Raw genomic sequence first — 288,358 nt, forward strand, 5'->3', positions numbered from 1 at the left:
AGGTAAGCATGTCACAGGTACTTCCACCTCTTGTCTGTTGCATGGCCTGGGAGCTTCTATATGCAGAAAAGACTGTGTAAATGTGGAGCAGGTTGTGGCTCTGACACCAACAACCTGTGGGACATTCAAAAACATTAGTTCTCCATTCTGGGACTCAGTTTCTTCATCTGTAAAAGAGAAAAAGAGAAGGTGGGAAGACAGCTAAAATCCCTCCAGGAAATAAATACATATTTATATAGAGAGAGAGAAGATGGAGATTTTATATGTAGTTAGACGCTTTATGAACATATGCAGTGTAATATTGGAAAGTGAGTAAAATTTCTGCCAAAGTCTCCCATCTCTGCCTGTTTACTGACCCAGCTGCCCAGCTCCGTTTTGCTGCCTTCCTGTTGTGGTCCTATCAAAACTAGAGCTCAGAATCTGAGCTATGTTCTCCCTCAGGTGTGACTGACTAACGAGGCATAAGGTGATGTTTCCCAAAGTATGTTCTGGGCCCATATGTGTCACGCTCTCCTGGGGAGCTTATTGAAAACTGCAGATGCACTTCTAGAACTAAATACATACACACACATATATATGTACACATACACACGTATATATGTATATATATGGGGGGGGTGTTCTAGACACACTGAATGATAAGTCCTGGGGATGGGACCCAGTAATCAGCATGTTAAATGATCACCTTGCTTACCATAGAAATTCTCTCTCTGGTGTATCTGTTGTTTACTTTAATAAGTAAGAAAGCACTGAGTCAAGGAAATTTATCTCTACTGAAAATTTTACAGGATCTGCTAAAGGCAGGGTTTTCCATCCTCAGCACCCAACCTCAGTGAGGATTTCCAACTTCACATTTTGGGCCAGATAATTACTTGTTGTGGGGGCTGCTCTGCGCATTGCAGGATGTTTAACAGTATCCTTGCCATCTACTCATTAGATGCCAGTAGCATCCTCCCCCAGTTATGACAACGAAAAATGTCTCCAGACACTGCCACATGTCCCCTGGGAAGACACCCTCCCCCACCCCAAGTTGAGAACCATGTGAGCTACTGGCCTAATGTGACGGAAACTTTCTGTGAGGAGGAATGACGAAAACGTAGGGAAGGGACTAGGACAAAAGGGATTTCTTCTGGAAATTTTGCCTCAGTCCAACATAAGGTGTGTGCTCCACCTCCTGGAAGGATGACCTCCAGCCCAGGCCCACCCACCCTGGACCCCAGTCTGCCCCACCACTTTTCAGTTATAAATAAGGCTGAAGCCAGTTCACATGTGGTCTCTTGGTTGCTGTGTAGAGACAAACCCTCTAATAACCAGGGAAGGACAGCTCATGCCTTAGAAATGAAGCTGATGAGAATCCAAGAAGATAGCACATGCAAAAGGATTCTCCTTTGTAAAAACAGGAAGTTTATTTTTTGCCCTTATTATAAAATAATCATGGTCACAATAGAAAATTTGGAAAATACAGAAAATTGTGAAAAAATACAGGCCACTCATAATTCCAGCACCCAGACAGCCAATGCTGACATTTGGGAGGCTTTCCCGTTTGTTATTCCCACCACCCTGGCTGGCATGGGGGTGGGTGTTCCCAGGGAGATGGAAGACTTGACCAAGGACAATAAAAAATATTCACTGTTCCAGGTTATTCACCTGTTTTATTCAGATCCCCAGAGAAGAATTAGCACCTGGGTGTGCCCTGCCCTACCCTTCCACCTGATCCTGAGCTGGAACATTAGAACTCGTCCTTCAGGTCAAAATGGGGCTGGTCTTCAGGCTTGAAGTCCAGGTTGGGGCTGCCGTCCTCGTTAAGGATTCTTCGGGCTGTGTAGCCGACAATGGGATACTTGGCTTTGTACACTTTGGTGAAGACATCATCCAGGGACTGCAGCTCCTCCGCCGTGAGGCCCGTCTTGGGGAGAAAAGTCCATGAAAACGGGGAATGGGGAAAGAGTTACTTGCGTTGACACTGTCCTCTCTCCACCCCAGCCTCGCCCTCCCCACTTCCCTGAAGCAAGAGAAAGAAAATATCTCAACAAAACAAATTGACGTTTGACTTTTTAAGAGAAAATCCTGCAGGGGCAGGGAAGCAATGGCTTCTTCATGTTTCTGTTGTTCAACTGCCGTAGGTGTTACAGACTCTCAGAGGATGGTGACCCACCCTGGGGGTGGGGGTGGGGGGTGGGCTGCACTGCGCCGGCCTCCACCTCCTCCTTCCTGATGGATCCCACCCACTCTCTACACAATGCCCGCTACAAACTTATACACCTCTCCCTTTCCTCATTTGTTTCTGTAACACTGCAGCTTAAGAGTCTCCCTCATCTCTGCCCAGTAGTGTGGAGCACAATTGGTGTGAATGGCAGCCTTTCTTTTGGGATCACCAGGACCCTGAAGTGGTTGCATTCAATGTTATTTTCTCCTCCAGAGAAACATGAATCACCAAGAGTGGACTGGGGGGTGGAGGGGTGTGTGTGTCTCAGACACCACAGCAAACCTGTTTAAGAGGCTGGGGGTTGGGGTGGGTAGGAGTGGACTGTAAGGGGGATCAGGCTGCCAAGGCAGATTGGAGCCAAACTGTGAGGATCACTGAGGTGGATCACGAGTTCCCAAGAATTTGGACTTGATGCTGTAGGCAATAGGGAACCATGGAAGGTTTCTGCATAGGAGTGGCATAATAAGAAAACTATTTCAAGGAAATGGCTGGCTACCACACTGAGCAGACCAGAGTGGAAAAAGGCTAGTCAGGAAGCTTTGTTTTTTTTTTTTTTTGCCAGAGGTAAAGAAGGCTGAGGCATTTTGGCAAAGGCTCGTCATCTGGCTCACAGTGTCATGAGTGAGGTCTGCAGGATGCAGGGACATCTTGGCCACCCCTCTGGTGGAGTCCTTCCCAGTCAGGGCATTGTAGGGGGCTCCTCTTCCATAAAACTCTAAGGGGGAGAAATGAGGACATGAGTGAGGCTATGAACGCAGAGCAGCCAGAAGCCTGCAACACCAGGGCTTCCAAGGCCCAGGTGAATCCTAAAAAAGACTCTAGGCTGGAGGAGGGAAAGCAATGAAGATGTAAATTTCAGTAACCTACCCCAATCCACCAGTATGGATTCCACCAGTTCATATTACAAAATAATTTACACATGCTGGTTGAGAGTTGATTTTTAGAAAATACAGGATGAAAACAGTCTCTTAAAAATATTGAGGGCAAACAAGAAAATGCTTCCTCCTCTAAAATTTTGGTGGAAGCAAGTCCATTTCCATTCAGCCGTATTTGATGAACCATTATAACCACCTTCATAAAATCATTTGTAGTTTCAATTAGGGAAATCATTAAATGGCATTAAAATGTTCTGTAATGTTGTATGATTCTGACCCTTTGCTAAGTAATATGTCCCTCACTGATTCAACTTCAGTAAATTATCAAGTTTGAATTTAGTTCTACAGGCAATGGGGAGCCATGGAAGGCTTTAGAGTAGAAGTGTAGCCTTATCAGGGGAAGAAAAACTGTTGAAGTAAAACACTGAAAGGTTGTTAAGTTGATCTGGTCATTTAAGATGGAAGGGAAGGGACTTGCCCAATGTTCCCTCCCTTTCCTTGCCTTTTCAGTCTCCATTCTGGCTCCTGAACTTCCCAAACTCAAAATAAAAAAAGCCAAGCCACTTACCCTTTCCAGAAGTGACATCGAACACCACTCCCTTCACTGCCATGTAGATGGGCTGATCCTCCTAGAAAGCAGGGGAAGAAGCTGTGAAGAGAAGGCCCACAGCCCAGCTCTTCCAATACAGTTGGTAAACTCCTTTGTTATCATGAGCTGTGCAAAGAGCAGTGGTTCAAGTCAGAAAATAGCTTTCCATGCTGCCTGGTCCCCAGAGAACTCACCACCTACCTGGACAATGTCATGCTGGCTCACAAAAACTTGGAAAAGTTATAAAGTAACATGATAAGCACAAGGCCATCCCCTCCTTTAATAAAACAAAAACCAAAACAACAAGAACAACAAAACAGGAACTGAAGCAACTTTACAAAGATAAGAATTCAGAAGAATATTAAATAAATGATAAATTATTTAAATCAGTCCAATTTCCTTTCATCTTCATCATCACCATTACATACATGAATGTAATAAGTGTAAATAATCTATGGTCAATTCTTGTTATTCCAGGAGTTACTTATGTGCTCCATGAACACTGAATTAGCCAGTACTGAATTGCCCCTAGGGGGTAAATAGGGTTAAGTTCTTGCCAGCTGGTGGTCACAACACTTTGTCAATCATACACTGGATTAATACATAACCTTGTTTTAGGTGTGTTTCTGTTTAAAGACACTTTATATCTTTTGCTACCTCCTTAAATCTATATACAATGATTCCTGGGAAGTTCTTTGTTTCCCCAGCCTTTTGGAGACTGTCCCTACTTAGAAACAGTATCATTGCCTTCAGAATATTTTAGAACAATATTTAAACATTGTTTACAGTGTGAGAGCTGAAACAAGGCAGAGTTTCTCTGCTGGGAACTCCCTCAGCAAAGAGGGAGAGACCTGGTGCGGGAGGCAGGTGGGAAAGCTGAGTATGGCCATCAGTTCCAGAACCTCCGATACTCTCAGACCCTGTGCCAGAGGCTGGGGACAGAACAGAACGTTCCTCGCTGGCAACTCTTGTCTTTGGAAAAGAAGGAAATTACTGCATCTCCCAGGATATTCTCTCTAGGCATCTGGGGGGTATTCTCTCAGTTTCTCCCAGGCAAACTCCGGAGTAACAAAAGTCTACTTTCAGTGGCTGTCTTCAAAATACCTCTCTTGGCTGCAGCAGCAAGCTCCTTCAGTCTGAGCACTTATAGGGCTCCAGCGATTTAATTAAGACCCTCGCTGAATGGGTGGGACCACACCTCCATGGAAATAATCTAATCAAAGTTATTATCCAAGGTTGGGTAGGTCACATCTCCATGGAAACAACTTAATCCAAAGATTCCAAACTAATCAACACTAACACATTTGCCCCCACAAGACTGTATTAAAGAACATGGCATTTTGGGGGACAAAATACATCCAAACCGGCACACTGCAGATGACTTTTTCCTGCAGAAATAATCTGCCTTCCTACGGTCTAGGGCTGAGTTTTTCTAACTGCAATTGGCTGGTAACCTATTAGGGATATGAAGTCAATTTAGTGATTTATGAACAGATTTTTCAAAAAATGAAATGGGAAAAAGAATAAAATGATAGAAAATAGCAAGCATCACAGTACATCACACATACTAAGAATAAGCAGTTTTTGAAACTTGTGTTTTAGTGCTCTGAGTGTGCGTACTGAGTTAGGATGCAAAACGTATTTCTTACCATAAGTCACAGCAAAAACGTTTGCAAGGCATCATTCCACCAAGCAATTAGAGAGGGTGGTTTGAACTGCCTCTGTGCAAGAGCCTTTTTCTGTCACTATATTCTTTATGTCTATCCATGATAACCCTCTTGGAGGATGTGGAGTCCCACTCTTCATTAATGTTAAGTTTTAGGAGGGCAGAAAACAAATGTGCTGTCGACGACACAGTCTTCCTAATTGAAAACTTGAATGCTACTCTTTGACCTGAAATTTGCAAACAGATGGAAACTCTGCTATAATAACAGGTGATGTGACAAGGGTAACACCACCGATTAAAGTGTGCGTTCAATATCTTTATGTATAAGGACAATTTTAACCAGAGTTGAAGAAAATGAGGGCCACAGCAAAGCCCTCTGGAACACGTTTTACCATTCCCACTCAATTTTTATTTTTTTAAACGTGTCTGCTTTGTGATTTACGTGTTACCTGCATGAGAAGTACTCAAAATGACTTCCTCTATACAAACCTTACTAGAATTCTTGGGGGAGAATGGACTTTGAAGAGGCACCACTGAAGTGCTGTATGGATTTTTAACAAGGACTCCAAAAGCATAAATTTATGCCAGAAGAATAAATACTTACACATATAGGTATTTTCACACTCCTGAGTATGAATGCTTCAGGAGGCTACACCATGGATTACCCAAAAGGAAGAAACTGGCACAGGGCCTCAGACAGTAGATTCAGAACACAGTGTGGTTCTGTGTGGGAAGCCAGAAGCTGGGACCCCCGTTCTTCATGTATTTACAGTATGAAGCTCCTGTGGAGACTCTACGCAGACCCCAGCTCACCACAAACCACACAGCACAATGTGGGACCTGGAACCAGTAAGTAGGCCTTAGCTATCATCTAAGAAGGTTCCAGTAGAAATAAGACATTATTCATTGTCATTGCTAGATGTCTCAGAAAGATGTGTTATCCAGGGTCCACAATTCCGTAGAAGGTCTTGAAGGCAGATGTGTTTTGGAATTCAGAATTTGTCTGATTTTAGAAAGATGTTTTGGGGCACACAACATATATTGTGTAATACATCTAGGGGCTCTGAGGCAGTGCCCCATAATCAAATAAGTTAGTATTTCTGCAGTAAAACATGAACATGAATACTCATACTAAGTTAGATAAATAGAAATAAATAGAAACTATAAATAGACTCATGTGGGCTCTAAAAGTTCCCATCACCAAGTGAGTTCAGATCAGGTTGCATTTTACTGTCAAATAACTTAAAATCTTTTGGTATTCCGAGCTTATTGGATTTCTGAATTATATAAAATGATTGTGGGCCTGTTAAACTGCCTCTTTGTTATATCTTTAATAATGAACTAATATTAATAATAAAAATAATAGCAACTAACATTTATTAAGACATACTCTGCTAAGCATACTGCCAGGTCTATGCTAAGCACTTTGTATATCACCATCTCATTTAACCTTCACAAAATCCCAATAGAGCAGAAACTCTTACAACCATTGTGGTGGTCGGTTTTATGTGTCAACTTTGATAGGCTATAGTACCCGTTATTCAATCAAACACTAACCTAAGTATTGCTGTGAAGGTATCTTGTAGATGTGGTTAACACCTACAATTAGTTGATTTTATGTAAAGGAGATTATCCTGGATAATCTGGGTGGGCCTCATCCAACCAGTTGAAAGGTCTTAAGAACAGAATTGAGGTTTGCCTGAGGAAGAAGAAATTCTGCCTGTGGACTACAGCACTGGCTCCTGCCTGAGAGTTTCTAGCCTGCCTTTCCTGACAACCTGCCCTACGGATTGCAGACTGCCTAGCCAGCTCCCACAATCATATAAGCCACTTCTTGCAGTAAACATATATATATACACATATATGTGTGTGTGTATATACACATCTATATGTATATATGTGTATATATACACATATATGTGTGTGTGTATACGTATACATATACACACACATATAGATGCATACATACATATGTGTGTGTATATATATCTACTACTGGTTCTGTTTCTCTGGTGGCGCGTGACTGATACAGATGAAAAAAAACAATAAAGACTCTGAGAGGTTTAGTAATTTGCCCAAAGTCAAGTGGCAGAACAGGGACTCAAACCCAGGTATGATCCAAAGGTATAATGCTCTAATTAGGGTAGACCACATACTGTATTATACAAACCATGACACTTCTGAGAGTGAACGGGAGTACTATTAATAATTACCCCCAGGACAATACACCAGAGTCATCTGGGGCAACTACAGCACAGCACAGTTCTAAGCCACTGCACCCAACTGCATCTCTCCTCCCTTACTCTATTCATGTTCCTCTCTGGCTCCTTTCCTCTGCCTACTGACATCTCCAGAGTTCCACCCTATGACAATTCTGTCCTTAACCTGTTTCCGCTAAGCTTACCTGGCTCCTTCCCTAAGTGACCAACCTTCTTAAAAAGAGCAGCCTGTACCCACTTCCTTTGCCTCCCCTCAACCTCTTACAGTGCAGTCCCTGTTATTTAAGGAAACGCCTCCCTCAAAGTATGAAGTGTTACGCAAATTTAGTTAAGTATCAGTAACATTGCCCTCAAAAAACCAAGGGTCTGTTCTTGGTCCTCACCCCACAGCCCCTGACACTGCCGCTGTACCCTCCATTTTGGATTCCCTCTTCCCTTGGATTCTGTGCCCGGGGTCCCCAACACCACCTCCACATTTGGAGAGTCACTAGGAGTCTGGAGGGATCCGTGTGAGGCTTCCTTATGCTCCCTCCGCATGAGGAGTCACACAGAGCACACTCTTCCCCCAGCAATGAAAATGCAGTGACGAAAATGCAGCAACGTGCGTTTGCTGCTTCTGTCCAGGGAAGCCCACTAGAGACTAAGGGCTGGTCAGGTAGTCACCCTCTGCTTAGCATGTCGTGTTCACCAAAAACCACATTATTTGTACAAATGGTCTAGGCAGAGTGAGCCACGCTTATCATCTAGGGAAGGGTGGGAACACTCCAGAAATCCAGATGCTACCCAAGGGCTAACCTTGCAAGCAGGGCTTTCTAAGGAGAGTAGTCTCAGGCCGGCTATGTTAACTCTTTTCTGCATAGATTCCCTTAGAAGGTATCCCTTAACATCCAGTCACATCCCTGTCATGTCTCTCTTCCTCTGTGTTCTCATCCACTCATGTTCTAGGCAACCTGTCTTTGCAAATGATGCCCAAACTGCCACCACTGCCTATGGACTAGGTTTCGGAGTCTCCTTGCCATCTCGATCCATCTAAGTCCTGTTAACTCCGAGGTTAGGGAGACCAGGTTAGACAGTTTTAACAAAAAGAGCACAGAATTCCTTCCTTGCTCTACCATTACATGGTGGTATGCCTTGGTTTCCTCATCTGTAAAGCAGACTGGTTCCTGCCAACTCCAGAATGTTACAGTACTGTGATCTCCCCACCAAACCTGTTCCCTCCACTTCTCCAATCTATTATCAGCCCCCACACTACCCTGCCATCAGACCCGGCTCCAACAACCCAATGGACAATGGCTGCAGGAGGTTTTCTGGATGCTTCCAGACTACTGACTGAGGTGCGGTGTGAAGAGGTCTTTGTCTCTAACCTTGGATCACCCCCTCTCGCCCTGCCGCCGCTCCAGGCTGACTCAGCTGGGCTCAGCCCCAAGGGCAGGGGCACTAAAACCGGGTTTGAGGAGTCAGCTGCGTAGGAGGCCTGAGATACACGGACAGAAAAACGACCTACAGGGAAAGACTGGAGCATCCCTGGATCTGCCACAACTCCCACCTAACCCAGAGAGCAGGCATTTTATTAAGGACACCAGATCCAGATTTGCTTCCTTCCCTTCTAACATCCCCACACCGTGTAAGGAGAAATGATGACCCCAACAGACGCTAACATTAAAAACAAAAAAGTTCTGAGGTTCATACACAGACCACCAGATAAAAGGCGTTTAGAGGGGGGTGGGAGCAGCTCCAGTAAAGACGGGGGCGGTGGGAAGCGCGTCTTTCTCGGCGGTGAGGTTAAAGGAAGGCGCTCTGATTCCTGAGGGCTCGCCCTTATCCTTCGGCCGCCTGGGCCTGCAGGGAGAAAGCGCAGAAGGCCTCGCCTCGGCCCCCGCGCGGAGCCTGGGTTCCGGGAGGGGGCGCCCGCCCCGGGCCGCGCCTCCCGCGAGGCGTCCCCTGGCCGCGGGAGAGCTCCAGACGGGGTCCCTCCGCCCGCGCCACCCCCGCGCGCACCCACAGCCGGGCCGCCCCGCCCGGCGCCGCCCCCGCGTACCTCCTCCCCGCAGTAGCGGGCCAACTCCTCCTCCGTGAAGAGCCGCACCGGGGGCCCCCGCTCGGCGGGGCGCGGAGCCTGCCCGGCCCGGACTGCGGGCGGCCCCGGGGCCAGCGCCACAACCAGGGCTAGCGCAACTAGCGACCGCAGCCGCCGCCAGGCCGCGGGGCCCTCCATGGTGAGCAGGCTGGGCAAGGCCAGGGGCGGGCAGGACTGCGGAGCCCACGCGCTGCAGCTCCGCGGCCCTGGAGCCCCGCCCCGCGCGCGCCCTGACCCGCCGGCAGCCGCGAAGCGCAGGGAGCAAGATCGGGAACCCGCGGCGCCCGCGCTTCTCCTGCCCCCGAGGCTCTGTGATGGTGGCTGTGGGGACAGCCCGGGCCGCGCAACCGGAAACTTCGGAACTAGGATCATAACCCCAGACTGTGGACTGAAAAAGTTGATCAACAGAGCAACATATGTTACGGTATTTCCTGGATTAGGTACATAGATGACACACCCGAACATTCCAGTACCTACTAGGGTGTATGTATTGAATAGGACCCCAACTTTCCTAATTCAGTTTTATTTTTCTCTGATTTTGTTTTTCTTTCTAGTTGTGTTTAAACTTTGGGTCCCCAAGGGGGTTTTTGCAAAGTTAGGGCACGACTTCCATATATACCCCTAAATAATAATAGCTAACATTTATGTAAACCTTTCTTCATTAATTTACTCAATAAATTAGTGCCTCCATGTAACAGGTCACTGAGGACACATGGCTAAACAAGGCAGAGACAAAGATCCACGCCCGTATGGTGCTTACATTCCAGTGGTCCAGATAGACAACAAATAAGATAGATGAATGGTATGTTAAATGCTAGGGAGAAAAATAAAACAGGGAAAAGGATAGGGAGTGTCAGGGGTTGCAATTTTAAATGGGCTGACCAAGTAAGGCCACAGTGAGAAGATAGTATTTGTATGAAAATCCACAGGAGGTAAGGGAGGGAACCTTGAGGGAAGAGTGACCAGGCAGAAGGGACAAGTGCATAAATGCTGAGCAAGGAGAGTGCCAGGCGTTTTGGAGGAGGCTGGACTGAGTAAGACAGAAGAGGGTTTGAGGGGTAGGAGATAAGGTCAGGGTGAGAAGAGGGGAGGGTGGGTAGATAAGTGAGACCTCATCATGCATTTTAAGGCTTTGGCTTTTATTCTGAGTGAAATGGGAAGCTATTTTAGGGGATGGAATAAAGGACTTAAAATGTCAACAGAGTCACTCTGGCAGTCTATACTGAAGCAAAGTCCAGTACTTCAATAATCCAAGTAAGAGATGCTGGTGATTAGGACCAGGGTGGTAGCAGTGGAGGTGGTGAGAAGTGGGTGGACTGTAGACGTATTTTGATGGCACAGCTGACAGGATGTGCTGGCAGGTGAGATGTGGGGTATGAGAGAAAGAGGCATCAAGGATGACTCCAGAGTTTTTGTCCTGGACAAATGAAGGATGGAATTGCCATTAACTGAGATGTGAGACACCTTCGGAAGATCAAGAAGTCAGTTTAAACCTGTTCAGTTTGAGAGGCTTATTAGACATCCAGGTGGAAGTGCCAAATAGGTGGTTGAATACGGAAGTCTGGAATGGTATTTATAGCTGTGTGACTGGGTGAGATGGTCAAGGAAGTGCATGGAGAGAGAGGAGGGGAGGACCCAGAAATAAGCTTTCAGGACCCTCCGATGTTTGGTGGTTTGAGGAGGCTGGGAAAGGAGACTGAAGAAGGGCTTACTGTGTGCCAGGCACTGGTTCAGTACTTTACATGTATTCTCTTATTTAATCCTCACTTATAACTCTGAGGTATGTACTATTATTGTCCTCCATTTTACAGATCATGAGACTGAGGTACAGAGCTCTTAAGTTCATTGCCCAAGGTCACACAGTAGGTGGTAGAGCCAGGATTCAACACAGGCCTTCTGGCCGCCAATCTTCTCTTAATTGCCAGGCTACCCTTCCCCTTCGTGGCTGTACCAAGTGCTCATACATTTATTTATCCAACAAAGTAGACTTCTAGTGCAGAGTGATTATACAGGATCTGTCCACTAATCCTCTGAATCTCAGTTTCCTCAACAGTAACATACTGGCCTGCGGTCCTGAAATTAAAAAGAAATAATGGACCTGAAAGGCTGTGTAAACTGAAGAATACAGTAACTGTGTACACTGTTTGGAAAAGGCCCTTCTAGACCCTCGAATAGAAGCTCACCCCGTTCCTGATCCTCCAAGTACCTTGATAACATTCCTGGCATATAATGTGCTGTTTCTGTGCTTGAACCTTTTCTATTTCTAGAGTTCTGTTTGTTAAGAACTTTTCTGAGCCAAAAGATACTCCCTATAATTTCTCCTGATCAGATCTCGCTTCCCCCTATCCAAGATCTTGAAAATAAATCTATAATTGAATAACACACTCATATGTCCTCAGATTTTTCCAGGCATCCTTGGATCACTTTTCTTTAGTTGAACCCAGATTTGTTTGTTTTTCCGAAGCATTTGGAATCAGTCAGTCACCGGCAAGGAAAATGGAAACTACTCTGATTATTTAAAATAGAGTGGCTGTATTGCAGGGTGTGGGTTGCACAGGTAATGGAAGAGGAGAACTATGCCTGAGGCAGTTTAGAGATTAGCGACAGCGGGAAGCCAACATCTCTCCAGATGTAGGTAGGAAGTGGTGTTATTAGAATCCAGGGCCCTGGATCACCTGGCTGAAGCTAGAACAATGAGAACCATGAAAAGCCTTTGCATCAAGGCCTGGAGCCATAGGAAAGAAGCTGCCATGGGCAGAGAATGAGGGAAAGAAAAACCTTGGTTTCTCCCTTGCCCTGAGGCTCTCCGCTCTCCTGGCAGTACTTCCTCTTGACTGAACCTAGCAGAAACCCAGTCCCCCACAACCTAGAGCTGAGGAAGGACCGGATCTGAAAGCAATCAGGCCCAGGATCAGTAGATCCTGATTTGGCCTCTGCCTACTTCTCTAACTCCCTCTCCTCTGTGCTTTTCCATTGCTCCTTTCCAGCCACACTGCCTCCTGCTTGTGTTCCAGCCTTTGTTCTACCTTTGTCTGGGGTGCAGGTCACCATGTGTTAGCTCTCTCTTGTCATTCAGGCCTCAACTCAAAAGTAACTATCATTGTGAGGCCTCTCTTGCTCCCCTGAGATTAATTAGCACCCAGTGCTATCAGCTGCCCTGTCACTATCACGTATTCTGTTTTATTTTCTTCAGAGTTCTTATCTCTCAGTGAAATTATTTTGTTCATTTATTTATTCAACAACTATTTGATTACCTAGTAAATGCCAGGCACTGTTGAAAGTACTGGCATACAGCAGTGAACAAAACACGTAAGAACTTTCCCTCCAAATGTACATGAAGTATTTCGGGTTCAAGGACCATGATGTATATAACCTACTCTCAAATGTTTAGAAACTAGATAAACAAATAGATTGACAAAATGTTACAGCAATTGTGGCAAAATATTAAAAGTGGTGGATCTGGGTATCTAAGTGTGTGGGGGGGTGGTATATATTGGAGTTCTCTATATGGGTTTTGTATTATGTTTGCAGCTATCCTGTGAGTTTGAAATTATTTCAAAATAGAAAGTTAAAACAAAAAGAACCCTCCCTTCATTCAAGTGGTGAATGCTAGAGAGAAAAATTAGGAAGGGTAGGGAGATATGCTGGCAATGGGGTTTTCTGTTTTAATAGGGTGCTCAGAGAAGGCATCACTGATTTGGTGACATTTGGAAAAAGGCTTGAAAGAGGTGAGAAAGTAAGTCACATGAATATCCAGGAAAGGAGTGTTCCAGGTACAGGAACACTGCCCTTAGGTGGGATCAGAGTTTCCCTACAAAATGTTATTATACAGTCTACCGCACTGCCAGAGAGAACTTCTCCTGATTGCACCTTAGGCTCATACCCTTCCCTTTAGGATCTATTTCTTAACTCAGTACAAAGGTTCATAGGAGGGCATGTGCTCAGCTGTTGGAGCTGAGATAGTGAGGGGAAAGGAGTAAGAGAAAGGGTGGGGGGTGGGGGCACATGCTGTGGGGCCTCATAGGCCACTGTAAGGACTTTGGCTTTTGGAGGGGTTGCAGCAGATGAGTGACATGGTCTGACTTTTTATTAGGCTCTTCCTGATTTCTGTCTTGGGAGGGCCTCAAGGGTCGAAGAAGGGAGACCAGCCAGGAGGCGATTGAAAATAATCCACCAGAAATGCTGGTGGTTTTGACTAATGTGGTAATGGTGGAGATGGTAAGAAATGGTCAGATTCTGAGTAACTTTTAAAATTAGAGCCAACCAGATTTGCTAATATAAATATGGGGTGTAACAGAAAGGGAGGAATTGAGAATGACTCCAAGAGTTTTGACCTGAGTCAATGGAAGGATGGAGTTTATTACAAAGAGTAAGACTGTGAGAGAAGCCAATTTGGGATAGGAAGATCAGTGGTTTGGTTTTTAATCTTATAATAATCTCTAGCATTATATACTACTTAGAAGGTGTGAGGTGATGTTCTGAGTACTTTGTATCTGATAACTCATTTAATTTTCTCAAAACTCTGTGAATAGGTACTAATATACCTGTTCTAGTTTGCTAATGCTGCAGAATGCAAAACACCAGAGATGGATTGGCTTTTATAAAAAGGGGGTTTATTTGGCTACACAATTACAGTCTTAAGGCCATAAAGTGTCCAAGGTAACACATCAGTAATTGGGTACCTTCACTGGAGGATGGCCAAGGGCGTCCGGAAAACCTCTGTTAGCTGGAAAGGCACGTGGCTGGTGTCTGCTCCAAAGTTCTGGTTTCAAAATGGCTTTCTCCCAGGATGTTCCTCTCTAGCAAGCTTGCTCCTCTTCAGAACGTCACTCACAGCTACACTGATTTCCTTCTCTTTGAGTCAGCTCATTTATATGGCTCCACTGATCAAGGCCCACCCTGAATGGGGGGAGGGCCATGCCTCTATGGTAATATCTCATCAGAGTCATCACCCACAGCTGGGTGGGGCACATTCCAAGCAAATCTAATCAGCACCAAAACGTCTGCCCCTCAAGACTACATCAAAGATAATGGTGTTTGGGGGACACAATACATTCAAACTGGCACAATACCCATTTTACAAATGAGGTAACCAAGGCACAGAAAGATTAAATACATTTCCTAAGATCAGAGAGTCTGTAAGTGACAGAGCCAAGATTTTCAAGAATGCAGTCTGGCTGCAGAGTCAGCGCTTTTACTGGCTACACTCTGCTGCTGCTATGTGGATACTGAGTGGAGAAGTTGTGTAGGCAGAAGAGCATGTGAGCCCTTGCCTCAGAGGAGAGCTGGAGGCTGGGGATCTACATTTGTATACATTTGGGAATCTTCAGGGTATAGATGGTAATTCAAGCCATGAGACTAGAGATCAGTTCACCTAGCCCCTCCAGAGTGGGTAGATTGGAGCTCTGAAGACCTAGCTTTGGGGACTCCCACCCTGCAGAGATGAGATGAGAAGAAACCCGCAGAGACTGAGAAGGAGCAGCCAGTGAGGTAGGAGGGAAAGGAGTGTGTGGTTTCCTGAAAGCCAATGGGGGATGTTGTATCCAGGAGGTTGGAAGATCAGCTCAGTCAAATGCTGACGGAACAAGAGTGGATGGGGAAATGACTGGCTGATTTGACAACACAGAGTCGTGTATGACCTTGACAAGCACCATTTCAGTAGAGTGGAGGGTTGAAAGCTTGAGTGCTCACTAGGGAGGAGAGGCCTTGTAGACAGCAAGTACAGAAAACTCGTTCACATTTTTTATGGTCTGTTTCTCCACACTAGTATGTAAGAGCCACTAAGGAAGGCCTTGAGCCTTGAGATAGTTTCTAACTTTCTTTATCTTCATTTATCGCTTTATCTCAGCCTGGCACGTTGCATTTGTTGAATCATTGTTGACTGTTCTAGTCAGTATCTCCTTCAAATGTGGAAGCCCATAATTTTCCAGTTGGGTTACAACAAGAAGAGTAGAGAGTGTCGAAAGACAAATCAGAGTCAAGTTTGCAGACTGTAGCATTTTATTCAGGACACCAGAGTTTTGCTGCAGCAAGGGAAGCCAGACCACTCGCAGAAAGGGAAGTAATTTCGGGATTCTAGGTATGGTAAAGGATTTTTATAGATATAAAGAGGAAGTTAGCTTGATTCCTATTGATTGGGTGAGGGTTTGTCTGTCTTTTGGGGGCCGGTTTAAAAGTAGGTGGGCTTTATTTTGTATTACACCAAACATAAAACTAGGGGCTTGATTGGCTACCTGGCCGCTGTGGTGGGATTTTCAAATTTCAAAAGATACCAAGAAGAAACTCAAGAGGGAGTTCAAAGAGAAAGTAGGGCACCATTTTTGTTGTTGTTTTTGTTTTTGTTTTGTTTTGTTTTTTGTTTTTTGCTCTGAGGGGTCCCTAGGGCTTCCTCTACATAATTTTATGAAGAGGAATGAGAAGGCTGAAATAGATTTCTCAGGTTTCTTCCAGTTCTTAGATTCTATGATTGTGTAACTTGTTCTGTCAACCACTCATATTAATAGAGAAAGAAACTTCATTAGTTGGTTGCAGTTTGTTTGTTTTGGCAAGCAACTGTTACATGAAATTCCTGGAATAAGCGTTTGATTCATTCATTTAACAAACATTTGTTGAGTGCATACATATATTGTTCCATTTAATAAATGTAAGAAGAGAAAGGTGGAAGGAGGGTGGTCAGGAGAGGGGATGGGGCCTTCACTGCTGCACCAGGAGGTCCAGGGTGCTACTGTGCTTGCCTCTGAGGGAAGAGGCCCCAAGGGGCCTGAGTGGAGGGCGTTGCAGTGTTGCAGCACACAAAGCAGCTTTCACCTAGGCATAAGCAGCCTCCGTCTGCTTCATGACTGAGCAGCCAAGGCTGCCATGAAGATCAGCTGCTTATGCAGTGGGAGAAGAGGAAGATGCCAAGTCCTTGCTGCCACAGGGCTAACACCCAATTAGCATTCTAAGGTGAAGAGAGGAGGACTTAGAGAATCACAAGACGTTTGAGTGAGGGGCAGAGCTAGGACAAGACTTTAGAGGTTCTGATTCCAGGTGTCTGCCCCAGGAATCCTGAAAAGAACATATAATCTGAGGCCATTCCTGTATTAAACAGTATTCACTTGATCCCTCCCTGCCGTCCACCCCACCCCCATTGCCCTTTCTGCATCAAGGCACCTTAGTGTCCCCCCTGTGTTAAATAGGGAGAAAAATGTCCCCGTTTCAGTGTTCCTTGAAAGGTCAAGGGCACAATATGTGTGAAAGTGCTTTGAAACATACAAAGTGCACTCCAGACATTTGTTACCATTATAAACCACCAAGGCAGGCTTCCTCTTGCAATAGATTAAGCCTCCTACCCGTCTGACATGACCCCTTGTTCCACCTTCCACTCATTTTCTCCTTCCCTCCCCCTCTAACAAAAAGAGGAAGTGAGAAATGAGGAGGCCCAGTAACGCGCAGGCTTCGCCTCCCCAGTGGTGCCGCGAGTCGCCTCCCAAACAGAACTACATTTCCCAGCAACCCTTTCGCGGCTCCTGGGGCGGCAGGGATGAGGCGCATGTGCCGAGCGCCGCCCCGCCTCGTCTCGGGGACGTCCCTCCGAGCCGGTTTCGCCCGCAAGTCGCCGGGCACTGGCCGCAGCCTTTCTCCTGTCTCCGGGCCGCGGCGGGCTCAGGTGTGTCTTAGCTCCGGTTAGTGCCATGATCCGGCAGGAACTCTCCACAGCCTACCAGGAGGTAAGACGGAGTGGAGGAGCAGAGACAAAGTTTCTTGTGAGGAGGAGGACCGCGGGCTCCCGGGCGTCTTGGCGGGTGGGGTGAAGGGGGCGTCCGGACCGCGTGCGGTTCCGAGGAGCGGGGTGAGTGCGGCGGGGGAGGGGTCTCCGGGTGCAGAGGAGCTGGCGCACAGGAAGGAAGCTGGGTGGTGAGCGGGCGCCGAGCCTGCTCCGGATGCTGCGGGTTGGTCGTTTGGCGGAGGGATGGAGGCGGACACTCCGAGCCGCGACCCTTAAGCAGCAGGTGAATGATTAAAGCCGCTCCGGGCCCAGCTGGCAGTGCTGCCGTCTTGGTGCGGGACCCTGGGTGGCCCCGAGGAACCTGTGTTCTTGGCAACAAGTGGAGGCGCCCGCGCCCTCTTCCTAGCGAGCGGAGATGTACGGTCGGCGTCCACCGTGCTCCAAGCCCAAGGCCTTCCGTCCCCAGCGGCTGGTTAATGACAGAGATAATTGCATCTTGTTTTGCTGACCTATTAACTTTGAAAAAGTGCATTCACTGACCTTGCTGTTTTTGAACCCTCTCTCCTTCTCCAGTCTCACCTCTTCCCACAACTTTAACTATCACCTTCCACTTCTTTGTCTCGAGCTACAAGCTGCGGTTCCAGCTTTCCCCTCAAACCAGCTCTTCCTCCTGACTCCTCCAACTCTGTTGGTTACCCCTCTCTTCCTCCCTTTAGACTCCAAATCTTGGTCGTCTTTGGTAAACTTCCTCCCCTGTTCCTCTCCACCGTATCCCCTTCACTTACCAAGTCCAGGCAGTTCTGCATCCTCAGTCCTTTTCCAGTTTGTGTCCCTGTTTCTGCTGTACCACCTGAGTGTGCTACTGTTACCCCTACCTCCTGTCTCTCCCGTTACTGTCCAGATTCGTTTTGATGCCCTGCCTGGATCCGAGAGCATTCATTTTTTCATAGACCTTATGCTGCCCTTGATCTGCCCAGAACAGTATAGATTTCTCCAGCAAGCTTTCAAAGCCCTGTACAGCTCTGCAGCTATATTGCTCATGACCTTCACCATCTCGTCACCCACCTAGGCTCTGGTCATGCTGGAAACTCACTGTTTAATAAAAATGTGCATGTACTTGCATCATTTCTAATCTTTAACCCCCTCCCAAGCTCTGTTGGTTAAAATTCCCCCATTATTAAAGGGCCAGCTTAAGTTCCACATTTTCCATGGGCACTGACTTTCCAGTGTAGCATTTTGCCTGTTCTCATATAAATTTGCTGCTTTCTATCCTGACCAGTTGCTACTGATATATATTTCTCCCTTCTGTAAACAATTGTGATTCACGTAAGAACATTGTGGACTATATAAATCAGGTTATTTAGTCCTCCAGTAGAAGGGAAAGCTGAGTTGAAGACAAATGAAACTTGTCTAAGGCTTACCATTTTATGGTGTAGAACCTGGGCTGGAATCCGGCCTTGGGACAGATTTCTGTATTTCTCCTCCCTTCCTCTCTACTTTCTTCATCCAAAAGGAGCCTTATAGATTTTAATCAGTGCTGTGGGTTCCATGTTCCCTAGATGCAGAGCTCTAGATAGTGAGGGAATCCTGGGGAATGAGACATGTCTTTCTCTGACTCTGAATTTTTCGGATGCATAGAGTAGAGCAGAGCAGGTAGATACTAGAGCTTTGAAATTAAAAAGCCCAGTATTGTTCTGGTTCTGCCTCTTGCCATTTCTGTGACTTATGTCTAGTCATTTAACTTCTCTGAGCCTTGTAATGAATATAATGATAGAGTCTACCTCATAAGGTTGTTCTGAGGGTTAGATGAGTTGGTATGTGGAAGGTGCGTAATTCTGTGCCTGGCAGGTGGAGACCTCTTAGTGAATGATGGCTCTTGTTAACAAGGTGCAAGGAGTTCCTGTTTCAGGGAGGCTTAAGGGCCCTGACTTAACAGGACCATGTCCCTTACCCATACACACTAGCCTGTAGTATCTCCTCACCTAGTAGGGCTCCTAAAATGTTTGTTAAAATATCTGCAGTTGTCCTGCTTACAGGGGTAAGGTCAGGGGTGGAGTCAGTGTTCTTTGGGGTCACCTCCATTGTGAAAAGCACTGGAAGGGCCCCTCCCCTTGGCTTCTTCAGAAGCCTGTTCTGAAGTCCTTGTATCTGGACGACTTCAGAGGAATAAGGCTGCCCAGAGAATGGCCTGCATTGTTCTTGCCTGGATCATCTTGAGAATGAGCATAGCTCCGAGTTAGGTTTTATGACTGTGGTGGTGGGACAGGTAAGAAAGTGGGTTCACTGTGGCTACAAGTAGCCAGGTAGGGAACTGGGAAATGAAGGTGTTGCCACCTGGGTCAGGTTGATCAACTGGGAGTGGCTTGGATCAACGAACCTTGGGCCTTCCCAGCACTAACAACGTGAGGCACTAGTGTGGGCTGCCTGTAATCTCCATTCCCTTTGACCAGCAAGAGTGATGGGGACTTCTTTATCTGTATTCCATTAGAGGCCTTCTCCAGCCTCCCAGCCCTCTCCCCATGTTTTTTTATTTTCTTTTGGGTTTGGAGGACTTTAATCTGGTGATTTTGCCTGATTATAAGGGACAAGAGTAGAAGGGTAGAGGAAGACAGGAGAATAAGAGGTGCATAAGAGTGTTATTTTAACTCAAGTCACTTGGAGGGGAATTTTTAATGAAAACGTCTTGAGACTTCATCGAAACTGTGAGCCATGGAAATGCCCCTAGGAAGTTAGTTGGGAAAGTTAGCTCCTCTCCCTGATCCCAATTCTTTGATAGCTCCTCCTCTAAACTTTGGTCTTGGACTTTTGCCCTCCGCCCCAATCCTTTGGAGATTTGTTGGCTATCAATATATCCCTCCTGCCCTTCTACCCTTCTCAGTGGCAAATTTTTCTCTGTTTGACAGGTGAGAACACTGATGAAGTGAGGTTGAGGTTGCCTGCTACCAGGCTGCTAATTAGCATCTGTTCTTGGAATGCATTGCGCTCCTCATTTTGTCTTGCTGTTTGCAGCTTGGAGAGCTCTGATGCCAACTTCATTGTTCCCTTTGTTCTATTGGGAGACCCTCAGCCACATTCCTCCTCCTTTAGGAAGTGGGTAGGACCAACTTGGACTTGACTCCTGGTTCCATCTTTTACTGGGCTCTATGGCTGTGGGAAGTTGCTACTTGACTTTTCTGAGCTTCAGTGTCCTCATGGAATTGGTATAACAGACCTTAAATCATGTGATTATTGTGACAATTAAGTGAGAGGCAGCTTCTGCTTTCTTATTCTATTCTAGAAAAAGAAGGCTGATATAGCTGACCTGTTTGCCCTCTTTGTTTCTTCCTTCAGCTGAGTGAGGAGTTGGACCAGGTGGTTGAGAATTCAGAGCAGGCAGATGAGCAGGAAAAGGACACGGTCAGAGTCCAAGGTCCTGGTGTCTTACCAGGTAAGTGGGTTCAGTGCTGGGGCTAGAAGTGCTGGAAAATGGTGTTACCGCAGTAAATTGCTGTTACCGCAGCTGCAGGCCCCAGTCCAGACATTTTGCCAGCTGGGTACCTGTGGGAAGAAGGAGCCCCCCTGCCTTGAGCCTTGGTGTCAGATCTCAACTATTGCCTTAGCTTTAAAGCTATACATATTTAACCAGCCTTGGGACAGAAGATACCTTCAGGCCAGTTCTGCTACTGTTTTGTATCCCAGTTTGGTTCTCAGAGATGCAGAACTTACCTCCCGAGGCCAGGCCATTGGATACAACAGCAAGGACTTTGGGCGTCTGCTCTTCCCTTCTTACTTCCCTAGGGAGCTACTAACAGTTGAATCTCTAATGTCCAGGTCACTGCCCAGAGATCTCTGGGAGGCTGTCTGCTAAGCCCCACTTCCCAGACTTCAGGCCTCCAGCTTCATTGCCCCGATGTGTGGTCAGAATCCCATCAGTCGTTTGTCCTCTTATGGAGCCTCTCAGCAACATTCACTTTTTCCTCCTGGACATATTCTGCTCTCAATTTCTTTTACCGCTTAGGCCTCTCCTTCCAGACTCCTTTGCAGAGTCATTCTCCAGCTCTTGGGTGTTAAATCTTTGCCTTTGAACGTCTTCTCTCACTCTCTACTCTCCTCCTGGGTGAATTTACCCAGGCCTCCTGGTGAGTCACTACTTCCTCACACATGAATCACGTGTTTACATCTTTAATCTGTAAACTCCAGACCTATATATCCTATATATCCAACTGTCCAGTGACACCTCTGCTTAAATGTGTCATGGGTACCTCTTTTGATTTGCTAAAGCTGCTGAGATGCAGTATACCAGAAATGGACTGGTGTTTAACAATGGGGATTTATTAGGTTATGAGGTACAATTCTAAGGCTGTGAAAATGTCCAAGTTAAGGCATCAAAAAAAGGATACCTTCTCTGAAGACAGGCTGCCAACATCAGGCTGCCAACATCTGGGACACCTCTGTCAGATAGCAGGGCATGTGGCTGGCATCTGCTGGTCCTTCGCTCCTGAGTTTTGTTGCTTTCCACTCTGATTCCAGCGGCTTCCTCTGTTGGCCCACTGTTAGCTCCTCCACGGCTTTTCTCTCTTAGCTTTCTCCAGTCTTCTCTGGGTGTTGCTCTTTCTGAGCTCTCAGGGCTTTTTCTGTCTTTTATCCTCATAAAGGACTCCAGTAAAGGTTAAGACCCACCTTGAATTGGGTGGATTACATCTCAGTTGGAATAAACTAATCAAAAGGTCCCACCCGCAATAGGTCTGCACCCACAGGAATGGATTAAAAGAACGTGGCATTTTCTGGGGTACATAACAGCTTCAAACCAGCACAGTATCCTGAACTCCACAGTCCAAAATTGACTTCATGATCTCTCCACTCTCACCTTAGTCCTCTTCCACTCTTCCCTGTTTCAGGAATGGTACCACCATACTTCCTGTTGAACCTCAGAGTCGTCATTCTTTGTTTTTAATTTAAATTAATTTATCTGTAAACTTTCTTGTCTTAAAAAAAATTCGCAAACCATACAGTCATCCACAATGTACAATCAGTTGTTCATAGTACCATTATATAGTGTGCATTCATCACCACAATCCATTTTTGAACATTTTCATTACCACACAAAAAAATAAGAATAAAAATTCAAGTAAAAAAAGAGCACACAAAACATCCCATACCCCCCATCCCTCCCTATAATTCATTTACTTTTTATCCTCATTTTCCTGCTCGTCTGTCCATATACTGGATAAAAGGAGGGGGAGCCACAAGGTTTTCACGGTCACTCGGTCACACCATATAAGCTATATAGTTACACAATCATCTTCAAGAATCAAGGCTACTGGGTTGCAGTTCATCAGTTTCAGGTATTTCCTTTTAGCTGTACCAATACACTAAAAACGGATATCTATATAACGCATAAAAATAACCTCCAGAATGACCTCTTGACTCCATTTGAAATCTCTCAACCACTGAAACTTTATTTTGTTTCATTTCTCTTCCCCCTTTTGGTCCAAGAAGGCTTTCTCCATCTCATGATGCCAGGGCCACGCTCATCACTGCGAGTCATGTCCCACGTTGCCAAGATTTACACCCCTGGGAGTCATATCCCACATGGGGTGGGGGGGGGGCAGTGAGTTTACCTGCTGAGTGGGCTTAGAGAGAGGCCACATTTGAGCAACAAAGAGGATCTCTGGGGGGAGATTCTTAGGCACAATTTCAAGTAGGCTTAGTCTCTCCTTTGCAGTAGCAAACTTCGTGAGGGCAAGCCCCAAGATCTAGGGCTTGGCTTTCTAAATTTTCCATTTGTGTTCCTCTTTTCAGTTCTATCAAGTATATACCCAGTAATGGAGTTGCAGGACCATATGGCAATCCGTCCTTAGCTTCCTATGGAACTACCACCCTGCCCTCCACATGGGCTGCACCTTTCTGCTTCCCCACCAACAGTGATTAGGTACATCCCTTTCTCCACATTTTCTCCAGCACTTGTATCCCTCTATTTTTAACAGATTTATTCACACACCATACATTCCATCCTAAGTGAACAATCAAAGGTTCTCAGTCTAATCACATAGTTAAGCATTCACCACCACTATCTATATGAGGACATTAAAAACTTTCTTTTGATACAATTTGAAACTTAACAGGGTAACTGCAAAAATAATAACAAAATCCATACAGAGAATGCCAGCAAACCCCCTCCCCGAGATACCAGTATCCACCAATTTTAACACATATACCACATTTGCCATATCATTCTACCTGTGTGTCTGTGTCCTGTCTTTTCTAAACATTTTGAGAGTAGGTGGTTCATATCATGTTCCTTGAACACGTAATACTTTTCCAAAAAACAAGGACATGTACTTCTAAGTATAGTTATCAAGTTTAAGACATTTAATATTTATATAAAGCTTATATTCTAAAATTATATTCGTTTTGAGCTTTTTCCCTCCATTGTTAGATCCTATCCAAGATCATGTTTTGCTTTTAATTCTCAGTGACCCTTTGTTGGCTTTTTTTTTTTTTTCATTTTAGTATACAACATAAACTTTCCCATCTCAAGCACTACCAAGCACACCAGTGGGATTAATCACAATTTACAGTGTAGTGCTACCCTTACTGCTGTCCGTTACCAGAACTTTCCCATTATCCCAAATTGAAACTTGACAGCCATTGTGCATTAGCTCTCCCTTCACCCTTCCCACCACCACTAGTAACTTGTGCTCTCTGGCTTTATGTGTTGCATATCCTAGCTATTTCATATAAGTAGACTCATACAATTATCTGTCCCTTTGTGTCTGATTTATTTGACTTAACATGATGTCTTCAGGGTTCACCCATGTAGTGGTATAACAGAACTTCATTCCTTTTTAAAGCTGAGTAATATTCCATTGTTTGTATACGCTACATTTTGTTTATCTCTTCATGTGCTGATGGACATTTGGGTTGCTTCTACCTTTTGGCTATTGTGGATAATGCTGCTATGCTGTGGACACTGGTGTACAAATATCTGTTTGAGTCCTTGCTTTCAGTTCTTTTGGGTATTTACCTAGAAGTGGGATTGCCACTTTACTTAGGAACTGCCAAACTGTTTTCTATAGTAGTTTCACCATTTTTTCATTCTCGCCAACAATGTACGAGTGGGTTCCTGTTTCTCCACATCCTTACCAGCATTTCTTTTTTTTTGGTTTTTAAAATAATGGCCATTCTGATGTGTGTAAAGTGGCATCTCATTGTGATTTTGATTTCTGTTTCCCTAATGGCTAATGATGTTGAGCATCTTTTCATTTGCTTATTGGGCATTTGTATGACTTTGGAGAAATACCTATTCAAGTCCTTTATATGTTTTTTTGCTTAGTTTTTTTTTCTCACCATTTTTTTTTTATTGGCGCACTTGTAGGTTTACAAAAAAATCATGCAGAAAATGCACAGTTCACGTATAACCCACTCGTTTTCCCTAATACTAATGTTTTGCATTAGTGTGATGCTTTTGTTACAATTGATGAAGTATTGTTATAACTATATTATTAACAATAGTCCATAGTTACGTAAGGGTTCATTTTTTTTCTTTTTAATGCAATTTTATTGAGATATATTCAGACATCATACAATCCATCCAAATTATACAATCAGTGGCTCACAGCATCATCACATAGTTGTGTGTTCACACAACAGTCTATTTTAGAACATTTTCATTACTCCAGGAAAAAAATAAAAAAAGAGAAAACCCCAAACATCCCATACCACTTATCTTACCCTATCATTGACCCCTAGCATTGGTGTGGTACATTTGTTACTGTTGATAAAAGAATATTAAGATATTACTGTTAACTATAGTCTGTAGTCTGCAGTGGATGTGTTTTTCCCACATACCACTCTATTATTAACTCTGTAATAGTTTCTTACATTTGTTCTAGTTCATAGAGGAAATTTTTAATATTTGTGCTGTTAATCACAGTCATTGTCCACAAGATTTACTGAGTTTATAGTCCCATGTTTTAACCTCTCGCTTTCCTTCTGGAGACGTAAACTTTCCCTATCAACCTCATTCACACACAGTCCAGCACTTATGATCAAAATGATGTGCTGTCATCACCTTTATCCATTTCCACTCATTTAAATCCAATCTAATTAAAAATTTTATGCTTCTTAAACAACTTCTCCCCATTCTCTAGCCTCATTCTATCTCCTGGTCACCTATATTTTAGAGTATGTCTGTAAGTGTACAAAGTATAATTAGTTCATATTAGTGAGATCATACAGTAATTGTCCTTTTGTGTCTGACTTATTTGACTCAACATATGTCCTCAAGGCTCATCCATGTTGTATGTGTCAGGACTTCATTCCTTCTTACTGCTGAATAATATTCCGTTGTATGTATATATCCTATTTTGTTTATCCATTCATCAGTTGATGGACACTTGGATTGTTTCCATCTTTTGGCAATTGTGAATAATGCTGCTGTGAACATTGGTGTCTAAATATCTGTTTGCATCCCTGCTTTCCATACTTCTGGGTATATACCTAATAGTGGATTGCTGGATCATATAGCAGTTCTATACTTAGCTTCCTGAGGAACCGCCAGACCATCTTCTACAGTGTCTGTACCATTTTACATTCCCATCAGCAGTGAATTAAGTGTTCCTGTTTCTCCACATCCTCTTCAACACTTGTGGTTTCCTGTTTGTTTAATAGGTGTGAAATGATATCTCATGGTGGTTTAGATTTGCATTTCTCTAATAGCTAGTGAAGATGACAATCTTTTCATGTGTTTTGTAACCATTTGTATTTCTTCTTTGGAAAATGTCTGTTCATATCTTTTGGCTATTTTTTAAATGTATCAGTTGTCTTTTATAATTGAGTTGTAGGGTTTCCTTATATATTCTGGGTGTCAAACCCTTATGAGATAAGTGGTTTCCAAATATTTTCTCCCTTTGAGTCAGCTGCCTTTTCACCCTTCTGACAAAGTCCTTTGAAGCACAAAAGTATTCAGTTTTGAGGAGGCCCCATTTATCTGTTTCATTGCTTGTGCTTTGGGTGTAAGGTCTAAGAAACCACCACATACCACTAGGTCTTAAAGATGCTTCCCTACATTTTCTTCTAGAAGTTTTATGGTATTGGCTCTTGTATTTAGGTCATGATCCACTTTGAGTTAATTTTTATATAGGATGTGAGATAGGGCTCCCCATTCATTCTTTTGGATATGGATATCCATTTCTCTTAATACCATTTATTGAAGAGACTGTTCTGTCCCAGTTGAGTGGACTTGGCAGCCTTGTCAGATATCACTTGGCCATAGATGTGAGGGTCTGTTTCTGAACTGTCAATTCCATTACATTGATCAATATGTCTGTCTTTATGCCAGTACCACTGCTGTTTTGACCACTGTAGATTTGTAAGATGCTTTAAAGTCTGGAAGCTTGAGTTGTCCCACTTCATTCTTCTTTTTCAAGATGTTTCTGGCTATTTGAGGCCCCTTATCTCCCAAATAAATTTGATAATTGGCCTTTTGATTTCTGCAAAGTAAGCCGTTGAAATTTTGATTGGTATTGCTTTGAATCTTTAAATCAATTAGGGGAGAATTGATATCTTAATGAGTTAGCCTTCCAATCCATGAATGTGGAATGTCTTTCCATTTATTTAGGTCTTTGATTTCATTAGCAAAGTTCTGTAGTTTTCTGACTATAAGTGTTTTACATTCTTGGTTGAGTTGTTTCTTTGATTCTTTGAGCTGCTATTGTGAATGGAATTTTTTTCTTGATTACCTCTTTGGATAGCTCACTACTGGTATATAGAAACACTACTGATTTTTTTTTTATTTAAACTTTTTTTATTGTGAAATATATAAACAGAAAGGAGATAACTGTCAAAGTATAGTTTAACAAGTAGTTAGAGAGCAAATTTCAAAGTATGGGTTAAAGTTCTACAATTTCAGTTACTTCCTTCTAGTTATTCTAATACACTTGAGACTAAAAAAAAATCTATACAGTGTTTCAGTAATCATAATCCTTTGTTAAATCCTATCTTGTTTGTTGCTTCTCCTCCCTCTCATTTGATCACTGTCTCAATCTTCAGGGTTATCTAGGCAATCACCACTCTAACTTGTTCATATTGAAAAGGGTGTTGACATTATGGGGAAGGGGGATGCAGCTGGTTGATGTTCTTAAAGAGACTGGTGCCTCTAGGTTTTGGGACTTATTTGGCATAGGAACAAACTGGAGGTTTTCAGTTTCTGAAAAACGAGCTTAGTGAGTGAAACTTTAATGGAGTTTCAGATAGAGACCTGAGTATTCTTTAGGATTTTCGGGAGTACTGTTTGTTGGAGCTTGGCATACTGTGGTAATCTGAAATACCTAGCTGAAGCTTGCATAAGAATAACCTCCAGAATAGCCTCTCCACTCTATTTGAAATCTCCTAGCCACTGAAACCTTATTTTGTTCCATTTCTTTTCCCCACTTTGGTCAAGAAGGCATTCTCAATCCCATGATGCCAGGGCCAGGCACATTCTTGGGAGTCATGTCCCATGTCGCCAGGGAGATTCACACCCCTGGAAGTCATCTCCCATATAGGGAGGAGGGTAATTAATTTATTTGCAGAGTTGGGCTTAGAGAGAGGCCACATCTGAGGAACGAAAGAGGTTCTCTGGACATGACTCTTAGGCATAATTATAGGTAGGCTTAACTTTCCTTTTACAGAAGTAAGTTTCATAAGAGCAAACCTCAAGATCAAGGACTTATTATGATATCACATAGCATATATTCTGTCCAAAATAAACACTCAGTGTCTCACATTATCCTCATTGAGTTGTACAGTCATCATCACTTTCAATTTTGGACTATTATATAACCCCAAACACCCCATAACTCTTTATCACCCCCAAATTATTTATACCACTCTGTGGTTAACCCTTTGTACAAGTGTCATACATTTGAAGTAGATCGTGCAAGAACTTATTTATATTTGTAGTCTGTGAGATACATGACTTTAAACAACCCCTTTCAGTCGTGTTCACTTTCAGTGCAGCACTGGTACTTAAAATCCCATTAATGACCTGTCATCACCACTATCCCATACCTTTAAGTTCAACCTCATTAACAAATTTTCATATTAGGTAATCACTCCCTCTTCTCTAGCTTTTGTCTATCCCTATGTCCCCGATATTCTACATTTTAAAACTGATTTTACATTATTTAGGGTGTTAATATTAGTGATGTACAATATCTCTTCTTTTGTGTCTGGCTTATTTCACTCAGCATTATGTCTTCAAAGTTCATCCATAATTGCCATATGTTTCAGGACCTTGTTCTTTCTTACTACTGCATAGTATTGCATCATTTGTATATACCACATTTTGTTTATCTACTCGTCTGTTGAAGGACCCTTGGATTGTTTCCATCTCTTGGCAGTTGTGAACAGTGCTGCTGTGAACATAGGTGTGCAAATATCTGTTCATGTCACTGCTTTCACATCTTTTGGGTTTATATTGAGTAGTGGAATTACCGAGTCGTAGGGCCGCTTGATATTTAGTTTTCTGAAGAACCACCAAATTGTCTTCCACAGCAGCCATACCATTATACATTCCCACCAGCAATGAATAAGAGTTCCAATTTCTCCACACCCTCTCCCACATTTGTAGTTTCCTGTTAGTTTAATGGCAGCCATTCTTACTGGTATGAGATGATATCTCGTGATTTTAATTTGCATTTCCCTAATAGCTAATGAGGATGAACACTTTTTCATGTGCTTTTTAGCCATTTGTATTTCCTTTCAGAAAAATGTCTTTTCGTATCTTGTGCTGTTTTACATTGGGTTGTTTGTACTTTTGTCATTGAGTTGTATGATTGCTTTTATATATACTGGCTATCAGTCTCTTATCAGATATATGGTTTTCATATATTTTCTCCCATAGAGTTGGCTGCCTCTTTATCTTTTTTACAAAGTCCTTTGAGGCAGAGAAGCATTTGATTTTGAGGAGTTTCCATTTATCTATTTTTTCTTTTGCTGCTTGTCTTTGGGTGTAAGGTCTAAGAAGCTACCTCCTGTTACTAGGTCTTGAAGCTGTTTCCCTGTACTATCTTCTCGGAGTTTTATGGTACTGGTTTTTATGTTTATATTTAGATCTTTGATCCACTTTGTGTTAATTTTTGTATAGGGTGTGAGGTAGGGATCCTCTTTCATTCTTTTTTTTTTCTTTTTTTTTTTTTTTTCATTTTTATTGAGATTGTTCAGATACCATACAATTATCGAAAGATCCAAAGTGTACAATCACTTGCCCCTGGGTACCCTCATACAGCTGTGCATCCATCACACTTAATTTTTGTTCAATTTTTAGAAACTTTTCATTACTCCAGACAAGAAATAAAGTGAAAGATGAAAAAAGAAAAAAAGAAAAGGAAACTCTAAACCTCCCCTATCCCTAACCAACCCCCCTCAATTGTTGACTCCTAGTATTGATATAGTACGTTTGTTACTGTTCATGAAAAAATGTTGAAATACTACTAACTGTAGTATATAGTTTGTAATAGGTATATAGTTCTTCCCTATATGCCCCTCTATTATTAACTTCTAATTGTATTGTCATGAAGTGATTTCTAGTATTTCTACAGTTGTTCATGGACATCGCCCACCATAGGATTCAGTTTTATACATTTCCATCTTTTGACCTCCAACTTTCCTTCGGTGACATATATGACTCTGAGCTTCCCCTTTCCACCTCATTCACACACCATTCGGCACTGTTAGTTATTCTCACATCTTGCCACCAACACCCCTGTTCATTTCCAAACATTTAAGTTCATCCTAATTGAACATTCTGCTCATACTAAGCAAGAGCATCTACATTTCTTCCACAAGGCAGGAGAGAGAGTCAAAGAAGGTAGAGAGGCAAAAGAAAGAGGAAACAAAAAAAAAGACAGCTAGGAAGCAGCAAAAGGAAAAATAACCTTAAATCAAAGTAGAATAAAGAATCAGACAATACCACCAATGTCAAGTGTCTAACATGCCTCCCCTATCCCCCCCTCTTATCTGCATTCACCTTGGTATATCACCCTTGTTACATTAAAGGAAGCATAATACAATGATTCTATTAGTTACAGTCTCTAGTTTATGCTGATTGCATCCCTCCCCCAATGCCTCCCCATTTTTAACACCTTGCAAGGTTGACATTTGCTTGTTCTCCCTCGTAAAAGAACATATTTGTACATTTTATCACATTTGTTGAATACTCTAGATTTCACCAAGTTACACAGTCCCAGTCTTTATCTTTCCTCCTTTCTTGTGGTGTCTCACATGCTCCCCGTCTTTCTCTCTCAACCGTATTCATAGTTACCTTTGTTCAGTGTACTTACACTGTTGTGCTACCATCTCCCAAAATTGTGTTCCAAACCACGCACTCCTGTCTTCTATCACCCTGTAGTGCTCCTTTTAGTATTTCCTGTAGGGCAGGTGTCTTGTTCACAAAGTCTCTCGTTGTTTGTTTGTCAGAAAATATTTTGAGCTCTCCCTCATATTTGAAGGACAGCTTTGCTGGATACAGGATTCTTGGTTGGCGGTTTTTCTCTTTCAGTATCTTAAATATATCACACCACTTCCTTCTTGCCTCCATGGTTTCTGCTGAGAGATCCGCACATAGTCTTATTAAGCTTCCTTTGTATGTAATGGATTGCTGTTCTCTTGCTGCTTTCAGGATTCTCTCTTTGTCTTTGACATTTGATAATCTGATTATTAAGTGTCTTGGCGTAGGCCTATTCATATCTCTTCTGTTTGGAGTATGCTGCGCTTCTTGGATCTGTAATTTTATGTCTTTCATAAGAGATGGGAAATTTTCATTAATTATTTCCTCTATTATTGCTTCTGCCCCCTTTCCCTTCTCTTCTCCTTCTGGGACACCAATGATACGTACATTATTGTACTTTGTTTCATCCTTGAGTTCCTGGAGACGTTGCTCATATTTTTTCATTCTTTTCTCCATCTGCTCCTTTGCGTGTAGGCTTTCATGTGTTTTGTTCTCCAGTTCCTGAGTGTTTTCTTCTGCCTCTTGAGATCTGCTGTTGTATGTTTCTATTGTGTCTTTCATCTCTTGTGTTGTGCCTTTCATTTCCATAGATTCTACTAGTAGGTTTTTTGAACTTTTGATTTCTGCCGTATACATGTCCAGTGCTTCCTTTACAGCCTCTATCTCTTTTGTAATATCTTCTCTAAACTTTTTGAATTGATTTACCATTAATTGTTTAAATTCCTGTATCTCAGTTGAAGTGTACGTTTGTTCCTTTGACTGGGCCATAACTTTGTTTTTCTTAGTGTAGGTTGTAATTTTCTGTTGTCTAGGCATGGTTTCCTTGGTTATCCAAATCAGGTTTTCCCAGACCAGAACAGGCTCAGGTCCCAGAGGGAAGAAATATTCAGTATCTGGTTTCCCTGAGGGTGTGTCTTAGAAAATTGCTCCATCCTTTGATGCCTCGGGTCACTGTGCTTTTCTGCCCAGCAGGTGAGGCCTGTTAGCCTATAATTCTTGACTGGTGTGAGGAGGTATGGCCGTGTTCCCCCAGGCTCTGGGGTCTGGTTCTGAATGGAAAGGGCCCCACCCCTTTCATCCTAGAGAAGACAGACCCCTCAGGTGGAGGTCATCAGCATTTCAATGGTCTCGCTCTCTGTGGTGTCTCCACCCTTCCCAGAGTCACAGCCCTGGAAACTGAAAATGACTGGGGCTTTCTCCACTGAGCCAAAAAAGAAACAGATAGTTCCTTCAGACCCAGTCCAAGGCAACCCTCTGGCTCTCCCAGGTCAGCCGTCACCCAAAGCCTCTGTCTGTTTTTTGGGGCTGCGTACCTGTAGTGAGCAGTTCACACTCGCTACTTAAAACTCCAGGTGGAGCTCAGCTGAGCTGTATTCGCTTGCTGGGAGAGAGCTTCTCTGTGGCACCATGTGGCTCTGCAGCTCGGGCTATGGGGGAGGGGGTCTCCCGACCTGGTTCCGCAGGTTTTACTTACGGATTTTATGCTGTGTTCTCGGGCATTCCTCCCAATTCAGGTTGGTGTATGATGAATGGATGGTCTCGTTTGTGCCCCCGCAGTTATTCTGGATTATTTACTAGTTGTTTCTGGTTTTTTGTAGTTGTTCCAGGGGGACTACTTAGCTTCCACTCCTCTCTATGCCGCCATCTTGCCCGAGTCCACTCTTTCATTCTTTTGGATATGGATATCTGGTTCTCCCAGTCTCATTTGTTGAAGAGACCATTCTGTCCCAGTTCAATGGATAATATCAGTTGACTATAGATCTGGGAGTCTATCTCTGAACTCTCAGTTTGATTCCGTTGATCAATATGTCTATCTTTGTACCAGTACAATTCTGTTTTGACCTCTGTAGCTTTAAATAGTAGGCTTTAAAGTCAGGGAGTGTATGTCCTCCGACATTGTTCTTTTTTAGGATGTTTTTGGCAATTCGAAGCCCCTTTCCCTAGCAAATAAATTTGATAACTAGTTTTTCCAAGTCTACAAAGTAGGTTGTTGGAATTTTGATTAGAATTGCCTTGACTCTCTAGATCAATTTGGGTAGAATTGACATTTTAATGATGTTTAGTCTTCATGTCCATGAACTTGGAATATCTTCCCACCTATTTAGGTTTTTGATTTCTTTTAGTAAAGCTTTGCCATTTTCTCATGAGAGGTCTTTTACATTCTTGTTTAAGTTTATTCCTAGATACTTGATTCTTTTAGTTGCTATAGTGAATGGAATTTTTTTTTAAATTGCCTCTTCGGTTAGGTCATTGCTAGTGTATAGAAACATTACTGATTTTTGCACATTAATTTTGTATCCTGCCACTTTGCTGAATTTGTTTATTAGCTGAAGTAGGTTTGTCATCCGTTTCTCAGGCTTTTCCAGTTATGGATAATATCATCTGCTAATAATGAAAGTTTTCCTTCTTCCTTTTGAATTTCAGTGCCTTTTCTTTTTCTTGCCTAATTGCTCTAGCTAGAACTTCTAGCACGATGTTGAAAAATAGTGGTGACAGCAGGCATTCTTGCTCTTAGAGGGAAGACTTTCAGTCTCACCACTGAATATTATTCTGGCTGTGGGTTTTTCATATTATGCCCTTTATCATATTGATGATGTTGCCTTCAATTCCTACCTTTTGAAATGTTTTTTTTTTTTAATCAAGAAGGATGCTGAATTTTGTTGAATGCTTTTTCAGCATCTATTGAGATGATCATATGATTTTTGTCTTTTGATTTGTTAATGTGTTGTATTATATAAATTGTATTATATTTATTTCCTTATGTTGAACCACCTTTGCAGGCCTGGAATGAACCCCACTTGGTTGGAGTGTATAATTCTTTTAGTGTGCATTTGGATTTGGTTTGCAAGTATTTTGTTGAGAATTTTTACATCTGTATTCATTAGGGAAATTGGCCTGTAGTTTTCCTTTCTTGCAGTATCTTTATCTGGTTTTGGTATTAGAGTGATGTTAGCTTCATAAAATGAGTTCGGTAGTGTTCATTTTACTTCAATTTTTTGAAAGAGTTTGAGCAGCAGTGGTGTTAATTCTTTTTGGAATATTTGGTAAAATTCCCCTGTGAAGCCATCTGTACCTGGGCTTTTCTTTGTAAGAAGATTTTAAATGACTGATTGGATCTCTTTACTTGTGATTGGTTTGTTAGGTCTTTTATTTCTTCTCAAGTCAGTCTAGGTTGTTCATGTGTTTCCAGGAAATTATCTGTTTCCTCTAAGTAGTTTGTTTGTGTACGTTTGTACATAGTATCCTCTTAAGATTTTTTTCATTTCTTCTGAATCCATAGTAATGATCACTCTCTCATTTCTGATTTCATTCATTTAATTCTTCTGTTTTTGACATTGTCAATCTAGCTAAGGGTTTGTCAATCTAGTTGATCTCAAAGAACCAACTTTTGGTTTTATTCTCTTTAGTGTTTTTTGTTGTTGTTCTCAAGGTCATTTAATTTTGCTTTAATTTTTCTTCTCCTTGCTTTTGGGTTAATTTGCTGTTCTTTCTCTGGCTTCTTCAGATGTTCAGTTAGGTCTTTGGTTTTAGCTCTTTTTTCCTTTTTTAACATAGGCATTTAGAGCTATAAATTTCCCTGTTAGCACTGCCTTTGCTTTATCCCATAGGTTTTGATATGTTGTATTCTTGTTTCATTCATCTCAAGATACTGATTTCTCTTGCAGTTTTTTCTTTGACCCACTGATTGTTTAGGAGCGTTGTACTGGTTTGAATGTATTATGTCCCCCAGAAAAAGCCGTATTCTTTGATGCAATCTTGTGGGGCAGACATATTAGTGGGGATTAAGTTGGAATGTTTGGATTAGGTTGTTTGCATGGAAATGTGCCCCACCCAATTGTAGGTGATAACTCTGATGAGATATTTCCATGGAGGCATGGCCCCACCCATTCAGGGTGGGCCTTGATCAGTGGAGCCATATAAATGAGCTGACGGGCAGAAGGAAGTCAGTGCAGCTGTGAGTGACTCTTTGAAGAGGAGCTTCAGCCAAGAGGGACACTCGGAAGAAAGCACAGGAGCTGCAGATGAGAGACAGTTTGAAGAGGGCCCTTGAAAGCAGACTCTTGCTCCAGAGAAGCTGAGAGAGAACAAATACCCCAAGTGCAACTAAGAGTGACATTTTTGAGGAACTGCAGCCTAGAGAGGAACGTCCTGGGAGAAAGCTGTTTTGAAACCAGAACTTTGGAGCAGACACCAGCCACATGCCTTCCCAGCTAACAGGTTTTCCAGACACCATTGGCCATCCCCCGGTGAAGTTACCTGATTGCTGATGTGTTACCTTGAATGCTTCATGGCCTTAAGACTGTAACTGTGTAACCAAATAAACCCCTTTTATAAAAGCCAATCCGTCTCTGGTATTTTGCATTCTGACAGCATTAGCAAACTAGAACAAGTGTGTTGTTTAACCTCCATGTATTTGTGAAAGTTGTGGTTCTTTGGTGGTTATTGATTTCTAGCTTCATTCCTTTATGGTCAGAGAAAATGCTTAGAATAATTTTAGTCTTTTTAAATTTATTGAAACTGTTTTGTACCCCAGCATATGATCTACCCTAGAGAACGTTCCATTAACACTTGAGAAGAATGTATATCCTGGTGTTTAGGATGCCGTGATCTATATATGTCTGTTAGGTCTACATCATTTATCACATTGTTCAGATTCTCTGTTTCCTTTTTGTTCCTCTGGCTAGTTGTTCTAGCTATAGAAGAAAGTGGTGTCTTGAAGTCTCCCACTATTACTCTAGAAATGTGTATTGTTCCCTTCAGTTTTGCAACTGTTTGCCTCATGACTTTGGAGCTCCTTGATTGGGTAATATTAAATATGAAGATTTTAAATATTTATGATTGTTATTTCTTCTTGGTGAATTGTCCCTTTTATTAACGTATAGTGTCCTTCCTTATCTCTTATGTTATCTTTGCATTGAAAATCTATTTTGCTGCTATTAGTTTAGCTACTCCTGCTTTCTTTTGGCTACGGCTTGTGTGGAATATTTTTTTCCCATCCTTTCATTTTCAATCTGTTTGTGTCCTTGGGTCTATGTTGAGTTTCTTGTAAACAGCATACAGATGGATCATACTTTTTAATCCTTTCTACCAATCTGTTTCTTTTAATTGTAGAGTAATTTGATATCTAGTTTTCTGAGAAACTACCAGAATGTCTTCCACAGCAGCTGTACCATTATACCTTCCCACCAGCAACGAATAAGAGTTTCAATTTCTCCACATCCTCTCCAGCATTTGTAGTTTCCTGTTTGTTTAATGACAGCCATTCTTATTGGTATGAGATGGTATCTCATTGTGATTTTGATTTCCCTAATAGCTAGTGAAGATGAACATTTTTTTGTGTGCTTTTTAGCCATTTTGTATTTCCTCTTTGGAAAAATGCCTTTTCATACCTTTGTCCATTTTATAATTGGGCTGTTTGTACTATTGTTGTTGAGTTGTAGGATTTCTTTGTATTTGCAGGATATCAGTCTCTTATCAGATATATGATTTCCAAATATTTTCTCCCATTGAGTTGGTTGCCTCGTCACCTTTTTGACAAATTCCTTTGAGGCACAGAAGCTTTTGATTTTGAGGAATTCCCAATTATCTATTTTTTCTTTTGTTGCTTGTGCTTTGGGTATACGATCTAAGACGCTACCTCCTAATACTAGGTCTTGAAGATGTTTCCATATATTCTAAGAGTTTTATTGTACTGTCTCTTATATCCACTTTGAGTTAATTTATCTTTGATCCACTTTGAGTTAATTTTTTTATAGGGTGTGAGGTGTATGGGGTTCTCTTTCATTCTTTTGGATATGGATATCCTATTCTGCCAACCGCGTTTGTTAAGAGACTGTTCTGTCTCAGCTCAGTTGATTTGGGGGCCTTATCAAAAATCAGTTGACCATAGATTTGGGGGTCTATTTCCGAACTCTGTTTGATTCCATTAATCAGTATATCTATCTTTATGCCAATACTATACTGTTTTGACCACTATGGCTTTATAGTAGGCTTCAAAGTCTGAAAGTGTAAGTCCTCCCACTTCATTCCTCTTTTTTTAGAATGTTTTGGCAATTTGAGACCCCTTTCCCTTCCAAATAAATTTGATAACTAGCTGTGATGGTTAGGTTTATGTGTCAACTTGGCCAGGAGACCCAGCTGACTGGTCAAGCAAACACTGGCCTAACAGTTGCTGTGAGGAGGTTTGAGGCTGGTTAATAAACCAACAGGCTGGTTTATTAAATCATCAGTCAATTGACTGCAGCTGTGACTGATGACTCACCAAAGGGTGTGCCTTCCACAGTGAGAGAATGCAATTGGCTGGATTTAATCCAATTAATCAGTTGAAGATTTATAAGCAAGACAGATAGCGGCCCTTCACCACTTCTTCGGCTGCCCAGTGAAGCATTTCCTGAGGAGTTTGTCGAAGTTGCCGGTTCGTTTCCTGAGGAGTTCATCGAACACATTTGTCGAAGATCCCAGTTCATTTCCTGAGGAGTTCGTTGAAGTTGCCGGTTCGTTTCCTGAGGAGTTCATCGGACATCTTCCTTGGAGTTGACAGTTTGTTGACGGCTCTACAGAATTTGGACTCATGCATACCCACAGTTGCGTGAGTCACTTTTACAATTTGATAATCAGAGACACCTCTCATTGATTCTGTTTCCCTAGAGAACCCTAACTAATACACTAGCTTTTCTGAATCTGCAAAATAGGTTATTGGAATTTTGATTGGAATTTTGTTGAATCTTTAGATCAGTTTGGGTAGAATTGACATCTTAGTGATGTTTAGCCTTCCTATCCATGAACATGGAATATCTTCCTGCCTCCTTAGGTCCCCTTTGATTTCTTTTAGTAAAAATTTGTAATTTTCTCTGTAGAGGTCATTTACATCCTTGGTTGAATTTATTCCCAGGTACTTGATTTTTTTAGTTGCTATTGTGAATGGACTATTTTTTTTTTTTTTTTTTTTTTTTGATTGTCTCTTCTGTTAGGTCATTATTAGTGTATAGAAACATTTCTGACTTATTTGCGTTAATCTTGTATCCCACCTGTGCCAGTTTGTATATATTATGTCCCCCAGAAAAAGCCATATTCTTTAATGCAGTCTTGTGAGGGTAGACATTAATCTTTTGATTGAGTGTTTCCATGGAGATGTGACCAAATCAACTGTGGGCAAAACCTTTGATTAAATTATCTCCATGGAGATATGGGCCTTGCCCATTCAATTTGGGTCATAATTAAATCACTGGAGTCCTATAAGAGAGGAACATTTTGGAGGGGAGCTAAGAGAGACATTTTGTAAATGGCCATTGAAAGCAGATGCTTGCTGATGTTTTGAGATGGTAGCCCGAAGTTTGCCCTGGAGAAGCTAAGAAAGGATCCCCAGATGCTTAGAGAGAAACACCCTGGGAGAAAGAGGCAAGGACGCTCAGGAGCTTGGAGAGAGGAGCTGAAACACAACCCGGGACCAGCAGATGCCAGCCATGTGCTTTTCCAGTTAACAGCGGTGTTCTGGATGCCATTGGCCATTCTGCAGTGAAGGTATCATCTTCTTGACACCTTAGTTTGGACACTTTTATGGCCTTAGGACTGTAAGTTTGTAATCATATAACCCCCCTTCATAAAAGCCAATCCATTTCTGGTGTTTTGCATAACGGCAGCATTAGCAAACCAGAACACTGGCACTCTGCTGAATTTGTATATATAAGATCATATCATCTGCAAATAATGGCAGTTTTACTTCTTCCTTTCCAGTTTGTATACCTTTTATTTCTTTGTCTTGTTGAGTTGCTCTGACTAGAATGTCTAGCACAATGTTGAATAATAGTGGTGACAATTTGCACTGTTGGCTCATCCCGATCTTAGGGAGAAGGCTTTCAGTCTCTCACCATTGAGTGCTATGCTGGCTTTGGGTTTTTCATATGTGCCTGTTCCAGGTTTTCTAATGCTGCCATGTTGTAAAACACCAGAAATGGATTGGCTTTTATAAAGGGGTTTATTTGGTTACAAAGTCAGAGTCTTAAGGCCATAAAGTGTCCAAAGCAAGGCATCAGGATTCAGGTACCCTCACTGGAGGATGGCAGGTGGCATCCAGAAAGCCTCTGTTAGCTGGGAAGGCACGTGGCTGGTGTCTGCTCCGGAGTTCCGGTTTCAAAAGGGCTTTCTCCCAGGTCGTTCCTCTCGAGGCCGCAGCAGCGAGCTCCTTCTGTCTGAGCTTCTTATATAGTGTATTTCAGTGATTTAATTAAGAGCCACCCTGAATGGGCAGGGTCCATACCTCCATGGAAAATATCCAATCAAATTTTTCACTCATAGTTGATTGAGTCACAGCTCCATGGAAACAAATCAATCAAAGGATTCCAACCTATCAACACTAATACATCTGGCCCCACAAGATTGCATCAAAGAACATGGTGTTTTGGGGGACAGAATACATCCAAACTGGCACATGCCACCCCCTGGACCCCAAAATGACATGATCTTTCCATATACAAAATACATTCAACCCATCACAGTATCACAGAAACTTAAATCATTTCAGTAACAATACGTAAGTACAAGATCTTATCAAAATCATTTACAGGTATGGTCTGTCCTAAGTCTGAATTCTCCTGTAGCTGTAGACCTGTGAAACTCAGAATGTTACCTGCTACCAATATACAAAGGAGGGACAGTCATAGGATAAACATTCCCATTATCATAAGGAGAAACAATGTATGGATGGATGAGTAGAAAAATGGGGACAAAAACTAAATGAAAAATAGGGTGGGATGGGGGGATGATTTGGGTGTTCTTTTTTACTTTTATTTTTATTCTTATTTTTATTCTTTCTGGTGTAAGGAAAATGTTCAAAAATTGATTGGGGTAATGAAATGCACAACTATATGATGGTGCTGTGAACAGTTGATTGTACATCATGGATCATTGTATGGTATGTGAATATATCTCAGTAAAACTGAATTTATAAAAAAAAATAAATCCCCTTGAAAAAAAAGGGGGGATGTTGAATTTTGTCAAATGCTTTTTCAGTGTCTATCGGGATGGTCATTTGATTATTCCCTTTCAATTTGTTAATGTGTTGTATTACATTGATTGATTTTCTTATATTGAACTACCGTTGCATGCCAGAAATGAACGCACTTGGTTGTGTTGTGTAATTCTTTTAATGTGCCTTTGAAGTCGATTTGCAAGTATTTTGTTGAGAATTTTTGCTTCTGTATTTATTAGGGACATTGGACTGCAGTTTTCCTTGTATTTTTATCTGGTTTTGATATTAGAGTGATATTGGCTTCAAAAATGAGTTATGTGGTATTCTTTTTACTTCAGTTTTTTTAAAGAGTTTGAGCAGGAATGGTGTTGATTCTTTTTGGAAAGTTTGGTAAAATTCCCTTGTGAAGCCATCTGGCCCTGGGTTTTTATTTGTAGTTAGATTTTTGATGACTGTTTGGATCTCTTTCCTTGTGATTGGTTTGTTGTGGTTTTCTATTTCTTCTTGGGTCAGTCTAGGTTATTCATGTGTTTTCATGAAATTATCCATTTCCTCTAAATTGTCTAGCTTGTTGGCATGCAGTTGCTCATAGTATCCTCTTAATGATTTATTTATTTAAATGTCTTCTGTATCCATAGTGATTACCCAGCTTTCATTTCTGATTTTCTTTATTTGGGTCTTCTCTCTTTTTGGCTTTGTCAGTCTAGCTATGGGTCTGTCAATCATGTTGATCTTCTCAAAGAACCAACTTTTGGTTTTATTTATTCTGTCTTGTTTTTTTGTTCTTCAGGTCATTTATTTATGCTTTAATTTTTGTTATTTCTTTTCTTCTACTTGCTTTTGTGTTAGTTTGCTGGGTATACTCTAGCCTCTTCAGTTGTTCAGTCAGGACTTTGGTTTTAGCTCTTTCTTGCTTTTTGATGTATGGATTTAGAGCTATAAGTTTCCTTCTCAGCCCTGCCTTCGCTGCATTTCATAGGTTTTGATATGTTGTGTTCTCATTTTCATTCATCTCTAGCTATTTACCTGTTTCTCTTGCATTTTTTTCTTTAACCCACTGGTTGTTCAGGAGTGTCTTGTTTAACCTCCGTTTATTTGTGAAAGATCTGGTTCTTTGGTGGTTGTTGATTTATAGTTGCATTCCATTATGGACGGAGAATGTGCTTTGAATAATTTCAATCTTTTTAAATTATTTAAGACTTGTTTTGTGCCCCCAGCATATGATCTATCCTGGAGAACATTCCATGAGTGCCAGAGAAGAATGTGTATCCTGGTACTTTGGGATGTAATGATCTCTACATGTCTGTTAAGTCTGATTCATTTTTCATATTGTTCAGGTTCTCAGTTTCCTTATTGGTCCTCTGTCTAGATGTTCTAGCTATAGAAGAAAGTAGTGTATTGAAGTTTCCTGCGATTATTGTAGAATGTCTGTTGCTCCCTTCAGTTTTGTCTCTGTTTGTCTTATGTACTTTGGAGCCCCCTGATTGGGTGAATAAACATTTTTGATTATTTCTTCTTGGTGAATTATCCCTTTTATTAATATATAGTGTCTTCTTTGTCTTTTATGATATCTTTGCATTTCAAGTTTATTTTGTCTCATATTAGTATAGCTACTCCTGCTTTCTTTTGGTTGCAGCTTGCATAGAATATTTTTTTCCATCCTTTCAGTCCCTTTGTGTCACAGAGTCTAAGATATGAAAGGTACCAGAGATGAAAGGGACCCCCGCTCGCCAGAGACAAGAGACAACTGAAGAGTTCAGGCAAAGGCATCTATTCCGAGAGTGGAAAGGAGCCAACCCGGGCAGTGCACAAAATGGTGACTGCCAGACCGAGCGGATGGGAAAGATATTTATGCAGAGCTGAGAGGAAGTTAGCTTTTTCTGGCAAGGAAGTTAGTTTTCATGGGCTTTTTGTGGGCGGGGTTTCTGATATTGAAGTTTTGGGCCCTTCATTCCCTTCTTTTTGGTTAGGGTAGGGAGGGGGCATTGGTGGGAACAGGGGTGTTGTCTCTTTTTTTCTGTAGCTTCTTTCTGCTGGTGGGGGTTGTAGGTGTCTTCCGTTGGGAGGGGTTGATAGGGTAATAGTTGTGGCACGAGGATGAGCTGGGTGGTGATGGAGGTGGATATTCTTTTGGTGGCATTTTCAGCTAGGTTGCTAAGAAGCTTGATAACAAATAGGAGAGCTAGGCTTTGTAGGATTTATGGTTTATGAGGGGGAGAATCCATTGTCGCCATTAAATAGAAAACGGGGAGCTGGTGCTCTTCTGAAGGTGGGTAGCTTGCTCACGGAGTTTTGAGATGCCTGTTCTGACGATTCCTGATTGGTTTGTGAAGAAGCAGTGTTGTTCCTGTAATAGTGCACAAATACCTCCATGGGCAGCGGTTAGAAGGTCCAGGACTTGTCTATTTTGGAGGACTACTGAGGCCAGGGAATCTATGTGGTCTTGGAGGCGTTCTAGGGTATCCGATACCTCTTTTAGCCCATGTGTGAATTCTTTTGAGAGGGCAGCTGCTTGGTATAGAGAGACTCCAAGACTGGCAGCTCTGGTACTGGCTCCAGAAAGAACTCCTAGGGCAGCTAATAGGGGGATGAATTGGACTGCCTAGGGCATTTGGAGGTGGGTAGTTAGGGGTATGGGAATGGGGGCGTCAGGTGGAGCGATGGAGATTGATGGGGTTTTGTATGTTAGGGTGCAGGTTCCACTCCAGTTGGTGGGGAGGCGTAGGTAGGCAGAAGGTCTGCAGAGCCAGAATACACTGTGGGTGTATGGTATAAACATGTTGGAGGGGACCGGTGGGGCAGGCAGAGCCTTTGAGTGCAGTATATTGGTCAAAGAAGTGAAGGTATGACTAAGGGCAGTGGATCCGAGGGGCTGGAGTTGGGGACCATTAGTGGAAACCGGGGGGGTTTCCGACTGGAAGCGGAGTTGGTAGGTATCTAGAAGGAACCTGGTGGGATGATCTGGAACTAATTTGCATGACTGTGAGGGAGTTTCTGGGATATGGGTGGGGAGGAAGGGGACGGGTGGTTGGTCGCCATGGCCTTGGCAGAATGCAGACGTGGTGCTGGAGTGAGTTAGTGTTAGGGATGGTGGGCCAGTTATTTGTAGTTTATGGGAGCAGCGGGATAGAGAGAAGTGAGTGTGGGTGTGATAGTTGCTGGGACTGTGGACAATGATGGTTTTATTGCAGGCTTGGGGTGGGAGATGTCTAATGGGGTTGCTGTTGGGGAGTGGTGGTCGTTGGATGCAAAGTGGTGCTTGGTAGGCTAGGGTGAGGTGGGTGGCTATGGGTCTGCGGAAGAATTTTGGGGGAGGATTGAGTGAGGTTGGAGAGTTTTTTAGTTGAAGGGAGGTAACTTTGCGGGTAAGAGTAGCACCATCTGGCTCTGAGAATGGTGGGAGGGGGAGAAAAATGGTGTGGAGTCCTGCTGGGGTAATAGTCCAGTGAATGATGGAGGTGGGGACTGTGAGATTGGCTTCTTGTGAAAGATGGAGACAGATCCAGCGGAAGGGTTGTTTGGGAAAAGTTGGAGTTATGTAAGAGGGTGGAAGTGAGGTTTAGAGTTTTTTCTAGGTATGGTGGCAGGGAGGGGGCTGGGATGGGAGTGTTAGAGTGGTAGGCAGGTTAGGATTAGGGAAAAAAGGCACTTTGGATTTGGTTCCATGTGATGTCCTGGAAGGTTCCTTGAAGGTATTCGTCCCACAGGAAGATGAGCTAATCTGGAGGAAGGGGGAGTAGGAAGATTATTTCATTGGTCAGTCTGGAGGGCTGATGAGATGGGTCCATTTTGTAGCTGGGTTATGTTGAGGGTGGTAGGGCCTGTAAGAGCAGACGGGTAGTGGGGGGGCTTGATATGGTTTGATACAACTAAGGTGATGCCAAGAGTGTGGGAGCTCAGCTAGTTAGACAGCTGAGGGAGTGGCTAGAGTGACAGTGTAGGGGCTGTTCCACTGGGGGATTAGGTCTTTGGGAGGGGTGCGTTGCTTTAGTAAGAGCTGGTTGCTGGATTGGACAGAAGGGGTTTCAGGATTTGGGGCAGGAAGGACTGCATCAGCATGGGCTCGGAGAATTTTTCTGAGGTTTTTTTAGGAGGGGGAAGTAGTCTCCCATTTGGGATGATACAGGGGGTAAATTTCCTAGGACAAGTGGTCATCCATACATGAGCTCGAAGGGACTTAGGAGAGATGGTTGTCTTGGGAGTGCCCATATGCGTGTAAGTGCTAAGGGAAGGAGCCGAGTCCATGGTAGGTGGAATTCGTTCGAGAGTTTGGTGAGGTGGGTTTTAAGGACGTGGTTGGCTTTTTCTGCCTTTCCAGATAATTGGGGTTGGTAGGGAGTATGCAGGTTCCATGTTATTCCTAACGCCTTGGGAGACTCCTTGGGTTATTTGGGAGATAAAGGCAGGGCCATTGTCTGAGTGTAGCGAGTGGGGGAGTCCAAAGCAAGGAATAATGTTGGTTAGAAGTGTGGATACAGTGTCTTGTGCCTTTTCTGATGATAAGAGGAAGGCTTCTGTCCACTCTGAGAATGTGTCTACAAGGGTGAGAAGGATTTTTGTGTGTTTGATGGGAGGCATGTGGGTGTAGTCTGTTTGCCAGTTTTTTCCTGGTAGGTGGCCTCGTGCTTGATAGAGGGTTCCTCTGGCTGCTGCAAGGGCTCCCTGTTAGAGGTGGTGAGGCAGGTGGGACAAGAAGATGAGATTTTCCTTTAGAAGAGTGGTGAGGTGTGGATGGTGTAAAAGTGGGTGGAGGAGGGCGGCTAGAGGCTTTGGGCTGGTGTGAAAGAGATTGTGGAAGTGGGTAAGGATATGTTCTGCTTGCAGGTGGGGGAGGATTAGGTGATTGATGATTATAAACCAGCCGTGGGTGTCTGGGAACTGCTGTGTTGTATAGTGTTTAACTTCGGCGGGGGAGTATTTGGGGGTGATGGAAGGAAAAAGAGAAGGGAGGATTGGGGGAGGGGGAGAGGAAAGGAGGCTTGAGCTGCTTGTTTTGCTACTTTGTCTGCTAGGTTGTTTCCTTGCATGATGGGGGAGGTGGGTGTTTGGTGGGCCTTGCAGTGTAGAAGAGCTACTTGTGTAGGCAGTTGAGCTGCTTGAAGGAGTTTTAGGATGTGGGGCCCGTTTATGATGGGCATTCTGTTTGCACTGAGCAGTCCCCGTGCGGCCCAGGTGGCATCGTGTTGTGGATGATGTAGAAGGCATATTTGGAGTCAGTATATATATTGGTGGGAGTATTGCCGGCCGCTTTAAGGGCTTGAGTGAGAGCGACTAGTTCTGCTTTTTGTGATGAGGACCCTAAGTGGAGACTCCCTTGCTTGATTATTGTGTTGGGGGCTTGTACTATGGCATAACTGGTTACTCTGTGACCTTGTGTGATGCAGGAGCTGCCATCAATGAACCAGTTTTGGGCAGGGGAGGGTAGGGGGTTTGAGGAGATGTTGGGGAGAGGAGTTTAGGTTTGGTTGATGATTTCTTTGCATTGCGTGTTATTTGGCTTGTGATGGGAAGGAAGGTGGCCAGGTTAAGCTTGGTTAGGTTACCAAGTGTGTATTTGGTCGGGTAATGTGAGATGGAATTGTTGAGCTTTGGAAGAGGGTAGAAGGTTTAGGATTTTAGGAGAGGTTAGACCTTTAAGGTTATGCAGAGCGTGTATGATGAAGAATTAGCTTGTCAGCTTCTTGTGTAAGCAGGGCTGCTGCTGCTAGGGTTTTTAAACAGGCAGGCCAGCCACAAGCGGTGGTGGGGAGCTGTTTTGAGAGGTAGGCAGTGGGTTGGTGAGAATAGTTTTTGTTTTGGGCCAAGAGTCCGAGGGCGGTGTTTTGTTTTTCGATAACGATGACTGAAGTCGGGCAAGGTAAGAGCGGAAGCAGAGAGTAGGGCTTGTTGTAGCTCAGAGAAGGGCTGTGTTACTGGGGTGGACGGATTAAGGGGCTCGTGGAGGTTTCCTTTTGTGTCTTGGTATAAGGGCAGGCTAGTAGGGCGAAGTTGGGAATCCAAAGGCAGGAAAACCCTGCTAGCCCCAAGAAGGATAAAATTTCTTGTTTTGTGGATGGGGGTGGGAGGTTGGCGATGAGAGTTTTTTGCTGAAGGATAATGGCTTTTAAGGTGGGAGTCAGTGTTAATCCTAGATATGTGGCTTAGGATAGTACTAACTGGGCTTTGGTGCAAGAGACGAGGTATCCCCTAGAGGCTAAAAAGTTCAGGAGGTAAATGGTGCCCTGGGTACAAGTTTCCTGGGCAGGTGTCCAAATAAGAAGATCATCTACATATTGGAGTATGGTGACAGAGAGGTGTGAAAACATAGTGAGGTCACGTGCTAGGGCTTGTCCAAAAAGGTGGGGGGGAATGTTGAAATCCCTGGGGAAGAATTGTCCAAGTGAGTTGGGCCGATTTGTTAATGTCTGAGTCAGTCCAGGTAAAGGCAAAGAAGTGTTGGGAGTCAGGGTGGACCAGGGGTATGGTGAAAAATGTGTTGTGATGGGTGGAATTTGGGAGAGGAGGGTATATGGGTTGGGGACTATGGGGTGTATGGGGATTACAGCTTGGTTGATGGCCCTGAGGTATTAGACTAGGCGGTATGTGCCTTCGGGCTTGTGGACGGGTAGAATGGGGGGTGTTACATGGAGAGTGGGTTAATTTTGAGAGGTTTCGGGTGAAGAGCTTTTGTATAATTGGTTTGAGGCAACAAAGGTGTGTGATAGATATGGGGTATTGGGGAATTGCGGGGCACTTGGAGGGATTTTTTAGCGCAATAGGGATGGGAGCATGGTGGTAGCAACAGAGGGTTTATCAATGTCCCAGGATAGTGGGTTTACAAGATGGTTGGGGAAAGTAGAGAGGGCAAGCAGGATAGGAGGGGACTTCTGGAGGGTTAGGATTAGAGTGCTGGCGGGCATAGGAGTCTGAGCAGGCCAAAGGGTGATAGTGGCCTAGAGGGTGTTGAGAATGTCTCTTCTCTTCCTAGTAGTGGAGTGGGGCAATTGAGGAAGAGGAGGAATGATTGTGTGAATGTTAAGTTGTCGAATTGGCAGAGTGGGGGTGGGGGAGTATCTCTGTCAGGCTGAAAGGGGTTCCCTCGACCCCCATGACTTGTATGGAGGATCGGATGGTGGGTCCAGCATAAGTGGACAAGGTGGAGTAAGCAGCCCCAGTATCTAGGAGGAATGAGACTGACTTACCCTCAGTGGTTAGAATTACCTGGGGCTCCTGTGTTGATGGAGATGGGGCCCTCTAGTGTCCCCAGGCTCCGTCAGTGCTCACAAGCAAGGCCGAGGAGGTCTGCAACGGCTGAGGCTTGGGTGGGTGCCTGCGGACCTAGAGATGTTCAGGGGCAGTCCATTTTCCAGTGTTCCTCTTGTCCTCACAGAGATGACATGGCCGGGTAGGAGGGCGTGGATTGGGGCACTGCTTGGCCCAGTGGCCAGTGCCTTTACATCTGAAGCAGAGCCCTAGGGGGAGGTGAGAGGACTCTGCTTCCCTCTTTGTGGGTTTTTGGGTATTCATGATCGCTTCAGCTAGCATTTGACTTTTATCTTGATCTCGGGCTTGCTTTTTCCCCTTGGCCACTTCCTCTCTGTTTCTGAATACTTTAAAGGCAGCGGCCATGAAGTCGCCTTGGGGGGTGAGGGGGCCCTCTTCAAATTTTTTAAATTTGTGGCTAATATCAGGATTTGACTATGAAATAAAGCAGAAGATTAACCATAGCTTGCCCTTGGGGCTGACAGGGGCTAGCCTGGTGTTAGCTTGAAGGGCTTCAGTGAGGCAAGCCATGAACTGGGCAGGGTTTTCGTTTTGTTCCTGAAAAATTTGTTTTAGTTTGTCAAAAGTTAACTATTTTGAGGGAAGCTTTTTCAAGGCCTGCTAGGATACATGTTTGAAAGTGGATGCATTTAGCAGTGTCCCCTTGGCCAGATTGGTACTGCCAGTCAGGGTCAGATCGGGGGACAGCCTGCTCTCCTGGGGGCTTGGTGGGGTCAGTGGCATTGAGGCCATCTGCATGCTGTCGTGCCACCTGTCAAACTCTTTCCCTCTCCTCTGGGAGGAGGGTGGAGGTGAGGGTGACATAGAGGTCTTGCCATGTCATATTATAGGACTGGATAATGTTAAACTCTTCAATGTATTGGCCTGGGCTGGTGGAGAAGGAACCGAGTTGTTTTTGATTTGGGAGATATCTCCGAGTGAGAAGAGGACATGGACACGGACTATTCCTTCGGCGCCAGCGACCTCCCAGAGTGGGAGGAGTGGCTATGTTGTGGGGTGGCATTGAGGGTGGGTGTTGGCTTCAGAGGGGCTGGGGGATGGAGAGGTGGAGCAGGAGGAAGGGGTGGGGCTAGGGGCTTGGTGTCGAGCTCGGGAGAAGCAGATTTTTTGGCTGTGGGTTTTTTGGGGGGCGGGAGATTGTGGTGGGGAGCTGGGCGGAGGAGACAGTTGGGGTTGGGGTGGGGTTTCTGAGCGTGGGTGAACATGTGGGCTGGAAGGGAGGGGAAACTTGGAGAGCTGGGGCTGGAGGAGGGATTTGTAGGGGGTGGTGTGGGTTGAGGAGAAGCGGATAAGTCCACGGGGTTGAAGGTATCGGAGGGGGTTTGATAAGGAGGGGGAGGAGCGGAGGCGGTGTCAGCGGAGACAGGAGGAGGAGGAGGAGGTTTGCGTGATGTTTTAGGTGGAGCAAGAGGAACAAAGGGAAGGGCGAGCGCATAAAGAAAAGGCCTGAATGTAGGGGACCTCGCCCCACTTGCCGTTACAGTGTGAAAAATTGTCTAGGTCTTGCAGGAGATTATAATCGAAGGTGCCATTTTCAGGCCAAAATGAGCTATTGTCAAGCTTATATTGCGGCCAAGCGACAAAAGAAAATGAGACGCTTGGGACGGATTAACGTCCTTGAAGCTGAGGTTTTTTATATTGTCTGAGAAGGCACCCCAGGGGTGTTTTGGTGGGGGGAGGGATCCAGCGCCCATCACCCATTCTATGGTGCTGCCCGGGGCCTGTAACCCAGGAGGAGGGCATCCCCAAATTCACTCCTGAATTAGCGCAAAGAAACGGAGGCTTGGTGGGAAGTTGGACATCTCTGAAGTATCTCAGGAGCCAGAACCCCTGCCCAGCAATGGGTCCGGAGCCCTGGTCGAGGCCCAGCACCTGTTGGAAGGGCGGGCACAGAGAAGGAGGGAGAGTGAGAGGGAGAGAGAGAGAAGTGATTACACTTATGCGACTTTATAGTGGGGAGAGGCCTGGTAAGTGTCTTACGGGCCGGCAGTCGTCTCTGGTGTCTCTGGTGATTCGGAGGGAGCAGGACATTAAGTCAGTAGCCAAGGTTAGGGAGTTAGCCTGGACGAGCTGCCACAGTCCACTGCTTCCCCAGTAGCGAGGCTGTGGTTGCATGAAGATTTGGATGGTGAGACTCGGGGGGGCGGGGAGGCTTGACCTGGCACAACCAAGATTAAGGGAGTAAGCCCAGGTGAGCTGCTGCTGCTCACTGCTTCCCTAGTAGCGAGGCCATAACCAGGGTGCCACACTCCGAGTCTCCCGGGTTTCGGCACCAGATGAAAGGTACCTGAGGTGAAAGGTACCCCCGATCGCCAGAGACGAGAGACAACTGAGGAGTTCAGGCAAAGGCGTTTATTCCAAGAGTGGAAAGGAGCCAACCTGGGCAGTGCACAAAATGGCGACTGCCCAAACCGAGCAGATGGGATAGATATGTCTGCAGAGCTGAGAGGAAGTTAGCTTTTGCTGGTGAGAAAGTTAGTTTTCGTGGGCTTTTTGTGGGCAGGGTTTCTGATGTCTAAGTTTTGGGCCCTTCAAGATGATTCTCTTGTAAATAGGATTTCGATGGGTCATACTTTTTAATCCATTCTACCAGTCTGTATCTTTTAATTGGAGAGTTTAATCCATTCATATTCCTAGTTTTTTTATATTTTACTTTTTTTATTGTGAACTTTAACATATATACATAACAGTGATAACTTTAAATGTACGATTTCACAAGTAGTTAGGGAGCAAATCTCAAAGAATGTCATGGGTCCCAGTTCCACAACTTCAGCCATTTGCATTACTGTAAAATATAACATACATACAGAAAGGTGTCATCTTGATATACAGCTCAACAAGCAGTCATATAGGTAACTTCAAAACTTGTTATGGGTTACAGTTGCACAATTTCAGTTGTTTACTTATTATGCAATACGTGGTATATACAGAAAGGTGAAGACCTTCAAGGCACAATTGAACAAGCAGCTATAGAGCAAATCCCAAGGGATGCTATAGGCTACAGTTCCACCATGTCATTTACCTCCTTCCAGCCATTCCAACCCCAGCATCCAAAAATATATATATAATTATATAAAGTTTCAGTATTCATAGACCTTTGTTCAGTCTTATCTTGCTTGTTGCTACTCCTTCCTCTCACTTAATGTCTTTCTCCATCTTTGGGGGTGTCTAGGCAGTGAGTACACCCTAACTTGTTCATATTAATGGGAGTGTCAACAGTATGGGGAAGGGGGCCGCATCTGACAGTTGATCTTAAAGGGGCTGTTACCTCTGGGTTTTAGGACTTGTCTGGTATAGGAACACTCTAGTGGATTTAAGTTTCTGAAGGATGAAATTTAGTGAGTGTATCTTTTCTAGAATCTCAGGTAGGGACTTAGGTATTTTGGGACTACTTTTGGTAAGGGCATGCTATGCCGTGGCCACTTGGGATGTCTAGCTGGAGCTTGCATAAGAGAAATCTCCAGGATAGCCTCTTGACTCCATTTGGGATCTCTCAGCCACTGTGACCTCAGCTTATCTTTCTTTTTTTCCCCCTTTTGGTCAGGTAGGCATTTTCGATCCCTCACTGCCAGGGCTGAGCTCATTCCTAGGAATCATGTCCCATGTCGCCGGGGAGATTCATTCCCCTGGGAGTCATGTCTCTCGTAGGGGAGAGGTTAATGAATTTACTTGCCAAGTTGGGCTTAGAGAGAGAAAGGCCATATCTGAGCAGTAAAGAGATTGCCTGGAGGCGCCTCTTAAGCATAATTATGGGAGTGCTCAGCCTCCTATTTTCAACCCTAAATTTCACAAGAGCAAGTCTCAAGTCAAGGGCTTGATTTATTAAGTAGTGAGTTCCTAACTTGACTTAATGTATAGTCTATCCCAAGATAAACGGTCAGTTTCTTACATTATCTTCACTTAGTTGTACAGTCGTCATCACTCTCAACTTTAAGCAATTATCATAACATAATACATCCCAGAGCTCTTATCAGCTGCTCATTATTCATCCCTAGTACTAGTGTAAGATATTCTTATTAAATATAGTCTTTGATATGTAATGGGTAGTTTTTCTATATGGCATTCTGTTGTTAACCCTCTGAAGCAGTGTCATACCTTATTAGTATATCATTCTAACACTTATTTAGGTTTGTGGTGCTACTCTGTGGATTACTTGCCTTTAAACAACCATTTATGAACATGTTCACCGTCAATGTATCAGTGACACTTATAATCCATAAACCAACCATAGTCACTCCTGACCATTCCCATTAAGATCACACTCATTATCACATCTGTACATATTAAGAGTATTGTTCCATCTTTATTAGGTTCTGACTATCTCTAGGTTCCCTACATACTACATTTTAAAACACTTACTTTACGTTTTTCACAGAGTTCACATTAGGGGTAACATACAATATCTCCTTTTCTGTCTGGCTTATTTCACTCAGCATTATGTCTTCAAGGTTCATCCATGTTATCATATGTTCACAGCCTCATTCCTTCTTACTGCTGCATGTAGTATTCCATCGTGTGTATATACCACATTTTGTTTATCCACTTATCTGTTGAAGGACATTTGTATTGTTTCCATCTCTTGGCAATTATGAACAGTGCCACTATGAACCTTAGTGTGCAAATATCTATTCGTGTCACTGTTTTCAGATCTTCTGGGTATATACCGAGAAGTGGAATTGCTGGATGATAGAGTAACTTGATATCTTGTTTTCTGAGAACTGCCAAACTGTACTCCAGAGTGGCTGTGCCATTATACAGTCCAACCAGCAATGAATAAGAGTCCCAGTTTCTCCACATCGTTTCCAACATTTGTGGTTTGCTGTTTGTTTAGTGGCATCCATTCTAATTGGTGTGAGATGATATCTCATTGTAGTCTTGATTTGCATCTCCCTAATAGCTGGTGAAGATGAACATTTTTTCATGTTTTTTAGCCATTTATATTTCCTCTTCAAAGAAATGTCTTTTCATAACTTTTGCCAATTTTATAATTAGGCTGTTTGAAATATTGTCATTGAGTTGTAGGATTTCTTTATATATGCAAGATATCAGCATCTATCAGATACAGGTTTCGAAATATTTTTTCCCATTGAGTTGGCTGCCTATCATTTTGAGAGATTCCATTGAGATACATAAGCTTTCAAGTTTGAGGAGTTCCCGTTTATCTGTTTTTTCTTTTGTTGCTTGTGCTTTGAGTATAAGGTCTTGAAGGTCTATGACGTGAAGGTCTTGAACATGTTTCTCTACATTATCTTCTAGGAATTTTTGGTACTGTCTTTTATATTGAACTCTTTGAACCACTTTGAGTAAATCTTTGTATAGGGTGTGAAGTATGGGTCCTCTTTCATTCTTCTGGATATGAATATCCAGCTCTCCCAGCCCCATTTGTTTAAGAGACTATTATATCCCAGTTCAGTGGATTTGGGGGCCTTATCAAAAATCAGTCTTGTGCATTCGTCACCACAATAAATGCTGTGAATGTACTAAAAGCCATTGAATGTACACTTTGGATGGGTTGTATGGTATGTGAATATATTTGATTAAAACTTCTTTAAAAGTGGAAAAAAAAATCAGTCGACCGTAGATCTGGGGGTCTATTTCCAAATTCTCAATTCTATTCCAATTATCGGTGTCTATATTTGTTCCAACACCATGCTGTTTTGACTTTTGTGGCTTTATAGTAAGCTTCAAATTCAAAAAGTGTAAGTCCTCCCACTTTGCTTTTCTTTTTTAGAACATTTTTAGCAATTCAAGGTATCTTTCCTTTCCAAATAAATTTGATAACTAGCTTTTCCAAGTCTGCAAAGTAGGTTGTTGGAATTTTGGTTGGAATTGCATTGAATCTGTAGATCAGTTTGGTTAGGATTGACATCTTAACGACATTTAGCTGTCCTATCCATGAACACAGAATATGTCCCCATCTCTTTAGGTCCCCTTCTATTTCTTTTAGTAAAGTTATGTAATCTTCTGTATAGAGGTCTTTTACATCCTTGGTTAAGTTTATTCCTAGGTACTTGATTTTTTTAGTTGCTATTGAGAATGGAATCTTTTTCTTGAGTGACTCTTCAGTTAGATCATTTGTATTGTATAGGAACATTACTGACTTCTGCACATTAATCTTGTATCCCACCAATTTGCTAAATTTGTTTACTTTATTAGCTCAAGTAACTATGTTGTTGATTTCTCAGGGTTTTCCAAATACAAGATCATATCATCTGCAAATAATGACAGTTTTACTTTTTCCTCTCCAATTTTGATGCCTTTTATTTCTTTGTCTTGCCAGATTGCTCTGGCTAGAACTTCTAGCACAATGTTGAGTAATAGTGGTGACATTGGGCATCCTTGTCTTGTTCCTGGTCTTAGAGGGGAGTCTTTCAGTCTCCCGCCACTGCGTAGTATGCTGGCTGTCAGTTTTTCCTATATGCCCTTTATCATAGTGAGGAAGTTTCCTTCAGTTCCTGCCTTTTGAAGTGTTTTATCAGAAAAGGATGCTGAATTTTGTTGAATGCTTTTTTGGCATCTATTGAGATAATCATTTGATTTTTCCCCTTTGATTTCTTAATGTGTTGTACTACATTTATTGATTTTCTTATGTTGAACCATCCTTGCATGCCTGGAATGAACCCCACTTGGTCATGGCATATGACTTTTTTAACGTGGCTTTGGATTTGATTTGCAGGTATCTTGTTGAGAATTTTTGCATCTATATTCATTAGGGAGATTGACCTGTAGTTTCCTTTCTTGTAGCATCTTTATCTGGTTTTGGTATTAGAGTGATATTGGCTTCATGAAGTGAGTTAGGTAGTGTTCCATTTTCTTCATTTTTTTGAGAGTTTAAGTAGGATTGGTGTCAGTTCTTTTTTGGAAAGTTTGGTAGAATTCCCCTGTGAAGCCATCTGGCCCTGGGTTCTTATTTGTTGGAAGCTTTTTGATGACTGATGGGATCTCTTTGCTTGTGATTGGTTTGTTGAGGTCTTCTGTTTCTTCTCTGGTCAGTCTAGGTTGTTCATGTGATTTCAGGAAATTATCCATTTCCTCTAAATTATCTAGTTTGTTGGCATATGGTTGTTCATATATCCTCTTATGATTTTTTTAATTTCTCGGAATCCACAGGAAAGTCCCCTCTCACATTTATTATTTTATTTGGGTATTCTCTCTTTTAGACTTTGTCAGTTTAGTTAAGGGCTGGTCAGTCTTGTTGATCTTCTCAAAGAACCAACTTTTGGTTTGATTTTTTCTCTCTGTTGTTTTTTTGTTCCCCAGTTGATTTATTTCTGCTTTAATCTTATCACTTCTTTTCCTCTTCTTGCTTTAGGATTACTTTGCTGTTGCTTTTTTGGCTTCTTCAGTTGTTCCATAAGTTCTTGGTTTTAGCTCATTTAGAGCTATACATTTCCCTCTCAATACCACCTTCTCTGCATCCCATAAGTTTTGATATGTTGTGTTCTTGTTTTCATTCGTCCCTAGATATTTAGCAGTTTCTCTTGCTATTTCTTCTTTGACCCACTGATTGTTTAGAAGAGTGTTAACCTCTAGGTATTTGTGAATGTTCTAGATCTTTGATGTTACTGATTTCTAGTTGTATTCCACTGTGATCAGAGAATGTGCTTTGAATAATTTCAGTCTTTTTAAGTTTATTGAGACTTGTTTTATGCCCCATTGTATGACCTATCCTGGAGAAAGTTCCATGAGCACTAAAGAAGAATGTATATCCTAGTGATTTGTGAAGTAATGCTCTCTATATATCTGTTAAGTCTAATTCATTTATCACATTGTTTAGGTTCTTATTTCCTTATTGGTCCTATGTCTGGTTGATCTATCTATAGGAGAGAGTGATGTATTGAAGTCTCCCACAATTATTGTGGAAATGTCTATTGCTTCTTTCAGTTTTGCCAATGTTTGTCTCATGTACTTTGGAGCACCTTGATTTTGTGCATAAACATTTATGATTGTTATTTCTTCTTGTTGAATTGCCTCTTTTATTATTTTATAGTGCCCTTCTTTGTCTCTTATGACATTCTTGTATTTAAAGTGTATTTTATGTGAAATTAATATTGCTACCCCTGCTTTCTTTTGGCTGTAGCTTGCATGGAATATTTTTTTCCATCCTTTCACTTTCAATTTCTTTGCATTGCTGGGTCTAAGATGAGTCTCTTATAAGCAGTATATTGATGGTTAATATTTTTTTAACCCATTCTGCTAATCTATATCTTTTAATTAGGGAGTTTAATCCATTCACATTCAGTTTTATTGTGAAGGTGTATCTTGAATTAGCCATCTTCTTCAGTTTTTATTTGTCAGATGTATTTTTTCCTCTCTCTCTCTTTATTTCCTTTAAGGTACCCTTACTAAAACTAAGAAGTTCTGTGCCCTTCTCCTGATTGATCTCTCCTTTCTTTTTTTCTCAGCTGGTAGAGCTCCCTTTAGTATTTCTTGTAGGTCAGGTCTCTTTTTAGCAAATTCTCACAGAATTTGTTGTTTGTAAAAATTCTAAGCTCACCCTCAATTTTGAAGGCATGCTTTGCTGGATAAAGAATTCTACACTGACAATTTTTCTTTTTCAGAATTTTGAATATGCCATACCACTGCCTTCACTCCTCCATGGTGCCCGCTGAGTAATCGCTACTTAGTCTTAAGTTGTTCCCTTTTATGTTTTGAATTACTTCTCTCTTGCTGCTTTCAGAACTTTCTCCTTCTCTTCAGCATTTGACAGTCTGACCAGAATATGTCTCAGAGCGGGTTTATTTGGATTTATTCTATTTGGAGTTCGTTGGGCATCTATGATTTGAATATTTAAGTCATTTAAAAGGGTTAGGAAATTTTCCCCAACAATGTCTTTGATTACTCTTCGTAGTCCTTTACCCATCTCTTCCCCTTCTGGAACATCAGTGATTCTTACATTTGCATGTTTCATGTTGTCCATCATATCCCCGAGATCCATTTCAAGTTTTTCAATTGTTTTCCCCTTTCTTTCTTTTGTTCTTTCACTTTCCAACACACTTTCTTCAAGTTCTCTTATTCGTTTCTCTACTTCCTCTAATCTGGTGCTGTGTGTTTCAAAAATCTTTTTAATTTGATCTACAGTTTCTGTCATTTCTATAAGTTTTTTTTTTTTTTTTTTTTTACTCTTGCAAATTCTTCTTTATGCTCCTCTAGGGTCTTGATGTCCCTTATATCCTGGGCCATGATATTGGTGTTTGCTATTACTTCTTTGATTAATTGCTCCAAGTTCTGCGACTCCTCTGGTTTTTTAATTTCAATGTTTGGGTTATCCATATCTTCTGGTTTCTTCATATGCTTTATAATTTTCTGTTGTCTTTGGCCTCTTGGCATTTGCTTATGTTGATAGGATTCTTTTAGGATATTCAGGCTTATTTAAAGAATTGTCTGTAATTTGACAGAGCTAAAGCTTGGTGCAGAGCACTTTCCCTGACCTACCAGCAGATCACACTCCCGAGCCACCACTTACCCTCAATCCAGTTCTTCCCAACTTAGTTTATGCAGTGAGTGTGGTCCAAGCCATGTTGAGGTCCAATCAGTGCACCAGTTTTCCATGTGCATTGGGGACCACCAGCCTTGTTGTGGGAGGCATGCCCTGTACAGTTTGGCAGGAAGATGGCTCTAAGACACAGTACTCCCATCCTTTCCTGGGGCTGTGGCTGGAACACCCTGGGGCTGCAGAACGTGTCTCACCCTTCAGCTCAGATTCCCCACCATCCCTCTCTGCTGTGGGCCCATAGGTTCCTGGGATTGGTGTAGGGCTCCTGGCACTTCTGCCTCTAGGGTGTGCACCCTGCTTGCTTCTGTGGAGGAGTGTGCACTGTCACAAGCCAGCTGAATCCTGAATTCCCTTAAGGAATCTGTTGGCCGCTGTGCTGAGAAGGGGTGCCTCCCAGCCAGCTGCAAAGATAGCTGCACAGGATGTGGAAACTACCCACTTCCTTGAGCGTCCGCCTACTGCAGCGACTCATCCCTAGGTCAGGGGCTCTTATCTGTGGGTGTGCAGAGGGGTATCACCTATGCCAGATTCTAAGGTGGGTGTCCAGGGCGTGGGAGGCACCCCCCTACCGTGTTCGACTGCAGCTCCTGCTGCCGACTCCCCGGCTGCTTTCTGGGTCTTACTCTAACCCGCCTCTGAACACAGTTTCTCGGTTTCTCCCCACGATGGTGCAACTCCAGCTACTGTTTCCCCAGCAGCTCCCTGGATCACACACTCACATGACTCTGAATGCAGTCTCTCCATGTCTACAAGTGCACAGTCAGTGTGGATGTAGAAGCCCCTTCCCAGCCCGTGGAACCCTGGAACCACTATTCTTGAGCACTGTCTGTCTTCTACCTAGTGTTTTTCACGGAGAAGAATTTTGCTCTCTCTCCTAATCCACCATCTTGGATCCCTGGTGTTGGTTTCTATAGGCTGCTTTTTTCTTTGAATATGGATCACATTTTCTTGTTTGCATGTCTCATGATTTTTGATCGAACGCTGGGCATTATGTGTGATACATTGTAGAGAATCTTGATTCTGGTTATACATCTCTGAGTAAGAAGTTTGGTTGTAGCAGGTGGTTAATTTGGTTAGACTCAAGCTGTAAACTCTTATCTCCCCTGCATTATCAGCTGCTTAAATCTCTACTCAGTTCTCTCAGTTTCAAGCTGCTGTTTTTTTTTCCTGGACTCCCTGGCATCTCCAGCCAAGAATGTGAATATGTTTTAATTGAAGATTTGGGGGTTCATTCCCTCTGTGTCTACCTCCCTTTCAGGCTTTCCCCCCTCACTTTCTGAGTGCTCTGCCACCTATAAACTCTGTCCTTGGCTACCCCAATGGGGTTTGGAAACGGGTCTCAAGCAAAAAGCTGCAAATTTATACATCTCACCCAGTATAGTTCCTGTTTTGAAGGGTACACTTGTCTCCATTTTCTGTCTGCTTTGGTCATTCTCCAGTGCTTTTAAATAACTTCTGAATTTGTCGTCTAGATTTTGTAATTGATTTCTGTGGAAGGCTGATGTGACCAAGCTCCTCTTCCAGATGGCTGAATGCCGGAAGCCAAGCAGATGCTTTTTTGGGTTTACATTCAAACTTCTCCCGGCTGCTGAGCCCTGAGCTCAGCAGTGCTGTGAGGGAGAGAGGCCTTTCCCTCAAGGAGCCGCTGTTTGAACTGAGGGGCAGAGAGGGACAGGGAGCACCGTGCGTGATCTGGGCACCAGACGGCATGAGAGCAAGTAGCAGAGGCAGAGCTCTGTTGTGGGAAGAGCATCAGGACACTCATAATCGTTAATTCACTCACTCATCACAAAAGTGCAGAAAGCCCATTCTGTTCCAGGCACTGAGGAAAGGCTGGGGATTCATTTGTGACCAGTATTGGCTCTGTCCCTCTCATGAAGCTCACAGCCCAGGGGGATGAAAAGACGTGGACCCACAGTGAGGATGCAGAATGATAATGTAGGGAACACCTAGGGTTCCATGGGAACTGAGGAGGGGGTTCCCAAATACAATTAAAGTGCCAGGGAAGGCTTCCTCAGAGAAATACTTCTAAAGAGACCTGAAGGGTAAGTTAGGAGACAGCCATGGGAGAGCTAGGCACAGAGAGTGGCTCCAGACCAGGCATAAGGAATGGCAAATGTGAAGGCTCTAGTGAAGAACACACTGGATGAACAGAAAGCCATTTAGTGGAGCAGAGGGGATAAAGCTGGAGAGGTAGGTTGAGTTCACATCTTTTGTTGGATTGTAACTGTCCCAGAGTGTGAACTCCTTAAAGACAATAAATGAGCCTCATTCAGCTTTGTTTCCTCTGCCTGGCACAATAGATGCATAGTAAATGTTTATAGGTGCCATTTGTCATGATTTGTGGTTTCTGGCTGCAGCCTGCCCCTCTGGGTCACTTGGTATTGTGTTGTCGTTTAGCCCTGGACAGTGAGTCCGCCTCCAGCAGCATCCGATTCAGCAAGGTCTGTCTGAAGAACGTCTTCTCAGTTCTGCTCATCTTCATCTATCTGCTGCTTATGGCCGTGGCCGTCTTCCTGGTCTACCAGACTATTACGGACTTTCGTGAGAAACTCAAGCATCCTGTCATGTCTGTGTCTTACAAGGAGGTGGATCGCTACGATGCCCCAGGTAAAGCCTGCCCGGACGAGGCCTCAGGGCCCCACATCTGGCGCAGTTGGCCAGCAGATACTCCCTTAGCCACCATTGTATTCCCAGTATGGTGCTGAGTGCTATGGGTGGGGCAGAGGAGTCTGAGTACACAGCCAGATTGCTGCTGCTGGTACCTGGGGGAGTGTGGTGTGTGCTGAGGAGAGAGGTGGACAGAACGTGGAGTGGTTACTGCAGAACTGGAGTGGTCAGGGAAAGCTTTGCAGAGAGGTAGGATTGGAGCTGGGCTTTGACAAGTACCTAGCAGGGAAGAGAGTGTTTCTGTGGGGAGACTTGTCAGGAGCGAAGAGTGAGGGTAGGGAGGGAAGGATGAGGGCTTATCTCTGGAGAGAATGAGATAGCCTGGCTTGAGCCAGAAGGCCAGTGATGAGGAGACATGGGAGTTAAGGCTGGCAAGGGAGGTTGGAGGTAGGTAGGGTGGCAGGGGGAGGCAAGGCCATTCAGAGGTGGGCAGAGGCCCTGCTTGGAGAGCGGGCCCCCAGGCTGCACTGTGGATCTCTCCTGTCCTTTTGGCATCTCCAGTACCAGGGTGGTTGGTCATCTCTTCTGCCTCTCCGTTCTGCCCAGAACATACTAACTTCTGCTCTGGGGCAGTGGTGGTGGCCCTGGACATTCCAGAAGCCATGGGAATGAAAGAGAGGCATGAATCTGGCATGAGCTCAGTTTCTGCCCACCCTGGTGAGAACCACCTGCTCTACCCAGGGCTTCTTGACAGCCTCTAGCACAGCCAGGTCTGCCTGTCATAGCTCCTTCCTTGTCTGTGTCTCTCTCTCCTCTTTGTCCCTCCTCTCTGTGTGTCTGCTTCTGTTTCTTTATCTGTTGGTTTTACTTTCTGATTTTGTTCTCTTGGTCTCAGTGAATGCTGCTGTCTCTGCTGCCATGTGTTGCTGTCTGTTTCTGTTGCTGAGGTTTAAACAGCTGGCAGTAGAGCCTTCGACCAGGTGCCTTGGCTGGGGGAGAGGGAGACTGTTGGGGTGTGATGCTCACACTTGAAGCTCCCAGGCAGAGCAGGAGAGGAGAGCCACAATGACTTGGGGAACCTCACAGCTTCGAACTTAGTGAATCTGTGGTGTCTGAAGGTGCCAGAGTGATCAGCAGTGGGGAGCCTCAGTCAGTCAAGAGCTGCTTCCCTCGGAGCGTATGGAGCAGGGTTCTGAAATGGAGCAGTGTTTGGTGCAGACATTGAGAATGCAGTATCCCAGGTGAGGAGGGGGCTTACTGAGAGGGGCTTGTCTCCTGCACAACAGGAGGGCCTTTTGAAGGCAGGGAATGTGGTTCCCACTCTCTAGCTCTAAAATACATTTCTTTCCCATTCTCTGCAGAATCCCTGAGAGCTCTGAGCATGGGTTGTTGGTGGGAGTGAAAAAATGTGTGTGAATTGACATTAGGAGTGTGGTTCAGGAATGTGACTTGACATTTGCCTTTCCCTGTTTGTGCCCCTCAGGTATTGCCCTGTACCCCGGCCAGGCCCAGTTGCTCAGCTGTAAGCACTATTACGAGGTCATTCCACCTCTGAGGAACCCCGGCCAGCCAGGAGACCTCAGCTGTACCACCCAGAAGATCAACTACATGGACCCCTTCTCCAATCAAACCATGGTAATGCCCTTCTATCCCCGTGCTGGGTCTAGGTAGTGTGCTCTGTCAGCCCTGCACCTGCACCAAGGTCCCTTCTTTTCCATCTTCTTTCTCCCACGGTTGCCTTCTTACACTCCCATGGTTTGGGTCCTTGATCCTGAGCAGACACGAGGTGCAGCAGGTGGAGAAGTGGCCATGGCTGGCTTACCTCCATTGAGGAAAGGAAGCGAGAAGCCTTCAGCCTTCTCTGAAAGACACAGGAATTCCTAATCCCACATAAGATCCTGTCCTTGATCTCAGGATTAGAGGGGTTAAGGGCAGGGCCAGTGTGATGTGGAAAATGGTTCCCATACCTGGCTGGTTGATGGAATCACTGGGATACTTTTTGAAAATACAAATTCACAGGTTCCATGAATCGCAGTTTGTGGGGATGGGGCCTGGGAATCCATACTTTGAAATAAATCTGTTAACTTAAAGAATGTTGGTCTGGGAATGAGGGTTGCGGGCTGTGGCCCTGGCTCTCCGTTCTCCCCCCACCCACAGCGCAATTGGGATCTGACGACTGAGTGATGGGGCCTCCCTTTGAGTCAGGGAGGTTTTCAAAAAGGAAAAGAAACATGCATAGGGCTTGGAAGGCAGAAAAGAGTTTTGTATTTATATTTTTTAAATCCCACATCCTTGCTTCAGAAAGTATTGAAAGGGACTGAGTAAATTTTTCCAGGTCAAACAGGAGGGAGAGATTGTCTCAGCAGAGGAACACTACGTGCCAGGATGTTAAGGGATGAAACAACATGCTGTGTTTGTGCCTCTGGGCAAAATTACAAGTGGTTTGATGTTTCTTGAGGGTCAGGTACCCCTGGAAGAGCGGAAGGAAATGAAGCTGTGGGCATAAGGAATGGCCAGATGAGAAAGGCATGGGTGTGGCACTGCAGAGCTTGACTTGCCCCACTGGTGATAGGGAACTGTTAGTGGGTTTTAAGACAGGGGACTCATACTAAGATTTTTTTTTTTTTGTTAGTGTGTTACTCAGGGCTTCCTCCTAAAATCTGGCTGAAATGATTCCCCACTCCTGCAAGAAAGAAAATAGAAAATCAATAATAGCCCTGTAAACTAAGAAAGGATAACACCAATGAACCAGAAATTTTGAGGAACTGATATAAAATATAAAATAGCAGATTGGCTCAGATTAATGGAGCAAATAAATAAGAAAACCCATAATCCAAAACAATCACAGGAGATGACTGTTGTAGAGGTGAACGCTCTTCTTCCAATGCCAGACTCTGAGATGGCACATTCCAGGAGCAGAGGCGGCCATGGGGCATCATCAGGATAATAGTTACCACACTGCCTGTTGGCCTCTCAGGATAGACAGAGTTGCTGGGGGTGGTGTTTGCTTCTGGTAAAAGGCCCCGGGACAGTTCTCTAAATAAGCTGAGGGAAGGTTCCCTGCTTGGGCATTAGGGCAGAAGAGAGAAACAGAGAACTTGGAATTGGTTCTCCACAGTGGACAAGGAGGAGAGAACAAAAGAAAAGAAGTCTCTTCCCAGAAGTGAAATGCGTTAGAGTTCCCAGCCTGCTGGCATTCCCTGCCCACTCCCACAGAGCATCTACCCACTGCCTATAGCACTCAGCCTAGTTGATGAGAATGGAGTTAAGGGTCACTAGATGTTTGCACAAAACCAACAACATTAAAGAAAAGGGCCTCGATGAACAAACAGAATGGACTCTAGAAGGAATAGGGAAACCGCAGCTGATTTTTCAAAGGAAAATAATTTTTAAAAAATTCTTATGTAGAGCTGTATGTAAAATAGAAAGGGTCTGTCTGGATTCCCAGCTCTCTTCATCCCCTCTGGAAAACACTAACTGAGCCACAGCATGCGTAAGTTGTGCAGCTACTGCCTGTTCCCTGCATGTTCATCCTCTCCTGCTCCCTCCAGTTGAGGATGCGTACTAACAGTCAGTGTCCTCAAACTAGTTTATGCCAGTTGTACTTACTACATAATTTAACTAAAAATTATTAAAAACCCATGAAATAAAAGTAAAAAAGAAGAGTTGTTTTCCATGAAAAGAAGTTGAATGCAGTTACTGCCTCCAGCTTTGGGTGATGGTTAGTCTTCTCCATTAGTTGTAGGGTGGCTTCTTGCAGCCCACAAGCTATAAATAATAGAGAAGTTATCTTCTCCCTAATCGTCATGTTCCGCACCCCAAACCCATATACCGTAGTGGAGGAAGAATAAGGTAACAGAATTCCCATCAGGAAAAGGGGAGAATCGGGCGTGCACAGCAGTTCCTGGATGGAGTAATGGATCCTCCTAGGCAGTAATTGTGAGATGTCTTGCTGTGGCACTAAGTTCATCCCTTGGTTAGACCTTATTTCTACTCTCTCTATAGCCCTGGCCATGTCCTATGGGAGATTTTTTGTTGGTTATCCTAGGTGGTCATATCTGAAGTGGGCATCAGAAACTATGCCCTTCTTGGGGCTACACAGCTTTTGATGCCCACTTCCTGCTTGTATAGGTTTGGGAGTTACTTTAGGATAGACTTGAAGATGTTTGTTATAATCCTTCTCCTCCCCTGGCCCCTTTTGTTTGCAGTAAGTATCTTTAGAAACCTGTAAGCTTCTGACTGTTTGCTTCCAGTCAAATCCATGTGAAAGTGGCCATGGTCAAGGATCTCCTGTTCATCCTTTTTGAATCTTCAGATTCTTGTTTGTCTTCTGGTGTCTTTTCTAGGCCCATCCCTTGTACTCTCAGTTTAGTGGTAGTTAAGCTTTACCAGATGTTCTGCGCTGGCACAGTTGAGGCTTTCCACCTTATGTATCCATATCCTCGCAGCCCACCTTTTTTTCACTGCCTAAATATTAAGCTAATGGCTCATTTTTAGGTTTTAGTTACCATAGTACTCCAGTTCCAGATAACAATTTACATATTAGTTACAGTATGAGCTAAGCTACTGTTATTAAAATACCTCCCAGAAAACAGTGGGTGAGACCAGGTAGAAGTTGATTCCTTTCTGGTAACAGTCTGGGCACACAGGCAGTGCAGCAGTTGCAGCACCACCCCAAAGGATTGTCCGGTGACGGCTTCCGGCTTGTCACTCTGCCACCCCCTGGGTGTTTTCCTTGGTTCACATGGTCAGAGCTGGCTCTCCAGAGTGGGCACACGTGCTCATTCCTGACAAGGTGAGAAGAAGTAGAGGGCACACAGTTCTCTTTTAAGGAAATGCTACAGGAGTTGCATGAGATAGTTCCCACATTCCAATTTCTTGGCCAAGTCCAAGGCCAGCAATGAAGCTCCAGCTGGACATTCTGGAGGAGGCAGTTCTAGCACTAAAGGAAGCAGTGGATAATGGAGACTGGAGACAGTTAGCAGTCTGTGCTTAATGTAAAACAAAAATGTTATGGAAAGGTTGAAAATAAAAGATTGTGGACAAAGACCTCTTATGCAACAATAACCAGAAAAAGCGGAGTGGCAATATTAATATCAAGTCAAAATGGAATTCAAGGTGCAAATGATTAAAGGGGATGTTTAATATTGATAACAAGTCCAGCTTTACTTCTTTCCACTAAGAAGATTTAACAGTCTTAAATCTTTATGTATAAAGCAGCATGTCTTATATATAACATAAGCAAAATCTGTTAGAAATAAAAATTATCATGACTTTAGAATATGATTTTAACATCTCAGAAATTCACAGGCTAGACAAAACGTAATGATAAGCATTGACTAGTACAATTAATAAATGTATTGTGTGAATATGTGTTGTGTGTATGTGTATATGTATATATATGTATATATAAATAAATAACTTTGTTCCTGGAAAACTATTCACTTCTTCCAATTGTCTGTAGAGCATTTGTAAAAGTTGATGTTATAAAGATATTTTTTTCCGAATTAATCTATAAATTCATATCATCACAGTTCAAAGCCCCAATGGATTTTTTGGAATTTTATAAGCTGATTTTAAAGTGCGTTAAGAGTACATGTACAAAAATAATAAAGACAAGTTTGAGTTGCGGAGAAAGAGTAATATGGAGAGGACGTGTTCAGTCAGATACCAAAATGGTGTAAAACTACAGTAGTTAGAACAGTACAGCATTGGCACAGCAAAGACTAACTTGTGGACTGTATTAGGGTCAGTAGCAGACATATATGCTGATTGTATACTTGAATTTAGTATAGGATGAAGGAGTGAATGGGGAGCTTTAAGACGTGTCTGCTCTTTGAGTTGGGAGGGAAAAGTTAGATCCCAGTGTTACACCATATACAAAACTTAAAGCCAGGTATATAAAATGTCTAAATGTAAAAACTATAAAAGTACTATAAAGAAATACAGGAGGATATTTTCCTTAAACAAAACCAAGACACCATAAAGAAAAAGATTTACAAATTTCCTGATACCAAATTTAAGGCTTCCGTTTAACAAATGATATTAGAAACCAAGTTAAAAGTAACAGACTGGAAGAAAACATTTGCACATATAACAGACAAAAGTTAATGTCCTTATGAAATAAAGATCATCAATGACGTACCATAAAAGTGGGTGAAGGGTGTAAGTCACACGTGATCTGGTCAGGCGTTGGACGGAAAGCACTCCCCAGGGCCGACAGGTGTCCACACAGGCTCACCGAGCTCGCACCCTTGGCCTGCCACCCGGAGTAGGAGATCTGCCCGCTGGTAACTTTGGAGGCTGCTGGTTGACGAGCTATGGGCTTCCCAGTCGGTGCTTCTGTCCTTAGACCTGGAAGCCTCTGTGTGCCCGAGCGAGGGCAGGAAGAATAGTGCAGCTTTCCCCAGGGCTAAGATTGTGCCCTTTGTCTCTGCAGAAATCCGCCCTGGTCGTCCAGGGACCCCGGGAAGTGAAGAAGCGGGAGCTGGTCTTCCTCCAGTTCCGCCTGAACAAGAGTAGCGAGGACTTCAGTGCCATCGATTACCTCCTCTTTTCTTCTTTCCAGGAGTTCCTGCAGAGGTGACCTTTTATAGTTCACAGTAGGCTTGCTATTCACTTTTTATCTTATTCCAGCCTTGCACATCTGTAGGTTGGAGATGTGGGGCAAGGCTGCTAGATTACCCACTGGCCCAGAAAAGGACCAGCCTGGAAAAAGACTTCATGAGCTCAGTTGGTCCATTTGTCTGCCTTGCGTCTTAACTGATGAAACCTCATTACAAAGCTGAGCCATTTTGGTATGGATGAGTGTTTTGAGATGCCGGGTACATAGAGCTGTGCCCTCAAGAGTAGAGACCTTGAGTCCTTGAGAGAGAACTTGGTCTGGCCGTTTGCCTGGGCTGCTGAAGAGAACAGGAAGCTGCCTTTGATTTTGAGAGTGAGGGTAGGCCCCTGTCTGTGCCTCAGTTTCCCCTGCAGTGTGCATGGGAACTATGGCATGCCCTTAGTGAGTGCTCAGTGTTTGCCATAAATATTTTTAACAGGATGTAAGTCTGACAGCTGCTCTTGGTGTTCACTTATAGTGGTGAATGTCTTAGACCATCAAGAAGTTCTTGTCTTTCCCACCTTGCTGCCTTGGGAATACTGAGGTGCCATCTCTGGGGCCCAGTGTGCTTCTTAGTGGCAGTAGCATTTTCTTCATCTGCTCGAGCTGTGTGTGACTTAGTCCCTCCTAGGGTTCCCTGCAGAGCCCTGGGGCTCCATTTGAAGGAAGGTAGGGAGCAGCTGCCCTTGGAAGAGGGGCTGTTCCCCAATTGAAAATAAACGAGCTGCCTCCATTCCAAAGGGCTGTTTTGCTACATCCTTCCCATTCTGGAGCTCCAAGCCTCTGCCTTAGCCTCTTCTGCCCTTTTCAGCACCTAGAATTCCCTCTTCTTTCACTTCTTAAAGCTGGTTTGTTTCTCCTTCCTCTTGGAAGACTTTCTAGACAATCCCCACCCCCCACCATGTTCCTTCCATGAGCTGCTTCAGTACTGCATAGAGGTTTCTGTCTGCTCTGTGGGCTTTATGATTATGCTGCATCTGTACCACTGTGCAGCAGACATTGTGGTATCCCTGCAGGCTGAGAGCTCCCCAGGAATATGCCTTCCCCCTCTGGGCCCTCCAGAAGGAAGCTGACAGGCTAGTGAGGGCAACTTGGGGTCTGCTGAAGTCATGCAATGCTGATTTTGGGGGGAGCAGGTTGTAGGAATGATGAGGTGGGAGGCAGAGAGATGGAATTCTCCCTTTGGGAGCATCAGGAATGGTCCATCATGCTCTTAACTTAACGCCGATGAGCACTCTCTCTCCAGTGGGAAACCAAGAAGTAGAGCCTGGAGAGGAAGCAGGGAGTGGTGCCAGCAAAGAAACAGCCTCAAAGTAGAGGCTGGAGCTTGGGTCTGGCCGTGTTTGAATAATTCTCCCAGGACCGGATTAACTTGGACCTTCTCTCTGTCCTCCAAGCCCAGACAGGGTAGGCTTCATGCAGGCCTGTGAAAGTGCCTATTCCAGCTGGAAGTTCTCTGGGGGCTTCCGCACCTGGGTCAAGATGTCACTAGTGAAGACCAAGGAAGAGGATGGACGGGAAGCGGTGGAGTTCCGGCAGGAGGTAGGTGGTTCTGGGCTTGCTTCATGTGGCTGGTGAATTTCCTACCCTTGAGTCTGGATGGAGGGAGGCTTTGCAGAGGTGACCTTTGAGCAGGATCTTCAAGATGAGTGGACCCTTGTCAATATGAGAAGGGACATGACTTGAGGATTTTACACAGTGTGCTAAGGCGTTTACATTTTCTTCTCTAGGCAGTCTTGTGACAGGCGTTGTGTGAGCCTCTGGACTGCCTGGAGAGGGTGTGACAGGAGACTGGTCTGTCCTTTTACCCTGTTTCTCCTTGGAGGTGTTCCATTTGGGCTGGACTCCAGGGGTCAGTGTTAGAAAAGGTCTGTGTTGGAGTAGAAGGAGAACTCTCCAACCATCCAGGCCACCATTGGCCAGAAATCATGCACTGGTCCAGTTGGAGGCTGCCTTGGGCTACTCTGGGAACTGATGCAGACTCTGGGTCTGCCCCTTCACGTGGCCTGGCTCCTAGGACTCTTGCAGGTTGGACAGCTTTGGGGACAGGCTATTTTTCCTCCCTTGGGAAGTAACAAATCCCCTGGCAATAGATTGTCTTAAAATGTTCCTATTTCATCAGATAAATGTCATCTCCTGGGTTTTTACTCCACACTTTTTCCAGGAACTCCAGGTTCTTTCTCATCTGGCCCCATAACGGCTCTGAGAAAGGAGGCTAAAGGTGTTTGCTCACCTTACAATGGAGTGTGCATCCCCAGCCTATCCTGGCTCTCCTGGTAGCTCCAACTGTGATGCAAAACCAAAGGGGCTGAAAACCCCAGCCAAACTATTAACTTGAGAAATGTTTTATGTGCCTTTTAAAAATTGTCTATATTGAAAGTCTTTTTGGCAGAGGACACATGAGCTTCTTGAACCAAAACTAAAAAATGTTTTCTGCGTGTTTTAGAATTTAAAATGCTTTCATATATATTATTTCCTTTGATCCTCCCCACATCTGCGTGAAGTAAGCATTTTGTTCCGTCTTTCAGGTGGCAAAGCTGAGCCTGTCTGCTCCCCATCACATCACACAGCCTCCTTAGTAATGGATAACCACATTCTACCAAGCCTAGCTAATAAAGATTTACAGTGGGGATCAGTTGGGTTGTACTTTGTCCCTCTATACTTGAAGGCTCTTAAGATCAAATATTTTGAAATTTGGGATGTTTTTGGCTCTTAAAACTGTGAGTCCTACACAGTATGTGAATATAGTTTAATCTTACTTTTAGTACAGATAACTAATGGCAGATTTCAGTGACAATCCAAAGCACCTATTGTATATCCAGATTCTTTGCATTTCCCCAAAGTACTATGGAAATCAAGATAAAGCCTTGGCTCTGGTACCAGTTTGAGGATCCTGTGTAGATGAGATTTTTGGCTTGCTCTCTCTCTAAAAGGTGGTGTGAGGAAAGCCAGAATCTAAGACTCCCTCACTGCCCTCTCCTTTCCAACAGCCCAGGCAAGGGAGGGGCGCATGGATTGGTTAACACTGTTTTTACTCCTCTGAATCTAGACAAGTGTGGTTAACTACATTGATCAGAGGCCAGCTGCCGAGAAAAGTGCTCATTTGTTTTTTGTGGTTTTTGAATGGAAAGATCCTTTCATCCAGAAAGTTCAAGATGTGAGTATTATTTAAGATTACGAGAGCAAACTCCCTCCCCTAAAGCATTTTGGCTTATCTTTTCAGGCTGATAAGTCTAACCGGTTTCTCATCTTCATCTTTCACAGCATGCATCATAGTTTGAAATCTATATATTTTTTATATATAATTTATGTTTATCTACTCTTCATTACCAGACTGTTGTCTCTGTGAAGGTGGGGACTTCATCTTTTTGTTCACCACCATTTATCCAGTGTCTAGCAGAGTGCTCAGCAGTATATTAATTGAATGAATTGAGTAGAAAGCATTAAACTGCTACCTAGATTACTGCTATGGGAAGCCATTCCTTTTTAATGGTTCTCTGTAGGATAAAGATGATTATTTGTGGTAAGTCAAAACAAAGTACAAATGAAAAATTAACAGCGTATCAGTTAATGCCAGATGCTCAAGCTCACAGTCTCAGAAGGGGAGGAATAATGGGACAGCTTTGCTAAAGGAACATTTGTGACACACTAACCACAAGAAATAGTCCCAAATCTAAGTGTTGGGCATCCAGATCACAGCAGAATGTCCTGATGCGGCCAGGGTTTACGGGAAACTGAGACTTAAATGTGCGCTTCCAGCCCCCAGGTAGGGTCTGTGTGATACGGATGCACTCCACTTCCACCCACCACCACTCCACCACTGTTAATTATGAATAGGCAGGGCTGTGCTTAAAGAGGCTTGTGCGGAGGCTTACTGAATCAAGACTCTAGGTGGAAGAATATTAGCCATTGGCTCTACAGATAAAACGTATGAACAAACATTTTTTAACCTATATATTCAGAATAAGGCCGCTACTATTAGCCAAGTAAAATCCCGTAATAGTGGCAAGTTTTACATGTGTGGTCAGTTTCACAACAATCCTAAGGTAATGGTGGTGGTATTTTTTTTTGCATATCTGAAAAACTGAGGTTCATACTGCCTTAGGTAACCCTGCTGAACTGGGACTGACAAGTGTTCTACTTTACCATGCTGGGAAATTAAAAAATCCAAGATATGACCTCTGCCTTAACGAGTTTAACATGTAGTGAAGGAGCAACCTACAGCTGTAAAGCTACTAATGCTAGACAGTAACTGCCAAAGCAGTTTCAGAATAAAGATCTCTGCTAACATCCAGAGAGGATTTTGGGTTAATGGTCAGAGAAGGCTTTGAGGATGCTTTGAAGAATTAGTAAATTTACATAGTGGGAAAGAAAAAGCATTGTAGGATAGTATGGTAGGCAGAGGAAATAAGCAAAGAAAGGCCTGGAGGCAGGAATCTAAGAGGCTAATTTGGGAAGAAAATAGTCCAACTAGAGAGGAAAAGTGTAAAACAAGGGTAACTGAGATAGGAAGAAAACAAGAGGAGCCAACCTTCATAGAAGTAGGTATAGTTTAGGGAAATTTATCTCAAAATATGGTCACTTTGGGATTAGGCCAAAAAAATTAAAACTCAGTACTTGTGTAGAGCTTTTTTTTAAAAAAAACAATTTGTACGTTTTTTTCCTTTCAGAATCACTTTATTGTAGGGAGGGGCAGTATTTTTCTCCTTCAGCTGTGCTGTGGGCATTAAAGGTATAGTTCGAATGAAGTATAGAGTTATAGAAATTTTAGAACCTAGGTGTTTTTCTTATAGCCCCAATAATTAGGATGGGGGGAGGTTCTTGACAAGAACACTAGTATGACTTAAAAATCAAAATTGAAGCAAACCAAGCAAACCAGTGCTTATTTCTGTTTTACAGATAATCACGGCCAATCCTTGGAACACGATCGCTCTTCTCTGTGGGGCTTTCTTGGCACTATTTAAAGCAGCAGAGTTTGCCAAACTGAGTGTGAAATGGATGATCAAAATTAGGAAGAGATACCATAAAAGAAGAGGTCAGGCAACGAACCACATAAGCTGAAGTTACCTTGTGTTGCTAATAGAACTGTCCAAATCAGTGGAAGTTACACTTCTGCTTTGATAAACTGAACTACCAGCAATCCTGTACTCACTTGAAGAAACGGGGCTTTGCTGGGAGTAACAGCCTGTCAAACTGGAACTTCTAACCTGGCTCAAAAAAAGGCTGTTTAGAGCCTAATGGAGCATATCCAATGAATAATCTAGAAGTTATTTAAGTATTTAAATTATTAATGAACATTTTAGAGTTGTCCAATGAAGGATGAATAGGTTTTGTGGAATATGGAAATGGATATGTATCAGGTTTTCTGAAAATTTTACCCAGTTGTGGAAGATGCCTTTCTTCCTATTTGATTTGGTGAACAGTTAAGCTCTAGTTTAATGAAGGCTCTACGTTCTACCTTAGGTTCCTCCCTGAAGTTTTCTGTCATCTTTAAAAAGCATATGAGTTTCTTTTTCCAAAATCTTTGACTACTCCAAAATCTTTGACTATCCAGATGTGGGTCATGCTTTGATCTACACACTGCATAGGAAGAAAAGCAAGACCCTCCTCTCTATTGTCATCTGCCATCTACAGACAAGCTCATTTGCTAAAAATTAAGTGAGACATTTTTAAAAGACACTAGAACCTAGTAATTAAATTTCTCATGGACTAGCTACCTACTTATCTGGCTAAGTACACTTGTTGGTGCAAGTATAAAAGTTTTGAGTGATTAACACTCAAAAGCACTTAGGACAGATGTACATAGTAGGTGCCTACTCAGTATATTTTGATGATTTCATTAACAGGTAAATACATACAATAGGAGTGTGTATGCCAGTGTGAATATATGATAAATCAGTATTTTTCATTCTGTGACCTCCCAAAATAAAAGGTAGCATGAGCCTGTAACTCCTGAGATGGATCAAGGTTTTATATAAGGTATGTTGTAACTGCATACAGGGAAGTAGATTGTGCATGGGACTGATGGTGGATGGTCAGGAAGAGTGACCTATCAAGTTCTATGAGTAAGCTATGTTGACCTGTCACCACATCCTATAAAACCACCTACCTGAGAAAGGGGCATTTCCTTGTATGACCCTCAAGCCTTCAGCCTAGCCTTTGCCAGAGATGAGTGTCTGTAAAAAACCAGTTAGGTATTTTTCTCTTGGTAGCCATTGGCTGCCTTATTGAAGGTTTATAAAAATTGTTGCCAGGGTTTTAGGTTATTTACTTTTGTCCTTTGCATCCAAAGAGGACTTGGTAGCATTTCTTCAATTTTTCATCTGGCTTTAGATAATTCAAAGAAAATCTTCAAATGTATGAGTAGGGCATTTTTATCTCATATCAAACTTAGCAAGAAATCTTGTTTTTTTTTGTTTTGTTTTTGTTGTTGAATTATTAAAGGTAAACTTGCATAAAGAAATATTCCATTACTTTTCTGCTTCATGGAAGCATGAGAAATAAACTTTAGTGACGGGCTCCTGTCTTTAAAATCTTACCATATGGCAAATGCAGAGCCAGGCATAAAATTTATTTTTATAAATACTTCTGAAACTTTACATTAATAGTATTGAAAAACAGGGATTTGTTTTTAAGGTATTCCTAAAGGTATCACTTTTAACGTTACTTAAATATCTATCAAAATTTGCTCCAATGAACATACTAAAATGACATTTTCTATATTGTGGAACGTTCTGAAGACTCCTAGATGTGCTTTAGAATAACTAGTAAGTAAGTGAACAGTTTTAGCTATTTGAAGAAAAAAAAACATAAAATTTTTAACTGGTAGTTGCGGCCTGTTAAAATCCACTCTGGCTGCTCTTTAGTAAACAAAATATATGCCTATATATAACCTATCACAAAATAAAAACTTAGACCTAACCTTCACTTTTTGGAAAGGCAAGTTCCATTCTGTGTTTCGTAGATGGATTGTTCTTTTAACTGTGCTGTCCCCGAGCTGCCGGTGTACTGGCTGGCTTTGGATCAGTGTGGGGAAATCTGGAAGGAACACCCTGATTTAGATGGCCGGGACAAAGTGGCTGGCTGTTCAAGACCAGCTGCTTGAGACTGCTGTAAAAGTATAAGCCATTGTACCTAAAGGAAGAGTTTCTCCTCAGGCCACAAAGCAAAAGGAGTTTCTTTCATAATGACCTAAAAGTAGTATGTGAATTTGTGCTCGAGTTTTTAAATGAATGTTAAAGAAGATGAATTAAACATAAGTAGTTGAAAATACTTCATAATAATGTCTGACTCTGCCACAGTCCCTGTTTTCCACAAAAAACGATGCTATTATTATTGATTGAAATTTATCTTCTTTGGTGTATTTTAATTAAAACTTACATTTAAAATAAGTTAAACCTATCCTCTGAAGAAAGAAAGAAGGCTATACTAGGACTTAGAATTTCACACAAATATTCTGTAAAGCAGATATACTTTGGTAACTGACACACCACACGCTCCCTAATTAGAATACAATCCCATAAATTTGTCTTAAAAACTTCTGTGTATGTGCATATGTGTGAATTTAGAGAGGGGAGCAGACTTCTGGGTGTTTAAGCTTAGAGATGAACAATAGCAAGACATAAAGCAAAATACAAACATAGATTTTATTAAATGCTGCTCAATCCCCCGATGAAGATCTTTCATTACAAAACAGTTTTCCACACAACTGCAAGTTGAGATTGGAATGGTACTCTGATAACAAAAGATGTGAGAAATACTTGACTAAGTAAAAACATACAAGACCTCTATAGTCCACTTTTTTAGAACTCTACAAGAGGAACGACTACAGTTCCTTTAAATAAAGCCAGGCAGTGACAGCTAGTGTGCTGCATCACCACACTGTGGGACTCAAAACCGCCATCATGGAGTCAGGAGGGATGAGGGGAAGGGCAGATTGTGAGGACTGGAAAGGCCCTGCCTTCAGTCTTTGATAGAGGAAGAGGAGGAATGAATTAAGAGTCAAGCTGTGTCTTTGTTCACCTGAACTAACGTCTGCTAATCTGTATTCATTGTTGGGAGTTGTACACGAAGGGGGATATTCTTGAGAAACAATCTGAAGAATTTTGGTTTACTTTCCCAGCTTTTATTTATATTTTGTGCTTTAAAAAGCCTGGAGATTTAAGTTTTTTTCTCAAATTCCAGAGTACAGTAATATCTTTATTGAGGGAGGGCTGAGGGCAAGTAAATCCTCCCATCATATTTCTGAGAGAGACAAAGGGAGGGGTAAGGATTATACCTTAGTTTTATTTTAGGAAATACTCTTTCTCCTAGAATGTAACTAAGGTCTGCAGCATTGTGAAAAGCACATTATAAAAGGGAAAAAATGTACAGAGCAGAGTACTATGTCTATGTGCAACACAATCAAAAAAAGAATTCAAGTCATAATTCTCACCACTCCCATAATTATCTCACTCATAAAACTCATTTTTTTGTGAAACTTCAGAAGTGACACGATACAATGATTAGACAAAGGTTACAATGTCCTGTGGCCATAATATAACATAGGGCTGTTTAGTCCATATATTTTTTCATTTACAGTTGCTGGGGGTGGGGGGCTTTTAATTATATTACATTGATGAGGTTTTGCAATTTACATATTTCAAAAAAGTGTACAAAACTGTGCCTATCCAGCAGATGGGGTAGGCTTTTTTTTTTTTCTTTTTTATTCGGTACTTGTATTGCTGAGAATACTGTGCATATTGTAAGGACTGTTCTGCTTTTCTAGAGCTTTCTTGAGTTTCAGTTCCTCTAATTTTTTCCATAATTCTTCACGTTCCAATTCCTTCTTTTTCTCTCTGTAGACAAATCAAAATGTTTGTAATCAGAATTTTTTATTTCAGAGTCTGAAAGAAAGGTGCTGTGTGTGGCAGCTTACTGGAGAACATATTGTTCATCCACATTCCCTTAACTTCCTCTACTAAAGCATTTGTGTCCAATTATCTGGAGCACCCAATTTCTTGTCACTCTCCTACATGTAAGTCTGTGCATCACAAGTACCCACTGAAAACTGTTACTGACTTTCCTTCCCCTACATACAATATGTTTGTGCTTTATAGTTTACAAAGTACTTTTACATTAATTTCCTCACATAAACACCATGTGGTCTCTGTGGGAGTATGATCTTATAGCCAGGCTTAAGGGGGTGGCCACTCGGTCATTCTGGAGCCCTTTCCACTTTACCACACCATGTGAAATCCACATCCTTTTGTTCCATGTTTCTAGCCACTAACCCCCTTTATCTTATTTACTGTCTCTTACATGCCAAATTAAAACTTTGAAGTTTGAATAATCTTTTTCTCGAAAAGAGATCATCACTGAGCATTAGGAACTCACAAGAAGCAAAATATTACTAGTATTCTGCACCATATCATTATGTGAGAGTTTCTTTTCAAAAGAGAACCATGCTGACTTTAAAATAACAAATTGGTAAAAATCTACAGCTGATAAACTATCAAACTATTAATGCAAGGAGCAGTTGAAGAATAAAGTTCACTATGAAAACCCCTATGGACAAAAACTTATTTTCATAAATAATAAGAAATCAACTGGAATACATTAATATTTAAAACTCAGCAAAAATTTAATATACAATGCAAGTGCTATAAGACTAATGAAGCCTAAGGCTCAGAGTGAGATAGAGAGGATTTATGATCCACATTAAAATCATAATCTTAAACCATTAAAGGAAGTAAATTCTATAACAACCATAAATAATAAATGCTATTGCAACTTCTGCTTAACATATCTGTAAAAATACCAGGGCTAGATATTCTGGAAATACATAAAATATTAGAAACTTTCAAATTGTAATGCTTAATGTGACTGGTGACTTCTTAAGCATTAAAGAAGATGTCTATTGAACTGAACTAACCTAAAATGTATAGATAACTTAGTAATTAAAAATATCAAATACCTTTGTCTTTCAGCTTTGTATGAGCTAGTAAGGTCATCAAAAAGCTTGCCATTCATTTCCATTAGGGTTTTCAGCACATTGTATACCAGTGCCACAATGGTCCTAAAATGAAAATAAGCCAGTGCTGGGTTACTGATGTTGCTAACAGACAGGAAATGTAAAACTATCATCTCTAAAATGGACTAAATGTTTGCTGATTCATTTAATAGACTTTAGGGATGAATAATTTGCTCAAGGTCACACAGCCAGTGGTGGGAGAGATGGTCTGTCTGATTCCAAAACTTTGTTTCCATGTATCATTTTTACCCTAGCTAAAAATATTCTAGTTATCTTCATTTTCTCTAGAGTCCCATGTATAAAACTGAGTAACAGCATTAGAAAAAGATGAAACTGTAATAACTTGTAAGAAGAAAATTAGAAAGCAGGATGATAAGGATGTCATAGAAGTTAAACAATATGTACATTCTCGGTGTCGCTTGTGTGATCTTAAGCACTTCAGCTTTTCCCTGGGATAATACTGTATATAGAGGTGAGATTAGATATTGGAGTAGATCAACAGAACTCTGCATCAACATAATTTGTGCATCCTCCACAGACATTGAGTTGGTCACCAATAGGGTTTGATCATACATTTGGGTGCAGAATGTTATACCAGGTAGTCCTACCTTCAAGGAGATTTGCAGTTTTAAGTTAAAGACCATGTACTAAATGACATACAGACATATTGCTTTACAACTTTATAAAGCTATATGTATTTAAAAGGTATATGTATATAAAATACAGAGCAGAATAAAACTGGGTGATGTTAAACCTTGGAATCCAAGTTCCAGATCTGTATGGAAGTATGATTTGGGAGGTCAAAGGACAAAAAGGTTTTTTTTTAAAAAAAAAAAACAAAAACCACAAAAATATGACCAACATAAAAGATACCTACGGATTCCAGTGTTCTTTGGAGATTTTGTACAAACTGCCAAACATAATTGGCAGAATTTTATCAATATTCTCCTCAATCAGACTAAGAATATATTCATTATTCCAGAAGTACAATGCCCTTTCTGCAACCTAAAGAAAAAATTTAGAAATGTCAGAACCAAAAGAGAAAAGAAACAATATAAAATAAAAATGCTATCAGTGAAAACATCATACCTGAAAATGAGAACTGGATACACACTTGGATATCTGTTTAAAAAGTGGCTCTTCAATTTTTTTGAACTGTGTTGGTTCAATGACATCTAAGATTTCTTCAATTTCTCCTAAAAACATCACCTAGGTTAAAAAAATTTTCTTTTGAGAAATGATATATGAAAAAAATAACACAGAAGCTGTACAAATGAGAGGGTTAATACACAAATTTATAGTGTGCAAAAAAGGTCTGGATGATATATGCAATTAAATACAATGCACAGCTATTCTACCAACTCTCCCTAAAACCTTACAGAAAATTGCCCACTCTGTAGCACTGTCAATACAGCTAGTCCCAAAAAAGCATAGTTTATAACCCTAGGCTTGAGAAGTTCTGATAAAATGCACTACATTTAGTCAATAAAACCCACCTCTTTCTGACTGCATGTTTTTGGCCAAAATTTCAGCAATCCTCTGATCACCTGCAAAAAAGGAAAACTTTAACATGAATGTAAAGAACGAAGCTGGCTAATCCTAGTAAATTTTCAGTAACCATGATTAAATAAATCAATATTAATTCTAGAGTAGATCAATATTCTTAATATCTAACTTCCTGCTCACCTTTAGGCTTTTAGTTCAACAAATGTTTTCTGAGTACCTATTATGTACCAGCCGTTGTTCTAGATGCTAGGGACATACTGATGAACAAGCTAGCTAGATGTGCTCCTTGATTTTCATGGAGCATATATTCTAATGCAACAGTAAGTGGGCATTCAAATTGATGAATAATGTTGGAAAGGAATACCAGAATTATATTTATTTAAGTATATAATACACACCACTAAAAAACAGCTGAAAAACAATGGGAAGGAAAACTGAGTATGTGGCCAGCTAAAAGATAAATATTATTAAAAATACCTTCATAAAACAAAGTAACAGCAATAATCACCTAAAAATAATAGGATATATGATATGTTTCATGTACAAAAACTATAATGTACATAAGGAATAAAATCTGCAAGAAATGTTTTAAGACATGAAGAAAACTAAAACTACTGAAGATCACGGAAGACTAATAAATGAGAAACATACAGATATTTCTACAGTACTTAACCTATAAATTTAATATAATTTCAAATACCAACTGAATTATATTTTGGATTTAGAAACATTCTAAAATTCATAAATGTAGGCAAATATCCAAGGATTTAAATTTTTTTTTGGAAAAAAATAATTGAATGGAACCTGCACTACAGATAGCAGCAGTTAAAACCAAGATAATATTAGCATGAAAACTGACAGAGGAAACATGATAAAAGTAGCATTTCAGTTTCATGGGAAACTAAGTAGTGGTACCAGGACCAGTGACTCACCATTTAGAAAAAAGATTTATTTCCTTTGGTAAGCAGACTCCTGAGATGATTCCCCATGATCCCTGCCCTCTTGTATTTGTGTTCTTGTATGATCCCCTACCATTAATGTGGCAAAAACAATGGAACGTCATTTCCACGAGTGGGTTACAAAAGAGTGTGACATATCTTGCTAGCAGACTCTCTATTACCTTCTTAGTTTGCAAGCTTTGATGAAGCAAGATGGCATGCTGGTGAGGCCCCCATGACAAGGAACTGAGAATGGCCTCCAGGCAACAGCAAGCTACGAACTGCCTGTGGTCTAGCAGCACTTGAAATGAAATCTGCCAAGGAGATCCTTCCCCATTTGAGCGTTTATTTGAGACCCAAACCCTAGCCAACACCTTGATTGCAGCCTTGTGAGAGATCCTGAAACAGCTAAATTGTGCCCAGATTCCTTTCCCACAGAAACTGTAGGATAATATGTATTCTTTTAAGCCACTAAATTTTGTGGTAATCTGTTACACAGGAATACAAACTACTACAGTGCCTTACTCATCACAGCAAAAACCAATTTCAGATGGTATAGTGAGTGGGTTGAATGGAGACCCCCCCCCCAAAAGCTATGTCCATATCCTAATCTACAGAACCTGTGAATATGACCTTATTTGGAAAAAGGGTCTTTGCAGATAAGTAATTAAGTTAAGGATCTCAAGATGAGATCATCCTGGATTATCCAATTGGGCCCCAAATACAATGACAAGTGTCCTTATAAGACACAAAGGACAGATAGAAGTAAAGGAGGCAATGTGACCACAAAGATTGAAGTAATGTGATGACAAACCAGGGAATGCCTGGAGCCACCAGAAGCTGGAAGAGGCAAGTAACATTCTTCTGTAGATGTTCTGGAGCCTTGATTTCAGACTTCTGGTCTCCAGAACTGTGAGACAATAAATTTATCTTGTTTTAAGCCACCAAGTTTGTGGTAATTTGTTACAGCATTCCTAGGAATTAATACAGATGTAAAAAGAAGATGTAAGAAGATGTAAAAGTAAAAACCAAATCCATAAAATAACTAGAATAAGATACTAGAAAATATTTTTATAATCTCAGGGGAGAAGGATTTTTCTTAGCATGATATCAATGCCAGAGACGTAATGATGAATCTATTCATCACTGATCATCTATTGATTTTACTAATAAAACTATCTTTTTAATTCTGTAAGGCAAAGATTAAAAACAGTATATTTAAAGTTAAAAGAAAAACTCCAAATGTGCAAAAATATTTGCGAAATATAGGAATAAGATTAAATGTAGACAAAAGACAGGAATATAAATGATCAATAGACATAAAAGGATGGCTCCAATAGATTGATAGATAGGTAGAATGCTATGGCAAATGTGGCAAAATGTTAAAATTGGTGGCTATGGGTACGTAGGGGAATAGGCTAAATTGAGGTTCTCTGTATAGGGTTTGTATTATTTTTATAAGTGTCCTCTTAAGTTTGAAAGTATTAAAAAAAAAAAAACTTTAGAGGAAGGCTCAATCCCTGTCACAAAAAAAAAGTCAATTAAAATAATATTTCATGCCCATTAGACTAGCAAAGATTTAAAAAACCTAATATTCAGCATTGTCAAGGGTGAGGGAAAACAAACATCTTCACACTCATGATTGGAGTACTAAATTGTACAACCCCTTTTCGGAAGGTACCTTGGAATATGCTGAAATTTGCATGGACCCTTTAAACCAGCAACACGGCTTTTACATTGTAAATTCTTTCTTTCTTTATATGGTGTACAGTGTAAGGGTTTTTACACATGCATAGACTTTTGTAACCACCACCATAGATAGGATACAGAACAATTCCAAAACACACAAAAATCCCCTCATCCAACAATAGGTTTTTAACAATGAACTTCAGTAACTCAAATATCTGTTAATAGAGGACTAATTAAATAAATCATAATCCACATAATGGAATTTTATGCTACTAGTGAAAAATGAAGCAGATTAATATACAAAGATATCCATATTATATTGAGAAGTCAAACAACCTGGTCAGCACTGTCCCACTGTTTATTTAACCTACACATGAATATATAGAAAAAATTTTCTAGAAATATATTCACCAACTTATATAACAATGGGGGTTTATAATCTCTAAGGGACAAGAATTCAGGGAACTTTCACACTGTTTTATATGTTTTTGTATTGTGTGAACCAGTTTAACACATACTGCTTTTACGAATAGAAGTGGCAATAGAAGTCATTTCCATTTTAGAAAATAACTTCAATGCTAGATTTAGGTATATAGAAAGGAATGTAATAAGCTAGCCAAAGCTCTGTCTTAAAATTTGTAGGAAGCTTTGATATAAATACCAGGCTTCCAGAAAATTAGTATTAAAACTCAAATGCATGTTATATAAAATGGCCATAATTGTGGTGCTGGAATGGAATACAACAGAAACGGCAAGATCTCCATATCTAGAGGCTTCATTAATTCAAAAACCTTTTCCTTCGTTAACTTGGACATTTTACACTACTATCACATCATCCTGCTCCTATTTCCATTCATCCAACTCAACTTAAACCAGATACCTGGCCACCATCTCTCTAATTTACTTAGGTAAAATTAAATTTTACTATTTACCAAGTATGAACCATGACTTACAGGTTTTCTTTTTCTAAATTTTAATGGGAATTATCATGGATTTGCATTGAGTTTTAATCTACTTCAAAGGTTATGTGGTTTCATGTATAAAATATTGGGCTCCTAAATCTCCTGATTTGTCTTTTTTTTAAAAGCCATTTTATTGAGATGTATTCACATACCATACAACCTTCCGAAGTATACAGTCAATGGCTTTTAGTATAATCACAGAGTTGTGCATTCATCACCACAATCAATTTTAGAACATTTTCATTACTCCAAAAAGAAACACCCCATACCCCTTAGCAGTCACCTCTCAATTTCTCTATCCTTCCCCAGCCCCACATAACCACTAATCTAATTGTCTCTATAGATTTATATTTACATTTTATACAGATGGAATCATACAATATGTAGTACTTTGTGTCTGGTTTCTTTCACTTAGCATAATGTGTTTTTTTAACTATTGTTATTTTTTTTCTTAATTAGAAATTGTATATTTATATAAAAGTCATGTAAGAAATACAGCGTTCCCATGTGCCCTGCCCCGCTATTGTTGACACTTTGCATTAGTATGGTACCTTTGTTACATTTGAAGAAAATATTAAAATATTACTGTTAATTTAAATATTACTAGAGTCCATAGGTTACATTAGGTATATTTTCCCCATATACCACCCTATTATTAAACCTTGCAATAGTGACACACATTTGTTATAATTCATGAAAGGACATTCTTATGTTTTACTACAGTCATCATCCACAACCCAGGTGGACTGTGTGACACAGTCCCATGTTTTATCTTCTAACCTGCCCTCTAGTAACATACATGACCCAAAATTTCCCCTCAGCCACATTCACAAACATAATTCAGTGCTTTTAATTACACACACAATAATGTGCTACCGTCATTACTATCCATTTCCATACCTTTATAATAAACCTAAATAGAAATTCTGCACAAATTAAGTATCAGCTTCCCATTCTCTAACACCAATCCATCCCCAGTTACCTATATTCTAGATTCTAACTCTATGAGTTTCCTTATTATAATTAGTTCGTATCAAGTGAGATCATACAATGTATTTTCTTTTGTGTGGCTTATTTGTGGCTTTTTTCACGCAATGTGATGTCTTCTGGGGTTATCCCTGTTGTCACATGCATCAGGACTTCATTCCTTCTTACAGCTGAATAATATTCCATCATATGTATATACTGTATTTTGTTTATTCGTTCACCTGAGTTGCTTCCATATTTTGGCAACTGAATAATGCTATGAACATTGGTGTGCAAATGTCTGTTCGTGTCCCTGCTTTCGATTCTTCTGAGTGTATATCATGTAGTGGGATTGCTGGATCATATGGCAGGACTACATTTAGTTTTCTGAAGAACTGCCAAACCATCTTCCACAGCAGCTGCGCCATTTTATATTCCCACCAGCAGTGAATGAATGTTCCTATTTCTACACATCCTCTCCAACACTTATAATTTTTTTTTTAATAATGGCCATTTTCATAGCTATGAAATATCTCATTGTCGTTTTGATTTGCATTTCCCTAATAGTGAGTGGTGTCAGCATCTTTTTATGTGCTTTTTAGACATTTGTATTTCCTCTTCGGAAAAATGTGCATTCAAGTCTTTTGCCATTTTTAAATTGAGTTGTCTTTTTATTGTTGAGTTGTAGGATTTCCTTAAGTATCCTGGATATTAAACCCTTATTAGATATGTGGTTTCCAAATATTTTCTCCCATTGACTGGCTGCCTTTTCACCCCAAAGGCCTTTGAAGCATATTAGTATGCAATTTTGAGGAGGTCCCATATGTTTCTTTTTTCTTCTTTTTCTTGTGCTTTGGATGCAAAGTCTAGGAAACCATTGCCTACACAAGATCCTGAAAATGCTTTCTACATTTTCTTCTAGGAGTTATATAGCCCTGGTTTTATATTTAGGTCTTTGATCCATTTTGAGATAATTTTTGTATAAGGAGTGAAGGTCCTCTTTCATTCTTTTAAATATAGATTTCCATGTCTCCCAGCACCATTTGTTTGAAAAGACTATTCTGTCCCAGTTGAGTGGAGAGCAGCCTCGCAGTATCTATTGGCCATAGATATTTCTGAATTCTCAACTCAATTCCACTGGTCAGTATATCTTTCTTTATGCCAATACCATGCCATATTGACCACTGTAGCTTTGTAATATGCCTTAAAGTTGGGAAGTGTGAGTCCTCGAACTTTGTTTATGTTTTTCAAGACTTTTTTTTTGGTTATTTAGGGCTTCTTACCCTTGCAAATAAATTTGATAATTTGGTTTTCCCTTTCTTCAAAGTAGGCTGTTGGAGCTTTGACTGGGATTGTGTTGAATCTGTAAATTAATTTGGGTAGAACTGACATCTTAGTGATATTTAATCTTCCAATTCTTGAATATGGAATGTTTTTCCATTTATTTAGATCTTTGATTTCTTTTGGCAGTGTTTTCTGGTTTTCTGTGTAGAACTCCTGTACATCCTTGGTTAAATTTATTCCTAGATATCTTATTCTTTTAATTGCTATTACTAAATAGAATTTTTTTCTTCTCAGATTGCTCATTACTAGAGTATTCTGATTTTTGCATTTCAAGCTTGTATTCTGCTACTTTGCTGAACTTGTTTATTAGCTCTAGTAATGTTGTTGATTTTCAGGACTCTCTCTATATAGGATCATGTCATCTACAAATAGTGAAGTTTTACTTCTTTCCAATTTGGATGCCTTTTTCTTGCCTGACTGCTCTAGCTTGAACTTCTAGCACAATGTTGAATAACAGTGGTGACAGTGGGCATCCTTGTTTTATTCCAGATCGTAGAAGAAAAGCTTTCAGTCTTTCACCATTGAGTATGATGTTAGCTGTGGGTTTTTCATATGTGCCCTTTATCATGTTGAGGAAGTTTCCTTTGATTCCAAGTGTTTTGATAAAACACAGAAAGGACGCTGGATTTTTTCAAATGTCTTTCATCAATTGAGATGATCATGTGTTTTTTCCCTTGGATGTTAATGTGTACTATGTTAATTTTCCTGTGTTGGACCACCCTTGCATACATGGGGATAAGACCCACTTGATCATGGTGTATAATTCTTTTAATGTGCTGTTGGATTCTATTTGCAAGTATTTTGTTAAGGATTTTTGCATTTACATTCATCAGAGAGATTGGTCTATAATTTTATTTTCTTATAATATCTTTATCTGGCTTTGGTATTAAGGTGATGTTGGCTTCATAGAATGAATTGGGTAGTATTCCCTCTTCTTCAGTTTTTTTGAGGAGTTTGAGCAGGATTGGTATTAATTCTTCTTAGAATGACTGGTAGAATTCACCTGGAAGCCATCTGGTCATTGACTTTTCTTTGTTGGGAGGTTTTTGATGACTGATTCAGTCTCCTGTAATTGGTCTGTTGAGGTCATCTATTTCTTCTTGAGTCAGTGTACGTTGTTTGTGTGTTTCTAGGAATTTGTCCATGTCATCTAATTTGTCGGCATGCTGTTGTTTATAGTATCGTCTTAAAGTATCCTCTTACGATTCTTTTTATTTCTATGGGGTTAGTAGTAATGTGTCCTCTCTTATTTCTGATTTATTTCCATCTTCTTTCTTTTTTTCTTTGCCAGTTTAGCTAAGTGTTTGTCAAATTTATTGATCTTTCCAAAGAACCAACATTTGGTTTTGTTAATTCTCGGTATTTTTTTTTTTTTTTTTTTATTTCTCCATTTCATTTATTACCACTCTAATGTTTGCTATTTCTTTCCTTCTGCTTGCTTTGGAATTAGTTTGCTGTTCTTTCTCTAGTTTCTCCATGTATTTGTTCTGTTCGGTCACTGATTTTTAGCCTCCTCCTTCTTCTTCTTCTTTTTGGCTTAACACCCAAATGGAAGAGTGTTTTTTTCTTCATTTTTAATTTAGGGCTATTAATTTCCCTCTCAGCACTGCCTTCACTGCATCCCATAAGTTTTGACACATTGTGTTCCTGTTATCATGCATCTCAAGAATTTACTGATTGCTCTTGCAATTTTTCCTTTGACCCATTGATTGTTTAGGAGAATATTGTTTATCTTCCATATATTTGTGTATTTTCCAGTTCTCCACCTGTTATTGATTTCCAGCTTCATTCTATTATGGTCAGAGAAAGTGCTTTGTAAGATTTCAATCTTTTAAAATATATGTAAATTTTTTTTTGTAACCCAGCATGTGGTCTATCTTGGAGAATAGTCCATGCGTACTTGAGAAGAATATATATCCTGCTGTTTTGGGGTACAGTGTTCTGTATATGTCTCTTCGGTCTAGTTTATTTATCCTGTTATTCAAGTTCTCTGTTTTCTTTTTCATCTTCTGTCTGGATGTTCTATTAGAGTGGTGTATTTAAGTCTCCAACTATTATTGTACAGATGTCTATTTCTCCCTTCAGTTTTGCAAGTGTTTGCCTAATGTGCTTTGGGGCACCATGGTTAGGTGCATAAATATTTATGATTGTTGTTTCATCTAGGTGGATTGCCCCTTTTATTAATGTATAATGCTCTTCTTTGTCACAACATTTTTGCACTTACTGTCTATTTTGTCAAATGTTAGAATAGATACTGCAAGTCTTTTTTAGTTACTGTTGCTTGCAATATCTTTTTCCAACCTGTCACATTCAACTATTTTTGTCTTTGAATCTAGGGTGAGTTTCTTGTAGACAGCATATAAATGAATCATAGATTTTTATCCATTCTGCCAATCTGTGTCTTTTGATTGGGTAGTTTAATCCATTAACATTCAGTGTTATTTTTGTAAAGGCAGTACTTCAATCATTTTAACCTTTGGTTTTTTTATTTTTTAATTTTTTTAATTTTTAATTTTTTTATTTTGAAATAAATTGAATGTTATAGGAACAGTTGCAAAAACAGTACTAACCCCATACAAAGAATTCCATCATACCCTGACCCCCCTCCCCCGATAGCTCAATCCACCAACTTTAACATGCTGTCACATCGCTATTTCTTTCCCTCCCTCTTTATCATCCTTCATGTATTGCTCTGTCTTCTGAACATACACTATAATTCACTTATATACTTCCCACGAACAAGAACATTCTTTTATGCAATCCCATTAAGCGCAGCTACAAAGTACAAGAGATTCAACAATGATACAAAGCTTGCATTCTATATTTCCTTTACCTTATGTCTCAACTGTGTCCCTTTGAGCCACCTGTCCTCAATCCTCCAGTCCCATCCAAGTTCATCCTTGGCATTCAATTGTCATCTATTTAGACTTTTTTTTTTTTTTCAGTTGTGGAAACATATATACTGCCTAAATCTTCCCATTCCACCCCCTCCCTAGCCTTCCATTAGTGGGATTAATCACATTTAGAATGTTGTAATGCTCTTTCCCACCATCCATTACTAGAAATTTCCCTTCACCTCAAACAGCAACTCCACCCTCATTTCTTTTTTTTTTTTTTTCCTTTTTTTTTTTCCCAGTTGTTATGCAGGACTGGATTCACTTTTTTTTTTTTTTAATCTTCATTTTATTGAGATATATTCACATACCACGCAGTCATACAAAACAAATCGTACTTTCGATTGTTTACAGTACCATTACACAGTTGTACATTCATCACCTAAATCAATCCCTGACACCTTCATTAGCACACACACAAAAATAACAAGAATAATAATTAGAGTGAAAAAGAGCAATTGAAGTAAAAAAGAACACTGGGTACCTTTGTCTGTTTGTTTCCTTCCCCTATTTTTCTATTCATCCATCTATAAACTAGACAAAGTGGAGTGTGGTCCTTATGGCTTTCCCAATCCCATTGTCACCCCTCATAAGCTACATTTTTATACAACTGTCTTCGAGATTCATGGGTTCTGGGTTGTAGTTTGATAGTTTCAGGTATCCACCACCAGCTACCCCAATTCTTTAGAACCTAAAAAGGGTTGTCTAAAGTGTGCGTAAGAGTGCCCACCAGAGTGACCTCTCGGCTCCTTTTGGAATCTCTTTGCCACTGAAGCTTATTTCATTTCCTTTCACATCCCCCTTTTGGTCAAGAAGATGTTCTCCGTCCCACGATGCTGGGTCTACATTCCTCCCCGGGAGTCATATTCCACGTTGCCAGGGAGATTCACTCCCCTGTCCACCCTCATTTCTTAACTCCCCATTGCCCCTTCCCCCATTTCTCCTAACCCAAACTCTACATTTCATCTCTATGGTTATATTCTCTGATAATTTCTTTGTGTTTGCTGTGGCGGTTAAAATTAACCTCTTAAATCCTTATCAATCTTGTTTTTTTTTTTTTTGATACCACCTTCACTTCAACAGGACACATAAACTATGTTCCTATACTCCTCCATTCCCCCACCTTTATATAGATGTCTAAAATTACATATTTTACACTGAGTTCAAAACCACTGATTTGTCATTAGAGTTTGTGTAATTTATATCATGTAGGAAGTAAATAGTGGAGTTACAGTTCAAAAATTATTGACTTCTATTTGTATTCCATTGTGGTTGGAGAATGTGCTTTGAGTATATTCAATTTTTTTTTTTTTTAATTTCTTGAGGCTTGTTTTATGTCCCAGCTTATGGTCCCTTCTGGAGAAAGATCCGTGATCACTAGAGAAAAATGAGTGTCCTGGTGCTTTGGGATGTAAGGTACTATATATGTCTGTTAAAATTCTCTATATCTCTTTCCCCTTTCTTTGTTTCTCTGTTGGTAGTGCTCCCTTTAGAATCTGAAGTAGGGCAGGTCTTTTACTGGCGAAGTCTCTCAGCATTTGTGAAAAATTTAAGCTCTCCCTCAAATTTGAAGGAGAGTTTTGCTGGATCAGGTATTCTTGGTTGGAAGTTTTTCTCTCTCAGAATTTTAAATATGTCATGCCACTGCCTGCTCGCCTCCATGGTGGCCACTGAGTAGTCACAACTTAGTCTTATATTGTTTCCTTTGTATGTTGTCTTAGTTTGCTAATGCTGCGGAATGCAAAACACCAGAGATGGATTGGCTTTTATAAAATGGGGGTTTATTTGGCTACACAGTTACAGTCTTAAGGCCATAAAGCGTCCAAGGTAACACATCAGTAATCGGGTACCTTCACTGGAGGATGGCCAATGGCGTCCGGAAAACCTCTGTTAGCTGGGAAGGCACGTGGCTGGCATCTGCTCCAAAGTTCTGGTTTCAAAATGGCTTTCTCCCAGGACGTTCCTCTCTAGCAAGCTTGCTCCTCTTCAAAACGTCACTCACAGCTGCAGTCAGTTCCATCTTCCTGAGTCAGCATGTTTATATAGCTCCACCGATCAAGGCCCACCCCGAATGGGCGGGGCCATGCCTCCATGGGAACATCTCATCAGAATTATCTCCCGCAGCTGGGTGGGGCACATTCCAAGCAAATCCAACCAGCACCAAAAATGTCTGTCCCACAAGACTACAAAGATAATGGCATTTGGGGGACACAACACATTCAAACCAGCACATATGTGGTGAATTGCTTTTCTCTTGCTGCTTTCAGAACTTGCTCCTTCTCTTCAGTATTTGAAAGTCTGATCAGAATATGTCTCGGAGTGGGTTTATTTGGATTTATTCTATTTGGAGTTTGCTAGGCATTTATGCTTTGTGTATTTATATTGTGTAGAAGGTTGGGGAAGTTTTCCCCAACAATTTCTTTGAATACTCTTTCTAGACCTTTACCCTTCTTTTCCCCTTCTGGGACACCAATGAGTCTTAAGTTTGGACGTTTTATTTTATCTGTTGTATCCCTGAGATCCATTTAGATTTTTTCATTTTTTTTCTCCATTCTTTCTTTCGTTCTTTCATTTTCTGTTCTGTGGACTTCTAGGACACAGAGACATTGTTCAACTTCCTCTAATCTTGTATTGTGAATATCCAGAGTCTTTTTAAATTGGCCAACGGTTTCTTTTATTTCCATGAGATCTTCTATTTTTTTTATTTACTCTTGCAATGTCTTCTTTATGCTCTTCTAGGGTCTTCTTTATGTCGCTTATATCCTGGGCCATGGTCTTCTTGATGTCCTTTAAATCCTTTGCCATGTTTTCATTCCTCGATTGTAGGTCTTTGATTAATTTTGCTAAGTACTGTGTTTCTTCCGATATTTTGATTTGGGAGTTTGGAGTTGGATTCTCCATGTCGTCTGGTTTTATCACATGCAATAAGATTTTCTGTTGTTTTTGGCCTCTTGGCATTTGCTTTGCTTGATAGGGTTCTTTCAAGTTGTAAAAAAAAAAGATACCAATCTAATTTTTCAGAAACACAGTTTGTTGGCATACACTTTCTCTAACTAACCAGCAGATGGCACCTGTGAGTCACCTATACGCCTCCAGTCAGTTCTCCCCAACTCTGTCTCTGTGGTGTGTGGGGAAATGATTCTTGTGGGGTTCAGTTGGAGAACTCAGTTTGGGTGTGTTGCTGGAGCCGTCCACCCTGCATGTGGGGCATGTGTATGGGTGGCCAGGGAGGAAGGGCAGTTTTAAAATTCAAATCCCCCAGGTTCCCAGAGATTCAAGGCCGCCGCAAGAGTCAAAGGCTTCATTTCAGTTTTGTCCCAGATTTTCTGTCACTGACCCACATACCACTGGCATTGACATAGCGTCCCTGGGTTTTCCAAGCGGGCCTCCCTTCTCAGCTGTGATCTTCCAGGACCTCTGCTGAGGGAAGGCTGTGCATGTTGTCCCTCAAGCTAAGCCCCAGGCTGCCGGGCTGTGCAGGGACGCTGTCTGCCTGATGCAAAGATTAGCCTGTAATTCTTGACTGGTATAAGTTCTGAATGAAAGGCAGGCAGTAACGCTGGGCCCCACCCCTTTCCTCTTTAGAGAAGATGGATGCCTTAGGGGGAGGTCATTAGCATTTCAATGGTCTCTCTGTGCCTGTGCTATGCCCTTGTCTGGGTCACAGAACTGGGAATTCAAAATGGCCGAGGCTTTCTTCACTGAGTTGAAAAAGGAACAGAGCTAGTCCGAGGAGACTCTCCGGCTTTCCAAGGTTAGTCGTCACCCAAAGTCTCTGTCTACTTGTTGGGGATTCGCACCTCATAGTGAGCAGTTCACACTCACTAATTAAAACCACAGTTGGAGCTCAGCTGAGCTATATACGCTCGCTGGGAGAAAGCTCCTCTCTGGCACCAGGGGGCTTTGTAGCTTGGGCTGTGGGGGGAGGGGTCTCCCGATTTGGATCCACAGTTCTTACTTACAGATTTTGTGCTGTGATCTTGGGCATTCCTCCCAATTCAGGTTGATGTATGATGATTGGACGTTCATGTCTGTCCTCCTGCAGTTATTCTGGATTATTTACTAGTTGTTTCTGGGTTTTTTTTAGTTGTTCCAGGGGGACTACTTAGCTTCCACTCCTCTCTGTCGCCATCTTAGATCTCAACCTTTGGTTTTTATATGTCTGTGCTGGTTTGTGTATTTATGTCCCCCAGAAAAAGCCATATTCTTTAATGCATTCTTATGGAGGCAGACATATTAGTGTGGATTGGGTTGGAACCTATTGGTTCAGTGTCCATGTAGATGTGACCCACCCAGCTCTAGGTGATAACTCTGGATAACTTCCATGGAGGCGTGGCCTGACCTATTCAGCATGGGCCTTGTTTAGTTTACTGGAGCCCTATATAAGCTCAGACAGAAGGAGCTCATAGCTAGCTGTAGCTGAGACAGACATTTTGAAAACAGCCATTTGAAGGTGATGTAGATATTTTGGAGAACGCCATTTTGAAATGCAACCTGGGAGCAAGCAGATGCCAGCCACGTGCCTTCCCAGCAAACAGAGGTTTTCCGGATGCCAGTGGCCTTTCTCCAGTGAAGATACCCTTTGTTGATAGACACTTTATGGCCTTAAGACTGTAACTGTGTACCCTTCGATCTAGCAATTGCACTTCTTGATATATACCCGGAAGATCTGAAAGCCATGACATGAACAGATATCTGCACGCCAATGTTTATAGCAGCATTATTCACAATTGCCAACAGATGGAAACAACCCAAATATCCTTCAACAGATGAGTGGATAAATAAAATGTGGTATATACACATGATGGAATACTATGCAGCAGTAAGAAGGAACAATGTGAAACATATGACGACATGGATGAACCTCGAAGACATAATGCTGAGTGAAATAAGCCAGGCACAAAAAGAGAAATATTATATGCTATCACTAACGTGAACATTGAAAAATGTAAAACAAATGATTTATAATATAGAATGTATGGGAACTAGTGACAGCAATTAATGAAGGGAGAAAGATAACCCAATAAGAACAGATAAGCTATTGTGGGTAAATTTAATGTTCTGGGAATGCCCAGGTATGACTGTGGTTTGTTAATTTCTGGTGGGTATGGTAGGAAAAAGTTCACAGAAATGTTGCTATATTAGGTTATATTCTTGGGGTAGAGTAGGAACATGTTGGAAATAAAGTAGTTAGGTTAGTTGTCTTTTTCTTACTCCCTTGCTATGGTTTGTTTGAAATGTTTTTTAATTGTATTTTTTAAAAAAATTTTTTGATATAGTTAATAGTTAATTAAAAAAAGAGTGTTAATTAAAAAAAAAAGATGTTAACTGTATAACCAAATAAACCCCCTTTATAAAAGCCAGTCCATTTCTGGTGTTTTGCATTCCAGCAGCATTAGCAAACTAGAACAATATCCTATCTTATTTTTTGTCTCTCTTTTTACCATTTTAGTTACCCTTACTGATGATAATCTTCATTTCTACACTCTACTCCAAGCCTCTGTCTCCTGCCTTTTCCTTTCAGCCTGCAGAAACTCTCTTTAGTATTTCCTGTAGGGCAGATCTCTTGTTCAAGAGCTCTCAGAGTTTCTGTTTATTTGTGAACATTTTAAACTCGCCCTTATTTTTGAAGGACAGTTTTGCGGGATAAAGAATTCTTGGCTGTCAGTTTTTCTCTTTCAGTACGTTAAATATATCACACCACTGCCTTTTTGCCTTCATGGTTTCTGATGAGAAATCAGCACTTAGTCTTATTACAGTCTCTTGTGTGTGACAAATTGCTTTTCTCTTGCTGCTTTCAGGATTCTTTATTTTTGGCATTTGACATTCTGATTAGTAAGTGTCTCAAAGTAGGTCTAGTCTATTAGGATTTTTTCTATTTGGAGTACTTTGTGTTTCTTGGATGTGTATATTTGTTTTTCATAAGGGTGGGAAATTTGGGGCCATTATTTCCTCAGATATTCTTTTTGCCCCCTTTCCCTTCTCTTCTCCTTTTGGGACACCCATGACACATATGCTTGTGTGCTTCAAGCTGTCATTCAAGACCCTGCTCTATTTTTTCCATTATTTTTTCTAGATGTTCTTCTGTCTATAAGATATTGATTGTCCTGTCTTCTTCACTGATTCTTTCTTCTGCCTGTTCAAATCTGCTGTTGTATGCCTCTAGTGTACTTTAATCTCTCTTTTGCCTTACATTCCCATAATTTCTGTTATGTTTCTTTTCATACTTTCAAATTCTTCTTTATGCTCACCCGGTGTCTTCTTAATGTCTTTATCTCTTTAGTCATATTTTCTTCATCTCCTTGAACTGATTTAGGAGATCTGTTTGAACATCTTTGATTAGTTGTTCCAAATTAATTGTTCCCTGAAGTTTTAATTTGTTCCTTTGACTGGGCTGTATCTTCCTGTTTCTTAGTATGGCTTGTTATTTTTTTTGCTGATGTCTAGGCATCTGATTATCTTTATCAGTTTACTCTGAAGATCAGTTTCTCTCTCTTGCCAAGGGTTTCCTTGTTGATTGGCTTTGTGTTAAGGTTCTTCTTTGACACTTGGTTGAGCTTATGCTAGGACTGTTAGAACTGCCCATGGTTAACTGAGCAGAGTTTTTCAGCTCTTCTTAATCTGATTCTTGTCCTTTATATGCGTTACAGTTTTTAAGATTGCAATTTTTGTGAAATTCTTTCACTGCCAGAAGAAAGTTTCCTTTTATTTGTTCCTTCTCTAGGAATATTTATCTGTTCTGTTTGGTTTTGTTTTGCCTCTACAGATTTTTACACTCCTTTCGTTGTCTCTAGTTGCTTTTGCCTGGAGAGCAAGTTCTGGGCAGAGGGTTACCCTAGAGAGGAATTTCCCAAGCCAACACAGGGCCAGGAACCCATGCAAAGGGTGCAGACCAATGCCAAAAGCCTTTTTTACAGCTCCCTGAAGCTGCGCTTTCAGCAAATGGCACTCTTCTGTAAGCTGTTCCCTGCAACCCTAAGGAGATACTGTGTCTTTAACCTCCACTGGCTCCACCCCTATTGGGGCACAGTTGAAACAATGACCACTAAGGGCTAAAACAATAGCTGAGAGCCAGGACCCAGCAATACAAATTCACTGATCAAAAGTTGTGATCAGTACTCAGACGTGAGTCTGTTCCCCCCCACCCTGTTCTTGGGGAAGAAGGCTTTCATATCCTCCTCCATCTACAGCCACCAGCCAGGGACCTGTTCCTGAGGCAGCCCACCTTGAGAGTGGGAGATGGGCACTGGCAGCCGCTGTTGAGCAAAGTTCTTTACTGCAGTTTCTCAGCTGCTTTGTCTCGCTCTTCCTTGGATGCTGTACAGTACTCACCTGGCCTCTGGAGCCCCAGAACAGTTGTTTCAGACAGTTTCTGCCTGTCCACTAGCTGTTTTTAGAGAAGTGAGTCCTGGAGTTCCCTGCTGCACCCACATTCCCTGAAGTCCCTGATTTGTCTTTAAAAACTGTTTTTAGCTGTTTCTAGAAAGGACTACAAGTCTAAAATTTCCAAAAATCTTAAAACTCCCTAGTAGAAAAATATCTTCTGTTCCTTTACACAAAGTTCAAGTCCAAGGAAGAATATTAAGTACATATTTTTTTTAAGCACCCCTAGGGCTGGCCCCAAAAGGTTCATTTTATATTTATATCTATATATTCTTATAATCTATGTTCTTTAAACACTTTGCTATTTTTTTCAAGAACTATTATACCTTAAATTTTTAGATTTAAAATGTCAAGAAAGCATTCTCTCAAAATACTTATTTCACCAAGATTAAAAGTTTGTTTCCTGTACTTTTATATTTTTCTACCTATTTCCCCTACCTCATCTTTTGTTGTTATTGAATCTTCAATTTTCGGGACAACTAATTATCCTTTCACTCTCTCCTGAAACTTCATTTTATAGGCAAATAGCAAGCATTAGAATTCAAAGACTGACTTGCTATACTGATTCATAAAATAAACAACCCTTAATCCAAGATTAATAAATTAATCACCAAAGGCAAGGAAATGTTTTTAACCCAACCCCTATCACATGGTTTATTGTAATAGGAGGGAAAATCATTTCTAAAAACAAAATCCTCAAAAGATCCCTTAAAGTATGTTTTAATTCTAAAAGGGGAATAAGAATTAAAGAGTATCGGTAAAGCTAATAAATATATGAAATTTAACATGGTGTCGTTTTGATCCTATCATCACACATCTCAACTACTATTAATATTAATCTATATTTAAATTATTCAAGATACATAAATCATGAGAACTCCCTTCAATTAGTTCTTTGAATGCAGATTACTTTCACATTCCTTCTAAATGGTTTTAGTCAAAGATTCAATACCACTACTTTTGATAACTCTGTATGGTTAAAAAGAAAGTTACAATGAAATACTTATAACACAAACCAAAAAACATAAAAATGTTTAAATATAACACTTACTGGTTCTGTTAGTGTCGTATCTTTCTCCAGGAACTGTACAACACAGTAAGCTAGCTGAAATGTAAGGAACAGTTCATAAACTTTACTGAGTGAAATCACATTCAGTGATGAAGGATTTTTAAATATTTAAGAAAAATGACTACCTCATTTTGACAAATTTTACTCTAGTTTATCTCAGTATGTAAAAATGAATACACAATTAGGTAACTTTTTAACTTTGAAAGTTAAAAGAAGTTCAAAAAATATTTTTTAGTAAAAATTTCTGAATATAAAGTTAACTGAAATAAGATGAGCTGATATTTAGAAAATAGTATCTTATTAGCATAGGCATACATGTAGAAATTTGCTCATAAACTAAAATGTTAACAGAAGAGACAAAAATCATTCTCTGGAAGGAACATTCTAAAGATACGTAGAATTTATTCAAAGTCACATAGTTAATCAAGTCAGGGCCTGGACTAGAAAGTAAGGGAACTTGGTATTATCCTTTCTTTACATCAATTTTATTTAATAACACTAAATATTATAGTACTTTTAAATTATGGTATATGTTTCAGGCAAATTGCTTAATTATACTTAAAATTGTTACCTCAAAATTTCCCAATTTCTTTACCTTATATATTAGTCTTTGAAACAAGATTCATTTCATTTGAAACTTTTCTGAAACTTACCTGAGCATGAAACAAAGCTAATCCTTTTGCAGTATGCATAGGAATAAGAACCTTCATTAGAAACTGTTTATGTTCTGCTTTCAGTGGTAACGCAAAGCCATTGATAATACTGGAGGGGAAAAAGAAAAGGCAGGGGAAGTTATTTTATCTATGAGTAGATAAGGAACGGTGCTCTGCTGATGTTTCTGACTTACTCATCTGTGAGTAAATTACTTTAGAAAGATTATTACTATGAAGTCTGTCCTCTAAGTCACTCAATGATCCCAAAAGAAAATTAGGTCTATCAATGAATACCCTGGTAAGTAATTTCTATCTTCGTTAACTATAAAGCCTGCCTCTATATTTATATATCATTGCCTTTATTTTTCCTTCTGAAAGCCACAGGATTTTCAATATCACTATCTTACTTATCTTGTTAGAGTTTTCAATATTTTCTGAAGTGGATAGTATCTCTTATTTGTCAGAAGAGCTGAAATAAAAAAGTAGTTCTCTTTTTAACTATTCTCTAAATATTAATAGAAGAGACTAAAATTATTGTCTAAGGAGAACCAAGGGATCTAAAATTTTCTGAGGTTAATAATGCTATGAATAAGGAAGACAAAATGTTCATGTACATGAAAAACTAAAACCAAAGACTAAATTCTTTGAAAAGAACAGATGGTTTAGGAATGATCTACCAACATCTGAACAAGAATTCTTACAAAACATCATCAAAAATTCACTATACCTTACTTCATCGTTTCTTCCCCATTAGATCCTATTATTTTTGTGGCAGTCTGACAGTTTGATAAGATCAGGCATAAAACATGCCACAGCTTCAAATCAGGAAACTTTTTCTGAACCAGTTGTCTTGAGTGGCAGTACTTTAATACGCTGACCCCCTAAAAAGCTATATGAATTTAGTGGAGAAATTGTATCTTACACTCCATATTAAAACCCTAAAATATGAAATAATTTTTCCAACCACAGCTCAGATTTTACTACATACATTTCCCACTTTTTATTAAAAAGAACAAAAAAATTGACCTACCTTCCTAGAATTTCAAGGAGTTCAGCAACACCATTGAAATGTTCTGTCTCATATATAAACCTGAATTTAAAATAAAGATAGATGCAATAGAAATCAAACATCAGAAAACTAAACTAAGAGAAAGGCAGGATGGTGAAGAAATCAATCCAAAGGGCAACTGTAAGAAACACAAAAGCATGGCTTTAGGTTTTCTTTGTAAGCTGTTTTGCCCCAAGTAGGTTACTTCATAGCAATCAAAAAAAAGGTCTACTTCCTGCTTAACCACGTTATTGCCAAAATTTGCTGTATATTAAGGTAACAATGTCATTTACCTGGAATAGTCTATTTAATTTTTAAGAAAGATGAGTTTTCTCCAAGAAATACTTTTCAAAATAGGAAACCTCTAGTCTTATAGGAAAATCCAAGAGAAAAAAGGATCCATAATCAGAATTTCTATAAACCTCAAACTACATAGGCTCCCTAGCTTCCAAGTTTTGGGTGATCTTTAAGTCAGAGGGTCATAAACTCAAGTATCTACGGGACAAGGCAGGTATCATAAATGACTGAAGTGAACTAAGACGGTGATGACAGAGAATTGAAGAAACATGCTCTCTCTAAACAAGGCATTATTACTCATCTCTAATTGTTATAATGCAGGAAATGCCAGCTGAAGTTTGCCAGATCTTCAATTAAAACAAACAAAAACAAAACAAACCTGAAATGTGAGTGTTAATGTGAAATCTCCTGATGAGAAACCACTACTTAGAAGATTAACATTTATTACATAGTCAAATGCCAAGCCTCATAAGTTTTTTAGCTTTGTCAAAAGCTATTAAGTTATACACAATTTAAAAAGGGAAACTATTTTTAAAGCTATAGATAATAAAATTTAATTCCATACTGCATATATTCTTGTAGGAAGGAATTTTTCTGATTTAAAAGTCTAAAAATATAACACTATAAACAGAAATTATGTTTCTAGACAATTCAAATTTTTAAAACAAAAAGCTTAAACAAGTAATAGATAAATTCTCCTTCTTGCAATAAATCTTAAACTTAATAGTTTCTATCAGAAACTATCATTACGAGTATCCACTGAGATGAGTAGTAGGTTACAAGTGTCTAAAAATTAGATACAATCAGTTGATGTTCACAAAATCGGCAAAAAATGACTTAAGTACTATCAGTTAAATTTGCAGATAATCATACATTAAAAATTAATCTAAAAGGAACTTGAATAAAAGTAAGTCATGGAGGAAAGAAAAAAGGAAAAATGCTACAAATTACCTATTTACCTGAGAAAAATGTTGTTAATTTGTTTTCTGATGAATGCCCTTAATCCGAGAAATTTCCCATAAATTCGATGCAGAACAGTCTTCAGGAAGTCACGTTCTCTGGGATCTTCACTATCAAAAAGCTCCAGGAGCTTTAAAAAAAATCTGAGAAATTACTTTTAAAAAATAATTGAGCTAATATGTCACTTTATTCTAATTTTGACTTTAAGATTACCCATAAATGCTTAAAAAATAAACATTCTGCCTTATTAGATTGATATTGTTCTTGCTAAATAACAAAGCTAAAGAAAAGCTTAGGGACTATTTCTTTTCACTTATTTCATTTAAAAGGATGACATACAATAAATAAAAGAAACACTTCAAAAAGTAGAATTTTTTTGGCTTGCCACTCATTTCTAAATTCTTTCTGACTCTTGATTACTACACATGACTTAAAATTTTTGTTTAGAGAGATTTAGTGTTTTGTGATAGTATGTCAAAACTATATATGGACTGCAAGTCATTAAACAAATGGTTTAAAAAATATACACATGCAAATGTATATTTCTAGCGTACTGGAAAGACTTATACAAATCAGTGCTTCTTTTTTGTGATTTGCACTAAAAAATTCAAGAGGGTCACCATGCCAACAGCCCAAAATTTAATATACAGTTATTAGGATAAAATGCTGGCAGACAGATGCAATAGAGTAGAAATTATACATGAAATGACACTGAAATAAAAGATGAGACCATAGATTTTTATTTAAAGTTCTTTTCACAAATAATTGAAAAATTTTAAAAACATTCAAATGGGCCAAATCAACAGTCTTCTACACCTCCATATAATCTTCAGCAAAGAGACTTTTGAAAAATTTAAAGTCAAAGCTCAGATTTTCATTTTAAATTAATAAACTAGAATTTCCTGTCAAAAACACTATTTTAAATGAAAACATGAGATTTTCTTAGGAAAAAAAATTTAAATAATCTTTTTATAGAATATAACTATGATGTCATCAAGGAATTTTCTGTATTTTGATACTGAAAATTACAATAAATATGGCAAGCTTTGAATATTATCAGAACTTTATTCTGTCCTGAATTATATATAATTATGTACATCTCCATCTCTCTTACTAGAGTGGATATTTTTTTGAGGATAGTCATGACTTAAGTCATTTTTATATGCCTAAACAAGTGTCTTGCTTATAGTTTGCATTCTTTATTTGCTACATTGTAAAGGTATGAGGCTCCAGTAAAAATTCTCCATGGGGTGTGAGAATTTATGTTCATATACCTAATACATTTATTTCAAATTTACTCTAATTAAAAATGGGTAACCTACAAGATACTCAAATTCAAATTTCTGATACTGAGTTTCTTTGGAAGATATGCTTTTTTTTTTTAAATTCATTTTTATTGAGATATATTCACATACCATGAAGTCATACAAAACAAAGCATATATTCAATTATTTGCAGTACCATTATATAGTTGTGCATTCATCACCAAAATTAATTTTTGACATTTTCATTACCACACACACAAAAACAATAAGAATAAAAACCAAAGTGAAAAAGAACAACCAAAGTAAAAAAGAACACTGGGTGCCTTCCTCCCCCCCCCCATTTTTCTACTCCTCCATCCATAAACTGGTCAAAGGGGAGTGTAGTCCATATGGCTTTCCCAATCACACTGTCACCTCTCATAAGCTACATTTTTATACAACCGTCTTCAACATTCATGGGTTCTGGGTTGTAGTTTGATAGTTTCAGGTATTTACTGCTAGCTATTCCAATTCATTAGAACCTGAAAAGGGGTGTCTATATTGTGCATAAGAGTGCCCCCCAGAGTGACCTCTCGGCTCCTTTTGGAATCTCTGTGTCACTGAAGCTTATTTCATTTCCTTTCACATCCCCCTTTCGGTCAAGAAGATGTTCTCCAACCCACGATGCCGGGTCTAGATTCTTCCCTGGGAGTCATATTCCACTTTGCCAGGGAGATTCACTCCCCTGGGTGTCAGATCCCATGTAGGGGGGAGGGCAGTGATTTCACCTGCCAAGTTGGCTTAGCTAGAGAGAGAGGGCCACATCTGAGCAACAAAGAGGGATTCGGGAGGAGTCTCTTAGACACAATTTTAGGCAGGCCTAGCCTCTCCTTTGCAGCAACAGTCTTGCCAAGGGCAAGTCCCGTGGTAGAGGGCTCAGCCCATTAAATCACCAGTCCCCTATGTCTGTGAGCACATCAGCAACCATCAAGGTGGGGAAGCCCAACACCCCTGCATTCTCCACTAGCTCCTCAAGGGGGCACTGCATATTCTTTTCATTTTTTTTAAATTAACTTTTTAATTAAGTATATCAAAAAAAATTTTTTTAAAAGATACACAATAAAAAAACATTTCAAAACAAACCATAACAAGGGAGTAAGAAAAAGACAATTAACCTAAAATAACTACTTCACTTCCAACATATTCGTACTCTACCCCAAGAAAATAACCTAATATAGCAGCATTTCTGTGAACTTGTTCCTACCATACCCATCAGAAATTAACAGACCATAGTCATTCCTGGGCATTCCCAGAAAGTTAAATTTACCCACAATAGCTTATCTGTTCTTATTGGGTTATCTTTCTCCCTTCATTAATTGCTCTCTATCGCTAGTTCCCCTACATTCTACGTTATAAACCATTTATTTTAGGAGTGTGTTGTTTAACTCCAGGTGTTTGTGAATTTTCTAAGTCTCTGATGGTTGCTGACTTCTAACTGTATTCCACTGTGGTCAGAGAATGTGCTCTGAAGAATTTCAATTTTTTTCTAAATTTATTGAGGCTTGTTTTATGTCCCAGCATATGGTTTATTCTGGAGAAAGTTCTGTGATCACTAGAGAAGAATGTGTATCCTGGTGATTTGGGATGTCATGTCCTATATATGTCTATTAAATCAAATTCATTTATCTGATTGTTTAGGTTTTCAGTTTCCTTATTGGTCTCCTGTCTGGTTGATCTATCTATAGGAGAGAGTGATGTGTTGAAGTCTCCCACAATTATTGTGGAAACATCAATTGCTTCCTTTAGTTTTGCCAGTGTTTGTCTCATGTATTTTGTGGCACCATGATTGGGTGCATAAACATTTATGATTGTTGAATTGCCCCTTTTATTAGTATGTAGTGGCCTTCTTTGTCTCTCATAACATCCTTGCATTTAAAGTCTATTTTATTTGAGATTAATATTGCTACTCCTGCTTTCTTTTGGCTGCAGCTTGCATGAAATATTTTTTCCATCCTTTCACTTTCAATTTCTTTGTGTCCCTGTGTCTAAGATGAGTCTCTTGCATACAACATATTGATGGTTCATATTTTTTGATCCATTCTGCCAATGTATATCTTTTAATTGGGGAGTTTAATCCATTTACATTCAACATTATTACTGTGAAGGCATTTCTTGAATCAGCCATCCTATCCTTTGGTTTATGTTTGTCAGATATATTTATTTCCTCTCTCTCTTATTGTCCTTTAATGAACCAATACTGAATCTGTTTAGTACTGAACCATTCTCTATATCTCTCTCTCCTTTCTCTGTTTCTCTGTTAGTAGGGCTCCCTTTAGTATCTCAAGTAGGGGAGGTCTTTTATTAGCAAAATCTCTTAGCATTTGTTTGTGAAAAATTTAAGCTCTCCCTCAAATTTGAAGGAGAGCTTTGCTGGATCAAGTATTCTTGGTTGGAAATTCTTCTCTCAGAATTTTAAATATGTCATGCCACTGCCTGCTTGCCTCCATGGTGACCGCTGAGTAGTCACTACTTAGTCTTATCTTGTTTCCTTTGTATGTGGTGAATTGCTTTTCTCTTGCTGCTTTCAGAATTTGCTCTTTCTCTTCAGTATTTGACAGTCTGATCAGAATGTGTATTGGAGTGAGTTTATTTGAATTTATTCTATTTGGAATTCACTGGGCATTTATGCTTTGTGTATTTATACTGTGTAGAAGGTTTGGGAAGTTTTCCTCAACAATTTCTTTGAATACTCTTTCTAGACCTTTCCCTTCTCTTCCCCTTCTGGGACACCAATGAGTCTTATATTTGGATGTTTTATTTTATCTATCATATCCCTGAGGTCCATTTCGATTTTTTTTTTATTTTTTTCCCCATTCTTTCTTTTGTTCTTTCATTTTCCATTCTGTGGTCCTCGAGGTCACTGATTCGTTGTTCAGCTTCCTCTAGTCTTGTACTATGAGTATCCAGAATCTTTTTAATTTGGTCAACAGTTTCTTTAATTTCCATAAGATCATCTATTTTTTAATTTACTCTTGCAACTTCTTCTTTGTGCTCTTCTAGAGTCTTCTTCATGTCCTTTATATCTTGTGCCATGCTCTCATTGCTTGTCTTTAGTTCTTTGATTATTTGCTCCAAGTACTATGTCTCCTCTGATCTTTTGATTTGGGTGTTTTGGTTTGGGTTATCCATATCATCTGGTTATTTCATATGCTTTAAAATTTTCTGTTGTTTTTGGCCTCTTGGCATTTGCTTTACTTGATAGGGTTCTTTTAGGATATGCAGGATTATTCAAAGACTAATCTCTGATTTGTCAGATCTTGATGGAGTACACTTTCTCTAACTAACCAGCAGATGGCATCCGTGAGCCACCTATTCCCCTCAAGTCAGTTCTCACCAAGTTTCTTTGTGGTGTGTAGGGGTCTGATTCTTCTGGGGTACAATTGGTGCACCAAGTTTGGGTGTGTTGTTGGTGCTGTCTGCCATGAATGTGGGGTGGTTAGGGAGGGAGGGCTGCTTTAATAAGCAAACCTCCCAGGTGTTCCTGGAGATTTAAGGCTGTTGCAAGAGTCTAATCCTTCATTTCAGACTCACCACAGATTGTCTCTGCCGCTGACCCACAAGTACTTGGTATTGGCGTATGGTCCCTGGGATTTCCGAGTGGGTTCCTCTTCCAAGCCGTGCCCTTCTAAGGCCTCTGCTGAGGGAAGGTTGTGCCACTCACAAATGCACACAGTCCCTCAAGGGAAGTTCTGGGCCACTGGGCCATGTAGGAGCGTTCCCAGCCTGCTATAAGGATGGCTGTATGGGGTGTGTTAATTGCCCTCTTTTCGCACAGCTCCATCTTCCCAGCTCTGGGACAATTAGCTGTGGGTGCATGAAAGGCTACTGTCCATGCCCGATATTGTGGCGTGTGCGCATGTTGCTGGGAACAGTTCCTGTCACACTGGGTTTTTGGCGCGGCTCTGGGATGTGGTGCTGGCGCCAGGCAGTAGCATTCCCAGCCTGCCAGGAAGATGGCTGCAGGGGGCGTGGTTATTTTCCCCTTTTGGCTCCCCTCTGCCTGTCTCGCTCCAAGACAATTAGCAGCGGGTGTGCGAAAGGCTATCTTCTATTGAGGCGTTCGCACAGCCCGTTCCTGCCATGCTTTACTGTGCAGTTCTCACTGCCGTATCTGCAGCTGCTTCTGGGCTTTTTAAAAAAGAACTAGTCCGCTTCCAAATGCCAACCCACGGTTTCCCCACACCACGGCATGGCTGCTGGATATTCAGCAAGCTTACTCACTTGTTTCAGAACGCAGACTCCCAGTTTCACCAAGTGCACAGTCCCTGTGGATTTAGCAGACCTTGTCCAGCTGGTGCATCGCTGGAAATGGTGTTCTGGGTCACTTTCTGGCTCTTATCTAGTATTTTTCACAAAAGTGTTTTTTTTGCCCTGTCTCTCCTAGCCGCCATCTTAGGTTCTCCCTGTCATGCTGTTTTTCTTTTTTTTCCTCTTTCCTTTTTCTTTTTCTTTTGCCTCTTTACCTTCTTTGACTCTTCTTCCTGCGTCCCCGCTGTGTTGCGTGCCCCAGGCTGTTGCTCCCTTTGTCGGAAGATATACTTTTATATGAATAAAAGGGGCCCTTAATTATTAAGGTCTTTAAATCTAATTCAAGAAAAAATATAATTCATGCAAGTTGATCCTTTGGGGATCAAGAGTTATTAGCTAAGTTTCAAATCTGTCTAAAGAAATCTATTTTGAAGTAATAATAATCTAAATAAAATAACCTATTTAGAAATATGTTCATATAATGAAATACACCAAAGTAGAAATCAGGAAACTGTTATTTTCTGGCTGTGATATTTGTATCTAAGTGTGCTTTTAAGGGCAATTCATAATTTCTAAGCTTGTGTTTCTTGTTTGATAAAATGAAGCAAGTTGAAATTGATTACTCCCCCTCTCCCCCTTTTTTTTTAAGTGAAGGCACTATCACGATCAGAGGATCTAGTTCAGTTCCTGATTGTGGCATCTGACTGTGTGAATTTGGACATGGTCTAGCTCTTAATACATATAAAAGCTGATAAACATAGTGCCTGGCACTTCAGGCACTAAATAAATCATAGTTTCTTTCCTTCTGAAAGTCTATGATTTGAACATAAATAAGAATTATGCTGTTGTGTTTTCTCTTGAAAAAGTGAATGTCCCAATTTAAGCTTTTAAATTTTCTCCTGTACTTCTAAGTCTTAAAACTTACTGCAGAACTGAATAATTTTCAAAATACAAAAACTGAGTATTCCCATACATACTAATTATTAAAGCAATACACTAAGAATACCTCAGAGAAATGATCTGTGAAAGCATGGTCATATAAAACTACTAAAACCAAATTATTGGGTCTTGACTTCTTGGATATTTCAGGCATTTGGAGAAGGTGGAAAATGGGTCCCACCCTAGCAGTCTTCTCCTTGCTCCCCTCAAACCCACTGAATAATCCAGCAGCCTATTACATAGGCCAAACTTCAGACTGAGGAAGCACTGATGCAATTGTTCCCCTTACCTACTGTTACCTGCAATATATAACATGGCATTACTAGAGTTCCTTAATATATCTCACTCAAGAGCCACAGAAGGAAATAAATGGGCATTCATTTGCAATCACCAAAATACACAATTCCATTTAATCTGACTGATTTTTACTGGTGATTGAAATGTGCATTACACTATCAACACACACCTAGTATTTCTTTATGAAGAGCTACTTGAATGGCTGAAGGACATATTTGAGGCTGATAATGCTCTTCTTTTATCAATACATTCACCACAACTAGTCAGAATACTTTATATGAGGTCAGGGGATTCTTTACAAATGACCAAAAATAAACTATATGTGGAACTCATTTGTTTTTTTTTTTTGTTTTTTTTTTTATCATCATTTTATTGAGATATATTCACATACCATGCAGTCATACAAAACAAATTGTACTTTCGATTGTTTACAGTACCATTACATAGTTTTACATTCATCACCTAAATCAATCCCTGACACCTTCATTAGCACACACACAAAAATAACAAGAATAATAATTAGAGTGAAAAAGAGCAATTGAAGTAAAAAAGAACACTGGGTACCTTTGTCTGTTTGTTTCCTTCCCCTACTTTTCTACACATCCATCCATAAACTAGATAAAGTGGAGTTTGGTCCTTATGGCATTCCCAATCCCATTGTCACCCCTCATAAGCTACATTTTTATACAACTGTCTTCGAGATTCATGGGTTCTGGGTTGTAGTTTAATAGTTTCAGGTATCCACCACCAGCTACCCCAATTCTTTAGAACCTAAAAAAGGTTGTCTAAAGTGTGCGTAAGAGTGCCCACCAGAGTGATCTCTCGGCTCGTTTTGGAATCTCTCTGCCACTGAAGCTTATTTCATTTCCTTTCACATCCCCCTTTTGGTCAAGAAGATGTTCTCCATCCCACGATGCCAGGTCTACATTCCTCTCCAGGAGTCATATTCCACGTTGCCAGGGAGATTCACTCCCCTGGGTGTCTGGTCCCACGTAGGGGGGAGGGCAGTGATTTCACCTTTCAAGTTGGCTTAGCCAGAGAGAGAGGGCCACATCTGAGCAACAAAGAGGCATTCAGGAGGAGACTCTTAGGCACAAATATAGGGAGGTCTAGCCTCTCCTTTGCAGCAACCGTCTTCCCAAGGGTAAAACTTACGGTAGAGGGCTCAACCCATCAAACCACCAGTCCCCTATGTCTGTGGTCATGTTAGCAACCATGGAGGTGGGGTAGGCGAATACCCCTGCATTCTCCACAGGCTCCTCAAGGGGGCACTACATCTTTTTTTTTTTTTTCCTTGTTTGTCTTTTTTCTTTTCTTTTTTTTTTTTTTTTAACTTTCCCTTCTTTTTTAAATCAACTGTATGAAAAAAAAAGTTAAAAAGAAAACAAACATACAATAAAAGAACATTTCAAAGAGACCATAACAAGGGAGTAAGAAAAAGACAACTAACCTAAGATAACTGCTTAACTTCCAACATGTTCCTACTTTACCTCAAGAAAGTTACATAATATAGCAACATTTCAGTGAACTTGTTCCTACTACATCCATCAGAAATTAACAGACCCATAGTCATTTCTGGGCATCCCCAGAACGTTAAATAGCTTATCTGTTCTTCTTGGATTATTGTTCCCCCTTCCTTAATTGCTCTCTACTGCTAGTTCCCCTACATTCTACATTATAAACCATTTGTTTTACATTTTTCAAAGTTCACATTAGTGGTAGCATATAATATTTCTCTTTTTGTGCCTGGCTTATTTCGCTCAGCATTATGTCTTCAAGGTTCATCCATGTTGTCATATGTTTCACCAGATCGTTCCTTCTTACTGCCGCGTAGTATTCCATCGTGTGTATATACCACATTTTATTTATCCACTCATCTGTTGAAGGACATTTGGGTTGTTTCCATCTCTTGGCAATTGTGAATAATGCTGCTATGAACATTGGCGTGCAGATATCTGTTCGTGTCACTACCGAGGAGTGCAATCGCTGGATCGAATGGTAGCTCTATATCTAGTTTTCTAAGGAACTGCCAGACTGACTTCCAGAGTGGCTGAACCATTATACAGTCCCACCAACAATGAATAAGTGTTCCAATTTCTCCACATCCCCTCCAGCATTTGTAGTTTCCTGTTTGTTTAATGGCAGCCATTCTAACCGGTGTTAGATGGTATCTCATTGTGGTCTTAATTTGCATCTCTCTAATAGCTAGTGAAGCTGAACATTTTTTCATGTGTTTCTTGGCCATTTGTATTTCCTCTTCAGAGAACTGTCTTTTCATATCTTTTGCCCATTTTATAATTGGGCTGTCTGTACTATTGTCATTGAGTTGTAGGATTTCTTTATATATGCAAGATATCAGTCTTTTGTCAGATACATGGTTTCCAAAAATTTTTTCCCATTGAGTTGGCTGCCTCTTTACCTTTTTGAGAAATTCCTTTGAGGTGCAGAAACTTCTAAGCTTGAGGAGTTCCCATTTATCTATTTTCTCTTTTGTTGCTTGTGCTTTGGGTGTAAAGTCTAGGAAGTGGCCGCCTAATACAAGGTCTTGAAGATGTTTTCCTACATTATCTTCTAGGAGTTTTATGGTACTTTCTTTTATATTGAGATCTTTGGTCCATTTTGAGTTAATTTTTGTGTAGGGGGTGAGGTAGGGGTCCTCTTTCATTCTTTTGGATATGGATATCCAACTCTCCCAGCCCCATTTGTTGAAAAGACCATTATGGCTCAGTTCGGTGACTTTGGGGGCCTTATCAAAGATCAGTCGGCCATAGATCTGAGGGTCTATCTCTGAATTCTCAATTCGATTCCATTGATCTATATGTCTATCTTTGTGCCAGTACCATGCTGTTTTGGCAACTGTGGCTTTATAATAAGCTTCAAAGTCAGGGAGTGTAAGTCCTCCCACTTCGTTTTTCTTTTTTAGAGTGTCTTTAGCAATTCGAGGCATCTTCCCTTTCCAAATAAATTTGATAACTAGCTTTTCCAAGTCTGCAAAGTAGGTTGTTGGAATTTTGATTGGGATTGCATTGAATCTGTAGATGAGTTTGGGTAGAATTGACATCTTAATGACATTTAGCCTTCCTATCCATGAACATGGAATATTTTTCCATCTTTTAAGGTCCCCTTCTATTTCTTTTAGTAGAGTTATGTAGTTTTCTTTGTATAGGTCTTTTACATCTTTGGTTAAGTTTATTCCTAGGTACTTGATTTTTTTAGTTGCTATTGAAAATGGTATCTTTTTCTTGAGTATCACTTCCGTTTGTTCATTTCTAGCATATAGAAACATTACTGACTTATGTGCATTAATCTTGTATCCCGCTACTTTGCTAAATTTGTTTATTAGCTCTAGTAGGTGTATCGTTGATTTCTCAGGGTTTTCTAGATATAAGATCATATCATCTGCAAACAATGACAGTTTTACTTCTTCTTTTCCAATTTGGATGCCTTTTATTTCTTTGTCTTGCCGGATTGCCCTGGCTAGCACTTCCAGCACAATGTTGAATAACAGTGGTGACAGTGGGCATCCTTGTCTTGTTCCTGATCTTAGAGGGAAGGCTTTCAGTCTCTCACCATTGAGTACTATGCTGGCTGTGGGTTTTTCATATATGCTCTTTATCATGTTGAGGAAGTTTCCTTCAATTCCTACCTTTTGAAGTGTTTTTATCAAAAAGGGATGTTGGATTTTGTCAAATGCTTTTTCAGCATCTATTGAGATGATCAATTGATTTTTCCCTTTCGAGTTTTTAATGTGTTGTAATACATTGATTGTTTTTCTTATGTTGAACCATCCTTGCATGCCTGGAATGAACCCCACTTGGTCATGGTGTATGATTTTTTTAATGTGTCTTTGGATTCGATTTGCAAGTATTTTGTTGAGGATTTTTGCATCTATATTCATTAGGGAGATTGGCCGGTAGTTTTCCTTTTTTGTAGCATCTTTGCCTGGTTTTGGTATTAGATTGATGTTAGCTTCATAAAATGAGTTAGGTAGTGTTCCATTTTTTTCAATGTTTTGAAAGAGTTTGAGTAAGATTGGTGTCAGTTCTTTCTGGAAAGTTTGGTAGAATTCCCCTGTGAAGCCATCTGGCCCTGGGCATTTATTTGTGGGAAGATTTTTGATGACTGATTGGATCTCTTTGCTTGTGATGGGTTGGTTGAGGTCTTCTATTTCTTCTCTGGTCAGTCTAGGTTGTTCATATGTTTCCAGGAACTTGTCCATTTCTTCTACGTTATCCAGTTTGTTGCCATACAGTTGTTCATAATATCCTCTTATAATTTTTTTAATTTCTTCAGGATCTGCAGTTATGTCACCTTTTTCATTCATTATTTTGTTTCTATGGGTCTTCTCTCTTTTTGATTTTGTCAGTCTAGCTAGGGGCTTGTCAATCTTGTTGATCTTCTCAAAGAACCAACTTTTGGTGATATTTATCCTCTCTATTGTTTTTTTGTTCTCTATGTCATTTATTTCTGCTTTAATCCTTGTTATTTCTTTTCTTGTACTTGGTTTGGGATTGGTTTGCTGTTCATTTTCTAGCTTCTTCAGTTGATCCATTAGTTCTTTGATTTTGGCTCTTTCTTCCTTTTTAATATATGCGTTTAGTGCTATAAATTTCCCCCTTAGCACTGCTTTTGCTGCATCCCATAGGTTTTGGTATGTTGTGTTCTCATTTTCATTCGTCTCTATATATTTAGCAATTTCTCTTGCTATTTCTTCTTTAACCCACTGATTGTTTAGGAGTGTGTTGTTTAACCTCCAGGTATTTGTGAATTTTCTAAGTCTCTGATGGTTATTGACTTCTAATTGTATTCCATTGTGGTCAGAGAATGTGCTTTGAATAATTTCAATCTTTTTAAATTTATTGAGGCTTGTTTTATGTCCCAGCATATGATCTATTCTGGAGAAAGTTCCGTGAGCACTAGAAAAGTATGTGTATCCTGGTGATTTGGGATGTAATGTCCTGTATATGTCTGTTAAATCTAATTCATTTATCAGATTGTTTAGGTTTTCAGTTTCCTTATTGGTCTTCTGTCTGGTTGATCTATCTATAGGAGAGAGTGATGTGTTGAAGTCTCCCACAATTATTGTGGAAACATCAATTGCTTCCTTTAGTTTTGCCAGTGTTTCTCTCATGTATTTTGTGGCACCTTGATTGGGTGCATAGACATTTACGATTGTTATTTCTTCTTGCTGAATTGCCCCTTTTATTAGTATGTAGTGGCCTTCTTTGTCTCTGAAAACATCCCTGCATTTGAAGTCTATTTTATCTGAGATTAATATTGCTACACCTGCTTTCTTTTGGCTGTAGCTTGCATGAAATATTTTTTTCCATCCTTTCACTTTCAGTTTCTTTGTGTCCCTGTGTCTAAGATGAGTCTCTTGTATGCAACATATTGATGGTTCATTTTTTTTGATCCATTCTGCGAATCTATATCTTTTAATTGGGGAGTTTAATCCATTTACATTCAACTTTATAACCGTAAAGGCGTTTCTTGAATCAGCCATCTTATCCTTTGGTTTATGTTTGCCATATTTTTCCCTCTCTCTATTAATATCCTTTATTGTACCCATACCGAATCTCTTTAGTACTGAACCTTTCTCCAAGTCTCTCTGTCCTGTCTTTGTTTCTCTGTCTGTAGGGCGCCCTTTAGTATCTCCAGTAGGGCAGGTCTCTTGTTAGCAAATTCTCTCAGCATTTCTTTGTCTGTGAAAAATTTAAGCTCTCCCTCAAATTTGAAGGAGAGCTTTGCTGGATAAAGTATTCTTGGCTGGAAATTCCTCTCACTCAGAATTTTAAATATATCGTGCCACTGCCTTCTCGCCTCCATGGTGGCTGCTGAGTAGTCACTACTTAGTCTTATGCTGTTTCCTTTGTATGAGGTGAATTGCTTTTCTCTTGCTGCTTTCAGAACTTGCTCCTTCTCTTCTATGTTTGACAGTGTGATCAGTATATGTCTCGGAGTGGGTTTTTTTGGATTTATTCTATTTGGAGTTCGCTGAGCATTTATGATTTGTGTATTTATGTTGTTTAGAAGATTTGGGAAGTTTTCCCCAACAATTTCTTTGAATACTCTTCCTAGACCTTTACCCTTTTCTTCCCCTTCTGGGACACCAATGAGTCTTATATTTGGACGTTTCATATTATCTATCATATCCCTGAGGTCCATTTCGATTTTTTCAATTTTTTTCCCCATTCTTTCTTTTATGCTTTCATTTTCCATTCTGTCATCTTCCAGGTCACTGATTCGTTGTTCAACTTCCTCTAGTCTTGTACTATGAGTGTCCAGAATCTTTTTAATTTGGTCAACAGTTTCTTTAATTTCCATAAGATCATCTATTTTTTTATTTAGTCTTGCAATGTCTTCTTTATGCTCTTCTAGGGTCTTCTTGATTTCCTTCATATCCCGTACTATGGTCTCATTGTTCATCTTTAGTTCTTTGAGTAGCTGCTCTAGGTGCTGTGTCTCTTCTGGTCTTTTGATTTGGGTGCTTGGGCTTGGGTTATCCATATCGTCTGGTTTTTTCATATGCTTTATAATTTTCTGTTGTTTTGGCCTCATGGCATTTGCTGAACTTGATAGGGTTCTTTTAGGGTTTGTAGACCTACTGAAGTCCTTATCTCTAATTTATCAGATCTACAGCTTCGTGGAGTACACTTTCTCTAACTAACCAGCAGGTGGCGTCCACGAGCCACCTGTTCTCCACAAGCCAGTTCTCCCCTGCTTAGCCTTTTTGGTGAGTGGGGGAGTGAGTCTTGTGGGGCCCAATTGGTGTACCAAGCTTGCGTGTGTAGTTGGTGTTGCCTGCCCTGTATGTGGGGCGTGTTTCTGGGCAGTTGGGGAGGGGGGGTGGCCCTAACAATCAAATCTCCCTGATGATCCTAGAGTTTTAAAGCTGCTGCAATAGTCTAATCCTTCAGTTCAGTCCTGCCACAGTTTGTCTCTGCCACTGACCCACAAGTCTTTGGTATTGGCGTATGGCTCCTGAGACTTGCAAGTGGGCCCCTCTTCCAGGCTGTGCACCCCGGGTCCTCTGTTGAGGGATGACTGTGCTATGTCACAGGTGAGTGCCGTCCCCCCAGGGCAGTTCTGGGCTGCTGGGCTGTGTAGGGAGGCTCCCAGTCTGCTCAAATGATGGCTGAATGGGGCTTTGTTAATTCACACTGCTCCACCTTCCCAGCTCTGGGACAATCAGCTGAGGTTGCAGGGAAGGCTAATGTCCACGCCCAGTTTTGTGGTGTGTGCCTGTTATTTGAAGCACTTCCGTCACACTGGGTTGTCTGGGGCAGCTCTGGGCTATGGGGCTGGCGATGGGCAGGAGTGTTTCCTGTCCACCAGGATGGTGGCTGTGAGTGGACACCCCCCTTTTCTTGGGAAGTTGTGTTGTTTATTGAATTTTCTCAGCCACTGGATTATTGCCTTTTGTCTCAGAGCTCTCTTAGTTCTGCTCTTGACTTGACGTGCCCAAATTGCAATTCTTTGAAGCTTTCTGTATTGGGCTTCTTAGAGTAATTGTTTTAGAAAAAGAAAAAAGGATTTAAAAAAAAAAAAAAAAAAACGGCCCTCCTCAGAGATCTAATGGGTTATTGAAATGCTAATAGACAAAGCAACCAGGGTCATTAAGGAAAGGTCCACAGGGCAGAGAGATCAGCTTTTCTTCGGGATTTGCATATGCGCCTCAGGGCCTGAGCTCGGGCTTGTGCTCTGCCCTTCCCCCTTCTATGTTCACCAGAACTCCAAAAATCTTCCGCTTTTATTTTGGAGTTTTTCGTGTTGTTTTTTTTCTATGCCTGTCTCCTCTCTGCTGGGCTGGGTGCTCTCAGAGTCTCTGGTCTCAGTCTATCTATGGTTGGAGTTTGAATCAGTAGAATGAGTTTCCGATAAGAGCAGCCACTGCAGTTCTCCCTTCTCCTTCCCGGAGCTGACAGCCCCTCCTCCCCCGGGACTGAGCCTGGCAGGGAGGGGCGCGGGTCCCCTGGCCGCAAAAACTTACAGATTTCGCTGATCTCAGCAGTTCCACGTTTTCATGAGTGTTGTATGAAGTATGCCCAAAGTCAGATTGCTCTGTGGTGTCCAGTCCACGCAGTTCCTGGCTTTTTACCTACTTTCCTGGAGGAGTAACTAAAACTTACAGCTCACCAGTCTGCCATCTTGCCCCGCCTCTTGTTTTTATGTTTATCATAGAGGAACACAAAGGTGGTCTAAAGTGTAGGAAAGGTCCCTGTAATGATTTTCATCCTGGTGTCAGCACTGTGTTCATTACTACCCCTTTTACCCATCTTCTACCCTTCTGTAAAACACAGTAGCTCTAGAAGAGGAGAGCACCAGAATCCTAATGAGATCCACACACTGATAAGTATTTCAAAAAAGAGAAAATGGACCTAGAAAGGTTTGGTCTACTTCACAATTTTGTCTATAGCCAGCCAGTTTCACATACTTAAAAAGAGGCCTTTAAATTGTTGGAAAAAATTGAAAATAAAGATAAAAATGAATACATTGTGAAAAATTAAAATTGTGTATACAGGATCCAAAAATAACAACCAATAACCAATTTATAAAAAGAAAGAAGTTATCACATTTTTTTTATATTGATACTTGATGATAGGAAAGGAGCTGTATCAGTTTGTATATATTATGTCCCCAGAAAACACCATGTTCTTAAATGCAATCTTAGGGGGCAGACATATTAGTGTTGATTAGGTTGGAATCTTCTGATTGAGTATTTCCATGGAGATGTGACCCACCCAACTGTTAGTGACACCTTTGATTAGGGTGTGACCTCTTGATTGAATGTTTCCATGGAAATGTGGCCCCGCCCATTCAGGGTGGGTCTTGAATAGTTCAATGGTGTCCTATATAATGAGCTCACAAACAAAGGGACACCAGAACAACTGAGAGTGACATTTGGAAGAACAGCTGCAGCTAAGAGGACAAAATTCCCCAAAAGCAACATTTTGAAGAATGCACAGTTGCTGAGAGAGGAGCTGGAAATCATCCTGGGAGCAAGTGGACGCCAGCCACATGCCTTCCCAGCTAACAGAGGTTTTCCGGACTCCAGTGGCCATCCTTCAGTGAAGGTACCTGTGCTGGTTTGAAAGTATTATGTCCCCTAGAAAAAGCCATATTCTTTGATGCAGTCTTGTGGGGCAGACATTTTGGTGCTGATTAGATTTGCATGGAAATGCGCCCCACCCAACTGTAGGTGATAACTCTGATGAGATATTTCCATGGAGGCATGGCCCCACCCATTCAGGGTGGGCCTTGATCAGTGCAGCCATATAAATGAGCTGAAGGGCAGAGGGAACTCAGTGCAGCTTTGAGTGATGTTTTGAGGAGCAGCTACAGCCAAGAGGGACACTTTGAAGAAAGCACAGGAACTGCAGATGAGAGACAGTTTGAAGATGGCCCTTGAAAGCAGACTCTTGCTCCAGAGAAGCTAAGAGAGGAAAAATGCCCCAAGTGCAACTAAGAGTGAGATTTTTGAGGAACTGCAGCCTAGAGAGGAATGTCCTGGGAGAAAGCCATTTTGAAACCAGAACTTTGGAGCAGACGCCAGCCACGTGCCTTCCCAGCTAACAGAGGTTTTCCGGACACCATTGGCCATCCTCCAGTGAAGGTACCCGATTGTTGATGTGTTACCTTGGACACTTTATGGCCTTAAGACTGTAACTGTCTAACCATATAAACCCTTTTTATAAAAGCCAATCCATTTCTGGTGTTTTGCATTTTGGCAGCATTAGCAAACTAGAACAGTACCCTATTGCTGATGCCTTACTTTAGACACCTTATGGCCTTATGACTGTAACTTTGTAACTAAATAAACCCCCTTTATAAAAGCCAATCCATTTCTGGTATTTTGCATAACGGGAGCATTAGCAAGCAGAACAGGAGCATAAAGCTCAAACTCCTAACAATGCTTCCATTTCCTTTTTTCCCTTATCATTTCAAAATCACAAGCTTAAAACATTTGTCAAATTCAAGTTGAAAGACTAAAAAAAAATATATAATTTTGCTCTTGAGATTGAATAGTCATACCAAATTTTCTCAGCTTGATATTGCAGAAGGGCTTGCTTTTCTGGTCTTTATAAAATAACTGAAGATTGGGAGTTAATTTGGCTGACTTCATTAGAAGCTCACCCGTGATTAAAATATACTAGAATTCGCAAAGCTATTTCACTTTTATCCTAATTGTCTGGCAAGAATATTAATTGCTGTCAAATTGAAATAAACCATTAAAGTTTTCGAATGACTAAACTGTTTATTTTAATTACAAATTAATAAACCATTGCTAATTTATAAATATAAGAAAATTTAAGACATAAGAATTCCTTACCTGTTGTACAAATTTCTGATCAATGTATCGCTTTGCAATGCTAGGCTGGAAATCAGGGCTTTCCAAAAATCTCAAGAAGAATTCATACACCAACTATGAGAAAAAAAGAATCAAATAAAAGCTAAGACAATGCCTATAGAATTCTACCCTAAGGGATCATTTCATATCAAAAATGTACCTCTCAAAGTCTGAACACTCTACCAACTTAGTAGGAAGACTTTGGATCTCATTATAAAATGTGATCAGTTGGTAATAGTTTTTAAAAATACAGTTTTAAAAAAAACTATATATTCACAATTTGGTCTCCTAAGCTGGTAAACTTATGGATTTATCACTTTGCAACACTCATTGAAAAATGTTCAATGACAAGAGCTAGAAAATAATGAGGCTGTCTACAAAATAGTTAACTAGAAAGATGACTTTGCAGTCCATTCTCACCAAAAACATGTTCCTTCCCCACTAGAATATGAACCTACCTCAATATATCTCTAGAGTTCCTTAAATCCTTATCAGAAACCTCTAGATAAGAATAGACTGGGTTTAAAACCAAGTCTATCAAAAGGAAGTATCTCAATAAAAAAACAAAAAAACAAACAAACAAAATAAACATTTGTCTTCTACAAAACTAAAATGAAGAAATAAAAATTAAAGAAGCCAGCATAACCTATTCACACCTGGGAAACAATGAACCAATTATATAAGTACAGGACTAGTGAAGGAATGGCTGTGTACCATGAAAATAAACTAGAAGTCATAGCAGACCTTCTACTTAAGCACGAGCCTAAAAAGTAGTAGCAAATGTTTATTTGCTACCACAAATCAGAATTAAAAGTAGAGTTTGCTTCAGCCTGCCATTGCACTGACACTGTACAAAGAAAAGGAAGAAAATATGCCCCATCACATACTGATCACACTGTTGAATGCAAAGGACAAGGACAGAATTCTGAAAGCTGTAGGATAAAAGCAATATGTTATGTTCCAGGGAGTCCCAATTAGATTGAGTGCTAATTTCTCATCAGAAACCATGGAGATAAGAAGACAGCACTTAAAGTGCTGTGGGAAAACAACTACCAACCAAGAACTTAATAGCTGGTAAGCCCGTCTTTCAAAAATGTGGAGAGATTAAGACATTCCCAGAAAAACAAAAGCTGAGGAAGTTCATTACCACTAAACCTGTCCTACAAGCAATGCTAAAAGGCAGTTCAGACTGAAAGAAAGGTACCAGACAGCAGTTCAAAGTGGTATAAAGAAAGACTGCCAGTAAATGTAACCATTTGGGTAATTACAGTGCCAATACTATTGTATTCTTTGGTATGTAACTATACTTACCGCCTATAGGTGGTAAAATAAAATGCAAATGCACAAAAAAGTAATGCTGTATCTATGGTTTTATACATACAATATGTAAAGATATAATTATAACAAGTATAAAAAAAGGTGGAGGGACAGATAGGTATAGTAACAGTGTGTGTATGATTTTGAAGTCAAGGTGATATCAAACCAAATATGATTGTTACAGATTTAGGATTTTAAGTTTTAATCTCATGGTAATCACAAGGAAAAGGTATAAAAAATATATCCAGATAGAAATGAGAAGGGATTCATTATGGTATAATACAAAAAATCAAATAATATAAAAGTAGGCACTAACAAAAAGAACTGAGGGACAAAAAAGTGTAAGACTTACAAAAACTAAACAGAAAATGGCAGAAGAATGTCCTGCACTATCAGTAGTTCCTTTAAATGTGAAATGGATTAAATCCTCCAATCAAAAGACAGAGACTGGCAGAAAGGATAAAAAAGCATGATCCAACTATATCCTGTTTATAAGAGACTCACCTTAAATTCAAAGATGTACATAAGTAGGTTGAAAGTGAAAGGATGGAAAAAAATATACCAAAAGAGAGCTGGGGTAGCTATACTAATATCAGGTAAAATAGACCAAGTGAAAAAAAACACTTATGAGGGACAGTCATTATATACTGATAAGGGGTTAATTCAACAAGAAGACATAACAATTATAAATGTATATGCACCCAAAAGAGGAGAACCAGTATATGAAGCAAATTCTAAGAGATCTGAAAGTCGAAATTGACAGCACTACGTTAATAGTAAAAGACTTCAATACACCATTTTCAATAATGGATATAAAATCTATACAGAAGATAAAAAAGTAAGTAGAATACTTGAAAGATACCCTAAACTAACTAGGCTTAACAGACATTTATAGAACACCCAGTAGCAACAGAATACACTTTCTTCTCGAATGCACATGGATCATTCCCCAGGACAGACCATATGTTTGGTCACAAAATAAGTTTCAATTCAAAAATACGATCCAACCACAGTAGGATGAAGCTAGAAATCAGTAACAGAGGGAACAATAGAAAATTCACAAATATGGGGAAATTATACAACATACTTTGAAATACTTTAAAAATACTTTAAAAAAACCTATGGATTAAAGATGAAATCACAAGGGAAAGTAGGATATATCTTGAGGCAAATAAAATGAAAATACAAGATACCAAAATTATGGGATGCAGCAAAGGCAGTGCTTAGAGGGAAATTTATAGCTCTGAATGTTTACATGAAAAAAAAAAAAAAGATTTCAAATCAGAGACCTAACCTCAAAACTGAGGAACTAGAAAAAGAAGAGCAAACTAAAACCAAAGCAAGCAGAAGGAAGGAACTGACAGAGGTAAATGAAATAGAGGTTGGAAAAAAAAAAACAAAACACAGCAACATAACCAAAAGTTGGCTTTTGAAAAGGCCAATAAAACTGATGAACTTTTAGCTAGACTGGTGAAGAAAAAGGATACAAATGATTAAAACCAGAATTGAAAAGGGGTACATTGCTACTGACTCCACAGAAATAAAAAGAATTATCAGAGGGTACTATGAACAACTGCACTCCAAAAAATTAGATAACCTAGATGAAATGGATAAATTCCTAGAAACATACAAACTACCTAAACTGACTCATCAAGAAATAGAAGATCTCAAAAAAAAAAAAACCAATAACCCGTAAAGAGATTGAATCACTAACCAAAAACCTCCCAACAAAGGAAAGTCCAGGAAGAACGGCTTCACTGGAGAATTTTACCAAATGTTCCAAGAAGAATTAACACCTGTCCTGCTCAAAGTCTTCCAAAAAACAGAAGAGGAAAGAATACTTTAACTCACTGTATGAGACTAACATCACCCTCATACCAAAGCCAGATAAAGATTCCACACAAAAAGAAAATTACAGACCAACATCTATGAATATAGATCCAAAAATCCTCCAGATTGAGAATTTATGAATATAGATGCAAAAATCCCACCAGATCAAATGCAACAGCACATTAAAAGAATTATACAAAGCCATCTTGAAAAGGAAGAATGAAGTCAGAGGACTCAAACTTCCCAATCTTAAAACTTATTACAAAGCCAGTGTTCTAGTTTGCTAATACTGCCAGACTGCAAAACACCAGAAATGGATCAGCTTTTATAAAGGGGGTTTATTTGGTTACACAATTACAGTCTTAAGGCCATAAAGTGTTCCAGGTAAGTCATCAACAATCGGGTACTTTCACTGGAGGGTGACCAATGGTGTCCGGAAAACATCTGTTAGCTGGGAAGGCTGGCGTCTGCTCTAAGTTCTGGTTTCAAAATGGCTTTCTCCCAGGATGTTCCTTTCTAGGCTGCAGCTCCTCAAAAATATCACTTTTAGTTGCTCTTGGGGCATTTTTCCTCTCTTAGCTTCTCCGGAGCAAAAGTCTGCTTTCAATGGCCGTCTTCAAACTGTCTCTCATCTGCATGTCCTCTCTCAGCTCCTGTGCATTCTTCAAAGTGTCCCTCTTGGCTGTAACAAAGCTCACTCCTTCTGTCTGAGCTTATATAGTGCTCCACTAAACTAATCAAGGCCCATGCTGAATGGGTAGGGCCACACCTCCATGTCAAGTATCCAGTGAAAGATCTCACCCACAGTTGAGTGATCACATCTCCACGGAAACATCCAATCAAAAGTCTCCAACCCAATCCACACCAATATGTTTCCTGCCCACACAAGACTGCATAAAAGATAATGGTGTTTTGGGGGACATCATATATCCAAACCAGCACATTCCACCCCCTGGGTCCCAAAATGACATGATCTTTCCATAAACAAAATACATTCATCCCATCACAATATCATAGAAACTTAAATCATTTCAGTAACAATAGTTAAATACAAGATCCCATCAAAATCAATTATGGGCGTGGTCAGTCCTAAGGCATAATTCTCCTTTAGCTGTGGATCTGTGAAACTTAGAACAAGTTATGTGCTTCAAATATACAAAGGAGGGAAAGTCATAGGATAAACATTCCCACTGCCATAAGGAGAAACAGTAAGGAAAACAGGATTTAAGGGACCAAAACAGTTCCTAAAATCTGCAGGGCAAACTCCATTAGATTTCAAAGTCTGAGAGTCATTTACAGAATGTTTTATCCTTGGGGCTTGAGAGAGTGGCTTTCCCACACTTTTCAAAGGCTTATTCGGCAGACTTTTACTCTCCAAATGCTGTGGTGAGTGTGTCAACACATCCACATACTGGGGAAACCACCTTCTCGGCCCTACCCTCCTCTAACATTGGGGCAGCACCCGGATTCTCTTCCATCTCCAGGGCACACGCTCAATCCCTTCAGAACAGTGGGGTGGTGGCAAGGCTCTACCCAGTCCCCTGAGAATGTGCTCCATCCTCTTTGAGGCCTGAGGTGGCAACACCTTTCCTGAACATCGTGGTGGAAGGCTCACCCTCGACCTCCAGGGCAAACTCACCCTTTCTGTGCACATGGGCCACTCCGCTCTCCCATTCCGAGACCTCTTGACTCCAGACCTCAATCTCCATGGCTCCGTCTTTGAAGAAATTTTTCCTTCAATTTGTTCCTTGTCTGTCTCCTCCAGTTCAGAACAGCAGTGGTTCCATCTATAAAGATCTCGCAAAAATTCTGTTGGCTTCACATGAAGCACACAGGGGTCAAAGCTGTCAGACAACAGGATTTTCCACAAATCCTTCTGGATAACTCCATTTCCAATCCTGGCTTGTACTGAAATGGTGGCTGGGTTCCATGTTTGGTTAAACCCTCACGTTGGGCTGTAGCTTCTGGCATTCAACCCCCTGAAAGCCCAGAATTTTCCAAACCATCAGTTTCTGGTTTCTTTGAACCCAAGAGTTCAGTTCTAAGTTTCTCTATCTCCGCTGTCATTTTAGTATAAGCTGCAAGGTGAAGCCATGCTATATCCACAACTTTTAGTTTGGAAATCTCATCAGCCAAGTATCCCAGTTCGTCACTCTCAAATTCTGTCTTCTATACAACACCAAGATTCAATGTTGCCGAATTCTCTGCTTTAAAACAAGGATCATCTTTCTTCCAGTTGGCAATGACACATTCATCATTTCTGTTCAAGGCCTCATCAGAAGTATCTTTAGAGTCTGTATTTCTACCGATAGTCTCTTCAAAGCAGTTTAGGCCTTTTCTGTCAAGCTCCTCACAATTCTTCCAGTATCTTCCCCTTATCCATTTAAAAAGCTGTTCCAACATGTTTGGTATTTGCAATCTCAGCAGCACCCCACTTCTCTGGTACCAAAATCTGTTCTAGTTTGCTAATGCTACCAGAATGCAAAACACCAGAAATGGATCGGCTTTTATAAAGGGGGTTTATCTGGTTACACAGTTACAGTCTTAAGGCCATGAAGTGTTCAAGATAAGTCATCAACAATTGGGCACCTTCACTGGAGGATGTCCAGTGGTATCTGGAAAACCTCTTGTTAGCTGGGAAGTCACATGGCTGGCATCTGCTCCAAAGGTCTGGTTTCAAAATGGCTTTCTCCCAGGACGTTCCTCTTTAGGCTGCAGTTCCTCAAAAATGTCATCTTAGTTGCTCTTGGTGTGTTTGTCCTCTCTTAGCTTCTCCGGAGCAAGAGTCTGCTTTCAACGGCCATCTTCAAACTGTCTCTCATCTAAGCTACTCTCTCAGCTTCTATAAATTCTTCAAAGTGTCCCTCTTGGCTGTAGCAAAGCTCACTCCTTCTGCCTGAGCTTATATAATGCTCCAGTAAACTAATCAAGGCCCATGCTGAATGAGTGGGGGGCCACACCTCCATGGAAATTATCAGATGAAAGATCTCACCAACAGTTGAGTGATCACATCTCCAAGGAAACATCCAATCAAAAGTCTGCAACTCAATCCACACCAGTATGTTTCCTGCCCACACAAGACTGCAACAAAGATAATCGCATTTTGGGGGACATAATACATCCAAACCAGCATACACAGTAATCAAAACCACCTGGTACTGACACAACGACAGACATGTAGACCAATGGAATCAAATTCAGAGCTCAAAAATGGAATCTTACATTTATGACCAACTGATCTTTGGCAAGGGGATGAAGACTACTCACTTGGGAAAGAATAGTCTCTTCGACAAATAGTGCTGGGAAAACTGGATCTCCATTTGCAAAAGAATGAAGGTACACCCCTACCTCACACCATATATACATATTTCTTTAAAGCCTCAAAATGGATCAAACACCTACAAATAAGAGGCAGAACTATAAAACTCCTAGAACAAGTAGGGAAGCATCTTTAGGACCTTCTGTTAGATAATGGTTTCTTTCTATCTTTTTTCACTATTTATCATTTTAATACAATTTTATTGAGATTTACTCACTCACCATATAATCCATCCAAAGTATAAAATCAATGGCTCACAATATCATCATACAGTTGTGTATTCATAACCACAATTTTCAAACATTTTCATCACTCCAAAATAAAGAAAAAATATATAAAAAAATAAAAACACCCAAACCATCCCATATCCCTAATCCCCCCCTATTATTTATATACTTTTGTCATTATTTTATTAGTCATCTGCCTATACACTGGTTAAAGGGAGTGTCAGTCACCAGGTTTTCACTATCACATGGTCACACAATAGAAGGTATATAGTTATACAATTATCACCAAGAATCAAGTCAACTGGATTACCATCCACAGATTGAGGTATTTCCTTCTAGCTATTCTAATACACTAGAGACTAAAAAGGAATATCTCTATAATGCTTAAGAATAACCTCCAGATTTACCTCTCGACCCTACTTGAGATCTCTCAGCTTTATTTTGTTTGACTTCTTTTCCCCCTTTTGGTCAAGAGGGCATTCTCAATCCCACAATGGCAGGGCCAGGCTCATCCCTGGGACTCCTGCCTGTCCCTCAATGCCAGGGAGCTTTACACCTCTGGGAGGCATACACCTCTGGGAGCCATGTCCCACGTAGACGGGACGGCAGCGAGTTTATCTGCAGAGTTGGTGTAGAGAAAGAGGCCACATCTGAGCAACAAAAGAGGCTCTCTGGAGGTGAATCTTAGGCATAATTATTAGTAGGCTTAGCTGCTCTTTTACAGGAATAAGACTCATAAGGGCAAGACCCAAGGTCTAGGCAATGGTTTCTTAAACTTTATACCCAAAGCACAAACAAACAAAAGAAAAAATAGATAAATAGGACAGCATCAAAATTAAAAACTTCTGTGCCCTGAAGATTTTATCATGAAAATAATATGATAACCTTACATAATGATAGAAAATACTTGGAAACCACATATCCAATAAGTGTTTAATATTCAGAATATATAAAGAAATCCTTCAACTCAACAAGAAAAAGAGGAACAACCCAATTAAAAAATAAGCAAAGGAGTTGAACAGACATCTCATCTCCCCAAAGAAAATACAGAAATGGCCAAAAAGCACACATGAAAAGATGCTCCTTAGCCATTAGGGAAATGCAAATCAAAACTACAATGATACACCATTTCACACCCATTAGAATGGCTACTATTAAAAAATGGAAAATTACAAGTGTTAGAGGGGATGCAGATAAATAGGAACACTCATTTGTTGCTGGTGGGAATGTAAAACGGTGCAACCACTGTGGAAGACAGTCTGGCAGTTCCTCAGAAAGTTAAGTATAGAATTACGTATGACCTGGCAATCCCACTTTTAAGTATATACCCAAAAGAATTGAAAGCAGGGACTCGAACAGATATTTGCACACTGATGTTCATAGCAGCATTATTCACAATTTCCAAAAGATGGAAGCAACCCAAGTGTCCATCGACTGATGGATGGATTCACAAGATATAGTATATGTACATAATGGCATATTACTCAGTCATAAGAAGGAATGAAGTTCTGATACATGCGACAACATGGATGAACCTTGAAGACATCATGTTGAGTGAAATAAGCTAGACACAAAAGGACAAATATTGTATGATCTCACTGATAGGAAATAATCAGAATAAGCAAATTCATAGAGTCAGAATCTAGACTATAGGTTACCCTGGGATGGGGGGCAGGTAGGGAATAGGGAGTTAGTGTTTAAAATGTACAGAGTTTCTATTTGAGACAATGGAAAAGTTTTGGTAATAGATGGTGGTGGTGGTAGCACACTGTGAATATAATTAACAATACTGAATTATGTATTTGAATGTGGTTAAAGGGGGGGAATTTTAGGTTGTATATATCGTACTAGAATAAAACTCTTAAAAATGTTCAAAGACTGCAGAACTTTTCACACTATCCTGCTGCATGTGATAAAATGTTAACTGACCAGTTAATGAGAATTTCATGCTTTTAAAACCTTTGCATTATTAAATATAGTGTCACTAATTTTAAACCAACTGTGGCATGAAATTCAGATAAACTTCTAATATAATTTCATTAAAAAATAGTTTATCAACTTCAGATTTTCTAATTCTATAAGCTCTGCTTGGATGATAAATCTTAAAATTTTTATCAGCTTTCACTAATGCTAAGTTCCCTCTCCTCCATTTAATGTGGAAATATAGGTGCTATGCAAAACAAATAAATTAATCATATTGCCTAAAGTCCCAAATAAATTAATCATATTGCCTAAAGTCCCAAATATTCTAAATAATAATTTTCTGTCTCTAAAATGGAATGGCGCTAAAAATATAAATAGAAGTCCTTGCAAAATAAAAAACCAACAATTTAATTTTAAATAATAACTAGCACCCAAATATAAATCAAGGTTCCTCCTATCTCCCAGGGATAATATAGAAAGTTGCTGATTTTGCTGATTATCCTGTTGTTTGTTGTTTAAAACCATTTAGCATTTTATTCAAGATGGATTCTTCCTTCCAGAGCTTCTAACTTTGTGGCAAGGGCATTGTTGGTTTGCTAACCTAAAGCCCATTTCGTTCTCCTTGCTTCGTCTCTACTACTGAAGCTGGACAAATTAAATATTCACACTTTGTCTGCCTTACATCTGGAGTGGCCAATAAGAGTAAGCAGAGACCTGATGGAGGGCTTCTAAGAAAACTTTTGTCTTCAGGATAAAAGGAATACCTACTACAGGTTCCATCCTTTTCCCATTTCCTTCCCTGAGTGTGACATCTTGTAATCATGAGGGAAAAAAACAAGAGAATTGCTCTGACCCTGATGCCGCTGTGCCTGTGAAGCAAGTTGGCCACATCTAATTTCCCACTTATTATGTGTCCAAATAAACTATTTGTGTACGCTACCCTCAGTCTGTTATTTGTAGCCAAAAGAATTCTTACATTGTACAAATCTAGATTTGCCCACAGACTACTCACTCAGAAAGTATCCTTCAAATAGAAAATAAAGTGGCCAAAGCCTGTGCCTAGGCAGTATCACTGTATCTGGGGAAGAAGGGAAGCAATAAAGAAAAGAAAGATAGCAGAAAATGGAAGAAAGATACAAGGCAGAATGCTGTACAAAGGTACTACTCTTTTGACCTTTGCATCCCCATTCTATGTACTCAAAGCCCTAACTGCTATTAATTTTATTTTAATTAATATGTTTTTTCCAGTAGTTGTAAGATTCATTAGGGTAGGCTTAGAACCTGATTTATGCCTCATTGTATACCAGAACTAAGCAGAGTATCTGGCACGTATTAACATGCAATTAGCATTTACTGGATGAATTAATAAAATCACGAATGGCTACTCTTTTTAGACTAGCAGGAATTGACCTGTCTGCCCCACCCTGGAAATATTAGAAAAAGGTGACAAAACACACCCAGAAAAATAGGCTTTAGCCCCAGATATTTGAAGAATGTCTTCTTAAACAAGATATTGATACATAATTCATACATCATAAATCCTACCATTTAACCTGTACAGTTTCGTGGTTTTTAGTATATTCAGAGTTGTACAACCATCACACAATCTAATTTTAGAACACTTCTATCACCTAAAAATGAAACCCAATACCTTTTAACCTATCATCCCACTAACCTCCCTCCCCCCAGGCCAAGGTAACCACTAATCTACTTTCTTTTTTATAATTTAGCCTATTCTGGACATTATATATAAATGGAATCAGATAATGAAGGTATAGACTGACAGTAAAGGTACATACACCAGAAATTATGGCCACAAAGCAGATAAAAACTGTAATGCAATATTTCAAAACAAACTAAAATAAAATTAGAATAGAAGCTATGAAGGAACAGCATAAAACAGAAATAGATTCAGAAATGAGATAACTAGACTGCCAAATTATATAAAAAGCTGATTGAGATAAAAAATAGATATAATAAAAGGTAAAATATACCTTAAGAATTGAAAACTAAACTAGAAGGAACTTAAGAGTGAATAAACATGAAAAATACAGTAAGAGAAAAGAGGATGGAATGAAGAAAAATTAAAAACAACCTGACAGAAGAAAGAGATTAAAAAAAAAGATTTCAAGAGAAAATCAGACATTTAGATAGAAGTGAAGGAGAGCCAACATATAAATAACAGGCATCCCTGAAGAAGACAAATAAAGCAGTATAACAGAAGAAATACTAAAAACTATTCAAGAAAACATTCCTTAAATACAATGCACTTTTATAGTGAAAGAACACTATTCAGCTGGAGAACCTGACCAAAACAGACAACACAAAAGTATGATCTAGTAAAGCAACTCAACATCAAAGAGGGGAAAAGAAAAAATATAAAAAACAAAAACAACCTTTCAGCATCTAGGAAAAAAGAACGGAAGTCTTTACATGGGGGATTGGGGAATAATATATTTAAGGTACTCAAAGAAAGTAGCTAAATCAAGGATTTTATATCAAATCAAACTGATCTTTAAGAATATAAAGATTATTGACAAACACCATTAAACAAGCAAGAACTCAGGGAATAATGTTTCCATGACCCTGTCTACTAAAGAGTATGCTTCAAACTACCAAGAAATAATTGGAGAAACTCTGACATAAAGGACTGAAGGTAAACATCACATATATCACCTGTAGATCTAGTAACAAATGATGGTGATAAAGGTGAAAGAATTTGTTGTATGATCTTACCAAGTAGGTTTTATACAACTATCAAAAACATGTAATGGGGGGAATGGAGAAGATTCAATGGAAAGCAGAAGAAACACAAAACTGCCATATAGATAATTACTGTGAGAGTAAAAAGGATAATACTTTACATTAGATATAAAGGAAGAGGGAAGTGGAGGAAGAAGAGATTATTTGCTAATTTCAGTATTGTTCATGCTAGGGAACCAACAGACACTAGCTGCAAAAGAGAGAGCTGAGGATATCACATAAAGGTGTCAGTATAAAGGTAAACATTAAAACAAAAATATACTCTTCTCAAATACCAAAAGAGGGGGAAAAGGAGGACAAAGAAAACATAGTTAAAAACTGGTAATTTGTTTTTTGTTTTTGTTTTTTGTATATATCATTCTATTCAATCATTACATAACCCTGTTTTATCACAGATTTTCCGAGGAAGAAGCAGACTAGAAAAGGTAAGCAGTTTAGCCAAGATTATATAGGTAGAAAAGTATCAAAACTGAAATTTGAGTAGAGGTCAGTCACCAGAATCATTTCCATTTTAGCATGTTTTGTAATGAATAATAATTCCCTTCTTAGTATTTGTTTATATAAACTTTTGCCCTGTTAAATTATGGCACATCTGTACCTGTATAATTACCCTAAAAAATAACTTTATGAGAACTAAAAAATCAAAATAAAAAACAAATTGAAAAGGGATAGCTAGTTGAATTATTTAGTAATAAAAATTTTTACTAATTAAGAGCAAGGAATTTAGAGTAACACTTGAGTTGTAAACCTGATTCTGTCACTTACTATTTGTGTAATCTTGGGCAGGTTTCTTGACCTCTGTGAGTTTAATCTAAAAGCTTAGCTAATATAAATTATCTATAAAATATGAATAATACCTACTCTGTAATGTCACCACAAGGTTTAATGAAATTAAGTATATAAAGAAATAATCACTATCTCTGGAACATGGTGAGTGCTCAATAAAGGGTAGCTGTTTTCATTGCTATTATAATAATTCTAAACCTATCAGCTGTGAAATGAAAATGGCTGAGGCTTTCTCCACTGTGCTGCTCAGGTTGAGAGAGAGAAAAAGGGACAGAAAGCCCCGCTCTAGGGCCAGTCCATGGCTCCCCCAGCTTCACCCACCGGCCAGAGATACCACCTGGTCCTCTGGGCTTCTATCCCGGGACAGAGAAGTCCCCCAGCTCTGCAAGATCAGTCGTCACTAAAAGCCTCTGTCTACTTGTTGGGGGTTTGTAGCTTGCGTTGAGCAGTCCACATTTGCCAATTAAAACCCCAGGTGGAGCTGGACTGAGGTATATTCACGTACTCAGAGAGTGCTGCTCTCTATCACAGCGAGGCTTTGCAGTTCGGGCTGCCGTGGAGAGAGGGGGCTCCCGGCTCAGGTCTGCAGTTTCTACTCACAGATTCCATGCTGTGATCTCAGGCATTCCTCTCAATCCAGGGTGGTGCATGATGTGTGGACAGTCATGGTTGTCCCGCAGCAGTTATTCCAGATCATTTACTAATTGTTCCTGGCTGTTTATTAGTTGCTCCAGGGGAACTACCTAGCTTCCACTCCTCTCTATGCTACCATCTTCTTCTGTCCAGTAATACTTTTAATGAAGATTTTATGCTGTGATCTCAGGCATTCCTCCCAATCCAGGTTGGTGTATGATGTGTGGACAGTCACGGTTGTCCCCTAGCAGTTATTCCTGTTTATTTACTAGTTGTTCCTGGTTGTTTATTAGTTGTTCCAGGGGGGCTAACTTCCACTCCTCCCTATGCTGCCATCTTGTCTCTCCCTCAACTAACCTGTTTTTAATTGTACATACACCATCCAACAACTAAAGCTAGACATACAACATAGAAACAAATTGAACACAAGCTGCTCCCCTTGAGGGTACTCAATATGGGACGGACTAGGATGGATCACATCTGAACAATGTGTCTTAGGGGAGAAGGCATCTCTATGCTTAGAGTGAGACAAAACTAAAAGTAATACTCATACATTTAGGACGGACTCCCACGCAGGCATGCACTTGAACATATATTGTATCTGATACACGGTACACAGACCATAGGCACAAAAACTATACCCATGGCGTTTACCCACCCACTAGCCAGTGTAACTGAGCATGCAGAAACCACCAGTGGCCACATATTATCTTAACCTGTGTGGGCCTGATTCTTGTTCTGGGCTTGTGCTTGCTCATAGCTTTAGGGATTCCCACATTTACAGGTATTCAAATACCCCTTGTACTCCCTATGAAATAGACTTTCAGCCCCTCCCTGGGTGCTCTATTGTATGACTTAGCACAAGTAATCCTTCGCCCCAGGCCTCTTCAACTTAATTATTTCTTACACTGCTCTAGCTATCTGCTAACTGCTTGTTCCTGTAGGACAAGTTCTGGGAAGGCAAGTCTAAGACAAGTTTCCTGGTTCAGCCTTTTAGGCTTCTGTCCGATAAATTTTCACTGACATACAGGCACCCTAACGTACACACAGGGGTTACTTTGCTTCCTCTGGAACAGGGCCAGGGATCCACAATGGAACATAGGCCGGCTCTACACTGTTCTGATGAAGGGGTGAGGAAAGTGTAGCAAGGGTGCCATGAGCTTTGAGTTCTGTTCTTCAACTGCAGCCCTTTAACTGTTTTCTGGAGTTTTGAGGAGGACAGCTATGCAAGTTTTAGCTAGTTGTTCAAAGATTCTGTGGGGGAATGGTACCATCAAGCATCTTAAGCTGCCATCTTGGTTGGCCAAAAGCCCCACCAAGTCTTCTTTTAATCTCTATAGGTTGGAGAAATGTCTATACTGAATATTTCACGTAAGTGGGTTTTTCCAATACATAACCTTTTACTTTAGCAAGATGTTTGGCTTCTTTCACTTAGCAAAACGTTTTTGAGGTTCATCTATTTTATAGCAGTTACCAATACTTCATTCCTTTTCATGGCTGAATAATTTTCTATTGTATAGCTATACCACATTTTGTTTCTCCATTCATCTGCTGATGGCAATTTGCATTATTTCTACCTTTGGGCTGTTGTAAACAGTGATGCTACAAACATTAGTGTAAAAGTTTTTGTCTGAACACCTATTTTCAATTTTGGGGAGGTACATACATAGAAGTGGAATTGCTAGGTCATATGGTAATTCCACTTTTTAACATTTGAGGTTTTCATAACACAAGCCTTTATTACTGATTTTGCAATGATCCCGAAGGGTGAATCGTCACACAACTGAATATGGGGCAGGAAGCCTATGTCTCCATCAGTCTCAATCAAGAAGACAAGGGCAAGCAATCAACCTCCAGAATGAACTAACTCGTCCATAAAAACAATGAAAAACAATTTGACCTGGGAGAAGAAATATGCGAACATGAAGATAAGTCAATGGAGATTATCCAGTTTGAGATGCAGAAAGAAAAAAGAATGTAGAAAAATGAGCAGAGAGCCTCAGAGACAGCATTAAGTTTGTATCAAAAGGAGTACCAGGAGAAGAGAGAGAAAAAGGAGCAGAAAGAATATCTGAAGAAATAATAGCTGAAAATTTCTCAAATTTGATGAAAGCATTAATTTATACAATGACCATTAGCCAAGAATTCAATATCCAGCAAAACTCTCCTTCAAAACTGAACAAGAAATTAAGACATTCCCAAATAAACAAAAACTGAGAATTTGTCACTAGCAGACCTAACTTACAAGAATTACTAAAAAAGATTTCTTTAGGATGAAACAAAAGATACTATACAGTAACTCAAAACCATAGGAAGAAAATAAAGGACATGGGTAAAGGTAATTCTATAGGCAAATACAAAAGACAGGACAAACGCATTTTTGTTTATAGCTCTTTTTCTTCTTCTATTATAAAACCGTGTTGATGGACATATAATGTATAAAGGTATAATTTGTATGACAATAATACCATAAAGGAGGGAGGAGGTAATGGAAATATATTGGAGCAAAGTTTTTGTATACTACAGAAATTAAGTTAAATCGCTAATTGTAATTCCCCAGGGCAACCACTAAAGAAAGAACTATATATATAGTTAAAGAAAAAAAACATGGACTTAAAATGTTACCCTAGAAAATATCTATTCAACACAACAGAAGGCAGCAATGGAGAAACAGAATAACAAAAAAAGGCATATAACACAGAAAACAAACAGCAGAATGGCAGGCATAAAAGCTACCTTGTCAGTAGTTACATTACATGTAAATGAATTAAACACTCCAATCAAAAGGCAGAGACTGTCAAAATCAATTTAAAAAACACAACAACCCTGATCCAACTATATGCTGTTTATAAGTGACACATTTAGATTTTTAAAAAAACCAAATAGATTAAAAGTAAAGTAACAGAAAAGATACACTGTACAAAAAGTAACCAAACAGAGAGCTAGAGTGGCTGACTATTATCAGACAAAATAAACTTTAAGAGAAAATTGTTAATAGAGACAAAGGACATGTTATAATGATAAGAGGGTCAACCCATCAGGAAGATATAACAATTATAAACATACTTGGCATTTAACAAGAGAGAACTACAATACATGAAGTAAAATCTGGCAGAATTGAAAACAGAAATAGACAATTCAACAATAAGAGATGGAGACATCAGTACTTCACTTTCAATAATGGGCAGAAGAACAACTAAACAAAAGATCAACAAAGAAATTAAAGACTCAAACAACATTATAAACCAAGTAGACCTAACAGAATTCTATAAAACACTACATCTCAAGCACATACAGAACATTAGGATAGACTGTATGCTAGGCACCTAAGCAAGTCTCAATAAAAGGACTTAAATCATTCAAAGTATATTTACCAACCACAATAGAATGAAACTAGAAATCAGTAACAGAAGGAAATTTGGGAAAGTCATAAACCTGTGGAAATTAAACACATTTCTAAAAAACACTAATGGATCAAAGAAGAAATCAGAATGGATATTTGAAAATAGTTTAAGATGAATGAAAACAAAAACACAACATGCCAAAACTTATAGGAAGCATGTGATCAAACAAAACTTTGGAAACAAATGTTCATAGCAGCTCCATTCACAAGAGCCAAAAGGCAGAAACAATACACAATGTACAAAAAGAGATGAATGGATAAAACAAAATGTGGTGTATCCATAAAACAGAATATTATTCAGGCACAAAAAGGAATGAAGTACTGATAGATGCTACAAATGGATAAATCTTGAAAACATTATACTAAGTAAAAGGCTGCATAAATATGATTCCATTTATATGAAATATCCAAAATAGGAAAATCCACAGACACAGAAAGCAGATTAGTGTTTGCCAGGGGCTGGACGAAAGGGCAGGAACTGCTTAATGGATAAGGGGTCTCCATTTGGGGAGATGAAAATGTTATGGAACTAGATAGTGGTGATGGTTGCAAAACACTGTGAAAGTACATTATGCCACTGAATTGTATACTTTAAAATGGTTAAAACGGTAAATGTTAACTGTATTTTACAACAAAAAAAGTGAAAAAAATATATAGACTACAGTAAAGTAGAGCTTGGAGGGAAATTTATAACTATAAATGCCCTTATTTTTAAAAATATAAATCTCAAATCAATAATCTAATCTTCTACCTTAAGAAACTAGAAAAACACTTGCGAACTAAACCCACAGCAGAAGGAAGGAAATAAAACTTATGAGAGTAGAGATAAATGAAATAGAGAATTGAAAAGCAAGAAGAAAAATCACCAAAAACAAAAGTTGGTTCTCTGAAAAGATCAACAAAAACTGACAAATCTTTAGGCAGATTGACTACAAAAGAAAGGAAGGGAAGGAAGGAGGGAGGGAAAGAGAGAGGGAGAAAATTCAAATTACTAAATGAAATTTATATCCATGAAAAAGGAAACATCACTAACAACCTTTCAGAAATAGAAGAATTACAACAGAAAACTATGAACAACAATATACAAACAAATTAGATAATTTAGGTGAAATTAACAAATTCGCAGGTAGTCACAAACTACCAAAACTGACTCAGAAGAAACAGATAATTGAATAGGCCTGTTACAAACAGAGAGACTATATTAGTAACTGAAAAACTTCCCATAAAGAAAAACCCAGGCCAGATGGCTTTACTGGTGAATTCTACTGCACATTCAAAAGTATTAAAAGCAATCTTTCACAAACTCTTAGAAAAAAATAGAAGAGGAGGGAACACTTCTCAACCCATTCTATGAGGCCAATATTACCTGGATACCAAAGCCAAAGACATCACAAGAAAACAAACAAACAACAACAAAAAAAACTGCATGAATATAGATGCAAAAGTCTTCAACAACATTTTAGCAAACTGAATCCAGTAACATATAAAGCACTATACAATATGAACAAATGGGATTTATCTCAGGAATCCAAGATTGGTGTAACATCTGAAAATCAATCAATGTAATCTCCATATAAATAAAGGACAAAAACCGCATCATCTCAATAGATGCAGAAAAAGCATTTGACAAATCTAACACTCTTTCATGGTAAAAACACTCAACAAACTAAGAGTAGAAGAGAATTTCTTCATTATGATAAAAGACATCTATGAAAAACCCACAGCTAACATCTTATTTAATGGTAAAAGACTGAAAGCTTTCCCTCTAGAATCCTATATTCATGGATCAGAAGACTTAATAATGTTAAGAAGGCAATACTCCCCAAACTGATCTACAGATTCAAAATGACAATGAAAATCCCAGCTTGGTTTTTTACAGAAATTAACAATCTGATCCTAAAATTGAGACAGAAATGCAAGGAATCAATAATAGCCAAAACAATCTTGAAAAAAGACAAAATTGGAGGAATCACAATTTCAAAACTTACTACAAAGCTACAGTAATCAATACCATAATAAAGGCAGAAGGATAGACTTATTGATCAATGGAATAGAATTGAGAAGGCATAAATTAACCCTCACATTTATGGTCAAGTGATTATCAACAAAGGGTACCAAGATAATTCAACAGGGAGAGAATAGTTTTTTAACAAATGTTGCTAGGACAACTGGATATCTACATGCAAAATAATGACTTGGATCCTTGTTTTACAATATACAAAAAAATAAACTTTAAAACTGTAAAAGCTAAAATTATAAAACTCTTGGAAGAAAACATGAGTAAATCTTCATGACCTTGGGTTAGGCAGTGGTTTCTTAAATATGACACCAAAACTACAAGTGACAAAAGAACAAAAAGATAAACTGGACTTCATCAAAATTAAAAACTTTTTGAGTGTCAAAGGACACCACCAAGAAAGTGAAAAGATACTCCATAGAGTAGGAGAAAATATTTGTAAATCGTATTTCTGACAAAGGAATTATATGCAGAATATATAAAGAAATCTTACAACACAACAATAAAAGACAAATAATCCAATTTAAAAATGAACAGAAGATTTGAACAGACTTTCAAAAAGGAAGATATACCAATGTCAATAAGCACTGAAAAGATACTTATCATTAGTCAAAAAATGCAAATTAAAACCACAATGCGATATTATTACCCACTCACAAGAAAAACTAGAATTAAAACTGTAAAAATGTTTAATATATGTAGTTTACAGTCAAAATATATTTATATCCCAATTTAGCTATACTTTTTTAACTTTTTTTAAACTTATTGTAGTAACATATACACAACTCAAAATTTCTGGTTTACCATTTTTAAGTGTATAGTTCAGTAGTAGTATATTCACAATATATCATCTTGTATATGCATTTATAAATAATATATGCATTATAAAATGATGTGAATCAAAATATCATCACTGATTACCTCTGGGTATTAGGATTTTTTCAATTTAAGGAATATATTTATTTTATAACCAGAAAAACTAAACAAAACAATAAATGCTATTTTTTAAAAAGTCTCCACAAAAAACTAAATGAAAAATAGGGTGGGGGGGAGATGATTTAGGTGTTCTTTTTTACTCTTTTTTTCACTTTTTCTGGTATAAGGAAAATGTTCAAAAAATAGATTTGGGTGATGAATGCAAAACTATATGATGGTACTGTGAACAACTGATTGCACACTTTGGATGACTGTATGGTATGTGAATATATCTCAATAAAAATGAATTTTAAAAAAGCAGTGATGGCAGGATCCAGGAAAGATGAAGTCTTACACTATGTAGTTTGTGTCTGCAGTCATTAAGCTTGTGACATTTCTTGTTAATGTATCTTAGGGGGGTAGATATTTGCATTTAAACTTTTTATTGCGCTAAACTGCCCCTCCCAATGGTGAAAGTTTGATTTTTAAAATTTGGCTTATTTTGTGTGATCTCTCTGTACCACTGTGTCTCTGACTAAATAAGGCAATTGGAATAAGTTATATCTCAGATATTCTTGAGTTGTAAAAAAAAAAAAAAAAATCTCCAAGAGGAAGTAATTAATTATCCTAAGAAGGAAAAAGAAGTCTAGAAAATGAAGTTTGTTCAAATAGGCTCCCTCAATACTATTTTGAGAAGAAAAAATAGTTATGAAAACACTACATAACATTTCATAATGTTACGAAAACCTATTAAAAGTCAAAGATTTTTAATATTCAGACACAAAATCTAAGAGAACCATGATTTCAGCAGAATACCAAAAATGTATAAATTATCAATACAAACTATGTTTCATACTTGTATGTGAGGCCAAGAGGCCTCAAGTGTGGGTTCATCCTCTTCTGGATCAAAATCTGGATTATCACTTGGAGGAAGAGTACGGAAGATGTTAGCACTGATCTATAAAGAAAAATAAATTTAATTTATTTTCTTGTTGTGTAACTGAATTCAACAACACAAAATGAAATAACTTTTTAGATCACTTTAAAAAAAAGTTATAGTTGTGGCTGTTAGAACTTAGTTCAAGACCTATTAGTCTGTTCAAGATATGAAGAAGGTAATTGTTTGTTTCTATCATTTCTCTAACCAATAACTCTGACTTCCTCGGATCCCAAGAAACTGAAGACTACCTTAGGATTCCTCTTTAAAAGAAAAGGAAAGGAAATTTTAGGGAAAGAGGTAAGGTTTTACTACTCTACCTATCCTTAACTTGATTTTTTTCTTCTCTCCACAACTTCCCCATATTCTCAAAAGTTTGGTAAAATATATTCTTTCTTATACACATATATACACACACTAAGGGGTAGGAGAGAGGGTAGAATATCTTCACTGCTATTGTGGACACTGTATACTCCATAATGATTTAATTTACTATATTTCATCTGATCTGAGCCTTTCTCTCTTTTTTTAAATATACTGACCTTCTGAAATTGGGAGTGCATCTTGAAATTCTTCATTTTCCATGAAATACATATTTATAATTCCATCTTTTGTATTATCTGTCTTGGTGCCAAGGCAACTAATTATATAATCTATTTCTCTAGCAAAGTTTAGACAATTCTTTGAAGAAAGATTAAAAGACTGAAAGACCAAGTAGCTCAGTAAACATTTAAAATTACTCTTTAGGAGTTGGTCATTTGAAATAAGTTATTTGGAGGCTACAGGATGAGACAAGGGAAGTTTTAAGGTATAAGCAAACTTCCAAATTATAAAACTATTCTAATGCAGTGGCATCTATGGTAGGTCAAATAACTGCTAATTGTCTATTACCAGTTATAATCATAAGACTTTGAAAAGACTAACTTAGAATTGTGATCACTTAGAACTCAAAGCCAGTACAGGAAGGCAGAGCCAATAAACATTCTGATGGACATCAAGTTCACAAAGAGTGGCAGAAAGCCATATAGAGAAAGCCATATAGAGAATTTGAAAAAGGAAATATATCCCTTTAGTGAGCATAATTAGTCCTTGAGATCATAATTGACTAATTGAGATCATAATTGACTAATTATGCTCACTAAATTTATTGTTGGTAGTAAACTAATTTATTGTTGGTAGTAAAACTACCAACTAATTTATTGTTGGTAGTAAAAGAAAAAGACAACCTTGCAGCCACCAGCAAAATTAACTATACAACAAATATACAAAATAGCTTTATAAAGGACTAAAGTGGCTCCACTCTTAGCTAGAAATTCAGTTACATACCCAAAATTAAAACAAAACAAAAACAAAACAAAAAACTACCTTTTGACTTGGACAAAAATTGAAAATATTAGTGTATCGCAAATTACAGAATAATTTGGCTCAAATATTTGAGTACTTTCAATATCTAAATGAACAATTTAGAGAGATTAAATAGGGTATCTTCCCTAGGACTTTCAAAATTTCTAAATACAAAGCATTTGAAATAGGTAACAGTGGGAAAATATTGCTTCCCGCAAACATTTTTTTATATAAAACAAAACAAAGAACAAAATAAGAACATCAATATTCCACATTTATATCCTCAAGCTGTCACTTCCTTTTTACTGTCTGAAGGAGTTAGAAAACCAATCACATTTTGATTAATGTTCTCTCTATAATTAATCTTTAAAATTTTTTAAAGTTTCTATTTTTGTTTCAAAAAAAACACAAAATTTTCTAAGTTTTCAGCTTTTGACAGGACTTCTAGCACAAAGTGTGAAAAAAGAACCCAATTAGTATGCTAAGGCCAAACTTAATTTTCCACAGATCTTTTCCCCCCTTTAGAAATCATTTCTCTGTTACTATTCAATCCCATAACATTAATTACCTAAAGGTCTGTGTAATCTTGAGTGTACCTTTTTCTCCTAAACTCTAGATCTGTGCTGTCCACTATAACTACCATTATCACTACCAAATTCCCAGAATCACTGGAATAAATGGATAATCTTTCAAAGGGACAAATTTGAAAAATATTCTTTGGGGTATGTTAATTATTATTCATTTATTAAAAATCAGTCTCATCAATTCATAATTATACCTCAGATGTTACTTGAATTTATATAAATCTGAGGAACATAACTCTAGAGGCTTACCATTTTTACTATATCAGAATACGCTGATTCAACAATTACACCACGATTAGTTGAAACATACTCAACCAGTTCATTCAGTGTTGCTCTTTTAATTTCTTTGCTCTTCAAGTCTGAAACAGAGTCCATGAAATCAAACAGTATGCAACACTGCTTCAACTTCTGACAGAAAAGTTCTTGTTGCTCATTTGAAGTGGCATCTACAAATAAAAATAAAGAAAACCTTAGAAATACCCAACTTAAAAGTTAAATTTTATTTGTTAATCTTTGTAGAAGCAATTCACATACATAAAACAAAACTTGAATGGCCTTTTCCTTAAATCTACTGAAGTTTTTCCTCTTAAAGTTAAATGATTGGTCTCTCACCCCTCACACCTCTTTTCTTGTGAGTGCCCACATGTCCTCTCACATGCATTTTTTTTTAATTGAGATTGTTCACAAACCAATTATCCAAAGATCCAAAGTATATAATCAATTGCCCAGGGTACCATCATACAGCTGTGCATCCATCACCACAATTAATTTTTTTTTCAATTTTTAGAATATTTTCATTGCTCCAGAAAAGAAATAAAGACCAAAAAAAAAGGAAACTCAAATCCTCCCATACCCCTAACCAACCACCCTCCATTATTGATTCATAGCTTTGGTATAGTACATTTGTTACTATTGATGAAAGAATGTTAAAATACTAACTGTAGTACATAGTTTGCAATAGGTATATATTTTTTCCCTATATGCCCCTCTACTATTAACTTCTAGTTATAGTGTCATACATTTGTTCTAGTTCATGAGAGAGATTTCCAATATTTGTACAGTTAATCACAGACATTGTCCACTACAAGATTCACCATTTTATACATTCCCATCTTTTAACCTCCAACTTTCCTTCTGGTGACATATGTGACTCTCAGTTTACCCTTTCTACCACCTTCACACACCATTTAGCACTGTTGGTTCGTCTCACAACGTGCTACCATCACCTCTGTCCATTTCTAAATGTTTAAGTTCACCCTAGTTGAACATTCTGCTCATAAAAAGCAACCACTCCCCATTCTTTAGCCTCATTCTATATCCTGATAACTTGGATTTCATGTCTATCAGTTTACATATTATAATTAGTTCATATCAGTGAGATCCTGCAATATTTGTCCTTATGTGTGTCTTATTTCACTCAGTATAGTGCCCTCAAGGTTTCTTCATCAATCCATTTTTTTTAAGATGGTTTTGTTCACACACCATACATTCCATCCTAAGTAAACAATCGTTGGTTCCCTGTATAGTCATGTATTTATGTATTCAGCACCATCACCACTATCTATATAAGGACATCTCCATTTCTTCCACAAAGGAGAAAGAGTCAAAGAAGATAGAGGGGCAAAAAAAAAGAAAAAAGAGAGAGAGAGGAAAAAATAAAAACATGGCAGCTAGAAAGCAACAAAAGGAAAGATAGCATTAAACTAAAGTAGAATAAAGAGTAGACAGCATCACCAATGCCAAGAGTCCCATACCCTTTCCCTATGTACCCCTCATATGCATTTAGCTTTGGTATATTGCCTATGTTATATTAAAAGAAGCATAATACACTATTTCTATCAACTATAGTCTCTAGTTTACAGTGATTATATTTTTCCCCCAATCCCACCCTATTTTTAACACCTTGCAATGCTGACATTCATTTGTTCTACCTCATGTAAAAACATACTTGTACCTTTTATCACAATCATTGAACACCCTAGGTTTCAGTGAGTTATACAGTCCCAGTCTTTATCTTTCCTCTTTCCTTATGGTGTCCCACATGCTCCTAATCTTCCGCTTTCAACCATACTCACAGTCATCTTTGTTGCGTGTACTTAAATTGTTGTGCTACCATCACCCAAAACTGTGTTCCAAACCTCTCACTCCTGTCTCTTCCTTTCTGTCTGTAGTGCTTCCTTTAGTGTTTCCTGTAGAGCAGGTATCTTGTTCACAAACTGTCATTGTCTGTTTGTCAGAGAATATTTTAAGCTCTCTTCATATCTGAAGAACAGCTTTGCTGGATATAGGATTCTTGGTTGGTGGTTTTTCTCTTTCAGTATCTTAAATATATCACCCCACTTCCATCTTGCCTCCATGGTTTCTATTGAGATACAGTCTTATCAAGCTTCCTTTGTATGTGATGGATCGCTTTTCTCTTGCTGTTTTCAGGATTCTCTTTTTATCTTTGACACTTGATAATGTGATTATTAAGTGTCTTGGCATAGGCCTATTCAGATTGATTCTGTTTGGGGTATGCTGTGCTTCTTGGATCTGTAATTTTATGTCTTTCATAAGAGATGGGAAGTTTTCATTGATTATTTCCTTCATTATTGCTTCTGCCCCTTTTCCCTTCTCTTCTCCTCTGGGACACCAATGACACGTACATTCCTGCATTTTGTTTTGTCCTTAAGCTCCCGAAGACGTTGTTCATATTTTTCCATTCTTTTCTGTTATCTGTTCTTTTGTGTGTAGGCTTTCAGGTGCCTTGTTCTCCAGTTCCTGAGTGTTTTCTTCTGCCTCTTGAGATCTGCTGTTGTATGTCTCCATTGTGTCTTTCATCTCGTGTTGTGCCTTTCATTTCCATAGATTGTCAGTTGTTTTTTCGAACTTTCGATTTCTACTTTATGTACACCCAGTGTTTTCATTATACATTTCATCTCTTTTGCCATATCTTCCCTGAACTTTTTGAATTGATTTAGTATTAGTTGTTTAAATTCCTGTAACTCAGTTGAAGTGTCAGTTTGTTCTTTTGAGTGGGCCATAACTTTGATTTTCTTAGTGTAAGTTGTAGTTTTCTGTTGTCTAGGCATCTGGTTTTCTTGGTTACCCCAGTCAGGTTTTCCCAGATCAGAATGAGCTCAGGTCTAGAAGGAGGCAACAGTATCACGGCTTCCTGAGGGTGTCTTAGATTGATACACCTTGTGAGGCCTCAAATCAATGTGCTTTTCTGCACAGGTGATGCCTGTCAGCCTGTCACTCCAGACTGGTATAAGGAGGTGTGACACATGGCTGCTTTCCCCTAGGCTCTGGGGTCTGATTCTGAATGGAAGGTGGGTAGCAGAGCTAGCACTGCCTCTTTCCTCTTTCCATTAGGTCCTTTCCTAATGACCCCTAGGGAGAGGTCATTAGCATTTGAATAGTCTCTGGCTGCTACCTCCGCCCTTATCTGGGTCTGAGTGCTGGGAACTGAAAATGGCTGAGGCTTTCTCCACTGAGTCAAAAAAGGGACTGAAAGCCCCCCTTCAGGGTCAGTCTGCAGACCCCCTCACTTTCACCAGTCGGCCAGAGACAGCATCCAGTCCTCTGGGCTTCCCCTCCCTCCCAGAGTGGTCCTCCGGCTCTCCAAGGTCAATCGTCACCAAAAGCCTCTGTCTACTTGTTGAGGATTCTTAGCTTGTAGTGAGCAGTCCACGCTTGTCAATTAAAACCCCAGTTGGAGCTCAGCTGAGCTATACTCACTTGCTCAGAGAGTGCTGCTCTCTAGCACCATGCAGTTCGGGCTGTGGGGGGAGGGGGTTCCCAGCTTGGGTCCTCAGTTTTTACTTACAGATCTTATGCTGAGATCTCAGGCATTCCTTCCAATCCCAGTTGGTGTATGATGAGTGAACAGTCACATTTGTTCCCCTGCAGTTATTCCAGATTATTTACTAGCTGTTCCTGGTTGTTTATTAGTTGTTCCAGGGGGACTGACTAGCTTCCACTCCTCTCTATGCCACAATCTTCTCTGCCATTCCAATACTGCTCTCTTAACCATCTGAGCACTCTGTCTAAATGTTTCTGCTGACTTTATCACCCTTTTATTTCAAAATACTAGTCTTCTCACTCTTAAAGGAAAACTGTTACCAAAGATTTGTTATTTGACCTTGTGAAAGTGAGGTGCTGAAATAGTTTAACATATTAAATATTACAATAATTGAAAGAGATTTTCTACCCTTTTGTTAGCTAAATTTGCAAAAGTGAAATATTATTCATATATTTAGAAATTGTAAAAAAACATGACAATGTTTTCACTGTCCATGTTTTTTTCCTGACACTGATCTGTATGATGTTAGATTCTTAGAAAAAATTACAGATCATAAAAACAACCACATTTATTTGTCAGTGATACTACTTTGCTCTAAAGCTTCCAGAATTTAACTTTTCCATAGCAATTTATTTAAACAACCTAATTCAGCTTTATTTGACATGAAATCTAAAAAATAAATAAATAAAATCTTAATCAGAAAATGAAAATATTTGCAAAGTCCCTTAAGAGACTAGAGAAATATGTAGAACTATTAAACTTCCCCACCTGGGGATTCTTGCTATTCTCTTAAGCAATAGGGCTCCCAATTTAATAAGCCAAGCCCTCAATCTTGAGTCTTGCCCTTATGAAACTTATTTCTGTACTGGCAAAGCTAAGCCTGCTTATAATTAATGCCTAAGAGTCACCCCCAGAGTACCTCTTTCGTTGCTCAGATGTGGTCTCTTCCTAAGCCAAACTCTACAAATAAACTCACTACCATACCCTCTAGATAGGATATGACTTCCAGGAGTGTAAGTCTCCCTAGCAACATGAAACATGACTCCCAAAGATGAGTCTGGCCATTGCATAATAGGATTAGTTGACCAAAAAAGGGAAAAAAAATTTTAGTGGCTCAAATAGAGTCAAGAAGTCATTCTAGAAGTTATTCTCATGCAAATTTCAGCCAGATATTGCAAACTGCCACAGTATGCCAAACGACCCAACCAATGGTGCTCCTAAAAATGCTAAAGAATACCCTGAGCTCCATCTTGCTCCTGCTTCTGTTCAGACTGTATATACAATTTCTCACCCAGTCTGTTTCTTCCAGATTAGAAACCTTTCACAACAAACTTCTCCTCATCAGAAGCTACATTCCTGTTCCCCATGCTCAACCAATCACCCTCAATAGCACAGCCAGGGACTTCTATGCTCCCACAAGTAGAGCCTGTGACCCAGTAACAACTTGAAGCAGCTACAGAAGACAGACCATCAGCCCAAATTCCTTTAAGTTTAAGGGAATTAGAAATCTCTGAGGCGGAAATTGAAGCAGGGTTAGAATTAGAGCAGTGGCTGGCAGTTGAGCAGAGGGCAAATTCCAAGAAGCAGTCAGGCAACAAGGAGAAAAATATCCCAGAAGAACAGCAATAAATAGCACCTGGAGCCAACGGCCCCACATGAGTGAGCCATCTATGGTGAAGCATCAACTAAGGAGGAAAAAGGGGAGAGTAGTAAAATAGGTAATAAAAATTACAGAAGGAAGAAAATGCAGATTGCCCCACTGTTGGGGCCTCTCACTTCTCACCCCTCTTTTTTTGCAAGAGTGTCCACATGTCCTCTCACATGCGTTCTTAATAAACTTTCTACCTGTTTTCTCAAATAATAATAACAAAGTTAAAATGGTTATATCGACTAAATTCCAATTAATAAATGATGTCTGCTTAATACTGATATTTAGTTTGAAACACTAGAACATGGATACCTCTGCTATTTGTAAATTTCCTAATAATGCAAAACTTATTAGAATGGAAATATATACTTGAGAAGGTGGTGATTATTTGGGCTATAAGAATCCTTCTCAACTTACACTGTACAGTTCTCTCAGCAATATCCATATCTATCTTTCTATCTATAAAGATACATAATAAAAAGACATATAGTAAAGATACATATATCTTTATAAGTAACAATTAAATTCCATTACAATGATGGCTTGGAGGAATAAGTACCGTATCTTTAAAGGCTAACTCAGTTCTAAACAGTTTTAAAATATTTTTAGCTTTTTTTTCTGAAGCTACAAGTAACACAAATTCATACAATATCTTAATTCAATATGTGATCACCTTTTATAACCAGTCCTATTCTCTCCTTTCTTCCTCTACCACCTCCTCAATGTAAAACCAGTCCTCTTTTTTCTCCAAAGGCCATGCCTTTGTTTATATTTTTCATACCTGCAATATCTTGCCATATTTCCTCCCCTTTGTCTCCTAATCCTACTCATCCTTTAAGAAAAAACTTAAATCCCACACTGTCTACAAAATTTCCCTTAAGTAGGTAAGGATACAATGAACACCTATAGTACTTTTCTGAACATCTATAATACTAATAATATAGTTGAGTATACGTTATCTTTAGGGTTATATTTAATAAATGCTTTCTTTATCACCCACCAGAAGATTTGTTTCCTCAAGGGCAAGGATCATTCCTTTTATTTCACTGATCAGGGTTTCCCTTTTCTTTCTTTTATATCTAGCAAAGGTTATAAAAGAAGTTGACAAATACTTGTTTGATGCCTGAAAAAATTATATAAACTCGAAGAATATTAAGATTATACTCTGAAAAACAGACTTTTGAGAAAGGAAAAAAGTTCAAAATTAGTGGATATAAAAATGGCATAAATACGAAGCTATTACATCATAGCAATGTTTAAGAATTGATAATAATTACCATTTTTGTCATCAAGGACCTACTTTGATGGTAGAGCTAAATGAATTAAATGAGATAATGATTGTGAAGGTGAACGCTTATATTTTAAAGTGGAATACAAATGAAAGGCATTTTTTTTTCTTATAGAACAGGCTAGTGGTACTTAACATATCAGAAGATACAAAATGATTTTTGGAACTGGCAAATAGTAGGTGCAGGAAAATGTTACACGTGAAAAAAGGAGTTTTTTTTTTCTGGGCACCTAACTCTTTGGTCTTTTCCAGAAGGAAGTCAATGTTTTCATGCTTCTCCATTCAATAATGCATTTCTTAGGTTAAAGATTTGAAATTGTTTTTTGCTTTTTCTCCCCTCTCAGCATTACCTAATTCTTGGATGGGATAGGTCACATCGGAATTTTCCCAAATTAGAAATATTTAGAAAGCAGTTAACATTTCAACTCCTTTGGCTCTGGGTTAATATCGAAGTTTACAGTCCTCCCTAATTTTTAGATATTAGGGACTAAAAAGTCTCTCTCTAATCTTTCCTGTAAATACATAACTATACATTTATTTACTATCTATTGAGCCGTCTGCTGTGCTATAGAATAAAACTTAGTAATACTATTGCTAACATTAGTGCTTCCTTCATGCCAAATACAACTGTAAATTTCTATAGGTATTGCTTTATTTAACCTTCACAACAATCCTTTGACGTAAGTTCTTAGAGTTAGAGATGATTTCTGCCTCTAAGAGCTTAATTAAAAGCAAGCTGGGTTGCGAAGACAAGACACAAAACATAAAAAGGTAATGCTATCAGGCAATAAACAAATAAATATAAAAAGTATTGCCATTTACCATCTATACACTGCCTATTCTCTACACATCTGGAATAAAAAATTTGAGAATGCTTAAAAAATTAAATATAAAAAGAACAATTAAAAATAAAACCAGAATTAACTAAAAATAGCAAAACTAATGAAAGGCAGTAATACCTGTAAAAGCTATGGATATTATAAGATATTTGACTGATGTTTATGCACTTTCTCTGTGCTGAGCTTCTTGGCAGCTAGGGTAAAACAGTTGTGGAGAGGTAGACCAGATAGTAAAAGGTAAATGTGAGATAGAGGAAGCTATTTGCCATCTACTATTGGTTGGCCTACTTCTAAGTTCAAGATATGCAACATCTTTATATAAGTCAAAAACATTTTTATAGTGGTTATCCTAGTAAGAAAAGATGGTGATTATGGTTTTCATCATTAAAAATTATGAAATATTTTGCACTTGGATGTTTAATATTAATGCTCCAATTCTTAAACACCTCTCTGAAACATCAGTAACTGAATTTTCTCATAACAAAAACAGGAAAAGCAAAATATATATTTTAATAAGTAGAAAAAAGATCAGACTATACTCTTTGTCTATACTGTAAAATTTGAATAACAATCTTTGAGGAAAAAGAATGCATAATAATTTTATATATTGAAAAGAATGCACAGAACAAGCCAAAAAGTACCTTGGCCACTTAATTCTTCAGCTTCTCCATTACAGGAATTCTTGCAAATGAAGTTTGTCACACTCAGTGATGGTTCAGTATGGCAATTTCTTATGTTTAGGCAGCAATGTTACATATTGTTTTTATTGGGCTGATGTTGATTATCCATTTGCCATTCTCTATATGTATAATAATGTCCATTCTGATACCAATGGGATACCATTGGATGATACCTTCACCTGAGATTATCCCTTCAATATTAACTGATGTTTTCAATCATAATTTCACTTAAAAGTTAAAAAAAAAAAACTCTGGAAAACACACACATTCGTAACCTTACAGTACTACATAATATAGCAACTGGGGTAGTGCTATATGCTAATAGGGTAACTGTTTGCATCATGGCCCATGTACAACAATGTAGTATTTGCTCAGCTATCTTGAATTTAATTGCCAAAGCAGAAGACCCAAAATTTTTTGTGGGGGTGATTTTAACCACATCAACTTGAAATGATATGTACCCATTTCAAATGGATATTAATTTATTCCAAAATGTGTAAATGAATTGTGGGTAAATAAGAGGTGAGTATTTAAGATCCTAGGACCTCCATTTCAACAAACAGAGAAGTCCATCCCCATACACACACCTATTAGTATACTTTCACCTCCCTGAATATTTATCTGGGAGGAATTCAAACCAATAACTACTATCATAATGTATCATATTCAAACGATTTCAGACACCTTAAGTCTTTATATTACTTCAATGCAACTTATTCACAATCTAAGAATATTAAATAAGGACATAAAATATCAATCTGTATTAATCTTTTCAAAGACTTCAGAGCTGATTTACAAAAAGCACCCATCTAAGCAATATTACTAAATCCCCAGAATATAAAAAGCACTGCATGAATATTATGAAAGATATGAGAAACTGCGATATCAAGAATTAACTTTAAAAAAAAATGTGCTTTGTTTTGCAGAATACATTAATTAGTTTAAATTTGACTGCTAGGTCTTCCCCATTTATTTCTAAATTCTTAAGTTATTTTCAATACCCAACTTGAAGGTGTGTCTCACTCACACTTTCAGAAATACTGCTCTACAGTACTGTTTTCCAAAGTTTGGGTTTACAACCCACTGTGGGTGGTAAGATCATTTTACTGGGTCAGAACCAGAATTTTTAAAAAGGAAAACAATATAAAGCATCGAAGTATATTGCATGTAAGGGTATTATTGAATGAAACTGTATATGGTACTGAGTTGTGACATAAAATGTGTTTCTTGCTATGATCTGCAGTCAAAGTTTAAAAGCCACTTCTCTACAATATGTATACTATTACAAATCCCATACCTTCAGGCATGCCCAAGATTACAAAGCAAATATTTAATGAAACTGGGATGCAAACCTCCTAGGATGCAAGAACAAGTTCAAGACCACTGTCTTTGAAATACCAAATGTTCCTTAAAAAGCTGTACTCTAAATATTTCCCCAATTAGTTAAAAATAACAAATTTGTTTATCTCCTCTTCTTCCATCCAAAATTAGGGGTGGGGGGATACAACTCCACAATAACAAAGAGAATAGGAGGATAGGCCTTTAGGAAGGGACTTGAACAAATTTCTGGAAAACTCAAAGTAGATGGAGAAGAGGCAGTTGATGAAACCAAGACAGAGGAAGTCACATCCTAGAATAAATAGAAAGGGGATTAAAGACAAGGGTTCTACAGAACTACAGATTAGTTCAAGACTAAGAAATGTCTGATGAAATGGGGGGAAGGGGGAGTGAAGATAGCTGAAAATAGGGCAAATGGTCTACTACCCTACTCCAAAAGGCAGCCAAGCATTCATGCCCCAGACAAAAAAAAAAAAAAACTGGCAGGTTCTTCCCTAAAGAAACTATTTCCACAAAAAGAACTGTCTTTTTTTTTTTTTTTTTTTTTTTTTTTGCATTTATTGAATAATTTAATTGAAGAAAGCAAAGGGAAAATCCATTATGACAAATCCATCATTTAGATCTTTTCTTCATTAGGTAGTGATTCTTTTTTTTTTTTTTTTTTAATTCAGTTTTATTGAAATATATTCACAAACCATACAGTCATCCATGGTATACAATCAACTGTTCACAGTATGATCATATAGTTATGCGTTCATCACCACAATCTATTTCTGAACATTTTCCTTACATCAGAAAGAATCAGAATAAGAATAAAAAATAAAAGTGAAAAAAGAATACCCAAACCATCCCCCCATCCCACCCTATTTGTCATTTAGTTTTTACTCCCATTTTTCTACTGATTTTTTTTCAATTTTTTAACTTTGTTTATCAAAAAATTAAAAACAAACAGGCAAACAACAACCAAAAAAACCCCACAACATTTCAAACAAAGCAATGGATTAAGGAAAACAAATAACCTAAAATAACTACTTTGCTTCCAATATAGAACTGTGTCTTTTAACTTTTAACTAGCTCTCTGCCCAACTACTCTAAGCAAAATCAGACAGTCAATAAGCCCTGCCAAAGAGATTTTTCTGTTCACTAATAAATATTAATGAAAAATAAATGATCATCAGACATTTAAGGAAAGTTTAAAACATGAAAGAAAACAAAGTAAACACTAAAGAAAAAAGACCCCAAAGGGATAATTTAGCACATCACTGTGAAAGTCAGATGCTTCAAAGAAGACTGAAAGCTTTCAGATTAAAAAAATATAAATCACCACAAAAGAACTAGAAGCAGGTATTCATTAGATATCTTATCAGCAAGAATTGATGGGGCTATGCCATTAGAATTCTGATGCCAACCTAGAACTATATATCTAGTCAACTACTAATAAAGTATAAGCCTTCAATAAGGGCATTTTCAGATTTCCAAATACTTGAAAAATGTCCTTTTTAAGGAAATCACTTAAGAGGCTATGATACAGCAATAAGGGAGAAATAAAAAGGCACAGAATCCAGGAGTAGTGCAATCAACCTAGAAAGCAAAAAAGGCATAGAGATCAACCAGCCCAGATTAGAGTAAGAGAAAAGAGGACTCCGGGAAAGTGGTCTCTAAAGGGGGATCAATAAGAATTTTATTACATGGAGATTTGGGGGAAAAAAAAATTGGGGGTATGTTAAAGGTACAAGAAAAGGAGACTCAATTAGAAACTCAAGAAAATTAAAAAAAAAAATTATACAAGAAAGGAAATGGAACTATATTGAATGTTCTAAAGCCCTGTAAAAAGAAATAAAACAAAACAGTTACTATGGCTAAGAGATTTAAAATGAAGTAGGGAAGCAATTCTGGAAATTATCCTTAGGCAAATAGCAGCCAGAAATAACAAACCACCAAAGTACAGAAAGCCTAAGCAACATTTTTCCTCAAATACCCAAGGACATCCAGACACCATCAAATAAACCACAAGATAAAGAATTCAGTTAACTATATAACCTGAAAGACAACTGGAGTACCCCAAATATCCACCAACCACAAACAACTTATCTAATCACCTTTTTCTTTAAAAACCCTTGCCTGGAAATGCCAAGACAGGACACTATTTGGGTTGCTACCTAAATCTATGCTCCTTGAATTGCAAATCTAAGACCCCAAATAAATGCCTTGATTGCTTTGCAAATAATTGGTTATTTCCTGGTTGACATTACATCATGTCAGAAGTGGGATGTGAAGTGACCACTAGCCTGACTCCAGAGCTGCTGCTGGATTTGAACATGGTACTGGCAAGAACCCTTTCAGCTGTCATTTCCCTCATGGCCCTGGGTTCCTGTCAGTGAGTCCTCAAGGCTCCAAACCTCCTCCTTTGTGGTTAAGGTTCTAGTCTCTCTTTGGGTGTCTTCCGGCAAAATACATTTTGAACTTTGGTTCTTTTCATTTGGACTAGTGGCAGGAGTCTTTTTGTGTTTGCCCTTTTTGATATACATTGAACCTTTCCCTGTCTGGCGAATACTCAAATGGGACTTTAAAAAGTCCCACTTTGGCCCCCCTGAGGAGCTGGAGGAAAGTGTAGAAGTGTTGGACTTCCTCACCTGGACTGATGCCGATATTGTCACAAACATTAGGATTGGTGATTTGGTGTGCTGAGCCCTCTATCATGGGACTTGCCCTTATGAAGCTCATTGCTGCAGAGGAGAGGCTAAACTTGCATATAATTGTGCCTAAGAGCCTCCCCAAGTGCCTCTTTGTTGCTCAGATGTGGCCCTCTCTCTCTCTCTAACTGAGCCAACTCAGCAGATGAACTCAATGGCCTCCCCTCTACGTGGGACCCAACTCCCAGGAGTGTATATCTCCCTGGCAAAGCAGGATATGACTCCTGAGGATGCATCTGCACCCAGCATCATGGGAATGAGAATATCTTCTTGACCAGAAGGGGGATGCGAAACGAAATGAAATAGTTCCAGTGGCTGAGAGATTTCAAATGGAGTCGAGAGGTCACTCTGGTGGACATTCTTATGTACTATATAGATAACACCTCTTAGGCTTTAATGTATTGGAATAGTTAGAAGTAAATACCTGAAACTATCAAATTTCTACCCAGCAGTCTGGACTCCTGAAGACAACTGTATAACAATGTAGATTACAAGGGGTGACAGTGTGATTGTGAAAACCTCATGGATCACACTCCCTTTATCTAGTGTATGGATGGATGAGTAGAAAAATGGGGACAAAAACTAAACGAAAAATAGGGTGGGATAGGGCGGGGATGATTTGGGTGTTCTTTTTTACTTTTATTTTTTATTCTTATTCTGATTGTTTCTGATGTAAGGAAAATGTTCAGAAATAGATTGTGGTCATGAATGCATAACTACGGGATCATACTGTGAACAGTTGATTGTACACCATGGATGACTGTATGGTATGTGAATATATTTCAATAAAACTGAATTTAATTAAAAAAAAATCCCACTTTGGTACTGAGCTTTTCTCAAGTGGAGGGATGCTTCCCTATCAATCAATTTGATCTATATTCTGACTATAAGCAATCAAATAATCATTTGGTAGGCATGGGATGGCAACTTAAACACTATTACAGTACCTGTCACCTTTTGATGAAAAGCCTTGGCTTCTGAAGAACAAGACTTTCATGAAAGGACAGGGTAGTCACAGACAGGCTGGACTGACACAAGGTCAAGACAATTTCCATGCAACTAGGGACACCTGGTCACAGGTCAGAACATTAGCGTGCAGGCTATCCACCAGGTGAAACAAGGATCCCTTGAAAGGCACATGTAAAACATCACACCTGCCCAAAACCGAGAAATTCCTGCAAGATTTAGGATTTGGGACTGCTCACAAACAGAACTAACTACAAGAATGGATTTCCTAAGAAATCTAATGGTGCACTGCCATCTAGCACACCAGCTGGTTTCTTGTATAAAAAGTATGGTCCAGCCTCATGTAAAATCTTATCCTACTGGACGTGGAACACTAGAGAAACTTGAATTAAAATAGCCACAATAGGGATCATGTGATATGCCTAAATTGGTATATTTGCACATTCAACTAGAAAATAGAGGCTCTAAAACTAAGTAACCTGAATGGGATGGGATAGTTATTCTAATTGGAACTTGGAAGCTTCCAAACATACGACTAATTCTAAATTGCCTCTCTTCAAAAAACAAATACTAAATTAGCAAAGACTAACAAAGACTTATCTAAGTGCATTATAAACATGAAAAAAGAACTTTTGGTTCTGACTTAACCCTCCTTTCAACCTCTCCTGTCCTTTTCCTCTGTGCCCTAGCTTAGCCTAAATTCCCTTCTAGAGTGATAAGATTTTCTAAATCCTACTGAAGGATTTGGTTTTGCAAAAGAATTCAATTTTATCATACAAACCTAAGAGTCTTGATAGTCAGACTTTTACCAATTAATTCATGCCGGTGAAGATCATGCCAAAACCTGGACAGACAAAGCTAACTGGAAAGATTCCCTAAATGACTTTTCAAAATGAAGAGCTACTAATGAAACTAATGCATTTAAGCTAGTTAAGAAACTTCATAAGATTATACCTGAAGTTTCTCCCCAAATTACTGATTGGAGAAAAATCCAACAATGTACCCAAAAACTCAACAAACCCATATATGAATACTATAAGAGGCTCGAAAAAACCTTTAAACAATTCTTAAGCCTTGGCTATATTAACTCTGAAACGTTTACCCTATTTAATTCTACTTTTGTTAACAACCTTTCAGAAAAACTAAGCACTACTCTAAAACATAGACAACTGAATTGGACCACCATGGAACTTAATGATTTAGTAAATCAATTAGATTGCACCATTGAAAAGGCTGAGAAAAAGAAACCCTCCCAAGCTAAAACAGGGCAAACCCTCCCAAGCAAAAACAGGGCAAATACAATGAACACAAACCATAAGTTTCTAATTACAGCAGCTAAAAAAGCCCCAATTAATCCTTTAAGCAAATAATCTGGACACTGGAAAAGAGACTGCCCAAAACTCAAAAATCAAAATTAAAAAACCCCCAAAACAGCAGCAACACTATCAATGCTCTCTTTGCCCTCTACAAAAGCAAAATGCCTTTCAATGCAACTGCTAGTGCTACTCTGGGGATACAGCAGAGGTCTTTCCAATTGTCCATGTCTATCTATCTTAGACAAGATCATTGGAAATGAGGGTATACAGGCTCTAATAGATACTGGGGCCACCTTCTCTGTCTTAAATCCCACCACCCTCATTTACCCTCCTCCTTAGAATACACAAAATTCAAATACTGGGCATCTCCAACAAGCATATGCCCATCTTTAAATCTGTCCCAATTTCCTTTCAGTTAAGGTCTTTACGAGGCACTCATCAATTTTTATTGTCCCCTCTCTCCCAATTTACCTTTTTGGAAGGTTATTTCCTTGGATTATTTCAAGTACACATATCTTTCTCCCAAATGGGGAAATCTGGAATGCTTAGAACCATAAACCAGGATATGGAATTAAGTCCCATGCATATTCCCATCCTTTCAGACAAAGAAGTAAAATTTAAACACCACCTTCTTTTAGATACTATTCCAACCCTTTTATGGTCCACATCATCTACTGATACTGGATGCATCCTCACTGCCCCACCTACACAAATTCATATAAACCCCTTCGTAATGTAAAATAATATCCCTTAAATGGAGAAGCAACTGCAGGAATTAACCCCATAGTTGAAGAATACATACAAAAATGATTAATTGTTCCTTGCACATGCCCAAGTAATACTCCTATTCTCCCTGTCCATAAACCTAATGCATATGGGTGGTGAGTTGTACAGAATTTAAGAGCAATTAATAATGTAGTGGGAAGGATACAAGATGGTGGATTAGGAGAGACAGAGCAAAATTCTTTTCTGTGAAAAACACTAGATAAACGACAGAAAGTGCTCCAGCACAGCAGTTCCAAGGCTCCACCAGCTGGGCAGGAACTTCTACACGCACAGTGAGAGTCTACTAGGAGAAACCAAGAGACTGCATTTAGAGACGGGTGAGTGTTCAGCCTGGAATGCCGGCAGGAATGGGTGGCTGGAACCGCCCAATAGCCAGGGGTAGCAGCCTTCCACACCCCAGGCACCCTCCTCAGTATCTGGTGAGGGTGATAACCCTTCACAGACCCACGGCCAAGAGTCCCTGTGCCAGGGACTGGCCGTTGGAGCAGGCAGATAATCACAGAAGAGGGTAGATTTCCAGGCCCTGAGCAGCCATCTTAGCAGCTGGCTGGGGAGATAACCCTTCACAGTCCCATGGCAAGAGCTTCCTTGAGGGAATTCAGGATTCAGCGGGCTTGTGATGGCGTCCACTCTTCCTCCATGGAAGACCACAAAGTGCACAGCCTAGAGGCAGAACCAGAAGCCCTCGCCCTCCCCTAATCCCAGAGACTTGTGGGCCCACAACAGAGAGGGACTGTAGGATATTTGAGCTGGAAGGTGAGACACACAGCTCTGCAGACCCAGAGTACTCAACCCACAGCCATGGGAACGGCTCAGACCACTGTGCCCTGGAGCAATTCCCTGCAAAATTGCACAGGGCATGCCCACCCCCCCCAAACCCAACCACCCACACAGGGTTGGTGGTCCCCAGTGCACAAAGAACAACTGTGCACTGATAGGACCTCCACATGGTTTGGATCCCCACCCAGTGCATAAACAAAGTTGGGAAGAACTAGCTTGAGGGTAAGAGGTGGTTCAGGAGCACCATCTTTTGGTAGGTCAGGGAGAGTGCACCCCACCAAGTTTCAGCTCTGTCAAATTATACATAAATGTTCAAATAATCCTGCACATGCTAAAATAAACTTATCAATATAAGCAAATGCCAAGAGGCCAAAAACAACAGAAAATTATAAAGCATATGAAGAAACTGGAAGACATGGATAACCAAAATGCCCAAATTAAAAAGCCAGAGGAGACAACAGAACTTGGAATGACAGATCAAAGAAGTATTCACAAACATCAATACCATGGCACATGATACAAAGGACATGAAGAAAACCCTAGAAGAACATAAAAAAGAATTTCAGAAGTAAATTTAAAAAATAGCAGATCTTATGGAAATAAAAGAAACTGTTGATCAAATTTAAAAGGTTCCTGAGACACATAACACCAGACTTGAAGAGGAAGAGGAATGAATTAGCAAAGTCAAAGAAAGGTGATGGAAAGTGAAAGGAAAAAAAAAAAAAAACAGATGGTGAAAACAACCAAAAAATTTGAAACAGATTTTAGGGAAATTATGGACAACATGAAGCACACAAATATGAGAATCACTGGTGTTCCAGATGGGGAAGAGAAAAGGGCTAGAAAGAGTATGCAAAGATTTTATTGGGAAAAACTTCCCGACCCTGCTAAATGACATAAATATACAAATAAAGATGCCCAATGAACTCCAAATAGAATAAATCCAAATAAACCCATTCCAAGACATTTTGATCAGATTGTCTAACACTGAAGAGAAAAAGAAAGTTCTGAAAGCAGCAACAGAGAAGCGATTCACCACATATAAGGGAAACAACATAAGACTAAATACTGATTACTCAGCGGAGACTGTGGAGGTGAGAAGGCAGGGGCATGACATATTTAAAATTCTGAAAAAGAAAAATTGCCAGCCAAGAATTCTTTATCCAGCAAAGCTCTCCTTCAAAATTGAGGGAAAGGTTAAAATTTTCACAGAAAAACAAATGCTGAGAGAATTTGTTAACAAGAACCTGCCCTACATGAAATACTAAAGGGAGCTCTACTGGCTGAGAAAAAAAGAAAGGAGAGAGAGATCTGGAAAAGGGCACAGAACTGAAGAATTTTAGTAAAGGTACCTTAAAGGAAATAAAGAGAGAGAGGGAAAAATACATCGGACAATTAAAAATCAAAGGATAAGATGGCTGATTCAAGAACTGCCTTCACAATAACAATTTTGAATGTGAATGGATTAAACACCCCAATTAAAAGATATACACTGACAGAATACGTTAAAAATATAAACCATCAATATGTTGTTTACAAAAGACTCACCTTAGACCAAGAGACACAAAGAAATTGAAAGTGAAAGGATGAAAAAAAATATTCCATGCAAGCTACAGCCAAAAGAAAGCAGGAGTAGCAATACTAATTTCAGATAAAACAGATTTTAAATGCAAGGAAGTCTTAAGAGACAAAGAAGGATATTATATACTAATGAAAGGGACAATTCACCAAGAAGAAATAACAATCATAAATGTTTATGCACCCAATCAAGGTGCTCCAAAGTACAGGAGACAAATATTGACAAAACTGAAGGAAGCAATGGATGTTCCCACAATAATTGTGGGAGACTTCAATACATCACTCTTTCCTATAGATAGGTCAACCAGACAGAGGGCAAATAAGGAAACTGAGAACCTAAACAATGTGATAAACAAATTAGACTTAACAGACACATAGAGAGCATTACATCGCAAATCACCAGGACTTACATTCTTCTCCAGTGCTCATGGAACTTTTTCCAGGATGGATCATATGCTGGGGCAAAAAACAAGCTTCAATAAATTTAAAAAGATTGAAATCATTCAAAGCACACTCTCCGACCACAATGGAAAGCAACCAGAAGTCAATAACCATCAAAGATCTAACACATTCACAAATACCTGGAAGTTAAACAAAACAATCCTAAACAATCAATGGGTCAAAGAAGAAATTGCAAGAGAAACTGTTAAATATCTAGAGATGAATGAAAAAGAGAACACAACATATCAAAACTAATGGGATGCAGTGAAGGCAGTATTGAGGCGAAAATTTATATCTCTAAATGTATACAATAAAAAGGAAGAAAAAGATAAAATCAAAGAACTAACGGAACAACTGAAGAAGTGAGAAAATGATCAGCATTCCTAAAGCAAGCAGAAGAAAAGAAATAACAAGGATTAAAGCAGAAATAAATCATATGAAGAACAAAAAAAGAATAGAGACAATAAATAAAATCAAAAGTTCGTTCTTTGAAAAACAACAAGATTAACAAACCCTTAGCTAGACTGTCAAAGTCAAAAAGAGAGAAGACCCAAATAAACAAAACTATAAATGAGAGGGGAGACATTACTGCAGATCCCAAAGAAATTTAAACAATTATCAGAGGATACTATGAACAACTGTATGCCAACAAACTAGATAATTTAGAGGAAATGGATAATTTCCTGAAAACACATCAACAACCTAGACTGACCAAAGAAGAAACAGAAGACCTTCACAAACCAATCAGAAGCAAAGAGATCCAATCAATCATCAAAAAGCTTCCTACAAATAAAAGTCCAGAGCTAGATGGCTTCACAGGGGAATTCTACCTAACTTTCCAAAAAGAACTGACACCAATCCTACTTAAACTCTAAAAAGAAACAGAAGAAAATGGAACACTACCTAACTCACTTTATGAAGCCAACATCACTTTAATACCAAAACCAGTAAAGATGCTACAAGAAAGGAAAACTACAGGCCAATCTCCCTAATAAATATAGATGCAAAAATTCTCAACAAAATACTTGCAAATCAATTCCAAAGACACATTAAAAAAAAAAATCATACACCATGACCAAGTGAGGTTCATTCCAGGCACGCAAGGATGGTTCAACATAAGAAAACCAATCAATGTAATACAACACATTAACAAATCAAAAAGGAAAAACTCAAATGTTCATCTCAATAGATTCTGGAAAAGCATTTAACAGAATTCAGCATCCTTTTTTGATTAAAAAAAAAACAAAACTTCAAAATGTAGGAATTGAAGGAAACTTCCTCAATATCATAAAGGCATATATGAAAAACCCACACCCATGGTGAAAGCCTGAATGATTTCCCTCTAAGATAAAGAAGGAGAAAGGATGCCCACTGTCACCACTATTATTTAACACTTTGCTAGACGTTCTAGCCAGAGCAATCCAGCAAGACAAAGAAATAAAAGGCATCCAAATGGAAAGGAAGAAGTAAAACAGTCATCATTTGCAGATGATATGATCTTGTATTTGGAAAACCCTGAGAAATCAATGAAATAGCTACTTGAGCTAATAAATTTAGCAAAGTGGCAGGATTCAAGATTAATATACATAAGTCAGTAATGTTCCCATACACTAGAAATGACTCAACTGAAGAGAAACACTCAAGAAAAAGATTCCATTCCTAAGAGCAACTAAAAGAATCAAGTACCTAGGAATAAAATTAACCAAGGATGTAAAAGACCTCTACTTACTAAAAGAAATAAAGAGGACCTAAAGAGATGGAAAGATATTCCATGTTCATGGATAGGAAGGCTAAACATCATTAAGATGTCAATCCTACCCAAACTGAACTATAGATTTAACGCAATTCCAATTAAAATTCCAACAACCTACTTTGCAGGCTTGGAAAAGCTAGTTATCAAATTTACTTGTAAGGGAAAGATGCCTTGAATTGCTAAAAACAATCTAAAAAAGAAAAACAAAGTGGGAGGACTTACACTTCCTGACTACAAAGCTTATTGTAAAGCAACAGTCATCAAAACAGCATGGTATTGGCACAGAAACAGACATATTGATCAATGGAATCAAACTGAGAATTCAGAAATAGACCTCCAGATCTATGGTTGACTGATTTTTTATAAAGTCCCCAAATCCACTGAAGGGGATATAACAATATCTTCAACAAATGGGGCTGGGAGAAGTGGATATCTATATCCAAAAGATTGAAAGAGGACCCCTACCTCAAACCCTATTCAAAAATTAACTCAAAGTGGATTAAAGACCTCAATATAAGAGATAGTAAAACTCCTAGAAGATGAAGTAAGGAAACATCTTCAAGACCTGGTATTAGGAGGTTGCTTCTTAGACCTTATACCCAAAGCACAAGCAAAAAAAGAAATAATAGATAAATGGGAACTCCTCAAAATTAAAAGCTTCTGTACCTCAAAGCAATTTGTCAAAAAGGTAAAGAGGCAGCCAATTCAATGGGACAAAATATTTGGAAACCATGGACCTGATAAGAGATTGATATCTTGCATATGAAAAAAAAATCCTAAAACACAATGAGAATAGCACAAACAGCCCAATTATAAAATGGGCAAAAGATACGAAGACATTTCTCAGAAGAGGAAATACAAATGGCTCAAAAACACATGAAAAAAATGTTCATCATCACTAGCTATTAGGGAAATGCAAATCAAGACCACAATGAGATATCCTCTCACACCAATAAGAATGGCTGCCATTAAACCAGAAAGTACAAATGCTGGAGAGGATGTAGAAAAATGGGAACTCTTATTCATTGCTGGTGGGACTGTATAATGGTACAGTGTGGAGACAAGGAAGGCTCCCTGGCTTGATAGGTTATACAGGGGGGCCACCTCCTAAGTATTGGGAGCCTGAAGGCGGGCATCAGGCTGGGAGAAGGCCAAAGCTTTGCGTGCCTGAAGGCAGGTACCAATTTAGATAAGGATATAGCCAGGCTCCTTCCGTGCTCCTATCACCTGCTTCTGCTGTCTCCTGTCTAGCCCCTAAGAGACTGTCCCTTGAAATCAAAGACATGCAATCACACCTTATGGCTTTAGAAAAAATGCACACTCCCTGAAACACCTGAAAACAGTCATGTAGGAAACTACCTCGTATGCTATAAAAACCTATAGGAATAAGTAGAATAAAACTTTCTTTGGCATGAACACAGAGACGGAGTCGGCTCCCTTCTTTCACAGTACAGTCACTAAGGAAGACAGTTTGGCACTTCCTCAGAAAACTAGATCTTGAATTACCCTACGATCCAACAATTTCACTTCTTGGTATATTCCCAGAAGATCTGAAAGCAGTGACATGAACAGATATTTGCAAACCGATGTTCATAGCAGCATTGTTCACAATTGCCAAGGATGGAAACAATTCAAATGTCCTTCAACAGATGAGTGGATAAACAAAATGTGGTATATGCACATGATGGAATACTATACAGCAGTAAGAAGGAATGAGGTCATGAAACATTTGACAACATGGATGAACTCTGAAGACATAATGCTGAGTGAAATAAGCTAGACACAAAAGGAGAGAAATTGTATGTTACCACTAACGTGAACTCTGTGAAAAATGTAAAATAAGTGTCTTATAATGTAGAACATAGGGGACCTAGAGATACTCAGAAACTAATGAATGTGGAATGATAATCTAATATGTACAGATATATTGAGGGTGATCTTAATGGTATGGAAACGGGCAGGTGTCACTATGGCTCATTAATGAGATTAAAAGTATCAGTGACTCATCGAAGGCAAACATCTTTGTAAATAGTTATTTAAAGGCATGTAACCCACAGAGTAGCATCACAAACCTAAATAAGCATTAGCATGATGTACTTATAAGGTATGACACTGGTGTAAAGGGTTAACAACAGAATGGTATGGAAAAACTACCCATTATGTATTGATGACTATATTTTACCAACTCTACACTAACACTAGGGATGAATAATCAGCAGCTGATAAGAGCCTGAAAATGTATTATGTTATGACAATTGTTTTAAGTTGAGAGTGATGATGATGGCACAACTAAGTAAAGACAATGTAAGAAACTGAGCGTTTATCCTTAGATAGAATATATATTAAGTGAAGTTAGCAACCCAACTGTTCTGGTTTGCTAATGCTGCCGGAACGCAAAACACCAGAGATTGATTGGCTTTTATAAAAAGGGATTTATTTGGTTACACAGTTACAGTCTTAAGGCCATAAAGTGTCCAATGTAATACATCAGCAATTGGGTACCTTCATTGGAGGATGGCCAATGGTATCCGGAAAACCTCTGTTAGCTGGGAACGCATGTGTCTGGCATCTGCTCCAAGGTTCTGTTTGAAAATGGCTTTCTCCCAGGACATTCCTCTCTAGGCTGCAGTTCCTCAAAAATATCTTCAAATATTTCTCATCTGCAGCTCCTTTGCTTTCTTCAAGTGTCCCTCTTGGCTGTAGCTCCTCTTCAAAGTGTCACTCTCAGCTGCACTGAGTTCCCTCTGCCCGTCAGCTCATTTATATGGTTCCACTGATCAAGGCCCACACTAAATGGGTGGGGCCACACCTCCATGGAAATAGCTCATCAGAGTTATCACCTACAGTTGGGTGGGGTGCATTTCCATGCAAACAACCTAATTCAAATGTTCCAACTTAATCCCCACTAATATGCCTGCCCTACAAGACTGCATCAAAGAATACGGCTTTTTTTGGGGGACATAATACATTCAAACCAGCACACCAACTGACTGTTTATCTTTGGATAGAATATATATTAAGTGAAGTTAGCAACCCACTCTTAATAAATCAAGCCCTCGATTTGAGGCTTGCTCTTGTGAAATTTGTGGTTCTAAATAGAAGGCTGAGCCTTCCTATAATTATGCCTAAGAGGCACCACCAGGGAATCTCTTTTGTTGCTAAGATGTGGTCTCTCTCTTAAGCCCAACTCAGCAAATAAATTCATTAACACCCCCCAACACATGAGGGACATGACTCCCAGGGGAATGAATCTCTTTGACAATGTGGGACATGATTCCTGGGAATGAGCCTGGCCCTGGAGGTGTGGGATTGAGGATGCCCTACTTGACTAAAAGGGGGGAAAAGGAAGAAAAGTAACAAGCTGAGGTCACAGTGGCTGAGAAATCCCAAATGGAGTCGAGAGGCTATCTTAGACGTTTCTCTTATGCAAGCTTCAGCTAGACATCCTAAATGGCCACAGTATGCCATGCCCTTACCAAAAATAGTCCCCAAATACCTAGATCCCTACCTGTGCCAGTTTGGATATATTATGTCCTCCAGAAAAGGCCATGTTCTTTAATGCAATCTTGTGGGGGGCGATGTATCAGTGTTGATTAGGTTGGAATCTTTGGATTAGGCTGTTTTCATGGCGATGTGACCCACCCAAACTGTGGGTAATACCTTTGATTGGATTATTTCCATGGAGGTATGGTTCCTCCCATTAAGTGTGGGTCTTACTGGAACCCTTTAAAAGCTCACAAACAGAAGGACTTCAGAGCAGCTGCAGCCGAGATAGACATTTTGGAGATGACCATTGAAAGCAGGCTTCTGCTGATGCTTTGGTGATACTAACACAGAGTTTACCCTGAGAAGCTAAGCCTAGAGACATTTTGGAGAATGCCATTTTGAAACACAATGTGGGAGCAAGCAGATGTCAGCCACGTGCCTTCCCAGCTAACACAGGTTTTCCGGGTGCCAATGGCCTTTCTCCAATGAAGGTACCCTATTGTTGATGCCTTACCTTGGACACCTTATGGCCTTAAGACTGTAACTCTGTAAACAAATAAATCCCCTTGATAAAAGCCAATCCATTTCTGGTATTTTGCATAATGGCAGCATTAGGAATCATGCTAAGGTTAGGATGAAGCCGATATCTCTTCAACTGGACTACCTGAGATTCTACAAAAGATGTACATGCTATGTTTTTTGTTTCAGAAACTTATATCCACCAGAGTGTTCCTATGCTAGACAAGTCTTAAAACCCAGAGGCAATAGCCCCTTTAAGATCAACTATCAGATGCAGCCTCCTTCCCCATACTGCTGACACTCCCAATAATATGAACAAGATAGGGTGCTCACTGCTTAAACACCCCTGAAGAAGGAGAAAGATATTAAGTGAGAGGAAGGGGGTAGCAACAAACAAGATAAGATTGAACAAAATCTATGAGTACTAACTTTATATAATTATATATATGTTTTCGGATGCTGGGGTGTTGGAATGGCAGGAAGGAGATAAACGACATGGTGGAACTGCAGCCTGTAGCATCCTTTGGGATCTGCTCTATAGCTGCTCCTTGAATTGTGCCTTGAAGGTCTTCACCTTTCTGTATATACCTTATATTGCATAATAAGAACTGAAACTGGAACTGGAATCCATAACAATTTTTGTAATTATGTATATGATTGCTTGTTGAGCTGTACATAGACAGATGACACCTTTCTGTATGTATGTTTTACAATAATGGAAATGGATGAAGTTGTAGGAAAACAAAAAGTAAAAAAATAAAATAATAATAATGTAGTAATTTTCCACTACCTGGTTATACCTAATCCCAGGAAGCAAATTTTTCACAGCTGTAGATCTTTGTAGTACCTTTTTTCAGTATATCTGTACCTTTAGAAAGTCAGTTTTTATTTGCCTGTACTTGGTGTTTCGGTTTGCTAATGCTGTCTTTATTCAAAATACCAGAAATGGATTGGCTTTTATAAAGGGGATTTATTTGGTTACAGAGTTACAGTCTTAAGGTCATAAGGTGTCCAAATTTACAGTTCTAAGGCCATGAACATGTTGAAACTAAGGCATCAACAAGAGGATACCTTCACTGAAGGAAGGCCAGTGGCATTCGTAACACCTCTATCAGCTGGGAAGGCACGTGGCTGGCATCTGCTGATCCTTTGCTCCCGGGTTGTGTTTCAAAAATGGCTTTCTCCAAAATGTCTCTGGCCCTCTGTGTCTCTTAGCTCTTCTCAGCTCTCTGCTTGTTTCTACTGGGGTGTTTCTCTCTAAGCATCTATGAGTCCTCTTTTAGCTTCTCCAGGGCAAACTCTGGGCTTCATCTCTTAGCTTAGCATCTCCAAACGTCCTTCTGTCTGCATCTCCACGTGTCTTCAAGTGTCAGGGTCTGTGTCGGCTCTTAAGCTCTGTTACGTACTCCAGTGAACTAATCAAGACCCACCCTGAATGGGTGGGGCCATACCTCCATAGAAATAATATAATCAGAGTTCTTACCCACAGTAGAGTGGGTCATGACTCCATGGAAACATTCAATCAGAAGGTTCCAACCCACCAGATTAGATTAAAAGAGCACGGCTCTTCTGCGCTCCATAACAGTTTCAACCGGCACACCTGGGGTGGATAAAAGTTCACCTGGACAGGGATATTCTGAAAGTCCAACTTATTTTTCCAAAATTCTTAAAACTTCATTGCAAACTTATCTTTCCAGAAAAATCAACTTTGCTGCAATATATAGATGACTTGTTGCTTTGCTCTCCTTCTAAAAAGGCCTGTCTCCAAGACTGCATTTATCTTCCTAAACAGTTAGCAACAAAAAGACATACAGTATCTAAGAAAAAGCTACAATTTAATTCATAATGTTACACATTTAGGACATCTAATCACCCCCAAGGGTCTCCTCTTAAATCCTGACCAAATCCAAAGCATTCTAACTTTCCCTCCTCCACCAATCAAATGTCAACTAACAAGATTTTTAAGCCTTGCAGGATATTGTTGAAATTGGATCCCTAATTTTTCATTGATGGCTCAACCTTTTTATGGCTGGCTAAAAGCTGAACATATTGAGCCCTTTATTCAGGATGAAACCATTCAAAAATACCTTCAAGGAAATAAAGCATCATTTGCTCAGCACTCCCATTCTGGGATACTGTTACAGTTTGCTAATGCTGCTGTTATGCAAAATACCAGAAATGGATTGGCTTTTACAAAGGGGGTTTATTTGGTTACAAATTTACAGTCTGAAGGCCATGAAAATGTCCAAATTAAGACATTAAAACAAGTATACCTTAACTGAAGGAAGGACAATGGGCCAATGGTGTCCAGAAAACCTCTGTTAGCTGGGAAGGCACGTGGCTGGCGTCTGCTGATCCCAGGTTGTGTTCCAGCTCCCCTCTCAGCTCCTGTGCATTCTTCAAAATGTTGCTCTTGGGGCATTTGTCCTGTCTTGGCTTCTCTGGAACAAAGCGTCAGCAAATGTCTGCTTTGAAAGGCTCTCTCCAAAATGTCTCTCTAAGCTGCAGCAGTGAGCTCTTTCTGTCTGTGCTTTTATAGGACTCCAGTGATTTAACTAAGATCCACCTTGAATGGGCAGGGTCCATATCTCCATGGAAATTATCCAATCAAACACTTCACTCACAGTTGACTGACTCATATCTCCATGGAAACACTCAATCAAAGGATTCCAACCTAATGAATGCTAATATGTCTGGCCCCACAAGATTTCATTAAAGAACATGGCTTTTTGGGAGACATAATACATCCAAACTGGCATATTATGCAAAGAGACAAAGGAGCATTTCAAAAAGAGACCGAGCATATTTATAGATAGGAATTTAAAAATAGGTGGATGGAAATTTCAGGAAGTTTTAAATACTAAATGAGTATGACTGGAGCCTTGAAATCACAGGAAAGATGTAAGCACGGGTCAGATAAAGAATGGGGAAGTTGTTATCAGGGTCAGACCATTAAGAACATATCCCATGCTAATATACTTGGCCTTCTCCTATAGGAAAGGGGAGGCCATTGAAATATCTTTATCGACCAATATTTTACATACATCTTATAATGTTTATTCTAGATTTAGGGTAACTGAAGGAGGCAAGAATAGAAGCAATCATACTTAAAGCTGTTTTACATTTTCAAGGGAGAGGTATTGATGATATCTGACATTCAATAACTAAACATTTTGAAAGACTTCTAAGAGAAATACCTGAAATTGTTTCCTCCCTTCTAACTCTTCTAATTGCAATCTTAATTAAAATATAATGTTTTCATCCAGGGCTAGACTACTCCATAGTATTCTACTTGCTCCCAATTCAGTGAACATAATCCAGTAAGACATTATATTGTGAAAAATATCCTTGGGAAGTGAGTACATACTTTCCAGGTGTGGTTTATGGAATGTTTTTAAAGAGACAGTCAGTGTCCATCTCCCAGACTGAGAATGAATGCCTCACTGGTGCCCACGTGCCCCATTTTTTAATCCACCACCAGCTCCTGTCTTCTTCTTCCCCAGAGGTAACCACAATTCTGGATTTCATAGAAATCATTGTCTTGTTTTTGGTCATAAGTTTACTACCTGTTTATGCATATGTAACAACACCAATTGATTTTCTCTATATGTCAATGGATCCTATTGTGTACATTTTTTTAGGAGTTGGTTTTGTCATCACATTTATACAATTCCTCTATGTTAAAAGTATCATGGGTTTATTCATTTTTTTCCATGTAACATTTCATGGCCTGCCAAGACTATAATTTATTTACATACCCACTGTTGATTAATAAATATTTTGCCTATGCTTTTTTGTACATATGTCCTGGTGGTACAAATTTATATATATTCTAGAATCAGTAAACATATTCCAGATCATTTGTATCCTGTTATTATCTGTTTAATTTTCCAATGTCTCTAGTGAGGATGCTTTTGCATTGCTGAAAATGGTTATTTATTTGTGACTTCTCTCTTGTTTCTTGGTAATTTTCAACAGACTCACCTTCCTTATTGTATATCTTGATTCTTCTACTTTTCCATTTGCTGTTCTTTATATTTTAATGGACTGCTTAATCAGTTGATTTTGTCTTTTTATATACTATTACATGTGTTTAAGACTCTTAAGTGTCCCTTTAAGTGGTGCTTTACTAGTAACCTACGGATTTGGATACATGGAATTTTTATTGTGACATCTGTTATTTAGAATAGTAATTTTTAAATGCAATTTTATTGAAATATATTCACATACCATACAACCACTCAAAGGGTACAATTATTCACAGACTCATAATATAGTTGTGCATTCATCACAATAAATTTTTGAATATATTCATTACACCAAAAAATAAAAATAAAATAAAAAAAGAACACCCAAGACAACCCGCACCCCTCCCCCCCATTTTTCATTTACTTTTTGTCCCCATTTTTCTACTCATCTATTCATACGCTAGAAAAAGGGAGTGTGAGCTCTAAGCTAGATTCCACACTCACATGGTCACACCGTATAAGCTATATAGTTACATGATCATCTGCAAGAAACAAGGATACTGGATTGCAGTTCATTTCAGGTATATCCTTCTAGCTAGTCTAATAAACTAAAAACTAAAAAGGAATATCTATGTAATGCATAAGAATAAATGCCAGAATGAACTCACAACTTCAGTTGAAATCCCTCAACCTCAAAATTTATTTTGTTTCATTTATCTTCCCTCTTCCCCTCCTTTTGTGCCAGAAGGCTTTCTCAATCCTATAATGCTGGGTCCAGGGTCATCCCTGGGAGTCATATCCCATGCTGCCAGGGAGACCTACACCCATGGGAGTCATGTCCCACATATGGGGTAAGGCAGCAAGTCCACCTGCCAAGTTGGCTTCAGGAGAGAGACCACATCTGAGCAACAAATGAGGTTCTCCAGGGGCGACTCTCAGACACAACTGTAAGTAGGTTTAGACTCTCTTTTTCAGTAACAAGCTTCTTAAGGGCAAGCCCCAAAATCAAGGCTCAGCCTACTAAACTTGTAGTCCTCAAAGCTTGGGAGAATATTAGGAATTCCCCAGGTGTGGAAATTAAATATTTCCACATTTTCCCCCAGTCCCTCAAGGGGGCTTTGCAAATACATTTTATTCTTTGCCCAAATTTTTCTGGAATGTATCAGGGCTTCATGCTAACCTTTAATAAAACCAACCAGATCTCAGTCTATATACAATGTTCCATGTAATTATGGTGTTTGAATAAACTCACCAAATAAGTTAAATTATATAGTGTGCTACAGAAATATAAATTTGTACCAGATAAACATTTCTTCATTTGGTCTCACAAAGAAGTCAAAGTTTTAAAACACAGTCAATATCATCCTCTACCCTTTAGTCTTAATCTATCCCAGTCTCAGCCAAGTCCATTTCATTTATATATCCAATTGAAGTCTGATCTCCTTTTCAGATTTGTTATCAGTTGTTGCATGGGACAAAGCTGACACTCAGAGCTGCCAAAATCTGGCTCTGAGTTCCAGGCACCACACAGATACCCAACGCTCCAGTGACTGACCAGGACACAATGGCTGCTGAGACAAACAGCACAGCATCTCAAAATTAAGAAATAACCATTTCAACTCACGAATAGATGTGACTGCTGTAAGAGCTTACACTCTGGGAACCTTTACAAAAAGCCTACACCGATAACCCGTGCTCCCGGATTCAATTCTCAGAGTTTGCACATTACTGTTAGTCCATATTAGTGAGACGTTATAATGTTTATCTTTACATTTTTTGGATATGTCACACAACATACTGTTCTTAAGGTCAATTCACCTAGGTACATACCACAAAAGTTCATTCCTTCTTGCCACTGTTCAATATTACACTGTATGCTGTGTTGGTTTGGATGCGTTATGTCCCCCAAAGTACCATCTTCTTTGATGCAGTCTTGTGGCAGCAGACGTATTTTTGTTGATTAGGCTGGAATCCTTTGATTGTTTCCATGGAGACGTGACTTGATCAACTGTGGGTGAAACATTTGATTGGATAATTTCCATGGAGATATGGACCCTGCCCATTCAGGGTAGGTCTTGATTTAATTATTGGAGTACTTTAAAAAGAACCACGCAGGCCCAGATACTAGGTGCAGCTGAGACACATTTTGAAAATGGCCATTGAAAGGTGAAGCTGACATTTTGAAGAATGCCATTTTGAAACGCAATCTGGGAGCAAGCAGACACCAGCCACATGCCTTCCCAGCTAACAGAGGTTTTCCAGATGCCATCAGCTATCATTCAGTGAAGATACCCTACTGTTGATGCCTTACTTTGGAGATTTTATGGCCTTAAGACTGTGAGTTGGTAACCAAATAAACCCCCTTTATAAATGCCAATCCATTTCTGGTGTTTTGCATAATGGCAGCATTAGCAAACCAGAACAGATTTTGATACTGAGAGTGGAGTGCTGCTGTTGGAATGGCTTTTTAAATGGGTAAGGGGAAGATTCTGGAAGAACCGTGAGGAACTTCATAAAAAAAAAAAAAAAAAAAAAAAAGGCCTAGATTGCTTTGCAGAGACTCTTTGTGGAAATATGGACTCTAAAGATACTTCTGATGAGGCCCTGAGCAGAAATGATGAATGTTCATTGCCAACTGGCAGAAAGGTGATCCTTGCTTTAACCTCCACGTATTTGTGAATTTTCTAAGTCTCTGATGGTTATTGACTTCTAATTGTATTCCACTGTGGTCGGAGAATGTACTTTGAATAATTTCAATTTTTTTTTTTAACTCACTGAGGCTTGTTTTATGTCCCAGTATATGATCTATTCTGGAGAAAGTTGTGTGAGCACTAGAAAAGGATGTGTATCCTGGTGACCTGGGATGTAATGTTCTATATATGTCCGTTAAATCAAATTCATTTATCCAATTATTTAGGTTTTCAATTTCCTCATTGGTCTTCTGTCTGGTTGATCTATCTATAGGAGAGAGTGATGTGTTGAAGTCTCCCACAATTATTGTGGAAACATCAATTGCTTCCTTTAGTTTTGCCACTGTTTGTCTCATGTATTTTGTGGCACCTTGATTGGGTGCATAAACATTTATGATTGTTCTTCCTTCTTGTTGAATTGCCCCTTTTATTAGTATGTACTGGCCTTCTTTGTCTCTCATAATATCCTTGCATTTAAAGTCTATTTTATCTGAGATTAATGTTGCTACTCCCCTGCTTTCTTTTGGCTATAGATTGCATGAAATATTTTTTTCCATCCTTTCACTTTCAATTTCTTTGTGTCCCTTTGTCTAAGATGAGTCTCTTGTATGCAACATATTGATGGTTCATATTTTTTGATCCATTCTGCCAATCTATATCTTTTAATTAGGGAGTTTAATCCATTTACAATCAATGTTATTAGTATGAAGGCATTTCTTGAATCAGCCATCCTATCCTTTGGTTTATGTTTGTCAGATATATTTATTTCTTCTCTCTCTTACTGACTCCACTCATCCAGTGATTAGTCCACTGGAGTCCTTTAAGAGAGCTGAGAGCCCATCAGACTCAGACACTTGCAGACACTTGAAGATGCAGACAGACAGATGTTTAGAGATGCTAAGCTAAGAGATGAAGCCCAGAGTTTGCCCTGGAGAAGCTAAGAGAGGACCTCCAGATGATTAGAGAGAAACACCCCAGGAGAACCAAGCAGAGAGCTGAGAGAAGATAAGAGAGACAGAAGGCCAGAGACATTTTGGAGAAAGCCAATTTTTTTTAATTTTTAATTTTTATTTTGAAATAAATTCAAACTTACAGTAACAGTTGCAAAAATAATACAAATCCCATACACAGAACTCCAGTATACCCCAACCCTCTCCACCAATACCCCGATCTACCAACTTTAATATTTTGTCACTTTACCATTTCTTTCTTTCCCTCCCTGTCTATCATCCATCATCTACTGCTCTGTCTTCTGAACATATGACAGCAAGTTGCACACATCCCTGAAAAAATAATATAATTCACATATACGTTTACTACGAACAAGAATATTCATTTATATAATCACCTTAAGTGTAGTTAAGAAGTTCAAGAAATTTAACATTGATATAAAACTTACATTCTATATTTCATTTTTTCCTTCTGTCCCAATTGTGTCCTTTTGAGCCTCTATTCTTAGATCTCATCCAGGATCATCTATGGCATTTAATTGTCATTATCAATTTAAACTGTCTTTTTTTTCAGTCTACAGCATAAATACAGCATAAATCTTCCCATTCCAACCCCTCCCAAGCATTCCATTTAGTGGGATTAATCACATTCACAATGTTGCAATGCCATCACCTTCCCACCATCCATTACTAGAAATTTCCCCTCACCCCAAACAGAAACCCTACATTCATTTCTTATTAACTCCCCATTGCCCCTTCCCCCACTTCTCATAACCCATACGCTACTTTTCATCTCTATGATCATATTCTCTGATACTTTCTTTGTGTTTACCATGGGTCTTAAATTTAACATCTTAAGTCTATAACAATCTTGTTTTCTTTGATACCAACTTAACTTCAACAGGGCACAAAAACTATGTTCCTATACTCCTCCATTCCCCCACCTTTATACAGTTTTTGTAAAAAATTACATATTTTACATTGAGTCCAAAACCACTCATTCATCATTACACTTTACGTATTTTAGATCCTGCAGAAAGTAAATAGTGGAGTTACAAATCAAAAATACAGTAATATTGGTATTTATACTTACCATGTGCTCTTTACTGGAAATCTTTATTTCTTTATGTGGTTCCAGTCAATTGTTTAGTGTCCCTTCCTTTCAGCCTGCTCAACTCCCTTTAGCATTTCTTATAGGACTGATCTACTGGTGATGAAGCCACTCAGCTTTAGATTATCCGGGAATGTTTTTTATCTCCCCCTCATTTTTATCCTCCAGGTGTTTGTGAATTCTCCAAGTCTCTGATGGTTATTGACTTCTATTTGTATTCCATTGTGGTCAGAGAATGTGCTTTGAACAAATTCATTTTTTTTTTTAATTTATTGAGGCTTCTTTTTAAGCCCTAGCATACGGTCCATTCTGGAGAAAGACCCATGATCACTAGAGAAGAATGTGTGTCCCGGTGACCTGGGATGTAATATTCTATATATTTGTGTTAAAATTTTCTGTATCTCTCTCTCCTTTCTTTGTTTCTCTGTCTGTAGGGCTCGCTTTAGCATCTGAAGTAGGGCAGGTCTTTTATTAGCAAAATCTCTCAGCATTTGTCTGTGAAAAACTTAAGCTCTCTCAAATTTGAAGGAGAGTTTTGCTAGATAAAGTATTGGATGTTTTATTTTATCTATCATTTCCCTGAGATCTATATCAATTTTTTTGATTTTTTTCACCATTCTTTCTTTTGTTCTTTCATTTTCTGTTCTGTGGTCCTCGAGGAGGCTGAGTTGTTGTTCAACTTCCTCCAATCTTGTATTATGAGTATCCAGTCTTTTTAATTTGACCTACAGTTTCTTTAATTTCCATAAGATCATCTATTTTTTATTTACTCTTGCAATTTCTTCTTTATGCTCTTCTAAGTTCTTCTTTATGTCTTTTATATCCTGTGCCATGTTATTCTTCATGTCCTTTATATCTTGAGCCATTCTCTTGTTGCCTGTCTGTAATTCTTTGATTAACTGTGCCAAGTACTGTGTGTCTTCTGATCTTTTGATTTGGGTGTTTTGGTTTGGGTTCTCCATATCGTCTGATTTTATCACATGCTTTAAGATTTTCTGTTGTTTCTGGCCTCTTGGCATTTGCTTTACTTACAGTTTATCCTGTATCTTCAGTGAATCTGATCTCGATCCCTAATTTGAACAAATTGCAGCTTGGTGGCGTACACCTTCTCTAACTAACCAGCAGATGGCGTCCATGAGTCATCTATTCCCCTCAAGTCAGTTCTTCCCAACTTTGTCTTTGTGGTGTGTGGGTGTCTGATTCTTGTGGGGTCCAACTGGTGCACCAAGTTTGGGTGTGTTGCTGGTGCTCTCTGCCCTGAATGTGGGGCATGTGTCTGGGTGGTTAGGAAGGCAGGGCAGCTTTAATAATCAAACCTCCCAGGTGTTCCTGGAGATTTAAGGCTGTTCTCTGCCACTGACCACAAGTCCTTGGTATTGGCGTAGGTTCCCTGGGATTTCTGAGCGGTTCCTTCTTCCCAGCTGTGCTCTTCCAGGACTTCTGCTGAGGGAGGGCCATGCCACGTCACTAGTGTGTGACGGCCCGCCAGGGAAGCCCTGGGTTGCTGGGCCATGTGGGGGCGCTTTCAGCCCGCTTCAAAGATGGTTGAATGGGATGCGTTAACTTTGAAAGCGGCAGTTGAAAGCATACTCTTGCTCCGGAGAAGCTGAGAGAGGACAAATATCCCAAGTGCAACTAAGAGTGACATTTTTGAGGAACTGCAGCCTAGAGAGGAATGTCCTGGGAGAAAGCCATTTTGAAACCAGAACTTTGGAGCAGACGCCAGCCACGTGCCTTCCCAGCTAACGGGTTTTCTGGACACCACTGGCCATCCTCCAGTGAAGGTACTCGATTGCTGATGTGTTGCCTTGGACACTTTATGGCCTTAAGACTGTAACTGTGTAACCAAATAAACCCCCTTTATAAAAGCCAGTCCATTTCTGGTGTTTTGCATTCTGGCAGCATTAGCAAACTAGAACATCCAGTTCAATTCTTTCGACTGTTTTTCACCATTCTTTCTTTTGTTCTTTCATTTTCTGTTCTGTGGATCTTGAGGTCATTGAGTCATTGTTCAGCTTTCTCTAGTCTTGTACTATGAGTATCCAGAATCTTTTTAATTTGGTCAACAGTTTCTTTAATTTCTATAAGATCATCTATTTTTTTTATTTACTCTTGCAATTTCTTCTTTATGTTCTTCTAGGGTCTTCTTCATGTCCTTTATATCCTGTACCATGCTCTTCTTCACATCCTTTATATCCTGTGCCATGTTCTTGTTGTTTGTCCTTGGTTCTTTGATTAATTGCTCCAAATACTGTGTCTCCTCTGTTCTTTTAATTTGGGTGTTTGGGTTATCCATATCTCTGGTTTTTTTCATATGCTTTAAAATTTTGTTGTTTTTGGGCTCTTGGCATTTGCTTTATTTGATAGGGTTCTTTTAGGATATGAAGGATTATTCAGACACCAATCTCTAATTTGTCAGATCTACAGGTTGGTGGCGTACCTTTTCTCTAACTAACCAGCAGATGGCGTCTGCGAGTCACCTATTCCCCTCAAGTCAGTTCTCCCCAACCCTGTCTTTGTGGTATGTGGGGGTCTGGTTTTTGTGGGGTCCAATTGGTGCACCAAGTTTGGATGTGTTGTTGGTGTTGTCTGCCCTGAACGTGGGGTTTGTGTCTGACCAGTTAGGGAGGCAGGGCAGCTTTAATAACCAAACCTCCCAGGTGTTCCAGGAGATTTAAGGCTGTTGCAAGAATCTAAACCTTCATTTCAGTCTCGCCACAGATTGTCTCTGCCGTTGACCCACAAGTCCTTGGTATTGGCATAGGGCCCCTGGGGTTCCAGGTGGGTTCCTCTTCCCAGCTGTGCCCTTCTAGGGCCTTTGCTGAAGGAAGGCTGTGCTATGTCACAAGTGCTCACCGTCCCTGAAGGGAAGCCCTGGGCCACGGGGCTGTGCAGGGGCGTTCCCAGCCTGCTGTAAAGATGGCCGAATGGGGCATGTTAATTTCCCTCTTTTCACACAGCTCCGCCTTCCCAGCTCCGGGACAATTAGCTGTGGGTGCATGAAAGGATACTGTCCATGCCCAATACTGTGGCGTGTGCGCGGTGTTGCCGGAAACACTTCCCATCACACAGGGTCCCTTGGTGCGGCTCTGGGCTGTGGCTCCAGCGCCAGGCAAGAGCGTTCCCAGCCCGCCAGGAAAATGGCTGCAAGGGGCGTGTTTTTTTCCCCCTTCTGGCTCTCCTCTGCCCTCCTCGCTCTGAGACAACTAGCAGTGGGTACATGAAACAGTATCTTCCATGCCAGATATTGAGGCATTCACACAGCCCTTTCCTGTTGCGCTTTACTATGTGGTTCTCACTGCCACATCTGTAGCCGCTTTTGGGTTTTTTTTAAAAAAGAACTAGTCTGCCTCCAAACGCCAACCCATGGTTTCCCCACACCGCAGCGTGGCTGCCAGACATTCAGCCAAGTTACTCACTTGTTTCAGAACGGAGACTCCTGGTTTCACCAAGTGCACGTTCCCTGTGGATTTAGCAGACCTTGTCCAGCTGGTGCATCACTGGAACTGATGTTCTGGGATACTTTCTGGCCTCTGCCTAGTATTTTTCACAAGAGATTTTTTTTTGCCTTGTCTCCTAGCCGCTATCTTAGTTTCTCCCTCCAAAAGCCATTTTGAAACACAACCAGGGAGCAAAGATGCCAGCCACATGCATTCCCAGCTGAAAGAGGTGTTCTAGATGCCATCGGCCTTTCTTCAGTGGAGGCATCCTCTTGTTGATGCCTTAGTTGGGCACTTTTATGGCCTTAGAACTGCAAATCTGTAACCTAATAAATCCCCTTTATGAAAGCCAATCCAATTATGATATTTTGCATAATAGTTTTAGCAAACAATAACAGTTATCAATAATTTTATTCCAATAAATATGACAATTTAGATGAAATGGACAAATTCTTTGAAAGACAAAAATTGAGACAAAAGAAACAGAAAAGAACCTCATATTTATAAAAGAAATTGAATTTTCATTAAAAATGCTTTCCACAGCCCCATCCCTGCCCTTTTTAAAATATTTTTTGGCCTCCTTCTTTCCTTTGTCAAAAAAGCCATTATACAAGCTCATTGACTTCAATTAAGGCAAAGAAAGCATTAACTTAAACAATTTGGTAAGATGAACTTCCTCAAAATTAATAACTTCTGCTCTTTGAGAGGCACCATTAAGAAAACACAAAGAATCCAGAGTGGCAGAAACTATTTCCTATACATATATCTGGCCAAGGACTTGGCCGAATTATATTGAACATATAAAAATACATTTTTTATCCAAAATTCTATCCAAAATACATAAAAACCTCTTATAGTTCAATAATAAAAAGAGAAACAACCCAATTTTAAAATGGGTAAAAGATTTGAGCAGATACTTCACAAAAGAAACTATAGAAATGGCTAATAAACACATGAAAAGATGCTCAAAACCATTAGTTATGAGGGAAATACAAATTATAACCACAATGTGATAACAATTCATACCCATTAGAATGACTAAAATTAAGAACACTGGCAACACCAAGTTTTAATGATGGAATGGGGAGCAACTGGAACTTTCATACATTGCTGATGGGAATATCAAATGGTACAACCAGTTTGGAAAATTGTTTGGCAGTTTCTTATAAAGCCAATAACCCAGCAATTCCACTCATAGATATTTAACCAGAAGGAATGAAAACATACATCCACACAAAGACTTGTACACAAAATGTTCATGACAGCTTTATTCAAACTAACCCAACCCTGGAAACAACCCAAATGTTCATCAGTAGGTGACAGGATTAACAAATTGTGGTATATCCATTCAATGAACTACTACTCAGCCTAACAAGAAAGGAACAACCAATACAATGAACAACACTGACAAATCTCAAAGTGAAGAAATCAAGACAAAAAGAGTATATAATGTACAATTCTAATCTAAAGTAACAGAAAGCAGAACAGTGCTTGCCTGGAGCTGGCAATGGAACTGACGGAGGGGTAACCAAGTGGGATGTGTAAGGACTGACTGTGAAGGGGCACAAAGGAACTTTTTTGGCTGACAGAAATGTTATCCTGGTTAGCACTGGCTACATAAGTGTATAAATACTGTCAAATATCCAAATGTACACTCAAAATGCATCAAAGACCTTAATATAAGAGTTATAAGTATCAAACTCCTAGAAGAAAACATAGGGAAGCATCTTCAGGACTTTGTGTTAAGCAATGGTTTCTTAGACTTTACATTCAAAGCACAAGCAACAAAAGAAAAAATAGAGAAACAGGACCTCATCGAAATTAAAAACTTTTGAGCCTCAAAGGACTTTCTCACAAACGTAAAATGACGACCTACACAATGGGAGAAAATATTTGGAAACCACATCTCCAATAAAGATTTAATATCCAGAATATATAAAGAAATCCTTCAATTTAACAACAAAAAGACAAAAAGTCCAATTTAAAAATGTGCAAAAGACTTGAACAGACATCTCTCCAAAGAAGATAGACAAATAGCCATGAAAAGATGCTCAACATCATTAGCTATCAGGGAAATGCAACCTAAAACCATAATGATATACCATTTCACACCCATTAGAATGGCTGCTATTAAATAAATGGAAAATAAGTGTTGGAGAAGATGCTGAGAAATAGGAACAGTCATTCATTGCTGGTGGCGAGGTAAAATGGTATAGCTGCTGTGGAAGAAAGCTAAATATAGAACTACCATGTGACTTGGCAACTCCATTATTAGGTATATACCCAAAAGAATTCAAAGCAGGTACTCAAACAGATATTTCCACATTGATGTTCACAGCAGCATTATTCACAATTGCCAGAAGAAGGAAGCAACCTAAGTGTCCATCAACTGATGAATGGATAAACAAAATGTAGTATATACATACAATGAAATATTATTCAGCCATAAAAAGGAATGAAGTCCTGGTACATGCAGCAACATGGATGAACCCTGAAGACATCATGTTGAATGAAATAAGCCAGACACAAAAGGACAAATATTATGTGATCTCACTGTTTTGAAACAATTACAATCAGCAAACTCATAGAGCCAAAATCTAGAATATAGGTTACCTGAGGATAGAAGGGGAAGTGGAGAAAGGAATAAGAAATTCAGGCTTAAAATGTACAGGGTTCCTATTTGAAAAGATGGAAATGTTTTGGTAATAGATGGTGGTGATGGTAGCACAACACTGTGAATGCAATTATCAGCACTGAAATATATATCTGAAAGTGATTTAAAGGGGAAATGTTAGATTGTATATATGGTCATAGAATAAAAAATATTTTAAAATCCATGGAACTACACTACCCAAATAGTGAATTGTAAGTTAAACCTGAACTTTAATGGCACAATTATAAAAATGTGCTATCATCAACTGTAACAAATGTTCCACACCAATGCAAGGTGTTGGTGGTGGGGTGGTATATGGGAATCCTGTATTTCATGCATGATTGTTCTGTAAACCCACAATTTCTCTAATAAAAAAAAAAAAGAAAGAAACACAAAAAAACTAAAGGTGCACTTCACTGCATGCAAATTATACTTCAATAGCAGCAACTTTATAAAAATAAAACATTAAAATCAGAGGGAAACTAAGATGGTGGCTAGGTGAAACAGGGCAAAAAACACCTCCATGAAAAACACTAGATAAAAACCAGAAAATGACCCAGAATACCGGTTACAGTGATGCGCCAGCTGGATGAGGTCTGCTAGTACCACAGGGGCCATATACTTGGTGAAACCGGGAGTCCGCATTCTGAAACGAGCGAGTAAGCTGGCTGGAAGACCCGCAGCCACATGACGGTCTGGAGAAGCCAGGGGTTGGCGTTTGGAGACTGACTGGTTCTTTAAAAAAAAGGGGGGTGGGGAACAACGCAGGAGAGGCTGCAGATGTGACAGTGGGAACCAAGCAGTAAAACACAGCAAGAGGGGGCTGGGCCGGCCTCTTGGTGTCTGGCCTGGAGGATAGCCCTCTGCAGATACCCTCGGGCCCGGAGGGGCAGAGGGGAGAGCCGGAAGCAGAAACCCCGCGGCTAGCAGCTGGCTCCCCGGAGGGCTGGATAAACTCCTGCTCAGGGCCGTGCCCACAGCCCAGGGCCCCACAAGTTGTCCCAGAGCTGGGAAGGAGGAACTGTGCGAGGAGGGGGGTGTTGAGATGCCCCGTTCAGCCATCTTTGCATCAGGCTGAGAGTGCCCCTGCATGGCCCGGCGGCCCGGGGCTTCCCTTGAGGAACGGTGTGCACTGGTGATGTAGCACAGCATTCCCTCAGCAGAGGTCCTGGAGGGTCGTGGCTGGGAGGGGGGGCCTGCTTGGAGAACCCAGGGATGCTACGCCAAGTCCAGTGGTTTGTGGCACAGCGAGAGAGAGAGTCTGGGGCTTAACTGAAATGAAGGCTTAGACTCTTGCAGCGACCTCGAATCTCTGGGAACCTAGGGGATTTCAATATTAAAGCTGCCCTTCCTCCCTGGCCACCCGGACACACGCCCCACATTCAGGGCGTATGGCTCCAGCAACACACTCAAACTGAGTTCTCCAACTGAACCCCACAAGAATCATTTCCCCACACACCGCGGGGACAAGGTGGAGAACTGACTTGAGGGGTATAGGTGACTCACAGACGCCATCTGCTGGTTAGTTAGAGAAAGTGTACGCCACCAAACTGTGTTTCTGAAAAATTAGATTGGTATCTTTTTTTTTACAACATGAAGGAACCCTATCAAGCAAAGCAAATGCGGCCAAAAACAACAGAAAATCTTGATGCATATGATAAAACGAGACGATATGGAGACTCCAATTCCAAACACCCAAATCAAAATATCAGAAGAGACACAGTACTTGGCACAATTAATCAAAGAACTACAATCGAGGAATGAAAACATGGCAAAGGATTTAAAGGACATCAAGAAGACCACAGCCCAGGATACAAGCAACATAAAGAACACCCTAGAAGAGCATAAAGAAGACATTGCAAGAGTAAATAAAAAATAGAAGATCTTATGGAAATAAAAGAAACTGTTGGCCAAATTGAAAAGACTCTGGATATTCACAATATAAGATTAGAGGAAGTTGAACAACATCTCAGTGTCCTAGAAGTCCACAGAACAGAAAATGAAAGAACAAAAGAAAGAATGGAGAAAAAAATAAAAAAAATTGAAATGGATCTCAGGGATACAATAGATAAAATAAAATACAGTTTGTTCAAGGATGTGTGTAGTTTGCTCTCATATGTTCAGAAGACAGAGCAATAGATGATGGATGATAGGGAGGGAGGGAGGGAGGGAGGGAGGAAAGAAAGAAATGGTGGTGTGACAGGATGTTAAAGTAGGTGGATCGGGGTATCGGGGGAGGGGGTTGGGGTATGCTGGAGTTCTGTGTATGGGGTTTGTATTGTTTTTGCAACTATTCCTGTTAGTTTGAATTTATTTCAAAATACAATTGAAAAAAAAAAACAAATAAGGCATTCAGCCACCAACCCACGGCCCACCCAGGCGCACCATCCCACCCGGGTCCTCGGGGCGATCACAGGACAGAGCCTCTCTACAGCACATCTGAGCCGTCACCCGGGGGGCAGGTGAGTGGCGCTCACCAAGAAATGCTTGTATTTGCTCCAGGAACAGCTTATGCTGGTTAGGATTACTCGTTACTTAGTTAAACATTATAGCAACTGGTGAGAGCACGCATGCGAGAGAAAACTATCATTCTATGAAAACTAAGCTGAAGGCTTTGGAAAGAATCCCTAAAGGACAATTTTTAAAAATGCAGGGAAGATGATGGCGGCATAAGAGGAGTGAAAGCCAGTTTGTCCCCCTGGACAAACTAATAAACAACCAGGAACAACTAGTAAATAATCTGGAATAACTGCGGGGGGACAAACGCCACTGTCCACTCATCATCCAATCATGAATTGGGAGCAATGTCCGAGATCATAGTATAAAATCTGTAAGTAAAAACTGTGAATCCAAGCCAGGAGCCCCCTCACCCCATGGCCCAAACTACAAAGCCTGGCGGTGCTGGAGAGCAGCACTGTCCAAGCAGGCAAATATAACTCAGCTGAGCTCTAAGTGGGGTTTTAATTAACAAACGTAGACTGCTCAATACAAGCTACAAATCCCCAAAAAGCAAACAGAGCCTCTGGTGACAAATGACCTTGGAGAGTCAAAGGGTGGCCGCGGACTGGCCCTGAAGGGGGCTTTCTGTCCCTATTTCAGCTCAATGGAGAAAGCCTCAGCCATTTTAAGTTCCCAATACTCTGACCCAGAGATAGCACAGGTTGAGAGACTACTCAAATGCTAATGACCTCTCCCTAGGGGGTGTATCTTCCCTAAGAGGAAAGAGGTGGGGCCCAGCTCTACTACCCGCCTTCCATTCAGAACCAGACCCCAGATCCTGGGGGAAAATAGCCACCAGCCACACCTCCTTAAACCAGTCTGGAGCTACAGGCTGACAGGCGCCATCTGCTGGGCAGAAAAGCACAGTGATTTAAGTCCTCACAGGGTATACAAATCTTCTAAGACACCCTCAGGGAAACAGGATACTATTCCCTCCTTCCAAGACTAGAGCCTGTTGTGGTCTGGGAAAACCTGATTGGGGTAACCAAGGAAACCAGATGCCTAGACAACAGAAAACACAACCTACACTAACAAAAACGAAGTTATGGCCCAGTCGAAGGAATAAACTTACACTTCAACTGAGATACAGAAATTTAAACAACTAATACTAAATCAATTCAAAAAGTTCAGGGAACATATGGCAAAAGGGATGAAGCATATAATGAAAACACTGGGCGTACAAAAGGTAGAAATTGAAAGTTCGAAGAAACAACTGACAGAATCTATGGAAATGAAAGGCACAACACACGAGATGAAAGACATGATGGAAACATACAACAGCAGATCTCAAGAGGCAGAAGAAAACATTCAGGAACTGGAGAACAAGGTACCTGAAAGCCTACGCATAAAAGAACAGATAAAGAAAAAATGGAAAAATATGAGCAATGTCTCTGGGAACTTAAGGATGAAACGCAACACAGGAATGTATGTGTCATTGGTGTCCAGAAGGAGAACAGAAGGGAAAAGGGGCAGAAAGCAATAATGGAGGAAATAATCAATGAAAATTTCCCATCTCTTTATGAAAGAAAGATATAAAATCCAAGAAGCACAGCATACCCCAAACAGAACAGATCTGTATAGGCCTATGCCAAGACACTTAATAATCAGATTATCAAACATCAAAGATAAAGAGAGAATCATGAAAGCAGCAAGAGAAAAGCGATCTATCACATATAAAGGAAGCTTGATAAGACTATGCGTGAATTTCTCAATAGAAACCATGGAGGCAAGAAAGAAGTAGGGTGATATATTTAAGATACTGAAAGAGAAAAACCACCAACCAAGACTCCCATATCCGGCAAAACTATCCTTCAGATACGTGGGAGAGCTTAAAATATTCTCTGACAAATAGACAATGACAGTTTGTGAACAAGACACCTGTTCTACAGGAAACACTAAAGGAAGCACTGCGAACAAAAAGGAAAAGACAGGAGTGAGAGGTTTGGAAAACAATTTTGGGAGATAGTAGCACAGCAATGTAAGTACACTGAACAACGATGACTGTGAATATGGTTGAAAGACGAAGGCTAGGACCATGTGGGACACCAGAACAAAAGATGAAAGATAAAGACTGGGACTGTGTAACTCAGGGAAACCTAGGGTGCTTGTAATAAAAGGTACAAATATGTTTTTACATGAGGTAGAACAATGAATGTCAACATTGCAAGGTGTTAAAAATAGGGTGGGATTAGGGGGAAAATACCATCAATGCAAACAAGAGACTATAATTATCAGAAACATTTTATTATGCTTCCTTTAATATAACATAGGCAATATACCAAAGCTAAATGCATATGGGTGGAGGGGGGGGGGTCATAGGGGAAGCATATGGGACTCCTGGCATTGGTGATGTTGTCTGACTCTTTATTCTACCTTAGTTTAATGCTATCTTTCCTTTTGTGGCTTTCTAGCTGTCATATTTATTTTTTTCTCTCTCTTTTTTTTCTTTGACCCTCTACTTTCCTTGACTCTTCCTCCTTTGTGGAAGAAATGGAGATGTCCTTACATAGATAGCGGCAATGGTGCTGAACACATGAATCCGTGACTATACAGGGAACCGACTGCTTAGTTAGGATGGAATGTATGGTGTGTGAACAAAACCATCCTAAAAAAAAAAAAAAAGGATTGATGAAGAAACCTAGAGGGCACTATATTGAGTGAAATAAGACAGGCACATAAGGACACATATTGCAGGGTCTCACTGATGTGAACTAATTATAATATGTAAACTCACGGACATGAAATATAAGTTACCAAGATATAGAATGGGGCTAAAGAATGGGGAGCGGTTTCTTATTATAAGCAGAATGTTTAACTAGGGTGAACTTAAACGTTTGGAAAAGGACAGAGGTGATGGTAGCATGTTGTGAGAATAACCACCAGTGCTGAATGGTGTGTGAAGGTGGTGGAAAGGGTAAGCTCTGAGTCACATATGTCACCAGAAGGAAAGTCGGAGGTTAAAAGATGGGAATGTATAAAACAGTGAATCTTGTGGTGGACAATATCCGTGATTAACCGTACAAATATTAGAAATCTCTTTCATGAACTGGAACAAATGTATGACACTATAACTAGAAGTTAATAATAGAGGGGCATATAGGAGAAAAATATATACCTATTGCAAACCATACTACAGTTAGTAGTATTTTAACATTCTTTCATCAACAGTAACAAATGTCCTATACCAAAACTTTGAATCAGTAATGGAGGGGGGGTGGTTAGGTGTATGGAAGGATTTGAGTTCCCTTTGTTTTGTCTTTCTTTCTTTTCTGGAGTAATGAAAATGTTCTAAAAATTGAAAAAAAAATTGTGATGGATGCACAGCTTATGATGGCACCATGGACAACTGATTATACATTTGGATAACTGTATGGTATGTGAACAATCTCAATTTAAAAAAAATAAAAAATAAATAAAATGCACTTGCAGAGGGTTGGGAAAAAAAAAGCAAATAAGCAACTTTTTCAATACACAGGTGATTCTCAAAAAATTTTATTCCCTGCAATCTTTGTCAAGAAGTTAGTAGAACATGGACTCTATCCAAATAAGGAAATAAACCAAGAGCAAGCATTAAATATAAAAAAGGGAAGAAAAACTAGGGGATTCTCAGATGCAAGAAAAGCCTAGTGAGCAAATGGTACAGATTAGACCAGGTGTACTGAGTACTTCAGAAAGAAAGACTCCAAGGGAAAATAAAATCGAAATGACAGACTATCTAACTAAGAGAAATTAATACACTTCTTTCAGAGAGTTTGGGCTAAATTAGTGATAGGTACACATAAAATTAACCAAAAAAAATACAATTATTAACTACATGGAAGAATATTTTACAAGAAAGGAAATGTAACACTGCATGTTCAGTTGTAAATACTTGCATAAGACATAATATAAACATCGAATATCGATCTAATAAAAATTATGATGGATCTGTAGTGAAAGGATGACGATGAAGTGTGGAACAGATGGGAATTAGGGGAAAAGGCAATAAGAAACCTAAACCCTCATCAAGAGTAGTCAACAGATGTCTATTATTTTTTTAAAAAAACGGAGAAGCAGTGTTATATTAGCAAGGGCTAGTGCTAAGTGCTTTATCTGTATAACATTTAGTCCTCATAACAACTGTATAAAGTAAATACAATTATTATAATACTTTATCTTACAAATAAGGAATGTGAGATGCACTGTTTGAGTCCAGTGTCCATACAATTTAGAAGTATGGTGACAAAGAAAAAAGAACAAAAGAAAGAGCTAAGAATTAAAACTTGGTGCTTCCGAAAAATAGGACTCAGGGATAGGAAAGGGAAGGAAGATAAATACTGTTTGTTTTTCCATTATAAAACTTAAAGTACTATGTGACTTTAAAACATATGTACATTTATTATGTTGGGAACAAAAATTAAATTTGAAATTTCCAAAGCAGACACGGTAAAATATTAACATGGCTTTTATTTTGATGAAGGTGACTTATTAAAACATGTCCACAATATATTTTGCATGTATGAAATGTTTTATAATTTAAAATCTGAAAAAAAAAATCAGCTGTTTGGATATATATATTTTTAAAACTCTCAGAGGAGTTGCTAATACACCACTCTCAGCTGTGAATCACACTTTTGGCTAAAGAAGACCTACTAATCTATCCTATGTTTCTAAAACCTGTGCACCATTTCAGTAAAAATACAAGAACCAAAGAAAGACCAATTTTGTCAATTAACCTTGACTTACTTCTTCGGCTAGACTAGTTTTAATGGCTAGAGAAAATGCCTGGAATTCTTCCACTGATACATAGTAATCTCAGCAGTTTAGAGTGAAGGGATATTCAGTCACAGTACCTCATTTTTCAAGAATTCTCAGAGTCCCCTCCCCCTCAAATGTAATATAACAATACAAGCAATATGAACTTTCACAACTTGGACAAAACTATTTAATTATAGAAATAAGTTTTAAAAAATTTGTTGTGAAAAGATCTCATAATGTTGAATGAATAAAGAAAAAATAAATATTAGTAACAATGCCATTCATGTTAAAAACAGAAAACTATTTTCAAGGATATATATGAAGGAGGTAAGTTAAAAGGACATGTATTAAATATACCAGAGGATGCATACATGGAAGGGGAATGGGATCAGGACTGGGAGAAAAAGAGAAAAATTTAATTTAATTTAAAAAACCAAGAGAGCATACTCAGCATCATTATTCGTTTAGGAAACAAGATTAAAACTACAATAAGAATGAGATACCAATACACTGAGAATTTTTTAATTGATAATACCAAGGGTTAGCGAGGATGCTCAAAAACTGAACACTTTTACACTGCTATGGGAAAAGTGCAATCACTCTGGAAAACAGTTCGGCAATATCTACCTTACAATCCAGCAATTTCACTCCCAGGCATATATCCCAACAAAATATGTACACATATCCACCAAAAGGTATGTATAAGAGTGTTCATTAAAACATTGTTTATGGAGAAACTAAGATGGCGGCTAGGTGAGACAGAGCAAAAAAACACCTCCATGAAAAACACTAGATAAAAACCAGAAAGTGGCCCAGAATACCGGTTACAGCGATGCACCAGCTGGACGAGGTCTGCTAGTTCCACAGGGGCTGTATACTTGGTGAAACCGGGAGTCTGCATTCTGAAACGAGTGAGTAAGCTGACTGGAAGACCCACAGCCACATGGCAGTCTGGGGAAACCAGGGTTTCGTGTTTGGAGGCCAACTGGCTCTTTTAAAAAAAAAAAGAAAAACGGAAAAACCCAGGAGCGGCTGTAATTGCTATAGTGGGAACCACGCAGTAAAACACAGCAAGAGGGGGCTGGGCTGGCCTCTCAGTATCTCGCCTGGAGGATAGTCCACTGCAGATACCTTCAGGGCCGGGGGAACAGAGGGGAGAGACCGAAGCAGAAAGAAACCCCACGGCTAGCAGCTGGCTCCCCGGAGGGCTGGATAAACTCCTGCCCGGGGCCGTGCCCACAGCCCAGAGCTCTTCCAGTTGTCCCAGAGCTGGGAAGGAGGAACTGTGCGAGGAAGGGGGTGTTGAGACGCCCCGTTCAGCCATCTTTGCATCAGGCTGAAAGCACCCCGGCACGACCTGGCGCTTCCCTTGAGGGATGGCGCGCACTGGTGACATAGCATTCCCTTGGCAGAGGTCCTGAAGGATCGCGGCTGGGCAGGGGGACCCGCTCAGAGAACCCAGGGACACTACACCAAGTCCGGTGGTGTCTGGGGGTCTGGGGCTGACATGAACTGAAGGCTTAGACTCTTGCGGCGGCCTCGAATCTCCGGGAACCTGGGGGATTTGAATATTAAAGCTGCCCTTCCTCCCTGGCTACCCATACACACACCCCACATTCAGGGTGGATGGCTCCAGCAACACACCCAAACTGAGTTCTCCAACCGAACCCCAGAAGAATCATTTCCCCACACACCACGGGAACAAGGCGGAGAACTGACTTGAGGGGTATAGGTGACTCACAGACGCCATCTGCTGGTTAGTTAGAGAAAGTGTACGTCACCAAACTGTTTGTTTCTGAAAAATTAGATTGGTATCTTTTTTTTACAACTTGAAAGAACCATATCAAGCAAAGCAAATGCCAAGAGGCCAAAAACAACAGAAAATCTTAATGCATTTGATAAAACCAGACGATATGGAGAATCCAACTTCAAACACACAAATCAAGATATCGAAAGAGACACAGTACCTCACACAATTAATCAAAGAACTACAATCAAGAAACGAAAACATGGAAAAGGATTTAAAGGACATCAAGAAGACCATGGCCCAGGATATAAGCGACATAAAGAAGACCCTAGAAGAACATAAAGAAGACATTGCAAGAGTAAATAAAAAAATAGAAGATCTTATGGAAATAAAAGAAACTGTTGGCCAAATTAAAAAGACTCTGGATATTCACAATACAAGACTAGAGGAAGCTGAACAACGTCTCAGTGTCCTAGAAGTCCACAGAACAGAAAATGAAAGAACAAAAGAAAGAATGGAGAAAAAAATTGAAAAAATAGAAATGGATCTCAGGGATATGATAGATAAAATAAAACATCCAAACTTAAGACTCATTGGTGTACCAGAAGGGGAAATGAAGGGTAAAGGTTTAGAAAGAGTATTCAAAGAAATGGTTGGGGAAAACTTCCCCAACCTTACACACAATATAAATACACAAAGCATAAATGCCCAACAAACTCCAAATAGAATAAATCCAAATAAACCCACTCTGAGACATATTCTGATCAGACTCTCAAATACTGAAGAGAAGGAGCAAGTTCTGAAAGCAGCAAGAGAAAAGCAACACATACAAAGGAAACATAAGACTAAGTTGTGACTATTCAGTGACCACGATGGAGGCGAGCACGCAGTGGCATGACATATTTAAAATTCTGAGAGAGAAAAATTTCCAACCAAGAATACTTTATCCAGCAAAATTCTCCTTTAAATTTGAGGGAGAGCTTAAATTTTTCAGACAAACAAATGCTGAGAGAGTTTGCCAATAAAAGACCCGCACTACTTCAGATACTAAAGGGAGCCCTACCAACAGAGAAACAAAGAAAGGAGAAAGAGATACAGAGAATTTTAGCAGACATATATAGTACCTTACATCCCACATCACCAGGACATTCATTTTTCTCTAGCGATCATGGATCTTTCTCCAGAAGGAACCATAAGCTGGGACATAAAACAAGCCTCAAGAAATTAAAAAAAAAAAAAAAAATTGAACATACTCAGCACATTCTCCAACCACAATGGAATACAAATAGAAGTCAATAATTTTTGAACTGTAACTCCATTATTTACTTCCTACATGATATAAAATACACAAACTCTAATGACAAATCAGTGGTTTTGAACTCAATGTAAACTATGTAATTTTAGACAACTATATTAAGGTGGGGGAATGGAGGAGTATTGGAACACAGTTTATGTGTTCTATTGAAGTGAAGGTGGTATCAAAGAAAAACAAGATTGTTATGGATTTAAGAGGTTAATTTTAAGCCCCACAGTAAACACAAAGAAATTATCAGAGAATATAACCATAGAGATGAAAAGTAGAGTATGGATTAAGAGAAATGGGGGAAGGGGCAATGGGGAGTCAAGAAATGAGTGTACGGTTGCTGTTTGAGGTGATGGGAAATTTCTAGTAATGGACAGTGGGAAAGAGCATTACAACATTCTAAAGGTGATTAATCCCACTAATGGAATGCTAGGGAGGGGGTGGAATGGGAAGGAAAAAAAAAAGTCTAAATAGATGACAACTGAATGCCAAGGATGACCCTGGATGGGATTGGAGGATCCAGGACAGGTGGCTCAAAGGGACACAGTTGAGACATAAGGTAAAGGAAATATAGAATGTAAGCTTTGTATCATTGTTGAATCTCTTGTACTTCTTAGCTGCGTTTAATGGGATTGCATAAAAGAATGTTCTTGTTCATGGGAAGCGTATACGTGAATTATAGTGTATGTTCAAGGATGTGTGCAGCTAGCTCTCATATGTTCAGAAGACAGAGCAATAGATGATGGATAATAGGGAGGGAGGGAGGGAAAGAAACTGCGATGTGACAGCATGTTAAAGTTGATGGATTGAGCTATCGGGGGAGGGGGGTCAGGGTATGATGGAATTCTGTGTATGGGGTTAGCATTGTTTTTACAACTGTTCCTATAACTTTGAATTTATTTCAAAATGAAAAAAAAAAAAAAACATTGTTTATAAACCTCAAAATAGAAACAACCCAAATATCCATCAACAGTGGAATGGATAAATTGTGTCTAATCACTGCTTACAATTAAACAAAAACATACTATTGCTACACACAACAATATGGATAAATTTCACAAAAATAACACTGAACAACAGAAATCAGACACACAAAGGTACACACTCTATGATGACATTTATATGAAATTCAAAAACCAGAAAAACTTATCTATAAGGACAGAAGTTAAAATGTCAGTTACTTGGTGGAGAGGGGGATGAGGTAGCTTTCTGGGATACTGGAAATGGCCTATAATTTTGATCTGGGTGATGGTTACTTGGGAATATACACGCACTTAAAAATCTGTCAAGTTAAACACAAGATTTTGTCAAATGCCTTTTCTGTGTCTAAGTGATAATATGATTTTTCTCCTTTATGCTATTTATATGATGAATCATTTTTTAATGAAAAACCAGCCTCATATTCCTGGGATAAATACAACTTGATCATAAAGTATCATCCTATTTAGATAATGTTGGACTCAATTTGCTAATATTTTGTATTAGATTTTTGCATCTATGTTCATAAGGGATACTGGCTTGTAATTTTCTTTTCTTGTAATGCCCTTGCCAGGGTTTTTAATTAGGATTCAATTAAACAGATACAGGACTGTTCAGATTGTTTCTTCTTGTGTCAGTTTCAGAATGCTTTGTATCTTAAGGAATTTCCTCATTTCCTCCAAGTTTTCAAATTGACTGGCATGATTATGTACTGAAAACTATGAAATTCTATATAAGGTTAAGATAATAATTACCACTACAAAGAAAAAATTAAAATTTTAGTCAAGAGGGAGATCAATTTCCAGCTTTACAACTTGAAGAACTCTATAGACCTGCTCCTGCAGAAACTGATAAAAATTCTTTTAAAAACAGCTATTGAAATTAGAACTCTTATACATTGCTGGTGGGACTGTATAATGGTACAGCCACTCTGGAAGACAGTTTGGCAGTTCCTCAGAAAACCAGATATCAAGGTACCCTACAATCCAGCAACTGGAGTTCTTGGTATATACCAGAAGATCTGAGAACAGTGACATGAACAAATATTTGCACACCCAAGTTCATAGTGGCATTGTTCACAATTGCCAAGAGATGGAAACAAACCGTATGTCCTTCAACAGATGAGTGGATAAACAAAATGTGGTATATACACACAATGGAATACTACACGCAGCAGAAGGAATGAGGCTATGAAACATATGATAACATGGATGAACCTTGAAGACATAATGCTGAGTGAAATAAGCCAGACACAAAAGGAGAGATATTGTATGTTACACTAATGTGAACTTTGTGAAAAATGTAAAGTAAGTGTCTTATAATGTAGAATATGGGGGACCTAGAGATAGACAGAAGGTAGTGAAGGGGGAATGATAATCTAATATGTACAGATATGATAATAAAGGTGATCTTAAGGTATGGGAATGGTCAGGTGTGACTATGGTTCATTAATGGGATTATAAGTATCAGTGATGCATTAAGGTGAACATGTTTGTAAATGGTTGTTTAAAGGCATGTAATCCACCGAGTAGCACCACAAATCTAAATGAGTGTTAGCATGATATAAGGTATGACACTGGTGCAGAGGGTTAACAACAGAGTGGTATGGAAAAACTACCCATTACATATTAAAAACTGTATTTAATAGGACTATTTTACCAACTCTACACTAAAACTAGGGATGAATAATTAGCGGCTGATAAGAGCTCTGGGATGTATTATGTTATAATTGTTTAAAGTTGAGAGTGGTTGATGATTGTACAACAAAGTGAAGATAATATAAGAAACTGACCATTTATCTTGGGATAGAATATAAATTAAGTGAAGTTAGGAACCCACTAGTTAATAAATCAAGTCCTAGACTTGAGACTTGCTCTTGTGAAATTTAGGGTTGTAAATAGGAGACTGAGCCCTCCTATAATTATACCTGAGAGGCACCTTCAGGGAACCTCTTTTGTCACTCAGATGTGGCCTCTCTCTCTCTAAGTCCAACTTGGCAAGTAATCTCTAGCCCATGAGGGACATGACCCCTGGGGGAATGAATCTCCCTGGTGATATGGGACATGACTCCCAGCAGTAAGCCTGGCCCTGGCAGTGAGGGATTGAAAATGCCTACTTGACCAAAAGGGGGAAAAAACAAAGGTGACAAGTTGAAGTCACAGTGGCTGAGAATCCCAAATAGAGTCAAGAGACTATCATGCAGGTTTCTCTTATGCAAGCTCCAGCTAGACATCCTAAATGGCCACAGTATGTCATGCTCTTAACAAAAGTAGTCCCCAAATACCTAGGTTCCTACCTGAGATTCCATAAAAGATTCACTCACTAAGTTTTATCTTTCAGAAACTGAAATCCACCAGAGTGTTCCTATACCAGGCAAGTCCTAAAACCCAGAGGCAATAGCCTCTTTAAGATCAACAATCAGATGCAGTCACCTTCCCCATACTGTCAACACCCCTATTAATATGAACAATTTAGCGTGGCTCACTTCCTAGAATCCCTGAAGATGGAGAAAGAGATTAATTGAGAGGAAGGGGTAGCAACAAACAAGATAAGATTTAACAAAGGTCTGTGGATACTGAAACTTTATATAATTATATATATATATTTTTTTGGATGCTGGGGTGTTGGAATGGCTAGAAGGAGGTAAATGACATGGTGGAACTGAGGCCTATAGCATCCTTTGGGATTTGCTCTATAGCTGTTCATTGAATTGTGCCTTGAAGATTTTCACCTTTCTATGTATACTTTGTATTGCATGATAGGGAAAGGACTGAGACTGTGGAACTGTAACCCATAATAATTTTTGAAATTACCTATATAACTGCTTATTGAGCTGTACATCAAGAGTTGACACCTTTCTGTATATATGTTATATTTTACAACAATGGAAATGGCTGTAATGGAAATGGCTGAAGTTGTGGAACTGTGACCCATGACATTCTTTGAAATTTGCTAACAACTTGTAAAATCATACTTTGAAAGTTATCACTGTTATGTATATATGTTAAATTTCACAATAACTAAAAACAAAACAAAACAAACAAAAAAAAAACAGCAATTAATGGTTCTAAGGGCAAACAGCAAATGAAGAAACATCTGTCCAAGAAAATCTTTGAAAATTCTTTAAGAAACACATGAGTTTGTGGTATTTGAACCAAGACCAATCCCTCCTTCCTCTCTGCCAGCTCACCAACGTGTAAACTCCACTCAACTGATGCAGCAAGACACAGGGATCCCTCTTGCCCCAGCTCCCAGTCTGAGGACTTTCTCCAAGTGAGGAGCAGGATAGCAGCCTTTCTCATTCTGCCCTCCTGTTTATCCGTTGCTAAGACTAAGTTCTGGTCGAGAAGTACATTCAAGAGATGGGAAGGCCCTTCTTCAACCCAGCTCCCACACAAGGGACAGAGGCTCTATCTTGACACAGCACCTCTGAAAATACTGGGGCCCCTTACCCAGGTTTGTAAGGCAGTGATTACACACCAGGAGAGGCAAGTCAAGAAGACCTCAGGCTACTGCTCACCCCACCCCCACCAACACTCAGTTCCTAAAGTTGGAGAGGTGGGGGGATTATCATTGAGAAAGTGTTAAACAGATAGGAACAAATCTCTTACTAAAGCAACTGACATCATTTGCAACAGAGCATGGAAAAATTCAAGCTTAAGGGCACTCTCAAAACCTGTGGAGGATGTGGTGAAAGACAAATGGGAAAAGATTCACAGATTCACTGAAGATACAGGATAAACTGTAAGTCATCTACTTTGCAGAAGTGAATCAGGGGAAGAAACAGCTGAGACGAGCGCTACCAACGTCAGAACAAATATCAAACACTGTTGTCAGAACTACTCCTTCAAAGGAGTATAAAATGATTGGATTTGTCTGTAGAATAATTTATGCCCCAGGGCATTGGTGAAAACAACTTAATAATCAGCTGGTAATTAGTAGAGTTTAAAAGCTAGATACAGTAAGAGAAAGACAAGAGAGTCCTTCCAAAACCACTCTAATCCCAGGGTGAGTTGTGCTTTCCTGAGGAGCAATTTTCAGAGGCTTAATACTGCATGAGGTAGCACAGGGGAGGAAGAGACTTCACTAAATTACTATATCCTGTCACTAAACAAACTAAACAAAGTAAATAACAATAACATGCCCAGAGGTGGGAGGAAGGGTGGGGCGATACCAGAGTTGCTACAATGTATTATCCAAAATGTCCAGTTTCTAACAAAAAATTTTAAGACATGCAAAGAAAGAGTAAAGTATGAGCCAGACACTGGGGGATAAAGCAGGCAACAGAAAGTGCCTGTGAGAGTAACAAGGTGTTGGATTTAACAGAAAAAGACTTCAAAGTAGCCATTAAAAATATATTCAAAGAAATAAAGGAAATCATAATTAAAGAAGTAAAGGAAGGTATGGTGACAATGTCATATTAAATACACTATCAAAAGAGACAGAAATTATAAAAAAGAACCAAAAGGAAATTCTGGAGTTGAAAAGTATAATAACTGAAACAAAAAATTCACTAGAAGGGCTCAACAGAATATTTGAAATTGCAGAAGACTTAGCAAACTTGAAGATAGAGATTAAACAATCTGAAGAACAGAGAGAAACAAAATGAAAAATGAACAAAGCCTCAGAGAAGTATGGGACACCTATGAACACCAACATATGCATAATAAGAATACCAGGAGAGAATAGAGGAGAACAGAAGAAATATTTGAAGAAATAATGGCTGAAAGCTTCCTGAATTCATTGAAAAACAGTAATCTACACACCCACATTATTATATGATTCCATTCATATGAAATGTCCAAAGTAGGGAAATCTATAGCAACTATAGAATCAATAGAGACACAAAGTAGATTAGTGGTTGCTTAGGGCTAGGTGAAATAGGACATTAAGGGGGTGGGTGGGAGTAGTAGCTAAAGTCTACGGGTTTTTTTTTTTTTTGAGATGAAAATGTTCTAAAATTGTGGTAATGGTTGCATGTGTCTGGATATACTAAAAATCAATGAATTGTACTTTAAATGGGTGAATTATATAGTATGTAAATATTTCAAAAAACTGTTAAAAATTTTAGTCCTGTCCTGGTCTCTAAAAGACTTTCATATCACATACCCTAGATATTGCTGAAAGGTTAAAAGATAAATTGAGGTAATGCCAATGACCAATAATAAAATTTCATTCCACCAAAAATGTATACACAACACACACTCAGCAGGCCTTTATCTTTGTGCTGTCTATACTAATTTGTAATATTAAATTAGACAGAAAGTTTCATGGGACATGTAAATGAAAACCCCAAAACCACCATATAAAATGAAAGAGGTAAGAATAATATTTTAATAATATGGCTATACAATATTGATTTTAAGTTTGCTGAATAAAAAAATAAAATCCAGTAAGATAATCTGGTGTTTTTCCTTGTAATGCAGTTTTGCTGGTACTGTCTCAAATGCATCTTACCAGAAAATCTAGTCTATCTTCATTTCCCTAAAGACCTCAAATACTAAGTAGGACAACATTGAAATTTTATCATATTCATTATCAAAGCCTCCCCATCTTCTTTATAAAGAAGTTATTTCAAGTGGTTCACTGTTAATCCTCTATTTTACATTTAAGAATAAATAATTTTAAATAGCAGAAATAACAGTTTTATATGTATAATTTTCCTTAAAGGAAAACAATATATTCCCAATTACTGCTACTTACTTACATACTTGAAATCTAAAGTAGAATCTCCTTTAGGATTCATGCTACAAATTATAGAACAAGCACTGTATCATAGCAACGAGCAATACCACTACAGTGACATGCTGAGGATGCAATCCAAGATTCTAATTTGAGAAACTGGCACAGAATATAGGACGTGTAGCTTTTTTTGGCAATACCCCTAGAACATTAATAACTAAGAGTCTAAAATCAGTTTTTATTTGAAACTTTAGAGGATGAAGCTATTATTAAAGTAACAATGGAGAAACATTTATTAACAAGTGATGCACATCATTGTGAATAAATGTTCTACGATTTCATCGAAAATGGTGGGAAAAATTGCAGACATTGTGTTTTAGGAAATGTGAATACATGCATCCTAACAACTTGACAATGAATTCTAATAAGCAAATGCATATCATTTTAAGGAAATCCCTAGAATAACTATTCAAAACTTTTAAGGCACATAAATACTTCCATGCTTTACTCAATTACAATTCAAATGTAAATATGTCCACACTATTGGATTATAGAAGGGTTAAAACATCCTGTTCAATTTTACTTCAAACAAATCAAGTGTTTGCTATCTTTGGTATTCAAAAACCACTTCTAATAAAAAGTAGACAAGAATAACAAAGAATGAAGATGAACTAATAGAACATATTATGTAGATTCCTTGGAATGTGGAATCTTGGACTTTAAAATACAGGATACTGAAAAAGCAAAGTTTCCTGGGAGAGTAAATGAAATATCTGTGTCATGTGCTTAATTCTATTTCAATACAAAACCTGCTATCTATTAAATTTAACAGGTTCTTAGAAGCATCTTTGTTTCTCATTTGGGACTTTTGGGGTATAAAAAGTAGTAAAAAAGATCTTTATAGATTAAATGGAGAGAATTATACCTATCTTCAGTTTTGATGCCTGAGATGAGGTACCCATCTTGCAGCTAACTGAAACTATTAAGAAACAGTGTTTAAAAAAAAAAAAAAAAATTACCTACATGAAAAAGATTGTTCAAGTCTCTAGAACATGGCCTAGGGTCCACAGGTCCACAGACACCCTACTTCCCTCTACCATCAAAGATGGATGGCCTTTGGGGTGGTAGTGAGTGGATCCAAGAACCCTGAAATTATATACAAATGTTATATATGATTTTTCTAAGGAGATGATGGACTGCTTTAATCAATCAGGTTTTCTAAGAGATCCATGTATAACCTCCCTAAAATTATATACCAGTACTCCTAGAAACAATATTTCCTTAATCACTTCCTCTTCCTTTTAATATAAGGAAATTATAACCAAGGTTTCAAATGATTTCATTCAGTATTTCCAGAATTGAAATCTTTATTTGGAAGAAATTCTAAATTAATTTTAATTTTTTTTCTTTCAGATACATGCTATTTATAATATTCTAATTAAGTGAAAACAATGAGCTACAGAACAGCATGCCATTATATGATATGCAAAGATTCTCAAAAGTTTAAGAGCGATTTTTCTGGATTGGAATTTTTATTTTCTACCTTTGTTAGATTATTTTAAGTTATTTTTAACAATGAGCCCATAGGTTTTTTAAATATATAATAAAGCCTCTATGAAAGGAATAGGGTAGTTAAGAATATGACATTTCTCATTGCATTTTCTTTAAATACTGTGAGTTTATTTTAGAAAACCATGAAAATTGAGACTCACTCATGACTCACAGCAAGTACTATATCTTAAAATAGAGTCTTTCCTGTTCTATAGGAAGATAAGCTGCTTCTCTAGAACTTAAAAAAGGAGAGGTGGGGGAAGCAGTTCTCCAAATATGTTATGTGTAAGGGTCATCCAGTTGATCCAAATTAAAAACAGAATATCAAAATATAAGAACATATTAAAATCAATGCCTACATATCTGGTAGCTAGGCAAAAGTTGGGTTATTTTTACCTTTCCTACATTAATGATAGAAATTTCCTATGAAGGAGCTATGACTGAAAAATAAATGCATCTTAAAAGCATTTCATTGTTCCATTTGCCATTTCTTTCCTCTTTGGATTCAAAGTTAGGTTGGTTCATTCACTGGAAGCACAAATGCGTGTGGAAAATTACTTAAAGAGATGACATATAATTGCCTAAATTCAGCTGATATCTGGAGGTTTTAGAAGGAGAGTAAAATTGGTAAGGTGGTAAGTGAATTGGCCCGACTGACGTTTATATCCAAGTCTCAGTTACCTTGCCCCAATTTATTTTCCTCCCTCAAATACCACTACTCGCTCTCCTCAGTTTGGGAAAGAATAATCAGAAAGACAGCCTGCTATGTCTTTCTATTATAAATGTGGGCACAATCCAAAAATGGTTTTGAAAATTCTGTGTACATAGTTTGTATAGAAAGGAACTGAAACATACTCAGCATTTCCAAAAGAGAGGAAAACTAGAGATATTAATCAGTTCTTGATAATCCATAATAATTCTTCAAAGCTGCTAATTACAGAACATTGTGACTTTAAGTACTGATTCTAAATAATAAATCTAGCCCTGAAACAAATTTGCTAGGTGATTAAAGAGTTCACTTCATCTTCTGTTTCTCAGTACTCATTCATAAAAAAAAGTTCTCAAATTTTTTTCTTCAAACAAATTTTACCTTACTTTACTTAAAAAGGGGAAGCAGGAAGGGAGGAGGGATAATGCTAAAAGAGAGACTGCAAAGAAGACTGATGAAGCATTTTCATATCAGAAGAGGTTACAGTATAAAGATTCCCTGGATTAAAGATTCTTAGAAAAATCTACGTTCAATACTGGCCTACCTGTCCAGGAACTAAAAGAAACTAGTACCTCTCAATTACAAATATTTCTCCTTTGCACAGTTAGAAAATAAGGTGTTCAGTTTGGCTTTGGTGCAGGTAACACACATTTTCAGTTTAATGCTGTAGAGAGGAATCAACAACCAATTAAGAACATGAAGCTATAAAATTACTTGTACAAAAACAATCTCTCTAGGTTTTGGTTTCTTCATCTACAAAATGCTAAAAAGTTTGGGACTGTATGTAAATATTCAGTTCTAAATCATTTTAAACTGTGAATTACTGCATGATACAAAACGAGGTTTTTCTTTAAATCAATTTAATAGCTGTGGTGGCTTGGAACTGTATGTATCCCCAGAAAAACACTCTCTTAAACTTAATCCATTCTTGTGGATGTGAACCCACTGTTAGTAGTACATTTTGATGAGGTTACTTCAGTTAAGGTGTGGCCCAACCCTATTAGGATGAGTCTTAATCCTATTACTGGATTCCTTTATAAGCAAAATGAAATTGAGACAGAGAGAAAGTCACAGGAAGCAAGATGCTGAAGGTCAATGGAACCAAAAGAGAAGGGAGAGGCCAAGAGAGGTTGAAATGTGCATTGCCATTGTAACAAGAGGAACCCAGGACCAAGGATCACCAGAATGCCACAGTCTTCAGGGAGAAACCATCACCTGATGATGCCTTGATTTGGACTTTTTCCTGGCCTCAAAACAGTGAGCCATTAAATTCCCATTGTCTCAGCCCACCTATTGCAAGGTATTTGCTTGAGCAGCGAAGGAAACTAAAACAATAGCTTTGCTTCATTATTTCACTCAGTAAATATAACCTAAGCACTGACTGCCTAAATGTTGTGGAGGGGGACATGGCTAGATGTACATAACTAAAAGTCTGAAGGCAGAAAACAGACAAATAACCTTACTCATGCATTTGTCCCAACTTATTTTTGTCCCTCATATTTATACCAATGACACTTTGCCATCTGGTGTACACTGAAGATGTTCCAATGAATAAAGAATAGAGAATCACAATTTGGCTAAAAGACCAAGTGGCTAGCATCTCTTAACTATGGACATTTTCTAATCAGCCAACTGGAAAGTCTTGGTAGTCCAGTAGAGGTTAAAACAAAGAATGTAATTAATGTTTAGAAGTCATAGAAATTGCCAAATGGGCACTCTTTGATTCACATATCCAAAAGCCTATTTGACAATTATAAGTGGGTTTCCAAAAAGCATATCAAACACAAAATTTTCAAAATACAATTCTGATTTTCCCGTTATACCTAGTTCTTTCACCAGTTATCCAACCTAAAGCACCTGGGAGTCATCTTGATGCCTACCTTTCCCTCTCCACCGACTCCACTCAATCCGTTAACAAGTCCTATCTAAGCTATGCTACCACCTAAGTCCCAGCCAGGTCATGTCTCACTAGTATATTAAAATAACCTCATAAATGGTCTTTCCTCTTCCACCCAGAAGTTGTACTGATTCTTTCTTAAACTGCTAAGCTTCCTGAAAGCATTGTACATACTACTCCACTTTCACAACTTCCATTCACTCCTCAAACTACAGAAAGCTGGTTTCAAGTGTATACATCTTCTGAAATGCCTCTTAAGTCACTAATGTTGCCTAAAGACTACCAAACTCATGGAAACTTTCCATTCAGTGTATCTGAATTGTCCACAGCTCTTCTCACTGTGACTACTCCTTTTCTTTTTAAAAGACTCTCTTCCCTTGGCTACCTTGTCTCCACTTTCTCCTATCTCCTTTTGCCTCCACTCAAGAGGTCTCTTGCCTCTTGGCTGCTCCTTCACAGTCTACTTTTACTTGGACCATCATCTAAATCTTGATGTTTCTTCGCCTCTTCTCATGCTATACATTTTCAGTGGACAGTTGCTTCTACTTCCATGGCTTCAAATGCCACCAACAAGCTAAAGAATCTCAAATTATTATCTTTAGCACAGATCTCTCTCTCTACTTAGCTCCAGACCTATATACCTAGTAGCCTACTAGACCAGCTCCACTTTGATTTCCCGTAGACAATTCAACTTGTCCAACAAAGAACCATCTCCTCCCAAATCTGATTTTCCTCCCTTTTACCCTTTCAGTAAATTCCTACCATACATCTAGGTGCCCAAGATCCTTCCTGCTTGTAATACATCTTATCTACACTTAAACAAGCCCACCATTGTCTCTTGTCTGGATTACTAGGATAGCCTCTTAATGTTACTCCCATCCCTCAATTCACTCTTCACACCAGTACTGGGTATAAATACAGTACAGTGTCCATAACCACTCTTCAATATGGCATCATTTAACGACCTAGACCTTAAATATTTCCCTAGTCTCTTCTCTAAACCCTCCCTTTGTTATAGTGTATATTATGGCCACAACAGACTGCTGGCAGCACCCAGAATATGCTATACTCCCCTATCTTTGGGTATACACACAATATCCCTTTAGATGGACCTGTTAGACCCCATGTGTCTTGACCTAAACCTCTGGTCTTTTAGGTCTCAGTTTACCTGTCACTTTCTCCAGGCAACTTTCCCTGAACTCTATCCTCCCATACCAAAACTGGGGTTGGGTCCCTACACTCCCCTAGCATTTTAGTGCTTAATCTAATCACAATAATTATCACACTAATTAAAACTGCCTGTTTACCTATGTGTATTCAATCCCACTAAACTTTAAGTTCTTAAAGGCATTTAATTTCAAAAAAGAGCATTCGCAGTTTTAGTTTTAGTACAGTTTTATTCATTTTACTAAGTGAGCAAAGTTTTAATCTTTACGATGTTTCACCTAAATTTTAAGTACTATGGAAACTTAAGAGAGGAAAATATTTCTGTTCTCCATTTTTGAAAGGAAAGTATGTGTCTAGTTTCATAGCAGACAGACAAAACCATTTTCATTTGGCCAATGAAAAGAAGAATGACAATGCAAGTTAAAAAAAATCTGATACATAATCCTCCAGAAGTTATATTTTATTTTATTTGTAACTTCAACAGATTTTTTATAAGAATACTGTACCTTTAGAAAAGTTTGTCTGAAAAATGGTAATAAAAATTTAAAAAAACACCACCGAGTTTTGCTAATCAAATTAAGGGTTACAACAAAAACTGTCTCTTATTATTTACTTTATTAATTTAGAGGCATGGGGTTAACAAATAATCAACTTCTGATAACAGCTATAATTCTAGAATAGGAGCTAAAGCTTTAAAAACTCTCTACCTTAATGAAAGTTTCTCTGATAAAATGGCAAGAATACTATTTATTTAGAACAAGAATTAAATCAATTCCCAGTGGAGGATGAACTACAATGACTGATGAAGCTTCATTCCTCAATGAGAGATTAAAAGAGATAACACAATAGTAGTAGTTGCAATTAGTATCACCATTCCAGCAGGAGGAGTATGTTCCTAAGAAATCCATGTCCCTGCCCTTCAGTATCTAAGGTGGAAATAGGGTCTCTGAATTTTAGTATGTGAATCTACCATATACAGTAAACCACGCTACCAAAAAAATTTAAAAAAAATCCCAAAAAGCTTATGAAAACTAATCAAAATTAGAGAATTATAAAATTCATCATACTCAACTCAAAAACCCACATAAACAAATTCCTCCAAAGGAGAGTTCAAAAGTGTATACATAAAGTAGGCTCGAAATTGCTTATCAGTCTCCTGCACAGACAAGGAGAGTCAACTTTGCATAAACCTAGCCTGTCATGTAAAACTCAGCAAAGCACTTAGGTTCTTTATTACATGGTAATGCACTAAAAGTAATTATTTTAAACCTCTTCTTTTCACATCCTTTAGGGTCATCCTTATAAAAGGACAGCACCTCAAATGTAGAAATTACTGCAAACTAATTATTTCAGCTTATTGAATTTTTACCTGCACAATGTCCATGTCTGGGAATAAACCCAGGATTATTTTTCCATGCAAATTTATACCAAATGAGTGTTGCTTTAAACCTAAATTTACCATTTACTATCAAGGCATTAAAAATTCAGAATTCATTTACTTTAAATAACCTCAAATAAGTTTTAGACATAAAATTATTAAAACTAAAAACAAAGAAAACAGAAGAGAATTGATCTGCTGGTAGACAACATCCAGAATGACTAAAAGAAGCAGGATTAATAATGGGGAGAGGGTGAGGTTAGAGGACTAACTAGAAGACAACCAACAGGTAATTTCTTTATCGAATCAGTAATTCTGTCTACATAACTACATTTATTAGGCACATGATATTGCATTTGGTACTAGAATGGCATTCAAAAATAGATAATGACTTCTGCTTTCACAAGAAATTTACTATTTCATTCTGGAGAGAGAACATCACTACATAACAACTGAACACTGACTCAAACCAATGTATGAATACAAGTATTATTCAAACCAGTTAGTAGAAAGGCCAAAGACAAAATAGTGATACGGATACAAGCAGCCCCAAGTCCTCACTGTCCTATCTTTGATCAAAAGTTCTGGTCAAGATTAAGATAATAGATGTGAAAATACTCTGGAGAAAAGCATTTCTTGGCAGTAAATAAGTATAAGGAATGACCAAAAAGACAATGAAGTTCGAGAATAGTTCCATTGTTCAATATCTTGTATTTAATATACACAGGAGTAATATTAGGTCTAGAAGCAAAACACTGCTGTGAGCCTATACCAGAAAGTTTTGCCTTCCAAAGTGGTTGAATTGTCACCTATTATCCTGAATGATGGGAATAAAACCAAGCAAATCTCTACCATATGTTCTCAATTTTTCTTGCCAGCTCAACCACAGCTTCAAAAATCACAAAGAGGGAAAAAAAAAAAAACTGACAACCTGATATCAAATGATATAGTTGGGTTTTAATTATGATGACTATAGCAAAATCCAAGAGACAGAATCATCTCACCATATGGTAAACTCCACAATATAACAGCACTATCCTCTTCAGGAAAGCAGCTGGTTAGCCATAGGGGGCAGCAAAGTTAAAAGAGTGAAAAGTAAATAGCAGGAGGTGACGTAGGGCAGAAGATGTTAATAGGCTGGTTAATGAGCCAGGAGTATCAGAGAGAAAAAGACAAAGTCTCATCTAATGAATTAATTCAACGGACACATACTGCTAAACCAGCAATTCTCAACCCCAGCGGCACATCAGAATCACCTGGGGAGCTTTTACTCCTGGCTCCTACCTTAGATCAATTAATTTAGAATCTCTTGGGGGTGGGGCACAGGCATTAATATTTTTAAAAGTTCTCCAACTATACAGCCAGGATGAGAAACAGAAAAGGAAAGTCTCAATCCCTCAACTTTTAACAATTTCAAAAATGAAACATAAAAATCTACTGTTTCCTAAATGAATTGTTTTTTGAATCAGATTTTGACCCAAATAGGAGCAATAATTCATAAAACACCACTTCATCAAGGGAAAAACGTTATTCTTGCAGGTAAAAATGATTAAACTGAAGTTTAAAGGGGTTAAACAACTAGCAGAACTTAAGTCTTCTAATTACAGGATAGTAGTCTACCCCAGTGATGACACTACTTTATTAAATTCATTTTACTGGATTATTACTTTATTCAATTAGACACTTCACAATATAATTCAACATTTAATTAAGAATCAGTGAAGGTAATAAAATGGGGGGAAAATACATTCCTAAATAGGATTCTGAAGTTGTTAGACTTACATAGAAAAGTTCTTCCTTAATGTGAAGAAGAGTAATTGACACTATATTTAGCTATTTCTCTAAGAAGTATATTCTAAAAAGGTTAAAAACATTTTTTATATCTTCTACTTCCAGAAAGTAATCTTAAAATGACTAAAATGTTAAATCTTTTTATAAACAAATACTTTCCTTAACAGAGTCTCATATTGTTAACATAACTTCAATCTCTCCTTTAGTGCCACCCCAATTACGAAAAGGAGCTTAAGGGTTTACTTAGATGGAATGATAATTAGCTATGAGAAGATCTATAAACCTTAAAAGGTGGATGAGTCATAGTGTGCTGCCCCCCAAAGAAAACATTAAGATAGTTGTGAAACTTCAGATTGTATCAGTATTCTAGTTCCACAGTTACCTAGAAGACCATATACCTCAAGAAAAAAGTTAAAAAAAAACAAACAAACAAACACATTTTTTCCCCTAAAGGTAATCAAAGCACTTCAAAATCATCATCACTGCTATTGGTCTCAATACCTCCACTGGGACCCAGTTTCTCAGAATAGACCAAAAAAGAATCTGAGTGATGCTTTGGAAGTTCTTTACCTCATCTGAAAGGGATTTCAATCTCAAAATCAGTTTTATTCAGTTTTTTTTGTTATTTACTGGTTTTCTCTTATGAGAAATGCACATCCATACAACACTACTAGTTAATTCTATTTCTTTGGTACAAAAAAAATTCCAACTCCAGTTTTTTAATATTTTAGAGAGTTTGACTCTACCCTATTTCCGTTTCCACACTTATGATGAAAATGTTCACCTCACTTCACATAAATCACGTATCTGAGAACTAATTATAAACGAAAATCATTTTAAATACACTAGAAAAGTTTACTATTTAAATAATTCCACTGTGAATCCTTCATTTTAAAAATATTTTAAATCTAGATTTTCAAATATCAAACAGAATAGGAACTAACATTCTTTGCCTATTCTTAGGCACTTTAATTACATTATTTCACTTAATCCCCACAATCCTAAGGAGATAGAAGGTATTGTCCCCATTTTACAGATAAGGAAAATAACTCAGAAAAATTAAAAACTTACCTTTGACCCAGGACTGACCCCAATGACCCAATTCTATCATACTGCTTCAAGTTTGCTTAAAGCAGATTAACAGCATGGACAAGTGGAAAAAGAAAATAATGAAATCATTTGACCAGGGTTCCAGTGTCAGGTGCAACACCATTCAGAAAAATTATCAAAGGCATGAAATTAATCTGATAAACTCTAAACGTCCTCATCAATAAAATGGGAAAAATAATGGTTTTGCAGCAAGTTGCTGGTACCTATAAAAATACACTGCATCACACACAATGTTATCTCAGGAGGTATGAAAAAAACAAGGATATCAGAGATTGGGAGTTACACATTTTTTGGACTGGTTCACTAGTTGATGGGCAATATTATTTTTATAATTAAAAATAAAGAAAAGAGTAAAACAATTCAAAGTGCTAAAATATTATATAAATATAAGGTATCAACTACTTTACCAGACCAATCCTTCCGAAGACTTAATCAACAAACTAGGTCAAATAAACTTAAAAACTTTCCACTGAATATTATAAAGACTTTCTAAAAGTTAAAAATTTCCTAATTTTTGGTTACCAGGTAGAAAGTTTGAGGTAGAAAAGTTAAGTCCTATGCTAAAGTACATTTAAACAGAAAAAAACGATAACATGTTCCTAATTTTATTTCCTAGTATCTAGCTCTCGGAAGAACTTACAGAGTTAATGAGACAAAAAGTGTTTTGAAAAAAAAAAAAAGTTTAAGCTATACAATATAAGGCAGTTTAATTTTCAAAACCAACAGTTTCTCATTTAAAAAAAATCCTTTTAAAAAGAGCTGTTTATTAAATACTTTCTACAGCAAAACAGAGAATTTATTCTGAACATTTCCACTACAAATTTCTACAACTCTACTTACTAAATGACTTTATGCAAATGAGTTATTACAGATGAAGAGTTGGCTTTTTTTTTTGTCAATCCTTACCCATAGCATGCTTTGAGGAAAACTACCTGGCACCTTTCCAGTTCAGACCCATGTGGACAAAGTGTAACATAAGCAGGTCGGTATAAACACTTGACTTGAAAGATCATGAATGCAGTGGATATCTGAATCACTCCATAGTAAGATTGTATTTCAGAGCAGGAAGAAAAATTCTCTTTCATACACATACTAAAGGGCTTTCTACTGGTTTTTGTCAAGGCCACAAATGGAAAAAAGTACCAGTGACTGAGGAAAAAAAAAACAAAAACACTGTGGCACCAAATACAATGCCAAAGAACCAAGTAATAGAATTTTTTTAAAAAATCACTTTTGAAGCATTTTGGAATCTGGAGTAAAAACAGAATTTTTCCTATTAATGGGTAATCTATATGAGTCTTATTTACTTAATTAAATTTGCATAAATTTATCTTGAAGACAGAATTTTCCTCACACAAAATAATCTAGTTAATCTGAAGTTCCTATTTAGTTTTTCTACTATTAACAAAATACTCTAAATAAAAAATTCAATAATACCTTCAACTTGTTGAACCAGAAACCATATAACTTAGATGATTACTGACTCTATGCATATTTTTGCCAGGATTTTAAAAGCAAAATGTGTTAAAGTTGCCAGTCCTGGCTTGAAACCAACCACATGTTTAATATCTAATTATTTTTATTAAATAAAGTAAATACAATATTCATAAGTACAATACTAAGGAACCACAATATCTTTCTAAAAAGCAAATTAAATAGGAAAGAAAAATGCTAGCATCAAACCTTCAAACTGCAAAAATAATTTGACAACTTAATAAAAAAAATCAAAAGAATAAAAACTATGGTGTTTTAATTAAGTTTAAAAATTTAAATCCATGTATAGCAATCAATGACATATAAGATAAGAAGAAATCCTTTTATAGCTGTGACATCAAAGAATTAAAGTCTTGGCAATGCCTACCATTGTGGTCTACCATTAACTATGACTTGTAAGTTTTAACAATTTTTGTATACTAAAGAACAATCAAATGATAAATGTGGTAAGACTAAAAATATCTTAAATAAAACCTTTCAAAACCTGTTTCACTCTGCCTATAGGATGTCCTTGATTTAGAAGCACCCCAAGAAGCAGGACAGTGTAGGGTCTAAGTGGGGTGCCAGAGCCGCTGTAGGTCCACTGTTATCTGACTTGGGGTTTTCCTTAGATTCCTTGCCAAGTAAGCCTGGATTCATATGCCCAAAGAAAAGGCTAGAATGGTCTTGAAGGGGATGCTAGAGATTTTCAAATGAATTGAGAACGCTGCTGAACGGTTCCTGCCCTTGCAAAGCAAAGGATCTAGAATTCTATCAAAGTTCTTTTGTGGCAAAATTTTTGAAATGCTTAGAGCATTAATTTCTTGTTCCACAATTTCTATCCCATAAAAGAGGAGATATTAAAACTATGAAATTAAAAAGTAGTAATTGGTAATTCATAAGAATAAACTAGAACACCAGGAAACAACTTATTAAAAATCCTCTCAACCTAGTGGGAGAAGTGAGCCAAAAGGAGTGCCAAGTTCTACAGCAAGGCGTTAGGCACGGACAGCACTGTGAATTAAGGTACAAACCAACCAACTCCCCGGAATCGGCCCCGCGAAAGAAGTTCCCACTCCATTGCAGAGGAACAATTTGTACTTCTCCAAAATTACCGTGTATGTCTTTTCAGATACTAAGGTAGTTTAAGCCTTCCTTAAACTTAATCTTTGGACATTCCCTTCAATAAGAAACCACACTTTCAGACTTCATTATAACTAAATCTAAAGGCCAGTTAACTCTAAATTGTCGTTGACAGCAGGATCCCCGGTTTGTGAGACTCTTAGGAACAATCAATAGGAGAGAGATTTTATAAGGAGTGGATGCAGGGAGTCTGGAAAAGTAAAGGACTAGTTAAGAGTGGCAGAAAAAGGAGCGGAGACTAAGGAAAGTTAAGGTCGGGGAATAAGACAGTAGGCAGTTAAAGCAAGACAGGGAAAGGGCAAGCCTGGGGAGAGAGAAAAACTTTAATTCGCCGGGCGGAAGGGAAGAGATTCCAATAGGAAGGGCAGGTAAGCGAGCGCGCAGGTGGGCATCGGTGGTTTGAAAGGGAAGATTCATGCTGAATTGGGGACAATAAAGAAAAGAAGTACGACTCTTAAAGTCGAACCTGTTGGAAAAAGGAGAGGGGGGAACGCCAAGGCATCGCACACTATGGCTTACACACTACGAGCCCCAGCTGGGCAAGAGAACGAATACCCAGTAGGAAATGGCTCTGCTGGAACGGAGGCCAGCGGGACGGCCCCTGCGCTCCCTCCCCGGCTGCGCCGTGGTTACCTTTGAGCTGGGGCAAGGGGTGCAGCTCCGCTTGGCTGCCCTGGCTGCGGAACTGCGACGAGCCCTGCGAGCGCTTCTGCCTCTGCGCCTTGCGCACCGATTTCCGGGTGAAGCCGTCCACTTTCTCTGAGGCCGAGATGGCGGCGCCGGCAGTCCCCACCGGCGGCGGCGGCGACGACGACATCTCCGCGGCCCAGGCGCTTGGCAGCTCCGGCTGCTGCTGCACGGAACGGGCAGCCACCGTGACGGCAGGAGGCGGCGGCGGGGGAGAGGCGCGGACACCTCGCGCCCCTCAGGCCCGTCCCCCCAGCCACACCGCCCTCCCGCTCCGGGCGCCGCCGAGCTTCTCCTCGCCGCCCGCCAACGTCTCACGGCCACATCTCAGTCCCGGGGGTTCCTGGTCCCCGCCGCGCGGTCAGCTTCGGGGGCTGACGGAGGGAAGGGCGAGGGCGGAGGTGGGTGAAGAAGTTGTTGACTGCGGGTGGGGAGGGCGGGTGAAAAGGAGCCCGAAGTTGAGACAACTGAGGAGAGGACGCCGGTGTGCGGACACCCAGCGCTCCACTCTCTTCTTCAGCCCAAGTCGTCAACCCGCCGACCGTCCAACACCTCAGTGGCCACTGCCAGCGCAGCCCGTCCTGCCTGGCGCGTCCTCCCGGGGAGCTGCCATCGTGGGTCCTCTCGAGCCGCCGCTGCGGTGCCCGCTCTTCCCTGTCAGCGCCAGCCCCACATCTCCCGAGGCGGTTACCCGCCGCCCCGGCCCTCGGCGCTCCACTCTAGCTTCACAGCGGCGCCGAGTGGCCCCTCCCCCTCCCCCACGCGCCCGTCTGCCGCCCACGGAGAACCCCCAGCGAGCGACCGCTACAACTTGAGAGGGTGGTTGGTACAGGCAAGGGGGGAGTGTGTGTGCGCGTGTGCGTGTGTGTACGCGCGCGCGAAGGCGCGCACGGTCGGGGGGAGGGACTTCGCGGCCAGGGGTGGGAAGGGAAGTGTTTGACTGACAACTTCCGCGGGGTCCAGCCAGCCTCTCAGATGCTGCGCGAAATGTCGGCTTGTGTGGGGAGGGGAGGAAGAGAGAGTGGAAAAGCATGCCAGCCTCTTAGCCAATCGCAGAGCTAAGCGGTGGGAAAGGAGTGAGGCGTACCCTGCTGGATGATCTATGGAGCGTCTGGAGCTGAGAAATTAGGCAGAAGAGTGGATATGGTTGTGTGACGGACTTCGACAACAGCCAATCCTAAGTGAAGGTGGCGAGCGGGGTGCCATCTGCGTCACAGCAGTATAACGAATTCTCTTGGGAGGGAGGGGAAGTGCCCCTCCAACAGAGAGAATATTTGCACGCCTGCGCGACAGCTCCAGGCTGTAACTGCTCTCCTGCCAACCTATAAAAAGACCGAAAACCTAGAGGAGGGAGTTTAGAGAGCAAAGTAGGGTGCCCCTTCCCTTTCCTCTCCACTCTGCTGGCCAATGAGGAACTGAAGCGACTGAAGGGAAGCCTGAGGACTGGGGCGCGAAGTGGAAACAACGCCAGGTGTTGCGACACTGGAAGGGGGCGGTGCAGAGGTCGGGCTGGGGAATCTGGCAATATGATTGACGGAGGAGCCCGGGGTAAGAAGGCGGGGGAGAGAACTTGTCAAATCCGAGCTAGGCATTGGACTCCTGGGCTGTCCTGGGTGCCTAGCTGGCCCTAAACAGTTTAATTGGTAGTTGGGGGATAAACTTTAAGCCTTCAGGTGTTTCAGGCAGTGCGGCTCCCTAAAAGCTGCTCTCCCGTGGGGTTTGAGCAGTCTACCATCTACTACTGCAAAGAGTTCTCGAAATCCATGACCTCTGAAAAGAGGTTTCTCCTTCCCAATTTAGTGTCCCACTAATTTTCACCCCTTACTCAGCCAAAGCCCTCCACACTACTACATAAGTAAGCACTAGTACAAATTCGCTGATTGGTGGTTTGAGCTTACTCTCAAAACATGTCCTCAAAATTCGCTGAGTTGTGAAATTGTACAAATCCTCCCAGTCGTCTGGGTTTAAACTTCAGTATCTTCAACACCTTTCTCACCCAGCAGCATCTTCGACACTTTTCTCTTTCTCATCCAGTCAAGCTCCAGTTCGTCCTGAATTTACCTTCACAGATGTTCAAAACCAGCCCTTCTCAATTTGTACATCTGACCACCAGGCATGTTTCAGGGCTTTCAAACTCACTGTCAGATCCGTCTTTTAAATCAGTCTTTTATCTTATCCCCACGTTTGAAAAACCTCCCTATAGTGCCTATAGAATAGAACCCATGTGCCTACACAAACTCTTTTTTCACTTCAGGCTCACCATTCCTAAAAGTAGTTTTGATCCCCTAAAAGTAGTTTTGCTTTCTTGACCCTTGGTGTTTGCTGTCCCAATATCTTGAAGTAATCCACTGTATTGGTCCTTCTTATTGAAACTTATCATTTCTTCAAGCCAGAACTCAACCTCTAGATTTTATGAAGCCATTCATGATAATCCAGCCAGAAGCGATGCCTCCCTTCTTTGTACTCCTATAGCATTTATTTTCCACATCACTCACAAGGCCTATCATCACATATTGTCTGATGTGGCAGTATGCATTTTCTCCCCTGAATGCTTATAAACACCAAGAGAGCAAGAACTCGGTTATTTTTCACTTCTGTACTCCCAATGAGCCGTATAATTTCTTAGTTCTCAACCGCAGGGTTTTTGAAAGTGTGGTCATTGGATCATCTGCAGCAGAATTGTCTGAGGTGCTTATTAAAATGCATATTTCTGGGCCTCACCCCAGACACACAGAATAGCACTGAGAAATGTGTATTTTTAATAAGCTCCCTAGGTCATTCTTATGCACACAAAAATTTAAAAACTACTATTCTCTACTCATCTGGATGCTATTAAAAATACATAGTAAAATATAACAGCTAAAACTATAAAACTCTTAGAAGAAAACATTGGGAAGGGAATATCTGCAGGACCCTGCATTAGGCAATGGAGTTGTAGGTTTTACACCAAAAGCAAGAGCAACAAAAGAAGAAGAAGAAAAAAAAAGATAAATTAGACTGCATCAAATTGAAAACTTGTGCAGCAAAGGATATTATCAAGAAAATAAAAAGACAGTGAACAGAATGGGAGAAACTATTTGGAAACTTAACAACTCAACAACAAAAAGACAAACAACCCAATTTAAAAATGGGTAAAGGACTGGAATAGATATCTCTCCAAAGGGGATATACAAATGGCCAATAAGCACATGAAAAGATGTTCAGCATCTCTGACCATTAGGGATATGCAAATCAAAACTATAATGAAATAATACTTCACATCCATTGGAATGCAATTATTTAAAAAACAGAAAAATAACAAGTGCTGTTGAGGATATGGAGAAATAGGAACCCTAGTACGTTGCTGGCAGCAATGTAAAATAGCACAGCCTCTGTGGAAAACACTTTGGCAGTTCCTCAAAAAGTTAAACATAAAACTACTATATGACCTGGCAATCCCAGGTCATGTATTTCTTGGTATATACCCCAGAGAATTGAAAGCAGGCACTTGAACAGATATTTGTACAGCAGTGTTCATAGCAGCATTATTCACAATAGCCAAAAAGTGGACGCAACCCAAATATCCATCAGAAGATGAATGGATAAACAAAATGTGGTATATATATGTATGTATATGTATGCAATGGAATATTATTCAGCCATAAAAAGGAATGATGCTCTGATGCATGCTACAACATGGATGAACCTTGAAGACATCATGTTGGGTGAAATAAGTCAGAAACAAAAGGACAGATATTATATGAGTTCACTTATATTAAAGAATTAGAATATGCAAATTCATAGAGACAAAGTAGAACCCAGATGGGGGGGATGGGGATTTAATGTATGATAGGTTCAAGGTTGCTGTTTGGGGTGATGGAAAAGTTTTGGTAATGGATAGTGGTGACAATAGCACAACACTGGGAATGTGATTAATCCCACTGAATGGTATACTTGGGAGTGGTTGAGATAGGAAAGCTTTTGTTGTATGTATGTTTACACAGATAAAAAAGAGAGAGAGAGACCAAAGAGCATGACTATTAAATGCAATTCATGATCCTTGACTGGATATAATAATGGAGGAGAAAATGCTAGTGCCCAAAAGGACACTGTTGGGACTGTATGCTTTATGTCAATATTAAATTTCTTGAACTTGATAACTGTACTTAAAGAGGTTACATAAGTTAATATCCCTGTTCTTTGGAAATATAGGTGGAAATATTAAGTGCTCAAGGAGCATGATGTATACAACTTACTCTAAAATGTTTAGAAAATAGATGGGTAGATAGATATATAGATAGATAAGAGTTGGTGGTGAAAATATATGGATACATAGATAAATAATAGGAAGAAAGAAAGAGAAAAGGAAAGAAAAAATATAATAAAGGAGGCAAAATGTTAAAAGCTGGTAAATCTAGGTATCTGGGTATGTGATATGTGGTGGAATATATACAACATATTTCCCATTTTAACCACTTTTAAGTATATAATTCAGTGGTGGTACATTAACAGTGTTTTGCTACCATCACCACTATCCATGGCCAAACTTTTCCATCATGTCCAACAGAGACTTTGTACCCATTAAGCATTAACTCCCCACTACCCACTCTCCCCTCCACCCCCCATACACTATAATCTACTCTCTGTCCGTGTGAATTTGTATATTCTAGTGGTGGTGCATTATTTTTGCAACTGTTCTTAAGTTTGAAATTATGTTTTAAAAAGTTTAACAAAAAAGACATTATAAATGTCTAGAAGTCAGGGATAATAACTATTTATAATAAAGAGAATTTATATAAAATAAGCAGGGAAAACAAATAGCAGAAAGTGAACCAATAAAGTTAAAATTCACAGATACCGGAAACAAGTTTGTTGGAGGCTTACAACAATTTCTGAAACAGTCTCCTAAGGAAGAATTTGAGCACAAATTTAAAGAAAGAGCAAAAGTCAAACATGAAAACAGAGGATGATATTACAGATACAAGTCATCAAAAATTTTGGGTTGGTGCATGGAAAGAACAATAGCCCAGCAATCAATATACCTAAACTTACTACCTATCAATAATATGATCCTGTCAAGTCACCCACTCAGAGCCTTAGTTTTTACATTCGTAAGTCAGAAGGGAAAAAAAAAAAAAAAAAAAAAAAAAAAAAAAAAACAGGTGAACAGCCTCCCTTAAGGGTTGAATCTTTTTTTTTTATTAGACAAGTTGGAGGTTTACAGAACAATCATTCTTAAAATGCAAGTTTTCCATATACCACCTGATTATTAACATCTTGCATTGATGTGGAACATTTATTACAATTGATGAAAGCACATTTTTATAATTGTACTATTTACACTGTGTTGAATCTTTTTTCTTTTTTTCTTTCTTTTTCTTCTTCCTTTTTTTTCATAAGAATTGGCATGAGTTCTAAATATGACACTTGAAAAAAAATATTTAGAAAAATATACATGATTTTATAGCATATGTATTTATTGAACATCTGTTTTCCATGTACTGTGTTGAGTGAATGAGGTATCTGGGTCCTAAACAGAAATTTGATCACTAAGAATCATCTAACTGAAAATTTCATTCCCAATACTAATCTGTATGTGCTGCTGAAACAAGAAGACTGATTCCATCCCAAAGAACTTCTGTCCTGTCCAATATGTGAAAGCCCTTGTTCCAACCCAGCTCTCAAAGGGCCTGGGTCGGCTCTGCCCAAAGACCGAAGAATACACCAGGCATGGAGTTAGACATGAGTTTAATTAGGACTTAACAAACAGGAGATGGTTCCATGGTGGTGGCCGGCCAGGGAAAATGGAAGTTAGCACTCCATAAAGAGTGGGGAGTGCCAGGGAGTGGTTTATAAGGGTGAGGACAAAGACCTTTCACAGGGTGTGAGAACAGAGTTTCAGCAGGGTCTTGTGACACAGGGATGTGGAGATTTTTTATCAACAGTGATTCTGGAGGGGAGTTTTTGTTTTGAGAGATATTCACATTCCATACAATCATCCAGAGTGTAGAATCAATTGTTCACAGTATCGTCATATAGTTGTGTATTCATCACCACAATCAATTTTTGAACATTTTTGTTACTTCAAAATAAAAATAAAAATAAAAGTTAAAAAGAACACCCAAAACATCCCATACCTCCCCCCATCCTCCCTTATTATTCATTTACTTTTTGTTCCCATTTTTCTACTCATCTGTCCATACACTGGATAAAGGGAGTGTGAGCCACAAGGTTTTCACAATCACACAGTCATACCATATAAGCTATATAGTTTATAAGATCATCTTCAAGAATCAAGGCTACTGGGTTGCAGTTCAATAGTTTCTGATATTTCCTTCTAGCTATTCGAATACACTAAAAACTAAAAGGGGGTAGCTATATAATGCAAAAGAATAACCTCCAGAATGACCTCTAGACTCCATTTGAAATCTCTCAGCCACTGAGACTTTATATTTTATTTCATTTCTCTTCAACCTTTTGGTCCAGAATGCTTTCTCAATCCCACAATGCCGGGACCAGGTTCATCCCTAGGAGTCATGTTCCACATTGCCAGGGAGATTTCTGGTCCTGGGAGTCATGTCCCACGTAGCAGAACAGGCAATGAGTTTACCTGCTGAGTGGGCTTAGAGAGAGAGAGGCCACATCTGAGCAACAAGAGAGGTTCTCTGGCAGTGACTGTTAGGTATAATTATGAGTAGGCTTAGCCTCTCCTTGGCAGTAACAAGCTTCATAGGGAAAGCCCCAAGATCCAGGGTTTGGCCTTCTAAATTGGTAGGGGGAGGGGAGTTTTAATGCTTTGTTTATGATACTATTTGTACATTCTCCCCCACCACCACCCCAGATGACCTTTTATGTCCTGGCCAAGTAGGAGGCTACATGCAATAACTTCCTTTCATTATGTAGGGGAGGGGGCCTGGGCCCTGGGTCCTCACAGCCCTTGATAGCAATTCAGGGGCCAGGACTTCCATCATTAGCAAATACCCTGGATTGGATTGTCCTCATATGACCTTGACTTCCTTAATTTGTAAACATATGTATGCTTACTGATCTCAATCTCCTATTTATGATGCTTAGCTTGTTGAGGAAAATAAATGATATGTGAAACAGTAATATCCACAATAGCAAAATCATGGTCTTGAAATTTGTTTTAAAGAGTATATCAGAGAGAGTGTGGTTTTCAAATCACATTGAAAAGCAGTGGAATGGAATTCCCTAAAGCATATCTAAACAAAGTTTAGGATGTTGATATTCTTTTTCCTTGAGAGCCATGATCCTCATATTGTGTTCAAACAGAACACCAGATGCAGGTGCTTTATCAGCAGAATCAAATAGTAGTGGCATTTTCCAAATTTACCAAAAAAAAAATTTTTTAATGAAGCTTCTCCCTATGTCCTTTTCTTAAATGTTTTATCCTCACTGCCACTTCACTATGCCAGAATCTAAATCAAGATAGTATCTGACATAGACCTATACAACACAAACAGGGAAAACTGTGTTGTAAAGGGGGAGGTATATGGAAACTCTGTACTTTCTGCATGAATTTTCTATAAACTTACAACCTCTCTAATAATAAAAAAATATAGTATATGATTTGTCATTAAAATTATATACTAATTTTTAGTGTCTCATTCCTTTTTATTTAAATACATTCACATTATTTAAAATTCAAAAGGAACTAAAAGGTAACAGGAAAAGTCTTGCTTCCACCTCTGTCCCCCAACACCAGTTCCCCTCCAAGAGACAACCAATTCTATCAGTTTCTTACATATGCTTCCTGAAACATAATATGTTTTATCACTTAAGGTTTAATAAATTCATATTTTTATGAAGCTCCACCAGAACCTTTATGAGTTATAGGTATTTTGCCACCCAAAGAAGTTTGAAAGCCACTACCCTAGATTTCAGGGTCTCCTCCAGAGCTCTTACAGGCTTAGAAGCATATTAATTAATTCTTTCTTTCATCCATTCGTTCATGTTACAGATATTTATAAATGCATACTATGCATCAACAGAATATAGAAGTTGGAAGAAATCTTCAAAGGCTGACCAGTCCAGGGTGGTTAAGTTGGTACCTGACCCAAGGTAGACTATGAAGGCCTACCTTATGGGCCTTGAACTGATCCAAACTAGATAGTCCCTTTCTTCATGTCTTATTGGAGATTTTCATTTCTATATACAAGATCTTATGATTAATAACTTGCTATGTGAATTGTTAAAGTTTTCTGAAACTTTTTTTTAGTGAGCACTTTTCTGGATGTTTTCAAGGACCCTCCTTCCTTCCATGTTGTCTAATTCTGGCCATACTGCAAGCCCAAGTGCATGTTGAGATGACTGGAATTCCTGCAATTTTCAAGAAGGGTCCTTTGTTAACAGGGCAAGATCAGTAGTCATGGTTTCAATTGCTCCGTTTTTGCTTTTTAATTATAAATTGCTTTTAGTTAAGTTTATCATTATTAAATCCGTTTGTTGTAGGGTATTGTACAGGCTATTGTGTTCATCAGCAAGGAGCTTGGACTACTTCAGTGGCCGTAGAGATGGTAAGAAGTGGTTGGACTGGAGATTTATTTTGGAGGAAGAATATACAGGACTTAGAGATGGATTGAATGTGAGCTATTGGCACAGCCATGGTATTCTTAATCCTACCAAAACTCATTGGTACACATATACTTTATCACTGAAACTTCTTTTCTTGGCTATGAGGTCTTTTGCCCATCTAAGTGGACAGAAATCAAAAATGTCTCAGAGCCCAGGTATACCCAATCCTTTCCCTGAATAGATGAGGAACCAGGACATAGTTTGAAGGGACTCAGCCCATGCCACATGACCTGCAGATTGGAACTAGAAAAGCTTGATGTTGGCAAACTCTCCACATTCAGCCCTGCAAGCATTTATCAAGTACCTTTATGTGCCAGGCAACACGCCCAGCACCAGGAACAAAAAGATAAATAAGCAGGGACCTTACGATCTAGTGAGGAGGAAGCGTATAAACAAATGACCAAAAACTATATCATAAGTGTTGTGAGAAAACAAGGCAAGAAGATGATATTTGGGTTAGGAACAAAGAGTCAGAGAAAACTGAACAGAAAAAGTAATGCTTGAAGTGAGTCTTGAAACAAAACTCAAAGTTTTCATACAGAGAATAGTAAGTAAATAAATAAATAAAACAAGAAATAAGGTTACCCAGACTTCTTCATTCCTATAAAGATTTTCATCTCTCAGGCAGTGAATTTACTTATTTCACACTATGTTAACAAAAATTAAAATTTCATTGCTTATATTTACAGGGCCCCCCTGAGGAGCTGGGGGAAAGTGTGGAAGTGTTGGACGACTTCACCTGGACTGATGCTGATATTGTCACAAACATTAGGACTGGTGGTTTGATGTGCTGAGCCCTCTATCGAGGGACTTGCCCTTGTGGGGCTCATTACTGCAAAGGAGAGACTAAGATTGCATGTGACTGTGTCCGGGAATCTCCCCCTGAGTATCTGTTTGTTGCTCATTTGTGGCCCTCTCTCTCTCTCTAACTAAGCCACCTCAGCAGGTGAACACTCTGCCCTCCCCACTATGCGAGACCCAACTCTCAGGGGTGTAAATCTCCCTGGCAATGCAGGATATGACTCCTGGGGATGAATCTGGACCCGGCATCGTGGGATTGAGAATATCTTCTTGACCAAAAGGGGGATGCAAATGAAACGAAACAAAGTTTCAGTGGCTGAGAGATTTCAAATGGAGTCGAGAGGTCACTCTAGTGGATATTCTTATGTACTTTACAGATAATACCTCTTAGGTTTTGGTGTATTGGAACAGCTAGAAGTAAATGCCTGAAGCTGTCAGGCTCCAACCCAGTAGTCTGGATTCCTGAAATGATTGTATAACAACGTAGATTACAAGGGGTAACAGTGTGATTGTGAAAACCTTGTGGATCACACACCCTTTATCTAGTGTATAGATGGATGAGTAAAAAGATAGGGACAAAAACTAAATGACAAATAGGGTGGGATGGGGGGGATGATTTGAGTGTTCTTTTTTACTTTTACTTTTTATTCTTATTCCGATTCTTTTTGATACAAAGAAAATGTTCAGAAATAAATTGTGGTGATGAATGCATAACTGTATGGTGGTGCTGTGGACAGTTAATTGTACACCATGAATGATTGTATGGTATGTGAATATATTTCAATAAAACTGAATTTAATTAAAAAAATTCAATTGCAACAGAAGTATATATTATAACACATCCTATATCAGAATTTGACCTGGAGGTGATGGGCAAAGAGAAAGAAGAGATTAAATTCAACACATAACTGCCCTCTGGATATATTATTATCAAGAGAAGTGATTGCAAAAATACTGTATTATTCCTTAATGTTCTGCTCATATGCAGATTTTACATAAATAAATGGTTGTGAACCCACTGTACTACTCAGGTAACAGGATTAAGATCCAACCTGATTGAGGTGAGCCACACCTTAACTGAAGTAACCTCATCAAAAGTCCTATTTATAATGGGTTCACACTCCAGGAATGGATTAGGTTTAAGAACACGTTTTTCTGGGGAACATACAACTTCAAACTACCAGAGTTGGTCACCCTATGAATCACACAAGCAACAACTCCTAATTCTTAAAGGCCTATAATGAGCCACATCTTCTGCAAACTAGGGTTCCAGCAATGAGCTGGCCCTGCCATTTTACCCCAAGCCTGTGCACGTGTGCAACAGCTGCCACACTCCTGCAGTGCTATGGCTAAACATTGTGGTCTCTACCCTAAGGGAGCAGGAGCCCTAGTGGAAGAGATGAGGCATAGTTTCAGGAAAAGATAACTTCTCATTCAGGACAATATTTGATGAGAACCAAGACAATAAATTCCAAAGGTACAGGTGGTGATCATTGTGCTCAGGTGTAGAAGATGAGATTTCAACTGACCCTGGAGGGTCAGACTTGATTACATAGGTAAAGAAATGAGAAAAAGTAAGGAAAGCACAGAAGTGAAGAATGGTGTAAAGGCATGGAGGTAGGAAAGCACAGGGAGGTTGCAAGAAGACTTCACTAAAGAAGGTGATTTCTTAAGGGAGGGGTGGGAGAGGAAGCTGGAAAAGTATATTCCTTCACTCTTCCACTCAACAAACATTCAGTGCTTATTATTTGCTATTCTCTTGTCTAGGTTGTGGAGAAGAAAGGGAAAAAAATGCAGTTTCTTCCCTCAGAGTGTCTGGAAGGAAAGGAAAAATACCCCACCATAGTAATATAATAAACGCTGTACAGAAGGAGACACAGAGGACAGGTGTGGAATTTATGGGAAGGGGAGCAAGAAAGACTTTCTAGAGGAAGAGACTCTAGATTTGAGAACTGAAGAACTAGAAGAAGTTAGGAAAACAAAGAAAAAGTAAATCATTACAAGCAATAGAAATACAATGTAAAAAAATGCAGAGCCATGAGAGAAACTCATCCCATCAGGAAACTGAAAGGAGTCTGGTATGAACCTTCTGCACAGGGAGAAGATGAATCTATTGAGGAAGGCAGGGAAGATCATGGTGGGCTCTGTGTGCAGTTTTTGGACTTTATCCTTAAGTCAGTGGGAAGACACTGAAGGTTTTAAGCAAGAGAGTGGCATGATCAAATTTACATCCTAGAAAAATTACACTGTTGGCAGTGTGGAGGATAAACTAGTTACAGAGAGCAAGGCCAAAGATAGGGAGATCAGTGGGCCAGAGGAAGAATGATGAGAGCCTGAACAAGGCATCTGAGGTGAGATAGGGAGGTCAGACTAGGGAGATACTGTAGATACATAAAAGGACTTGGTAATACATTGGGTGTACGGCAGGGGAAGGACAGAGGGGAGGAAAGTTATCTGGATTGGGTGACTATAGACAGTGAGTCCATTTAGTTAGACAAAGAGAGGAGGAGGAGGTGAACACAAGATGGAGTCATTGAGTTTGAGAGATGGGCAGTAAGCAGTTGGATAGTGTAATCTGGCAGGAAAGGTATCTGGGCTGAAGATTTGGAATAGAGATTTGGGAGTCATCAGTACACAGATAGTAGATGGAGTTTAAGAATACATGTGGTGTCCTGGGCAGACTATGTAGAATGAGAAGGAAAAAGGACTAGTGGAACTGGGGTGACCATATTTGAAGAAGCAGCAGAGAAAGAAGATGGTATCAGATTATGGAGTATCAATATGTTGGAGCTTTATCCTAAGGTCTTCCTGAGTGGGGAGATGCCGAAGAATTTTTGAATGGAAGATGTTGTGTTGGAGGTGATTGCAGATGTCCAGCTGAAAAGGACTGGAATAAGTAGTGCTAAGCAGTGTGTGCTAGCATCACCTGTGGAGACTTTTCAAGCTACCTCCCTAGGTCCTCAATGGAAATAAGACTCTTGGGATGGAAGAGATAGGACATGCATATTTTGAAAACATTTGAAAACATTCCTAAATGATACTCCAATACCCTGCCCCCACCCTATTCCCCATTCCTTGATTATCAGTGGCTTAAACTAAAAATGGCCTTGGGAATAGATGTGAAAGACATTACATGAGAAAAAATGATAGAAGATTTGATTAAAAGTGGGTGGCAAGACAAAGAGCAGAATTACAAATTATGCCAAGGTTATCAAATGGATGACCAAATGGATTGGGGCCTTAACAAAAAGTCCATAAACTAAGCCAGATTTGGAGGAAAGAGCGGCAGGAAAGAGGTGTTAGAAAAGGAAGAAATAGGGAAGAAAACATGAATCTGAGGTTAGACATGTTGAGTTAACAGAAACTGAGTTTTTTAAGGTCACTGAAGTTGAAGAGCTGGGTCTTTATTTTAAAAAGAGGTGATGACATATTAATTTGGGGAAAGAAGACTAGACTGAGCTGACAGCATAGAGTGGCCAGAGCAAAGAAGGAAATTAAACAAACATCTCAAGTCTCTTTTTCCTCTTTAAGGAAAGAAATTCATGACAGAAACAAATGGACAAAAGATATTTAATCTGTCATGTGCTTCAGTATTCTTCAGTGCTAAGAGGTCAGTAGGACTACACTGGAGAGAATCAGAGCCCAGGACAGCCCCTTGTACCTGCTGTGACAGTGGGCCACAGATCAGAAACAAGGAAACCCTCACTATTCACGAATAAAGCTGAGTGACCCCTCTGGACACACCATAAGGACACAAACACACATTCACTCACTCACTCACCCTATTTTGTTGTTGTTCTTGTTCTTCTTCTTTTTCGTATTTTATTTTGAAATAACTTCAAACTTACAGGACAATTGCAAAATAATACAAAACCCACACAGAGAACTCCAACATACCCCCTCCACACCCAGATACCTAGATCCACCAACTTTTAATATTTCGCTACATTTATCACATCATTCTATTCATCCATCTACCATTCATCCATCCATCCATCCACTCATCCATCCATCCACCCATCCATCCATCCATCCATCTGTGGTGGCTTCAAGCTATGTACCCCAGAAAAATATCTAAATCCATTCCTGTGGGTGGGAACCTATTGGAAAAAGGACCTTTGATGAGGCTACTCCAGTTAAGGTGTGGTCCACCTTAATCATGATGGGTCTTAGTCCTATTACTGGAGTCCTTTACAAGTAGAATGAACTTCAGATACATAGAGAGAAAGCCATAGGAAGAAGCCAGAAGTCAAGAGAACCCAGAGAAGCCAGAAGAGCACCATGTGCATTCTCTTGTGACAGAAAAGCCAAGGACCAAGGATTGCCAAGCAGCCAGCCCCAGAATGCCACAGTTTTCTGGGAGAAGGCATTGCCTTGATGACACTTTGATTTTGGATTTCTTCTAGCCTCAAAACCATGAGCCAATGAATTCCTGTTGTTTAAGCCAACACCTTGCATGGTATTTGTTTTACCAGCCAGGAAACTAAAATACCATCTGTGATCTATCTGTTTATCTAAATATTTTTCTAAGCATTTGAGAGGAAGTTGTATATATCATGCTCCCTTAGCATGTGATACTTCCATATATATTTCCTGAGAACAAGGATAGTCACATATATAACCACCTAAGTACACTTATCAAATTCAAGAAATTTAACATTGATAGAGAGCTTACAGTCTGTATTCCAATATTTTCAAATGTCCCAGTAATGTCCTTTTGGGCATTTTCTCCTCCATTAGTAGATCTAGTCCAGGATCATGTATTTTGTTTACTTGTCATTGTCCCTTTAGTCTCTCTCTCTTTTCTAAATTATGGAAACATACATACAAAATAAAATTTCCCGTTTTAACCACCCCCATGCATACAATCAGTTTGATTAATCACAGCCACAATGCCATGCTACTCTCATGACCATCTAGTATCAGAACCTTTCCATCACCTTAAACAGACACCCTACACTCATTATTTATTAAAGCCCAGTTCTACATCTTCCACCCCCTCCTCACCCCTGGTAACCTGTACTCTACTTTCTGTCTCTACGAATTTACATATTCTAGCTATTTCATGTAAGTGGAATCATATAATATCTGTCTTTTATGTCTGACTTTTCACTCAACATGAACCTGTTCATCTATGCAGCCACGTGTATCAGAATTTCATTCCTTTTTAAGGCTAAATAATATTCCATTGTATGTATATGCCACATTTTGTTTACCCTTTCATCTACTGTTGGGCATTTGAGTTACTTCCATCTTTTGGCTATTGTGAAAAATGCTGCTCTGACCATTGGTGTACAAATATCTTTCCAAGACCCTACTTTAAGTTCTTTCGAGTATATACCAAGAAATGGGATCACAAGGTCATATTGTTGTTCTATGTTTACTTTCTGGGGATCCACCAAACTGTTTTCTACAGAGGCTGCACCATTTCACATTTCTACCAACAATGTTCTAGGTTCTTATTTCTCTGCATCCTCTCTGCACTTGTTATTTTCTGTGTGTATGTTTTTTTAATTAATAATAGCCATTCTAGTGGGTGTGAGCTGGTATTTCATTGATTTTTATTTGCATTTCCCTAATGGCTAATGCTACTGAGCATCTTTTCATGTGTGTATTGGTCATTTGTAAATATTCTTTGGAAAAATATCTATTCAAGCCCTTTGCCCATTTTTTAACTCAGCTGTTTGTTTCTTTGTTGTTGTCACCCCATACTCTTAATTCCACTTCCGACTTCGCAACTGTGGCAAAACCTCTTTCATGATGTCTTTATTTAGGAGGGAAAAATCTATCTACCAACTGGTCATTTCCTCCCAATTTCGGGCAAAACATGTGTAACATGTCCAGCTTTCTTTGCTCCATGATTGGCTAAGGCCTCTTCTTGCCCAAAAGAGCTAATTCCCACTCCCTCCACTGAATTGTAGTGATCATATTTCTTAGCTTACTCGGGGTCAAGGATGTGGAATAGCACTGGAGAATGGCCACAACCTTATGCAAAATGTAGTTCCTGAACTTGCACTTTGAACCGGAACCAGAGAAGTGGGGTGCTGCTGAGTTTGCAAATACCAAACATGTTGGGACAACTTTTTAAATGGATAAGGGGAAGATTCTGGAAGAATTGTGAGGAGCTTGATAGAAAAGGCCTAGATTGCTTTAAAGAGACTGTTGATAGAAACATGGACTCTAAAATTACCTCTGATGAGGCCTTGAGCAGAAATGAAATGTCCCATTGCAAACTGGAAGGAAGATGATCCTTGTTCTAAAGTGGCAAAGAATTTGGCAAATTGTGCCCTGGTGTCAGATGGGAGGTAGAATTTGAAAACGATGGGCTGAGATACTTAGCTGAAGAGATTTCAACACTAAATATCAAAAGTGTGACCTGGCTTCTCCTTGCAGCTTATAGTAAAATGCGACAAGACAGAGATAAGCTGAGAAATGAACTCCTGGGTATGAAGAGATCAGAAACTGATCGTTTGGAAAATTCTGGCCTTTCAGAAAGTGAGACCCCAGAGGCTACAGGCCCATGTGGGGATTTAACCAAACATGGAACCCGACTGCCATTTCAGTACAAGTCAGGATTGGAGATGGAGTTATCCAGAAAGGATTTGTGGAAAGTCCTATTGTCTGACGGCTTTGACCCCTGTGTGCTTCATGCCAAGCCAACAAGATTTTTGAGAGAACTGTATAGCTGGAGCCACTGCCAGTCTGGACTGGAGGGGACAGAGGAACAAATTGAAGGAAAAATGTCTTCAAAGACAGAGCCATGGAGACTGAGGTCTGGAGTCAAGAGGTCTCGGGCAGGGAGAACGGAGCAGCCTGTGCCTGTGGAAAGAGTGAGTTTGCCCTGGAGGTTGAGAGCGGACCTTCCACCTGAATGCTCTGGAAGAGAGCTGCCACCCCAGGCCCCAGAGAGGGTGGAGCACATTCCCCGGGGATTGGGGAGAGCCTGGCCACCACCCCACTGTTCGGAGATGGGAGAGCCTTTGCCCTGGAGAGGCAGACTCTGGGTGGCACCCCAATGTTTGAGGAGGGTGGGGTCGAGAAGAAGGTGGTCTCCCCAATGCATGGATATGCTGGAGCACTCACCTCAGCATTTGGAGAGAAAAGGGCTGCCGTGAAGGGTTGGACTCCCACTCTTTCAAGCCCCAAGAATGCAATGTCTTTCTGTAAATGACTCTCAGACTTTGAATCTAATGGAGTTTGCCCTGCGGGTTTTAGGAATTGTTTTGGTCCCTTAAATCCTCTTTTTCTTTCAGTTTCTCCTTATGGCAATGGGAATGTTTATCCTATGACTGTCCCTCCTTTGTATATTGAAAATAGATAACTTGTTCTAAGTTTACCAGGTCCACAGACAGAGGAGAAATTTGTATTAGGACGGACCACACCTGTAACTGGGATCTTGTACTTACTTATTGTTACTGAAATTATTTAAGTTTTTGTGATATTGTGATGGGATGAATGAATTTTGTATATGGAAAGATCATGTGATTTTGGGGTCCAGGGAGTGGAATGTGCTAGTTTGGATGTATTATGTCCCCCAAAACACCATGTTCTTTGATGCAGTCTTGTGGGGGCAAATGTATTAGTGTTGATTAGATTGGAATTCTTTGATTGAGTGTTTCCATGGAGATGTGACTGAATCAACTGTGAGTGAATTGTTTGACTGGATAATTTCCATGGAGGTGTTACCCCGCCCATTCAGGGTGGGTGTGAATTGGATCACTGGAGTCATATAAAGGAATTCACAGACAGAAGGACCTCAGAGCAACTGAGAGTGACATTCTGAAGAGGAGCAGAAGCTAAGAGAGGACAAAATGCCCCAAGAGCAACATTTTGGAGAATGCCATTTCGAAACGTAACCTGGGAGCCAGCGGACACTAGCCACATGCCTTCCGAGCTAACAGAGGTTTTCTGGACGTCAATGGCCATCCTTCAGTGAAGGAACCCTGTTGTTGAGGCCTTACCTTGGACAACTTTATGGCCTTAAGACTGTAACTTTGTAACCAAATAAAACCGCCTTTATAAAAGCCAATCCATTTCTGTAATTTGGCAAAAAGGCAGCATTAGCAAACCAGAACACCAAGGAACTGAATTTTTAATTTAATTTTAGTTAAATTTAAATTTTATTCAAAACCTGAAGCAGTCTAAATCATTTTTCTGTTAAACACATAGTGTAAAATATTGTGGTATTGTAGTGTATGTATTGGGTGACTATGTAGTTTCTAGTATTATATATAAACACTTCCCTAATCCAGTTGGTATCAATGGATTGATTGATTTGAATGACTGTTTTTATATACTGATTATAACATTATAATGTTTATTTGAATATTTGATGCAGACAGCAAAAATTACAGTGATATCTATTTAAATCATAATTGGTAATGAAATTGAAATACTTTTATTTTAATTCTAACTATTTTGTTTCTGGTTAAAAAAACAATATGGACAATTTTAAAAATTCAAAGTAAAGACATACTACTGAGGCAGAATCAAGTGGAGATGCAGAAGCTAGAAGTATGACTGGAACAGTAAAGAAGAGAGATCAGAAGAAGTCATGCCAGAAATTTCAAAATGAATGGCAATTGCAATTTGCCACACAAAGCAAAATGAAAAAGCTGCAAGCTTTTCTTTTAAATTTAGAGATAATAAAGTGGGCAACATTATGAGTCATTTTCAGCAAGTATATAGTGTATTTGAGAAGAAGTTTCTCCTCAAAAGTAAAAAAAAATCAATGATATTAGTCGCCTAAAATCAGAATTAAATGTCCAAAAAATTTTAACAAGATATGAACTTATAACTCAAGCTGTAAGATGGCTTGGATTTCATGCAGAAATAAAGAAAACCTTTTTAGATTTAAAGATAATAAAAGACATTATTATTTCAGCAACTGAAATTTTTTGGAAAAAGCATGAGGAAAAACTAAAAATACATTTAACGAAAGTGAAAATTTCTCAGTTAAGCCACCACACAATTGCCTATTGAATATAAGATCTTTCTAACATAGCAAAGATAAATTGATTCAGATTTTTTAAAATTGCAAGAGATTTCTTCAGCTTTGGAAGGCTCATGTGATATAAGAGATATTGCCCAGATAATATTTTAGATATGCTTTTTTTCTCAAGGGACTTTCAAACTTATGAAAAAAGAAGGTTGTCGATTCACATCCTAGAAATTGAATGCGTTGGTGTAGATATTTTTGAGTAATTTATATCTGTCAAAGAAGTCCTTCTTCAGCTAGATGTGAAAAACATAATTTCCATCACGACGAAGGATGCTCCAGCTATATTTAGTTAAAAATCTAGATTTGTTGGAATTTTAAAACAAGAAACATATTTCTCTTATTGCTTCATTCCACAATATGACATATTGAAGATTTTTGTGTTCAGGTTTCTGAAGCAGGTGCTATAAAAAGTGTCATGGATAGACTTGTAAAATTGTTCAGTATGTATGTGCAAATGCTTTGAATCATTAGCATATGCTTTTGATGAAAGAAATAGAAAGTGAATGTAATTATCTTGTGGTTTTTGTCATTGTTCATTTGTTGAGTAGTTAAGGACAGTTACAAAGACTTTACTGTACCATTAACTCCAATTCAAGATTTTCTTGGAACAAAAGGAATACTTGCCAAATATTCAGTAATCAAAGGCAAAAACAGCAGTGTGCTTCACATTTCTCACTATCATAGTGCATATGAATGAGCAAAATTTGAAGCTCCAAGGAAAGGAAAAGCTTATTTGTGACCTAGCTAAACAAGGACAAGAATTTATGTTGACATTGAATCTTTTCATCATACAAATCAATTTTACACATTTTGACATAAATTAATATGCAGAGATTTTAATTGTATTCATGAGCATTATGTAAATTAGCTATAAAAACTGAAAGAAAAATTTGAAGAATACTTTATTAATATTGATGAAATGAAAAAGTTGCTTTTCAATTTATGTAATACCCCTTTGAATTCGATTTTAATAATATGAGTTGACACAAGAGTTAGTGAATTTATTTAACTTAGACATAATTTTAAAACACATGGGGTTTTTGCTTAAAGTCAATTCAATTATTCCAACATAAAGGAACTAGTCTGATAACATGCATGCAAATATTAAAGGAAAATTATTTTTGGTACTCAACTCAGTTATTGGAAACTTTTGAGTATGTTTGAAGTAACTTGGATAGTCAATCTACTTTTTCAACTGTATATTATATGAAAAATAAATTCAGATCAAACATTTCTGATGAAAATTGGCCATTTGAATTGAAATGTTCTGTAAATTTAAAAATACACTGGATTTAGAAGATACAGTATAAAATAATGTAAAATATATAATTTTATACATGGATTACATGTTGAAATGATAACATTTTGGATATATTTGGTTAAATAAAATGTATTATTAATTTTTTTACCCATTTATTTTTACTTTTTAATGTGGCTCTAGAACATTTAAAATTACATATGTGGCTTGCATTATATTTCTATTAGTGCTGCTCTAGAGATGAGACTTTGGAAGTTGGGCTCTGAAGCTAGACAGCCTGAATTCATGTCTAGTCTGTGCCACTTCTTCTTTGTACACCCTGTACAAGTTGCTTACCATCTCCATGCTTCAGCTTTTCCCATCAAAAAAATGGGGATAACAATAGTTCTTACCTCACAGAGTTGTTATAAGAATATTTAGCATAATTACCATATGTCATAGCTATCATTATTGACTATATGACTTTGAGTCTTTCCTTAACCATTAATTTATTCATAGGTAAAATGGTGATAACATCTACCTTGCAAGGCTGTTTCTTTTATAGCAATGAATTTGGCCTTCAAAGAAGTCTGGCCTTTGTCCCAGCTCCTGGGAGATAACCTCTAAGTCTTAGGAATTTTTTGTAATTTCGGGTGGACCCCCCAGACCACCCTGATGGTTCATAAGCTAATGAGATGTCAGGGTTGGGGCAGCCACACCTGCAATCTTAGAGTGGGGGCTGGCTGTGCCAGAAAGATGAACTCTCTGATTAGGGGGTTGGGGTTTTGAGCCACATTCTGTCAGCCCCACATCCCCAACCTCTAAGAGGGGAGGTGGGACTAGAAATCGAGTTCAACCACGTGGGTACTGATTGCACCAGTCATGCCTATTTAATGAAACCCCATATAAACCAGAAACACTCAAAACTCTGGGTGTGTTTCCACGATTGATAAGATACATCCATGTCCCGAGAGGGTGACCGTTCTAACTCTATGTGGAAAGGAAATGGAAGCTTTGGGTTTGAGACCCTCCCAGACCCCACCCTATGTTTGTCTTCTTTTGGCTTCTTCTTATTTGTGTCCTTCACTACAGTAAACCTATAATCATAAGTATAGCCTTTCAGTGAGATCCGTGAGTCATTCCAATGAAGCATCCAACCTGAGCTGTGGTAGGAACCTGAGAATTTGTAGGCAGTTGGTCAGAAGTGCCAGTGACCTGGGTTCTCCCATCCCAACTTACAACTAGTGACTTAAGGGCAATCTTGGAGAGGATTGCCCTTAACCTGTGGAGTCTGGCAGTTAAGAGTCAGAGTTGAATTGAATTGAATTGAGTTGGTGTCAAAGTTTTGCAGTCTGTATGCTTCTTGAATTAAATGAGATAAGATATGCAACATGGCTTGATCAGAGATAGGTGCCCACCACTTGCGTGCTGAATCTTCTAGATCTTAGCCGGTATTCAGAAGTCTTTGTGATTTGGCTCAGTTCACCACTTGTAAATTTTGTAATGTGTATGCAAGAAGTTGCAAACCAGAAGATGCTCTCTAGTTGTTAGACATTATTTTTATTATTTTCCACCAAGAAACTCCTCCTGCAAATATAAATTCCCTACACTTGCCTTGCTTGGAACCTTCCTAGCTCCACACTCCTTATCATCTAGACTGAAACCCACTTTTCCATGAGGCCCTCAATGTGGACTCCAACTCTAGCAAGAACTCTCTCCCCTCTGAATTCCTAAAACATTTTCTGCCTATTGTATATATTTGGCATTTATTCATATATTAACATGTATTGTTGGTTTTTTTAGTGCAATTTTATTGAGATATGTTAACATACCAGATAATCATCCAAAGTGTACTATCAATGGTTCATAATATCATCACATAGTTGTGCATCCATCACCACAATCAATTTTTGAACATTTCATTACTCCAAAAAAAAAAATGAATAAAAATAAAAATAAAAAAGAAACATCAAGACATCCCATACGCCCTTTTCCCCTATTATTTATTTTTGTCTTTGTTTTCTTACTCATTTGTCCATACACTGGATAAAGGGAGTGTCAGTCGCACAGTTTTCACAATTACACAGTCACACCTTAAGACCTATATAATTATACAGTCATCTTCAAGAATCAAGGTTACTGGCTTACAGTTCAACAGTTTCAGGTATTTCCTTCTAGCTATTCAAATACACAAAAAAACTAAACAGAGATAGCTATATAATGCATAAGAATAACCTTTCGACTCTATTTGAAATCTCACAGCAACCGAAACTCTATTTTGTTTCGTTACTCTTTCCCTATTTGGTTCAAGAAGGCTTTCTCAATCCCATGATGTCAGGACCAGGCTCATCCCTGGGAGTCATGTCCCACGTAGTGGGGAAGGCAGTGAGTTTACCTGCAGAGTTGGCTTAGAGAGAGAGGCCACATCTGAGCAACAACAGAGATTCTCTGGGGGTGACTCTGAGGCATAATTGTAAGTAGGCTTAGCTTCTCCTTTGCAGGAATACATTTCAGCAAGGCAAGCCTCAAGATTGAGGGTTTGACCTATTAAGTTGGTAGTCCCCAGTGTTTGTAAGAATATCAGGAATTCCCCAGGTGGGGAAATGGAATATTACCACATTTTCTCCACTCCCTCAAGGGTGCTTTGCAAATACTTTTTTATTCTCTGCCCAAATTACTCTGGGATATATCAGGGCATCACACTAACCTGTACAAACCAACAAGATCTCATTCCTTATTCAAGTTTCTATGTAATTACGGTATTTAAATAAACTAACCATACAAGTTAAATTATAAAGTGTGCTACAGAAAAAAAGTATAAATTTTGCACCAAATAACCATCTCTTCCTTTGGTCTCACACAGAAGTTGAAGTTTTAAAACACAGTCAGTATCGTTCTTTACCCTTCAGTTTGATTTATCTTATTTCTAATCAAATCAGCTTCATTCATACATCTAATTGAAGTCTGATCTCTTTTTCTTCTTTTTTAACAGTTGCTGTATGGGGTAATGCTGACTTTCATAGCTGCAGAACTCCAGCTCTGATTCTCAGGTGTCACACAGATACCCAAATTTCCAGTGGACGACCAGGTTATACACAAAGAGCCCAGCATCTCAGAATTTAGAAATAACTGTTAACAACTCTGGAATAGATGTGACTGCTGTAAGAGCTTACAAACTAGGAACCTAGGCTCTCAGATTCAGTTCTCAGAGTTTGCACATTATATTTAGTCCTTATTAGTGAAGCATTCATTTCTGGCTTATTTCACTCAACTTACTGTCCTCAAGTTTCACTCATCTAGTTGCATGCCTCACAACTTCATTCCTTTTTGCAGCCACTTAATATTCCATTGTATGCATAGACCACCGTTACCCTTCCATTCATCAGTCGATGTACACTTAGGCCATCTCCATTCATTGCAAATCATGAATACTGCTGCCATAAACACCAGTGTGCAAATATTCATTCATGTTCCTGCTTTCAGTTCTTCCAAGTATATACCTAATAATGGGGTTGCAGTATCATATGGCAACCCTATACTTAGCCTCCTGTGGAACCAACACACTGACTCCAGATGGGTTGCACCATTCTACTTCCCTACCAACAGTGAATAGATACATCCCTCTCTCCACATTTTCTCCAGCATTTGTATCATTCTGTTTATTTTTCAAACAGTTTTATTCACACCCAATGCAATCCATCCTAAGTAAACAATATATAGTTCCTGGTAAAATCGCATATTTATGCATTCACCACCACAATCTATATGAGGATATTTCCATTTCTTCTTCAAAGAAAGAAGAGGGGAAAAAAATGAGGAATAAAAAATAAAAAATAATAAAATAAAATAAAATAAAAAGGAGAAACGACAACACCAAGAACCCCATACCCCTCCCTTTTATCACTCTCTTATTGACGTTTAGCTATTGTATAGTGCCTTTGTTACATTTCATGGAAGTATATTACAATGTTACTGTTAACTATAGACTCTAATTTGCATTGATTGTATTTTTCCATATATCATCTCATTTTTAACACCTTGCAATGGTGAAATTCATTTGTTCTCCTTCATGTAAAAACATTCTCATATTTGTACATTGAATCACCATCGTTGTCACTCCAGGCTTCTCTAAGTTATACAGTCTCAGTCCTTATCTTCTATCTTTCCTTCCGGTGTCATACATGCCCCCTAGCCTTCCTCTTCCAACCCTACTCACACTCAGCTTTGTTCAGTGTACTTACAATATTGTGCTATCATCTACCATTTTGTCTTTTGGATTTTATATGTCCTATCTTATTTTATTTTTTTCTCTCTCTCTTTTTACCCTTACTGATAGTCTTCATTTTTATACCTTTCTCTAAACTTCTCTCTCCTGTCTTTTCTTATCTACTTGTAGTGCTCCCTTTAGTATTTCTTGTAGAACAGTTCTCTGTATTGTTGTTTAACATAATCATGTCTGTGTCTGTCTCCCTGGCCAAGTTAGGGTGGATGTTTTATAACCTGTTAATTCCCCAAAAGCACATGATAACTGCTCAACAAACAAACTTGGTTGACAAGTGGCAACATTTGGAAAAAACTAAGAAAAAAGGTTTTGACCCAGGACATTCAGGATTCCTCTACAGAGAACAATGAGTGTCACTGGAAAGAGGAAGTTTTAGGCAAGTTTGAGATAAGCATGAAAAGACTACACAGAGCTGATGTGGGAAGTGAGAAGGGCAGAGGTGGTAGCTGAGGACAAAGCAGAGGTCCAGGATCTAAGTGGACACCTATACTGTAGGACAGCCTCATCCCAATCAGCTCCCTTGCTGATCTCAGAAAACCTGTTCACAGTTTCCTGCTTCCTGCTCTGGGAGCCTTTCTCACACCCAGGTTTTAAGACATTTGGAAATGCTTCTTTCTGCATGAAGTCTTTGCTGACCACCTGAAAGTGAATGAGGTCAGGTGGCTTCCTCTCCTGACTTCTGAACTTACAACCCCCCACCCCCCCACCCCACTACCCACGTTCTATCAGAAGCAGAAGCAGGCACATTACACCTGTGCAGAATCAAATGTAGTGCCTGTTTCGTATAAGGTACTAGAAGACCTTCAAATGAATTAATGTCATGAAGTTGATCCCTGTTTGGGCCATGGTGGAGAAAAACACAGCTAGCATGGAGCTGGTAGTATCCAAGGAGAGAAAGAAGCTGTTTTTCATCCATGACTCATAGGCTTAACTCCCATTACAAGGTTCTAATTTGTTTTACCACTTTTGTGGACCCCAAAGATGATGGCGAATTGGCAAGGAAGGAGAAAGGGAGGCAGCATGGTGGGAGTCAGAAGAGGCATGATTCAGACTTGGTCACTAACTGAAGTGTGACTTTGGATATCAACCTAATTGGGTAAGGAAAATACAGAGGTGCCTTCCTGCCTTAAAGTTCTATTGCTCTAAAGTTAGACTGTGGTCCTTACGCATGATGCAACAATAGCAATCACACCTGGACAGGGACTGACTCTATCCAGGGACAGGGACCACCAACCTCTGGACTTGGGGGAAGTAGGACATCTCAGATCTGGTTACCTTGGTTGGCAGGCTCAAGGACATGGCGCTAACAGGCCAGCATGCATGGAGAGGGACCCAGCCGACTTGATCACTTGCTCATGCACATACATCTACCTAGGTAGAACCATTCTCTTTCTCTATTTTCAAAGTTTATCACCAGCCCCCAAGCCAAAATCTGACAATTAGGCACTCAAAAAGTGTTCACTGTTGCTGATTTTTAATGAATTTGGCCAAATACTGCTTCCTGTTTTGAAAAAGACAAAACCATTTAAGAAATTAGTCAATGCTCCCAACCCCCACTGTTTCCTGGAAATCGAATGTGCATTTTAACCATTTTAGTAGAAAAAGAATCAGATGTAAATAGGTTGAAGTTCTCACAATAGAGAGGATAGCTGTTGAAAGAGGAATTTTGGTAGTGGCATATGATTATGAAACCAAAAATAGTACTAGTTGATCTATCTATCTATCTAATCTATCCGTATATCTCTATTCTATTTAATCTATCATCTTTCTCTCTACCCAGTCTCAGATTGTTCTGGGCTAATATAAAAAAGATCACAAATATGCTGATGCCTAGAGCCTACCTTTTTTCCTGATATTTTATCTGTAAGACTTTGGATGGCATCTTCCTAGCAAAGTGCTTCTCAGTCTCCTGTGTACCTTTGGAGGACACCTTGGAATGAATTCTAGGAATTCCGATTGGTGTCTAGGCAGACACCAAGTCTCCTGATGTTCCTTAGAGGAAGTATAATCAGGCTGCCTTTCCAAACGCCCAAGATCTGTGTGCTGAGCAGAGCAGGGAGAAAGGGAAACGTTGGGGGGAGTGGGATATTGGGAGAAAGGGTGAGCTGGTCATTGAGAAGACGTATTGTAGTTATCTTCCATAAAGCTATTCTATCTTCTCACCCTACTGCTACAGGATTAAACTCTAATAGTGTTATTTTTCCACTTAAAACTTTTCATCCTAAGAAGGCTTCCCATTGCATCCTTAGTTTGACATTCAAATTACTCCATATTTTGGTGCTGCCTATATCTTCAAATTCATTTCTTAACACTCTCTGCTACACCTAAGTACTTGTAGTTTTCCATGTACTCTCTCCATTCAGTTTCTTTGCCCATGCTGGCTGAACTCTCTCTCAAATGCTCATTCCCACTTTCTTCATCTTCCACTTTCTCTTTGTTCAAGATAATTCAGGTGACACCTCCCCTGACACCTCCCTGAGCCTGGTGTCCCTCCTCTGGTGTCTTTAAGCACCCTAGGCAGATCTCCATTACAGTCTCACTGCAGGATGCGGTGATCATCTCTTTGCTCTACTGTCTTCTTGACTAGACCAGACCATGAGCTCTTTGAAGGTAAGCCTATATATTAACAATCATTGAATTTCTGGTATCTTGAATAATGCCATTCGCTTTGTAGACACTCAATACACATTGAATAAATTGATTTGTTCTGGATAGAACCACCCCAATCTAGTAGCATGAAATAGTGCCACAGAATACAGCCATCCTCCTCTCCAGTCCTCTCCTGGGCATGAGCCTGGAGCTCCATAGGCAATCTCTGACCTGGGCCTTGCATCCAAACACACACTCACGTTGTTCTCTCCACCTAGACTTGAACTCTCCCACTCCAGGCTATTCCTCTTTTGGAAATCCCTTCTCTGTTTAAATCCATTTGGCTCTTTTCCTATTAGGTCCGTTCTCTTCCCCCTCATCATTATGAGGACATATATGTATTTTTTGACTTTTTATTGTAGTAACAAACACACAACTCAAAATTTCCCATTTTAACCACATGCAAGTATACAATTCAGTAGTATTACTTTTACATTATGGTGCTACCATCGCCTGTTATCCATCCCCCCACCTTTTCCTCACCTCAAACAGAAACTCTTCACCAATTATGCTGTAACTCTCCCTCTTCCTGCCCCACCCCTCCTCCTGGCAACCTATAAACTGTCTTTAGGTCATATATATATATGAGTCCTGTATTTTTCTTGCATGTTTCTGTGTCTATTTTTGCGTGCATGGGTGAGTCCCTGTCTCCTCCGCTCAGGTCAAAGTTCCACAAACAGCTGTGGCTCCCCACCGAGTCCCTGGCAGTGCTGTGTGCACAGTGGAAGCTGCCTCCTCCACTGACCCAGAGCCTGTTTGGGATAATTACAATCCCTACAATCCATGGCCATCACTGAGAGCCAATCTATGGCTTTCCCTGTAGCTATTTATTTCCACTGTATATGAGCCCTGTAATGGATCTGTGGTGAGTTGCTGAACAGCTAAGAGATATCATTTCTATCTCAGGTGTGTCTGATGGGGAAGTGGTGTGTCTTGACCTAAACAAGCTCAGAACAATTAAATAAAATTTGATATGTCAACTGGGCTAGAAAACCTCTACAATTTCCCAGTATACCTTTCGGGGGAAAAGGAGTCAATTTTGGAGCTTGGCCTTTCAGGGAATTGGTGTTCACAGAGACACGAGGTCTCTATTGCAAATAGAAAGCTATTTTTATATGAAGTTGTAATTTTTGACTTCCCATCTCTGGTATATATTCTTTAATGGTTTAATTATTTATGAATTTAAAGATGCAATTAGAGGATTGTGCTAAACTGCTTTTCATTCTCATCCAGTGACCTGCATTTGAGAAATGTTGGCCACAATTAGGAGTGCAATCTATGACTGCAGGATGGATGAATGTGAACTGGCCCACAAAGGAATTCCAGATTCGTGACCTTGGCTCTATTACCACAAAACCAACTAGGATGTGGGCCCAGAGGTCTGGCAAAGCTGGAGCTTGGCTCCTACTCCCTTGAGAAAGAGCCAACGACCCTGCAGATGACCAGCTACAGATCCCCGTGGCTTCTAGGGCAGAGTGACCCCAGATCCCTGGTGACCAACTCTCTCAAAAATGGCTTCCTGTTTGAAATGGGCTTCTCCACTTCAGCAGGTGGGAATAAATCAAGTCACTGCTGGAAACTAGAAATTAGGTATATTTGAGTGTACACCCCAGCACTGCCACTGGTAGCCATGTGGCCTTGGTCAGGTTGCTTAACCCCTCTAAATTTATTTCTTCATGTCTAAAAAGGGAAGGTGATAGTACCTCCTTCATGGATTTGCTGGGAGGATGAAAGGAGAAAAGGCATGTACCGAGTTTAACACTGTGCTGGGAATACTGTACTCACTCAATGGTAGCCCTTCTTCAAATATTAATAACATTAAGAGGAGTAATAATAAGAAGCCACATATACAGTGATTACAAGACAAGGCCCAGGTCTGCTGTGCCCTCAGCTCCACCCGTCGCTCCTGCCTGCCTCCCCGCAAGGTGACCCAGCCTGGTGTGCCGGCTCTGTCCGAGGCTGCTGAGTGAGGTGAGAATCTCTGCCAGTTCCAAGCTGCCTGGACATGACCCCTGAGCTGTCAGCTGTGGGAGGAGGAGCACAGGGGAGGGGGAGAAATGGGGTATTTGTGGGAGGGCTAAGACTCTGGGAGAGGAAGTGGGTTTGCGGTGGGGAGGGGGCAGGGTAAAGAAGAGGAGATGGGCAGAGCTTGAGAGATTTTTAGCAGGAAGGAAGGCAGTTGAGAAAAAACATCCACCTTGTGTCTTGGCCTCTTGGTGTCACTTTCTGAAAATGAAGAGTCAGAGAGAGAAACCAATGCAAGGCTTTTGGGATGTCACAAAACATGCACCCTTTCTCTCTCTGATTTTTTTTTAGGGGGGCGAGGGGTGGTCTTACCATTGTCCTATCTGCAGTGCCAACCAAGGAAAAATGGGCTGTATTTTACAGATGGTCAGACCATCAGACCAAGAGCTAATATGCCTTTTTCACCCTAAAAGTCTTGTTGCACAACCTGGTGTTATTTCCACAGGCAGCTGAAGTAACTCTGCTATTGAAATCCTGCCCTGTGTGACTTTGTTTTTCTCCCCTTGTTTGTTAGCCCAGTAATTAAATAGTAGTGACAGAAGAATAGTCCCCCAAGTCCATGGGACACGGATCTGGGAGGCCATCTGCAGCTACCGTGGGCATCTCCAGAGAGTGCACCGTATCTTCGGTCCTCCACACCAGCATAACAGAACTGGGCCCACCCTCAGCAAATGCTTAGTCTAAGGCCCCGTGTCCTTCTTCAGCCATGTGGTTACCCAGCGAAGTCAGGCCTCGGAGCAGACCGAGTGACTTATCAGAGCCATGCCCCATGGGCCACTGGGAAGGCTCCATCACCAGCAGGAAGCAAAAGTCACAGGAAAGCAGAATTTCAAAAGCGAGATTTCTTCAGCGCCTGTGCAAACACCATTAGCCTCCCCGCCCTCCCATAATTTCACCTCTTATCTCTGCTGACCCACTCGCTTTTCCATATTCTTCAAACCTTTATCAGGTTCTGTTTTTGGGGAGGGGAGAAGAGATGAAAGGTTTAACTAGCCAATCAATTTGACTGAGGGTCTCCTTTCCTCCCCCTATAAAATGGCCTATTGTTTGGAACAGTCTCTTACTTGGAACATCTCAGCCTGCTTTGTTCTGTCCTCACCTCAGAGTTTGCACATTCAAAACCAACGCCTCGTCTTCACCTCTAGAAACAGCTCACTTTCCTTATTTCGTTTAAACACCGCCACCATTTATTTACCTGGTCATTCAAGTTTGTCTTTGACTCACACCTGCTAGCTTCATAAATAGTCCCCAGCACACTCTGCTGTTTCTTGATTCATGTGAAGTGCCTGCTGTTGCCTCTCATCACTGTCTCTCCTGTACGGTCCAAGCTTCCTCATGGCTGGACCTCAGCAACAGCCCCACCAGACCTCCCCAAGTCACTCCATCCTGCTGAGCAAGTCAAAAGCAACCCACCGGGAGCACAGATTTCATCACTCCCTTTCTGGCACAGAAGCCTCTTCGCTGCCAACCTTCCTCAGCAGCCCGGCTGCTGACCCCCCCCCCCCCCCAGCCAGTGTCCCCCTCCCTAAAAGACCCCCACTGCTTCGGCCAGGCAGCATTTAATTTCTGCACCCTGCCTGGTGTGTGAGAAATGCTCACACATATGAAGGAAAGAAGGGAGGGAAGGGAGGAGAAAGGAAGGAAGGGCTCCCTCCACTCCATCTCCTTCACAAATCCTTGTCCAGGGGCTCTAGTCCTGACTACTAGAACCCTCCTTTGAACTCCTGAACCATTTGGCATCTGCACCACTCATTAAAAAACAAACATGCAAAATCAAAAACTTTTATATGAAAATTGCTGAAATTACTTAAAAAGCCCTCATGAACCCATCAGCCAGCTTCAACACCATCAAGTTTTGCCATATGTATTTCATCTATTCTCCTTCCACACTGGTTTCTGTTTGTTTGTTTGTTTGTTTGTTTTTTGGACTGGAGCAGTTTAAAGCAGATTCTAGTATGTCAATTTACTCCTAAATACTTAAGCATGCATCTCTAAAAAGGACACATTCTTACTTAGTCACAATGCCATTATCAGGCCTAATAAAACTGCTAATTCTTTACTATCATTTACTTCTCAGTCTATATTCAAGTTTCACCGGTTGTCTAAAAAAAGATCATTTTTAGAGTTGGTTTCTTTGAACCAAGAACCAAGCAAGGTCCCCTTCTCATATTTGGTTATGTCTCTGAAGTCTCTTTTTACTTCTTTTGGTCTAGAATAGTCCCTCTTCCACTTTTTTTCTCCATGCCATTGAATATACCATGTCAACTGTCCTACAGATTGTCCTACATTCTGGATTTGGCTAATAGCTTACTTGTGGTATCTTTATAGGCTTCTCATTTCAACCCTTATAGCTTGCCTTGCCTGTCTTTGACCTAACTTTTGCATATGTCTGTACCCTTATTTCCCAGTGGAAATATAAATTCCCAAAGAGGAAATCTGTGTGTGTTTGGCTTTAGTGTTAAGAAGTTTGTCACATACTAGATCCTCAATAAATACTTGTTGAATAGCTATGGTTAAGCTCTCCTGTCTGCAGAATTGTGTCCTATGGAGAGAGACACAGAAAGAAGAAACAGTTGCCTGACCTTGATGTTTCCAATCCTGCTATCTTTATAGGACAGTGAGCATGCATCAGAATCACCTGGAGAGTTGCTTAAACAGACTGCTGGGTTCCGCCCCAGAGTCATGATACATTAGGTCTGGAGCCCAAGAATTTGCATTTCTGGCAAGTTCCCAGATGACCAAACTTTGAGAACCATTAATATTGGCATGCACTCCAAAATGTCTTCCACAGCCCCTGGTGCCCAGACCATTTAAAGACCAGACTTTGGGCCCAAAGCCTGCCTGTTTCTGAGGTCTTTCTCTCTCTGGGCTCAGTGAGTGGCCTGGGTCATCCTAAACCTTTGGATAGGGAGGAGCTACTTGGAAAATATATCCTCCTTGTGGAGGGGGTGAGATGAGGGAGGCTGACTCTGGGGTAAAGGAGTGGCTGCTTTGCACAGAGGAAGGGGTCAGTTAAGTTTGAGGCTACAACCACATGTTTCTTCCCTGTGAGTCACAGAAACTTTGAGAGGTGTTTTGGGCAATAGGGGCCTCCCCCAGGCCAGATCCTGAGAGCTTCAAGCGAGGGTCTCCAGATATAAAGTGTATACTGCCCCTTTGCCCCATAGGGTGATTCACTATCCACATACAAGATCTCCATCAGGACAGGATGTGACTGCCACTGCTCCTGCTCCAGTTTCTGCCATCCCGATATGGAAGGAAAAAGATGCCTTTTGGGAAGGAGTGGACAAAATGAGAAAACTTGAAAGTCTTGAAAAAGCACCCTAGAATCAAAGTGACTAAATTAGAAAAAAAAAAATGTTGTCATTTTGCTCAACACTCTCAACTCGCCTTTTTTTTCTGTCCCAGGCTTGTTTCTTTTCCTGAAGATAGTAGCTAGTTCTTTCTTGGTGTGTTCAGGGTTATTTTTGAGCCACGTCTTATGATAAGTCTGGTTACTTTATTCTTTCTCTCCCCTACCTCATTCTTGGAGGCACTGACTCCCTTATTTACCACCCACCCCTTACCCATGGGCATTCCCCATGTTCCAGACTCAGCCCTTATCTTTTCTCACTATATTTGCTCTCCCTGAGAAACAGTCACTTCTGTGGCTTCAACCTTCTACCCATACGTTCATGACTCCTGTCCTAGTTTGCTAATGCTGCAGAATGCAAAACACCAGAGATGGATAGGCTTTTATAAAATAGGGGTTTATTTCACTACACAGTTACAGTCTTAAGGCCACAAAGCGTCCAAGGTAACACATCAGCAATCGGGCACCTTCACCTGAGGATGGTCAATGGCGTCTGGAAAACCTCTGCTAGCTAGGAAGGCAGCCGGCGTCTGCTCCAAAGCTCCGGCCTCAAAATGGCTTTCTCCCAGGACGTTCATCTCCAGCAAGCTTGCTCCTCTTCAAAACATCACTCCCAGCTGCACTCAGTGAGATCCCTCTCTCTGAGTCAGCTCATTTATATGGCTCCACTGATCAAGGCCCACCCCGAATGGGCGGGGCCATGCTTCCATGGGAACATCTCATCAAAATTATCTCCCACAGCTGGGTGGGGCACACTCCAAGCAAATCCAACCAGCACCAAAACTTCTGCCCCACACAAGACCACACAGATAATGGCATTTGGGGGACACAATACATTCAAACCGGCACAACTCCCAAAGAGTATCTCTAGCCCAGACCTCTCTCTTGAGCCCCAGACATAACTCCAACTTCCTGCTGATGCCTCCCACCTGATGCCCTGCAGTTACCTCCAATCAATATGTCTAATCCAACTTATTTTCTCCATCCCAACATTTATTCCTTTCCCTTGACTTGTATCTTATCCCTGTTTCTCCTGCATTCCCAGACGCAGTGACTGCATGGCTATCTCTCAAGTTGTTCAAGCTTGAACTCAAAGAGTTCTCTTCAGTTTTTCTTTTGCCCACCTACCCTCTATCTAATGCTCCTCAAATCCCATATTTTCACCCATGATATATACAAATAAATTCACACTCTACTTGAAATCTCCCCTTCCTCTGGCTTAGTTCCAATCTGTATCATCTCTTTCCTGAATCATCGCAATATAACAATGATAGCTACTATGTATTGAGTGCTTACTATGTGCCAGGAACAGTGCTCAAACCCTTATATACTGTTATGGTTAGGTTCATGTGTCAACTTGACTAGATGGTGGTGTCCAGGTGTCTGATGAAGCAAGCACTGGCCTAACTGTTTCTGCAAGGACATTTGTGGCTGGTTAATAAACCAGAAGGCTGGTTTATTAAATCATCAGTCAATTGATTGCATCTGTGACTGATTACATCAACGAAGGGCAGTGTCTTCCACAATGAGAAAATTCTATCAGCTGGATTTAATCCAATCAGTTGAAGACTTTTAAGGGAGAAGACAGAGGGCCTTCACTTCTTCTTTGGCTAGCCAGCGAAGCGTTTCCTGAGGAGTTCGTTGAACATCGTCATCAGAGTTGCCAGTTCACTGCCTGAGGAGTTTGGATTCGTGCATACCCACAGTTGCGTGAGCACGCTTTTATAAAATCTTATATTTACAGATATCTCTTGTTGGTTCTGTTTCCCTAGAGAAACCGAACTAACACATATACCTTATCTGATTTAATTACAAACTAATGAAGTAGCTATTACCATCCCCATTTTACAGATGAGAATACTGAAGTCTTAAAAATATTAAATAACTCGTCCAAGGATCCCAGCTTGCTGGTGAGCAGTAGAAGAGCCTATGTTCTTAACCAAGACACTGTATTAATGTGGTCCCAACCTGAGGTGCACATTCGAATCATGAGCTCAAAAAGACTACAGTTATCAGAGCCCCGTCCCAGACCAATTGAATCCAAATTTCTGAGAGGAGTGCCTGCGCACTGGGTATTTTAAGAAACCTTCTTGGGTGATTCACATGTGCAGTCAGGGCTAAGAACCCACTGCTTTACTGCCTTATGCCTAACTAGTTCATCTGCTTCCAGCCTCGTTGTACTCCAGACCTGCCTGCAGACTGCTGTCTGGTTGTCCTTTTAATCTCCACTGTGACTATGTTACAGTTCTGCTCAAACCCCTCCAGTAGCTCCCCACTGCCTGTAGAATACAGGTCACCTTCCCTGGATTAGCATACAAAACCCGGGATAGTGAGCATCCCCATCTGAGCACTTCCTTCCCCTCACTCTACCTGTAGCCACACCATGTGCCTGTGATCGCCAGTGCCTTGGCACAAGCCATTTGCTCAGCTTGAAGTGGCTTTTCCCTGTTACCTCCCATCTCAGTGCCCTGGTAAAGAAGTTCTCTCTTTTTGAGATACAAATAAAATCTCACCCCCACAGCTTCCCCAGGTAATATTAACGGCTCCAAAGCTCTTTGTAGTTCACCCCATTACTCTGAAATGTGATGATTTGCTTACCCAGATTTATTTGTCTCCCTCAAAAGACTGAATTTTGGGAAGATCTGTGTCCTGTTCACATTTTTACCTCTCTGACCTAGCCCATGCGAGGCACTTAGTGAATGTCAAATGAATGAATGAACCCCAGAATCCTTGCCAGGTTATGTTGCCTGCCATCTGCCTGGCTCTGTCAGGGAGAGGTCAAGAATATAGTCCCTGGAGTCAGATGTGACTGAATCTCAGATCTGCCCACTACCAGCTTTACCCTTTGCCCTTTCTTCCCCTCTCTGTAGTGGAGTTTCCTCATCTGTAAAATGGGGCTAATGATAGCACCTACCTCATTGAGTAGCCATGAGGATTAAGTAAGATTAATCCACGTTAAGGGACCAGTGCTGTGCCTGGCAAATAGCAAGCATTCAATAACTGCCCATTATGATTATTAGCTTAGAAAACAGCCTTCCTGTGAATTGCTTGGCACCATTTATGGAAAATTACATCTACATATGTGTGTGTATATATGTATATATACATAGAGATACATGGAACAATGCTCATGGACATGATATTGAGTGGTTTTTACTTATATTTTCCTGTATTGCTTGAAAGTTTACAATAAATATATATTTTATATAGACTTTATCACTTCAACTCCCAAAATACATACACCCACACATATACACACACTCCAACCCATACTATGCATGTACAAAGCCCACAAATACACAGAATACAGCCAAAAAAGCACACAAATGCACACACTCCCTAAGGAGGCAGAAACTCCCAGAGTGCAGACGTGACCCAGCTGCAGGGTCATTGAGAACGTGCCTGCAAGAAGACAACACTTGGACTTGGGGCTATCCCCGGCTCTCAGCCAGCAGGCACGCTGCCAGCTCTGGAACAAGGAAGTGACATTCCTATTCATCCAAGCCTTCAAGTAAACACCTAACCTGGGTGTCTGGAGACAGACCCCTTATGAAACGCAGGTCCTTGCGGGAGAGATCAGGCCGCACTCATCTCTTTCAGAGGGTGGGGTAGTGGGGGTGAGGAGCAGAGGGGTGGGAGTGGGTGGCAAAGCACATAGAGGAACTTTGGGGGGTAACCACCTTCCTGACTCAGGTTTCCAGAGGAGAAAGGGACAAACTACTGTCAGAAAATGGTTTATTTTTATTCCTGAAGGTTTGGGAAATGCAGGAGGATCTGAGTGGAGGGAGCTAAAGTCTATAGTTTAATTTGAAGTTCTCTATTCTTCCACCAAAAGAGAAAACTTGCAGTGACTTTTAAATCTTCCTCAGTGCTTATGCCTCAATTTTGCTGGAATTTAATATCAAACGTATGATCATCATCAGCCTACTCCATGTTGGAGCATATTGTGACCAAGAATAATCAGGTGTCACAATGGCCTCTAGAAAGGAAATGATGCTAAGTATCAGGATGGAAATGAAGAAAATCTCTGGAACCATAGGCCATCCCTGACCTTTGGAAAAGGTAGTATTAATGGGGAGATTAGCAGCATATCAAACAGAGCTGTGTCCCAGGGGTGATGGCTTCCACGGTGTGGGCCCTGGTGCCAGGCCCCCGGTCCTTATTCAGTTTAGAACCAGGTTGGGAGGTCACAATGTCAAGGGGCAGCTGTCAGTGCCCAGTTTAGTGCAGAAGAGGAAGAGGGAATCCCTTTGCCTAAAAACACATGAGCCCTACCCTCAAAAAGTTTACACTGGAGTTACAGAAATGAGATGGGCCCTCCATAACAATTTAGGAAAAAGGTCTGATTCTCTATCATGGGCAGTGGAGATTCTAAGTGTTGAAGAAGTTTGCAGAAATATGTAACTGGTCAGGTCACTACACACAGCCATAAAGTTTGTACAGTGTACAACCTATAACACTGTACCTCCTTCAGCAACTAGAATTTGTACTGCACAGTTTAGCACTGAATTATATACTTCCTCATGTAGCATTAATGATCCCAATCTCCACCAACCAGTGGGCACAGAGCCAAAAGTTTACTAACTTGCAGTCTCACCTGGGGAATCGAGACCTCAGTCCTGCCTTACATTATCCCAAAATTTCCCAGTTATTTATCTTTTTTATTAAAATATAATTTATATACCATAAAATTCACCATTTTAAAGTGCACAGTTCAGTAGTTTTTAGTATCTTCTCAAATTTGTACAACCATCACTACTATCTAATTCCAAAACATTTTCATCACACCAAAAAGAAACCCCATGCCCATTAGCAGTCACTATCCATTACCCCTACACACAGCCCCTAGAAACCACTAATTTATTTTCTATTTCTATGAATTTGCCTATTCTGGACATGTCATATAAATGGAATCATACAACATGTGGCCTCTTGTATTTGACTACTTTCATTTAGCAAAATGTGTTCAACGTTCATTCATGTTGTAGCATGAATCAATACGTCATTCCTTTTTCCAGTTATTTCTGGGCATGCCAGATGGTGGTTCCCATGTGCTTAGGCACAAGTCCGCTCATGGATGGCTCTTCCCCAGAAGCCACTTGGGAGAAGAGCCTCACAGCTGCTCCCTCTGCCTACTTTGAGAATGCCGTTCTCCTGCCTCTGTTCAGTCCTCAGGCATTCCCTTAAGATGTCGATGATACTTGGTTTCCAGCAGTCTCCTCCCCCACCTCCACCCTAGACCCCTCTGGAGCTGTGTTCTGTGCAGACTTGAGGACACTGTCTCCTTCCCTGCCTGAGTATGGCCCTTTGCCTCTGGGCCTTTAGCAAAGTGCCACCTTCAGCTTTTACTTAAGTTCCTCCCTGGTACCTGCAGGCAGGCCTTCCACGGTCCCATCTCTCTCACCCTGGTCCTAGACAGCCAGGGGAGGGGAGCGCAAAACAAAACAAAACTCTCTGTCTTTGGTTGGGTTTCCCCAGAAACAGATCCTAAGAAAAGAAATAGTGTGAAAGTAGTTTTTTTTATGATGTGTTCCCAGAAAAAACCAGTTGGCAAGTGGGAAAATAAGATGGGGAAGGCAAGAAAGCCAAAAAAAATGGTTATATCCAGCAAAGCACCGCAGAGGGTAACTTGAGTGCAAATCCTTAGGGGAGCACTGGCAACAGTGTTAAGTCAGACCTCAGAGCTGGGTGTTTGTACTCCTGCACCTGTCAGTCTCCGGTTAAGACCTGTCCCTGGCAGTGTAAAGCTCTCTGTGCTGCCTGGGCAAAGGGGTTCCTGGTGGTCTGAGACAAGCCCTTTGACACAGAGATGCAGGTGCTGGCTTTGGAAGTGAAAGCACACAATATCTGCTACACTCTCTTTCTTGGGGCTTCCTTTTCCCACAAACATATCAATATCTCCTACATCACCTAGCACAGTGCTGAGTACTCAATAAGCATTTGTTAATGATAGATAGATAGATAGATAGATAGATAGATAGATAGATAGATAGACAGACAGATAGATAGTTTTGGTTTGCTAAAGCTGCTGGAAATGCAATATACCAGAAATGGATTGACTTTTTTTTTTTTTTTAATCATCATTTTATTGAGATATATTCACATACCACGCAGTCATACAAAACAAATTGTACTTTCGATTGTTTACAGTACCATTACATAGTTGTACATTCATCACCTAAATCAATCCCTGACACCTTCATTAGCACACACACAAAAATAACAAGAATAATAATTAGAGTGAAAAAGAGCAATTGAAGTAAAAAAGAACACTGGGTACCTTTGTCTGTTTGTTTGCTTCCCCTACTTTTCTACACATCCATCCATAAACTAGACAAAGTGGAGTTTGGTCCTTATGGCATTCCCAATCCCACTGTCACCCCTCATAAGCTACATTTTTATACAACTGTCTTCGAGATTCATGGGTTCTGGGTTGTAGTTTAATAGTTTCAGGTATCCACCACCAGCTACCCCAATTCTTTAGAACCTAAAAAACGTTGTCTAAAGTGTGCGTAAGAGTGCCCACCAGAGTGATCTCTCGGCTCGTTTTGGAATCTCTCTGCCACTGAAGCTTATTTCATTTCCTTTCACATCCCCCTTTTGGTCAAGAAGATGTTCTCCATCCCACGATGCTGGGTCTACATTCCTCCCCGGGAGTCATATTCCACGTTGCCAGGGAGATTCACTTCCCTGGGTGTCTGATCCCACGTAGGGGGGAGGGCAGTGATTTCACCTTTCAAGTTGGCTTAGCCAGAGAGAGAGGGCCACATCTGAGCAACAAAGAGGCATTCAGGAGGAGACTCTTAGGCACAAATACAGGGAGGCCTAGCCTCTCCTTTGCAGCAACCGTCTTCCCAAGGGTAAAACTTATGGTAGAGGGCTCAACCCATCAAAGCACCAGTCCCCTATGTCTGTGGTCATGTTAGCAACCATGGAGGTGGGGTAGGCGAATACCCCTGCATTCTCCACAGGCTCCTCAAGGGGGCACTACATCTTTTTTTTTTTTCCTTGTTTGTCTTTTTTCTTTCTTTTTTTTTTTTTTAACTTTCCCTTCTTTTTTAAATCAACTGTATGAAAAAAAAAGTTAAAAAGAAAACAAACATACAATAAAAGAACATTTCAAAGAGACCATAACAAGGGAGTAAGAAAAAGACAACTAACCTAAGATAACTGCTTAACTTCCAACATGTTCCTACTTTACCCCAAGAAAGTTACATAATATAGCAACATTTCAGTGAACTTGTTCCTACTACATCCATCAGAAACTAACAGACCATAGTCATTTCTGGGCATCCCCAGAACGTTAAATAGCTTATCTGTTCTTCTTGGATTATTGTTCCCCCTTCTTTAATTGCTCTCTACTGCTAGTTCCCCTACATTCTACATTATAAACCATTTGTTTTACATTTTTCAAAGTTCACATTAGTGGTAGCATATAATATTTCTCTTTTTGTGCCTGGCTTATTTCGCTCAGCATTATGTCTTCAAGGTTCATCCATGTTGTCATATGTTTCACCAGATCGTTCCTTCTTACTGCCGCGTAGTATTCCATCGTGTGTATATACCACATTTTATTTATCCACTCATCTGTTGAAGGACATTTGGGTTGTTTCCATCTCTTGGCAATTGTGAATAATGCTGCTATGAACACTGGCGTGCAGATATCTGTTCGTGTCACTGCTTTCCGATCTTCCGGGTATATACCGAGAAGTGCAATCGCTGGATCGAATGGTAGCTCTATATCTAGTTTTCTAAGGAACTGCCAGACTGACTTCCAGAGTGGCTGAACCATTATACAGTCCCACCAACAATGAATAAGAGTTCCAATTTCTCCACATCCCCTCCAGCATTTGTAGTTTCCTGTTTGTTTAATGGCAGCCATTCTAACCGGTGTTAGATGGTATCTCATTGTGGTCTTAATTTGCATCTCTCTAATAGCTAGTGAAGCTGAACATTTTTTCATGTGTTTCTTGGCCATTTGTATTTCCTCTTCAGAGAACTGTCTTTTCATATCTTTTGCCCATTTTATAATTGGGCTGTCTGTACTATTGTCATTGAGTTGTAGGATTTCTTTGTATATGCAAGATATCAGTCTTTTGTCAGATACATGGTTTCCAAAAATTTTTTCCCATTGAGTTGGCTGCCTCTTTACCTTTTTGAGAAATTCCTTTGAGGTGCAGAAACTTCTAAGCTTGAGGAGTTCCCATTTATCTATTTTCTCTTTTGTTGCTTGTGCTTTGGGTGTAAAGTCTAGGAAGTGGCCGCCTAATACAAGGTCTTGAAGATGTTTTCCTACATTATCTTCTAGGAGTTTTATGGTACTTTCTTTTATATTGAGATCTTTGGTCCATTTTGAGTTAATTTTTGTGTAGGGGGTGAGGTAGGGGTCCTCTTTCATTCTTTTGGATATGGATATCCAACTCTCCCAGCCCCATTTGTTGAAAAGACCATTATGGCTCAGTTCGGTGACTTTGGGGGCCTTATCAAAGATCAGTCGGCCATAGATCTGAGGGTCTATCTCTGAATTCTCAATTCGATTCCATTGATCTATATGTCTATCTTTGTGCCAGTACCATGCTGTTTTGGCAACTGTGGCTTTATAATAAGCTTCAAAGTCAGGGAGTGTAAGTCCTCCCACTTCGTTTTTCTTTTTTAGAGTGTCTTTAGCAATTCGAGGCATCTTCCCTTTCCAAATAAATTTGATAACTAGCTTTTCCAAGTCTGCAAAGTAGGTTGTTGGAATTTTGATTGGGATTGCATTGAATCTGTAGATGAGTTTGGGTAGAATTGACATCTTAATGACATTTAGCCTTCCTATCCATGAACATGGAATATTTTTCCATCTTTGAAGGTCCCCTTCTATTTCTTTTAGTAGAGTTATGTAGTTTTCTTTGTATAGGTCTTTTACATCTTTGGTTAAGTTTATTCCTAGGTACTTGATTTTTTTAGTTGCCATTGAAAATGGTATCTTTTTCTTGAGTGTCTCTTCAGTTTGTTCATTTCTAGCATATAGAAACATTACTGACTTATGTGCATTAATCTTGTATCCCGCTACTTTGCTAAATTTGTTTATTAGCTCTAGTAGGTGTATCGTTGATTTCTCAGGGTTTTCTAGATATAAGATCATATCGTCTGCAAACAATGACAGTTTTACTTCTTCTTTTCCAATTTGGATGCCTTTTATTTCTTTGTCTTGCCGGATTGCCCTGGCTAGCACTTCCAGCACAATGTTGAATAACAGTGGTGATAGCGGGCATCCTTGTCTTGTTCCTGATCTTAGAGGGAAGGCTTTCAGTCTCTCACCATTGAGTACTATGCTGGCTGTGGGTTTTTCATATATGCTCTTTATCATGTTGAGGAAGTTTCCTTCAATTCCTACCTTTTGAAGTGTTTTTATCAAAAAGGGATGTTGGATTTTGTCAAATGCTTTTTCAGCATCTATTGAGATGATCAATTGATTTTTCCCTTTCGAGTTTTTAATGTGTTGTAATACATTGATTGTTTTTCTTATGTTGAACCATCCTTGCATGCCTGGAATGAACCCCACTTGGTCATGGTGTATGATTTTTTTAATGTGTCTTTGGATTCGATTTGCAAGTATTTTGTTGAGGATTTTTGCATCTATATTCATTAGGGAGATTGGCCGGTAGTTTTCCTTTTTTGTAGCATCTTTGCCTGGTTTTGGTATTAGGTTGATGTTAGCTTCATAAAATGAGTTAGGTAGTGTTCCATTTTTTTCAATGTTTTGAAAGAGTTTGAGTAAGATTGGTGTCAGTTATTTCTGGAAAGTTTGGTAGAATTCCCCTGTGAAGCCATCTGGCCCTGGGCATTTATTTGTGGGAAGATTTTTGATGACTGATTGGATCTCTTTGCTTGTGATGGGTTGGTTGAGGTCTTCTATTTCTTCTCTGGTCAGTCTAGGTTGTTCATATGTTTCCAGGAAATTGTCCATTTCTTCTACATTATCCAGTTTGTTGCCATACAGTTGTTCATAATATCCTCTTATAATTTTTTTAATTTCTTCAGGATCTGCAGTTATGTCACCTTTTTCATTCATTATTTTGTTTATATGGGTCTTCTCTCTTTTTGATTTTGTCAGTCTAGCTAGGGGCTTGTCAATCTTGTTGATCTTCTCAAAGAACCAACTTTGGTGATATTTATCCTTTCTATTGTTTTTTTGTTCTCTATGTCATTTATTTCTGCTTTAATCCTTGTTATTTCTTTTCTTGTACTTGGTTTAGGATTGGTTTGCTGTTCATTTTCTAGCTTCTTCAGTTGATCCATTAGTTCTTTGATTTTGGCTCTTTCTTCCTTTTTAATATATGCGTTTAGTGCTATAAATTTCCCCCTTAGCACTGCTTTTGCTGCATCCCATAGGTTTTGGTATGTTGTGTTCTCATTTTCATTCGTCTCTATATATTTAGCAATTTCTCTTGCTATTTCTTCTTTAACCCACTGATTGTTTAGGAGTGTGTTGTTTAACCTCCAGGTATTTGTGAATTTTCTAAGTCTCTGATGGTTATTGACTTCTAATTGTATTCCATTGTGGTCAGAGAATGTGCTTTGAATAATTTCAATCTTTTAAAATTTATTGAGGCTTGTTTCATGTCCCAGCATATGATCTATTCTGGAGAAAGTTCCGTGAGCACTAGAAAAGTATGTGTATCCTGGTGATTTGGGATGTAATGTCCTGTAGATGTCTGTTAAATCTAATTCATTTATCAGATTGTTTAGGTTTTCAATTTCCTTATTGGTCTTCTGTCTGGTTGATCTATCTATAGGAGAGAGTGACGTGTTGAAGTCTCCCACAATTATTGTGGAAACATCAATTGCTTCCTTTAGTTTTGCCAATGTTTCTCTCATGTATTTTGTGGCACCTTGATTGGGTGCATAGACATTTACGATTGTTATTTCTTCTTGCTGAATTGCCCCTTTTATTAGTATGTAGTGGCCTTCTTTGTCTCTCAAAACATCCCTGCATTTGAAGTCTATTTTATCTGAGATTAATATTGCTACACCTGCTTTCTTTTGGCTGTAGCTTGCATGAAATATTTTTTTCCATCCTTTCACTTTCAGTTTCTTTGTGTCCCTGTGTCTAAGATGAGTCTCTTGTATGCAACATATTGATGGTTCATTTTTTTTGATCCATTCTGCGAATCTATATCTTTTAATTGGGGAGTTTAATCCATTTACATTCAACGTTAAAACTGTGAAGGCATTTCTTGAATCGGCCATCTTATCCTTTGGATTATGTTTGCCATATTTTTCCCTCTCTCTATTAATATCCTTTATTGTACCCATACCGAATCTCTTTAGTACTGAACCTTTCTCCAGGTCTCTCTGTCCTGTCTTTGTTTCTCTGTCTGTAGGGCTCCCTTTAGTATCTCCAGTAGGGCAGGTCTCTTGTTAGCAAATTCTCTCAGCATTTCTTTGTCTGTGAAAAATTTAAGCTCTCCCTCAAATTTGAAGGAGAGCTTTGCTGGATAAAGTATTCTTGGCTGGAAATTCCTCTCACTCAGAATTTTAAATATATCGTGCCACTGCCTTCTTGCCTCCATGGTGGCTGCTGAGTAGTCACTAGTTAGTCTTATGCTGTTTCCTTTGTATGTGGTGAATTGCTTTTCTCTTGCTGCTTTCAGAACTTGCTCCTTCTCTTCTATGTTTGACAGTGTGATCAGTATATGTCTCGGAGTGGGTTTATTTGGATTTATTCTATTTGGAGTTCGCTGAGCATTTATGATTTGTGTATTTATGTTGTTTAGAAGATTTGGGAAGTTTTCCCCAACAATTTCTTTGAATACTCTTCCTAGACCTTTACCCTTTTCTTCCCCTTCTGGGACACCAATGAGTCTTATATTCGGACGTTTCATATTATCTATCATATCCCTGAGGTCCATTTCGAGTTTTTCAATTTTTTTCCCCATTCTTTCTTTTATGCTTTCATTTTCCATTCTGTCATCTTCCAGGTCACTGATTCGTTGTTCAACTTCCTCTAGTCTTGTACTATGAGTGTCCAGAATCTTTTTAATTTGGTCAACAGTTTCTTTAATTTCCATAAGATCATCCATTTTTTTATTTAGTCTTGCAATGTCTTCTTTATGCTCTTCTAGGGTCTTCTTGATTTCCTTCATATCCCGTACTATGGTCTCATTGTTCATCTTTAGTTCTTTGAGTAGCTGCTCTAGGTGCTGTGTCTCTTCTGGTCTTTTGATTTGGGTGCTTGGGCTTGGGTTATCCATATCATCTGGTTTTTTCATATGCTTTATAATTTTCTGTTGTTTTTGGCCTCGTGGCATTTGCTGAACTTGATAGGGTTCTTTTAGGGTTTGTAGACCAGTTGAAGTCCTTATCTCTAATTTATCAGATCTACAGCTTCGTGGTGTACACTTTCTCTAACTAACCAGCAGGTGGCATCCACGAGCCACCTGTTCTCCACAAGCCAGATCTCCCCTGCTTAGCCTTTTTGGTGAGTGGGGGAGTGAGTCTTGTGGGGCCCAATTGGTGTACCAAGCTTGCGTGTGTAGTTGGTGTTGCCTGCCCTGTATGTGGGGCGTGTTTCTGGGCAGTCGGGGAGGGGGGGGTGGCCCTAACAATCAAATCTCCCTGATGATCCTAGAGTTTTAAAGCTGCTGCAATAGTCTAATCCTTCAGTTCAGTCCTGCCACAGTTTGTCTCTGCCACTGACCCACAAGTCTTTGGTATTGGCGTATGGCTCCTGAGACTTGCAAGTGGGCCCCTCTTCCAGGCTGTGCACCCCGGGTCCTCTGTTGAGGGATGACTGTGCTATGTCACAGGTGAGTGCCGTCCCCCCAGGGCAGTTCTGGGCTGCTGGGCTGTGTTGGGAGGCTCCCAGTCTGCTCAAATGATGGCTGAATGGGGCTCTGTTAATTCACACTGCTCCCCCTTCCCAGCTCTGGGACATTCAGCTGAGGTTGCAGGGAAGGCTAATGTCCACGCCCAGTTTTGTGGTGTGTGCCTGTTATTTGAAGCACTTCCGTCACACTGGGTTGTCTGGGGCAGCTCTGGGCTATGGGGCTGGCGATGGGCAGGAGTGTTTCCTGTCCACCAGGATGGTGGCTGTGAGCGGACACCCCCCTTTTCTTGGGAAGTTGTGTTGTTTATTGAATTTTCTCAGCCACTGGATTATTGCCTTTTGTCTCAGAGCTCTCTTAGTTCTGCTCTTGACTTGACGTGCCCAAATTTCAATTCTTTGAAGCTTTCTGTATTGAGCTTCTTAGAGTAATTGTTTTAGAAAAAGCAAAAAGGATTTAAAAAAAAAAAAAAAAAAAAAAACGGCCCTCCTCAGAGATCTAATGGGTTATTGAAATGCTAATAGACAAAGCAACCAGGGCCATTAAGGAAAGGTGCACAGGGCAGAGAGATCAGCTTTGCTTCGGGATTTGAATATGCGCCTCAAGGCCTGATCTCCGCCCTTCCCCTTTCTGTGTTCACCAGAACTCCAAAAATCCTCTGCTTTTATTTTGGAGTTTTTCGTGTTGTTTTTTTTCTATGCCTGTCTCCTCTCTGCTGGGCTGGCTGCTCTCAGAGTCTCTGGTGTCTGGTCTCAGTCTATCTATGGTTGGAGTTTGAATCAGTAGAATGAGTTTCCGATAAGAGCAGCCACTGCAATTCTCCCTTCTCCTTCCCGGAGCTGACAGCCCCTCCTCCCCCGGGACTGAGCCTGGCAGGGAGGGGCGCGGGTCCCCTGGACGCAAAAACTTACAGATTTCGCTGATCTCAGCAGTTCCACGTTTTCATGAGTGTTGTATGAAGTATGCCCAAAGACAGATTGCTCTGTGGTGTCCAGTCCACGCAGTTCCTGGCTTTTTACCTACTTTCCTGGAGGAGTAACTAAAACATACAGCTCACCAGTCTGCCATCTTGCCCCGCCTAACTGGATTGACTTTTAAAATTTACAGTTCTAGAGCCATGAAAATATCCACATTAAGGCATCAAGAGGTAGATAACTTCTCTGAGGAAAAAGCCGATGGTGTCCAGAACACCTGTGTCAGCTGGGAAGGCACGTGGCTGGCATCTACTGTTCCTTTGTTCCTGGGTTGCATTGCTTTCAGCTTCTGATTCTCAGTGGCTTTCTCCATAAGCATCTGTGAGTCCTCTCTTAGCTTCTCCAAGGCAAACTCTGGGCTTTGTCTCTTAGCTTAGCATCTCCAAACGTCGGGGTCTGTGTAAGCTCTGGGCATTTTCTCTCTAAGCATCTCTCTGCGCTCTCTTCAAAATGTCTCTGCCTTTTATCCTCTCATAGAGGATAAACTAATTAAGACTCACCTTTGAATGGGTGGGGTCACTCATCCATGGAAACAATCTAATCAGCCATAAGTTTGCACCCACAAGATTGGATTAAAACAACATGGCTTTTCTGGGGTACAGAATAGCACAGTAGGTATAGATGGATTTCACTGGGGGCCTAAAAGTAATTTTCTTTACAATCATAAAGCTCTTGAAAAAATGGAGTACATTATACACATCTCTGTCTAATGTTTTTCCATAACTGTGCATACTTCGGCATGTGCAAAGAAAAAAAAAAAAAAAGAAGAAGAAGCCAGGACCTGAGAGATTGTTGATGTAAAGGAAGGAAACAGACACTCAGGGTAATCTACTTCATGAAATTCCAGGTAACAAGGTCTATTGTCAACCAAGTGTCCAACATTTGATAAGCTCAGGATTCAGGTTAATGTATTTCTCACCCTGGAAGCTACAAGAGCCGTTGTCTGACATCTGGGATGAGTCTCATTCTCTTCTTTGTCTACACACAGTGGAACCCAGAGAGCAGAGAACATAGTTCTCTGACTGACTTGGGCATGTTACTGAACCTTTTTATTTTTCCATTTCCTCAACTGCTTTGCCTGCCTCCCACGGTTGATGTAGAGATCAAATCAATGGATGTGAAAGGGCATTGAGAAACATCAAATCTTCACAAATACAATGTCTCACTTTTTAAAAATTTCTTTGGATTTATTAGAAATCTTGGGCAACTTTGGAGAAAAGGCTCAGAGAGTGAGGCCGAGAAGGTCCCCTTGTGTCCCAGTGAGCGTGGAGCCTCGGTGGGAATTCACCACAACCCGAGCTGGCCGGGGACCGCACATTCATCAACCCTGCCATCAGCAGCCTCTTCCAACCTTCCAGGCAACAGCAGGGCTAATCAACAAAGTCCCATGAAGAGCCCTTGAAGGACTAAGAGTTCAGGAGAGAAGGGAAAAGGGAAAGTAAGAAACAGTGAGCAGGAGAAAAAGAGGAGAGTGGACGAGTGTTAGTTTCTTGAGGCTGCCGTAACAAAGCATCTCCAACTGGGTAGCTTAAAACAATAGAAATGAATTCTCACAGTTCAGGGGACAAGAAGCCTACAATTGAGGTGTTGCTGGAGTTGGTTCCTTCTGGAGGCTCTGAGGAAGAAACCGCACCTTCCCTGGCTTCTGGTGGCTGCCAACCGTCCTCGATGCTCTTGGACTGCAGACACCTCACTCCATTCTCTGCCTCCATCTTCACATCGCTTTCTTCTCTCTGCCTCTCTGTATCTTCTCTTCTTATAAGGACACCCGTCATTGGATTAAGGCCCACCCAAAACCCAGGATAAGCTCATCTCGAGATCCTTAATTACATTTGCAAAGACCCGATTTCCAAGTAAATGTCCCATTCTGAGGTTTCAGGTGAACATGAATTTTGGGGACACACTATTCAACCCACTACAGATGGGGGTGGGGAGAGAAAAGGAAAGGGAAAGGTAATGGATAAAGAAGTAAGGGGAAAAGGAAAGATAGGAAAATACAGAGGTGACCATGCTGGAAGGTGATGGAAGTCACCCACAATCTGAGCTTCCCAGGCACTGGTTCTACAGTAGAGGCCACATTTGCTGCATCTTCCTTACAGCCCTGCTCTCTACTCTCAGGCCACCTTTCCAAATTATTTAAGGGGAAAAATGTTGGGAAGGGTCTCCAAGGCAATGTGACCTTGAACCTCCACAGATCTGCAGGCTTAGGCAGACATGGCCAGGAGAGCCAGTAGGCAGCGGCCTGGTCCAGCCAGCAAACAGAGGGACCTCAGTGAGCATGCCAGCCTGTAAATTGTCCTTTTGTTTTGCAGGCTTTACCGAACACTGTTTTATTTCATGTGACTGTGCTATTTCAGGAGGAGTAAATATTGCCGGCGGTCTGTTTAAAAAAGGCCAATGACCTGAAATGTTTTTTTTTTTTTTCCTTTTCTTTTCTATTTGAATTATCTCCAAGAGGCAGGCCTGCCCAATCATCACTCAGTGTTCACTCGCTGACTTTTAGTTCTAACTTTCCCTTTCTGTCTCGTGATTCGCTGGACTGGCAAACAAAAGAGAACAAAGATCTGGGGATAGACACATGAAGAGCTGACCTAGGCCCGGGGAAAGAAGGGGGAGATATCCAGGGTGCAACCTGGAGGAGGGCAGAGGGTCACAGGCTTCCCTGCTGCCTGTCGCTGCTTCCGGAGCCGATGTCTGATCTGTAATTTAGCCTCTTTCCTCCGATTTCCTCTGTGAAAATAGCAACATTCAAACTAAGCGAAGAGTAGAAAAAAGCACTACATAAAGGATCAGGGATTTATAAATACAGTGAAAATTACAGGATTGTTACCCCCGTGGTTTAGTGCTCTAAAGGGAAGGTTGGAGAGAGGGGAGCACAGCTCTTGTAACTTGTGTCAAGTCCTAAAATACCCAAGTGTGCCTCTTTGGGGGCCCAGTCAAGCATAGATTCACTGCAGTTCCCTGTCTCTCCCTCCCCATGCACCCAACTGGATGTCAAAACATTGTTTAAAGAAAAAAATGCTGTCCCTGGCCAGGAACATCCCATTCTCAGGATTTTATCTGGACTTCTTAAGGATTCTCACTCATCACCTAATTGTTCAGTCTCTTCCCCTCAAACTGATTATCGGTAAGGAAATTTTAGAGGATATTCTTGCTGTCTCAGTCCAGTACCTCCCAGACTTCTGGGAATTGCTTCTTCCCTGGATAAACTATGTGTTCATGTCAGAATTATCCTGTTCTTATATGACCCAACACCCTGATCAGGGCTGACTGGTTCAAGGGCATTGGCCCTCCCACGGGATTTCTCAATTTGGGACAAGTGAGAGATCATCAGATGAGTTCATCTCTGGTGATGGGGCTGTCAGATGGAAACGGCCATGGACAGTGGAGACAGCCTGCTGCAGTGAAAGAGAATGCGGCTACCAGCAGCAAGGCACAGACACAAGAGACGGGGACAAAGGCCTGTCCCTGGTTCCCGACGCGCGGCTTCCTGTTCCCCTGACCTTTGCTTAGTTTGGGTACTCAACCTTTCCTTGGATTCCATGAGCTAATACATTCCTTCTTTTTCGTAAGCTAGTTGAAGTGAGGTTTCTGATGTATGTAACCAGGTCTTGACTAACACAGTACTGTTAATGCCAAGAATTCTCTAGGAAACTTGACAAAGTAGTATCATCAGTGCAGCATCTCAAACTTCGCTTCACAGAAAGTTTAGATATGCCGACTTTCAATCAGAATCACTTCTCTATTTTCCAGAAAGACAAGTGTTAGGAAGAAGAATGAAAATATCCCAGGCAGACTCTGTGACCCAACAGCAGAAAAAGGGGACAGGCCTGGCGAGGTGGATTGTGGCCTGACTCTGACTCTGTGTGGAATCGCTTAGCAGCTTTCCAGGTTGGGGATTTCCAGGAGAGACTGCAAGAATTATTCTTCCCATTACCCACTACAACGTCCTAACCTCACTGAAGGATCTGCAGTAAGTTAAACCCAACTTCCCCTGTTTACCTCTCAGTTGAGCTGCAGAATAGTGACTGACATCCTCAGCATAAGGGCCTCCAAGCTAAATGATTCCAATCTGCTCCGTGTCAATGAGGCAAATGCAAGGGCCTGGCATTATGGTGTAGACAATGCCCTGGACTGGGAGTTGGAGGATCTGGATTCTAACCAAGGTTTTGCAACCAAACACTTTACAGGACTAGCTAAGCCTCTGAGTCTAGTTTCCTCATATGCTAAATAAGGAATTGGGCTAGATGATACCGAAAATCCCTTCCAGCGTTCATATTCCTTGACTCTAAGGTAAGTTACCAGCCTAGAGTTATTCTCATTCTCTACAATGAATGCTATTTGCTTTCCACTAAAAAAATATGTTTTCTCATATTTAAAGTAAGGTAATTCTTTCACAAAATTAAGGTTATTTCTAACATACCATCAGATTTTTAAACAAGATTATTAAATAAGAAATAATGTTTACTGTACAAAACTTTAAACACAAAAAAAGCAAAAAGAAGAAAATTTAAATAACCTGTAATCCTTCTTATCGGAGGTAGCCTCTATTAATATTTTATGTGTGTAAATGAAAATTTTTTTCAATATACACATGTGCATTTTTTCTTTATGAAAAAGACTGTCCATTCTATTTTGCAACTTGATCTTGACATTTGGCAATGCCCTGAAAACATCTTTCTATGTTAATAAATATACTTTTACAGCATCAAGTTTAACAGCTGAATGGATGCATCTTAATTTATTTAACCAATCCCCTATGGCTGGATAGTCTGGGTAGTTTTATTTTCACCATTCTAAACAAACATGTCTGTGCAAACACATATAGTTTTCAAGGCTTCCAAATGGGTGGCTGTAGCAATTCAGTATGATTAGGGATTTAGAGCTGTCACTCTCCTTCCTTGGGGGTTTGTGGGTCTGTTGGGTTCTTTAAGGTTGCAGAGAACCATCTGATTCCTTATACTATGTGCCCCCCACCACCACTCTAGTCAAAACCGATAGGATCGGCATCGTCTCCTCCCCTACCTAATGGCAGCCACCTGGAGCCTGGCCAGTAGACCTCTGTCCTGAGAGGGATTCCTATACCGGGTGGTGACTGGACAAGCTGAGCAGATTCTCCCTCAGGGTGTTGAATGAAGACACATGAGCAGCCCTGGTCAGCAAGGGCAAGGTGACGGCAGAGCACGAGCGCTGGGAGTGTGAGGTGAGGACAGGGTCAAAGCCTGCTCTGAAGGCGCTGTGATGCCCAGAGCTGTGGCTGTCCTGAGGCCTGGCGGGGAGGCAGCTGAGACACTTCCTCACCTTCTCTGACTCCCCGGGGATCCATGTGTTAAACCCCATTGGCTGAAATAACCAAGTGCCTTCCCCACCACCTGAGAGAGCAGGAGTGTGCAGTTCTGCAGCCCTTCCTGTGTGGTTCCCAGGCCTCCTTCCCTGGCTCTGGGCCAGGTGCTTGTACCTGGAGGGAAAAAGCATGGCCTCTGGAGCTGGAGACCCTGGGTTTGTATCCCAGCTCTGCTGTTTCTTTCCTATGTGAGCTTGGGCTAGTCCCTTAGCCTCCCTGTTCCAGTCTTCCATCAGAAAATGAAGTTAACAATAGTACCCACCTCAAAAAGTTACAGAGAAAACTAGATTAAATAATGTATATATAAAGCCTTTAGAAAAGTGTCTAGTACACAGTAGACATTGTTATTATGCCTGAGTGTTTTTTCAATAATAAACTTTTTTAATTAGAGAAGTTATAGGTTTATAGAAAAATCATGCAGAAAATACAGAGCTCCCATATTATACCCCACCCCCCCCATTATTAACACCTTGCATTTGTGTGGTACATTTGTGACAACTGATGCAAGAATATTATTATACATGTACTATTAATTATAGTCCATGGTTTTTGCTAGTGGAATTTGCATTACCTAGAATCTCAGTAGTTTAAAGAGCCTTACAGGTCATTGATATCTGCAAGGGCAGACTGATGACTTCAGATACCCTGCTATTATTAGTTTGCCCTTTAAGTGCTTCTGTTGCCTCCACGAGATTCTTGAACTCCTGAGGGCACGGGCTATGCCTTATGTGCCGCGGTGCCCTCCACAGTGCCCTGTGCAGGTGAGTGCTTGACACATGATTGATTCTGCTGATCCTTCCCTTCAGATTCAGCCCAGCCAGTTTGGCCCCGTGTGTGGAGCTGGCCCACTCCCCTCCCCTGCTGACACTTTCCTGCAGCCCTTGTCTCCAGAGAGCAAAGCACCCGCAGCCATCCCAGCCAGTGGAAGCCTCCCCTGCAGCCCTGGGCCATGTGCAGAGCCACGTTCTTGGGCCTGGAAGCTGTTGGTCTATAACCTACTCCAGTTTGCAGGTTTATTCCCTGAGTGGTTTCTTACCCAAAACACCCCCACTGAAGCTCACCCAGAGCCTCCCTTGGCATGTGCCTGAGCTGACAAAATGTAGAGGGGCCATCTGTTTGGGAGATTCCTCCCTCCAGGAGGGCAGCATGGCTGCCTGCTTCCGGAGAGGGCTCCCCTCTCTGGGTGTCCCTGAAGCTAGAACCTGGGACAAATAACGGAATGAAGTCAGTGAAAGCTGTTGGTCCTTTGCTCCACTTTCATCTCCTCTGGACCCACCTGCTACCAAATGTGGGCTTTGGATGCCTGATTGTTGAGCCACTCTTGAGGCAGCAGCTTCACAGGAGCTTGAGAGAGGCTCAGCAAAACAGGACAATCAGAGTGGAAGGAGTTTCAGGGGACCAGCAGCCAGCTTACTACTAAAGGTCCAGGGGTCAGGGAGTCTGTATTTTAGTAGCATTACTCTGTGGCAGGCATTATGTTGGGTGTGTTGCGTAGTAGTAATAACAATAATATTAATATTAACAGCTATCACATAGCATGTGCCACCTGCCAACTACTATTCCAAGCATTTTACATATTAACTCATTTAATCCTCACAAACATGACTGAAGTGGGTAGTATTATGATCTACATTTTCCAGATGAGGAAACTGAGGCACAGCTTCTAAATGGCATACCAGTACACGTACTGATCCCTATTCAGAAGCTTTTCAATTAATGCTTAAATATGATTATGTGTTGGTATGCACATTTAATTCTTATAGGAACTCTTCCAGCTAGGCTAAAGTGGTCCCATTTATGGATGAGAAAACTGAAGCTCTCAGCTGTTAGGTAAGTTGTCCAAGGTCACATAACTAACAAGTGGTGGATTTCAGCCCAGGCCTGTCTGGCTCCACCACACCCTGTCACAGAGAGAAGGCCTTGCAAACAGAGAGGAAAATGCTTAGCAGGCTTGGAAGAAGAAAACCTTGCAAGATTAGAGATTCGGGAAGATACAAATCGGGTTTACTGGAGGTGGAACCCAGCCACAGCAAAGGGGGAGGTTTCAGGAGTTAGCAAGACCAGTGATTACCCTGCCACTAGGCTTTCAAGTTCCACCAACCAGCCAGATTGATGAGCTGATTTAAATATGGTAGCAACAGGCCTTTTAGAAAGGTGAGGGGAAAAAAACTGCTTTAAATGCAGCCAAATTTCTAAATGGAAAAATCTCAAAGCTTTCTCACCCTCCCTGCTTACATTCTAAGCCTTCAATTTTTTTTTTTTTTTTTTTTTCTCTCTCTTCTGGGGTTTCAGCCCAACTTCAAACTATCTTCAGCTCAAGATAGTTAAGATTCCAGAATCTTAGAGCTGGGAGGTGGTACAGTGCCACTCTGCCAAGGCTACATAAAGCAAAGTTACTCCTCACTTATATCTTTAAACCTGTTTCTCTCTGATGATGGAATAAGATTTGCCCCTTGTCAATGGGGCTGACTGATTGGCTGGTGGAGACTGGCACTTGGCAGGAACCAGACAGTGGAGGCTGTGGCAGATGCTGCCTCCATAAAGATGGCTTTGCCTTCTTATCCCCCAGGCCCTCCCCGGGTTGGTCCAGCCCTCTCCAGATCAGAGGGGACTCTTGGAATGTACTCTGGGAATACAGAAATGAATTGGATCTATTAAGAAACTCAGGTGCAAATAATACCATGTAATTGTATTAACAGAGACTGGTAAGGAAGATTATGTGAGCATCAAATTCAGAGCCTTCAGTGTCTGCAAGGCTCTGAAAACCTCACCAAGGAAGAGACGCAGGGAATGGAGGCCCAGAGAAGAGTAGCCTGGGAGGCTGCACGGTTTATCGGCTGAAGGCAGGTGGAGCTGGTTTTGCAGTCTGATTCTTCCTTTTTTAGCAGTAGGACTACAACCAGTGACACACTTTGGGATTCTCGGGCTTTTTTTTCACTGTGCATCTGTCTGATTCGGTGGTTCACCACACTAAAGGGGCATAAATGATGACTGTGAAGTTAAGTAGTAATTTTAGACAGATTCTTAATTATCATCATCAAGCACTAATTGAGTAATCAGCTCCTTTTAGAATAACTGAATGAGGTTGGACCAATGGGGAGGGGGCTTTTGCTGAGCGAAGCATCTCTGGTCCCATCCCCAACGTAGCTAAGTTCCCAGCTGTGGGATTGTTGAAGTTCTAAACCCCGACAGGGAGGATGTGACTCTGGCACTGACAGGTACATCAGGACACCAATAATCTTATTCTCACACCAGAAGTTCTATTGACAGAAGCTAACAGTTGACATAAATTCAATGTCTTCTATGTGTCAGGTGCTCCAAGTGCTTCATGAACGTTACCCGATGAATTCAATGAATCAGGTATATTATTATCCCCTTTTTACAGATGAGGAAACAATAAAAGATTAAGTCATTCACCCAAGATCCCCCCACTAAATTGTGAACTCCATGTGGGTAAGAACTGTCTTATTACTACCTCCTCCCTAACAGTTCTAAGCACAGGGAAGATGTTCCATCAAAAATTCTTGAATGGATGAACGAATGGGTACTAACTGGGGAAGCAAAGAGGAATATATCTTTCAGAAAGATTTTCTAGGCTAACAGTAATCTGCAGCTTTTTTAACCTTTCCTTTCTCCATTTATTTATCCCATTGATTGAGCATGTTCAATGGGAAGTGTCCAACTACTCTGTGGGTGTATAAGACTGGTTGCTAATTTTGAAACACTTGTGAATTCTGGACCCAGAGTCATGACCAAGACTGATGGAGTCATGCTCCCCATAGGGAGCACCCTGCACACTGCTGTCAGAACAAACCACGAGAAGATGCCCTGTCATCCCCAGCCATGATGGTCTTGTTTTACCTTCTGAAATGATAGAGATGTTCTGCAGAGGGTGGGGTCCGGGTAACAGTAGACCTCTGGATTCTGTGGGCAATGCAGGAATACCTTGTGCTCTGGAAACCTACAAATTATACAGGTTCTCCTGGAGGTCTCTTCTTGGATGCCTCAAATATCATCGTGAACCTGTAAGTGGCAAAATCATATTTATTGTGGGCAATATCTGCATCACCCCCCACTGTGCCATTCCAGGTACATAAAATAATCTGTCACCAGGTGACTGGTGAGCTCCTTTAACAAGAGACAGATCTTCTCATTCCATAGTCAGGAGAGAAAGATTTAAAAATATAAGTGCCTCTGTCACTCTAGTGGGCATTCTTACACACTTTTTAGGTTTCAATGTATTGGAATAGCTAGAAGTAACTACCTGTGTTCTAGTTTGCTAATACTGCTGGAATGCAAAACACCAGAGATGGATTGACTTTTATAAAAAAAGGGGTTTCTTTGGTTACACAGTTATAGTCTTAAGGACACAAAGTGCTCAAGGTAAGTCATCAACAGTCGGGTACCTTCACTGGAGGATGGCCAATGGCATCCAGAAAACCTCTGTCAACTGGGAAGTCACGTGGCTGGCATCTGCTCCAAGTTCTGGTTTCAAAATAGCTTTCTCCCAGGACGTTCCTCTCCGGGCTTCAGCTCCTCAAAAATGTCACTCTTAGATGCTCGTGGGGCGTTTGTCCTCTCTTAGCTTCTCTGAAGCAAAAGACCATCTTCAAACTGTCTCTCATCTGCAGCTACTCTCTCATCTTCTTTGAATTCTTCAAAGTGTCCCTCTTGGCTGTAGCTCCTCTTCAAAATATCACTCTCAGCTGTTTGTCAGCTCATTTATATGGCTCCAGTGTTTTAATTTAGACCCACCCTGAATGGGTGGGGTAACACCTCCATGGAAATTATCCAATCAGAGTCATCACCCACAGTTGGGAGGGTCACATCTCCATGGAAACACTCAAAGGATTCCAATCTAATCAGCACTAAAATGTGTGCCCCACAAGATTGCATCAAAGAATATGGCCTTTTCTGGGGGACATAATACATTCAAACCAGCACAACCTGAAACTATCAAACTGCAACCCAGTAGCCTTGACTCTTGAAGATGATTGTATAGCAATGTAGCTTACAAGGGGTGACTGTGTGATTGTGAAAGCCTTGTGGTGTGGATCACACTCCCTTTATCCAGTGTATGGATGGATGAGTAGAAAAACGGGAACAAAAACTAAATGAAAACTAGGGTGGGAGGGGGGTGATTTGGGTGTTCTTTTTTACTTTTATTTTTATTCTTATTTTTATTCTTTCTGGTATAAGGAATATGTTCAAAAAATAGATTGGAATGATGAATGCACAACTGTAAGATGGTACGTGAATAGTTGACTGTACACCATGGATGACTGTATGGTATATGAATATATCTCAATAAAACTGAATTTAAAATTTTTAAAAAAACACAAGTGCCTCTGAAAGAGGAAACACATTGATTTAAAGTCACACAAAGGTGCAGAGAATTGACAGTTGACCTCTTGGGAGCAGAAAGAAAGCAGAGAATTCAGGGGGATTAAAACAGGTCGAAGTTGCTTGTGTAACTATTACAGACTATTGGATACTTAAAATACAACCAACTGACTCTCATTCATGTTGTGGGCTATTCAAGCTCCTTTGGCCACTGTAGATGGCTGAATCCTTGCTCCCTGTCTCCCAACTGGGAGAGATGTAGAACCGGGATAAAAAGAGAAAACCCAAATCAGGTCACTTGTTAAAAATCCTGATCAAGTTCTGATAAGTGTGGTGTTCTAGTTTGCTAATGCTGCGGAATGCAAAACACCAGAGATGGATAGGCTTTTATAAAACGGGGGTTTATTTCACTACACAGTTACAGTCTTAAGGCCACAAAGTGTCCAAGGCATCAGCAACCGGGCACCTTCACCGGAGGATGGCCAATGGCGTCCGGAAAACCTCTGTTAGCTGGGAAGGCAGCCGGTGTCTGCTCCAAAGCTCCGGCCTCAAAACGGCTTTCTCCCAGGACGTTCCTCTCTAGCAAGCTTGCTCCTCTTCAAAACATCACTCCCAGCTGCACTCTGTTCCCTCCCCCCGAGTCAGCTCATTTATATAGCTCCACGGATCAAGGCCCACCCTGAATGGGCGGGGCCATGCTTCCATGGGAACATCTCATCAGAATCATTACCCACAGCTGGGTGGGGCACATTCCAAGCAAATCCAACCATCACCAAAATGTCTGCCCCACAAAACTACAAAGACAATGGCATTTGGGGGACACAATACATTCAAACCGGCACATGTGGTGATGATGCTAAAGGTTAAACAGATTTTCATTCTGTCTTCAGATTTTGATGTTCAGGACTTCTGCCCCTGCCACTGTAAGTGACTGAGAATGGGTAGTATTTGGGTGTGCAAAGAGGTTAAGACTGGACGAGCAGCCACATGAATATTCCAAACTCCAATTCCTTAGCCCAAAGAGCCCCAATGGTTTCATTCCTCCTGACCGAACTAGATAAAACAGGCATAAGAACAGAGAGAGGAGCAATGCTTTTAAAATGAGATCCAACTTAGTAGTTTGTTTTTGTTTGGTAAAGCTAAATGAGGATTTATTAACTTACAAGTTTATCAATTCTAAGGCTGTGAAACAGACCAGCTTCCTATCAGGGAAAGACTGAGCCCCTATCCAGGGGTTATGACCCAAGACAGTCCATCAGAGCCCTGGTGACAGAAAAAGGTGAAGCCTTTTTTAGGTGTCGTGGTTTGAAGCTGTATGTACCCCAGAAAAGCATGTCCTTAAAATTAATCTGTTTTGAAATTAGAAACCCAGAAATGGGTTGGCTTTTACAATGGGGATTTATTAACTTACAATTTATAGTTCTAAAGCTGTGAAAATGTCCAACTTAAGGCACCAACAGGGTGATACCCTCTCTGAAGAAAGGCTGCTGGCATCCAGAACTCCTCTGTCACATGGCCAGGCACATGGTGAATCTCTGCTCCTCCTTCTGTCCCAGATTTCATTGCTTTCAGCTTCTGACTTTAGTGGCTTCCTCTCTCCGCTTCTGTGGGGGTATTTTCTGTCTTTTATCCTCTTATAAAGGACTCCAATAAGAGGATTAAAACCCACCTTGAATGTGGTAGGTCACATCCCAATTGAAATAACCTAATCATAAGGTCCCACCTACAATAGGTCTACACCCACAGGAATGGAGTAAAAGGACATGATTTTTTCTGGGGTACGTACAGCTTCAAACCATCACAGCAGTCTTTAAACAGCCAAGGTTATGGTATGGAGAAGGGCTACTGTGGACCTCCATCTCCACAGAGCAGAACTCCCCAAAATGGGCTCAAAGCTAAACAGATTTGGATTTGCTAAAAGCAAGAACTTCTAAAAGGTAAGAAAGCTACTACACAAGAGACTTTCCTTCTCTACTGGCAGGATGGATACTTATTTGATGGGAGGGTTATTGAAATTCAGACCACTTTGAGACAGATGGATAGAGTAAATCCTTGTTATTGAAACTGTGGGCCATGGACCAGCAACATTGGCATCACCTGGGAGCTTGTTAAACTGTAGAATCTGAGGCCCTTTCCAGACCTACTGAATAAGAATCTCCTCTAACAAAATTCTCAGATGAAATGCATACACCTTACAAACTGAGAAGCACTGGGATAAATGACCTTTGTGGAGTCCTTCTCCTTGAGGATCTGATGAGCCACCCCAGTTGAGAGGTGGCTGGCACCTTGTTGCGAAGGAAATCTGAAGCACACCTGTATTCTGCTCCCAAGCCTTATGTCTCTACACATCTGTTTTTGCAGGACATGTTTCTCCATAACCCCAAGGGTACTACAGCTTCAGTCCTGATCATACACCAAACTCCCTGTGGCAAATTGCTGGGGGACCACGTAGCTTGGTAGAAATTAAATGTGCCTCCTTCATACCAATTACAGACTCACAGACCAAGGAGGGAGGTATGAAGCCCAGCGGCTTGCAAGGGGCCCAGCTCTCCTCTCAGTCATGAGAACTGCCCACATACCTTCCAGTTCATTCATCTGGGGAGCGACAGAGGGCAGAGAGAGCCCAGCGTCTCATCTGGTTGAGGGATCATAAAGCAATTCATATATTTTTGCTAGAAGGTTTTTAAAAAATCACTATTGCATGAATTATTCATAAATACCAATAAGAAAAAGAATACCCACATCAAATATGGAGACGGAGGAGTCTCACGGTATGGCCAACAATCCTCTGACTAAGATGCTGTAGTTCATAGACACACACATACACACACACACACACAGTGTGTACACCCAGCTGCTGATATTAACTATCTAGGTAATATAATTCAGAGAGCCTGTTTTCTAACCCCTGTTTTTTTCCCTGAAATCATACAGTCTTAACTAATGTATGTTGTTTGAGTACACTAAGACTATACTAATTGGAGAAATGGACATTTTTAAATTATGCATATTCATACAACTGCGGTTCGTCACTCTCTACAGCCTCTGCTCCACCATTTCTAACAGGCTGTGGGCCAGTGATCAGGACCAAGAGGAGATGCACTGGATATTTATGTATGGAGAGATGCTGAGATCAGGGGCTTTAGCGTTAGAATGACCTGGGTTCAAATGTGAGTCTCTGGCTTCCTTTTCAAACCTTGGTTTTCCAATCTACAAAACGGAGGGCATTATAGTACCTTCTATCATTGTATATCATTATGTAGTTATTGTGGGGGTTAAACTAAATAATACAAGAAAAGCCTGCCACAGAGTAGACACTGATTGCACAGTGGCTATTATTATTCTGTTGCAGTCAATATTATTTCACATGATACTTATGCCTTTCGAGCTCTTGTGTGCTCTTTCTACTATTAGGCTGAGACCTCCAAGGAGCAGAGATTGTTTCCCTCAACAGATTCCTTCTCACCTTCCTGAGATTATAAAAGGTTTCCTGCTTCCTGTTATCTCATGGAGCAGCCAATGCATGAAGGCATAAGAGCTGCTGTGGCTACTTTCCTGAAGATTGGTCCAAAGAATTCCTCTGGTGTCCCGAGAATCAGGTTAGACTGTCAGCACAAGCTGCCTGTCATGCCTTGTTTGTTAGAGGCTAGGAGTCCTTCTTCACCTCCCAACCTTGGACTTGACAACTGGTTTTCACTCACGTTTTGGTTACCCACACCCACTTCCCATTACATAATTCTTCACCCTTGAGCACATATCATGTACTAGCCTTCAAGGATGATTTTTCCTTTATTTCAGACTTCATTTCTGCGAGACTTCCCTGGGGTCCACTAGCTGAACAAACACCTTGGAATGTACCTAGTACTTCATGTGTGGGGCATCTGTAATTTCCCAGAGTAGAAGGATGCAAATCCAGTGACATCAGAATCTGTTGTCATCCATCCATGGAAAATCCACTTACCAAAAGCCTTCCAACTCATTCCCCTTGTACAATGCTCCTGAACCACAGGAATAGCCTGGCCTGCCAGCCCAGCCCCACTCCCAGTCAGTCACCCAATTACCCCTCCAGAAAGATTTCCCCCTTCTGTCCCACTCCAAGGTAGGTGAGGGGCAACTCCAGTGAGCTCACACAGCACTTGTGCTTACCTCCATCATTGTGCAATGTATTGGAATGATCTATCCCTCTGCCTTCCCCACTAAACGAAGGACCAGGAGAGCTGGGGTCATGTGTTTTTCATCTCTGAATCCCCAGCTCTTAGCAGTGTGCCTAATACAAAGTAAGCAAGTAATAAGTGAGGAAGGAAGGAAGGAAGGAAGAAGGAAGGAAGGAAGGAAGAAGGAAGGAAGGAAGGAAGGAAGGAATGAATGAATGAATGAATGACAGCCCTAAGAAAAGGAAATAATGAGAATTGGTCTGGTCTAATTCTGTAGAAAAATTCCCAAAGGCCCTGAGCAAAGAAGCTAAAACCCATCCTCTTCTGTATTTAATCTTCCAAATTCTCCCTCCCTGTTATTAATATAAAAATAGAATGAGTTTATATGGACTTATTAAAATCATTGGCTAAATAATTGTGATGGTGCCTGGAGCCCTGGGCCACCAGGAAGCCTTATAAAGTACTCTCCACTGACAGCAGAGCATAAAAACATCATCAAACACAAACACTGAACTTTTTCCTGATCACAGACACATGCTCCACTCCAAGGCCAAGGTCAGCCAGTTATTGTGTACACGAGCCCTCCACAGCTGGCAAATGTTCCCACATACATCCAAGGAGAGGGAGAGAGGAACCAAAAAGTTCTCAGGAATCCACTCTTGGTCATAATCCCCTTACAGGTATGCCTACAAATGGAGAGGACTAGTGGTCTGAAAGATGAACAATAAAATAAAACAAAAAGATAATCAAGAAAGTATCAACATGTGTACACATATAGTCAACAGTTTAACTTTCCTAATAATGTTTTGCTCAGATTAATAATTAAATGGCCTTGTGTACTTTGAATTCAAGCCAACTGCTCAGCAAGGAGAGGTTACAGAGAAGCATAGCAGAGAAGTCAGCCTGGAATGAAAATTGGCCATTCCACCATGCAGATAACCTAGAGTTTCTTGCATTCATTCCCTTCATCTTCTTTCCCTTTGTTTAACTTAAAATTTTAGAGATAGAACAGATAGTGTGGATGTATGGAGAAAGTTCACAATACAAACTTGGTCTGCTCCAGCCAGTTCAGTTATTGTTCTCTCTATGCTGAATTGATGCAGTCATTTGACCCTGAAGCCTGAGCCAAACTTTGGTGGTTGTACTGGGAGGATAGCTCCCTTGGCTTTGTGGCTAACTCACTTTACCGTGATAACTCTCCCATCATGGTAAACTATCAGGGGTTATGTTCCCATGATTTACTTTTACTGAAGGTAAAAATCATGTGGCAATTTCCCTCTAGGATATGGGAGAAAAGAGTGTGATTGTAGGAAAGGATAATCTACCATAGACTACTTTTAGAATAATGTCAAATGTTAACCTCATCCCTTAGAAGAGAGGGAGAGATCAAATCAAAGTTAGAAGAGGGTCAGAGGGGAGTCCAAGGAAGGTGGGAAACGGGGAAAAGGAGAGTGTGGAGGGGGAAGGCAGGGAATTGGCCCCAGAGTCAAAGGAGGGTCCTCTGGATCCAAGCACCTGCCAGGCATGGAAGCAGGGCCTGCCTCCTTCCTGCTCTCTTTCTCTTCCTTCCTCCTTTCCTTCCATCCACTTTTACTGAGCACTTTCTGTGTCAAACAGAAAGGTAGTAGGGATATAAAGATAGTAGAACAGAATCCCTTACTTCGAGTTTGTAAGTAGTAAAGCTAGTAGCCAGCAAATTGAACAAGCCAAAAAAATGTAACAGTAGTACAGGGCTTGTGATAGTAAACGTGGCCAGACCTTACAGGTCCCAGTGGAAGCTGTGGCCATTGCTACCTGATGCCAACAGTGAAGGAAGCTGATTTCAGACGCATTGTGCTCCCCAAAATGTCTCCACACTTGTGCTCCAGATTAAAAGAGAACAAAAGACATGACAACCACAAGCAATGTAAGCATTTTGATTGGCTCTTGTTTGTCAAAAAAAACAAAACAAAAAAAACAAAAAAAAACCCCACAACATTTATTAAATGATATATTGGGGGACATTTTGGGAAAGTTAATATGGATTGGGAATTAGGTGATATTGGGTAATTATTGTTAATTTTCTTGGATGTAATAAAAGTTATTGTGAAGGTTTATTTTCAAGAAATGTGTACTGAAGTATTTAGGGGTGACGTCTGTATCTTTGAACTTGTTCAGAAAAAAAACATGGAAAATATAAACAATTGTTGAATCTAAGTGAAGGATTGAGTGTCTGTTGTGTTCTTTCAACTTTTCTATTTATTTCAACATTTTCACAATAAAAAAGTTGAAAAAAATTTCTTCCAACATGCTAGCTGTTGCATTTAGTAGAAAAAACCCTTTTGTGTGTCGATTCGTTAATAAAATAATCATAGCTAACGTCTCGCAGTGACAAGAGCTAATGTGCGTTTTCTCCCTCAACAACAGCAGCCCTGCAGAGTGGGAAACTGAGGTTTGCAAGGTGAAGCACTTATCCCAAGTCACACAGCTAGCAAGTGGTAGAGCCAGATCCCAACTTGGCTTTGATCTGGTTATAAACTACCGACTCAGCCATCATCCTATAGTCTCCCAGGAAAAATCTTGAAATGCGGTATCTGATTGATGGTTGAAGTAATGGTGATGGAAATCATTGCCATGAAGGGCAACCTGTCAACCTGTGAGTACAAACAACCATTATAAGAGCCTTTCCTGCTTTTACAGGGAGAAGAAAGGCCTGCCAAGGGAGAAGAGGCCATCAGTGAGTGTGGGAATGGGCATCAGAAAGGGGAAGTGGGGGAGAGAAACTCTGTCTCACCCTATGGACCTATAACAGCTTGAGGGCAAATAATAGCTGTAAGACAGGTATTTTTGTCTGGAGCAGCAGATAAAATATTTTCTGCTTAGTAGAAAAAGTGCTTCAGTCAAAGCTGTGTCATATCAATAATGAAGGCTGGAAAAAAACCACAGCTGAGAAGTATAATGGTGTTTTCTTTCCAGAAGTTTTCTTAATCAAGCTCTCATTATGTCTGAAGTTCATATCACTGACCCACCATTCAGGACTCAAATGCAGTTTAAGAGAGGGGGGCTGGGCTGTGTTGAGCCATCCATTCCCTCTCTCCCAGCTCCTCACGACCTCGGTGGGAGAGAGGGGCAGGCTGGGTGTGCCCAGCCAATTGATCTCTATAGGAATTTCAACCCTGACCTCAACCCTATTTGCCCCACCCTCCAGTCTCCCGAGCTAACCAGCCCATGCACACGGCACAGTCCTCAGTTCCACGTGTCATAAACCAGAATCAAGTTGTATTTTGCTGTTGGCGTATGAAATGTAAGAGATGGAGAAATCATGTAAAAAGTCAGGAGGATGTAAACATTCCTAAACCAGTCTCCCAGGGGTTTGGCATTAGAACAAAAGTCACTTCCTCCAGTGCCCTTTTCTTACAGTCCAGCTTTTCCTGTGAGGACAGCGCTACCTCATAAAACCTCTGTCAAGTGCGGTGTTCTAAATCACCCAGGATTAACCATTTGTGCAGTGGGGCAGGGGTTCACACAGGATTTGGGGACTGCCCGGGGAAGTGTTGGTTTGTTTTTTTAAACAAATACAATTGTGCCAGCTGATCTCAGTACATAGTTCTAGAAAACGCACAGTCTGGTGACAGCCATCAACAGCCACAGACCAGAGACCACATTTTCTGAAACAGGCCTGGGAAGACAAAAAGTTGAAGTCAATTCTGATGATTCCTGCTAAGCAGAATCCATTTAGACTGAGAGAAAAATAAAATCATTACCCAGACTTAAGAAAGCTATAGAAATGGCAGCTATTTTAACAATCCAAAAATGAAATGCAAGGTGCTTCTAGAAAAAAAGGTGGGGCAATGGGAACGTCTTTGTTAAAGTAAACAGCTTCCACAGGGCATGTGCCCTTGAAGGCCTCCCCATCCCTTGATAGCACTCCTGCCTCAGATCCATCCTGCACCCGGCACAGATATAAACACCCTACCAGCTGCTGCAATTTCGTTGCTTAAATCCCTCAGTGCCCTCCCCACCCTCCACTTCAATCCACACTAAGGGTCTCCCCTTCTCTGACTTCTCTAAGCTCCAAGATTTTTTTTTTTTCCTTTCCTTCCCGTCACCAGTGATCTTTCCTAAAAGGTAAGCTTCAGCCCATCCCTCTCCTGCTTAAAAGTTAAGAGCTGTGTATGTGAGTGTAATTAACAGTGCTGAATTATGGGTGTGAATGTGGTTGAAAGGGGAAGTTTAGGGTGTGTATGTCACTAGTAGAAAAGCTAGAGGGTAAAACATGGGACTGCAAAACAGTGAACATTGTGGGTGATGACCGTGGTTAATTGCACAAATTTAAGATTGTTCCTCCAGGACATATATGTCACTATTACAAGGTATTATTAATAGGGTGGTATATGGGAAAAATACAACAAATGCAAACTGTGGACTATAGTTAACAGTAATATTGTAATATTTTTTCATCAATTGTAATAAGGTACCACACCAATGCTAAATGTCAATAATAGGTGAGTACAAGGGGTATGGGATTTTTCTTTCTGGAGCAAATTGATTGTGGTGATGAAGGCACAACTCTGTGATTATACTGAGAGCCATTGATTGTACACTTTGGATGGATGGTATGGCATGTGAATAAAACTGTTAAAAAAAAAAAAGAATAATCCAGCTCAAAATGTCAATAGCACCAAGGCTGAGCAGCTCTAGATGAAAGCAGATTGGTCATGAGTTGATCATTGTTGAAGCTGGATGAGGACTATATGAAGAGCACAAACGGGAATATACTGTTTTGTCTAATTTTGTATATATTTGAAACTCTCCATAATACAAAGTTAGAATTTTTTTTTTTTAAGTTATAGCTGGCTCCCAATCTCCTACACGACTCTTTATTTGGCCCACAAGGCCCTCATGATCTCTCTCCTGCCCACTTTTCCCAAACTCATCTGCTACCACATAGTTTGCATCTTTTGTTCCAGTCACATAGACTTCTCCAAATTCTCACCCTGTCCTTAACATGCAGCATCTGCCTTTTATACTCCAATGTTCTTCCTCCAAGTCTATGGGGGTAAACTGAGGTTCCAGCCCTCAGCTCAACTGTCACATCCTCAGTTTAATCCATTTCTCCCCCCCCTCTACATGCATACCATGCCCCCTCCTTACCTCCCCAAACACAATCATCACACTTTTCCAGGATTGCTCCGTTCTCTGTTCTCTAATCTGCTGCCCACACTAGACTGTGAGCTCCTCCTTGAGGACAGAGCCCCTGTGCTGCTTATCTTTGTGTTCCCAGTTCTTAGCACATTGCCTGGCACCTAGTAGGTGCTTCATAAATATGAAATGAATCTAAATTCTTCCCAAAAAGCAAAGCCCAGCTCAAATTCTACATTTCCAAATCTCCTAGGAAAGATTTCTGCCACCTCATAACACTATATACTATATCATCTGTAAATTGTTACTTTTCTCTTCCTACATACTTTTTTTTTTTTTGTATTTTCAAGAATTTTTAAACATTACTAAACTATGATATGTTCTAGGGAAGTCACACTTTTTACCACGCCAACACCCAGCACTACCCACCAGCCTTTGTTTGTTAAGAGGTATTACTGATGAATTGATTTGTTGATTAATATGTTGACAGGTCCTTTAAAACATCAATATCAAATTGTTTTAAAATCTCTTAGCCTAAAGGCTGACTCCATTTGCCCCTGACTCAGAAGCCTAGAGTTTCTGTAAGATGAACACTATAGATTTGCAAGTTGCAGGGAAGTGATGGGCTAAAAAGTCCTTGGATTGTTTCCTGGCCACGTTTCCTATTCTCTTCCCTCCTGGTTGTCCTCTTCCCAGGCTGGGATCTTGTTCTCCCTTCCCATGACCGAAGGATTCAGAGGCAACCCCAGATTTACACATCTAAGCCCTCCCTAATTTTCTGGGGGTAACCCTTGTAGGGTCTGGCTCTCAGTGGTTCTGATAAACACTTCATCAACAGATCCTACAGCTCTCTAACTTATGGGTTTTGTGGCTCTAAGGGAGAAAATTTATATACGTGCTTCTTTCAAAATGACTTTGGAGAAACTTATTTTTTTTCCTCACCATTTCAGAAATTCTAAAATGTAGATCTGGTGAAGAGAGAAGGATGCGTAATACACCCTGCCTGGTTTCCACAGGCCATTCCTTTTTATCACCAGCTACCTGAAGAGTCCAGTTGCCTGGAGGCCTTTAGCCAGGACTGTCATATACTAGAAAGAGTTCCCAGGCTCCGGTTAGAACAGCATTCAAAATGGTCTGCAGGGTTGGAGAGGGGCAGTGGGGAAGCAGCTGGGGTCTTTATCCCTCACTCTCCTCCACCCTCTGACCCTGCCTTATTCCTCCCATGACCTCGTACCACAAACTACACCACGAAGGCCTTGGCAGTGGGCCAAGAACTTGTTAGCTGAAGGAAAGAAGACTGGTTTCAATGTCAGACTGACATTCTTAATGGCTCCCACAGTCTCCCCTGCCCCATATCCTTCAGATCCTGAACTTGGGTGTTGGTGAGATGGGAATCTATATCCATAAAGTTGCTCAGAGTTGAGGCCAGGTGTTATGGACATGAGCACAAGGTCAGGGACTAATGACTAGAGATATGGACATGCCAGAGCAGCCTGGGTAGGCCAGTGTGACATAATTACTGATAACCAAGGGTGGGTCCAAACTTAGAACGAGATTCTGGGAACCTCTCCAAGGAGGAGGTGGGGGGTGGGCTGCCAGGCAGCTAACAGCATCTTGGGGTTTCAACAGCAGGTACTGGAACTCAGACTGGGGGTGCCTGGGTTCCAGAGCAGGAAATTAAATGTTGGCTCTTAGAGAGGGAATCCTGAATTATCAGTTAGGGGCTTAGTCCACACAGAATATCACAAAGCTGATTGGTAACAGGGAACCAAGATACTCAAAATCACAGTCAACTAGTAGCTGCAGAACTGCCTTACTGGTGGCTGCGGGCCTAGAGCTTCTCTTCTTCCTCCGCCGTGGAGCCAGGCCTGGTCCTAAACCCGGGGCAGGGCTGGCCCTGCAGGTGGGGTCCTCCCTGTGCCAGATGATCAGCACCAAGGACAAGGACCATGCCTAACCCACTGTCCACTCAGCAGGTGTCTGGCACATAGTAGGTACTCAATACATGTGTATCGAGCGTCTGACCATAGTGTAAGTTGTTGGGGAGCAGGATCAGGAAAACAGGCACAGCCCCTTCCACTAGAAGAGCAGTGTCAGGCTTTGTCCTGCAGCTACCACCATTACCAGAGATCTATCTGGAACCCTACAGCTCTAGCCTCTGGGCTTATTTTAATAAACACCTACAGTGCTTCCCACATGCCAGGCCTCTCCTAAGTGCTTCACAAATACCAACTAATTTAATCCTTAAACAACTCAATGAGGTAGGTACTTTTATAAGTCCCATTTTATAGGTGAGGAAGCTGAAGCACAGAGAGATCAAGTAACTTGACTCGGGCTACTCAGTGAGCAGTAAGTGAGAGAGCCTGGATTTTACGCTGTTGCTCTGGCCCTGGAGCCCTTGCTCACATGGACTAGAATAAAATACAGAGGATCCAGACCAACTCACAGTATAGTAGACAATTCGCCACTATCCACAGTTGAGAACTATAAGCCATTCACCACCTCTAAGTATCCTGACACATCTGAGATGCTGGTGGTGGCTGGTGGATGTGGAAATGATTCCCACTGCCTTTGTCCATCTCCAACAGGCAAACGAGACATATTGTTGGCAAAGCCTTTGCCATGCAAGCTGACTCCCTGGGGCCTCCTAGCCCTCCCACCTCTGCATAGGGCCAGCTTGACGGGTGCACGACCTGCGCAGTCACATGTGCCCCGCACTTGGTTCGATGCTCCACTGTCGCCACTTTGAAAGTCTTAATAATTTTTGAACAAGGGGCCTGGATTTTTTTGTTTTGTGCTGGAAACCCGTAAATTATGTAGCCAGTCCCGCCTATGCATGTGTGCTGTCCATCAGATTCCGTCTGGTTTTCTTTCTCTCACCCTCCCTTTCTTGCCCACAGGAATCAACTTCTTACAATCTTGGTGAATTCTTGCCATTCTTAGGTTTTAAGAGAGTGTGTATGTCAACTCCAATTCTTAAGAGTCTCTTATTGTGATCTGTTTCTCCTGAAGCTGGTTAGGATTTCTTTTTTCATCAGATCTAAGGATTCTGATACTCACTTGCCCCTCCGACCTTCCCCCTGAGTTAACTTCACTCCTCCTACTTCTGGTCTCAGCTCCCCGCCAATCCAGGGGCCAGATAAAGGCTGTGAAGCCTGGGGCAGGCTGTCAGCAAAGAGAAGCCCCATTAAAAGAGAACATCCAGAGTCTAGATTAAAAGAGACTCAAGAGACATGCCAACCAAATTAATCTGTGGCCTTTGTTTGGATCCTGATTCAGATAAACCAATGGCAAAAAGATATTTTTTTAGGCAACTGGTAAAATTTGAGTATGAACTGGATATTACATGACATTGAGGAATTATGCTTTATTTTGTTAGGCATGAAAAAGGTATTCTGGTTATGTAAGAATATGCCTTTATTTCTTTTAGAGATGCATACTGAAGTATTTAGGAGATTTATGACATGATATTTGGGATTTGCTTTAACATGCTTTAGCAAAAAAGAAATTTTGAAGATGGGAAGGGAGATACATGAAATAAATGTGGCAAAGGATTGATGTTGGTTGAAGTTGGTGATGGGTACATGGAGGTTTCTTGTACTCTTTTCCTTTTTTGTGTGATCATTTGGAAATTTTCATAATAAACAGTTATGTGATAGAGGAAGGGAGAGAGAGCATCTAGATCACCATGTTTCTAGATGAGTAGAAGCATGTGTTTACTGTTGTTCTGTTTTAAAGGCTCAGAGGAACCTGGTCTCTGAATGAGCTGTTTTTCATGTGTGGACAGCACTCGACTTTACAGTCTCCTGTAGCATAATCTTTTTGAGCTGTTTCAATGATAGTGGGGATCTCTGTGCTGACCCAGTTCCTGCCTGCTGCCTCTAGTGATCAATAACTTGTGAGAATAAGAGTATGACAGGAGCCACAGAGGATCAAACTCGTGACCTTGGCTTATTAGACTCCTTCCCTAATTTCACTGCACCCAAATCGGGACCTAACACAAATGCTACTTCCTATGTGAAGCCTTCTGCCTTCCTAGGCTCTACTGATCCCTTCTTCCTGATTTTCCACAGCATTTACAGTCCAGCATCTGGTGTTTCACTCTCTACCTGGTCCCAAGTTGTTCTTGAATCATGTTGCACAGCCCCGTCTTAACTCTCCGACAGGTTGTAGCTTCTCTTGCCTTCTACTCTGAAGGTTTTCTGAATGGGCCTATTCTATGCTGAGGACATTGTAGGCCATTCATTTATACATTCATTCACTTATTCCTCCAATACTGAGTACCTACTACAAGCCAGGCATTGTGCTAAATGCTGGAGATTCAGTAGAGAATGAGATAGACCCAGTCCCTGCTCTGGAGCTCTTACTGTGGGTGGGAGATGGGGGCTCGGACTGACGGACATTAAACAAATCACTACACAACAAAGTACTTAAGGACAATGGTGGTGAGTGCCATAAAGTAGCACACATGGTGCCATGAATGTGTGGAAGAGACCTAGTCTGGTCTGAAAAGGCAGGAAAGGCTCCCCTAAGGAAATGACTTTAGGAAGAGACTTGAAAGAAATGTAATAATTAGCCTGGCAAGGAGATGGGGAGGAACATTCCAGGCAGTGCAAACAACATGGGAAAGATCCCTGGGGGAAGGAGTTTGGCATACCAAAAGAAGTCTGGTTTTGCTGGCATGCAGAGACCAAGGTTGAAAATAAGCATACTTCTTAAATTGAGATGAATTTTGAAATCTCTAAGCATGTTGGATGCTGAATTCTCAATATCATCCATGGTAGAATGTTGCAGTAGTAGCCCCCAATTTGTTCTTGTCTCCCTGTGAGCATGCCTCTTTGCAATATGATTTTGCCCCTCCTCTTGTTAAGCAGTGGAGTCTTTTTTCTCTACCCCTTGAATCTGGGCTTGGCTATATGACCTCTTTTGGCCAATGCGATAATAGCAAATGTGACACAAGCATAGTCTCTTGCTGCTGAGACCCTACCTGCTACTGTGTGAACAAGACTACATGGAAGGAGGCTCCGGCAACCCCAGCTGTCCCAGCATTCCATTTGAAGCCCTGGATGTACGAGTGAGGCCATCCTAGACCGTCCAGCCCAACCAGACCAGTGCAGACCAGAAGAACCCAACCAAGCCACAGAATCAGGAACTACATAATAAACGTTTGTTATTTTAAGTCGCTAAATTTGGGGAAGGTTTGTTATGAATAGCTAACTGATACATCATCCTTAACGTTGGCACTTTCTTATCAACTGTCACTTAGGTACAAAGCATTTGTTAAGCACTAGGGATACAATAATAAGTAAAAAGTCTAAGGTTATACTCTAGTTAGGGAGATGTCTTACTTGTAAAAAGATAACACTGCAGTTCAAACTGCTAAATTCTAAGGGAGTTCTACCAGTAGAGCTATAGGAATTGGAAGGGAGCAGTGATCCCCAAGGCAGAGGCTGGCAGAGAAATTTTCTGCAGCAGCTAGATCTTCATCTTTCGCACTGATGTAATCTTAGGTAAGTGGAGAGGAGCAGGGGTGGGACTTCCAAGACGGGAGAAGAATGCAGACATGTTCAGGTAATGGGGAGCAGTCTGGTTTGGCCAAAGCATAGGGCCAGTGAAGGAGAGCAATGAGAGGTAAAATTGTAAGGATGGGTGGAGGCCAAGCTGTTTAGGGCTGGGGACCTGGGGTTAGAGTTGACAGATTTAGCAAATAAAAATATAGGGCATCCAGCAATATTTGGGACAAGAGAATACATATTCCAGCTAAAGGGGGCAGCTGCAACTTTGCTCCTGCCAACTGTTACCATGTGGAAAAGCAGGCCCAATGTCTCCAACTCTTCCAATTTTTCAAGAGAAGTCAGAACTTTGAAGGACTATTTCAACATTTTTTAAAACCCTATATAGGCCAACAAAACATGTTTGCCAGCTGTATTCAGCCTAAGGACCACAAGTTTTATACCTCTACTTTAGAGTCCTAAATGCCTGGATACATTTTCTTAAACGTACTAATATATGCCTATAAAAAATTCAAACAATATCAAAGAGTTAAGGTGAATGTGAAAAATTTCCACTGTTACCCTCCTCCACTTCTGTTCCCCAGAGGTGACCCCTGTCAACGGTCCAAGGCACATGTGCTAAAGATTTCAAACTATATCTGTAAGCTGGAGACTGGAGTTAAAATCAGAATCTGCACATTCTAGATATATATTCCAATGAAACTTTTACATAACGGACCAGGAGATATGTATATAGGGAAATATACTAGGATATTTATTGCTGTGAAAAATTAGAAATATCGTAAATGCCAATTTTAGAGAACTACGTAAATAAACTGTGATATATTCATATGAAAAATACAATATAGCAGTTAAACTGAAGAGCTAGATAAATTTTTTATCAAATGGAGAGATTCTCAAAAACATCAGGTGGGAGAGTTGAAAATACATTCAACAGCCATTTTCTCTATTTCTATCTATCTGTATATCTAGTCCAAGTATAAAAACATGGACCAGATGGAAACTCACCAAACTCACGGTATCAGTACCCTATTGCTGCTGTAACAAAGTATCACAAACTTAGTGGCTTGAAGCAACCCAAGTTCATCATCTTACAGTTGTGGAGGTCAGAAATCCAAAACGGGTGGGCTGGGCTGCACAGCTGGGGGCTCTAGAGGAGGATCTGTTCCCCGGCCTCTTCAGCGTCTGTAGCTGCCCACAGTGCTGGGTTCCTGGCTGCCTCACTTGCCCTCTGCTGCATCCTCACATCTCCTTCTGAGGCTCTGAGCCTCTTGTGATTACACTGGGCCCACCCAGGTTATCCAAGGATAATCTCTTCATCTGAAGATCCTGAATTTAATCACAGCTGCCAAGTTCCTTTTGCCAGGTGAGGAAACATATTCATAGGTTCTGGGGATTAAGACGATCTCCTTGGGGGGGCCATCATTCAGCCTCCACACACAGGATGACCTTCATCCACGGAAAGAAGGAGGAAAATAGGACTGGGGCAGGGAAACTAAGAGAACTTCAATTTTATCTGCCAGATTTCAATTCTTTTCTTTAAAAAAGTTATTTGAAGCAAATGTGTCAAATTGTAATTTTCTGAGTGTGGATGGTGTGTGCTGTTTATATTATTCCCTCTATTAAAATTGTTTTTTTTCAAAATAAAAAAAAAATAGGAGAGAGATGGGATTAGAAAAGGAATTCTCTTTCCTTGCTTCATATCTATGGAAGGTGTGTTATTCTACTGTGTGAAACTAGAAGGGAAGAAATGGAGTTTCTTTCCGAGAAAGGGCAGAACCTTAGTGTTTTAGACCTGAAGGGATCTTAGAGAACAGCTCGGCGGTTGTCAAACGCCCCTGGGAGGCCCCAGCTGGAGGCAGGACTTCAAGGGGCTGCGGGCGCCAAGGTGGGAGGGGCCTATAAAGACCCCCCCCCTCCTTCTCTTCTTCCACCCAGCTGCACCCACCCTCCCCTCAACCAGAGCACCTCTGCTTTTATCTGTTTTCAATATTGAGAGTCCAAGTAAGATTCATTATGCGAAATGGTTCTGTTTAAAAAAAGATATAAACATAATCCGAAAATCACTGATCCATTCCAGCCTTCATCCTTTTGTGACTGAGGAATCTAAATTCCCTGAGAAGTGACTTGCCTAATGTTGAGATCATATAAAAGGTGTTACAATCACTTAGTAAATCTTTTATTTGTGGGTCAGAGGGCAGGCCGTTGTAAATCCACAGAGGAAAACCTTAAGATTTTCCAGTAACAGGAATTGTTTTAACTGAAAATGTTTCCTGTAGTCATGGATTCTTAGGGCAGGGGTGGGGAGATGAGGAAGGAGGGGGTGTTTCTTGGAAAAATCTTTTGTTCATCCTCCTGCCTCTAGATGAATACAGAAACTACTTGGTAAAAAGGGGGTTAATAGGAAGAGAAGGATAAGTAATGAATTTTTATATTTAAGAAATAGTTTTTAAAATCCTGCCTCCCCAGATCTCAGATGGACAGGGGGATGTTTTCCCATTGCCTCATTTTATTCTCTCTCACTTTTGTGAAAGTATACGTTTTTCCTAATTCTGTCTCTCTGAGTCTGCTCTCTGTCTGCTTGTATTTTGTTTTACTTTCTTATTTAGTATATTTCATTTGAAATAAAAGGTCAGGGCTAGGAGTCATTCCTCCCCAGGTACGGGGTGTGGAGAGCTCTATCCCAGAGGAGACTTTCTTTGCCAGTTGTGGATTGCCCGCAGATCCTTAGGGCCTCAAAGAAGCAACCAATCAATCCAAAAACACCCACTTGGCAATGTGCAGCACTGGGTAATGTGCAGCAAGTTGCGAACATCCAGTATCTACTTCTAGAGACTGTCGATCTGAAGTATTTGAAAAAACATTCATTGGTGCCTCTCAAATGACTTGATTTCTAAATGAAGAGTCACATTAAGATGCTGTCCTCAAACCAGTTTGTATAGGTTAGCTTTGGGTGTAGTCAAGAGAAGTGGTGACTAACATTTCTTGGATATATGCCTGCTAGGTATGTATTAGTCACCGTGCCTGGTATTTACAGACTGTAGTGGAACCTGTTGGCGGACACCTCCACTTCTATTTTCCCCTTTTTTCTTTGCTAAAAGAATCCCAATTTTGTTCATCTTTCCTTCCTTTCAAAACTCACAGAAAGTTGAATCCATATATAACTCCAAAGATAGGTAATAATTAGTCTAAACCAATCGTATTTCCATTCTCCTTGCCAATGACTGGTTTAAGCAGGATCCTGTGACCCAATTCTGGTCAATAAAGCAGGAAAGAAAGTCTTTGGAATGGGGCGGGTGGGTGGAGGAAGTGCTAGGAAAGAGACACAGGAAGAGATAGACTTTCTCTCGGGGTAGTGTGTCTAGATGAAATTCCTGACATTTCTGCAGTCACCTTGTTATCAGCCTAAGGATGAAATGTCAACACATAGATGAGGGCAGAGCCAAGAGTCCTGATATTCTCCTCTGGAGCTTGAGATACCTCTGGACTTCCTAGTATGTGATATGATAATTTCCTTATTATTCTTAAAATGTATGGTTGAGCTGGACAAAAAAGGGAAAAACTAAAAGGCTGAAAATTTAAAGCAATAGCAAAAATCTAAAGAGGCAAGTGAGCTGAAGGCTGTGGGAACCCAGAGGGCAAATCTGCCAATTCCCAGTGCCCTCGAGTTTGGGATCTCTAGCCACAGTGCCCACACAAATTGAAGAATCAGATCAGACACCAACACAAAGCTGGAACTTCTGAAGAGCCGTGGCACGATGGTGGGACATCCCACAAGGGGAGATAACAAGGAGTTTAACTCCCTTGGCCTTTGCCCTCAGTTTGAGAGAAAAAAGTTTTTCCTGGATTATGCGTAACCATAAACTAGATCTCAACTCAGGTTTGGTGCCCAAATTCACTCCACTTGCATATTCTGAAAAATCTAAAATTGATAATTTCATTTAAATGGATCCTGTGTAGGTAGTGATTCCGGTGGCTAGAAGCAAAAGCTAATCCTCTCTGGAGGAACACATCCTCAACCAGGCCTCAAAATATTCCCATAAATATCCAATAAATATAAGCCTACAGTTTTTAAAAACAGATGACAAATGCATAAGGAGACAAAGCACCATGAGGGAGAGCCTGCAGAATCTGCAACAATAAAAAGAATCAGAATACAAAGACATTAGATATGGGAATTATCAAATCAGAATATAAATTAAATATATTTAATATCAGTGGAATGAGGAAAGGAAAGAAGTCTTAGGGACAGGAAAAAGATGAGAGAAGGAAGGGAGTATTGAGCTTGTTTCTTTTTTAAGAATACAGTTAACATATCTTAATAACGCAGATAATACAATGGTATTTGCTTGTTGTAAAGACTGTAAGCAGTGTAGACTGAAAGGAAATTTGGAATAAGAAAAAAAAGATAACTGAGTGCCTCCAGTGGGAAACTGCATTGTTCAGAGCATACCCTTTAGGATGATCTGATTCTAGCCTTTCATTGCCGTGGAGGTATTTTACAACTCTGTAAATTGTAAAGAACTGACAGCAATGCAAAATAATTTTTTTGTCTATAGACATCCAGTGGAGCTTAGAGGGGGAATTTGCCACTTTGCCCCCTTTCTCTAGCTTGGAAAAGCCAGTTTTGCATCCATTTGCAAATTCTTTTCAGTATTCCTTCTCTATAAATATATCTGTTCTTTGAATTCTCCTTGGAACATGTTGTACTATCTACCTAGTCCTCTCATTAATAATGTCTTTTAAAATCTTTAACATGTGTTCATTTTATATCTGTAGGAGAGTAATGATCTTTTCTTTTGTGTTTGAGTGAAAATAGTCCTTGAACAAGAAGTATACACACTATTCCATTTAATGAATAAACTTATAGGATAAATAGTGGAACGCTCCTTTTTCCTCAACCATTTGAAAACCACTAAATGAGCTGGTGTTCCTGGGGGCAAGTTAGGGAACAGAAGGTCATGTAGCCTCGGTCAAAGTGTCAGCATGCTCAGATTTCTTGGAGCAAAACTGCCTGGGTTCAAATCATGTGTTCACTACTCAAAGCTGAGAGACTTCAGGCAAGTTACTTAAACTTTCTGCCCCTCAGAGTCATCATCTGTAAAATGAGGATAATAACACACCCTACTTCCTGAGGGTCTTGTAAAGGTTAAATAAATTAATATATATAAAGCACTAAGAATAGTATTTGTCATGTTGGTAAAAGCAAGTCTTACCTAACACTATTAATTTTTCCTCCTACAACACCTAACTATGGAATGGGCACTGATACCGGAAATCACAGTGTTCATGATCCATATGCGGCTTTGGTATACTTGGGTATTTTTTAAGATTACCAGAGATGGTGGCCAGCACTGGTGCACATGGGAGCAGCCCAAAGAAGGGAGTCATTCAGATGGGCTGGAGGTGTCCTGCAGCCAGATGAGATGCCAGCTCTGGACTACAGGATGAAAGGCTACCCCCAGGCTGAGCTCCCATCTGTGAATGGTTTCCTTCTTTGGGCTGCCTTCACAGGCTCTTTTCACATCTAGACTATGTACTTCTTTAAACCTCTAGCACAGTAATGCCAAGCACATAGTAGGTGCTTAATACATTTGAACCACAATACTTTGAATCTGCCAGTGAAACCACTATCATTCATATACTTCTTTATAAAGCATTTTCAAAGACCTCATCTCTTTAATGGTCACAATAGTTTTGTCTGTGACACGGGAAAGGAAAATTTTACATTTTTCAAGAAAAAATAAACAAACGAACCAAGGATCAGGGACCTTAAGTAGATGGCCCCAAAGTGGAAAGTCTGTCTGTTGAATTCATGTTTCTGGCTTCAAATCCCAAATGTTTCCCACTGCCTGGGGGAAGAGATGGAAAGCTGTTGGTTCCTCTCCTCCCACCATCTCACATTTACCCTCTGCCCAGTGAAGGCAGAGGTGGACACAGCTACCTTTTAGAGAAACCATAACAGAGCTACCCTTCTCTGAGTGAGTCTCAATTCCCAGGGCAATAACAAGCTGCTCCACGACATTCAACACCAGACTGAGGGCTATCTTGGTGCCAGGCACTGTGCCAAGTGCCGGGGATGTAAAGAGGAATAAGACAGGCAGGGATTCACATTCTTAGAGGTTGAGTTCCCGGATGTTTCTGCTGCATACCTAAGGGAGGGGTGGTGGGGGCATGTGGTTTTGGAATCAGGAGGCAGGATGCAGGAATGGCCAGAATAAAGGCTCAATGTCAGCAGGAATAACGTGAATAACAAAGAGACCACTGGAGGAAAAGCGGAATTTGACTTCTGAGATCCCCCCTTCTGACCCCCGTCTTTGGTGTCCACTGTTAGAAAATTTTATGACTAGAGAGATCTTGATGAAGACCAGCCACATCTTTTTAAAATTTCATTATTTTATATATATATGGATATATATATATATCCATTTTAACCATTTTTAAGTGTATGATTCAGTGATTGAATGGTATTAATTAGATTTACGGTGTTGTGTTACCATCACTACCATCCATTACCAAAACTTTTCATCACTCTAAACAGAAACTCTGTATTATTTAGCAATAGCTACCCATTTCCCCCTCCCCACCCCTGGTAACCTATATTCTACTTTCTGTCTCTATGAATTTGCTTATTCTAGATATTTCATATAAGTGGATTATACAGTGTTTGTCTTTTTGTGTCTGACATTTCACTCAGCATATTTTCAAGGTTCATTCATGTTGTAACATGTATCAGAACTTCATTCCTTTTTATGGCTAAATAATATTCAATTGTATATATATACCACATTTTGTTCATCCATTCATTTACTGACAGATATTTGGGCTGTTTCCAACTTTTGACCACTATGAATAATGCATCTACAAACATTGGCATACAAATATCTGATACCCTGTTTTCAATTCTTTTGGATATATGCCTAGGAATGGAATTGCCAGGTCATATGATAATTCTATGTTTAACTCTTCAAGGAACTGCCAAACTGCTTTCCACAGTGGCTGTGCCATTTTTATTCCCACCAGCAATGCCCTAGGGTTTCAATTTTTCCACAACCTCTCCCACACTTTCTATTTTCTGTTTTTTTAAATAATAGTCATCCTAGTAGGTGTGAACTGTACCCATGGTAGTTTTGATTTGCATTTCTGAAATGACTAATGATGCCCAGCATCTCTTCATGTGCTTATTGGCTATTTGCATATCTTCTTTGGAGCACTAAAACTGGCCATACCTTGAGCTCAGCAACGCCCTGAGCTGCAGGGAAGATTTCCCCTGTGGGGGCTTCTTCCTCACCTGGATAGATGGGATGGGATATGGGAAATGGAAAGGGGAGGTTCGCTGTGCTTATCATCTCCATTCACTAGGCCTCTTCTGGTCTGACTGTGTATTATTGCTATTGGGTCATAACATGTGTGAATCTGTACATTTAATGATGGGGATTAGATTATTTCATCACAAGACTGTAAATCAGGGATGGAATGTACAGAGTAACAGAAGCTCTCCACCTGGTGAGGTGGGAGGAAACATTACCACCACCAACAACAACCAAGAGCACACTGCCCCTCTTCAGTAAGGTTCAGTTCAGTTGGAATGTCTCTTAGTTCCATTAGTATGGAGGGCATATCCCTGAGACTAATATGAAGGCTCCAGACCCCTGGAAATGGACAGGAGTCTATATTTTAGTAAGGAAGAAGCCAACAGTCCCCTCCTCCTTGCCTCTGCCATGCCCAGCTTCCCCACTGCTGACTTCTCTGAGCTGGCATCAATCCTCGTTGACCTCGCCCACTAGAATCTTTAATTTGGCAGCTGTTGCTCCTGCAGAAAATCCAGTTCCATTCAATGCCTAAACGCCAACTGCATGGCTAGACAGTTCAATTGTTACCAAGTATGCTTCCAGAGCTCCATTTCTTATCTTCTCAGAGGATCCTGGTACTGGATGAAGTGAGGGCTCAATCCTGGGAAGACAAGTGATGCTGGCATGGGGTGACCACCAGGTATTGAGGAGCCTAAATTAATCCTACCATAAGCTTACAAGAAAGCTATAATGATCTCTAATATACAAACGGGGAAACTGAGGCTCAGAGAGATGCTGTGCTTTCCCCAAGGTCACACAGCCAGCAAGTGACTGGGGCCAAGTTTTATCAGACCTGTATGACTCCAAAGCCCATGCCTTTCCTCCGCATCACTTGGCCTCCTGGTTTTTTGGCACCACAGGGATAAGGACTTAATATTCTGGTGCACCAGTGCTAGCCGAGACAGGAGACAATTGTGGCTTGTTTAGAATCCCTCCCCCACTTGGGAAAGTAAGTCTGCTCAGCTCCTAGAGTTTCCTATTCAGTACAAGGTCTGGGCTCTTGTATTTTAATCAACTCTTCCAGTGATGCTGATGTGAAACCCTGGTTAAGGACACTACCCCAACAACTCTGTCAGGCAAAGTTGTTTTTATATCCAGCTTTTAAGTGAAGACATTGAGGCACAGGAATTTCAATAAACGGCCCAAGATTTCACAGTTGGAAAGTGGCAGGCCATGGCATCAAACATGGGGAGCCTGGCATCAGGGCCTGCAGGCTTAGTTAGAACTACTGCCATGTTTAAATGGGGTCTTCTGGAGACAATGCCTTTCCTACAGTGAAATAAATTGACTGATGGGAATAACTCTTTAACCAGGGAACTCAGGTTGATAGGATATTTTGCAGCAAACAAAATTTTTGACATCTCCCCCCTCCCATCCCAAATCAGATGGCACAGACCAGTCTGCCAATTCCTGTGCTGGTAGCTAGCCTGCTAATCCCTGGCATTCACCTCCTATGCTTTGCTCTCTGTGTCTCCCTATTTCCCCCTGAACAATTTTGTTCCCAGGAGTCCACCAGAAGCAGTGGGTGGGTGAAAAAGAATAGCAAAAAAAGGATTAAGAAATAACCACTTCATTGGGAAGCAGTGATCCTATTTTAGATTGAAATTTGCCTAAAATAGACCACTCGGTCATGCAGATAATAATAAATTATATGTAAACACCAAAAACTCATGCACATTTTATGCAAATGTCCATGTGGCCTTCCTTAGAATTTGGAGATTGTGTGAGAATTTGAGAACATCCTAAGTATAGCTCAGAGGTTAAGAATTAAACTTGGAAGTCAGAGGACCTAGGTTTTGAGCACCACCTCTGCTGATTGCTAGCTACATGACCTCAGGCAAGCTACATTACCTCTCTGTGCTTAGGTTTTCTACTCTATAAAATAGTTGTAAAAATCATACCCTCCTCAAGGAGGATTAAATGAGTAAAACACTGTTACCCTCCTTCATGGTGGACCTGGAGGGAAACAGCCACCCTAATGGGTACATTTCTCTGCTCTCTTCCGCCCTCATAACAATGACTTAGCTCCCTCTTCCTTTTTCACAGCGTCTAGCCCAAGGACTTGCTTCCCCTCCTTGTATGTGGGGAGCTATGTTCTTGGCTTTCAGACAGATTTCTTAAATTGTCTTCCGCAGATTCAAGTGACTCAGCCGTTGCTTAGGGATTTAATTAACCAGCAATAGGATGCTTGAAAGAGACAAGCCTCTGGGGACTTTCACTCTTCTTTGATTGGCTGTGAGAACCGTGAGAAAAGAACAAGGAACTTTCTAGAACTGCACTGTCCAATATGGTAGCCGCTGACGGCGTGTGGCTAGTGAGTGTTTGAAATACGGCTGTCCTAGCATGAAAAAAGAATGTAAAAGTATCGTTTTTTTTTATATTCATTACCAGTTGAAATCATATTTTTTTTTGTATATTGGATTTACTTTTTTAATGCAGCTACTAGAACGTTTAAAATTGCCTATACAGCTTATTTTATATTAATTGGATGGTGCTATACTAAGGTGTTTATGGCTTAATAATGACTTAATGACCTACCAACACTTTTAAAAAGTGACTTTAACATATAATCTACTCTTGCCTTTGTGAAGTTCGTATCGTTATAACCAATTTGCAGGAAAGGGAACCAAGGCCACAACCCGTTTAGGTGTTTGGGGCAGTCAGCAGACTTGCTTGGCTGGTACAGGTGCAAGCTGGTGGATAATCAGATGAAAGAACACTGGACTTGGGAATCAGGAAACCTTGCTTCTCATCCTTGCTACGCCACTAAACAGCTTTGTGACCTAGAGCAAATTCTGTCTCTCTCTGAACCTCAGATTCCTCACTTAGGAAGCGAAGAGATCGGCTGGATTAGAATTTAAGGGTGGGAAACTAGTAGCCTGTGGGTCTCATATAACCACTGAACTGTTCGTGTTTTTTGGCCAGCATAGTGTTTATTATTGATTTATTTAAATGCCTTTTGCAAGGGTGCAGGAGCTCCCCTGTTGACTGTAGTTCCTACCACTCTCCCTGGTCTCTGCCCACCACTTTACATATTTATATTACATGCCTCAAAACCCTGCAGGCATTTGAGTTTGAAATCCTTGGTTGCAAATTTTAAACTATGGTAGATATGGAACAACTGGTGACTCTGACACCAGTTTGGATATATTATGTCCCCCAAAAAGCCATGTTCTTTAATGCAATCTTGTTGGGGGCAGATAAGTTTTTTGATTAGGGTGGAAACTTTTGATTCAGTGTTTTCCATGGAGATATGACTCACCCAACTGTGGGTAATACTTTTGATCAGATTATTTCCATGGAGGCGTGCCCCCCCCCATTCAGGGTGGGGGCTTGATTGGTTCAATGGAGTATTTAAGAGAGAAGTTAAGAGCAGACCCAGACCCAGATGCTTGCTGACACTTAGAGATGGGTGGAGATGCAGATAGAAGGATGTTTGGAGATGCTAAGCTAAGAGATGAAGCCTAGAGTTTGCCCCGGAGAAGCTAAGAGAGACCCAGAGACATTTTGGAGAAAGCTGTTTTGAAATACAACCTGGGGGCAAAGGAACAGCAGATGCCAACCATGTGCCTTCCCAGCTGACAGAGGTGTTCTGGATGCCATCGGCTGTTCTTCAGTGAAGGTATCCTCTTAGTTTGGTCATTTTTATGGCCTCAGAACTGTAAATTGTAACCTAATAAATCCCTTTTATAAAAGCCAATCCACTTCTGGTATTTTGCATAATGGAATCAATAGCAAGCTGGAGCACTAGCCATTCTCAGAACCTGTCCCAGAAAGGCAGGAAGTCTTAAGTGGTGGCCTTCAATCTACTCCAGACCAAATGTTTGTCTTTCATTCCAGTCCTTTTTCTGTGTGATGTTACCATCTTGGATTTCCAATGAAAGCAGCACCACAGCCTCCTATAGAATCACTGGGTATTAAACTAGAAGGATATCTTGAAATTATTCAGGGCAAAACTTTCATTTTACATGAAACTGAATGAAATTGAGTGCATATAGTGCTTTATGCTTGCATATGTTAGTGACTTAATCTCTGTCTTGGAAAATAAGAAAAAAATAAAATAGAGTTGATCTTTCTTCATATCTCATACTTACTTGCAATTTCTTTATATGAAATTTTTCACATCCAGGTAGATTTTTTTTTTTTTTTTAACAAAAACTCAATGGGTCATGACTAGTTAGAAAAAGAAATACTAGCATAGGACTGCTTCTGTTTCCTTGTGATTGTACTATATAAAACTTCCAACAAGAAATAGGTAAATGTAACCCATGCAATGAAAGTAAATAGCTAAAAGGACTTTAAAGCACTGAAAGAAGTCTTTTTGCAGGGATAATAGCAATTTGGATGTGAGCTACTACTTTTGCATATTAAACACAACTCTTTGTCTTTTTTACCTCAGTGGTGGGAGAAAGCAAAATCAGATTTGATGGGGGAAAAGGAAAGGACCATAAATAAAAGGGTGTGTTGTTTCCTGAGGGACAATCTTCCGAATGGCATTCTGCCCAGAAGCCTTTCTGCTTGGCTGAGCCCCACAGCCAGCAGGAATCGAGTAACCAGATGAATGATTGAGACCCCCAAGGGTCAGGAAAAACCACAAGGTTGATCAAGGCTCTCAGGGTCCAGACTTGGGGCAGTCCTGACTCTGGGGAAAGACTGGT

At 40.0% G+C, this 288,358-nt stretch overlaps 3 protein-coding genes across 5 annotated transcripts; 1 reads left to right on the forward strand and 2 right to left on the reverse strand.

Moving 5' to 3' along the window:
• Positions 1–1,381: 1,381 nt before the first annotated feature.
• On the reverse strand, positions 1,382–9,940 carry NENF (neudesin neurotrophic factor). The gene is made up of 4 exons (XM_037811662.1): positions 9,594–9,940; positions 3,650–3,710; positions 2,818–2,921; positions 1,382–1,906 (listed from the first exon to the last, which is right to left on the reverse strand). Exons 1-4 carry the CDS (start codon positions 9,768–9,770, stop codon positions 1,730–1,732), a joined length of 519 nt encoding a protein of 172 aa, XP_037667590.1. The 5' UTR covers positions 9,771–9,940; the 3' UTR covers positions 1,382–1,729.
• Positions 9,941–17,175: 7,235 nt separating this feature from the next.
• PACC1 (proton activated chloride channel 1) lies at positions 17,176–73,022 on the forward strand. Of its 3 annotated transcripts, XM_037824321.1 has the most exons (8): positions 17,178–17,341; positions 20,671–20,767; positions 58,939–59,148; positions 60,632–60,783; positions 65,588–65,730; positions 67,150–67,294; positions 68,802–68,909; positions 70,652–73,022. In XM_037824321.1, the coding sequence occupies exons 1-8, from the start codon at positions 17,306–17,308 to the stop codon at positions 70,811–70,813; spliced, it is 1,053 nt and encodes a 350-aa protein (XP_037680249.1). In that variant the 5' UTR covers positions 17,178–17,305; the 3' UTR covers positions 70,814–73,022. The 3 variants fall into 3 exon arrangements, with proteins under 3 accessions (XP_037680259.1, XP_037680249.1, XP_037680254.1); XM_037824326.1 differs by lacking the exon at positions 20,671–20,767 and having other exon boundaries at positions 17,220–17,341; XM_037824331.1 differs by lacking the exons at positions 67,150–67,294; positions 70,652–73,022 and having other exon boundaries at positions 17,176–17,341; positions 68,802–68,913.
• Positions 73,023–73,379: 357 nt separating this feature from the next.
• PPP2R5A (protein phosphatase 2 regulatory subunit B'alpha) lies at positions 73,380–205,926 on the reverse strand. Its single transcript, XM_037824314.1, has 13 exons — positions 205,113–205,926; positions 136,857–137,053; positions 134,599–134,700; positions 114,592–114,684; positions 97,473–97,603; positions 96,199–96,258; positions 95,169–95,277; positions 94,498–94,551; positions 77,261–77,311; positions 76,854–76,973; positions 76,642–76,769; positions 75,708–75,809; positions 73,380–74,589 (listed from the first exon to the last, which is right to left on the reverse strand). Exons 1-13 carry the CDS (start codon positions 205,294–205,296, stop codon positions 74,457–74,459), a joined length of 1,464 nt encoding a protein of 487 aa, XP_037680242.1. The 5' UTR covers positions 205,297–205,926; the 3' UTR covers positions 73,380–74,456.
• Between the last annotated feature and the right edge of the window lie 82,432 nt (positions 205,927–288,358).

Source organism: Choloepus didactylus, chromosome 2, assembly GCF_015220235.1.
Source record: "Choloepus didactylus isolate mChoDid1 chromosome 2, mChoDid1.pri, whole genome shotgun sequence".
In the NCBI taxonomy this organism is placed as follows: domain Eukaryota; kingdom Metazoa; phylum Chordata; class Mammalia; order Pilosa; family Megalonychidae; genus Choloepus; species Choloepus didactylus.

What these genes read in the sequence shown, in the direction of transcription:
- PACC1 (XM_037824321.1), top strand. Translation starts at nt 17,306, where the DNA reads ATGATCCGGCAGGAACTCTCCACAGCCTACCAGGAG. An exon ending in AGGTCCTGGTGTCTTACCAG is followed by an intron (nt 20,768 to 58,938) that starts GTAAGTGGGTTC and finishes GTTGTCGTTTAG; the next exon opens with CCCTGGACAGTGAGTCCGCC. An exon ending in CCTTCTCCAATCAAACCATG is followed by an intron (nt 60,784 to 65,587) that starts GTAATGCCCTTC and finishes TTGTCTCTGCAG; the next exon opens with AAATCCGCCCTGGTCGTCCA.
- PPP2R5A (XM_037824314.1), bottom strand. Translation starts at nt 205,296, where the DNA reads ATGTCGTCGTCGCCGCCGCCGCCGGTGGGGACTGCCGGCGCCGCCATC. An exon ending in ATCAGAAATTTGTACAACAG is followed by an intron (nt 97,604 to 114,591) that starts GTAAGGAATTCT and finishes TTTTTTTTAAAG; the next exon opens with CTCCTGGAGCTTTTTGATAG. An exon ending in TCCAAAGAACACTGGAATCC is followed by an intron (nt 75,810 to 76,641) that starts GTAGGTATCTTT and finishes TTTTCATTTTAG; the next exon opens with GACCATTGTGGCACTGGTAT.
- NENF (XM_037811662.1), bottom strand. Translation starts at nt 9,770, where the DNA reads ATGGAGGGCCCCGCGGCCTGGCGGCGGCTGCGGTCGCTAGTTGCGCTA. An exon ending in CCCGCTACTGCGGGGAGGAG is followed by an intron (nt 3,711 to 9,593) that starts GTACGCGGGGGC and finishes CCTGCTTTCTAG; the next exon opens with GAGGATCAGCCCATCTACAT. An exon ending in CAGACCTCACTCATGACACT is followed by an intron (nt 1,907 to 2,817) that starts GTGAGCCAGATG and finishes TTTCTCCCCAAG; the next exon opens with ACGGGCCTCACGGCGGAGGA.